The sequence below is a fragment of the Liolophura sinensis genome, chromosome 8, assembly GCF_032854445.1.
Source record: "Liolophura sinensis isolate JHLJ2023 chromosome 8, CUHK_Ljap_v2, whole genome shotgun sequence".
NCBI classification, from domain to species: domain Eukaryota; kingdom Metazoa; phylum Mollusca; class Polyplacophora; order Chitonida; family Chitonidae; genus Liolophura; species Liolophura sinensis.
The window spans coordinates 620,526-852,146 of NC_088302.1; the positions used below are offsets into that span (position 1 = coordinate 620,526).

At 41.7% G+C, this 231,621-nt stretch overlaps 6 protein-coding genes and 2 non-coding genes across 11 annotated transcripts; 3 read left to right on the forward strand and 5 right to left on the reverse strand.

The window, feature by feature from the left end:
* Positions 1-13,589: 13,589 nt before the first annotated feature.
* Positions 13,590-65,175, forward strand: LOC135472342 (myosin-10-like). The gene is made up of 34 exons (XM_064751806.1): positions 13,590-14,715; positions 15,227-15,336; positions 16,098-16,377; positions 23,007-23,069; positions 23,410-23,466; positions 24,779-24,978; positions 26,647-26,778; positions 27,096-27,188; positions 28,252-28,312; positions 28,742-28,836; positions 30,316-30,660; positions 32,377-32,541; positions 32,945-33,075; positions 33,864-34,038; positions 35,018-35,218; positions 35,367-35,591; positions 36,777-36,881; positions 39,019-39,156; positions 40,885-41,007; positions 42,619-42,654; positions 43,441-43,458; positions 45,179-45,337; positions 45,605-45,736; positions 47,088-47,261; positions 47,599-47,697; positions 48,429-48,563; positions 53,969-54,132; positions 54,364-54,448; positions 59,231-59,366; positions 60,248-60,339; positions 60,733-60,801; positions 61,652-61,854; positions 62,463-62,541; positions 63,381-65,175. The coding sequence occupies exons 1-34, from the start codon at positions 14,592-14,594 to the stop codon at positions 63,426-63,428; spliced, it is 4,452 nt and encodes a 1,483-aa protein (XP_064607876.1). The 5' UTR covers positions 13,590-14,591; the 3' UTR covers positions 63,429-65,175.
* A 3,103-nt stretch (positions 65,176-68,278) lies between these two features.
* LOC135472347 (sodium-dependent proline transporter-like) lies at positions 68,279-77,448 on the forward strand. The gene is made up of 16 exons (XM_064751816.1): positions 68,279-68,423; positions 69,057-69,296; positions 69,913-70,044; positions 70,436-70,576; positions 70,992-71,163; positions 72,141-72,279; positions 72,699-72,833; positions 73,123-73,226; positions 73,446-73,570; positions 73,904-74,016; positions 74,348-74,476; positions 74,700-74,799; positions 75,282-75,409; positions 75,611-75,778; positions 76,098-76,235; positions 76,698-77,448. Exons 1-16 carry the CDS (start codon positions 68,279-68,281, stop codon positions 76,884-76,886), a joined length of 2,298 nt encoding a protein of 765 aa, XP_064607886.1. The 3' UTR covers positions 76,887-77,448.
* Positions 77,449-79,284: 1,836 nt separating this feature from the next.
* Positions 79,285-84,581, reverse strand: LOC135472684 (large ribosomal subunit protein mL65-like). Its single transcript, XM_064752310.1, has 4 exons — positions 83,791-84,581; positions 82,441-82,552; positions 81,589-81,756; positions 79,285-79,829 (listed from the first exon to the last, which is right to left on the reverse strand). Exons 1-4 carry the CDS (start codon positions 84,550-84,552, stop codon positions 79,444-79,446), a joined length of 1,428 nt encoding a protein of 475 aa, XP_064608380.1. The 5' UTR covers positions 84,553-84,581; the 3' UTR covers positions 79,285-79,443.
* A 55-nt stretch (positions 84,582-84,636) lies between these two features.
* On the forward strand, positions 84,637-100,458 carry LOC135472685 (N-acetylgalactosamine kinase-like). The gene is made up of 9 exons (XM_064752311.1): positions 84,637-84,771; positions 85,616-85,704; positions 87,173-87,296; positions 89,718-89,955; positions 90,673-90,771; positions 91,038-91,190; positions 91,481-91,691; positions 91,930-92,131; positions 100,254-100,458. The coding sequence occupies exons 1-9, from the start codon at positions 84,716-84,718 to the stop codon at positions 100,456-100,458; spliced, it is 1,377 nt and encodes a 458-aa protein (XP_064608381.1). The 5' UTR covers positions 84,637-84,715.
* Positions 100,459-110,227: 9,769 nt separating this feature from the next.
* LOC135473081 (protein FAM227B-like) lies at positions 110,228-136,182 on the reverse strand. 4 transcript variants are annotated; one of them, XM_064752888.1, is made up of 15 exons: positions 136,127-136,182; positions 134,332-134,501; positions 133,885-133,990; positions 133,514-133,633; positions 133,268-133,347; positions 131,449-131,598; positions 130,172-130,270; positions 129,275-129,379; positions 128,315-128,444; positions 122,169-122,309; positions 119,500-119,666; positions 115,596-115,750; positions 115,150-115,227; positions 111,278-111,428; positions 110,228-110,962 (listed from the first exon to the last, which is right to left on the reverse strand). In XM_064752888.1, exons 2-15 carry the CDS (start codon positions 134,464-134,466, stop codon positions 110,888-110,890), a joined length of 1,692 nt encoding a protein of 563 aa, XP_064608958.1. In that variant the 5' UTR covers positions 134,467-134,501; positions 136,127-136,182; the 3' UTR covers positions 110,228-110,887. The 4 variants fall into 4 exon arrangements, with proteins under 4 accessions (XP_064608958.1, XP_064608960.1, XP_064608961.1 ...); XM_064752890.1 differs by having other exon boundaries at positions 136,107-136,173; XM_064752891.1 differs by lacking the exon at positions 136,127-136,182 and adding an exon at positions 135,123-135,157.
* Positions 136,183-149,868: 13,686 nt separating this feature from the next.
* LOC135472831 (chondroitin sulfate proteoglycan 4-like) lies at positions 149,869-204,624 on the reverse strand. Its single transcript, XM_064752525.1, has 3 exons — positions 204,466-204,624; positions 155,205-159,827; positions 149,869-152,411 (listed from the first exon to the last, which is right to left on the reverse strand). Exons 1-3 carry the CDS (start codon positions 204,530-204,532, stop codon positions 149,869-149,871), a joined length of 7,233 nt encoding a protein of 2,410 aa, XP_064608595.1. The 5' UTR covers positions 204,533-204,624.
* A 14,241-nt stretch (positions 204,625-218,865) lies between these two features.
* On the reverse strand, positions 218,866-219,089 carry LOC135474346 (small nucleolar RNA U3). Its single transcript, XR_010444832.1, has one exon. It is a non-coding gene; the product is annotated as a small nucleolar RNA U3 (small nucleolar RNA).
* A 1,359-nt stretch (positions 219,090-220,448) lies between these two features.
* Positions 220,449-220,672, reverse strand: LOC135474349 (small nucleolar RNA U3). Its single transcript, XR_010444834.1, has one exon. It is a non-coding gene; the product is annotated as a small nucleolar RNA U3 (small nucleolar RNA).
* Between the last annotated feature and the right edge of the window lie 10,949 nt (positions 220,673-231,621).

The following is a 231,621-nucleotide window of genomic DNA, read 5'->3' on the forward strand; positions in this document are numbered from 1 at the left end:
GCATTAGGCCACCTACTGCGACGACTAGAGCCCAGACATTATCGGCCAGCCACCCAGCTGCTTTCCCGAGAAGGTTCAGTAGCCAGGACACGATACTGCCAATAATACCCGGAATCGCAGCGGCAGCCATCCCAGCCAGCTTGCCAAGGGCGCGCGCCAAGGACGAGATTCTTTTTCACCCATTCTTTAAGACCATGACCGTCGGGTGGAGGTGGCGTTGGCTGGATGCCCCCGCCGGACCCGCCAGCCAGCGACAACTTTATCGCTAGCCCCAGTGTCGAGATCGCCATCCCAATTGCCGTGAGAATGGAGACCACGGTTATTCCCTGCTCCCGGAAGAGGGTGCGGACGCGCTCGGCCAGAGTGGTATCCTTGTGTAGGATCCGATCGATCGTCTGCTTGATGCGGTGTATTTGCGTGCGCAGGGCTTCGCCGTTAAAGAGTCTGCTTCGAGCCGGGCCACCCTCTCGTCTCGAGATTCCTTATCCGGTCTTTGATCTCGCTCCGCAAGGCTTTATTATTATCATTATTATCATCAGGGACCTCCCCCAACTTCCGTTTTTCTTTTGCGATGTACTTATCGAGACTTGACAGCTTGGCGAGGTTATTCGCGTGTTTGCCTTCCGAGGTCTGCAGTGCCTTGTCAAGCCCCAGAAGTTCTCGCATGGGAAGAGGAGGGTCGTTCATCGTCTGAAGAGCCCGCCCGACCTCACTATCCGTCAAGCTTGTTTCCATTATGTGGACAGCATCAGCGGCCTTTTTTCGCTGGTTGGCTTAAATCCTTCAGCTCCATGGTATCTGCCTCGGCGGCCGCGGCACCAACTTCTGAACTCGCTGTCTCCAGGCCTGCGACTTCTGCCGGAGGCTATGATTGCTGTTTTCTGTTTATCATTCTGCTTTCTTCTTTCCAGTCTACAAAGCCCAACTCCTTCACAACATCCCTCCCTCCCTTATTATTATTAGCGATTGTTGAGAGGGGTAGCGGTTCACCTGTTTGTTTGTTGATGATGTCCAGAAGGGGGTGGGCCACGAGTCGCAGACGCCCTTCTGTGTCAACCTTAAACTTCGTGTAATCGCGCATGACTGGTTTAAGGTCGGGATAGAAATCATCCGACTTCATGATGTTGTAATAAGATTTCACGGTGGCCACCGTCATCTCTAGTTGAAGGTTTAAGGCGGTCGCACCCCCGCTTTGTTGCTCAGGGACCTCAACACCTGCAGGGAGAGGGGTCTGTTCGTCGTCGTTGTTGACCTCTAGGGCGGCGTCGAAAGCCTGGTTATCAAAGTCAAAGTCTGCCATAATCCTCGTATTGAACATTGAAAGGTATGCCTTCAATACACAATGGATGCATACGGACGCAGGCTAAACCCCTTCAGAACACTCCCTAAGCCTCTCGGGGTACAAGGTGAACGGCAATCCGTGGTTGTCACCAATAACACGAGTACGATCGTCCAGAATCAACAACTCTTGGTCCGCTTCCCCAACCTCGGCACAAATGACGTCGTTGTGCCCGGTACCGTGCGCTTGGCCTTCTCGATCACGATCAATTCATCCGACCCGAACGCCACAGTGGTCGGGAATCTCGGACGCGCAGTAGTCAAGAAAACCACGATCAGAATCAGCGGGAATGAGGTAATGTCCATCGACGACTCTGATGTGTTTCATTGCTACGGCAACTTATGGCTGAACAAAAACGAACGGCAGAATGACGCCTATCAAGGCATCGGCAGCGAAAACATGCTTAAACTTCGAGTCGGAGCGGAGGACGCAAGTGACGACGATGCTGGAGAAAATGCCATCGCTCACGCCTTTGGCAACCTGTTAGATATTCCGCTAGGTCGGAATCCTTCTACAACCCGAAGATCACCAAAGTAGAAGTCACAACAGAAGGAGTCCCTAATCAGCTGTACAGCCAGGGCATGCGGGTGTACCAGCAATGGGGCGAGGTCAACAAGTTCTTCGCCAGCTCACCCCTTGAGAAGCGGGACCCTGAGGTGGCCAGGGTCGTAAAAGACTTAAGCCTGGCAAACGTGTCCCTGGAAGAGTTCTTGACGTCCAAGCACGCCTTCTGGCTTGACCTGAGGACAAGCGACGATGACGAGCTGCATGGCAGTGGGAGGCGCGTTCTGAACGCCAGCGAGGGGATTACGATACAGGTGACAAAAGAGAGAGCCCAGCGTGTTGAACGTATATCTGTATGTGATCATGGACGCAAAGCTGTACATCCAGAATGGTAGATTCGTTAGCACGCTTTATTGATGACGCCCACTGCGCGATTATCTGTGGGCAGACGAAATGCGGCAAAACAGTCTTTGTGCTGGACCTGCTTGAGGGCCCTTTCCGTGGTTTCTTGCATCACATTGTGATCCTGTGCCCCACTCTTATATATATCGAGGTGTACCGGCGGCGATGAATACTGTCTGACCCAGAGGTGTATTGTTTTGACCTGGGGGGGGGGGGGGGGGAACCCACCCTATACATCATCGATGATTGTAGCGCGTTGGAGGCGATGAAGAAGAGAAGAAGAAACAAAAAATGCTGTCATTCATGGCTTTCTCGGGCCGTCATGCAAAGCAAAGTGTTTGGGTCCTCACTCAGAAATTCAACGCCATCGTCACAGACTTTCGCGAGCAGACAAGGTGGGTGGCTTTATTCCACTGCAAAGATCGGCACACGTTCAACGAATGCCTGGATGAGAACCACGTCATCGAGCCGAGAGCAAAAAGGCAGAGGTTCTACAGAAGCTCAAGAACAATCCGCATTCTAAGCTCCTGCTAATGACTGATACGCCCGGCACATCTAAGATTATATTATATTATTATTAGACGTAGGCGACATTTTTCCAATGAAGCATGGATACCGACGAGCTTATAGACGAGGTTCTGGGTGCAGAGGAGGAGCCCAGCCGGAGCCAACAGCCCGGCCGAAGCCAACAGCCCGACCTCAGCCAACAAGATGATGCACGGCAGCTCAGGGATTATTGGCTTTAGCGTGTCGCTTATTTACCATGGAGATTCTTCCTCGCAGCCCCTTCTCAATGAAGAGATGTTGGTCGTAGTCGGTCAACAGCTCCAGCTCTACCCCGATCGCATCCCACGAGAGACCTGGGCTCGTATAGTAGTGAGCTGGGTCCAATCCATACTGCTGTAAGTCTTCCGGAAGGCCTCAAACACATCAGCCAACAGGAGCAGTGAGGCAGTAAAGATCTGTGTAGTCTCCCAGATTGGCGCAGTCAAATACCTTCCATATCTGTTGAGCGTTGATGTAGTCCTCATCGTTAATGCCTGAAACTTTGAGCTTACTGTAGAAAGCATCTTTGGGTGGGAGGCTGGACTCGTCGAAGCGCTCCCAGGAGTCCATATACTCATAGGGGTAGACACCCTTGCGCATGAGTAACTTCCGTTTTTCTTCGGCAGGCTCATACCGGGCTGTGATGTGGAAAGCCTCAGGTTTGTTGGCCTCTACCAGATTGTCAAGGGAAGTCAGTAAGAATTGTACGCTGTCGATGAAGCAGAGCTGCCCCAGCGAGAAGGAGATGTATTTTTCCGTGTTGTTGGGGATGCAGGAGATGCGGCACTCCACCTTACTTATTGCCTGCATCAGGAGTTGTCCGTCGTAGCCCCGTAGGTTGTGGATGACCACTGGTATGGCTGTCTTGGGGCCCAGCCGCAACTTTAGGTTGCATACGGTATGGGCCGCGCCTCTGTACTTGGCGGTGATATGGCAGTGATCGCGCACAGAATCGGCGCCTAGAGGCTTCTCTCACACGTGACAGGTTGTGGCGTTGTTGTGGGCTTTCCAGTCCTGGGGAGTCATCCTCATGGCTAGAGGGTTGGCTAGAACATTTTGGATTTCCCGCTCCTCCTGCTGGAGAGCTCTGAGGAAGTGTTCCGTCGCGTTATCGCCTCTGTATACCACGGGGGGTTTTGTGCGGCCGTCGCAACGCACCACAAGATAGCAGTAACTGCAGGGCTCGTGGTGCTGAATCTTTTGAGTGCTGCTCTCTGTAGGGCTTCGCGGCGGGCCTGGAATCTTTTTGGTCAGAGCCTCGAAGTCGGCATATATGATGAACGGAGCCGGTAGCTGATTGTGGTGGTTCTGGAAGGAGAACTTGTTTTCCCCCTCCTGGGGCATTTCCACCCTCACCGCCATCTGGCCAATCCCTCGGCATTCCGGCTTATGCGCCTCGAGCAGGTCCTCCCTTGTGTAGCCGTGTAGGCAACGCTCGCAAAAGTGTTTGCGATGTTGTGTCTTACTTTCTTGGGACAGGAATCGATCGAGGTCTTTTATGCAAGTATAATGGAATTTGCCTGCCTTCCCAATCAGCAGCAGATTGATTCGGGGCGTGCCGCCGGGCTGCTTGCTGAGGCGATGCACGATCACGCCCTTGTCCCACCCGAACACGTTGATGGCGAGGTCGTTCTTTCCCTGCACTTTAGGGATCTGAGAGATGGGCGTGGGGGCGTCGATCCCACCAAAGTCAAGACCATCATTGGTGGGATACTTTGTTGGTCTCTGGGGGTTTCTGGCAGCTGGAAATAAGGCAGATCGGAGTGCCCATCGGAGGCAGTCGTTGTCTTTGTTCACGGGTACGTTCATCTGCCAGATCCGGAGGAAATTCCTTATGGCCCTGCCGGTGTCAATAAATTCTAGCTTTTCACCCTGTATTCCGCCTAGCAATTCATCCAACTCCTCGTTATTGAGGGAGTTCTTGATGTCTTGCTTCAACTCGTTACTGAGGGAGTTCTTGATGTCTTGCAGCCGCTTCCACTCAGCCACAGCCGTTTTATGCCTGTCGAGGATCCCTTGCAATTCTTCCAAGGCAATGCGGGACCGTGGGTACTTGGGCCGCACACCTAGGATCGTCTCAAACTCCTCCCGAAGTGCTCTGGCTTTTTGATGGTGCTTCATGGTACGGCCGATATCATCATCATACACTAATAACACCGACTCTTTAATAGGGTATTTCGATAGCCGCCAGCCGTTTGAACTCGTCCAAGAAAGCCTTGAGCCTCCACTTCCTTTCACGCGTCTGGACCCTATTATATCTGCAGGCCATGCAAAGCCGAAATGGGTTTTTAACGCCCCGACCACAGCTATTACATGGCTGGGAGCCAAGACCCTTCTGCAGACGGGCTAAATGAATCCCACAGTACTCCTCCCAGACAGCTCTTACCACAGAGCTCCGTGCAGCCGATGGGTAGCCACCGGCACTTATTGTAACCCTTTGGCATGTTGTATACACAGTTAGTGTAGAAGCATACCTGGTGCAATTTGTATGTCTAATAAGACCCCCAGAAGCAGGGAATGGGCTGGGGGCCTCTATTTGTTCTGGGGAGGGTGCACCAGGGGAGGGCTAATATGCTTATATCTTTTCGCGAAATGAGGCTGGAAGCCTCTATTTATTCTGGGGAGGTTCCCAGGAGAGGGTGTGCCAGAACCGGAACTCTGTATACTACTCATCCGATATTCAAGGGAGTTCAATAAAAACTAACTGCAAATGTGAAGTAAAACGTGTAACTTGAGTTACAGTGTATTTACAATCACGTAAGAAAAAGAATTACACATACTTATTCACCAAGCAAAGTTTCTTATCTGTTTTTCTCCCATACACTGCCCTGAAACAAAACATTATGAGTTTTACTGAAGAATTTGGTACAATGCAAAAACAGTTTAAACCATGTAGTTGCTTAGTTAAAACATCATGGCAAATTGCTATCACCATGTGATGTCAACAATTTACTAAATTGCATATGTCACATATCACCGTACATGTACATATATATATTAGCTGGCAACATGCTTATCCACAAATGATAATACTAACTTTCTGAATTCTTTACTAGAATGGATTCCAGTAAGGTGTGAAATGCAAATATACAGAAATTCCGCAAGAGTTTCTCCTACATTGGTAAATATAGTTCTGTTGATGGAAAATCAGGTATAGCTGTATCTAGACGTTATCATGGGGACACGACCTGCTGTTTTACACTTCATAACTCAATAAAAAACAAACCACCCACAGTTTTCTACATGTAGTGCCAAATAATCAGCCTATCAAATATCAAGTTATTCCTATTTGGTAAGCTGAATGGATTACGTTTTTTCCTGTTTGCAGATTTGGCTATTACAGTATTACACATGTTGTACATGTACTTTATGTGTACAGGTCATTATCACTGTATAGCTGTAAACTTTCAATTACATGTAGGCCTATATGTTACAGTACATTCACGCTGGATTTCTGATGTACACGTAGGCCTATATGTTACAGACATTTACACTGGATTTCTGATGTACACGTAAGCCTATATGTTACAGTAGATTCATACTGGATTTCTGATGTTCCTGTAGGCCTTTATGTTACACAACATTCACACTGGATTTCTGATGTACCTGTAGGCCTATATGTTACAGTATGTTCACACTGAATTTCTGATGTACTTGTAGGCCTATATGTTACAGACATTCACACTGGATTTCTGATATACATTTAGGCCTATATGGTACAGACATTCACAGCTGGATTTCTGATGTGCACGTAGGCCTATATGTTACAGTACATTCACACTGGATTTTTAATGTACCTGTAAGCCTATATGTTACAGGACATTCACACTTAATTTCTGATGTACACGTTGGCCTATATGTTACAGTACATTCACACTTTCACACTGGATTTCTGATGTACACGTAGACTTATATGTTACAGGACATTCACACTGGATTTCTGATGTGCACGTAGGCCTTTATGTTACAGACATTCACACTGGATTTCTGATGTACCTGTACACCTACATGTTACAGTACATTCACACTGGATTTCTGTTATGCCTGTAGGCCTATATGTTACAATACATTCACACTGGATTTCTGATGTACACATAGGCCTATATGTTACATTCACATTGGATTTCTGATGTACACGTAGGCCTATATGTTACAGTACATTCACACTGGATTTCTGATGTACCTGTAAGCCTATATGTTACAGGACATTCACACTTAATTTGTGATGTACACGTAGGCCTTTATGTTACAGTACATTCACACTTTCACACTGGATTTCTGATGTACACGTAGACTTATATGTTACAGGACATTCACACTGGATTTCTGATGTACACGTTGGCCTTTATGTTACAGACATTCACATTGGATTTATGATGTACCTGTACACCTACATGTTACAGTACATTCACACTGGATTTCTGTCATACCTGTAGGCCTATATGTTACAGTACATTCACACTGGATTTTTGATGTACACGTAGGCCTATATGTTACAGGACATTCACACTGGATTTCGGATGTACATGTAAGCCTATATGTTACAGTACATTCACACTTTCACACTGGATTTCTGATGTACAGGTAGACTTATATGTTACAGGACATTCACACTGGATTTCTGATGTACCTGTACGCCTATATGTTACAGCACATTCACACTGGATTTTTAATGTACCTGTAGGCCTATATTTTACAGTACATTCACAGCTGGATTTTTGATGTACATGTAGGCCTATATGTCACAGTAAATTTACACTAGATTTCTGATGTGCATGTAGGCCTATATGTTACAGTACATTCACACTTTCACTCTGGATTTCTGATGTACACGTAGGCCTATATACTACAGTATGTTCACACTGGATTTCTGATGTACACGTAGGCCTATATGTTACAGGACATTCACACTGGATTTCTGATGTACAGGTAGACTTATATGTTGCAGTACATTCACACTGGATTTCTGATGTACCTGTACGCCTATATGTTACAGCACATTCACACTGGATTTTTAATGTACCTGTAGGCCTATATTTTACAGTACATTCACACTGGATTTTTGATGTACATGTAGGCCTATATGTTACAGTAAATTTACACTAGATTTCTGATGTGCATGTAGGCCTATATGTTACAGTACATTCACACTTTCACTCTGGATTTCTGATGTACACGTAGGCCTATATACTACAGTATGTTCACACTGGATTTCTGATGTACACGTAGGCCTATATGTTACATGACATTCACACTGGATTTCTGATGTACACGTAGGCCTTTATGTTATATTCACACTGGATTTCTGATGTACACGTAGGCCTATATGTTACAGTACATTCACACTGGATTTCTGATGTACTTGTAGGCCTATATGTTACAGACATTCACACTGGATTCTGATATAGCTTTAGGCCCATATGTTACAGTACATTTACACTGGATTTTTAATGTGCCTGTAGGGCTATATGTTACAGTACATTCACACTGGATTTCTGATGTACTTGTAGGTCTATATGGTACAGACATTCACACTGGATTTCTGATATACCTTTAGGCCCGTATGTTACAGTACATTCACACTGGATTTCTGATGTACACGTAGGCCTATATGTTACAGTACATTCACACTTTCACACTGGATTTTTGATGTACACGTAGACTTATATGTACAGGGCATTCACACTGGATTTCTGATGTTCATATACACCTATATGTTACAGTACATTCACACTGGATTTCTGATGTACACGTAGGCCTTTATGTTATATTCACACTGGATCTCTGATGTACACGTAGGCCTATATGTTACAGTACATTCACACTGGATTTCTGATGTACTTGTAGGCCTATATGTTACAGACATTCACACTGGATTTCTGATATAGCTTTAGGCCCATATGTTACAGTACATTTACACTGGATTTTTAATGTGCCTGTAGGGCTATATGTTACAGTACATTCACACTGGATTTCTGATGTACTTGTAGGTCTATATGGTACAGACATTCACACTGGATTTCTGATATACCTTTAGGCCCGTATGTTACAGTACATTCACACTGGATTTCTGATGTACACGTAGGCCTATATGTTACAGTACATTCACACTTTCACACTGGATTTTTGATGTACACGTAGACTTATATGTTACAGGGCATTCACACTGGATTTCTGATGTTCATGTACACCTATATGTTACAGTACATTCACACTGGATTTCTGATGTACCTGTAGGCCTATATGTTACAGTACATTCACACCGGATTTCTGATGTACACTTAGGCCAATATGTTACAGTACATTCACACTGGATTTCTGATGTACCTGTAGGCTATTATGTTACAGTACATTCACACTGGATTTCTGATGTACATGTAGGCCTATATGTTACAGTACATTCACACTGGATTTCTGATATACCTTTAGGCCCGTATGTTACAGTACATTCACACTGGATTTCTGATGTACACGTAGGCCTATATGTTACAGTACATTCACACTTTCACACTGGATTTTTGATGTACACGTAGACTTATATGTTACAGTACATTCACACTGGATTTCTGATGTTCATATACACCTATATGTTACAGTACATTCACACTGGATTTCTGATGTACACGTAGGCCTTTATGTTATATTCACACTGGATCTCTGATGTACACGTAGGCCTATATGTTACAGTACATTCACACTGGATTTCTGATGTACTTGTAGGCCTATATGTTACAGACATTCACACTGGATTTCTGATATAGCTTTAGGCCCATATGTTACAGTACATTTACTCTGGATTTTTAATGTGCCTGTAGGGCTATATGTTACAGTACATTCACACTGGATTTCTGATGTACTTGTAGGTCTATATGGTACAGACATTCACACTGGATTTCTGATGTACCTGTAGGCCTATATGTTACAGTACATTCACACCGGATTTCTGATGTACACTTAGGCCAATATGTTACAGTACATTCACACTGGATTTCTGATGTACCTGTAGGCTATTATGTTACAGTACATTCACACTGGATTTCTGATGTACATGTAGGCCTATATGTTACAGTACATTCACACTGGATTTCTGATGTTCCTGTAGGCCTATATGTTACAGTACATTTACACTGGATTTTTTATGTACATGTAGGCCTATATGTTACAGTACATTCACACCGGATTTCTGATGTACACGTAGGCCTATATGTTACAGTACATTCACACTTTCAAACTGGATTTCTGATGTACCTGTAGGCCTATATGTTACAGTACATTCACACTGGATTTTTGATGTACATTTAGACTTATATGTTACAGGACATTCACACTGGATTTCTGATGTACTTGTAGACCTGTATGTTACAGTACATTCACACTGGATTTCTGATGTACTTGTAGACCTGTATGTTACAGTACATTCACACTGGATTTCTGATATACCTGTAGACCTGTGTTACAGTAGGCCTACTTTCACACTGGATTTCTGATGCACACATAGGCCTATATGTTACAGTATTTTCACACTGGATTTCTGATGTAGGCCTACCTGTAGGAATATATGTACTCATCAATTACTGCGTACACTTCTAATAGCTATGGTTTAAATATTCAATGTCAAACATATTATGTTAATATACCTCATTAATCTAACTGCTACTGAATGTTGTTGCACTGAAATCACATGTAAACTGTAATCCCCAAATTAGACACGTTTGAGAAAGCTACATATGGACTGGTAGTAATATATCTGAAATATTAGTCCTAGATATCGATCAGTTTCCCGTTTGACAGTTAACTTCCTTCACTGTTAGCAGGGGCTGTTAAAGTCTGATTTACTACCCTGCCTAGAGCTACCATACTAAGGTACGCCTATCAGGTAAACTCTCGGTAACAGGCGATAAGTGTTATGGGGAGTCAGATTTCACAATGACACCTGTTTGACAGAAATTAAGGCTGACTCTAAACCAGGCGAAGGCAAGATCGACAATAAGCTGAGAAAAAAATTATGAATTGTGCATTATAATCAGGCCTAGCACATTTTATCACAGTTCGCCGTACCGTTAACGATTGCTAATTTGCATGAACATTACAATTAGAATGTAAAACTGAACGACGTTTCGCTCAAAACTTGTCGTCTGCTTCCGAGAAAATACCACGCAGAAAATGATGACATCACACGCGAATAGAGTTTGCCGTCTCCATAGTGTTGAGAAAGCGAAATGGCGGCTGCTCGGTGAAATTTTCTTGTAAACAACATCAAAGAACACAAACATTTCACCTGGGTAAGCTAATAATAATACCCTTTCGTAGAGTGTAAATCTCACTTAGTTGACGGTCTGCATTGTTCATGTTGTTAACGTTCGGTATTATATGTATAGTATATTCCTCTTAACGGACAACTATCATTTTAAGCATTTCGACGGTGCAACTGTGGCCCGTATTATAGAACGCTCAAACTCCGTTACACTGACAGTGCGGGAACGACACAAGCATTGGCAGTTGCAGTCTAAGCGCGGCCCAAAGCTGACGAACGAAAGATATTTTACCAGTTGAAATACAATTTTGAAGACACCTTTCAGCTGAGCTAGTTTTTTTTTCTTAGATTCCAAGTTATAGTTTGTCTTTTCAATTTTTTAATGAGATCCAGAAATATCTCATTCAGGCTGATAGTTATTTGCGACGAAAAGCTAATTGTCAGTAAACATTGCATTGCAAAGACAATCACACCCTCAGCCCAAAATTTGGTTATAATTTCATGTCATTATTATGTATTCAGTTATATTCTTATTAAGAATTATTATATTAGGGTTTTCTTATTATGGGTATTATAGAGAACAGATTTCGTAAACTACATGTAGTCACACATTCAACTGTCTCGACAGATCTTGCTGGAGATCTTTATATAAGTGCAGAAAATTGTGTGATTCATAAAAAGTCAACCAGCCTGTAGTCACACTAGATACAAGTTATCCTGAAAAAGACATTTTGTTCTCAGTGAAACTAGATGTTGAAGCCATGGGACCAATTGACTCAAAACTGTTGGACTAGTTGTCTTGTATCAGAAGGCGTTGGGTCAGTTAACTGAATACATGTACCTGTATGAACCCTCTGTGGTCCCAAAGAGAATCTTGATCCTTAATCCTGAGACTCAATGCAGTGAAATTAAATTCAGAGTAGATTGTGGCAATGTTTGACAATTTGATAGTTGGTGGCCACATATCAACATTAAACATAGTCCAAAATTGCTGAGTTAGGTTTGGGAAAATTTGGTTCGGACGATGATGGCTTTAAACCAACATCAGAGCCCGCTCCATTTAAAACCCTGGTGCTGTTGCTGTGGTAGTTTGAGACAAAAATTAGCAGTCAAATTTGTGTCCATGGCCCAGAATTTGTAGACACTTATTTTCCTTATCTTTTTGTGTGTTGATTTATCTCAAGCATCATGTTAATTCCGTATTTCCAAGGCCACATGGTCCAGAGATTTCTTGGTAAGCCTCGTTCCGGTCTACTGACAGCCTCCACATATTTCACAAAGGCAGGTAAGTTTAATAGGTGTATAAGTGGAGATCATCCTGACCTTGGCCGGGGCCATCTTGGCCAAACAAAATTTTTTCTAAACATAGCATCGTAGCAGTCTTGGATTACATTAAATGAAGCTTAGAAACTGACTGGTTTTGGGTGGAAAAGAGAATAAGGGACTTCTAAATTAGTCATTGGGGTACTGGTGTGATCATAATCCAGATAGGCTCCTAGGGTCGCCATCATCGCTAGATGTATGCAAGTGTTGTCTGTATGTGCAGTTGTTAACATCCTGTATGTAAGCCATGCATGTAGATGAAACTTTAAGAGAGTATGAAAGTTATTTGGACAGTTGGACAAGAGAAATATGTTAATTTAAATTGACTGGATAGCATGATAATGTGCACACTTATTATCGTATATTACTGCTTGCTATCTTTTGATCTACTGGTTATCATTAGTGATTTTAAGTCTGAATTTTAGCCAAAGCAGTTTTTCAGTTCTAAATCACATGTATGTTCTGATTCCTTGTCATTTGGGCATACCAAATCAAAGTAAACTAAAGCGCTCCACAAATGGTCATATGTAAGCCCTATTGATAACTTTTGCTTTTGTGTGGTGACAACAGGGTTTACATGCAAACGTATTTATACTAATAAGTCAAACTAATTTTTGCAAAATAAAAACTCTAGGTATTAAAATGTGACAGCTCTGTGTACATGTGTAGCTGTCCAATATTAGCAGATGTCATTCAACAGCCTGATGATGCAGTAATGTCTAGTTTTTCAGCTGATACTTTAATCTTTGCTTCTGGTCAAACTGATTTCTTTTTCCCTGAGCATTTAACATAGATTGTGTTCATCTGCAAAAACTTGCTTCTACAGAAAGGTCCGTTTACAGGGCTTGACATTGGCAATAAATTATCTTGCTAATGACAAATATACTAAATGATGTAAAATTTCATGTATGGCCAAGTTGCTCGGTTAGGCTGATTCAGAATGTTCTATTGATCTTTTAAGGGAGCTGTGTGGTTTGTTTAAAAGGTAGGATATACTAAGGAAAAAGGTTTAGCGCAAGAATAATATGTTATGACATTTATTTGCCTCTGAAAATGTATTTTGTGGGCTGAATTTTAAAGGAGGAGAAAACTTAAAAAACATGACACTATAGGCTGAAAAGAGCACATTTTTTTCCTATCTGGTGGTGCCTGCTGCATAATTTTGCGATTTTTCCTCGCCATATATGCAAAGCTTGAAAATGGCCAAACTGGTATAAATTGCGAAGTCCATCGCGTCCTCCATCTTTAACACCCTGTAATTTCTGCTGGGGGTGTGTTGCCTCTCAGCCAATGAGAGGCATTAAAACTGCCAGCTTGTTTGTGTAAAATCGGAACCTACGTCCAACATTCTGGTTTCCCGATCGTCAAATGGAAAAAGAACTGTACTGTTTGCTACCTTATGGGAAGAAAAGTTCTACTGGAAATTACGAACTGCACTTCGGCAGTTTCCGACGGCAGTTCTCCTCCTAACACAGAAGACTTCAGGACTAGTTCTTAGGCAAAATGGACTCGCCCACAGCAGATTTTGGCGCTGACTTTATTTATAATTTATGAGCTTGAGGTACATATTAGAATTTTTTTTATGGAATGCACCTCCAAAGAAATGCATACTCTTTTCAGTGGTATTTGACTGATATTTAAATTTTCTTCTCCTTTAAAGGATACAAGAAAAGGAACTATGAAACAAAGATTAGACTTTTAAAGAGACACATTGCCAACGATGAAAAAAAAATGTGATGTTTTAAAAGACTTCCAGATGTCTACTGACATGTATCTGACTTAGTGTGGACAGTCAAATGTTGAGTTATATTCTGGGTTTTCCTTTGATCATGGATTAACTCAAGTTGCTATATTTGGAAACATGACTTTTTGGACTGGGCTGCCTCTCATTATTGTGTAGAGGGGGGGAGATTTTCAGTGAACTGCGAATGTCAGACACGGATGTATGGTCACTGATTTCAGTTCTAAGGAGTATCAACGGATGGAAAATGGGACTGTTAAAAATAATCTATGAAGTGTTTTGAATGGTGAAACCTTCATTGCTATCGGTCTTGGACAGTGAACCAATTGTTTAATTTACAAATATTTAGTTGTGTACATGTTCTATACAGGAAAGGTTTAAACACAAGTACATCTGCACTTAGTCTATTCCTTTTAATTGGATATGCACAAGATACAGATAGACATACTGATATGTGTTAAATAGCGTACATAATTGTGCAGATGTCAGAATTAATTGTTCTAATTGGCATCTATGATTTGTTTTCTAGGAAGTCCTTTCATGCAAAGATGGCTTCACTTCTGGGCACTAAGAAAAAAGGAAAGAAAAGCAAGGTTATTGAACCAGGTAAGGAGATAAACTCATTGAATTCAAAGAGGATTTAACTTATTGATATACATGTACATGTATCAGTCAGTAATAAGAATGTTGTATATGAATGCTATGCCAGTTGTATAAGTTAGTGTGTGACATGTTTGTCAAATTTTCAAGCTACTTACATCTTTATAAAAGTTACAGTGTTATTTACATGTCGGTTTTGTCCAGAACGGTTGGCCCTAGTTCATGACCTACATGTACTGGGTTCAGGACACTGTCCTTGCCTTTCAGCTTATTCCAGACTTGCATGCCAGTGTTAATAAAGTGTCAGAGCTTCAGCTGCCCACTCTTTAGCTATAGGGTTAGCTGTTTGGTCTTAGGACGTTCCAGTCCTAGCCTACAGGTAATACCCTGAACTGACTTCTAGCTTTGGATTATTGCAACATACTCTTTTTACCCAATAGACCACATTGTGTTTGTTATATTATAAAAGTTGCCTGGTACATGTACCCGATCTTGTGTCATGCAAATTGATTTTCAGTATCTAAAGATGTAAAATTAATAAAGAGAGGGTTCAGCGATGATGAACACTCAGGCAGCCAGGTGTCTGTGAGGGAAGCTCTGCAGGAGAACACTGCTGACAACATCAAGGTTAGTGCTGTTTTAAAGAGGTTTGTAGCTAAGCAAACTGTGGTACATGTACTTGTATATATCTGAACCAGAACTGTGGTACATGTGCTTGTATATAACTGAACCAGAACTACGGTACATGTACTTGTATATAACTGAACCAGAACTACAGTACACGTACTTGTACATAACTGAACCAGAACTACGGTACACATACTTGTATATAACTGAACCAGAACTATTGTACACGTACTCGTATATAACTGAACTAGGACTATGATACGTGTACTTGTATATAACTGAACCAGAACTACGGCACACGTACTTGTATATAACTGAACCAGAACTATTGTACACGCACTTGTATATAACTGAACCAGGACTGTGGTACATGTACTTGTATATAACTGAACCAGGACTATGGTACATGTACTTATATATAACTGAACCAGAACTACGGTACACGTGCTTGTATATAACTGAACCAGAACTAATGTGCACGTACTTGTATATAACTGAACCAGGACTGCGGTACATGTACTTGTATATAACTGAACCAGGACTATGGTACATGTTCTTGTATATAACTGAACCAGGACTGTGGTACATTTTCTTGTATATGACTGAACCAGGACTGTGGTACATGTCCTGGTATATAACTGAACCGGGACTGAGGTACATGTCCTGGTATATAACTGAACCAGAACTATGGTACATGTACTTGTATGTGTTATTGGTAGATAACATTTCTATCAACTGATGGTTTTATCAATTATCAACAGAATGAAGCACAGCCTGTAGTGAATGATGAACCAAAGTTAAAACCTGCACCTCAGAAAGGGCAAAACAAGTCTAAAGGTGCCTCTCAAACTCAGCAGAAGGGCGACAATCCAGGGCTAGCCAAGCCCGCGTGGAGGGGACAATCTGTTGAAAGTGTTGCTAAGTCCCCTGGCACTGCGTCCACACCAGCTAGAAGCAGGAATGCTGTGAAGCCTCTAGAGAGTGAAAGCAACTCTTTCATTGCCAGTTCAGCTTCTCTGCCATCAGCGGCTTCTCTCAAAGGTAAAGATTACAATTACTGTTCATTTATGTGCATTATGTGTGTGACAGCTAGAGGATGTGGTATTGTATACATAAAGTTTATAGGTTGTACATGTATGTAAAATTATTGTGTTGTATTTAAGTTTTATGTGGTGTACATGTACACAAGGCTATTGTGGTGTGTGTAAGGTTGTTGTGTTGTATGTAAGGCTGTTGTGTTGTGTGTAAGGTTGTTGTGTTGTATGTAAGGCTATTGTGTTGTGTGTAAGGTTATTGTGTTGTATGTAAGGTTGTTGTGTTGTGTTGTAAGGCTGTTGTGTTGTGTGTAAGGTTATTGTGTTGTGTTGTAAGGCTATTGTGTTGTGTGTAAGGTTATTGTGTTGTGTGTTAGGCTATTGTGTTGTATGTAAGGCTATTGTGTTGCATGTAAGGTTATTGTGTTGTGTGTAAGGTTATTGTGCTGTGTTTAAGGTTATTGTGTTGTGTATAAGGCTGTTGTTTTGTGAGTAAGGCTATTGTGTTGTATGTAAGGCTGTTGTGTTGTGTGTAAGAGTATTGCATTGTGTGTAAGTCTATTGTGTTGTGTGTAAGGCTGTTGTGTTGTAAGGCTGTTGTGCTGTGTGTAAGGTTATTGTGTTGTGTGCAAGGCTATTGTGATGTGTTTAGGGTTATTATGTTGTGTGTAAGCCCATTGTGTTGTGTGTAAGGCCATTGTGTTGTATGTAAGGTTATTGTGTTGTGTGCAAGGTTATTGTGTTGTGTGTAGGGGTATTGTTTTGTGTATAAGGCTATTGTGTTGTAAGGCTATTGTGCTGTGTGTAAGGTTATTGTGTTGTGTGCAAGGTTATTGTGCTGTGTGTAGGGTTATTGTGTTATGTGTAAGGCTATTATGTTATGTGTAAGGCCATTGTGTTGTATGTAAGGTTATTGTGTTGTGTGTAAGGCTATTGTGTTATGTGTAAGGCCATTGTGTTGTATGTAAGGTTATTGTGTTGTGTGTAAGGCTATTGTGTTATGTGTAAGGCCATTGTGTTGTATGTAAGGTTATTGTGTTGTGTGTAAGGTTATTGTGTTGTGTGTAAGGCTATTGTGTTATGTGTAAGGCTATTGTGTTGTAAGGCTATTGTGCTGTGTGTAAGGTTATTGTGTTGTGTGCAAGGTTATTGTGCTGTGTGTAGGGTTATTGTGTTGTGTGTAAGGCTATTGTGTTATGTGTAAGGCTATTGTGTTGTAAGGCTATTGTGCTGTGTGTAAGGTTATTGTGTTGTGTGTAAGGCTATTGTGTTATGTGTAAGGCTATTGTGTTGTAAGGTTATTGTGCTGTGTGTAGGGTTATTGTGTTGTGTGTAAGGCTATTGTGTTATGTGTAAGGCTATTGTGTTGTAAGGCTATTGTGCTGTGTGTAAGGTTATTGTGCTGTGTGTAGGGTTATTGTGTTGTGTGTAAGGCTATTGTGTTATGTGTAAGGCTATTGTGTTGTAAGGTTATTGTGCTGTGTGTAGGGTTATTGTGTTGTGTGTAAGGCTATTGTGTTATGTGTAAGGCTATTGTGTTGTAAGGCTGTTGTGTTGGAATAAGGTCAGTGAGGATGTTGGCAGACAGATGCCTGACTTGTTCTGTCACCATTTGGAATAAGGTCAGTGGGGATGTTGGCAGACAGATGCCTGACTTGTTCCTGTCACCATTTGGAATAACATCAATGGGATGTTGGCAGATGTAAGAGAAAATACTATAACTGTTACATGTACCTGCTGCTAGCTTCCCATTTTGCCTAGCCTTAAGAACACAAGTGATCCCAAATTTGAACAGCCTACCAGACTGTCCAGGGTAAAATATCAACTGCTGGCAATTAAGTTACTGACAAACTTTTCCATTTGTGCCATACATATATATACATGTACACACCATCTTTATAGTGAAAGGAACCTGTGGATGGTCATGAGTTTCCCCCGGGCTCTGGCCTGTTTCCTCCCACCATAATGCGGGCCACCGTCATATAAGCGAAATATTCTTGAGTATGGGGTAAAACACCAATCAAATAAATAATAAATATAGTGAAAGAGAAGTGCATGATATTCAACAGCTGTTAGACAGATGCCCTTTTATTCTCACCAAGGCCACACAAAGCCAGGGTGAGAACTGTGGAATCGAAAAAATTCCCTGGCCAAGACCAAAGTATTGTGTGTCCTAGCAATTGAAAAGAAAACATGTGAAATAGGACAAAGAAATTACAGTGTCTGTTATACTTTGTGAACCATTCAGTATTTCTGTAGGGGGAAAGGAGCTGTGAGCACAGAATTATGTGCTTTGTTCTCCTGGCGAATGCATGAGGATAACCTTTAAGGAAACGTAATTGGGATATTGGCAATTGTACAACCTGGTGTTGATGTGACCATATAAAGGGACGGGCTCAGAAATCATTCTGACCATGAGCGTCTTACAGAGACAGAAACTGAGTGCATCTATGGCAGGTACATGTAACTAGACCGTGTACAACCCACATGTGTTAATTCTGTTTTGAATAATGGCAGGACTATGTAGTGAAACTAGGATGTGCACTCAGATGTAGACACACACACAGAAATAGGTAAATTAGGTAAACATGAAATGCGTCAGCAATGATGGTTACTTTGTGCATGTCATTTTAAATATGGCCCTGGTTTAACTTTGGTTCCTTAGTTTTATTTTGTTCCTATTCACCCCTTTATGTAATCTTTTATTTCTCATTTTGTGAAATAATGAGTAATTCTAGACCAGTGACGTTTAAGAAATTGCAATTAACATCACTGCATTTGGCCTTTTTTTACGTCTTCAGTTATATATTACTTTTGAATGTGTTGATTTGTAAGCTGAAGACTGTGTGATCAAATGGTCCTATCCTTGTAAGCTGAAGGCTGTGTGATCTAATGTTCCTGTCTTTGTAAGCTGAAGGCTGTGTGATCTAATGTTCCTGTCTTTGTAAGCTAAAAGCTGTGTGATCTCATGTTCCTGTCTTTGTAAGCTGAAGGCTGTGTGATCTAATGTTCCTGTCTTTGTAAGCTAAAAGCTGTGTGATCTCATGTTCCTGTCTTTGTAAGTTGAAGTCTGTATGAGCTAATGTGCCTGTCTTTGTAAGCTGAAAGCTGTGTGATCTAATGTACCTGTCTTTGTAAGCTGAAGTCTGTATGAACTAATGGTCCTGTCTTTGTAAGCTAAAGGCTGTGTGATCTAATGTTCCTGTCTCTGTAAACTGAAGGCTATGATCTAATGTTCCTGTCTCTGTAAACTGAAGGCTTTATGATCTAACATACCTGTCTTTGTAAGCTAAAGGCTGTGTGATCTAATGTTCCTGTCTCTGTAAGCTGAAGGCTGTGTGATCTAATGTTCCTGTCTCTGTAAGCTGAAGGCTGTATGATCTAACGTACCTGTCTTTGTAAGCTAAAGGCTTTATAATCTAATGTTCTTGTCTCTGTAAGCTAAAGGCTGTGTGATCCAATGTACCTGTCTTTGTAAGCTAAAGGCTGTGTGATCTAATGTTCCTGTCTCTGTAAGCTGAAGGCTGTGTGATCTAATGTTCCTGTCTTTGTAAGCTGAAGGCTGTGTGATCTAATGTTCCTGTCTCTGTAAGCTGAAGGCTGTGTGATCTAATGTTCCTGTCTCTGTAAGCTGAAGGCTGTATGATCTAATGTACCTGTCTTTGTAAGCTGAAGGCTGTGTGATCTAATGTTCCTGACTTTGTAAGCTAAAGGCTGTGTGATCTAATGTTCCTGTCTCTGTAAGCTGAAGGCTGTGTGATCTAATGTTCCTGTCTCTGTAAGCTGAAGGCTGTGTGATCTAATGTTCCTGTCTTTGTAAGCTGAAGGCTGTGTGATCTAATGTTCCTGTCTCTGTAAGCTGAAGGCTGTGTGATCTAATGTTCCTGTCTTTGTAAGCTGAAGGCTGTGTGATCTAATGTTCCTGACTTTGTAAGCTAAAGGCTGTGTGATCTAATGTACCTGTCTCTGTAAGCTGAAGGCTGTGTGATCTAATGTTCCTGTCTCTGTAAGCTGAAGGCTGTGTGATCTAATGTTCGTGTCTCTGTAAGCTGAAGGCTGTGTGATCTAATGTTCCTGTCTCTGTAAGCTAAAGGCTGTGTGATCTAATGTTCCTGTCTCTGTAAGCTGAAGGCTGTGTGATCTAATGTTCCTGTCTCTGTAAGCTGAAGGCTGTGTGATCTAATGTTCCTGTCTCTGTAAGCTGAAGGCTGTGTGATCTAATGTTCCTGTCTCTGTAAGCTGAAGGCTGTGTGATCTAATGTTCCTGTCTTTGTAAGCTGAAGGCTGTGTGATCTAATGTTCCTGTCTCTGTAAGCTAAAGGCTGTGTGATCTAATGTTCCTGTCTCTGTAAGCTGAAGGCTGTGTGATCTAATGTTCCTGTCTCTGTAAGCTGAAGGCTGTGTGATCTAATGTTCCTGTCTCTGTAAGCTGAAGGCTGTGTGATCTAATGTTCCTGTCTCTGTAAGCTGAAGGCTGTGTGATCTAATGTTCCTGTCTTTGTAAGCTAAAGGCTGTGTGATCTAATGTTCCTGTCTCTGTAAGCTGAAGGCTGTGTGATCTAATGTACCTGTCTTTGTAAGCTGAAGGCTGTGTGATCTAATGTTCCTGCCTTTGTAAGCTAAAGGCTGTGTGATCTAATGTTCCTGTCTCTGTAAGCTGAAGGCTGTGTGATCTAATGTTCCTGTCTCTGTAAGCTGAAGGCTGTGTGATCTAATGTTCCTGTCTCTGTAAGCTGAAGGCTGTATGATCTAATGTTCCTGTCTCTGTAAGCTGAAGGCTGTGTGATCTAATGTACCTGTCTTTGTAAGCTAAAGGCTGTGTGATCTAATGTTCCTGTCTCTGTAAGCTGAAGGCTGTGTGATCTAATGTTCCTGTCTCTGTCTCTGTCTCTGTCTCTGTAAGGAACATCTCCTGTCTTTTTATGGTAAAGGCTTTATAATCTAATGTTCTTGTCTCTGTAAGCTGAAGGCTGTATGATCCAATGTACCTGTCTTTGTAAGCTAAAGGCTGTGTGATCTAATGTTCCTGTCTCTGTAAGCTGAAGGCTGTATGATCTAATGTTCCTGTCTCTGTAAGCTGAAGGCTGTGTGATCTAATGTTCCTGTCTTTGTATGGTAAAGGCTTTATAATCTAATGTTCTTGTCTCTGTAAGCTGAAGGCTGTATGATCCAATGTACCTGTCTTTGTAAGCTAAAGGCTGTGTGATCTAATGTACCTGTCTTTGTAAGCTGAAGGCTGTGTGATCTAATGTTCCTGTCTCTGTAAGCTGAAGGCTGTGTGATCTAATGTTCCTGTCTCTGTAAGCTGAAGGCTGTGTGATCTAATGTTCCTGTCTCTGTAAGCTGAAGTCTGTGTGATCTAATGTACCTGTCTTTGTAAGCTAAAGGCTGTGTGATCTAATGTTTCTGTCTCTGTAAGCTGAAGGCTGTGTGATCTAATGTTCCTGTCTCTGTAAGCTGAAGGCTGTGTGATCTAATGTACCTGTCTTTGTAAGCTAAAGGCTGTGTGATCTAATGTTCCTGTCTCTGTAAGCTGAAGGCTGTGTGATCTAATGTTCCTGTCTCTGTAAGCTGAAGGCTGTGTGATCTAATGTACCTGTCTTTGTAAGCTAAAGGCTGTGTGATCTAATGTTCCTGTCTCTGTAAGCTGAAGGCTGTGTGATCTAATGTTCCTGTCTCTGTAAGCTGAAGACTGTGTGATCTAATGTACCTGTCTTTGTAAGCTAAAGGCTGTGTGATCTAATGTTCCTGTCTCTGTAAGCTGAAGGCTGTATGATCTAATGTTCCTGTCTTTTTATGGTAAAGGCTTTATAATCTAATGTTCTTGTCTCTGTAAGCTGAAGGCTGTATGATCTAATGTACCTGTCTTTGTAAGCTAAAGGCTGTGTGATCTAATGTACCTGTCTTTGTAAGCTGAAGGCTGTGTGATCTAATGTTCCTGTCTCTGTAAGCTGAAGGCTGTGTGATCTAATGTTCCTGTCTTTGTATGGTAAAGGCTTTATAATCTAATGTTCTTGTCTCTGTAAGCTGAAGGCTGTATGATCTAATGTACCTGTCTTTGTAAGCTAAAGGCTGTGTGATCTAATGTACCTGTCTTTGTAAGCTGAAGGCTGTGTGATCTAATGTTCCTGTCTCTGTAAGCTGAAGGCTGTGTGATCTAATGTTCGTGTCTCTGTAAGCTGAAGGCTGTGTGATCTAATGTTCCTGTCTCTGTAAGCTGAAGGCTGTGTGATCTAATGTACCTGTCTTTGTAAGCTAAAGGCTGTGTGATCTAATGTTTCTGTCTCTGTAAGCTGAAGGCTGTGTGATCTAATGTTCCTGTCTCTGTAAGCTGAAGGCTGTGTGATCTAATGTACCTGTCTTTGTAAGCTAAAGGCTGTGTGATCTAATGTACCTGTCTTTGTAAGCTAAAGGCTGTGTGATCTAATGTTCCTGTCTCTGTAAGCTGAAGGCTGTGTGATCTAATGTACCTGTCTTTGTAAGCTAAAGGCTGTGTGATCTAATGTTCCTGTCTCTGTAAGCTGAAGGCTGTATAATATAATGTACTTGTGTTTGTAAGTTTAAGTCTGTGTGATCTAATGTTCCTGTCTTTGTAAGCTAAAGGCTGTGTGATCTAATGTTCCTGTCTTCTCACAGAGGCCTGGTCTGATGATAGTGGTTCACTGACAAGCAAAAGTTCCAAGAAAGGGAAGAAAGATGGTAAATATCTCAGTTCTTATACTCTCACTATGATACTTAAACTTTAAACGTGATTCTGTATGCCTGTGTCCTGATATCATATCAGTGCTAACGCAAGTTGTTAAGTGATAGTAAGGTGATAGCATGAACAATATTTAGTCTTTAACATCGTATGAATTATGTTTTCAGATTACATTTAAAGTTCAAATTTGTTGAGGATTAAAGGTAACAAATTTTTATTTAGTTTATATCCAAGGGTAACTGATTTTATCTTTAATGCTCAGTCTACTTTAATGAATTCATGCATGTTTAGTGATTCTGTTCACTTCTTTATCAGTTCAGTGAAACATTCTGTTTACAGGAAGTGTAATAAGTTTGAGCAAAGCTGATAAAAATGAAAGGAACTGTCAGGATGGAGGTAGGTGTATTGTGAAATACTCTGTCCTATCCTGCTGGATACAGAACAGTGTGTCTATGTGTATATTAAGATGTTAGTGCCATGATAACAGTAACTGCAGTGATAGCGGAATAATCAGCCTGTGTTGACAGTCCTGTGTGCAAGGCATGCCTGTAAGCATTAAGGAGCTCTAACAAAACTTACTGTACCCTCTCAATAATTACAGACACCCGCTAATTGTGGCAAACTGAAAGTAAGTGGGAAAATCACAGAAGTCTCCTGCAAAAGGTTGACAGCAAATGATATCGGCATGCCAACTGTCCCAGTTGGATCATGTCTGTGAAACCAGTCTTTCCAGACAGCTTATACATAGCAACACACGATGTCATTTTTAAGTTAACATGCTTGTTTGAGAAGTATAAAAACAAAAGCAATGACACAGGAACATTAACCTGGTGAAAATATCCCTTTGCCATTTCCCTACCCAAAACATGCTGACCATGCCGCTTTCCAGATTGGGTATTTAATAGTTGTATGGCATTATTTAACACCCCACCGCATCAGGCATTATGTCTGCAGGATTGTCCTGAATCTAGCGATGGCTTGTCTTTCCTCCCACTCATGTATGGTGCCCATATAAGATAGAAACATGGATGATTGTTGTTTGATCATTGACGTAATAATGCTGTATTAGTTGGCTTGGGAATATCGTAGTATAGGTGAGTAGCTATGTATACATATCATATGTACATCTCGCGCGTTTAATTGAGAGTTTAGATGAAAGTTTCTCCAGATTAGTTTCTAGTGTGCGCTTGTAGTCTTTTACTGTCCCCTTATTTACACAACGATGTTTACAATAAACTTAAATTCTTTGTAAATTGTAGGTGCTACTAATTAGTTAATATGAATGACTAATAGGTAACCTTCAAATTTCGAGGATCGCATGTTTTTACAACAGGTCCCATATATCCAACATAGGATTCTATTGGCCTTCGCTCAGTTAAACACAGCTATTCAATGCATACATGTGTTGCAAAATCAAAAAATTTCAGAAATGCCCATCTCTCTGCAATTTTGCAGTATGCATTGCAGTTTACATACGTCTAACAGTGTGTGCAGAGTCTAAATGGCATTGGAAAACAGATGTTCAGTGGTACAAAGAGTTAATCTTGTCCAAACCGAGCAGAGTGTCTATCCTCGTCTTGCCAAACTGCTGAGGCTCGCTGACGTATGATAAGGTGTGAACTACTTTTGCTGATTGACCAACAGTAATCCCCTACCACGCTTAGATAAAGTAGCAGTGTTGCTGATTTGCTACAATTTTGTTTTGCAGACACCATAAGTACATTATCTGACCAGTCTGTGGTGAAGAGATCATCTGGAGAAGCGGAGCAGCATGCCTATGTCCCCTATGTTTATGCTCGGAACTGTGTAGCACGCATCACCAATGATATGACAAATATGAAGGCTAACCATGTGAAGATAGTGCGGGAAATAGAGACAAACTATCACCTGATAGAGGACGAAACTCAGGTAAATATGTGAGGATTGTACTGGAAATAGACACTAACAGTCACCTGATAGGGGAAGAAACTCAGGTAAACATGTGACGATAGTGATTAAGGGAAGCAGAGACAAACTATCACCTGATAGAGGATGAAACTCAGGTAAATATGTGACGATAGTGATTAAGGGAAGCAGAGACAAACTGTCACCTGGTAGAGGAGGAAACTCAGGTAAACATGTGACGATAGTGATTAAGGGAAGCAGAGACAAACTGTCACCTGGTAGAGGAGGAAACTCAGGTAAACATGTGACGATAGTGATTAAGGGAAGCAGAGACATATTGTCACCTGACAGAGGAGGAAACTCATGTAAACATGTGACGATAGTGATTAAGGGAAGCAGAGACATATTGTCACCTGACAGAGGAGGAAACTCATGTAAACATGTGAGGATTGTACAGGAAATAGACACTAACAGCCACCTGATAGGGGAAGGAACTCAGGTAAACATGTGAGGATTGTACAGGAAATAGACACTAATAATCACCTGATAGAGGATGAAACTCAGGTAAACATGTGACGATAGTGATTAAGAAAAAAAAATACTAAACAGATTTTTTAATGAATGGACATGAAAAGCTTACAAGATTTTTTGTCATACATCTGCATTTATGCTGCCTAGGATGTAGTTGTAAATGTTGAAATAAAACCTTCATACTGAATGTGGTGTGAGAAGGGAGGTAATCAAGTGGATGCCTGTTCATATGGTCATAGTTTGCAGTGAAAGCACACATGAACAGTACCCATTGTTTATGTGATGTCATCATTATTCATTGTTGTTTTTATTGGTTGATTTTCATTTATACTGAACATCTGCGTGTAGTATGTCATCAAAGCTTCCTCTTATACATGTAACAGTTTGTACTTTAGTGTTAAAATGATCAAGAATGAAATGTATGTTTGAATTCTCAAATATACATAAAAAACTAAGATATACATACATTGTATTTTATTTCTGTAGACCTATTTAAATTTGCATAATATTATCTCTTATATAGAATTAATTGGCTTTGCCTTTGATAAACCATCTCAAAAGGTATGGTTTGTGCATAATACATGCTTATTTCTATGATATCTGTTACCCTATAATCCCAGTGCTGAAGTGATCTGTCAGATGTCTGTCTGTTACCCTATAGTCCCAGTGCTGGAGTGGTCTGTCAGATGTCCCTCTGTTACCCTATAATCCCAGTGCTGGAATGGTCTGTCAGATGTCCATCTGTTAACCTATAGTCCCAGTGTTGGAGTGTTCTGTCAGATGTCCGTCTGTTAACCTATAATCCCAGTGTTGGAGTGGTCTGTCAGATGTCCATCTGTTAACCTATAATCCCAGTGCTGAAGTGTTCTGTCAGATGTCCATCTGTTAACCTATAGTCCCAGTGTTGGAGTGTTCTGTCAGATGTCCGTCTGTTAACCTATAATCCCAGTGTTGGAGTGGTCTGTCAGATGTCCGTCTGTTAACCTATTATCCCAGTGTTGGAGTGGTCTGTCAGATGTCCCTCTGTTACCCTATAGTCCCAGTGCTGGAATGGTCTGTCAGATGTCCATCTGTTAACCTATAATCCCAGTGTTGGAGTGGTCTGTCAGATGTTCACCGGTTAACCTATAATTCAAGTGCTGGGATGTTCTCTGTTGACAGAGTCAGTTCAACACCTTCATCCTTCTGCTGAGAACAGAGTACACAGGTAAAGTGAACACCTTTAGACAGGTGATAGAGGCGCACAGACTGGAGCTCCAGCAGAAGGAGGACTACTGGAATCAGACTCTCAAAGTAAGCTCAAAGTATTTATGTATTTGCCCTGAATTTTCACCTGAAGAGAGCATGGTTAACTGGAAGTGAAGATCTGAGAATGTTAATTTTGGTGGTGAAACATTTTTCCAGTATTGTCATCCTGCCTACCAAAATCTTACCTTAAAAACAGATAGTAATGTGAATATAAATCTCAAAATGAGCAGCGGAGTCCTGAATCCTTTGAGGTATTTACAATATGGTGACAGTAGTTCATATATAACCATGTTCGATTTAAGTAAGTTGTAGTAGCTGTTTTGTGAAGTGTTCAGTTTTATTATGTGTCATTTTTTCCACAGAGCTTGTCAGACAGGAACAGAGAACTGCTGAGTGACAAAAAAGCCCTCCTCATCAAAAACAAGTTGGAGGTTGAGAAATTGGAGAAGGAAAAGGTAAACAAAAGTCTGTCTCCCTGGTGTCACCAAATTTTCCATGCCTCACATGCCACAAATGCTTGTAATTCAGCTACTGTACAATCAGTTGTAAACCCTACAACTGGCATTACAATTAACTGCAACAAAAAAAGATACCCAACTTGCACAGAGGAATTACAACATGGTTGGAACATTCAGTCATGATCAGAGGGCGGGCCAAGCTTGAATCTGGGTGTCAGAATATACATTTGTATACCAGCTGTTGGGGGGCCTCCGTGACTCAGTTGGTTAGTGCTATAAGGCAGCGTAATGTCCCAGGAGCCTCTCAACAATGCAGTGGCTGTGAGTTCTAGTCCAGGCCGTGCCAGCTTCCTCTACAGCCATTCGTGGGAAGGTCTGCAAGCAACCTGCGGATGATTGTGTGTCTCTCCCTGGCTCTGCTCGGTTTCATTCCACCATAATGCTGGCCACAATGGTATAAGTGGAATATTCTTGAGTATGACGTAAATCACAAATCAATAAATAAATAAATATCCCAGCTGTTAACCAAAATGGACGTTACAGGTCCAATTGCAAGGTGAATTTCCGAAGCAACATTCGGCACTCATAAACCTTCTCTACATCAGTTTCAGCTGTTAACAACAACAACAACATTATTTGTAGAAAATTACTTTGCGCAGGGAATTCATTGGAAATCTGATTTGAAAATTACTCACCAGCAGTCATTGGAAGGCAAATATTTGAACCTAAAATTGTGAATAATTACAGCTGATTGTCATGATTCAAAATTCACCTCTTACAGGAGAGTGTTGATGGCTGCGTAAGAGCTATGATAACAATCTAAGTGATTGATACCATGATCTAGGCCTGCACACATGACACACCAGAATGTTATTTTCAGGCATCTAGCTCAGAATTTTGTTTGTTTGTTTTGTAAATTAGTAAGATCATATTAAAAACTGTTTTTCTATATCTACAATTATTTTGACACTCGATTTGTATAATTACGCCGCATTTCATCTTGATTTCTTAACAGCGGAATTTATGCAATGTGTACTTATATAGTGTATTTTCCTTACAGGAAAGTACCATTCAGGCATTATCTCTGAAACTGGAACAAGCTCAGAATGCAACAACAACGTGTAAGTGTTTTGTTATACATGTGCTCTGATATTACATTTGACCGCTTGCATGTATTACCTTCAGTGGTTTTAGAACAGGTGCTGGTCAATACTCAGTATGTATTGGACATCTACCTAGTATATATGATAAAATGTGTACTGGAATACAGATACAAATAGGTGAGGCTTTGTCAGACTGTTTTATATGATGTAAAATCCACGACAACATAAGAGTGTCATATACGGCTAATGGCAGGCGCATTAAGGCATTCTGAGATGATGTAACATCACAAGTACTAGACTCGAGCAACACTTTTTTGTCCTATTTTCCTCCAGATTTATGTACATCAACATCAAGCTATCTAGATTGTCTCAGTATTTGCCATGAACAAGTTCTGTGATAATTGTCTGTGTAAGTGTGAGCTTGAAAGGTTTCTCTTTGTGCTAAAGTGGAGAAAGAAAAAAGTGAGCAGCTGGAGAAGTCGCGCCTGGAGCAGGATAATGAACACCTGGCAGTGATCAAGAGGCTGGAGGAAGAGAAACTGGTGAGTAGGATTTCATACAACTGTTGTGAACTGTGTACAAGAGAGAACTGTTCAGACTGGAGGAGGAGAAACTGGTGAGTAGGATTTCATACAACTATTTTTGAACTGTGTACAAGAGAAAAACTGTTCAGACTGGAGGAAGAGAAACTGGTGAGTAGGATTTCATACAACTATTGTGAACTGTGTACAAGAGAGAACTGTTCAGACTGGAGGAAGAGAAACTGGTGAGTAGGATTTCATACAACTATTGTGAACTGTGTACAAGAGAGAACTGTTCAGACTGGAGAAAGAGAAACTAGTGAGTAGGATTTCATACAACTATTGTGAACTGTGTACAAGAGAGAACTGTTCAGACTGGAGGAAGAGAAACTGGTAAGCAGGATTTCATACAACTGTTGTGGACTGTGTACAAGAGAGAACTGTTCAGACTGGAGGAAGAGAAACTGGTGAGTAGGATTCCATACAACTATTGCGAACTGTGTACATGAGAGAACTGTTCAGACTGGAGGAAGAGAAACTGGTGAGTAGGATTTCATACAACTATTGTTAACTCTGTACAAGAGAGAACTGTTCAGACTGGAGGAAGAGAAACTGGTGAGTAGGATTTCATACAACTATTGTTAACTCTGTACAAGAGAGAACTGTTCAGACTGGAGAAAGAGAAACTGGTGAGTAGGATTTCATACAACTATTGTGAACTGTGTACAAGAGAAAAACTGTTCAGACTGGAGGAAGAGAAACTGGTGAGTAGGATTTCATACAACTATTGTGAACTGTGTACAAGAGAAAAACTGTTCAGACTGGAGGAAGAGAAACTGGTGAGTAGGATTTCATACAACTATTGTGAACTGTGTACAAGAGAAAAACTGTTCAGACTGGAGGAAAAGAAGCTGGTGAGTAGGATTCCATACAACTATTGTGAACTGTGTACACGAGAGAACTGTTCAGACTGGAGGAAGAGAAACTGGTGAGTAGGATTTCATACAACTATTGTGAACTGTGTACAAGAGAAAAACTGTTCAGACTGGAGGAAGAGAAGCTGCTGAGTTAAAATTCCATACAACTATTGTGAACTGTGTACAAGAGAAAAACTGTTCAGACTGGAGGAAGAGAAACTGGTAAGCAGGATTTCATACAACTATTGTGAACTGTGTACAAGAGAAAAACTGTTCAGACTGGAGGAAGAGAAACTGGTAAGCGGGATTTCATACAACTATTGTGAACTTTGTACAGGAGAAAAACTGTTCAGACTGGAGGAAGAGAAACTGGTAAGCGGGATTTCAAACAACTATTGTGAACTGTGTACAAGAGAGAACTGTTCAGTGTTGACGTATTATTATTGACATATTATAAGTAAATGTTGATGAAGATTGCAACATGCAAGTTTCGTCATAAGGAGGATAAAAATCGGGATATTCAACTGTTCTAAAACCAGATTTTCACATCTTCCTCATGTACAGTATAACTTGTGTGTTTTAGATTCTGACCGAGCAGCTGGAATCAGAAAAGTCAGAGATTAAAGCTCTGCAGCAGCAACTGAGCGAGAGAGGTACTGAAGCCAAGACAGATGGGTATACAACAGGGACCCATGTCATTCCCACTCACACCTCAACCACAAGGGAGGGAACTCTGGCAGTTGTCCCAGTGTCCGATGCTGAGAAAGGCCAGGTTTCGGAGGAAAGACAAAAGATGGCTCACGAAAGGAAGAAAATGGAAGAGGAAAGAGCAAAGATGGCTGCAGAGAGAGATTCCTTCCTCAGTAAACAGGAACAGTTTGGTGGTGACCTTGAGGCGATGCAGGCAGAGTTGACAGATACCAAAAAGGTGGGTGTTTTTGAAGAGACAGCTTCAGGCTTATACCTTGATCCACCTTTAAAAGAAGTCTCCATTCACCATAAATTTGATCTCAAGAATGAACCTGACCTCAGACATGAAATTGACCTAACCTCATATATGAACCTGCTAGCAAGTGTGAATCTGACCTCAAAGATGAACCTGGTGTCAAACATGAACCTGACCCCAAGGATGAACCTGATGTCAAAGACGAACCTGACCTCAAGTGTTAACGTGGTAGGAAACTTGCCTCAAACATGAACCTCACCTCAAACATGATCGTCACCTCAAACATAAACCTGACTTCAAATTTGAACCTGACATCAAGTATGAATCTGGCCTCAAAAATGAGCCTGACCTCAAGCATGAAACTGACATAAACCTAACCTCAAACATAAACCTGACTTCAGATATGAAATTGACATTAAGTGTGAATCTGACTTCAAGCATGAACCTCACATCAGTCATGAACCTCACCTCAGTCATGAACTTCACCTTAATCATGAACCTTACTGCAAACATGAACCTTACCTGAAGCATGAACCTGACCTCAATCCTGAACCTTACCTCAAATTTGAACCTGACCTCAATCATGAAACATGAACCTGACCTCGATCATGAACCTTACCTCAAACATGAACCTGACCTCAAACATGAACTTGACATGAACTTTCCTTAAACATAAACCTGAACTCAGACATGAACTTGACCTCAAACAGGAATTTATCATGAACCTAACCTCAGGCGTGAGTCTGACCTCATCCATCAGAAACCCAAAAATGACCTAAAATATCATCCGCAATAGTGTGGTTTTGTCACAAAATATCATTTTTGGTGCTGAAACTTACAATTTTCTAGTAGAATATCTTTTCATGTTCCAAGCATACCTCCAAACACCATTCTAAAATCAACTCTCAGAACTCTGAGAATCAGGAAAAATGGGCAAGTTAGTCATGGACGAAATTCGTGGTCATTTAGGGTATTGCTTTAATATTGACTTTGATGTTTGATCAGATCAGCATACATATTTTTCATGCAGATTATATTATGATATCTTTATTTATCAAAGTTAGACCGGACAATTTACAATGATACTGTTCTTCCCCAAGGCCTTCACTGAGAAAACAATATATATTAAAAAAATTCCAATCAGTCCTATCGAAAAATCCATCAGTATATGTAAAACAAGATTAAGTACCATGTACAATGCAATTTGAAAAGTGAGACCACATACATACAAATGCAACAACACAACCATTAGTGCTCTCCCCGCAACTGTCCCCGCAACTATCCTAACCAGAAGGAGAAGTAGGGTAGTGGGATATGGCCCCTTACCGACCCCTTCCTGCCCTTTTGCTGACTGGTTTCCTACACACAGGTAAAGGGAACAGACCAAGTGAGTGGGAGATGGCCTCTTTCCCATCCCCTGCTTGGTTTGAACGATGCACATGTGCGCAAGATTGTTACAGGGACCTAGCTGTATGAAAAGATTTTCAGTCATAACAATAATAATACATCTACAGTGTAAATATTTAAAAACAATTTTTTTTTTAAATCTACAATTTGGTTAATTTCCTCAGTGGGGAATTGTTTGTCTTGACTTTGACATTGTAAAATGTTACATTTTAAACAATTTAATAATAGTCTCCTTTGTTCATATTTAGAATGAAAGGATTGACTTCTTTTGTTTTTGTTGTCACTAACCAGGAATGTGCAGAATTACGAGCAAAGTACAATATTGTATCTGGACAAGCCAAAGATGTTGACCGTCTGACCGCTGCCTACAAGTTGTTAGAGGAACAGTACAGTGTTCTGGCCAGTGTGACCACTGCGGCCGCCCTCAGTAGTGGTGACGCACAGAAACAAACAAAGGTAACAACACACCCACACTCACACTCAGTTACATGTGTGGACCTGATGCTGGCTGCTGGCAATAAGTCCACCTTCATTTATTAAGCTTGGTTATCACTTTCAAACCATTTGGTTAATCACAGCTGGTGCAATATTGGTCAAATATTGTACAGAGTACAAAGTTAAATATACAATGGCAAACAAATGCAAAATTTGGTGCAAAAAATATGAAACTATGCTTTTTGTAATATAACCATTAAATCAATATCAATCATGACTTCTGTTTTGTAAGGTGACTTAATTTTATAATTGAATGAAAACTCACTTGCTCAGTGAGCTGATAGTACATTAGATTATCTCTTCAAACAGCTATATGTAAGGCATTTGATTGCTAGCATGTCCTAAATTGTGAATGGCTGTTTAGGAGAATATAAAGAAAACTGAGTCTGAAGTTGCCATGATGAAAGAGGCGAGGAGCAGTACAGATAAAGACATAGAGAAGTGGGAGAAGGAATTTGAAAAAGCAAACGGCAGATCCCCAACAGTAGCAGACAGGTTTGTTACTTACAGTTGTACATGCTAAGACAGGCTGTAAGTTTTAATACTAGACCATGTATAAAGACATAGAGAAGTGCGAGAAGGAATTTGAAAAAGCAGACAGCAGATCCCCCACACTAGCAGACAGATTTGTTATGTACATGCTAAGACAGGCTGTAAGTTTTAATACTAAATCATGTATAAAGACATAGAGAAGTGGGAGAAGGAATTTAAAAAAGCAGACAGCAGATCCCCCACACTAGCAGACAGGTTTGTGACTTACAGTTGTACATGCTAATACGATATGTTAGGTTTAGATCTTATGATCATGAATGGTGCAGCTTTCTTTTTTCAGTGGAATATTCAATAAATGTTTATAAATACATGGTGGGAGGTAAATCCCAGTACCATTTATAGCTGCATAGGCTTTTTGATGACAAGGTTATAATGCATGCATGTTGAAGAGAACTTGATTTGTTAACGTTTACCCTGTATTAATATGATTTCAGCTAAACTATTTAATACTGACCCTCACCGGGTTGCAGCCAGAATAACGTGCCAAATTTCTCACCTCTGAAACTTGGAAAAGAACATTTTTGATTCAGTTCCATGCTTTGTAAGGTGCCTGATATGGTATGAGGGATTCCTTGCAGCATTGCTCAGTTTTCTTAGTGGACAGAATATGAGGGACATTGTTTTTGTCAAATTCTATTCATCAAATTCAAATTCATCAAAAGTTTTGACAAATTCCTATTTGATGGAATGAATTAATGAAATTATTAATACGTTTTTACGACTGTAATTAGGAATGACTCAGTCAAGGAGATGTACACGTCCCGTGAAGAGGTGAACACCATGTTGGACTCCCTGGAGAGGAAAAAGGAAACCCTGCAGTCATTGCAGAGTGGTGAAGTGCCTACAGTGAAGCCAGTGCCTCAGGCAAGTTTGGCCACAGCAGAACCTGTCATCACGACTGTGGAGGTAAGAAATAGATGGAAATGTAACCTGAGTGTGGCACATTCTGGTTAAGGACTCTTGAAGTGCCCACGGTGAATGTCTGCACCACTGTGAGGATAGTTTGACTGGAAAGGATGTTTTTGTGTCATGTCTGCATCATTGTTAGTCAGGGTAGTTTGACTGGGAAGGAAATTTTTGTGTTCTGTCTGCACCATTTTGATGATAGTTTGACTGGAGAGGATATTTTGTGTCATGTCTGCACCATTGTTAGTAGGGTAGGGGAGGATATTTTTGTGTCCTGTCTGCACCATTACTTCATGCGTTGTTGTGTACACGTGGCAATAAAAAAATAGTAAAAAGATGTCACACACACATTACCATCGCCTAAGACAACAAGAACTCATAAATAGTTTGTGGTTGGTTTTCCATACTTTCTTGTCTTTCTCCCGTCAGGGTGTGTACAGGGCCTTTACATTCTGGAAATGCCAGAAAATTGATTTTTTCTTTTATTTATTTATTTGATTGGTGTTTTATGCCGTACTCAAGAATATTTCACTTATACAACGGCGACCAGCATTATGGTGGGATGAAACCGGGCACAGCCCGGGGGAAACCCATGACCATCCACAGGTTGCTGACAGACCTTCCCACGTACAGCCGGAGAGGAAGTCAGTATGCGCTGGGCATGAATTCACAGCGACCACATTGATGAGAGACTTCTGGGTCATTATGCTGCGCTAGTGCGCTAACCGGCTGAGCCACGGAGGCCCCTCCAGAAAATTGAATGTAACTTTTCCTGGCCTTAATAGGTCTGGAAATTTTTTTTGTACAAATCTATAGTGAGTGCAGAACTAAATTGAATCACTGGACTGAAATTCTGAGTATATGTGAAAGTTTACCTGATAAGGTCATTTTACTTGCAAACCCTGTCTTGTGATTTGTATCATTGTTTATGTAAGTAAAGACATATGATTATAACAATATTTTTGTTGGTGATTCACAGGTGATGGTCCCTGACCCCAAAACTGTGCAAGTCTTAGAGGAGTGTCGGGCCTTGGTGGCTGAGCTTAGGGCCGAAATCGCTGAATTGAACTCAGAAAACACAGCTCTTCAAGGGGAGACAACTGATCTGCGGGATGAACTTGACGAGGCGCGACAAGAGATGGATTCATTGAGAGATTCAGGTGTTTCTGGAGACACTGAGGTAGTAGTCCAAGAATTGGTGATAGCAATCTAGGCGCTTACGAAAAACAATGAAATCTGTAAACAACAGCTAGTAAAACTCACAGCTTACAAAAGCAATACCTAGATTAATAAATAAATAAATAATGTGTAAATTGTGTTTTGTTCAGGCCTTAGATGAAGAGATTTTGAGGCTGAAGCTTGAGATGTCGTCTCTGGAGAACAAGCTGGTTCAGGAGACGTCTGGTCATGATCAGACGCGAGAAGAGCTGGACTCCCTGACAGCGCAGCTGAGTGCCATGAGACAGGAGGAGGCCGCCAGACATCTGAACCTGACTGCAGCACTGGAAACGGCCAAATCTACTGCACAAGCAGAGCTGAAAGCCAAAGATGAGGTTGGTGAATTGGAAAATTGAGGAAAGGCTGAAGTACATGTATTAATCCGAAAGGAGCCTATCCACTCTTAGCTGTGTACATTGTCTGTTATGCTGTTAGAGCTATTTATTTCTTTCATTTGTGTTTTACTCGATACTCAAGAATATTTCACTTGTAAGATGATGGCCAGCATTATGGTGGAAGGAAACCGGAAAGAGCCTGACAGAAACCCATGACCATCCACAGGCTGCTGGCTCCACATGAACTCAGAACGACTGTATTAGAGAGAGACTCCTGAGGCTCTTGCACAAGTAACTACTACAGTCGCACCTGTCAGTGGGTCTGATACCAGTGGCTTGGTGAAAAATTCGTTTAAAATTTTATGGCAGACAATTTTTTTTCTGGTTTTAAGGGGATGTTAAATGCAGACTGACCGACAAAATAGTAGAATTATGTCATAAGATGTGTGAATCAATGGAATTCTACTCTTAGTTTGTCACTCCATTCAAATAAAATTCTAAATTTTGCTTTGAATGGAATTTCTTATGATTTTGCTGACCCTTTTACAATATTAAGCCAACGTGACACAGCTAGATCTTACCACTGACTGACTGACCAGGCATACATAATGAGGGGACAACTACAAACAGCGCCGTCTATAATGTCACCTCCACATACTTTGATTAACTGTGTTTTGACCCTGTTCTGTTTTATCTGCATTAAACATGCACATGCTACTAGTATAAAGAATGGAAGCCAAGACACCATCTCCCTTTGATATGTAATGGCACAGTTTATTGGTCAAAGCTCAACAAACATGTGTAAATGTGCTCTTGCTAGGTAATGAAAATTGCGTTACTCAGAAACGTCCAAAAAACACTAGTGCTGATAGTTGAATGTTGTTGTATTGTACAAGTTCACACACATCTTTATATGGACCTGAGAATTCCTACCGAACAAAATGACCAGCGTTAACAAACTTGAACTGGACATCAGCCGTTTTTGTACTGGAGAATGTCCGTGTCTGGCCGCTTATTTGCAGGTTTGTTGTGCTGCACTGATGCTTTTTAGGGCTGTGTAGTTCAAAATGTTTTGTTGAGCACATACACCTGTTTCTACTGGAGAAAAGGATAAGCAGTGCTACAGCTGAGTTTATCTAAGCTGATTTATTCATAATCTTACCGTTTTGCATATTCTGCTTTTAGGTTTTACAATCTCAAAGAGAAAGGCTTGATCATCTGGAAAAAGAGAGACTGTCAAAACTTCCGCCTGACACAGCTAAGGAAATCAAAAATCTCCAGGCCAAAGTTGTAAGTGATTTCTTGATCATTCACATCATATTCCAGCTAAACATAGATTTCTGCTCATGTTCCAGATATATATATAGATTTCTCCACATGCTTCAGCTGTACATAGATTTCTGCACATGTTCCAGCTGTACATAGATTTCTGCACATGTTCCAGATATATATAGATTTCTGCAGATGCTTCAGCTGTACATAGATTTCTGCACCCGTTCCAGCTGTACATAGATTTCTGCACATGCTCCAGCTGTATCTAGATTTTTGCATATGTTCCAGCTGTACATATATTTCTGCACATGTTCCAGCTGTACATAGATTTCTCCACATGCTCCAGCTGTATCTAGATTTTTGCATATGTTCCAGCTGTACATAGATTTCTGCACATGTTCCAACTGTACATAGATTTCTGAACATGCTCCAGCTGTACATAGATTTCTGCACATGTTCCAGCTTAACATAGATTTCTGCACATGCTCCAGCTGTATCTAGATTTTTGCATATGTCCCAACTGTACATAGATTTCTGAACATGCTCCAGCTGTACATGGATTTCTGCACATGTTCCAGCTTAACATAGATTTCTGCACATGCTCCAGCTGTATCTAGATTTTTGCACATGTTCCAGCTGTACATAGATTTGTGCACACATTTCAGGTGTATCTAGATTTTTGCACATGTTCCAGCTGTACATAGATTTCTGCATACATTTCAGCTGTATCTAGATTCTTGCACAGGTTCCAGCTATAGATTTCTGCACATATTTCAGCTACATCTAGATTTCTGCACACATATCAGCTGTATCTAGATTTCTGTACACCTTTCAGCTGTATCTGTGATTTTTGCACATGTTCCAGCTGTGCACAGATTTCTGCACATATTTCAGCTTCATCTAGATTTTTGCACATGTTCCAGCTGTACATAGATTTCTGCACACCTTTCAGCTGTATCTAGATTTCTGCACGTCTCAGCTACACATAGATTTATGCATACATTTCAGCTGTATCTAGATTCTTACACAGGTTCCACCTATAGATTTCTGCACATATTTCACCTACATCTAGATTTCTGTACATGTTCCAGTTGTACATAGTTTGCTGCACACATTTCAGCTATACCTAGATTTGTGCATGAGTTCTAGCTATACATAGTTTGCTGTACACATTTCAGCTGTACCTAGATTTGTGCATGTGTTCCAGCTATACATAGTTTGCGGCACACATTTCAGCTATACCTAGATTTATGCATGTGTTCCAGCTGTACATAGTTTGCTGCACACATTTCAGCTATACTTAGATTTGCGCACATGTTCCAGCTGTACATAGTTTGCTACACACATTTCAGCTATACCTAGATTTGAACACGTTCCAGCTATACATTGTTTGCTGCACACACTTCAGGTATACCTAGATTTGTGCATGTGTTCCAGCTGTACATAGTTTGCTGCACACATTTCAGCTATACCTGGATTTGTGCATGTGTTCCAGCTGTACATAGTTTGCTGCACACATTTCAGCTATACCTGGATTTGTGCATGTGTTCCAGCTGTACATAGTTTGCTGCACACATTTCAGCTATACCTAGATTTGTGCATGTGTTCCAGCTGTACATAGTTCCTGCACACATTTCAGCTATACCTAGATTTGTGCATGTGTTCCAGCTGTACATAGTTCCTGCACACATTTCAGCTATACCTAGATTTGTGCGTGTGTTCCAGCTGTACATACGTCTAGATATCTGCACATGTTTATGTTTTGTACCCACACAAACCCAAACCCCCGCACCCCCACCACCAGCACCCCATCCCCCTCCCCTCTGATTTATATGATGAAGAAAAGTGTGTGATTTGTGACGAGATGTTAATGTGGAACTCCAAACTCAAATTCTGCTCTAAATTACTGAAAACTACCACAAAAATGATTCTTTTCAGACAGAATGTTAGAAATAAGAATATTAAAGCTTGTAGACAGCCATTGTAGCCAAAGTGATAGCATCATGACATCACTATTATGAATCTTATGACACATCAGTGAATGTAGCCACTGACAGTCTTTTTCTCGAGGCCAGCTAGAATACTAAAACCGCATGCATATACGAAAGCAAAGTCAGTATGTGTGTAAAATAACCTTACTTGTTGTCATTTTCAGGCTATTCTGGAGAAGGAGAAGCTGGACTCTGGCTCCACTGCAGCCTCTGTGTCAGCTAAACTGAAGGAGGCTAAGACACAGCTAGAGGCAGCCACATCTTCACTGGAGAGCTCACGGGCAGCCAGCAGAGATCTAGAGGTATGTGCAGTGGTCATAGATTAAGTCAGCTCAGTCATGTCATTACCATAGTCATGAAATAACTCTGGTTGGTAAAGCTGGGTTGAGATAACACCAATGTAGTTGGAGGGCTTTGAACCTGCACTGCGTGTGACTGAGCAACTGAAACACCAGAATGTTTAATCACAAAACAACCGTGCACTCCTCGGTCATCAGTGGGATTAGAAGGTTATTATGACAAATGTTACAACCTGTGGATACAAGCATCACTGAGTCTGCTGTAAAAGTGCATGGTGAGGTGAAAACAAGCATCACTGAATCTGGTGTAAAAGTGTATGGGGAGGTGAGTACAAGCATCACTGAGTCTGGTGTAAAAATGTATAGTGAGGTGAGTACAAACATCACTGAGTCTGGTGTAAAAGTGTATGTTGAGGTCAGCACAAGCATCACTGAGACTGGTGTAAAAGTGAATGGTGAGGTGAGTACAAGTATCACTGAGTCTGGTGTAAAAGTGTATAGTGAGGTCAGCACAAGCATCACTGAGTCTGGTATAAAAGTGTATGGGGAGGTGAGTACAAGCATCACTGATTCTGGTGTAAAAGTGTATGGTGAGGTGAGTATAAGCATCACTGAGTCTGGTGTAAAGGTGAATGGTGAGGTAAGTACAAGCATCATTGAGTCTGGTGTAAAAGTGTATGGTGAGGTCAGCACAAACATCACTGAGTCTGGTGTAAAAGTGTATGGTGAGGTGAGTGTAAGCATCACTCACTCTGGTGTAAAAGTGTATGGTGAGGTCAAAACAAGCATCACTGAGTCTGGTATAAAAGTGTATGGTGAGGTGAGAACAAGCATCACTGAGTCTGGTGTAAAAGTGTATGTTGAGGTCAGCGCAAGCATCACTGAGTCTGGTGTAAAAGTGTATGGAGAGGTCAGCACAAACATCACTGAGTCTGGTGTAAAAGTGTATGGTGAGGTCAGCACAAACATCACTGAGTCTGGTGTAAAAGTGTATGGTGAGGTCAGCACAAACATCACTGAGTCTGGTGTAAAAGTGTATGGTGAGGTGAGTACAAACATCACTGAGTCTGGTGTAAAAGTGTATGGTGAGGTCAGCGCAAGCATCACTGAGTCTGGTGTAAAAATGTATGGTGAGGTGAGTACAAACATCACTGAGTCTGGTGTAAAAGTGTATGGTGAGGTCAGCACAAACATCACTGAGTCTGGTGTAAAAATGTATGGTGAGGTCAGCGCAAGCATCACTGAGTCTGGTGTAAAAATGTATGGTGAGGTGAGTACAAACATCACTGAGTCTGGTGTAAAAGTGTATGGAGAGGTCAGCACAAACATCACTGAGTCTGGTGTAAAAGTGTATGGTGAGGTCAGCACAAACATCACTGAGTCTGGTGTAAAAGTGTATGGTGAGGTCAGCACAAACATCACTGAGTCTGGTGTAAAAGTGTATGGTGAGGTCAGCACAAACATCACTTAGTCTGGTGTAAAAGTGTATGGTGAGGTCAGCACAAACATCACTTAGTCTGGTGTAAAAGTGTATGGTGAGGTCAGTGTGGTGATTATGCCCAGGATACATCACATGTATATCCTAGTTTTCCTGTGACATTTATTTGCTGGATTTCACTACCATATATAAACCTTATAATTTAGCACATTTATATCATAGTAATTCCAACATCAATATTTTATTAATTATTTTATTATGTATTAAAATACTATTCTGCATACATTTTACAGGGCAAACTGAAGAAATTGAATGCAGAGAAAGATAAGTCTGTGAGGGAGTTGACAAACCAGCTTGAGAAGAAAGACCAGCAGAGAATTATTGCTGAAAAGAATTTAGCAGCTTTACAGACAAAGGTACACATGTACTTAAAGAACGTGATTGGTTTAAAATTCTTCCAGTAATGTGCACTATTCTTCCAGTAATATGCACTGTGTTTCTGTCAACAGGATCTAGTAATAAACAGCGAGTCTGTAGCACGGTACCATTCAGATAATCTTTTGTACAATTTTTTCTTGCTCTTCAGAATGATATGAGTAAAATTTACAGATTTTTAATAATATATATTTACAGGTGCATGTAACTGATACTTGACATTGACAATAGCTTATGAAGTTTGTACATGTCACAACGGTCACATGTAGGCCTACGTGTAGGTCCTGTCTTACCTTTGATACACATACACAAGTTTCCCTCCCTGTATTACCTGTGACACACACACACACACACACAAGTTTCCTCCCTGAATTACCTGTGATACACAGACACAAGTTTTCCACCCTATATTACCTGTGACACACATACAAGTTTTCCTCGCTGAATTACCTGTGATACACAGACACAAGTTTTCCACCCTATATTACCTGTGACACACACACAAGTTTCCTCCCTGAATTACCTGTGATACACAGACACAAGTTTTCCACCCTATATTACCTGTGACACACATACAAGTTTTCCTCGCTGTCTTACCTTTGATACACATACACAAGTTTCCCTCCCTGTATTACCTGTGACACACACACACACACACACAAGTTTCCTCCCTGAATTACCTGTGATACACAGACACAAGTTTTCCACCCTATATTACCTGTGACACACATACAAGTTTTCCTCGCTGAATTACCTGTGATACACAGACACAAGTTTTCCACCCTATATTACCTGTGACACACACACAAGTTTCCTCCCTGAATTACCTGTGATACACAGACACAAGTTTTCCACCCTATATTACCTGTGACACACATACAAGTTTTCCTCGCTGTATTGCCTGTGATACACAGACACAAGTTTTCCACCTTATATTACTTGTGATACACACACACAAATTTTTTCCCCTGTGTTACCTGTGACACACACACAAGTTTTCTTCTCATTTGAACACATACCAGGAATACACACACAGAATTTCCGTGACTGTTTTTGTGTTTTTCCTGCATCATGTATATGTGGCTGGTTTGTGTTTTTCTTTTGTCATGTATATGTTTCTGATTCGTATTTTTCCTTTGTCGTGTTTGTGTCTGGTTTGTGTTTTTCCTGTGTGATTTTTATGTGGCTGGTTTGTGTTTTTCCTATGTGATTTTTATGTGGTTGGTTTATGTTTTTCCTTTGTCATGTTTATGTGTCTGGTTTGTGTTTTTCCTTTGTGATGTATATGTGGCTGGTTTGTGTTTTTCCTTTGTCACGTTTATGTGTCTGGTTTGTGTTTTTCCTTTGTTATGTTTATGTGCCTGGTTTGTGTTTTTCCTTTGTGATGTGTATGTGGCTGGTTTGTGTTTTTCCTTTGTGATGTTTATGTGGCTGGTTTGTGTTTTTCCTTTGTGATTTTTATGTGGTTGGTTTATGTTTTTCCTTTGTCACGTTTATGTGTCTGGTTTGTGTTTTTCCTTTGTGATGTGTATGTGGCTGGTTTGTGTTTTCATTGTGCCTTGATCATTCATAACGGTGTATTCTTGTTGCAGATGAAGTCCATGGACTCCAGAGAAAACAAAGAGAAAGTGAGTGGTTTTATTTCAAATGTGAACTAATTAAACTGTTCATGTTTGCCTTACATGCAATATTGAATATGGAAATGTTAGCTAGATAGATTGATTTTGACAGGAAAAAACATTATATGGTATTGAAAAAGCTAGAGTACATGTAATTAAATGCTGTGTGATTGTGTGATTAAATGCTTAAGTTATGTATGATTGTGACTGTGCGTATTGTCCAAGTGTTTGTCTCCATTCTTATGTGTGATGATCAGGTTTACTCTAAGCCTGGAATGGTTTAACTGTAGACTGTCCATCTTTGCCTCAAGGTTGTACATTGTTTTCTGTAGACTGTACATTGTTTCTGCTAAACTGTACATTGTTTCTGCTAGACTGTATGTTGTTTCCTGTAGAGTGTACATTGTTTCTGCTAGACTCTATATTGTTTCCTGTAGACTGTACATTGTTTCTGCTAGGCTGTATATTGTTTCCTGTAGACTGTACATTGTTTCTGCTCGACTGTATATTGTTTCCTGCAGACTGTACATTGTTTCTGTTAGGCTGTATATTGTTTCCTGTAGACTGTACATTGTTTCTGCTAGGCTGTGCATTGTGTCCTGTAGACTGTACATTGTTTTTGCCATGCATGACTATGCTTTCCTCAGTGTCTTACATGACATATCAATCAGAAATGAAGATGATTGATATAAATAGAACAAACAGCATGTACATTGTCAGTGATAGTTTTGAGTGTTATGTGATTGTTATCTTTTTATTTTAATATTATATATGTATTTTGTTTTTACCTTACAGACTAGTGTCAACACTAAGGTAGGTTTGTAAGCAGATCTACATGCAAAATGTAGAACACTTAATTATAATAAAATCCTCTATTTATGTACGTGTGTATTTCCAAATCAAAAATAATTAACTTTAGGGGGAAGTTTATCAACTCTCATGTCAACCGATTAGATGAGACAGTATATCTTAATGACCTACTCAGCTGATGTTTCAAAGTCTAAACAATGTGTGTTGATTGTGAGTTGTTTCCATGGAACAAGATGTTGTGTAAATATGAGATACCTGCAGAGATGGCTACATCATTGTGATGTGACAGGACTTATTATCTTATTATAAGGTGCAGATAAGCTTAGGAAGGCAGTGGTGACTACTCCAGGTATGTTCCGCGGCATGTGTATAAGGTTGCATAGCTTGATTGATGGATTGACTTATTACCTTCTTTGAATACTTGAGCACACCACCCTTACAGACATGAGATGTACACCTCAGTGTGAGGTATAGATGATGTGTATGTGGGATGTATGCATCATGTACACCTTAAAGTGAGGTATAAATGAGGTGTACTCCCCATTTCTGTTATCTAAAGTGTGCCATACCTCAAATACACCTCAGCTATATGCCTATACCTCAGATGTACCTCAGGAACGTAGAAAAAAATCAACACGTAGAAGATGTACTTCAGATACATGTACACCTTTGAAACTTTGAAAGTTCAAAAAAAAAATGAATGATGTACCCCAGGTACATCTTAGAAACATTGAAACATCTTAGAAAACTTCTAAAGTTAAAAAAGTAAGTGATTTACCTCAGGTACACCTGAAAGACTTTGAGAGTTATTGATTGTAATTTAGTGGTTATGTACCTCTGGTACATCTCAACCAATTTATAAAGTTTTAAAACAAATTAAAGAGATCAGATATAGACATTTTCCTTAGACAAAATGGTGAGTACAAAATCACAAATATTTGCTAAATGAATACATGTCTAAGCCTTTGCATCACCCTATACTGATTTGTTATTCAGTGTGCAAATATTGATCAGTCACAGAGCACAGATATATTTGGCCCTGATTATTCAGACATTTAGATTCAGACACCCAGACTCTGGGTACTGTGAACAAAGAACAGCATGCACTGAGAACTTCTGTATCTGTAATGTAGGCAGTCAATTTTGAGCTTGTTTTGGATCAAAATGAAAGTGAAAACTGTGTACATCCACCTTGCCTATTCTGTAAGACCACCAGATCTCCTTAGTAACAAACGGCACGGTTGAAGAAGTCCTCCCAACGATATTGCATAGGAAAATGCCTATTTTTGAATCACTGCCAGTGATCCACTGGATTAGCATAATTTGCATCTTACGGGATAGTCTGAGTATTTCTGCAGAGCTTTCATGACATTTTTTTTGTACGAGTAGGTCTTACAGGTCACTGGTTAAGTGACCAAAAGTGACCTTTTCCCTAAAGCTTCAGCATTGAGTGGCCATTTTGTTTTTGACAGAAAAGGGTGTTCACATAACCTCCATCTTCCGACCCGTCTTACAGAAGACGTACCTCAGTTATACCTCAGATACACCTCAGGCATCATATTTTTTACCTCATATTTACTATAGGTGTACTTGAGGTACTAATTTGCATAATTGGCAGTACCTCAGATACACCTTCAGTACACCTCACATACACCTTAAGACTGATAAGTTGAAACAGCTCCAAATGATCTGCTCAGAATGGTGCTTTATGTGCGTGTTTAAGGTGGGTGGTGGAGCAGCAGCCGGAGCAGCTGACTCAAACACAAAACGTGAGAACGTGGAACTGAAGAGACGTATCAAGGAGCTAGAGGCGGAGCTGAAGAGAGCTGGGAAGGCAGTTGCTGGTGGGGGTGGGGCTGGTGGGGACACAGCCGCTGTTGATGTAAGGGCTGAAATATGTACCTAACGTACAATCTGAGCTAAAACAAAGGCTCTCTCTTTTTTTGAGTAGTGTAACAGCTTTGCGAGCATAAACTTAACAGTTTGGCCTTTGCTTATGGTTGAAGAAGGAAAATTCGTGATATGGCAAATAAATAAATAAATACCTTTTACTGCATGCACACTGTAATAACCACTGTATGGAAGTGTCTGTAGACTACAGTGGGATGATGCTGTTGCTGTCCAAAAACAATAATTCTTCTGTTTTCAGAGGCAAACTTTGAAGAAGCAGGAGAAAATCCTAAAAGAGCTGGAGAAGAAGTTGGATATGGAGATGCGAAAGAGGGAGAAGCATGAGCAGAATGTGAAGATAAAGGAAGAGGAGCTCGCCACACTGCAGAAGGTGAACTGAAGACTGTCTGTAACCTGGAGTCTTGTTACACAGTCAGTATGCACCTGTACCTGGTTGTGTTTGCCAGGTGTGACATATGACTGACTGTGACAGGATTAGGCTTGTGTCAGAGCAAGGTCACAAACACTAGGGAGTGCATAAATGTATATTGGTTCCTGTCAAACACTAGGGAGTGCATAAATGTATATTGGTTCCTGTCAAACACTAGGGAGTGCATAAATGTATATTGGTTCCTGTCAAACACTAGGGAGTGCATAAATGTACATTGTTTCCTGTCAAACACTAGGGAGTGCATAAATGCATATTGGTTCCTGTCAAACACTAGGGAGCATAAATGTATATTGGTTCCTGTCAAACACTAGGGAGTGCATAAATGTATATTGGTTCCTGTCAAACACTAGGGAGTGCATAAATGTATATTGGTTCCTGTCAAACACTATGGAGTGCATAAATGTATATTGTTTCCTGTCAAACACTAGGGAGTGCATAAATGTATATTGGTTCCTGTCAAACACTAGGGAGTGCATAAATGCATATTGGTTCCTGTCAAACACTGGGAGTGCATAACTGGGTATTGGTTCCTGTCAAACACTATGGAGTGCATAAATGTATATTGGTTCCTGTCAAACACTATGGAGTGCATAAATGTATATTGGTTCCTGTCAAATACTGGGGGTACATAAGTGTATATTGGTTCCTGTCAAACACTGGGGGGTGCATAACTGTATGTTGGTTCCTGTCAAATACTAAGGAGTGCATAAATGTATATTGGTTCCTGTCCAACTCTAGGAAGTGCATAAATGTATACTCGTTCCTGTCCAACACTAGGGAGTGCATAAGTGTATATTGGTTCCTGTCAAACACTAGGGAGTGCATAAATGCATATTGTTTCCTGTCAAACACTAGGGAGTGCATAAGTGTATATTGGTTCCTGTCAAACACTAGGGAGTGCATAAATGTACATTGGTTCCTGTCAAACACTAGGGAGTGCATAAGTGTATATTGGTTCCTGTCAAACACAAGGGAGTGAATAACTGGGTATTGGTTCCTGTCAAACACTGGAGAGTGCATAAATGTATATTGGTTCCGGTCATTCATAAATAAGACTGCCATCATGTATTTGTGGCATTAAAACAACAAGCAAATAAAGGAATAATTGTAATAATGTTTGACTTGCTGCACACCAGCTTGTCGTTGATAGACTTGTTATTGCATATTGCAAATACAGCATTTTTTGAAGACCAGTGTTTGGGCTGTGATCACTTTCTGACAATGGCCAGTCTTTGACATGGCATCATGCACTCCTGTCTCCATGCCTCTTCATGCAGTGGTGTTATTTCAGGAATGTGACACAAACAAAAGAGAGCTGACATCTGCCAGGGCAGAGTTATCTGCCCTGGGAGTGTCTGCCCAGCAAGGCATGGAAGCAGCAGCAAAAGTGAAAACACTAGAGACAGAGGTGAAGAGGTTGACAGAGGAGAACAAAACACTGACGGAGAACTTCAACAGTGAGAGGGTACAGTACTAGATCTTTAGTGCAAGTCTTCCTAGAGTTTCCTGCATCCCTGAATTCTTTAAGAATACACTTCTGTTTAAAGTTTTTAAATGAATAGTAGTTCCTGGAAAGTGCTTGATGGTTTTCAGATGTCTTGTGAGTAAATATAGGTAAGATTGTTGTATCTTAAGCCTTCTAACTTTAAACTAGTCAAAATATGAAAAGTATGAACAAACATCTATCATATCATTGTAGAAAAGCAAAGATTTTCAATTCAATAAATTTGTAATGAGGCATCTGTGAACCTACCAGGAATTAGTGAGGGTGGATTCATTGGATTGAGTCTCCTTTGCTTTAGGTGTTGAGGAAGAAGTATTACAACATGGTTGAGGATATGAAGGGGAAGATCCGCGTGTACTGTAGGTCACGACCCCTGAGTAAGACTGAGCGTGACAGTGTAAGTTTCAGTTTGATACAATAGGTATACATGTAATTGCTTCCTTTTACTACACACCCATACCCTCGTTAGTGACTGTCTAATTTTCTCTTTAAGTATTGGTCCAGTTCACTTAATGCAGAAAAGTGATTTTCTAGCATGTGAAATTACCCTAGCTGTCAATCCTAAGTGTTACAAAGCCTTGGTACAAAACGTGTGTGTTACAAAGTCCCAAGATATTGTTATTCTTGTACCATGAGAAAAACTTTATTAGCCCATTTTGGGTTCAGCTTTGTTGGCTGTTACTTTGCCATTTCGGTTAAACAAGGAACTTTTTGGTTTATGTTTGAATTGAACTTTTTGCACACATTATTAGCTAGATTATTTTAGATGACTGCCATATGGTAGGGCATCAGCCATTGACTAATGAGGTTGCAAGCTTAGATCCAGCTCTTCATGGTGCAGCAGCAGCTGCTAGTTGAGGTTCTTGTCTCTTTTACCAGGGAAACAATATTGATTTTCTGCCAAACTGCCCCAGTTGAATAAATCAGTGGATTCCATCACCATATGCCACATTATGAACATGTAATTTTGTCAATTTGTGGATCTGAGGGTGGCAGGGTAAATACAAAGTAGTTATGTCGCCTGATGATTTATGTTGTAGTGTAACTTTGAGGTGGTTAAGTCTCCTGATCATTTGTGTTGTAGTGTAACTATGAGGTGGTTAAGTCTCCTGATGATTTGTGTTGCAGGGTAACTATGAGGTGGTTAAGTCTCCGGATGAGTACAGCATCCATGTGGAGTCAAGCAGAGGGCTGAAGGAGTTCCAGTTTGACCAAATCTTCATGCCAGATTCCTCACAGGAGAAAGTGTTTGAAGACACAAATGTAAGCAGATATGTCAAGTACATGTACATGTATGACAGCTGTAGTGACATGTGACCGCAAGTGTTGTCTACTAGCTGAATTGTGTGACAGCTGTAGTGACATGTGACCGCAAGTGTTGTCTACTAGCTGAATTGTGTGACAGCTGTAGTGACATGTGACCACAAGTGTTGTCTACTAGCTGAATTGTGTGACAGCCGTAGTGACATGTGACCACAAGTGTTGTCTACTAGCTGAATTGTGTGACAGCTGTAGTGACATGTGACCACAAGTGTTGTCTACTAGCTGAATTGTGTGACATCTGTAGCGACATGTGGCCACAAGTGTTGTCTACTAGCTGAATTGTGTGACAGCTGTAGTGACATATGACCACACATGTTGTCTACTAGCTGAATTGTGTGACAGCTGTAGTGACATGTGACCACAAGTGTTGTCTACTAGCTGAACTGTGTGACTGCTGCAGTGACGCGTGACCACAAGTGTTGTCTACTAGCTGAACTGTGTGACTGCTGTAGTGACATATGACCCCACCTGTTGCCCACCTGCTGAATTGTGTGACTGCTGTAGTGGCATGTGACCCTGTCTGTTGTATACTAGCTGTAGTGTGTGACTGCTGTAGTGATGTGACCCTTTTTGTTCTCTAACAGCTGAATGGTGTGACTGTTGTAGTGGCATGTGACCCTGTTTGTTCTCTACCAGCTGAATGGTGTGACTGCTGTAGTGACATGTGATCCTGTTTGTTGTCTACCAGCTGAACTGTGTGACTGCTGTAGTGACATGTGATCCTGTTTGTTCTCTACCAGCTGAACTGTGTGACTGCTGTAGTGGCATGTGATCCTGTTTGTTGTCTACCAGCTGAACTGTGTGACTGTTTTAGTGACATGTGACCCTGTTTGTTGTCTACCAGCTGAATGGTGTGACTGCTGTAGTGACATGTGATCCTGTTTGTTCTCTACCAGCTGAACTGTGTGACTGCTGTAGTGACATGTGATCCTGTTTGTTCTCTACCAGCTGAATGGTGTGACTGCTGTAGTGACATGTGATCCTGTTTGTTCTCTACCAGCTGAACTGTGTGACTGCTGTAGTGACATGTGATCCTGTTTGTTGTCTACCAGCTGAATGGTGTGATTGCTGTAGTGACATGTGATCCTGTTTGTTCTCTACCAGCTGAACTGTGTGACTGCTGTAGTGACATGTGATCCTGTTTGTTGTCTACCAGCTGAATGGTGTGATTGCTGTAGTGACATGTGATCCTGTTTGTTCTCTACCAGCTGAATTGTGTGACTGCTGTAGTGGCATGTGACCCTGTTTGTTGTCTACCAGCTGAATGGTGTGACTGCTGTAGTGACATGTGATCCTGTTTGTTCTCTACCAGCTGAATGGTGTGACTGCTGTAGTGACATGTGATCCTGTTTGTTGTCTACCAGCTGAATGGTGTGACTGCTGTAGTGGCATGTGACCCTGTTTGTTGTCTACCAGCTGAATGGTGTGACTGCTGTAGTGACATGTGACCCTGTTTGTTGTCTACCAGCTGAATGGTGTGACTGCTGTAGTGACATGTGATCCTGTTTGTTGTCTACCAGCTGAATGGTGTGACTGCTGTAGTGACATGTGATCCTGTTTGTTGTCGTCCAGCTGAATGGTGTGACTGTTGTGGTGGCATGTGATCCTGTTTGTTGTCTACCAGCTGAATGGTGTGACTGCTGTAGTGACATGTGATCCTGTTTGTTGTCTACCAGCTGAATGTTGTGACTGTTGTAGTGGCATGTGATCCTGTTTGTTGTCTACCAGCGGAACTGTGTGACTGCTGTAGTGACATGTGACCCTGTTTGTTGTCTACCAGCTGAATGGTGTGACTGCTGTAGTGACATGTGACCCTGTTTGTTGTCTACCAGCTGAATGGTGTGACTGCTGTAGTGATATGTGATCCTGTTTGTTGTCTACCAGCTGAATGGTGTGACTGCTGTAATGACATGTGACCCTGTTTGTTGTCTACCAGCTGAATGGTGTGACTGCTGTAGTGACATGTGATCCTGTTTGTTGTCTACCAGCTGAATGGTGTGACTGCTGTAGTGACATGTGATCCTGTTTGTTGTCTACCAGCTGAATGGTGTGACTGCTGTAATGACATGTGATCCTGTTTGTTGTCTACCAGCTGAATGGTGTGACTGCTGTAGTGACATGTGACCCTGTTTGTTGTCTACCAGCTGAATGGTGTGACTGCTGTAGTGACATGTGACCCTGTTTGTTCTCTACCAGCTGAATGGTGTGACTGCTGTAGTGACATGTGATCCTGTTTGTTGTCTACCTGCTGAATGGTGTGACTGCTGTAGTGACATGTGACCCTGTTTGTTGTCTACCAGCTGAATGGTGTGACTGCTGTAGGGACATGTGATCCTGTTTGTTGTCTACCAGCTGAATGGTGTGACTGCTGTAGTGACATGTGATCCTGTTTGTTGTCTACCAGCTGAATGGTGTGACTGCTGTAGTGACATGTGACCCTGTTTGTTGTCTACCAGCTGAATGGTGTGATTGCTGTAGTGACATGTGATCCTGTTTGTTGTCTACCAGCTGAATGGTGTGAATGCTGTAGTGACATGTGACCCTGTTTGTTGTCTACCAGCTGAATGGTGTGACTGCTGTAGTGACATGTGACCCTGTTTGTTGTCTACCAGCTGAATGGTGTGACTGCTGTAGTGACATGTGATCCTGTTTGTTGTCTACCAGCTGAACTGTGTGACTGCTGTAGTGACATGTGACCCTGTTTGTTCTCTACCAGCTGAATGGTGTGACTGCTGTAGTTACATGTGACCCTGTTTGTTCTCTACCAGCTGAATGGTGTGACTGCTGTAGTGACATGTGATCCTGTTTGTTCTCTACCAGCTGAATGGTGTGACTGCTGTAGTGACATGTGATCCTGTTTGTTGTCTACCAGCTGAATGGTGTGACTGCTGTAGTGACATGTGACCCTGTTTGTTCTCTACCAGCTGAATGGTGTGACTGCTGTAGTGACATGTGATCCTGTTTGTTCTCTACCAGCTGAATGGTGTGACTGCTGTAGTGACATGTGATCCTGTTTGTTGTCTACCAGCTGAATGGTGTGACTGCTGTAGTGACATGTGACCTTGTTTGTTCTCTACCAGCTGAATGGTGTGACTGCTGTAGTGACATGTGATCCTGTTTGTTCTCTACCAGCTGAATGGTGTGACTGCTGTAGTGACATGTGATCCTGTTCGTTGTCTACCAGCTGAATGGTGTGACTGCTGTAGTGACATGTGATCCTGTTTGTTCTCTACCAGCTGAATGGTGTGACTGCTGTAGTGACATGTGACCCTGTTTGTTCTCTACCAGCTGAATGGTGTGACTGCTGTAGTGACATGTGATCCTGTTTGTTGTCTACCAGCTGAATGGTGTGACTGCTGTAGTGACATGTGACCCTGTTTGTTCTCTACCAGCTGAATGGTGTGACTGCTGTAGTGACATGTGACCCTGTTTGTTGTCTACCAGCTGAATGGTGTGACTGCTGTAGTGACATGTGATCCTGTTTGTTCTCTACCAGCTGAATGGTGTGACTGCTGTAGTGACATGTGATCCTGTTTGTTGTCTACCAGCTGAATGGTGTGACTGCTGTAGTGACATGTGACCTTGTTTGTTGTCCACCAGCTGAATGGTGTGACTGCTGTAGTGACATGTGATCCTGTTTGTTGTCTACCAGCTGAATGGTGTGACTACTGTAGTGACATGTGACCCTGTTTGTTGTCTACCAGCTGAATGGTGTGACTGCTGTAGTGGCATGTGATCCTGTTTGTTGTCTACCAGCGGAACTGTGTGGCTGCTGTAGTGACATGTGACCCTGTTTGTTGTCTACCAGCTGAATGGTGTGACTGCTGTAGTGACATGTGATCCTGTTTGTTGTCTTCCAGCTGAATGGTGTGACTGCTGTAGTGACATGTGACCCTGTTTGTTCTCTACCAGCTGAATGGTGTGACTGCTGTAGTGACATGTGATCCTGTTTGTTGTCTACCAGCTGAATGGTGTGACTGCTGTAGTGACATGTGATCCTGTTTGTTCTCTACCAGCTGAATGGTGTGACTGCTGTAGTGACATGTGATCCTGTTTGTTGTCTACCAGCTGAATGGTGTGACTGCTGTAGTGACATGTGACCCTGTTTGTTCTCTACCAGCTGAATGGTATGACTGCTGTAGTGACATGTGATCCTGTTTGTTCTCTACCAGCTGAATGGTGTGACTGCTGTAGTGACATGTGATCCTGTTTGTTGTCTACCAGCTGAATGGTGTGACTGCTGTAGTGACATGTGATCCTGTTTGTTGTCTACCAGCTGAATGGTGTGACTGTTGTAGTGACATGTGATCCTGTTTGTTGTCTACCAGCTGAACTGTGTGACTGCTGCAGTGGCATGTGACCCTGTTTGTTGTCTACCAGCTGAATGGTGTGACTGCTGCAGTGACATGTGATCCTGTTTGTTGTCTACCAGCTGAACTGTGTGACTGCTGTAGTGACATGTGATCCTGTTTGTTGTCTACCAGCTGAATGGTGTGACTGCTGTAGTGACATGTGACCCTGTTTGTTGTCTACCAGCTGAATGGTATGACTGCTGTAGTGGCATGTGACCCTGTTTGTTGTCTACCAGCTGAATGGTGTGACTGCTGTAGTGACATGTGACCCTTTTTGTTGTCTACCAGCTGAATGGTGTGACTGCTGTAGTGACATGTGACCCTTTTTGTTGTCTACCAGCTGAATGATGTGACTGCTGTAGTGACGTGTGACCATACAAAGCTGATGTGATTTGCTGAGTATAGCTTGTACGCAAACTGGTTATGTGCGATACCATTGGTGAAACAGAAAAGCTAGATTTGTATAATCGGTACCGTAAATCATCGATAATTTCATAGTTCATCTGGAATAAGTTGGTGAAGATCAGGTGAAATGGTGATTATTAAATATCCCATGTAGCTTTACATGATTTCTCACCGAGGAATTACTCGTCAGGACATAGAGAGAAGGGTAATTAGTTGGTGCACGGACAGTGTAGGTGATTTACTGCCTGCTGAGTATGTGATACAAATGATCCTCCGGTTCTCATCATGTCAGGACCTGAAAATAACAATTCTATTGGCCTGCCGGGTCCAGGTACGTGTACTTTTAAACCTTAAAAAGTTTTGATAGACCATTGCATTTAGGAAGACATTATGAAGTGATTGGCACTAGTGAACATATGTTTCTACAATAATTTCATCAATGTTTGCTGAAAAGTAAAGGCTGGTGTTTTCCAGGTTTATGCTATTTTCATTTTGATGCAGAATATACCTGCTGAAATGGTCGCACGCTACTAGTGACTTTGCATAATAATATTTACATGACTGATTTTGTCTGTACTTTCGTTGCAGAACTTGATTCAGTCGGCAGTGGATGGCTACAATGTGTGTATATTTGCGTATGGACAGACGGGCTCTGGTAAAACATTCACCATGATCGGAGACCGGGAGCAGAGCTTCCCAGGAATTGCTCCCAGGGCTTTCAGCAGAATCTTCGACATTGTGGAGGAAAACAAGTGAGCTATTAGCATTTTCTTTCTTGATTTACATGAACTGTATTTTTTAAACATCATACATGTACACATACAAGTATCAATTACCTTCTTTGTCCATTGACAGCCAAAACTTGGGTCTAAAATACAGTTCAACAAAAGTAATTTAATTTAAAGTTCATGAGAAAATTTATTAGTTGGAGTAAACTATCATATCTGAGTGGTCAGCTGTCATGTTTGTCATTCTTGTTTTAGGAGCAAGTACGATTTCACTGTGACAACGTACATGTTGGAGTTGTATAATGATCACCTGATTGATTTATATGGTAAAACAGATGAGGTAAGTCGAAACTGTAGTCACGAACATGATCATCATTTCCACAGTGGCTCTGTGATCACTTGAAAATAGCCTATATGGAGTATACAAGTGAAATAACTCTGCTCTCTTGTTAGGTGATAAGCTTAATTTGTGTGCATCATCATTTGACCATTCCACCAAAACCAGTGCCATTATGAGCAATGGTTTTAAATTTATCAAATATACTCGTCTGGCGAGATGTATAATGATCCTTATTTTTTTTATTATAATTTATCATTCATTCTAACTAATCGGTACGATGTTAATCTCCAAGCATTCATTCATTCTATTTGATGAAATGTTTCATTAATTCCTTCAGTTTTGGCATCAGGGGGTGTGGTAGTGGTAAATGGCTATATTGTACTGTTATGATGCTGGGGAACAGTGTAGGCTACACAAACAGCTCACACATCTATATTGTACTGTTATAATGCTGGTTAACAGTGTAGGCTACACAAATAGCTCACACATCTATATTGTACTGTTATGATGCTGGGGAACAGTGTAGGCTACACAAACAGATCACACTCTATATTGTAGTGTTGTGATGCTGGGGAACAGTGTAGGCTACACAAACAGCTCACACATCTATATTGTACTGTTGCGATGCTGGGGAACAGTGTAGGCTACACAAACAGATCACACTCTATATTGTAGTGTTGTGATGCTGGGGAACAGTGTAGGCTGCACAAACAGATCACACTCTATATTGTAGTGTTGTGATGCTGGGGAACAGTGTAGGCTACACAAACAGCTCACACATCTATATTGTACTGTTACGATGCTGGGGAACTGTGTAGGCTACACAAACAGCTCACACATCTATATTGTACTGTTATAATGCTGGGGAACAGTGTAGGCTACACAAACAGATCACACTCTATATTGTAGTGTTGTGATGCTGGGGAACAGTGTAGGCTACACAAACAACTCACACATCTATATTGTACTGTTACGATGCGGGGGAACAGTGTAGGCTACACAAACAGCTCACACATCTATATTGTACTGTTACGATGCTGGGGAACAGTGTAGGCTACACAAACAACTCACACATCTATATTGTACTGTTACGATGCGGCGGAACAGTGTAGGCTACACAAACAGCTCACACATCTATATTGTACTGTTACGATGCTGGGGAACAGTGTAGGCTACACAAACAGCTCACACATCTATATTGTACTGTTACGATGCGGGGGAACTGTGTAGGCTACACAAACAGATCACACTCTATATTGTACTGTTATGATGGTGGGGAACAGTGTAGGCTACACAAACAGATCACACATCTATATTGTACTGTTACGATGCTGGGGAACAGTGTAGGCTACACAAACAGCTCAAACATCTATATTGTACTGGTACGATGCTGGGGAACAGTGTAGGCTACACAAACAGCTCACACATCTATATTGTACTGTTATGATGCTGGGGAACAGTGTAGGCTACACAAACAACTCACACATCTATATTGTACTGTTACGATGCTGGGGAACAGTGTAGGCTACACAAACAGCTCACACATCTATATTGTACTGTTACGATGCTGGGGAACAGTGTAGGCTACACAAACAGCTCACACATCTATATTGTACTGTTATGATGCTGGGGAACAGTGTAGGCTACACAAATAGCTCACACATCTATATTGTACTGTTACGATGCTGGGGAACTGTGTAGGCTACACAAGCAGCTCACACATCTATATTGTACTGTTACGATGCTGGGGAACAGTGTAGGCTACACAAACAGCTCACACATCTATATTGTACTGTTACGATGCTGGGGAACAGTGTAGGCTACACAAACAGCTCACACATCTATATTGTACTGTTATGATGCTGGGGAACAGTGTAGGCTACACAAACAGCTCACACATCTATATTGTACTGTTATAATGCTGGGGAACAGTGTAGGCTACACAAATAGCTCACACATCTATATTGTACTGTTACGATGCTGGGGAACAGTGTAGGCTACACAAATAGCTCACACATCTATATTGTACTGTTACGATGCTGGGGAACAGTGTAGGCTACACAAGCAGCTCACACATCTATATTGTACTGTTACGATGCTGGGGAACTGTGTAGGCTACACAAGCAGCTCACACATCTATATTGTACTGTTACGATGCTGGGGAACAGTGTAGGCTACACAAACAGCTCACACATCTATATTGTACTGTTATGATGCGGGGTAACAGTGTAGGCTACACAAACAGATCACACTCTATATTGTAGTGTTGTGATGCTGGGGAACAGTGTCGGCTACACAAACAGCTCACACATCTATATTGTACTGTTATGATGTGTGGGAACAGTGTAGGCTACACAAACAGGTCACACTCTATATTGTAGTGTTGTGATGCTGGGGAACAGTGTAGGCTACACAAACAGATCACACTCTATATTGTAGTGTTGTGATGCTGGGGAACAGTGTAGGCTACACAAACAGCTCACACATCTATATTGTACTGTTATGATGCTGGGGAACAGTGTAGACTACACAAACAGCTCACACATCTATATTGTACTGTTACGATGCTGGGGAACTGTGTAGGCTACACAAACAGCTCACACATCTATATTGTACTGTTATGATGCTGGGGAACAGTGTAGGCTACACAAACAGCTCACACATCTATATTGTACTGTTATGATGCTGGGGAACTGTGTAGGCTACACAAACAGATCACACTCTATATTGTAGTGTTGTGATGCTGGGGAACAGTGTAGGCTACACAAACAGCTCACACATCTATATTGTACTGTTACAATACTGGGGAACTGTGTAGGCTACACAAACAGATCACACTCTATATTGTAGTGTTGTGATGCTGGGGAACAGTGTAGGCTACACAAACAGCTCACACATCTATATTGTACTGTTATGGTGCGGGGGAACAGTGTAGGCTACACAAACAGATCACACTCTATATTGTAGTGTTGTGATGCTGGGGAACAGTGTAGGCTACACAAAAAGCTCACACATCCATATTGTACTGTTACGATACTGGGGAACAGTGTAGGCTACACAAACAGATTACACTCTATATTTTAGTGTTGTGATGCTGGGGAACAGTGTAGGCTACACAAACAGCTCACACATCTATATTGTAGTGTTGTGATGCTGGGGAACAGTGTAGGCTACACAAACAACTCACACATCTATATTGTACTGTTATGATGCTGGGGAACAGTGTAGGCTACACAAACAGATCACACTCTATATTGTAGTGTTGTGATGCTGGGGAACAGTGTAGGCTACACAAACAGCTCACACATCTATATTGTACTGTTACGATGCTAGGGAACAGTGTAGGCTACACAAACAGATCACACTCTATATTGTAGTGTTGTGATGCTGGGGAACAGTGTAGGCTACACAAACAGCTCACACATCTATATTGTACTGTTATGATGCGGGGTAACAGTGTAGGCTACACAAACAGATCACACTCTATATTGTAGTGTTGTGATGCTGGGGAACAGTGTAGGCTACACAAACAGCTCACACATCTATATTGTACTGTTACGATGCTGGGGAACAGTGTAGGCTACACAAACAGATCACACTCTATATTGTAGTGTTGTGATGCTGGGGAACAGTGTAGGCTACACAAACAGCTCACACATCTATATTGTACTGTTGTGATGCTGGGGAACAGTGTAGGCTACACAAACAGATCACACTCTATATTGTAGTGTTGTGATGCTGGGGAACTGTGTAGGCTACACAAACAGCTCACACATCTATATTGTACTGTTACGATGCTGGGGAACAGTGTAGGCTACACAAACAGATCACACTCTATATTGTAGTGTTGTGATGCTGGGGAACAGTGTAGGCTACACAAACAGCTCACACATCTATATTGTACTGTTATGATGCGGGGTAACAGTGTAGGCTACACAAACAGATCACACTCTATATTGTAGTGTTGTGATGCTGGGGAACAGTGTAGGCTACACAAACAGCTCACACATCTATATTGTACTGTTATGATGCTGGGGAACAGTGTAGGCTACACAAACAGATCACACTCTATATTGTAGTGTTGTGATGCTGGGGAACTGTGTAGGCTACACAAACAGCTCACACATCTATATTGTACTGTTACGATGCTGGGGAACAGTGTAGGCTACACAAACAGATCACACTCTATATTGTAGTGTTGTGATGCTGGGGAACAGTGTAGGCTACACAAACAGCTCACACATCTATATTGTACTGTTGTGATGCTGGGGAACAGTGTAGGCTACACAAACAGATCACACTCTATATTGTAGTGTTGTGATGCTGGGGAACAGTGTAGGCTACACAAACAGCTCACACATCTATATTGTACTGTTGTGATGCTGGGGAACAGTGTAGGCTACACAAACAGATCACACTCTATATTGTAGTGTTGTGATGCTGGGGAACTGTGTAGGCTACACAAACAGATCACACTCTATATTGTACTGTTATGATGCTGGGGAACAGTGTAGGCTACACAAACAGATCACACTCTATATTGTAGTGTTGTGATGCTGGGGAACTGTGTAGGCTACACAAACAGCTCACACATCTATATTGTACTGTTACGATGCTGGGGAACAGTGTAGGCTACACAAACAGCTCACACATCTATATTGTACTGTTATGATGCGGGGGAACAGTGTAGGCTACACAAACAGCTCACACATTTTTGTACTACACTTGATTGTCTCCTCTACCTGCCTATGTAATTATTGGGTGGTTCCCACATGTTGACAGGACAAACTGGACATCAAGAAGGACAAGCAGGGTATGGTGTTTGTACAGGGTGCTGCTGTGAAGCGGGCCTCCAACTCCAAGGAGCTCTACGCTTTGTTTGAGGAAGGCTCCAAAAACAGACATGTGGCGTCCACCAGTAAGTCAAGAGACAAGGCTAAAGATGTACAGCTTAAACTTGTTGCCTGATATGTTATTCGCTTGATACTTTGAATAGGCATTGGGGTAAAGATGTATGACTGTCTGTAACTGTTAGCTCTAAAATAAACCCAAATTATCTGTTCTCACAAGCGGCTGTAACTTGATCAGATATGACCTTTGGTACCTCCAATTTTAAAAAAATGCACAAAAAATGGTGATACCTCAATACGTATTGTCAGACTCTAGCGCTGTAACAGGTGAATTCTTTTTTATACAGTTTTATACATTGTCGGTGTTCTTTCTCCTAGCATCAGGAACTATAGAATTATCTGTAAAATCAGATAAATGAGTCAGCTTAATCATGTTAATGGGGCCATTTAAAGGGTGCGTTTTTAGGAGCAAGCTGTGGTTAGATGGGACCTGAGAAAATGACTGATGGCAAGTTTCACAGTTACAGTGGCATGTAAAGCTACATGTAGCTGATGTGCTAGCTTTAAGACAGATTTTAATTTTGTAAGCTGATTTGGAAAGCTCAGGCTAAACAGTATGTGTATGTTTTTATTATTATTTTGTTGTGTGTGTGTCCATTTGAAAGTAGTTTAAAACAAATTGGATATCATAATCAGCATCAGCAAACTCCTGTCAAAAACATCCTTGCTGATATCATTTTCTTTTTTGAGGGGGTATTCTGTACCCTAGAAAGTAGTTGTTGCTGTGGTGACCCAACCTACAAACTATATGTTTTTAAGGTGAGAAAATGAGCGACTACAGAGCAGCTTAATGACAGCTCAAAACACTGTCACAAAGCTGCTTTAAAAGGGATAGAGCAATTATTTGTGTGGGGTCAATGTTTCTCACTCGTGTGCTTGTACTTGCCAGAGATGAATGCTGAGAGTTCACGGTCCCATCTGATCCTGGCCATTGTGATAGAGAGCACGAATAAGGTGACTGGCCAAGTCACCAAGGGCAAGGTAAGGGGAGATAACTGACTAACTGTATCATAAACTTAACCTTTTTACCCCTTGGCCAGAAGCTTTTTTTTTTCAACATTGGAAGACAGTAATGCTGTAATCATAATTTGCCGCAAGCGTGACAAGTAGCAAATGATTCAGACATCAATATATTCTAGGAATTCGCCTATGGCCGCTACTCATTGTGGTTTTAAGTGAGGACATGTGTCAGATAGCTGGTGTAGGCTGGTGGATTCCTCTAGTAATTCAGGTTTCCCTCTGGTCAGTCTGTTTTCCTCTGGACACTCTGGTTTCTGATGGTCACCCTCGTTTTCCCCCTATCACTCAGACTCTTGTGTATTGTGCTATTCTGTGTTTTCAGCTCATGTATATTGTGCTGTTCTGTGGTTTCAGCTCAGCCTGGTGGACTTGGCTGGCAGTGAGCGTGTAGGGAAGACAGGGGCTTCAGCAGAACAGCTCAAGGTCAGTTTACACCACAGTCACTGACACTGTGCATTAATGTAATATTTTGATAACGAAACAAGTGATGTATGTATTTATATACGGTCAGCATTGATCTAGCCTAAAAACGGTGCCTGGTTAATGGTGCTAATGTCAAGTTGTGCATGAAACCATGTCTATCAACAAGTCACTGTCTGCATGGTTAATAGTGCTAATGGTGGTTGTACAGGAAGCCATGTCCATCAACAAGTCACTGTCTTCATAGTTAATAGTGCTAATGTTTGGTTGTACAGGAAGCCATGTCCATCAACATGTCACTGTCTCCATAGTTAATAGTGCTAATGTTTGGTTGTACAGGAAGCCATGTCCATCAACATGTCACTGTCTCCATAGTTAATAGTGCTAATGTTTGGTTGTACAGGAAGCCATGTTCACCAACAAGTCACTATCTCCATAGTTAATAGTGCTAATGTTTGGTTGTACAGGAAGCCATGTCCATCTACATGTCACTGTCTCCATAGTTAATAGTGCTAATGTCAAGTTGTGCATGAAACCATGTCCATCAACATGTCACTATCTCCATAGTTAATAGTGCTAATGTTTGGTTGTACAGGAAGCCATGTCCATCTACATGTCACTGTCTCCATAGTTAATAGTGCTAATGTCAAGTTGTGCATGAAACCATGTCCATCAACATGTCACTGTCTCCATAGTTAATAGTGTTACCCTGTTTGGTTGTACAGGAAGCCATGTTTACCAACAAGTCAATATCTCCATAGTTAATAGTGCTAATGTTTGGTTGTACAGGAAGCCATGTTTACCAACAAGTCACTGTCTTCATAGTTAATAGTGCTAATGTTGGGTTGTACAGGAAGCCATGTCCATCAACAAGTCCCTCTCAGCCCTAGGAGATGTGATCTCTGCACTCTCCAGTGAGCAGGCCTTCATCCCATACCGTAACAACAAGCTCACCATGCTCATGCAGGATTCACTGGGAGGCAATGCCAAAACACTCATGTTTGTCAACATTTCCCCTGCAAACTACAACTGTGACGAATCCATCATTTCTCTTACGTAAGTCTCCAATCTCCTTGATCCTATCAACCTTTGTAGAATAAACTGAGTTTCTCCCTCAGAATGAATGACAAATCTAATTCTGGTGGTACAACCAGTCTTACCACAAAACGAAGGATTGTGTTTAACTCCATGAGGAAGTGTTCTGCTTCACAGCCTAAGTCATATAAGGTAGTGCCTTTAATTTATATATTTGATTGGTGTTTTACGCCAGTCTCAAGAATATTTCACTTATATGGGGGCTAGTATTGTGTTGGAAAACCAGACCGAGGTAGGGAGAAACCCACGGCCATCCACAGGTTACTGACAGACATCCCCACGTCCGGCCAGAGGAAGCCAGGATGAGCTGGTCTTGAACTCACAGCGACTGCATGGGTGAGAGGCTTCTGGGTCATTGCACCGTGCTGATACACCAACCCTCTCTGCCAGAGAGGCCCCCTGCAGTGCCTTGAAATTTCCTGCTGTGTTTAATGGTGTAGTAACTGGTCTCTGTCGACTGTTTTCTGGCAACACCTACAGAAGTATAGATGTTCATAGTTATGGAGTGTTAACATAGACATTGGTGACCGACACGAGAAGCGGCTACAACCCATGCATTGATTTGATAGGTATGCATCCCGAGTCAAGCTGATTACCAACTCTGCGCAAAAGAATGCTGATAACAAGGAAATTGCTCGCCTCAAAGATGTAAGTCTCCTCCCTATCATTATAGATGTTACAGTATTCTATGTGTTGTCTGGGATTTCACATCCTTGGCATAACACCAATTCCAGCGATGTAAACTGGCCTGATAACGAAAATACCAGCACTTTGGATGTCCTGTTACATTTGGGTCCTTTGTGGGGAAAAACATATCTTCAATCATGCAGTCAGCCATTACTATCCATAATGCAAGAGGCTAAAATTGACAACTTCTAAACTAACATGCTACACAATTTGAATACTGATTTCACTCACTCACCCAGAACATTTCTTGCATCTTTCCAGCATCATTAATAACTGTTGAGTACTTTTTTTTGCATGATTCTGTTTAATTTTCGTACTTTATATACGTTCTTATTTCTTCGGTGGTTTGTGTTAAATGTCATTTTGGGAATAGGCTTTGAGATTTATTGACCTAGGATTTCAATTTGGGTTGACGGCTGGTATGCAAACGTCTGTTCGACGGCTGGTATGCAAACGTCTGTTTGACGGCTGGTATGCAAACGTCTGTTTGATGGCTGGTATGCAAACGTTTGCTTGATGGCTGGTATGCAAACGTCTGTTTGATGGCTGGTATGCGAATGTCTGTTGGATGGCTGGTACTTGAATGTTTTTCTTGACACATACATCTACAAGTCATTATTATTAACCTTTGATATTTGACATGAAATGTGTTATACCGGTATTCAATATATACATTTATGCTCACTAAAATTACCTGAAACACACAACAGTGAATACATTTTGATAAAAGAGATATTCATTTATTTTAGTATTTCCATAAATTTGTGGAATTGTGTGATTGCCTTTTTCCCCTTTTGTAGATCATCAATAAGTTAAAACAAGGAGAGAACGTGGATGAGGACATATAGCACCTGAGAACAGGTGCACAAGGACATATAGTACCTGAGAACAGGTGCACAAGGACATATAGTACCTGAGAACAGGTGCACGAGGACATATAATAACTGGGAACAGGTGTAAAAGGATATATAGCAACTGACAACAGTTGCACGAGGATATGTGGTAATGCTGGTCGTCGGTGTTGAAGTGAAATATTCTTGAGCATGGCATAAAACAGCAATGAAATAAATGGATGATGAGCGACCTGACAGTTCAATGACAGTTGTCCACACTCCTCTCTAACAAGAGAGACGAGGTGAGACAAGAGAGAAACTTCTCTATCAGACTACAATGTTTGCCAACTGCAACTACTGCAAATCTTCCACCTCTTCAACCTCTAAAGCACTTTTTTCATTGGAATTTATTCATACAGTATTATGAAAATAATGCCACAAATGAGTTTTTTCCCTAAGTAGTGGTTGCAGTGGTGGGATGCTTAGGTCACCCACAGTGAGGGATTTCCAGAAAACTTCTGTGATCTTCCTGCGTACCTCACATTGCCCTAATTAGTGATTTTCTGGAATTGTCAACAGTGTATGGATAGTTTACCGAGTACCCGAACAGTATGTACATCTCATTTGTTTATTTATTTGATTGGTATTTTACGCCCTAAAAAGTGCTCAAGAATATTTCACTTATACAGTGGCGGCCAGCATTACATCTCATTTGTGACAGGCAATATAAATGTTTTTTCCTCTTGCTGTGATATTTCAGTATGGTATGCGGAGGATGTGATGAAAATATGTTATATGACTGAACATTCCATTTATATGCAATAAGCGCAGTATTGTTAGAATGAATTCATTGTGATAAAAGAGCATGGCCCCAGCTGTTCAAGAGTTAGTAAATGTACGTACATGTAACTTGTGTAATGCAATGAGCTGAATGAAACGGGTGTGTTGTCTTCATTCCGCTGACCAATTGTCTGGATGTTGTATACCAGACTATGAATTTCAAGATGAATAGTGTCTTTCCATGCATAGTAGTTACAAATGAACATTTATGTGAGACAGAAGATTCATTTTGTCAAAATTCTGACTCAAATATGACCTTTTATGTCTACTGACTTGCCATTCTCTGTCAGCTGAACTTTAATAGTGCTGATGCAGATGGGTCCAGAGTACAGTAGTACATGTACCTATGTAATGGACTGTAAGACTGGAAATCTTCCCTGCACGCCGTAGCGCATAATGTACGGAGGTGACTCCTGTTTGCTGGGTTTGCTTTGGCGTTTCATTTACATCTGGCCCACTCCATAACTCAGTTTTCCATAACTCTTCTCATAAATTAATGTTCTTGTATTATTAAGAAGTTTTGTGAAAGTGGCCTTAGCACTGTAACTATGTTGTCCTGGGAGAAGCGTACTAGAAGAAGACACTGTCCTGATATGACAAAAGCGAATTTAAACCAAAGCACAGTTATTAGTTTGGCCAAAAAAGTTCATCGTACTTTTTAGGCAGTTTACATGTCAGATTTATACTTTTAACTCCTTTTCACGGATATTTATGTTTGACTTTTTTGTGATATTTTTTCGTTTATTTTTATATATTTTGTTTTATTTTTAAATGACACCTTTTCTCTCTTTTTATCATAGAAGCAGCTCTGTGATAAGTCATTGAGTTTTTGTTAGAATCCTGTGACTAACATACACTGTATACTGAAAAGATGAATATATTTACATACACGTGAATATGTTTAGAAGTTTTGTAGGTTTATATACACAGATTTATATCTTTTACATTTTTTTTGGCATATTTTGTATTAAATCTTTGCCAAAGCAGACAAAGCTTTTGAGATGTTGATTGTCTCATTTCTCCTTTTTGTATGATAGTTGTGTGATGTTTTGATATAATAAGTTACCTGTGTTTATTTGAGTTTTATACGCCTCCGCCATTAGGCGGATCACACACCGCACGTAACCGGTGAGATACACCACGGGCAACTTACAAGCACAGCGACCCCATTGAAGAAATTCTTGTGACTGGAATTAATGTCACCACCATTGACCTCACCAGCTTTAGCCCTCCTTTGGTATCTCTCCATAACCTATATGCAGTGCATACGCAGGTCTAAGTATTCCTTTTGTTGCCATTGGCAAAAACGATATGTTTTGTGTCAGTGATGCAGTGACTTATTTCAGACTGAATATAAGCACACTTAAGCTTAAACAACGCAGTGATGTTAATCGCAATTAAGGTTTATAGCGGAATCTCTGGGGAAACCACGACTCGCTATAAAGTGGCAGAAAAGCTCCTAGTGAGAGCCAATCCCACTGACAAGACGTCAGACAAGCTCCTAGTGAGAACCAAGCCCTCGGACAAGACGTCAGACAAGCTCCTAGTGAGAGCCAATCCCACTGACAAGACGTCAGACAAGCTCCTAGTGAGAACCAAGCCCTCGGAGAAGACGTCAGACAAGCTCCTAGTGAGAACCAAGCCCTCGGACAAGACGTCAGACAAGCTCCTAGTGAGAACCAAGCCCTCGGACAAGACGACAGACAAGGTCACTTACTGTTCTGATCCTTGTTAACCTTCATTATAAGCCGAAATTCACCCAGTATTATCTTGTATTGCGTTCGCTTATATGACAACCGTTATAGGTTTTCAGTTGTACTAAGATCTATGCTACCTATATAAGGGCTAGTATAAAATAAGACATTCCTACCAAAATGCTGTTTAAGTCTTTAAAATAATCTTGTAGTATTTCGTGAAATCATTGTGTGTTTTTGCGAGTTCTGTCTCCTCCCATGCACTCACAATTCCGCTTTATCGTGATGAAATCATGCAATACGTTTAATTTGCAACTGAAAAATTCTCACTGATATAAAACGGCTGGTGAAATATTCTTGAGTACGGCATAAAACACCAATCAGATAAATAAATAAATGATGACTGGTGCGAATAAAAATCAAACAAGCACAGGACTCACTGATACAAATCATATCGTTTTTGCCAATGGCAACAAAAGGAATACTTGGAACTGCGTATAGGTTATGGAGAGATACCAAAGGAGGGCTAAAGCTGGTGGCGTCAGTGGTGGTGACATAAATTCTAGTCACAAGAATTTCTTCAATGGGGTCGCTGTGACTTCAAGCCCAGTTCATGCTGGCCTTCTCACAGGTTGTACGTGGGATGTCTGCCAGCAACTTGGATGGCCGTGGGCTTCCTCCGGACTCTGTCCGGATTTTTGCCACCATGATGCTGACTGCCGTCGTGTAAGTGAAATGTTTTTGAGTACACCTCAAAACACCAATCAAAGAAATAATTAAATTAATTTTTCTGTTTGAGTGTCTCACTACTCCGGGGCCCAGGACGGGCACCTGACCCGATTATAGCATCCCTACCCCTGTTATTCTTCACTAGCCCTCACAAGGTGGGCCTGCTGTGTCTTCATGCATATGTCATTTCACGGACCAAAAAATGACTCCACAGGTCAGGCTGTTTCGGAGAAGAGGGTTCATGCAGGGACAGCATTCTTGTCAAACGTTTGGCTGGGGAAGAGGGGGGATCTTAGATTCAGATACTGTTACTTCATTTGGCTAAGATACAGATTAAACTCTGCAGGTGACAAAGTACATCATTAACCGGTGTGCTTGTTAGGCTTCCTGTTTGAATCCATCTGTGGTATAATCTGGGATGCATAAACAAACAAATAGACACGTATTCATTAGAATGGAAACGCCATTAAACAAACTTACCACCACCGCCACGTAAACGCTGTGAAATCACAGCGGCCAAGTACTCGCATGAGCTCCGAGCGGAAGTAGGGTGGGGTTAATTGTTCATGGGTGAGTCCAGGACGATAGCTGTTGTGTCTTGTCATAGATGGTGGAAAAGCGAAAAAGCACGTAAAAACGAAAAAGTCAATCACATTATTCTCTGTGTATTAAATTATTGGGACGTATATGCAGTCAGTGTCTTCTCATATTCTGGAAAGTCTTTGTTGAATGAATTTCTGTGAACTGGATCCTAATTTTCCAATGTCTACTTATCAGCTAATGAAAATAACTGGCTACATATCTGTCATAACAGTTGTAATGATCGTGTGTAATTTCTGGTTACGGTTGCTGTAGGCTGTAGTGTGAAATCCCCATGGTTATTCGGTGCTTACTTCATGCTGGCTTTCCCGCTTTGGGTTTGGGTTTATCCAGACCTCTCCGATACCTGTGATATAATTGCTGAGGACAATGTAGAATCTGGGCTCAGACTTGTCCAACAGGTTGTTTTCCTGGGGAAAAGCCAAGTCAGTGTGAAATCCGGCTTCTGTTGGCGATAGACGCTGTGTGCATAAACTGGAAACAAAAGGTGCTTCTGGTGGATTACTCTGCCCCCTGGGGGTGGGGTTTGAAGGTGTAGAGGGAGGGGCATGTCAGTGTGAGAATGTAAAACTTTCATCTTGCTATTACAGCTCAGGCTATTGTTACCGGTAAATCCTCCAGCCGGGCGTTTCCCGCAGTGTGACTGTCAGATCTGTATAAATGACTACTTCAAGGACGCCTCTGAATAATTTACAGACGGAGTTGTCTCGGGGTGTAATTAACACGTTACTGCAGCACCGGTGAGGTAAGAGCAGGGCACGTCCACGCCCTTGTCCCAGATGAAGGCATAAATTGTGCACGAACCTCAGCTTTACGATCAGAACGGTATACCCGATTGACCGTAGGACGTGTGTATTCTTGGATATTTTGATTGAAGCCATAGATTGATTGCATACTCCTGCACGTTAGATTGATAAAAGCAACTTGTGTTACCTGGACTGAAGTGACCGTACATTCCATTATACCTGAGATAGGTAATTAGGAACAGGTAACTCTTGTACAATGTCCACGGAAAATCCACCCGGCGACACCGGGATCATCATCGAGAAATTGTCTCGCATTGAGGCATCGGTGGAGGATTTACAGAATAAGGTGGAGCAGGTCACAGGGGACGTGCGAGCTCTTAGGGGCAATAAGGTCAGTAAATGTAACAATCTAACAATCACAATCTATGATCATGTGTGAATAAATGTTTCTCAACTCTATTCGCAATGCGCCGTAAAGCCAGAAAAAAATCATTCAGTTATTTTCTGAATAATTAAGATAGTTATGAAAAACGAATTCAATCTGGGTTAGTATTACTGGATTTCGTTACCACAACAAACCGGCAAAAGTTTCGGAATGCAATTTTCAGCAATGCTGACAGGACTTTTGGAACTGCGATATTGTCTCCGTTTCTCCCACCTCTGTATGCATGGTCAGCACGATCACGATTGTTCAAATATCTAAGGTACGCACCGGATCATAGTGAGGGCTGTTCATAGAAAGCCAGATGGTATCCGGTTATTTCAAACCCAAACCAGATCCAAGCGATTTACAAGTATAACATGCGACACTAAGAAACTTAAACTATTAATTTTAGCAGAACTGATGCTAGAATGTATTCTGTTGCAGCACAGTTTAGTATTAAATATAACACACATTAGACAACATTTTCTGTTAAAATGAACAGATTGATCTACAGAGTGTAGATCAGAAATCATAAGTCCGTCCAAGATTTACGCGTGCAGAATAAACATGTGTACGAAATCACTTGGTACTAAACTCTTCTGATTTAAAGCCCTCCCAGATCTAGCCTACCAATACGTAACGCATCTCTCTGACCACATGACACGATCGAACGGTGCTGAGATAATCCTTCTGCTTACCTCTACACAGGACGATGAGGTGGACAGTGACACGAGCCCCAACCGCGGCAATTGGGGCAGCAAACTGGAGTTCCTGCTGTCGTGCCTGGGGTACGCGGTAGGCTTGGGCAACGTCTGGAGGTTTCCATATCTTTGTTACAAAAATGGCGGTGGTAAGTGGAGTTTATCTCTTTGTTACAGTTTCATATGAAATGGTTGCATTAAATGATTAAATCAGTACATGTTCAAATATCTATATAAACAACAGCGTATAAACAAAGTTTGGGAGCTAGTAATCCTCGGTAAACCACGCCTTCTGTTTACACAGAAGGATATTGTTAACGTTAAGGTACTGGGCTTGTATATTTTTCTGACACAGGTATAGTCTACCTCTGTATGGTTACAACAGTTAATGTGCTGGAGGTATTAAATATTTACATTAGAATGCTTGAGATGAACTCGAGTTGTTCTCTCACTGTATCTCAAATCGTCGTTAGTTATTTATTATAGTGTTGGTATCGCGCGATTACGATTTCATGAACCCACCACTCACTTGATCATTTAATGAGTTAGCTTTATAGCTTACTGAGGGTCGGTGAAACAAACCTAATAGTTTGTAAGTTACCAATGTCGTGTGTGTTACTTTCACAGGTGCATTCTTCACCCTGTAGTGTATATAGTGTTTGTCAGATTAATGATGTCGTGTGTGTCACTTTCACAGGTGCATTCTTCACCCTGTAGTGTATATAGTGTTTGTCAGATTAATGACAAAGTGTGTCACTTTCACAGGTGCATTCTTCATCCCGTACTGTATCATGCTGTTCTTCGTCGGTATCCCGATCTTCCTACTGGAGCTAGCCTTGGGACAGTTTTCCAGCCAGGGACCGCTCACCTGCTGGAAATTTGCGCCGGCCTTCAAAGGTAGTGACAACCGTGGAAATGTAACCTAAATATATCTCAATATGCTACAACATGGAACCACAATAATATACCATGTTACATACAATGTATCATTCGTAACCATCAGACTTCTCAACGATGGAGTATTCATAACCCCCCTGGAGCCGGCCCAGCTTAAATGCAACATTATAGCAATGCCGTTATTCTGTCATGAATGAGACGTGTTTGACACTTTGCTTTGTTTATGTGTGGGCCTTACCGTCTTATAGGCATATCACATGTTTCACGTTATTTTTGTCGTCTCATTCATTCACTTTCGTTTTGCAAGGTATGGGTGTTGCCATGTTGGCGGTGTCGAGTCTGTAGTAGTACCTTATGCTTCACACTTTCACTTTCACTTTCATTTTGCCAGGTGTGGGTGTTGCCATGATGGTGGTCTCGTGTCTGGTGGCCATCTACTACAACATGATCCTGGCATGGTCCATCTATTACCTATTCGCCTCGTGCACCACGGAGTTACCCTGGACCTCGTGTGGAGACTGGAGCTCGCCATGTAAGACAACACACATACTCTATATAATTAAGACATACGGCACGGAGAGAATTACCGACAGTGTACCGACGACAGTTGTGCTAGCTGACAAATGGTCAAACAGCCCGAAATACGGCCTGTTGTCAGTTTACCTCATTTAGGATTTATTCTAACTGTTCATGTAAATGTATATAGATAGTAGCAAATTGCACACCCGTAGCAGCACGGCTTAAGCAGAATTAGGTTAAAAAATAGTGATGTCAACTGCACTTTATTCTTATACAAACATCAGACACTAGTCTAGAATGATTAAAACATACTGGAATGGGATAATAATGTCGAGTTGATATTCTTGCAACTCATATCTTAGACCGTCGGGATGGCATTGGAATATAGGACAGGCTTATGTACATGTACAATTGTGTTATGTTTCCAGATTGCAGTGACAAATTGACGGACGTGACGTTTGATAACTGTACTCAGCTCTTCTACAACGCCTCAGACAACGGTGTGTGTTACCAGAATGGCACCGTTTACGGTATCTGGAACCAAACCGTGGCCAAGTCTTACGGTATCAGCAAATCTACACCTGCAGGCGATTATCTCAAGTACGTAAAAACATGGAGCTTATCAGATTAGTGTCGTAATTAAACACTTATAGAGAGGTAGGCCTGTAGGTATAGGTAGATTTATACATCAGCGCATCAGCTATGTGAGACATTATCCTTATCATATTTATGGCCGTCATCCCTATTCAGTAGTCGTATGGCTGATTACATATGACTTAAGCTTTTAGAAAAAGTCTTCTCTAAAGTGACCAAATGAATTGATGTATTGGTAATCCAAAGTATAACCACATACCATCTTTATGCATCAATACGTGTTTCTAATTTCATGTTAAATATCATACTAAATGCAACATAAAATTTGTATATACATTGGGTATATTTAATATTTGGTCTAGGTGATTTTCGCTTCATTGTCAATAAATTCCGTATCAAAACTAAATGGACGCGGTCGTATTCGGGACCAACTATAGTTTAAAAATCACCACTCGCTGGATCATTATGCAAATCACCACTCGCTGGATCATTATACAAAGTGTGCGCTTCATACTTTGATAGAACTACCATTTAGCTAAATTCTTCACACCTATTACAATACCACACTCCTTGTCTTAGATGTCTAATGCTTTGACCGACCCCAACAGCACAGTTGGTAAAGCGCCCGCTTCAGGGGCGTTAGAGTCAGGGTCAATCCTGGGTGGGGACACACCTAAGCCCTTAACAGAGGAAGTTGTGACTTCCTCGCTTGGCGTTCAGCACTAAGGGGATAGTGCAATGACTGGTTGATCCGTATCAGTATAATGGCTCGGGCGGGCGGCTTACATGCTGCTTAAGTGGTCTCAAGTGAAGCAGTAAAGCAGCACTAGATAAAAGAGCGATGGGAGTCCGTCCTGCAACAAGAAGGCACATTGCATACACTACAAGGATTCCTTCATCCCCTGATATGACTGAAAAATTGCTAAGTACGACGTTAAACCATAAGCAATCATTCACTGTAATGTTTTATCTGTTTCTTACAGTGCTGTAGTGCTGGGGATCACCGATAGTTCGGGGATTGGAGATGTGGGGATGTTACGCTGGGAACTCGTGTTGTGTTACCTGGCCGCTTGGGTTGTTGTGTACCTGGCACTCATTAATGGCGTCAAGTCATCAGGGAAGGTAGGCCATTCACTGTATACGTGTACATCCTTCACTCTTATCTCCAGCATGACTACACATACAAACTCTGGCAATACGACCTTCATACTGTCCCTTCAGTTCGCTATGAATAAATGGGCTAACACTGGATTCGAACTTATGGGCCACAATTACGTCTTGAGCATTCCTCTGCTATATCTTATACGTTGTGGCCTTTTGCCAGAAGTGGTCGTATACCTCAGCTGACAGTAAGGTGCTTGAAGCACCATGAACCACACGTAGGGTAAACATTTTACAGTTATTATAGTCCTACATAATATTATTATTATTCTCACTACTGACGACATACCTTCACTCCCCCCGCCTTCACTCCACGCCTTCACTCCTGTCACAGCAAACTTCAGCACATCCAATTAATGGAATACTTAATGCGTTTGCAGGTTGTGTATTTTACGGCGACCTTCCCATACATCGTCCTGGTAATCTTACTCGTCCGCGGGGTCACATTGCCAGGGTATATGGACGGAATCAATTTCTACATCACCCCCAATCTGGAGAGACTCAGGGACGCCAGGGTAAGCACCAGCCGTAACCATTCGACAACCTCTTACTGCATGTGCTCGTAAAGAAGCCTCTGACTGGTATCACTAGTATTCTCCTAATATCACGTGATAATTACGTTTTCCCTGAACATGTGTTATTTTAATATGGTCATGGACATCATTATCTGACGTCACCTGCGTCAGGTAATGACAGATACGGCCATACCGTTCTTAAACTCATTCAGTTTACATTTGATCAGAACTATCGGCGGTCTGTTTTCATTACTCTCTGAGGAATCTGTTTCTGTCCTCAATCCCGCAGGTATGGAAAGACGCCGCTGTACAAATTTTCTTCTCTCTCTCCGCCTCATGGGGAGGTCTCATCGCTCTGTCCAGCTACAACAAGTTCCGCAATGATATCGTCAGGTAAGATGCCGCACCAACAAATTTCCAACTCGGCAAATAACTGTTTTTCTTGCCTGATGTAAAATTATTCGCCACGTTTAGTGATACACTCCACAAATCTAGTTTAATATTCGCAAACTCACAATCAGTACCTAAGAACAATAGGATTCATAAGTCAATTAAAAATTTATAATTAACAGTTTCTAATATATTAATTAACCGGTCATTCTTTCCTACCAGAGATACATTCATCGTGACGATTGGCAACTGTGCCACGAGCGTGTTCGCCGGCTTTGTGGTCTTCTCCTTCCTGGGCTATATGTCCAATGAACTTGGTATCCCCGTGTCTGAAGTGGCCAAAAGTGGTACGTTGTGCGATCCCCACCCTCGTTAGTCGTCTTTAGAATTGTCTGCCATTCGCTCTTATTTTCAATAGCGGTAATTTTGGAGGACTGCAAATTGTTTTGGCTTGAAGCACTCCGGGTGACAGCAGATTGTTTCCGCCATGTTGCTTAAACCTGAAACTTTTCTTGTCGGTTTTGAGATTGGAATTGTCTTTAGTCAGATGAACATATTTGGACTGTAGGATTACTCGATCACGACATCCGCTGTGGACAAATATGCCTATGGAAAAGGGATGAGGCCATGAAGAAAGTGAAAGTTATTTGAATAATAAAGATGCGTTTGTATATGTACAGGGGTGACGCTGGCGTTTGAAGTATACCCCACAGCCGTGGCCAGCATGCCGGCCTCCTGGGTCTGGGCCATTCTCTTCTTCCTCATGCTCATCACCCTCGGGCTCGACAGTCAGGTAGGTCATGTCCACGCCCAAATTTACAATACACCTGTGTACATATGTGACCGAGTCTGACGCAATAGACGTGGCAGGTTTGCCTATATACCTGATGTTGGGTGAGTGCATTTGGGTGAAAACAACTCGTCAACAGCATATGAAGAACATCTTACAAAGCAACCAGGTATCTGGCTCCGAATGTTATGTACAGTCTGGTCTACACTACGCGTTCACAATTTACTTGATAACCAATTTGCAGTTGTCGTTTCGCTTTTGCCTACCCTACATAGCTCTATCCAAATCTTGACAACCGGAATCCGTTTAAATCACTCTGTTGTTGTTGTTTCAGTTTGTATTAGTGGAGACCGTGACGACGGCCATCTCGGACCAGTTCCCGTGTGTTCGTCCATATCGTTCCCTGACCAACCTTATGTACTGCGTGACCCTCTTCGTCCTGGGGCTTACTCTGTGTACTAATGTAAGAGAAATCCTGATCATCTCAATTCCTTCTTTTCTCAGCTGAAAACATATCGCTTTTGCAGCATTGTTATTGAAGTTCAAAGTACACACTGGTCTCTCTTAAATTCCTCGTACTACCTTTAAAAAGTTGTTGTGTCAGCTAACTGTAAGCTGTAAGTTTCCTGAGCCAAAGCTTGAAAATATTCCTCGTCAACTTATTTGTAATGCTCGTCTTTGGACAGGCTGGTGCTTACTGGTTACAAATCATGGACCATTATGCTGGAGGCTGGAATGTTCTCATCATCGCTGTTTGTGAATGCTGGGGAGTGTCCTTGGTCTATGGTAAGCCCACTTCTCTATGTACACAACGTGATCGTGTCACAGTCAGACACAGTCAGACATATTCCTGGTCCTTAGTCATCTTCATGCTTTTGATTCTTGTCCACGGGATTGTGGTATTTAACACCTTCCAAATTTTGTAATGTTATGGTATTTTGCCTTAAAGAAATATTTAGGTTTAGCAGTGTCATATACGGTAATTAAAGAGACACGAAGCTGGCCAAGAGACATCCCTCTCAGGTCAAGGGGCATCCCTCCCACGTCAAGAGGCATCCCTCCCAGGTCATTGTGTTACTTGTGCTTCCCTCCCAGGTCATTGTGTCACTTGTGATTCCCTACCAGATCAATGTGTTACTTGCGCTTCTGTTTTGACACCGGTTAATGAACTATCCCGCTCAATGTTTCATGTCAAGCAGTTTCTAACGTAACAAGCCTCTCCTCTTTTCACTACCCCGGATTTCTGACAAACTGTTTACTGTGTGCAGGTATCTGGAGGTTTCTGGGAGATATTGAAGTCATGTTGGGGAACAGAGTCTGTTGTTGTTGTACCTGGACCGTTTGTCGTCTCTGGTGGGGATTTACTTGGCTAATCCTTACCCCTGTGGGGGTCTTGGTAAGTTGATTTATCAGCACTTGGTTACTTAGTCATGTCTGTTAGTGTTGATCAAAACACTGGCCACATCTCTGATTAAAGCGACTCGAGCTTTGTATATAACCACATGATTCTATACCTCTCCAAACATGAAGCGTTATCTCTCCACCACACATATATCCTACCCGTAGTGGTGTATAAAATCTCACCATTTCGCTTCAGTTCATCCTGGGTTTCTCGCTATACGATTATGAAGACGCCACATACGGAGACGAGCAGTTCCCCACGTGGGCGAATGCCCTAGGCTGGCTGATGACACTAGCTGTTGTTGCTGCCATTATCATCACCCCAATCATCATGTTCGTCACTGGCTCGGGTACAGCCAGCGAGGTAAGGTTCTTCCGCTAATCGTCCGAAAACTTCATATGAACTTTCGACCACGTCACCAACGGTTTCCTCTGGCTCAAGAAAGATCTTGAACTACAAAAGAATTGTAACTGTAAAAAGTACGTTGGGATTGTTCAGTCAAGGAAATTATACGAAAGCAATAAATGGGGGATTTGATTGTAGGATTTTAATCTGTATTTTTTAAATACATTATGGCAATGTGTCATTTCTGTCTAACAGGAATTATCGTAATCCCGTCGAGTCTTGGGGTTATTTAGGTACATCGCCGTGTTATGACCATGCCGGATGTTTCGTTTTACAGAGATTTAGGAGCCTCTTCAAACCAACAGTTGACTGGGGGCCCGCTTTGGTCAAACACCGAAAGCTGATCATACATGCAGAAATTGTTGAGGACCCCTGGTCCAGACCGAAAGACGTCCGAACCCCTAACGGAGTCGTGGTGAGTAGCCCTCAGAAACATGAACAAAATGCTGTACCGAATTCTGGGGGTTTAGAACAACCACGTAGAAACTTTCACTACTATAGCATACACGTGGTGGATTTGACGCAGTGGACGTACGTCCTTCCTCCCACATCACTGCCAGCTGTCACGTCCTTGACAGGCGACATCGCGTGCTCAAGCCTACTCCTCTGTGTCGGTTGGGGCTAGAGGGTAGGAGGTTAGGTACCTGGCAGTTGGCGGTGGTTTACCCCAGGCACCTCCCCCACAAAACTAACCACCTACGTGGCTTTTTTCTTGCGGTGGACAATTATATTTGTACTCGTTAAATTGTGCCTCTGACTGTTAATGGTACATAGCCTTGGCAATTTGGCTTCGGACAGTGTAAGTTTCGTCATCGTTGTTCGTCAGTTGATATAAACGTTAGTACTAACAGTCTCAATTTTATTTTCCTCCTGGCAGCTCGTGTCCAAATCCATGCCTTACAGCCAACGTGACGGTATCACAAACCCCATCTATGACAACGGACCCGCCTTTTACCAGTCCGCCGAGGACCCTAGTGTGTTCATTGTCCCTGAACTGGACAGAAAATCCAAGTATGTCCCAGAGGCTGACCAGGCACCCAATGAGACGTCCACCCCGAGATTCTGAATAGTGTAGTGTTGAAGATGTCCAAAAGCCTTTATACCTCAGCTCAGGGTTCTGAGACAAGAGGTTCACAGATACACAATGTCGAGTGAGTAGCCAAGGCTATCTGCTCGTCCACATTTGACAGATTCCATCCTGCACATGGATGCGAAAGCAAAGGTGTGGGAATGACGTACATGAGCTATACACGTTCCTAATAACAAGCGCATTGGCTTTCCAGTATGGGAACTCATATTTGAAAATGCCTGGCTAAAGATTTACGAGTGTGCACGGGATGAAGGTTTTCATACTGGTACGGTAGGAAAGTGTTAATATGCCAAAATGTTACATGGCGAAATTTGCCGACCCCGAGCTAGAATTCAAGGATTTCAGAAGCTCCCAAAACCCCAGAGAAATTTCTGAAGCCACTTCATGCCAAATGGACATATTCCTGACGCAAATTGCTTAGGCGAAACAAAATGAATTGATTATCAATGAATCTGTTGGGGTCTTATTAAATCATTGATAGAGAAAACGTGTTATGTAAGAATGATGTCAGTTGTCTTATCAGATTTTAGCAGATAACAGGTGTTTTATTAGAATTTGTCCTAAAATGTTAATTCTTTTTATTTCATTATATATGTGAAGAATTAAGAATATATTTATATTGAAAATGTCAAATTATTTTTGTATCCTGTTGTGTAAAGATTACATCAATGTCTGGAAAATATTTTATTTGCGGCCAAAGTTTTTAATCGTCAAACTCAAATAAAATTGCATTTATAAAACTTATCAAAATTACCTGATTTCCATTTGTACACATTTAGCATCCAACAGAGCTGCGTTGACAGTTAGCGGTAAACAGGAGACTTGGACAAATTTCTCAGCAGGGTATCTGTGAATAAAACATACTATATAGATGCAGAGGTCCACGTCCTGTACTGTGTGCAGCCACCTTCCTCAACTTTACTGACAGCTTATCATGATTATCAAGAATGGGAGAAAATGAGTTACACACGAGTTTCCCATACATAACCCTCGCAGGAGGTAACAATACGCCAGTACTCAGGTTAATGTGCCGAATCAAACCTTCAACCTATCTGAAACGCTCAAGTTGCACTGAACGGAATCCTATCTACCTCTATTCACACCCTAGATAGGACCTCGTAAACGTCTTCAAAATATGCATATGACACTGCTTATCAGGTGCTTGTTTCCTAGTTGGTAAAGTAACATTTGGACCAATCCAAGGATACCGTTACTTTTTAAGACAGCAAGATCACATTGTCAGCCATGTCAGATACTTATGTCGAGTAAGCAAACCCTTCAAACGTGAAAATGTAAACATTTACTAGAGCGGTGGTTATCGATGTTGACGGAAGCTTTATTGGACGCTAATTTTGGTGCGGAACACGAAACTTCTACCCGTTTACAACCATTTGCCTTGAGTTTCATTGTAACTGGTTCCTCGCGACATTGTTTGAGTGGAGTTTAAGCCATACCCATTCATTAATTGTAACTGAAATGGGTCTATGGTTATTAACACATTCTGTTATCTTTGTGAAATAGCGAGACTCTGGCCTCTTCCAATCTATAAGACAAATTTCATAAACCTAATCTTGAGCGGATTAGTAATGCATGATACTGAACATTTCCACGTGTTACTGGTCCATGATACGGGAAGATCTGACTTGACGGGAGAGTTGTAACGATTGCCTCACTGCTGTTTTCATTAACCACTATGCCGTACTTTCGTGTCCCGTTTCCATTCATTTGGTATATTTCAGAGTGTGGGCTTTGTGCAGGTAAAACTATCAGCCAGCAGAACGTTGACAAGCGTCGTAAGTGGCTTCTGTTCCAGAAGATTGTTGACAAGCGTCGAAAGTGGCTTCTGTTCCCACAGAACGTTGACAAGTGTCGAAAGTGGCTTCTGTTCCCGCAGAAGGTTGACAAACGTCGTAAGTGGCTTCTGTTCCAGCTCTCCCAGCACAACCCTGTCATTATTGGCCAGTGACGGCTTCTCATATAATGGGTCATCGGCTTCCATCCATGCTACATCCACTGACTTGATTAATGGAACTCGCCATCAAACACATCTCCAACGTCTACCTTCCATTGTTTTAAAATAGATATAAACAAGTTTGATCTTAGGTTCGAGACTTTCGATTTCAAAGATATTAGGGCGGTGTCTGTGGCCGAGGGGTTAGCACGCCAGCGCAGCGCAAGGACCCAGGAGCCTGTCGCCAAGCTGGCTTCCTCCACGGCCGTACGTGGGATGGTCTGGCAAAAACCTGCGGATGGTTGTGGGTTTCCCCCTGGCTCTGCCCACTTTTCTGCAACAAATCCTGGAGGGAGCAAAACAAAAGGATTGTGACAAAAGCCTTTTACACATACAAAAACACATAACATCATGAATGTACTTTCAATAACCAAATGAATTCTACTCTAGGGATGTACATGCCAATTTACACCACTTTCATAAACAGTAAACTGAATCAGACAAATTTCCCAAGAATGTCTAAAACTTTGCCAGACAAACGTTATCCGCTTTATCACGATTTTCTCAAGGTTTGTTGTAAAGTCATTCCACATAAAGTGGCAGCTCCTTTACGGGCGCAGGTGGAGGTGGCTTGTCTGCGATGTACGGCCACTGTAGATGCGGGGAGGTAAATCCTTCTGTAAATGCTGGCTTCAAATCAATATCATCACTTCTAGGTGCATTCATGAGAAAACGTAAAATTATCCTTAGCACATCATCATTTAGTCCCTTGACCTCTCCATTCTCTACACGGTCGAACATGTTGATTTCCTCCGTCTGCCAGCAAATGTTTCTGATGGGATTTGATTGGTCGTCCTTCCACAGGTGAAGTGTGTTCAGTTGGTACGCCATGAAGCGAAAACTTTTCCCATTGGTCAGAATGCTCTGACCACAAAACGGGTAGGTTAAATCCAAGTACATGTTAAAACCTGAAACACCAGAACAAGATTTGATACCAACAGTCAAAAGTATCTTACAACCGATAATGGAAAAGCCTTGACCTAGATAAGTTTTAGGATTTTGGAAACAACACAGATTGTTGCCCAGACGACTGCTGGGAGAAAGCTACCAGGATGCTGTGGCCAGTTCTGATATCCCACACTTTACTTGGCTATGAGCCAGAGAAGTCTGCCAGGAGAAGGCTGCCAGGATGCTCTAGCCAGTTCTGATATCCCTCAATTAACTTGGTGATGAGTCACAAAAGGCTGCCAGGATGCTGTAGCCAGTTCTGAGATCCTTTACTTAACTAGGTAATGAGTCACAGAAGTCTGCCAGGATGCTGTAGCCAGTTCTGATATCCCACACTAAACATGGTAATGAGTCACAAAAGGCTGCCAGGATGCTGTAGCCAGTTCTGAGATCCCTCACTTAACTTGGTAATGAACGTGTAGCCAGTTCTCATATCCCTGACTTATGTTGGTAATGAGCCAGAGAAGGCTGCCAGGATCCTGTAGTCAGTTCTGATATCCCTCACATAGTTTGGTAATGAGCCAGAGAAAGCTGCCAGGAGAAGGCTGCCAGGATTCTGTAGTCAGTTCTGATATCCCTCACATATCTTGGCAATGAGCCAGATAAGGCTGTCAGGATGCTGTGACCAGTTCTGATATCCCTCACATACCTTGAGCCAAGGACAGCTGCCAGAAGGCTGCCAGGATTCTGCAGTCACTTCTTATATCCCTCATTTACCTTGGTAATGAGTAAGAGAAGGCTGTCAGGATCCGGTAATCAGTTCTGATATCCCTCACTTACCTTGGTAATGAACGTGTAGTGAGTTCTTATATCCCTGACTTACGTTGGTCATGAGCCAGACAAGGCTGTCAGGATTCTGTATCAGTTCTGATATCCCTCACTTATCTTGGTAATGAATGTGTAGCCAGTTCTGATATCCCTCACTTACCTTGGTAATGAGCCAGAGAAGGCTGTCAGTATTTTGTAGTCAGTTCTTATATCCCTCACATACCTTGGCAATGAGCCAGAGAAGGCTGTCAGGATTCTGTGGTCATTTCTGACATCCCTCACATACCTTGGTAATGAGCCAGAAACAGCTGCCAGGAGAAGGCTGCCAGGATCATGAAGCCAGTTCTGATATCCCTCACTTACCTTGGCAATGAGCCAGAGAAGGCTGTCAAGATTCTTTGGTCAGCTCTGATATCCCTGACATACCTCGGTAATGAGCCAGAAACAGCTGCCAGGAGAAGGCTGCCAGGGTCCTGTAGCCAGTTCTGATATCCCTCACATACCTTGGTAATGAGACAGAAACAGTTGCCAGGAGAAGGCTGCCAGGATCCTGTAGCCAGTCCTGATATCCCTCACTTACCTTGGTAATGAGCCAGAAACAGCTGCCAGGAGAAGGCTGCCAGGATCCTGTAGCCAGTTCTGATATCCCTCACTTACCTTGGTAATGAGCCAGAGGCAGCTGCCAGGGTCCTGTAGCCAGTTCTGATATCCCTCACATACCTTGGTAATGAGACAGAAACAGTTGCCAGGAGAAGGCTGCCAGGATCCTGTAGCCAGTCCTGATATCCCTCACTTACCTTGGTAATGAGCCAGAAACAGCTGCCAGGAGAAGGCTGCCAGGATCCTGTAGCCAGTTCTGACATCCCTCACATACCTTGGTAATGAGCCAGAAACAACTGCCAGGAGAAGGCCGTCAGGATCCTGTAGCCAGTTCTGATATCCCTCACTTACCTTGGTAATGAGCCAGAGATAGCTGCCAAGAGAAGGCTGCCAGGATCCCATAGCCAGTTATGATATCCCTGACAACATCTGTACCAAACTTAGGCTCCAACTGGTGACACATATTGGTGACATGTGCTGAGAGGAGGCCAAATGGACATGGATCTTCTGACCAGTGACCTGCATTAAAGAATATTCGTCAAAGTACTTATCTGAGTAAACATTTAACTTACTTCCCCATCTTTTTTTACCAGAAAAAAAAAGAAGAAAACATAAATAAAAGAGTTGAACAGTTAAATATGTGTAGAATCTTGAAACATTTTTTAGGTATAACTACTGCGACATTCTCGGGCAGGGACTGAGGGTCATCCTTCACTAACACAACTATGTGGCACGTATAAAACCTCATCCGATAGTCAGGTGTGTCAAACCATGTGCTTTCCTTTTTACATAGATAATATCTGTGATCTACATGTGTGCAATGCTAAGCGGCAAAGTTAGTGTTTCCATATGAACAATCACATAAAAAGACAAAAAAAAAAGATTCAACACTTCTAAAAATTCCATATTATGATGCGTTACTCGTTCTTGAGGGTTACAAAGGATGATCCAACATAATAACAAAAAAAGCAAGAAACACAATACAATACCTTGTGTTTCTCCTTTAAGCAGTTGCGATGTGTCTAACATATTGGTTGTTCCTCCAAGAAATTAAACAGATAATTTGTTGACTGAAAATCAATAAACGTACTACTGAATGGATTCTATTTTCAACGGTAATCATGCATCAATATATTAAAATATATCATATGTTTTACAATACCCGTCATTAATGTACTTCCAAACATGCACATTCAAACTTACCCGCAATCAGTGTGGGTTTGGTGAAGTGAGAGTATAGGCCCATGACAACAGGGTCATACTGATAGTCAGGGTAGTGCCCTTCTCTACACACGACGTCTTCTTTAGGAAGGAACTGAAATGGAGTCAGCACCAAATCATCTATAAAACAATTGATGTCTTCAATTTTAATTGATTTATTGATTTAAAAAAAAAATACTTAGTATTTTTACAAGCCTTCACAGCAGTCACCTTTTGGAAATCCTTTCAAACCCTACACATTCAGTACATACATGGAGGAGGTAGTAATCACAATGGGTCCATCAATGGTCAGACATACACTTGTTTGTACAGGTCTATAAACTACACCAGCTTGTGCTGATCGCATCCCCAGCACTTGTAATATCTAGCATTTCCTAATGGGAAGGACAGTGAACTGAAATCTAACACATATCTGGGCACTTCACGCACACAAGGCCCTGGCAAGCAGACAAAGAGGTAAAAGAAAACATGGGAAGATATAGGGGAACAACACTGGATGACATTCTGAGAAGTACAGCTGATAAAATTATTATATGTTAGACAACAGAAAAATCTTCACGACATAATATATAAATTGTGCAAACTTTTGTTTGTGTTATTTCGACAATGTTTTCATCACTGTGTGTGGGCATGAGTAAAACGGCAAATATCCGGATGTCTGCTGACTTGATTAATAGCATCTTTGGAGTGAAAATTCAAGAAAGCTTATTGCATGGTGTATACAAGTGGTATGTCCTGGATATCTAGCTATTGTGCCATACTCACAACTGTCATGACAGTGACAATTTACACCTGAAGCTTTTGTTTTCGAGCGCTACGTCTGCGCCTTTGATTTGACATGTCATGTCACGGCACACAAACTGCTGTCAAAGCATCAATTTCTTCTTATTTAACAGGCATCTGGTTCTTCATACTTATACCTTAATTTTGCTTTACTCAATAACCTTTCAAAACAAAACTGTTAACCACCTTTGTGTGTTGAGCTGTTCTTTAGCTTGGAATACTCAAGTAAGGTTTTTATATGATGTCATTTTCACAGCATGACTGAAGGGCTGTGTTTTTCTCAAGAATTATGAATCAAAGGTCAGTGCTACGACCTGCAAAATGTACACAAATCTGAGTATGTCTCGGCCTATGAACAGACCATACTGTAACAAAATGTGATTTTCAATGCACTGGTTGTGCAGTCTAAGGATGGTAGTGGTCTCAGCAGATCAGTAAATATAAGCCATCCTTGGACTCTACTTTTGGGCTAAGTGGGATCACACTGGGAGCCTATGGTTTGATGCACGAAACTATCACATAAATTGAATTTTAAAATACGCCTATTACCGGAGCTAAGGGTTTCTCCACCCGTATCTGGCAATCCGCCAAATAGTCAATCTGAATGCCAGCGTGCTGAGGCCTGGGGTGAAGTGGGTGCTGTTTTCCTTTCTTGCGTAAACCATGCCGGTGCCAATGACCCGCCACTCTAACACTCTCATCAAACTGTCCCTTCATCAGATAGTCACATTTTCCAGACATAGACAATCCACTCATCAATGTATGAAGAAGCTGTCCCACAAAACACTGTGCTTTGTGGCTACTGTGAAGCCAGGATTGTCCTGTTTTCTTTAACCATTTCTCTCTATCAACGGCACCGTTCTCAAACAAAATTAGATCGATAATGGCTGGTCTTAAATTGTCCAGTTCCTTCTCTACATCCATTGTGTTGTACAGATCCGGCAAACCCTTGATTAGATGTGTTTTTGTTACGTACTGCTGGTAAGGAAGCATATACGGCTCGTTTGTCATCGCTTGTATATTCCAAATGTGCCTTTCAGGAATTTCACACAGTCTTTTCAATCGATCTTTGAGACTCGTTGTCTTTCGGATTTCGTCCATTCCGTCCTGCCATTCCCAGGCGACTGTGGGAGCCATATATCCCCACTCACCGGGCGGATACCGGGGTTTGATCGGTGGATAGTGAACTTCTTTGTCAACCTGTACCACTTGTGTTGAGAAAAAACATGATGTCGAATGCTTTTGAAGCGGCTTGAGGCGCGAAAGTCTCCCATGAACTTTCTGGCACCGGCTCCACATGACCGCCGCCATCTTGTGTGTATTGGGTTGACATGAAATTCTGAACCGAGATCCAGTTTTAGCAGACGCCGTGTCACGTGATAAGAACGTAAGGTCACTGGGTCACCTCAAGCCGCAAAGACGTGTCAGTTCTGTCACCCTGTCTTGAAACGAGTTGCAGGAACTATTCTAAAAGATGTCGTCTGTTGACTGTCCCTCTGTCTTGCCTATACCAGACAGTAAGAAGGAAAGGTACGTATTTAGGACGCCAGAAGATTGGTATTCTCCGGTAGGCTTTACCCAACATTGCTGGCGTGGCTACGGAAACTGGCCCAGTGTTAGTGACGCCTGGCGGCTGGTCCCAGTAGACATGCTGAGATGTCATTTGTGATTCTTCTATTTTGTATACTTTGTAAGAATTGAAATTTTCTGAAAATATCTGCCTATTCGAGGCAAATATTTGTGTCTATTTTGTATTTGCTCTAGTTGTGTTGCAGCAACCTGCGGATGGTCGTGGGTTTCCCCCGGGCTCTGCCCGGTTTTCTCCCACCATAATGCTGCCGCCGTCGTATAAGTGAAATATTCTTGAGTACGACGTAAAACACCAATCAAATGAATAAACAAATATTTGCTCTAGTTCAGTTAAATGAGGAGGCAGCTTATTTTGTGGCATTTGTAAAGACAAAGGTTGTTTCTTAACTAGCTCTTTATTGAACTTTTAAAATTCCTTTTATGATGTGTCAGTGATTCTGTAATGCCGTAATGTCTTTGATGTCACATGTCATTATTATGAGGTGAGAAAGGTTTTGACATCATTAGTATGACTTCATAGTCCTGCTGCCTTGTCCCTCATGTACATGTTTTATGTTTTGCCTCAGTTCAATATTTATTTTACAAAGTGGAAAATCCAATCTGGCCATTTTGCAATGCCCTGAAATAGCAGGACATGCTAATCTTTGGTACTGATACCATGAATAGGATCTCTCTTATCACTGCTGCAAGTTTAAATTCATTCCTGACTTATGTTCAAGAAATGAAGTTGATATACAGTCCTAATATATAGAAATGGGTATATACAATTGGCTTCTGTTATCAGGTGTGAGAAGTTAAAAGCAGCCTTCATTACCAAATATGGTCATCCTCCGACCTTCATTGCACGGGCCAGTGGACGTGTTAACCTCATAGGTATGGCAGCAACAAAAATTAGTAGGAATTTCAAAGGGGACAAGGAAAAGTCATCATTTCAAACCATGCTCGACATTAGAAGCGAGAACAGGAAAGGATTCCTTTAAGTCTGGAAATTAAAGAGAATGAATCATCAGATGTTGCGGGAACCTCCATGTACATGTAGTGAGAGAATGAAACATCTGATGTTGTGGGAACCTCCATGTACATATAGTGAGAGAATGAAACATCTGATGTTGCCAGGACATCCATGTACATGTAGTGAGAGAATGATACATCTGATGTTGCGGGAACCTCCATGTACATGTAGTGAGAGAATGATACATCAGATGTTGCCAGAACCTCCATGTACATGTAGTGAGAGAATGATACATCTGATGTTGCCAGAACCTCCATGTACATGTAGTGAGAGAATGATACATCTGATGTTGCCAGAACCTCCATGTACATGTAGTGAGAGAATGATACATCAGGTGTTGCCAGAACCTCCATGTACATGTAGTGAGAGTATGATACATCAGATGTTGCCAGAACTTCCATGTACATGTAGTGAGAGAATGATATATCTGATGTTGCCAGAACCTCCATGTACATGTAGTGAGAGAATGATACATCTGATGTTGCCAGAACCTCCATGTACATGTAGTGAGAAAATGATACATCAGATGTTGCCAGAACCTCCATTTGCATGTATTGAGAGAATGATACCTCTGATGTTGCCAGAACCTCCATGTACATGTAGTGAGAGAATGATACATCAGGTGTTGCGGGAACCTCCATGTACATGTAGTGAGAGAATGATACATCAGATGTTGCGGGAACCTCCATGTGCATGTAGTGAGAGAGTGAAACATCTGATGTTGCCAGAACCTCCATGTACATGTAGTGAGAGAATGATACATCTGATGTTGCGGGAACCTCCATGTACATGTAGTGTGAGAATGATACATCTAATGTTGTGGGAACCTCCATGTACATGTAGTGAATGATATATCTGATGTTGCCAGAACCTCCATGTACATGTAGTGAGAGAATGATACATCAGATGATGTGGGAACCTCCATGTACATGTAGTGAGAGAATGGTACATCAGATGTTGCCAGAACCTTCATGTATATGTAGTGATTTTTTTCAACAAATTGTTCTATCCATATTGTGGGATCTTAAAGATATGCTTACAAGAACATTTTTTTAATGACCCTCGCAAATTTTAGAAGTCGTCTTTTGATGTAGTGTCTGTGAGGGAAAAATAAAAGAGTGGTCAACTGTGTAATCTCTAAAATTCAAGCCCTCATATTTTGAACATGTACAAGACTATATTAACCCTTTGACTTCTTTCTTTGTGATTGCATCACTGATGTACACAGTGTTATACATGTAAACTAGTATTCAACCCTATGGTTTAATTTGTTTAATTTATTATGCTGTTTATGTCTGTGTAAATATTGTGCATACTTCTGTTTTCTAGGTGAACACATCGACTACCACGGCTATTCAGTGTTACCTATGGCAATAGAACAGGACATCTTGGCAGCTGTCTCTACAAATGATGAAGGCAAACTGAAACTGGCAAACACAAACCCAGGTTACAAGTAAGTTGTAGTACCCAGGGCAAACACAAACCCTGACTACAAGTAAGTTGTAGTACCCAGGGCAAACACAAACCCAGGTTACAAGTAAGTTGTAGTACCCAGGGCAAACACAAACCCAGGTTACAAGTAAGCTGTAGTACCCAGGGCAAACACAAACCCAGACTACAAGTAAGTTGTAGTACCCAGGGCAAACACAAACCCAGACTAAAAGTAGGCTGTAGTACTCAGGGCAAACACAAACCCAGGTTACAAGTAAGTTGTAGTACCCAGAGCAAACACAAACCCAGACTACAAGTAAGCTGTAGTACCCAGGGCAAACACAAACCCAGGTTACAAGTAAGGTGTAGTACCCAGGGCAAACATAAACCCAGACTACAAGTAATTTGTAGTACCCAGGGCAAACACAAACCCAGGTTACAAGTAAGCTGTAGTACCCAGGGCAAACACAAACCCAGACTACAAGTAAGTTGTAATACCCAGGGCAAACACAAACCCAGACTAAAAGTAGGCTGTAGTACTCAGGGCAAACACAAACCCAGGTTACAAGTAAGTTGTAGTACCCAGAGCAAACACAAACCCTGACTACAAGTAAGCTGTAGTACCCAGGGCAAACACAAACCCAGGTTACAAGTAAGGTGTAGTACCCAGGGCAAACACAAACCCAGACTACAAGTAAGTTGTAGTACCCAGGGCAAACACAAACCCAGACTACAAGTAAGCTGTAGTACCCAGGGCAAACACAAACCCTGACTACAAGTAAGCTGTAGTATCCAGGGCAAACACAAACCCAGACTACAAGTAAGTTGTAGTACCCAGGGCAAACACAAACCCTGACTACAAGTAAGTTGTAGTACCCAGGGCAAACACAAACCCAGGTTACAAGTAAGCTGTAGTATCCAGGGCAAACACAAACCCAGACTACAAGTAAGTTGTAGTACCCAGGGCAAACACAAACCCTGACTACAAGTAAGTTGTAGTACCCAGGGCAAACACAGACCCAGGTTACAAGTAAGTTGTAGTACCCAGGGCAAACACAAACCCAGGTTACAAGTAAGTTGTAGTACCCAGGGCAAACACAAACCCTGACTACAAGTAAGTTGTAGTACCCAGGGCAAACACAAACCCAGGTTACAAGTAAGTTGTAGTACCCAGGGCAAACACAAACCCTGACTACAAGTAAGTTGTAGTACCCAGGGCAAACACAAACCCAGGTTACAAGTAAGTTGTAGTACCCAGGGCAAACACAAACCCAGACTACAAGTAAGTTGTAGTACCCAGGGCAAACACAAACCCAGGTTACAAGTAAGTTGTAGTACCCAGGGCAAACACAAACCCTGACTACAAGTAAGTTGTAGTACCCAGGGCAAACACAAACCCCGGTTACAAGTAAGTTGTAGTACCCAGAGCAAACACAAACCCAGACTACAAGTAAGTTGTAATACCCAGGGCAAACACAGACCCAGACTACAAGTAAGTTGTAGTACCCAGGGCAAACACAAACCCTGACTACAAGTAAGCTGTAGTACCCAGGGCAAACACAAACCCAGACTACAAGTAAGTTGTAGTACCCAGGGCAAACACAAACCCAGACTACAAGTAAGTTGTAGTACCCAGGGCAAACACAGACCCAGGTTACAAGTAAGTTGTAGTACCCAAGGCAAACACAAACCCAGGTTACAAGTAAGTTGTAATACCCAAGGCAAACACAAACCCAGACTACAAGTAAGTTGTAGTACCCAGAGCAAACACAAACCCAGGTTACAAGTAAGCTGAAGTACCCAGGGTAAACACAAACCCAGACTACAAGTAAGCTGTAGTACCCAGGGCAAACACAAACCCAGGTTACAAGTAAGCTGAAGTACCCAGGGTAAACACAAACCCAGACTACAAGTAAGCTGTAGTACTTAGGGTTAACACAAATCCAGACTACAAGTAAGCTGTAGTATCGAGGGCAAGCACCAATCCAGACTACAAGTAAGCTGTAGTACCCAGGGTAAGCACAAACCCTCACTACAAGTAAGATGTAGACTACAAGCTATAGACTACAGGTAGGCTGTAGTACTCAGGACAACCACAGACCCAGGTTACAAGTAAGCTGTAGTATTCAGGGTAAACACAAACCCAGACTACAAGTAAGTTGTAGTACCCAGGGTAAGTACAAACCCTCACTACAAGTAAGCTGTAATACCCAGGACAACCACAGACCCAGGTTACAAGTAAGCTGTAGTATTCAGGGTAAACACAAACCCAGGTTACAAGTAAGCTGTAGTATTCAGGGTAAACACAAACCCAGGTTACAAGTAAGCTGTAGTACGTAGGGTAAATTTAAACCTGGACTATTGGCTGTAGCTGTTTAGTTTTACACTTTGTGATGATGATGAAAGCTGTTGTTGATGAATGACCCCTTGTCACTTGTTTCAGGGATTTTGAAAGTAGCTCAAAGGAGAGCCCTATAGACAAGAACAACCCTTCCTGGGAGAAGTACTTCCTATGTGGTATGCGTGGTGTTGTGGAACACCTGGGTTTGGAGGAAGTGAAGGGTATGAGCTGTGTACTGGATGGCCTCATTCCTTCCTGTGCCGGCCTTTCTAGCTCTAGCGCACTTGTCTGCTGCGCTGCGCTCTGCACCATGCATGCCAACGCTCAGAGGCTATCTAAGGTACCCCAACAGCAGGGGAGTTAGATACTTCATCTGGCCTAGTTGTGATTGAGGTGGAGTGGACACTGTTTTATTATTGCGCCACATCCTAATACATTTATATGTACAGTATAGAAAATAATGTGTAGGAAGCTTCAAATGGTAAGTAAAGAAAAGCTGGTAGTCCCAGCCTTGAGCCAGTTTTGTCACAATGTGTCTGTTTGTAGTAGGTCTGGCTTAGGGCAAAAGATAATTCTGGTGCTGTGTCACTAAGCTACAAAACAAGCTGGACACCCTTTCCAGTTAAGGTAGACACAGTGTCCACCACCATTTTTTTATTTAGTAGGCCATGAGAGCAAGTCTAGGTCATGAGTGTAGGTTGGAACCTAAATTTTGAACACATGACCTTTGGCAATGTTAGTAAATTGTAATCAGTAGGATAATCAATTTTTAATCAGTAGGATAATACAAATTTCACAATCTTTTTGTATATGAAAGAGGACAATCAGTGTAATTTATGCATCTGTTTAATTATGTTTTAGAAAAAAGAATTCATTGGTTGGGTTGGCCACTTTCATGACTTCAAAAAAAGTACTGAAAATGGTATCAGTCTAGACAGAATTGATCAAACTGTGCTTCATTAAACACCTTGCAAATTTAAAGAATAGTGAGGTCTGTGGTGCTGTACACTTGTTTATTGTGTGAGTAAAACACTTATTGTCCAATGGCATGTTTCAGACAGAGTTATCTGACCTTTGTGCGAGCTGTGAGCGCTACATTGGCACGGAGGGGGGAGGAATGGATCAAGCCATCTGCTTCTTGGCCAAACCAGGAATTGTAAGTCTAGTGCTGGAACCAGCTCCTTAGCTCTCTGAGAGACTGCTGATAGCTAATATTGCCTTAACTTTGAAGCCATTCTTATCCCATAATATGAACATTGATAATCTTACTTGTACTCAAATAGGTTAGAGGTTGTTACAAACTAAATCTACTGTAAAGAAAACATTATTTTTCATGAATCCTCTAATATACAACTAAGCTTGATATGTAAATGTACAGGCATTGTTATTTCTTTGTTACATGTAATTTTGTCTCTTACACAGGCCAAGTTGATTGACTTCAAGCCTCTCAAGACAACAGACATCAAGTTACCCGAGGGTGCTGTATTTGTGATCAGTAACAGCTGTGTTCAGATGAACAAGGCAGCCACAACTCACTTCAATGCCAGAGTAGTGGAGGGCAGGTTAGCGTGTCAGGTGAGAACTATTGAAACTTTTGACCAAATTTTACACTTTCTTCACAGTTGCTGACAGAAGAATAAATGTAGCGAAAACATAGCCACTAGACTGGACATAGTTTCTCAATTCCACTTATTTTTACCAAGGTGCATTAGTAAAGAAGCCAATTGAAGATGACAAATAGTTCATTGTCTTAGTTGCTAAATCATGCCTTTCATCCATGAGGAGAAAGCTTTATTTGATGTTCAGTGTTTAAAATAAGGAGAAACATATTATGTGGAAGTGCATCTTATAATATTTGTTTTCAGTTAATAGCTAAAGGGAATGGCTTAGCCTGGCGTGATATGAAGCGCCTGAAGGATTTACAAGTCACCCTGGGGGTCAAACTGAGCGACATGCCAGAAGTGGTTAAGGCAGCCATACATCCTGAACCTTACACCAAAGATGAGCTGTGTGGAATTCTGGGAGTTTCAGCAGAAGAACTGGCTCAGACCAGCTTAAGTGCCAACACATCTGAAAGTAAGAGTTGTCATGGTGATTCATATTCCATGGGTTAAAAATGTTAGACCACATTTTAAGATCACTTCAGTGGGTGGAAATATTGCTGTCATATTTTTCTCTCCATGTTGAATGACAGATGACTTCTAATTGTTATTCTTGTGCCTCGAGTTGTGCTAGAAATGGTCCTCCGTGCATGTGATACACACCACAATAGATTGGATAAGGGGAGGTAACTGTTGTTGATGTTTGTTGACAGTGCAGAACTTCAACCTGTATGACAGAGCCATGCATGTGTACCAAGAAGCAGAAAGGGTGTACCAGTTCAAGGAGACATGTGAGAACAGCCCATCCAATGTGATGGAAGGGTTAGGTCAGCTGATGAGCGATAGTCACAGGAGCTGCCGAGACTTGTACCAGTGCAGCTGTCCTGAGCTGGATGATTTGGTGGAGACATGTCTGTAAGTAGACAATGCTAAGGTCAAGGTCATGATGTAGTGTCATATGTACAGAGACTTGTACCAGTGCAGCTGTCCTCAGCTGGATGATTGGGTGGAGACATGTCTGTAAGTAGACAATGCTAAGGTCACGGTCATGATGTAGTGTCATATGTACAGAGACTTGTACTAGTGCAGCTGTCCTGAGCTGGATGATTGGGTGGAGACATGTCTGTAAGTAGACAATGCTAAGGTCACGGTCATGATGTAGTGTCATATGTACAGAGACTTGTACTAGTGCAGCTGTCCTGAGCTGGATGATTGGGTGGAGACATGTCTGTAAGTAGACAATGCTAAGGTCACGGTCATGATGTAGTGTCATATGTACAGAGACTTGTACCAGTGCAGCTGTCCTGAGCTGGATGATTGGGTGGAGACATGTCTGTAAGTAGACAATGCTAAGGTCACGGTCATGATGTAGTGTCATATGTACAGAGACTTGTACCAGTGCAGCTGTCCTCAGCTGGATGATTGGGTGGAGACATGTCTGTAAGTAGACAATGCTAAGGTCATGGTCATGATGTAGTGTCATATGTACAGAGACTTGTACCAGTGCAGCTGTCCTGAGCTGGATAATTGGGTGGAGACATGTCTGTAAGTAGACAATGCTAAGGTCACGGTCATGATGTAGTGTCATATGTACAGAGACTTGTACCAGTGCAGCTGTCCTGAGCTGGATAATTGGGTGGAGACATGTCTGTAAGTAGACAATGCTAAGGTCACGGTCATGATGTAGTGTCATATGTACAGAGACTTGTACCAGTGCAGCTGTCCTCAGCTGGATGATTGGGTGGAGACATGTCTGTAAGTAGACAATGCTAAGGTCACAGCCATGATGTAGTGTCATATGTACAGAGACTTGTACCAGTGCAGCTGTCCTCAGCTGGATGATTGGGTGGAGACATGTCTGTAAGTAGACAATGCTAAGGTCATGGTCATGATGTAGTGTCATATGTACAGAGACTTGTACCAGTGCAGCTGTCCTCAGCTGGATGATTGGGTGGAGACATGTCTGTAAGTAGACAATGCTAAGGTCACGGTCATGATGTAGTGTCATATGTACAGAGACTTGTACCAGTGCAGCTGTCCTGAGCTGGATGATTTGGTGGAGACATGTCTGTAAGTAGACAATGCTAAGGTCACGGTCATGATGTAGTGTCATATGTACAGAGACTTGTACTAGTGCAGCTGTCCTCAGCTGGATGATTGGGTGGAGACATGTCTGTAAGTAGACAATGCTAAGGTCATGGTCATGATGTAGTGTCATATGTACAGAGACTTGTACTAGTGCAGCTGTCCTCAGCTGGATGATTGGGTGGAGACATGTCTGTAAGTAGACAATGCTAAGGTCATGGTCATGATGTAGTGTCATATGTACAGAGACTTGTACCAGTGCAGCTGTCCTGAGCTGGATGATTGGGTGGAGACATGTCTGTAAGTAGACAATGCTAAGGTCACAGCCATGATGTAGTGTCATATGTACAGAGACTTGTACTAGTGCAGCTGTCCTGAGCTGGATGATTGGGTGGAGACATGTCTGTAAGTAGACAATGCTAAGGTCACGGTCATGATGTAGTGTCATATGTACAGAGACTTGTACTAGTGCAGCTGTCCTCAGCTGGATGATTGGGTGGAGACATCTCTGTAAGTAGACAATGCTAAGGTCACGGTCATGATGTAGTGTCATATGTACAGAGACTTGTACCAGTGCAGCTGTCCTGAGCTGGATGATTTGGTGGAGACATGTCTGTAAGTAGACAATGCTAAGGTCACGGTCATGATGTAGTGTCATATGTACAGAGACTTGTACCAGTGCAGCTGTCCTCAGCTGGATGATTTGGTGGAAGCCATGTCTGTAAGTAGACAATGCTAAGGTCACGGTCATGATGTAGTGTCATATGTACAGAGACTTGTACCAGTGCAGCTGTCCTGAGCTGTATGATTGGGTGGAGACATGTCTGTAAGTAGACAATGCTGAGGTCACGGTCATGATGTAGTGTCATATGTACAGAGACTTGTACCAGTGCAGCTGTCCTCAGCTGGATGATTGGGTGGAGACATGTCTGTAAGTAGACAATGCTAAGGTCACAGCCATGATGTAGTGTCATATGTACAGAGACTTGTACCAGTGCAGCTGTCCTCAGCTGGATGATTGGGTGGAGACATGTCTGTAAGTAGACAATGCTAAGGTCATGGTCATGATGTAGTGTCATATGTACAGAGACTTGTACCAGTGCAGCTGTCCTCAGCTGGATGATTGGGTGGAGACATGTCTGTAAGTAGACAATGCTAAGGTCACGGTCATGATGTAGTGTCATATGTACAGAGACTTGTACCAGTGCAGCTGTCCTGAGCTGGATGATTTGGTGGAGACATGTCTGTAAGTAGACAATGCTAAGGTCACGGTCATGATGTAGTGTCATATGTACAGAGACTTGTACTAGTGCAGCTGTCCTGAGCTGGATGATTGGGTGGAGACATGTCTGTAAGTAGACAATGCTAAGGTCATGGTCATGATGTAGTGTCATATGTACAGAGACTTGTACTAGTGCAGCTGTCCTGAGCTGGATGATTGGGTGGAGACATGTCTGTAAGTAGACAATGCTAAGGTCATGGTCATGATGTAGTGTCATATGTACAGAGACTTGTACCAGTGCAGCTGTCCTCAGCTGGATGATTGGGTGGAGACATGTCTGTAAGTAGACAATGCTAAGGTCATGGTCATGATGTAGTGTCATATGTACAGAGACTTGTACCAGTGCAGCTGTCCTCAGCTGGATGATTTGGTGGAGACATGTCTGTAAGTAGACAATGCTAAGGTCACGGTCATGATGTAGTGTCATATGTACAGAGACTTGTACCAGTGCAGCTGTCCTCAGCTGGATGATTGGGTATAGACATGTCTGTAAGTAGACAATGCTAAGGTCACAGCCATGATGTAGTGTCATATGTACAGAGACTTGTACTAGTGCAGCTGTCCTCAGCTGGATGATTGGGTGGAGACATGTCTGTAAGTAGACAATGCTAAGGTCACGGTCATGATGTAGTGTCATGTACAGAGACTTGTACCAGTGCAGCTGTCCTGAGCTGGATGATTGGGTGGAGACATGTCTGTAAGTAGACAATGCTAAGGTCACGGTCATGATGTAGTGTCATATGTACAGAGACTTGTACCAGTGCAGCTGTCCTCAGCTGGATGATTGGGTGGAGACATGTTTGTAAGTAGACAATGCTAAGGTCATGGTCATGATGTAGTGTCATATGTACAGAGACTTGTACCAGTGCAGCTGTCCTCAGCTGGATGATTGGGTGGAGACATGTCTGTAAGTAGACAATGCTAAGGTCACAGCCATGATGTAGTGTCATATGTACAGAGACTTGTACCAGTGCAGCTGTCCTCAGCTGGATGATTGGGTGGAGACATGTCTGTAAGTAGACAATGCTAAGGTCACAGTCATGATGTAGTGTCATATGTACAGAGACTTGTACCAGTGCAGCTGTCCTGAGCTGGATGATTTGGTGGAGACATGTCTGTAAGTAGACAATGCTAAGGTCACAGTCATGATGTAGTGTCATATGTACATAGACTTGTACCAGTGCAGCTGTCCTCAGCTGGATGATTGGGTGGAGACATGTCTGTAAGTAGACAATGCTAAGGTCACAGTCATGATGTAGTGTCATATGTACATAGACTTGTACCAGTGTAGCTGTCCTGAGCTGGATGATTGGGTGGAGACATGTCTGTAAGTAGACAATGCTAAGGTCACAGCCATGATGTAGTGTCATATGTACAGAGACTTGTACTAGTGCAGCTGTCCTCAGCTGGATGATTGGGTGGAGACATGTCTGTAAGTAGACAATGCTAAGGTCACGGTCATGATGTAGTGTCATATGTACAGAGACTTGTACCAGTGCAGCTGTCCTGAGCTGGATGATTGGGTGGAGACATGTCTGTAAGTAGACAATGCTAAGGTCACGGTCATGATGTAGTGTCATATGTACAGAGACTTGTACCAGTGCAGCTGTCCTCAGCTGGATGATTGGGTGGAGACATGTTTGTAAGTAGACAATGCTAAGGTCATGGTCATGATGTAGTGTCATATGTACAGAGACTTGTACCAGTGCAGCTGTCCTGAGCTGGATGATTGGGTGGAGACATGTCTGTAAGTAGACAATGCTAAGGTCACAGCCATGATGTAGTGTCATATGTACAGAGACTTGTACCAGTGCAGCTGTCCTCAGCTGGATGATTGGGTGGAGACATGTCTGTAAGTAGACAATGCTAAGGTCACAGTCATGATGTAGTGTCATATGTACAGAGACTTGTACCAGTGCAGCTGTCCTGAGCTGGATGATTGGGTGGAGACATGTCTGTAAGTAGACAATGCTAAGGTCACAGTCATGATTTAGTGTCATATGTACATAGACTTGTACCAGTGTAGCTGTCCTGAGCTGGATGATTGGGTGGAGACATGTCTGTAAGTAGACAATGCTAAGGTCACAGTCATGATGTAGTGTCATATGTACAGAGACTTGTACCAGTGCAGCTGTCCTGAGCTGGATGATTGGGTGGAGACATGTCTGTAAGTAGACAATGCTAAGGTCACGGTCATGATGTAGTGTCATATGTACAGAGACTTGTACCAGTGCAGCTGTCCTGAGCTGGATGATTGGGTGGAGACATGTCTGTAAGTAGACAATGCTAAGGTCACGGTCATGATGTAGTGTCATATGTACAGAGACTTGTACCAGTGCAGCTGTCCTCAGCTGGATGATTGGGTGGAGACATGTCTGTAAGTAGACAATGCTAAGGTCACGGCCATGATGTAGTGTCATATGTACAGAGACTTGTACCAGTGCAGCTGTCCTCAGCTGGATGATTGGGTGGAGACATGTCTGTAAGTAGACAATGCTAAGGTCACGGTCATGATGTAGTGTCATATGTACAGAGACTTGTACCAGTGCAGCTGTCCTGAGCTGGATGATTGGGTGGAGACATGTCTGTAAGTAGACAATGCTAAGGTCATGGTCATGATGTAGTGTCATATGTACAGAGACTTGTACCAGTGCAGCTGTCCTGAGCTGGATGATTGGGTGGAGACATGTCTGTAAGTAGACAATGCTAAGGTCATGGTCATGATGTAGTGTCATATGTACAGAGACTTGTACTAGTGCAGCTGTCCTGAGCTGGATGATTGGGTGGAGACATGTCTGTAAGTAGACAATGCTAAGGTCATGGTCATGATGTAGTGTCATATGTACAGAGACTTGTACCAGTGCAGCTGTCCTGAGCTGGATGATTGGGTGGAGACATGTCTGTAAGTAGACAATGCTAAGGTCACAGCCATGTATGTAGTGTCATATGTACAGAGACTTGTACCAGTGCAGCTGTCCTCAGCTGGATGATTGGGTGGAGACATTTCTGTAAGTAGACAATGCTAAGGTCACAGCCATGTATGTAGTGTCATATGTACAGAGACTTGTACTAGTGCAGCTGTCCTGAGCTGGATGATTGGATGGAGACATGTCTGTAAGTAGACAATGCTAAGGTCATGGTCATGATCTAGTGTCATATGTACAGAGACTTGTACCAGTGCAGCTGTCCTGAGCTGTATGATTTGGTGGAGACATGTCTGTAAGTAGACAATGCTAAGGTCACAGCCATGTATGTAGTGTCATATTTACAGAGACTTGTACCAGTGCAGCTGTCCTGAGCTGGATGATTGGGTGGAGACATGTCTGTAAGTAGACAATGCTAAGGTCACAGCCATGTATGTAGTGTCATATGTACAGAGACTTGTACTAGTGCAGCTGTCCTCAGCTGGATGATTGGATGGAGACATGTCTGTAAGTAGACAATGCTAAGGTCATGGTCATGATGTAGTGTCATATGTACAGAGACTTGTACTAGTGCAGCTGTCCTGAGCTGGATGATTTGGTGGAGACATGTCTGTAAGTAGACAATGCTAAGGTCATGGTCATGATGTAGTGTCATATGTACAGAGACTTGTACCAGTGCAGCTGTCCTCAGCTGGATGATTGGGTGGAGACATGTCTGTAAGTAGACAATGCTAAGGTCACGGTCATGATGTAGTGTCATATGTACAGAGACTTGTACCAGTGCAGCTGTCCTGAGCTGGATGATTGGGTATAGACATGTCTGTAAGTAGACAATGCTAAGGTCACAGCCATGATGTAGTGTCATATGTACAGAGACTTGTACCAGTGCAGCTGTCCTCAGCTGGATGATTGGGTGGAGACATGTCTGTAAGTAGACAATGCTAAGGTCACGGTCATGATGTAGTGTCATATGTACAGAGACTTGTACCAGTGCAGCTGTCCTGAGCTGGATGATTGGGTGGAGACATGTCTGTAAGTAGACAATGCTAAGGTCACGGTCATGATGTAGTGTCATATGTACAGAGACTTGTACCAGTGCAGCTGTCCTCAGCTGGATGATTGGGTGGAGACATGTCTGTAAGTAGACAATGCTAAGGTCACGGCCATGATGTAGTGTCATATGTACAGAGACTTGTACCAGTGCAGCTGTCCTCAGCTGGATGATTGGGTGGAGACATGTCTGTAAGTAGACAATGCTAAGGTCACGGTCATGATGTAGTGTCATATGTACAGAGACTTGTACCAGTGCAGCTGTCCTGAGCTGGATGATTGGGTGGAGACATGTCTGTAAGTAGACAATGCTAAGGTCATGGTCATGATGTAGTGTCATATGTACAGAGACTTGTACCAGTGCAGCTGTCCTGAGCTGGATGATTGGGTGGAGACATGTCTGTAAGTAGACAATGCTAAGGTCATGGTCATGATGTAGTGTCATATGTACAGAGACTTGTACTAGTGCAGCTGTCCTGAGCTGGATGATTGGGTGGAGACATGTCTGTAAGTAGACAATGCTAAGGTCATGGTCATGATGTAGTGTCATATGTACAGAGACTTGTACCAGTGCAGCTGTCCTGAGCTGGATGATTGGGTGGAGACATGTCTGTAAGTAGACAATGCTAAGGTCACAGCCATGTATGTAGTGTCATATGTACAGAGACTTGTACCAGTGCAGCTGTCCTGAGCTGGATGATTGGGTGGAGACATTTCTGTAAGTAGACAATGCTAAGGGCACAGCCATGTATGTAGTGTCATATGTACAGAGACTTGTACTAGTGCAGCTGTCCTCAGCTGGATGATTGGATGGAGACATGTCTGTAAGTAGACAATGCTAAGGTCATGGTCATGATGTAGTGTCATATGTACAGAGACTTGTACCAGTGCAGCTGTCCTGAGCTGTATGATTTGGTGGAGACATGTCTGTAAGTAGACAATGCTAAGGTCACAGCCATGTATGTAGTGTCATATGTACAGAGACTTGTACCAGTGCAGCTGTCCTCAGCTGGATGATTGGGTGGAGACATGTCTGTAAGTAGACAATGCTAAGGTCACAGCCATGTATGTAGTGTCATATGTACAGAGACTTGTACTAGTGCAGCTGTCCTCAGCTGGATGATTGGATGGAGACATGTCTGTAAGTAGACAATGCTAAGGTCATGGTCATGATGTAGTGTCATATGTACAGAGACTTGTACCAGTGCAGCTGTCCTGAGCTGGATGATTTGGTGGAGACATGTCTGTAAGTAGACAATGCTAAGGTCACAGCCATGTATGTAGTGTCATATGTACAGAGACTTGTACTAGTGCAGCTGTCCTCAGCTGGATGATTGGATGGAGACATGTTTGTAAGTAGACAATGCTAAGGTCATGGTCATGATGTAGTGTCATATGTACAGAGACTTGTACCAGTGCAGCTGTCCTGAGCTGGATGATTTGGTGGAGACATGTCTGTAAGTAGACAATGCTAAGGTCACAGCCATGTATGTACAGATTGATATTACTGTCTGAGTTTTATGTTGAGGGACGATTTCAGGCCTTGTGAACTATAGGTTTTAATGCACATTTAGGCTGGTCTTTACCGTGGATTATGGACTGGAGTGACATGGAGTGGCTGCTCCTGGAGTATTTATAGAAACAAAGAACAACTAGATAAATATTATGTCAAAGTTTTGCTGTTCCTTCTCCACAGGAAGGCTGGCGCATACGGTTCTCGTCTGACAGGGGCAGGATGGGGTGGATGTGCCGTGTCTCTTGTCCCAACCAATCAGGTGCAGGCATTCCTGTCACAAGTCACTGCAGAGTTTTACAACAAGGATGAGAGAAGAGCCAGTCAGATCAAAGAGAGCTTGTTTGCCACTGCCCCTGGTGGAGGTGCTGCCCTCTATTGTCTGTAACATGGGATCGTGGCTAACTGCGGGGATCTTGGCTAACAACTGGGATCTTGGCCAACTACTGGAATCTTGGACAACTACTGGGAACTTGGCTAACTACTGGGATCTTGCCCATCTTCGGGGATCTTGGCTAATTCCTGGGATCTTGGCTACCTGCTGGGATCTTGGCTAACTACTGGGATTTTGGCTGATTGCTGGGATCTTGGTTAACTACTGAGATCTTGGCTCGGTGCTGGGATGTCTCCATGTGATGTGGCTCGTTGTATAATGATCAGCTGATAAATGATTTTGCATGAAACACACTTTTTTGTTGGCTTATCTTTTGGACATTTTTTTTTGGTTTGAAACTTTTGTTATTTGGGCAGATCAGCATGGAAATTTGAATTTATCAGAACGGTTTTTGACATAGTCACCATGTGCTGTGATACCACCACAAACTCCATAGTTCTACAGCTTGCTTTGTAATATACATGTACACATGCTGACGATGATGGTTGTTATTTTACATTGACACTGCATAAAAAGTCAGAGCTTTCTTACCATCAGTAATGAGCTCATTTTATCTGAACATTCTGTGTGTAAACTTCATGTAGCATTCAACATTCCAGATCACTGCTTTCTTACCATCAGTAATAAGCTCATTTTACCTGAACATTCTGTGTGTACACTTCATGTAGCAGTCAACATTCCAGATCATTGCTTTCTTACCATCAGTAATAAGCTCATTTTACCTGAACATTCTGTGTGTAAACTTCATGTAGCAGTCAACATTCCAGATCACTGCTTTCTTACCATCAGTAATAAGCTCATTTTATCTGAACATTCTGTGTGTACACTTCATGTAGCAGTCAACATTCCAGATCACTGCTTTCTTACCATCAGTAATAAGCTCATTTTATCTGAACATTCTGTGTGTAAACTTCATGTAGCAGTCAACATTCCAGATCACTGCTTTCTTACCATCAGTAATAAGCTCATTTTATCTGAACATTCTGTGTGTACACTTCATGTAGCAGTCAACATCCCAGATCACTGCTTTCTTACCATCAGTAATAAGCTCATTTTACCTGAACATTCTGTGTGTACACTTCATGTAGCAGTCAACATCCCAGATCACTGCTTTCTTACCATCAGTAATAAGCTCATTTTACCTGACCATTCTGTGTGTAAACTTCATGTAGCAGTCAACATTCCAGATCACTGCTTTCTTACCATCAGTAATAAGCTCATTTTATCTGATCATTCTGTGTGTACACTTCATGTAGCAGTCAACATTCCAGATCACTGCTTTCTTACCATCAGTAATAAGCTCATTTTATCTGAACATTCTGTGTGTAAACTTCATGTAGCAGTCAACATTCCAGATCACTGCTTTCTTACCATCAGTAATAAGCTCATTTTACCTGACCATTCTGTGTGTACACTTCATGTAGCAGTCAACATCCCAGATCACTGCTTTCTTACCGTCAGTAATAAGCTGATTTTACCTGACCATTCTGTGTGTACACTTCATGTAGCAGTCAACATTCCAGATCACTGCTTTCTTACCGTCAGTAATAAGCTCATTTTACCTGACCATTCTGTGTGTACACTTCATGTAGCAGTCAACATCCCAGATCACTGCTTTCTTACCATCAGTAATAAGCTCATTTTACCTGACCATTCTGTGTGTAAACTTCATGTAGCAGTCAACATTCCAGATCACTGCTTTCTTACCATCAGTAATAAGCTCATTTTATCTGATCATTCTGTGTGTACACTTCATGTAGCAGTCAACATCCCAGATCACTGCTTTCTTACCATCAGTAATGAGCTCATTTTACCTGAACATTCTGTGTGTAAACTTCATGTAGCATTCAACATCCCAGATCACTGCTTTCTTACCATCAGTAATAAGCTCATTTTACCTGAACATTCTGTGTGTACACTTCATGTAGCAGTCAACATTCCAGATCACTGCTTTCTTACCATCAGTAATAAGCTCATTTTATCTGAACATTCTGTGTGTACACTTCATGTAGCAGTCAACATCCCAGATCACTGCTTTCTTACCATCAGTAATAAGCTCATTTTACCTGAACATTCTGTGTGTACACTTCATGTAGCAGTCAACATTCCAGATCACTGCTTTCTTACCATCAGTAATAAGCTCATTTTATCTGAACATTCTGTGTGTACACTTCATGTAGCAGTCAACATTCCAGATCACTGCTTTCTTACCATCAGTAATAAGCTCATTTTATCTGAACATTCTGGGTGTACACTTCATGTAGCAGTCAACATCCCAGATCACTGCTTTCTTACCATCAGTAATAAGCTCATTTTATCTGAACATTCTGTGTGTACACTTCATGTAGCAGTCAACATTCCAGATTACTTCATTATTAATTATTGAGAAAGGAAAAGATAAAAAAGAAGAACATATTGTCTACAGATTGATAGGTTCAGTGCATTAATTTTGATGCTCCTCTGTTAATTTTGTGGTATGAAGGGCGGAATAATAAAAGTAGATTTAAATTATATTAAAAGTAATAATGAGGGCTCAAGTTGTTAGATGTAGATATTGTATGCTGTATTTGTCGTTTGTGTGGGATAAGGCTGCATTAGGGAAATGTGGAAAGTGTTTACTGGTCATTGATTAATGGTCTTTTGTGGATAGGAAGTCGTTGAATTTGGATTTTTGTCTTCATACTGATATTGGAAGCCTTGGATATTTCTGTTTAATGTATACAAGTGTTTATTACATGCATCTGGTATTTATGCATTGTTTTGATATTTGAAGTTATAAGATTCTTATATCTTAATTCTGTTATGCAGCTTTCAAGCAAGTATTGTGAAACAGTTATATATAAATAGTGATTTCCAGCTCAAACAGGGAGCAGGTCTTGATCACATGGTTAAAGGTGCTTGCATTCCAGTTGCTACATGTGCTTCAGTTGCCTTGATGACAAGAGGGGGTCAACAACACGTCTCTGTTGTGGTCACAGTCGCTTGCCAGGTCAGTGTTTTTTTTTTCAGGCATTGAAAAAACATTGTTTGTGACTATAGGGAGTAAACCTCCATGAGCCTTTGTGAACACAACTCAAATCGGCAGTAAACCTCCATGAGCCTTTGTGGACACAACTTGAATCGGGTGTAAACCTCCATGAGCCTTTGTGGACATGACTCGAATTGGGAGTAAACCTTCATGAGCCTTTGTGGAAATGACTCGAATTGGGAGTAAACCTCCATGAGCCTTTGTGGACATTACTAGAACCGGGAGTAAACCTCCATGAGCCTTTGTGGACATTACTAGAACCGGGAGTAAACCTTCATGAGACTTTGTGGACATGACCAGAATTGGGGGTAAACCTCCATGAGCCTTTGTGGAAGACTGGAATCGTGAGTAAACCTCCATGAGCCTTTGTGGACATGACTCGAATTGGGAGTAAACATCCATGAGCCTTTGTGGACATGACTCGAATACAAATGTCTCCTTGTACAGATGATTTATATACATCTATCACTTATTTTGATGTGATCATTACATTTTACAGACTGGTAAATATGTGTTAAATGATTCCAATTAATTGTTATATAAAGCAGTTAACATAGCAATACTGGAAGCTAGTATATTTTTTTGTGTGCGTCAAGGAAAAGACAACTAAATTTTAATTGAGGGAAAATACTTTACCTGTACTTGTTTTTGCATTTAAGTAGAATAATGTTGGTTGCTGAAGGTTTTATTCCCCCCCTATTGAAAGTACTTAGGTCAGAATGATTGTGTGTATGTACTATGAATAGTGTTGTAAAACATTACATTTAAAACAGAAAATGAAAGTAGAATGTGAGTCGTGTTGTCAAATCATTGGCACCCAGTGTTAAAGCTCACTTGAGTTCAAACACCAGACTATCTTCTGTTTAAATAATTGTATTTACAAAGAAAGAAAGGTGATTGTATTGTGATGGAGATTACTCCTGGAGTTCACTTGTACAAATGTAGCTTACTCCTGGAGCTCACTTGTACAGGTGTCGCTTACTCCTGGAGCTCACTTGTACATGTGTAGCTTACTCCTGGAGCTCACTTGTACAGATGAATCTTACTCCTGGAGCTCACTTGTACAAGTGTAGCTTACTCCTGGAGCTCACTTGTACATGTGTAGCTTACTCCTGGAGCTCACTTGTACATGTGGAATTTGAGTTTTCTGTCAGAGTACTTTTTCTAGTATTATGTGCCATAGTACGTGTAAATTTCATTTATAATGGTGTATTTTGATGGTAGTAGGGTGTATTTTGACAGCTGTAGGGTGTATTTTGATAGCGGGACGGTGTACATGTATTTTGATAGCAGTAGATTGCACACAATTTTCCGTCAGAATGATGTATGTCAATGATTCCACTTCATTTCGTTTTGAGGAATTCAGGTGTTGTCCTGAAACTGTGCAAAATCAGATTATGAAAAAAATCATTTCAGTATGATTTTCTGAATTCTGACAAGGGTTTATCCTATATGGCTTACAATACATAGGATCATTAACGACTACATTTTATGTATACAATGTGTGGTCAGAAACAAAATGGCTTGTTTTGTTGATTGTATAAGAAAAATAATATCGCAATGCTCAGCTCTGAACAATGTTTTCTTTGTGGATGCTGTTACAACAATTTAATAAATGTTCTTCTTATACTTTTTTTCCATACTATTTGCTGTTTATTTGTTTGAGAAAGATAGTGTAAAACATGAGCAGAAAGTGTAAAACCTGAAATTTGAGAGTGCATGCCTCAGCTTAGAGCTCCAATGATGATCTTTTAATGTCTAATGTTATCTGGCTTCCAACAAAATTATCAAGAGTTATTCTTGTAGTTAACTAGACAACTACCATGTATTAATGTTTAGATATTAAATCTAAATCCAGATATTAGAAGTGCCTTGGGCTTTGTGAGGAATGATTTTCAGTGGAGAATTAACAAATTTTAACTATACTGAGGTGCCAAAGTACTAGGGTTATTTCATTGGTGTTTTAAGCCATAGTGGAGAATATTTCACGTACATAACAGTCTGGTTTATGTGTTGATGAAACTCATGAGAGTCCTCTGTGGTAAAGTCAACCAGGTAAACAACCATTGTGATGTAACACTGCAAAAATGTGAACAGGCAGGCTTATACCCTGTCAAGATGAAATAGCATTATGATTTAACTCTGCCGGAATGTGAACAGGCCGGCTAACATCCTTTCAAGGAGAGAAGGCATTGTGATGTAACATTGCAGAAATGTGAGCAGGCAGGTTTACATCCTGTCAAGATGAGATAGCATTGTGATGTAACACTGCAGAAATGTGAACAGGCCGACTAACATCCTGTCAAGACGAGACACCATTGTGATGTAACACTGCCGAAATGTGAACAGACAGGCTAACATCCTGTCAAGATAAGATACATGTAGCATTGTGATGTAACACTGTAGTAATGGGAACAGGCAGGCTAACATCCTGTGAAGACGAGATGGCATTGTGATGTAACACTGCAGTAATGGGAACAGGTAGGCTAACATCCTGTCAAGATGAGATAGCATTGCGATGTAACACTGCCATAATGGGAAGAGGCAGGCTAACATCCTGTCAAGAAGAGATACATGTGGCATTGTGATGTAACACTGCAGTAATGGGGACAGGCAGGCTAACATCCTGTCAAGATGAGATAGCACTGTGATATAACACTGCAGTAATGGGAACAGGCAGGCTAACATCCTGTCAAGATGAGATAGCATTGTGATGTAACACTGCCATAATCGGAACAGGCAGGCTAACATCCTGTCAAGATAAGATAGCATTGTGATGTTACACTGCCATAATGGGAACAGGCAGGCTAACATCCTGTCAAGATGAGATAGCATTGTGATGTAACACTGCAGAAATGGGAACAGGCAGGCTAACATCCTGTCAAGATGAGATAGCATTGTGATGTAACACTGCAGTAAAGGGAACAGGCAGGTTAACATCCTGTCAAGATGAGATAGCATTGCGATGTAACACTGCAGTAATGGGAACAGGCAGGCTAACATCCTGTCAAGAAGAGATACATGTGGCATTGTGATGTAACACTGCAGTAATGGGGACAGGCAGGCTAACATCCTGTCAAGATGAGATAGCACTGTGATATAACACTGCAGTAATGGGAACAGGCAGGCTAACATCCTGTCAAGATAAGATAGCATTGTGATGTAACACTGCCATAATGGGAACAGGCAGGCTAACATCCTGTCAAGATGAGATACCATTGTGATGTAACACTGCAGAAATGGGAACAGGCAGGCTAACATCCTGTCAAGATGAGATAGCATTGTGATGTAACACTGCAGTAAAGGGAACAGGCAGGTTAACATCCTGTCATGATGAGATAGCATTGCGATGTAACACTGCAGTAATGGGAACAGGCAGGCTAACATACTGTCAAGAAGAGATACATGTGGCATTGTGATGTAACACTGCAGTAATGAGAACAGGCAGGCTAACATCCTGTCAAGATGACATAGCACTGTGATGTAACACTGCAGAAATGGGAACAGGCAGTCTAACATCCTGTCAAGATGAGATAGCATTGTGATGTAACACTGCAAAAATGTGAACAGGCAGGCTAACATCCTGTCAAGATGAGATAGCATTGTGATGTAACACTGCAAAAATGTGAACAGGCAGGCTTATATCCTGTCAAGATGAGATAGCATTATGATGTAACTCTGCCGAAATGTGAACAGGCCGGCTAACATCCTTTCAAGGCGAGAAGGCATTGTGATGTAACATTGCAGAAATGTGAGCAGGCAGGTTTACATCCTGTCAAGATGAGATAGCATTGTGATGTAACACTGCAGAAATGTGAACAGGCCGACTAACATCCTGTCAAGAAGAGATACATGTGGCATTGTGATGTAACACTGCAGAAATGGGAACAGGCCGACTAACATCCTGTCAAGACGAGACGCCATTGTGATGTAACACTGCCGAAATGTGAACAGACAGGCTAACATCCTGTCAAGATGAGATACATGTAGCATTGTGATGTAACACTGTAGTAATGGGAACAGGCAGGCTAACATCCTGTCAAGAAGAGATGGCATTGTGATGTAACACTGCCATAATGGGAACAGGCAGGTTAACATCCTGTCAAGATGAGATAGCATTGCGATGTAACACTGCCATAATGGGAACAGGCAGGCTAGCATCCTGTCAAGATGAGATAGCATTGTGATGTAACACTGCAGTAATGGGAACAGGCAGGCTAACATACTGTCAAGAAGAGATACATGTGGCATTGTGATGTAACACTGCAGAAATGGGAACAGGCTGGCTAACATCCTGTCAAGATGAGATAGCATTGTGGTATAACACTGCAGTATTGGGAACAGACAGGTTAACATCCTGTCAAGATGAGATAGCATTGCGATGTAACACTGCAGTAATGGGAACAGGCAGGCTAACATCCTGTCAAGATGAGATACATATGGCATTGTGATGTAACACTGCAGTAATGAGAACAGGCAGGCTAACATCCTGTCAAGATGAGATACCATTGTGATGTAACACTGCCATAATCGGAACAGGCAGGCTAACATCCTGTCAAGATAAGATAGCATTGTGATGTAACACTGCCATAATGGGAACAGGCAGGCTAACATCCTGTCAAGATGAGATAGCATTGTGATGTAACACTGCAGTAATGGGAACAGGCAGGCTAACATCCTGTCAAGATGAGATAGCATTGTGATGTAACACTGCAGTAAAGGGAACAGGCAGGTTAACATCCTGTCAAGATGAGATAGCATTGCGATGTAACACTGCCATAATCGGAACAGGCAGGCTAACATCCTGTCAAGATGAGATAGCATTGTGATGTAACACTGCAGAAATGGGAACAGGCAGGCTAACATCCTGTCAAGATGAGATAGCATTGTGATGTAACACTGCAGTAAAGGGAACAGGCAGGTTAACATCCTGTCAAGATGAGATAGCATTGCGATGTAACACTGCAGTAATCGGAACAGGCAGGCTAACATCCTGTCAAGATGAGATAGCATTGTGATGTAACACTGCAGAAATGGGAACAGGCAGGCTAACATCCTGTCAAGATGAGATAGCATTGTGATGTAACACTGCAGTAAAGGGAACAGGCAGGTTAACATCCTGTCAAGATGAGATAGCATTGCGATGTAACACTGCAGTAATCGGAACAGGCAGGCTAACATCCTGTCAAGAAGAGATACATGTGGCATTGTGATGTAACACTGCAGTAATGGGGACAGCCAGGCTAACATCCTGTCAAGATGAGATAGCACTGTGATATAACACTGCAGTAATGGGAACAGGCAGGCTAACATCCTGTCAAGATGAGATAGCATTGTGATGTAACACTGCCATAATCGGAACAGGCAGGCTAACATCCTGTCAAGATGAGATAGCATTGTGATGTAACACTGCAGAAATGGGAACAGGCAGGCTAACATCCTGTCAAGATGAGATAGCACTGTGATGTAACACTGCAGTAATGGGAACAGGCAGGCTAACATCCTGTCAAGATGAGATAGCATTGTGATGTAACACTGCAGTAATGGGAACAGGCAGGTTAACATCCTGTCAAGATGAGATAGCATTGTGATGTAACACTGCAGTAATGGGAACAGGCAGGCTAACATCCTGTCAAGAAGAGATACATGTGGCATTGTGATGTAACACTGCAGAAATGGGAACTGGCAGGCTAACATCCTGTCAAGATGAGATAGCACTGTGATATAACACTGCAGTAATGGGAACAGGCAGGCTAACATCCTGTCAAGAAGAGATACATGTGGCATTGTGATGTAACACTGCAGAAATGGGAACTGGAAGGCTAACATCCTGTCAAGATGAGATAGCACTGTGATATAACACTGCAGTAATGGGAACAGGCAGGTTAACATCCTGTCAAGATGAGATAGCATTGTGATGTAACACTGCCATAATCGGAACAGGCAGGCTAACATCCTGTCAAGATGAGATAGCATTGTGATGTAACACTGCAGAAATGGGAACAGGCAGGCTAACATCCTGTCAAGATGAGATAGCATTGTGATGTAACACTGCAGAAATGGGAACAGGCAGGCTAACATCCTGTCAAGATGAGATAGCATTGTGATGTAACACTGCAGTAATGGGAACAGGCAGGTTAACATCCTGTCAAGATGAGATAGCATTGCGATGTAACACTGCAGTAATGGGAACAGGCAGGCTAACATCCTGTAAAGAAGAGATACGTGTGGCATTGTGATGTAACACTGCAGTAATGAGAACAGGCAGGCTAACATCCTGTCAAGATGACATAGCACTGTGATATAACACTGCAGAAATGGGAACAGGCAGTCTAACATCCTGTCAAGATGAGATAGCATTGTGATGTAACACTGCAGAAATGGGAACAGGCAGGCTAACATCCTGTCAAGATGAGATAGCATTGTGATGTAACACTGAGGGAAATGGGAACTGGCAGGCTAACATCCTGTCAAGATGAGATAGCACTGTGATATAACATTGTGGAAATGGGAACAGGCCAACTAACATCCTGTCAAGATGAGATACCACTGTGATGTAAGAGAAGTATGAACAGGCAACTTTACACCCTGTCAAGATGAGACGGCACTGTGATGTAAGAAAAATATAAACAGGTAACTTTACATTCTGTCAAGATGAGATAGCATTGTGATGTAGGAGAAATATGAACACACAAGTTTACATGTACATCCTACCATGATGAGATAAGATGAGAGCATTGTGATATAAAAGAAATAATATTGATAGCAGAGTAAAACTTGAAGGAAGAAAATCAACAAGTATGACAAGATTCAGTCAATAATCAGGATGTAATTTACATAAAAAAGCCATGCAACAAGGGACCAATGTTTAATAAAATCCATACATATATTTGCCATATGCAACTATTTGAAAGAATCAGAGGTTAGCTCTGACATGCAGCAGAAGACAATCGCACAGGCTGATTGAAGCTGACAAAATATGTCTGTCAGCAGGTCACAGTTCTTCACCTCATCGTGATGCTGGCTCTGACATGCAGCAGAAGATAATCACGCAGGCTGATTGAAGTCGACACAATGCGTCTGTCAGCAGGTCACAGTTCTTCACCTCATCGTGATGTTGGCTCTGACATGCAGCAGAAGATAATCACGCAGGCTGATTGAAGCTGACACAATATGTCTGTCAGCAGGTCACAGTTCTTCACCTCATCATGATGTTGACTCTGACATGCAGCAGAAGATAATCTTGCATGCTGACAATCATGCAGGCTGTTTGTACAAATGTCGCTGGCACCATGCATCTGTCAGAGCGTCACAACACTTCATCTAATGCTGATGTTAGCTCCGACATGTAGCAGTATGCATGCCTCTAGCTGAAACCATGCATGCCTTAACAAATCAAAACTCTTCTTCTGATCCTGATAGATCGTCATTCCCCTCCGTGGAGAAAAAGGACCTGTGCCTGTCTCGATCCTGCAATCAAACATGGTTAGTACTCAGGTTACTCAACTTTAACACATAACTTTAACGCATTCACTCTGCTTTCAGTAAGTATCCCACATCTAAGTACTATACATATCTGTATTCTAACAGAACAGCCCATAATTTCTACAAATTGAATGTAAAGAAGGCCCTCTTTTTTTTTATCCTGTTGTATTTTTTTTTTAAATGTTTACTTGTTGGTCAAAGTCTTTGGAATACAACAAGAAACCCCATGCTGAATTGATGTATCCTTTGATGTATCCAACGACTCTTTACTAAAGATTTATAGCTCAGCACATGTAGTACCTTAATTTCCATGATTTTCTCACTGAGAATTTTCAGTTCCACACTGTTCTTGGTAAACAATAGTTCTCGTTGTAGCTTATCAATCTCCCGATTTGTTTCTCTCTTCTGTTTCTCAAGCTCCATTATCTGACGATCGGTGTGTTCACATATTCTGCAAATAGAGAATGGTCATGAGAAACAAGACAACTCACCATGATCCCACGATAGGGGGAATTACTCACCATGATCCCACGATAGGGGGAATTACTCACCATGATCCCATGATGGGGGAATTACTTACCATGATCCCATGATAGGGGGGACAACTCACCATGATCCAATGATAGGGGGAATTACTCACCATGATCCCATGACAGAGGGAATTACTCACCATGATCCCATGATGGGGGAATTACTAACCATGATCCCATGATAGGGGGACAACTCACCATGATCCCATGATAGGGGGAATTACTCACCATGATCCCATGACAGAAGGAATTACTCACCATAATCCCATGATGGGGGAATTACTAACCATGATCCCATGATAGGGGGACAACTCACCATGATCCCATGATAGGGGGAATTACTCACCATGATCCCATGACAGAAGGAATTACTCACCATGATCCCATGATGGGGGAATTACTAACCATGATCCCATGGTAGGGGGAAGTACTCACCATCATTCCATGATAGGGGGAATTACTCACCATGATACCATGGTAGGGGGAATTACTCACCATGATCCCATGGTAGGGAATTACTCACCATGATCCCATGATAGGAGGAATTACTCACCATGATCCCATGATAGAGAATTATTCACCATGATCCCATGATGGGGGGAAGTAATCACCATGATTCCATGATAGGGGGGAATTACTCACCATGATGCCATGATAGGGAGAATTACTCACCATGATCCCATGACGGGGAATTACTCACCATTATCCGATGAAAGGGGGGATCCACTCCACTACCTAGACCATTGTTAACCCCCCTCTTCTAACAACATAGAGTCTAGTACTGACTACCTCTAATCCTCAACTTGCCTCTGTTTCATTGGCTGAGAAATTCTCAAGACAGTGGCACTACATTTAAAAGTTAAGACTGCCAGGGAGAGCACAGCTGCTCACCAATTCTCCTGTCAGAGACACCAGTGTGCTATAACATTACTTGTGCTAGGAGAGTGTGTCTGGTTTTTGCAGAGAGGAATTCCTTCTATGTTTGACACGTGACGGATTTGTATGCCTAGGTGAACAAGATTGGCAACACAACCATGACAACACGAATGTAAATTGAGGCAATTTTTCCTTCTTCAGGTGGGGAATAATTCCAAAAGTGAGAGAAATTTCGTATTCCTTTGACAAATTAATACAGCAATGTTATACAAACACATCATCAAACAACTGAAGGAAATTAAATTCTACATTTCTTACTTTAAGATTTATTGCAGACTTATTTTACTTTAAAGACAGATGACAGGAGGACGAATCTCTTAACAATGGTTGCATGGCCATATGCCAGTGTATGATTCCGTAAAGTCTTGGTCCATAAATAGCTGACCTGTCAGCAGAAACAAGGCTGTCAAGAGTTTCAGAGAGATTTGCCTACAGCCAATCAGAAGGCTACCTTGGAAACAATGCTGATGGTGTGAACTTGACCCTACATGGCAATCGGGTCAAGTGTCACCCCTATCTCATGGCAGGAGGAACAACTCACCACCATCTCATGGCAGGGGGAACAACTCACCCCTATCTCATGGCAGGAGGAACAACTCACCCCTATCTCATGGCAGGGGGAACAGCTCAACCCTATCTCATGGCAGGAGGAACAACTCACCCCTATCTCGTGGCAGGAGGAACAACTCACCACTATCTCATGGCAGGAGGAACAACTAAACGCTTTCTCATGGCAGGAGGAACAACTCAACCCTATCTCATGGCAGTGGGAACAACTCACCCCTATCTCATGGCAGGGGAACAACTCAATACTATCTCATGGCAGGAGGAACAACTCAACCCTATCTCATGGCAGGAGGAACAACTGAACGCTTTCTCATGGCAGGGGGAACAACTCACCACTATCTCATGGCAGGGGGAACAACTCAACCCTATCTCATGGCAGGAGGAACAACTCAACCCTATCTCATGGCAGGAGGAACAACTAAACGCTTTCTCATGGCAGGGGGAACAACTCATCACTATCTCATGGCAGGAGGAACAACTCACCACTATCTCATGGCAGGGGGAACAACTCAACCCTATCTAATGGCAGTGGGAACAACTCACCACTATCTCATGGCAGGAGGAACAACTCACCACTATCTCATGGCAGGGGGAACAACTCAACCCTATCTCATGGCAGGAGGAACAGCTCACCCCTATCTCATGGCAGGAGGAACAACTCAACCCTATCTCTTGGCAGGAGGAACAACTCACCCCTATCTCAAGGCGGGAGGAACAACTCAACCCTATCTCATGGCAGGAGGAACAACTCAACCCTATCTCATGGCAGGAGGAACAACTCAACCCTATCTCATGGCAGGAGGAACAACTCAACCCTATCTCATGGCAGTGGGAACAACTCACCACTATCTCATGGCACGGGGAACAACTCACCCCTATCTCATGGCAGGAGGAACAGCTCACCCCTATCTCATGGCAGGGGGAACAACTCACCACTATCTCAAGGCAGGAGAAACAACTCACCACTATCTCAAGGCAGGAGAAACAACTCAACCCTATCTCATGGCAGGAGGAACAACTCACCCCTATCTCATGGCAGGAGGAACAACTCACCACTATCTCACAGCAGGAGGAACAACTCACCCCTATCTCACGGCAGGAGGAACAACTCAACCCTATCTCACGGCAGGAGGAACAACTCACCACTATCTCGTGGCAGGGGGAACAGCTCACCCCTATCTCATGACAGGGGGAGCAACTCACCCCAATCATCACAATCAGACTTAACCTTTGCATCTATAGGCTGAACTCAAACAACGTTTAATAGACCTGAATAGAAATGCTGGAGGGAGAAAGTGGGTAAGAATGTGTAGAGTTATTAACAAAGTGAAAAGATTCAACGTGACCTGCCATCATCAGGAGAAAGATAAACTAGATAGTAACAATCTGCATACAATTATACTGGGCTAGGAAAATGATATTCAAGTAAGAGAAAGTGCCAGTTGTAAACAACATTGTAGGATGCAGTGTTAACTATGCTTTGCAGGACAGTGCGCATGAAATGTACAGCAAAGCCTGGAAATCATGGTCTTTTCTGCTGTATTGCAATCCCTCAGGCTGCTACAATGAATGTAGTCTTGTAAAACAAAAATTAAACCTCACAAAATTCCAGTGCTCAGGAGCTTGTGCGCTATCAACACTGTTACAACACGATGAAGACTATCACTCAGCGCTTAATATGGAACTCTTTAACAGGCCAGTTCATATAAGACTACACCCAGATTACATTACCATCAGGGACAAACCACTGGCATCATTCTGACAGACCTGTCACAATGATGGTCGTAATCCAGCAGGCTAGATCCCCACATCACAAGGGTCTAAATTTAAATCTGTGGGTTATTTTGAATTTCAGCCATACCTGGTAATCAGCTTTGTCTGTCCGATCTTGAATCCTCTCCAGTGACTTCAAAAAATCTAACTAGAGTTTAACAGGCTGGGTAAAACACCTACACAGACAACACAGACAAATTTTTCTTTCTCCCTCTCTCACACAATACCTTGCCATAGATTATTTTAATATCACCTTAACTTTTATGATGGTATAAGCTTGTGGCCAGCTAGTTCTGACAAGGCCATAAAGCTACATGTACCTGTACTTGTGAGGTGAGAAATTACATTCAGACCATGGCTACTTACTTTTGGTACTCTCTGTTAAGGTTGTCTGACAGAGACAGTGTATTGGTGATGAGTTCCTTGTACGTGGGTCCTGGCTGAGTGATTCAGTTAAGGAAAGGCTGGACGCAAATCACTGTGTCACCAGAAACTTAACAAGAAAACAGGTGAAGAAAAACTGATAGTTGAAACATGCAATGACATAGTCTATGCACTAACTCACTTACAGTGTATGTTTCGTCTTTGTAAATCATAAAGATGTATGTTATCAGCTCTTAGCGAAGGTCAACTGTCAATATGAGCACCAAGACAAAGACCCACTTGATAACAAAAGACAGATGACTCCTAACATTGATATTACAATCACTTCACAATATCTTCACACACTGAGTTTAGCATACAACTCACATAAAAGCTAAGGAAAAAGAGAGATAATCTGATCTGATATCAAGAGCCAAAAACAAGGATATGGCAAGGCAGTGATCTCTGTCCGCCGCACTTTCTTCCCCGGCTGTTCATAGTTCTGTAGCTTACGTCTGTCCAGGTAGTGAGCAACTAGGGGGCTACGACCATCAAGGTTAAACTTGACCCTCTCAAGGTCAGCGCCTGGTCCAATTGGATGAGACTGAAATATAATACGCACAATCACAGCTGGTGTGTACTCATGGAGGGAGGTGTACATCTATGACATGACAGACACAATCACAGCTGCTGTGCACTCATGGAGGGAGGTGTACATCTATGACATGATAGACACAATCACAGCTGCTGTGTACTCATGGTGGGGAGTGTACATCTATAACATGACACACAATCACAGCTGCTGTGCACTCATGGAGGGAGGTGTACATCTATGACATGATAGACACAATCACAGCTGCTGTGTACTCATGGTGGGGAGTGTACATCTATAACATGACACACAATCACAGCTGCTGTGTATTCATGGAGGGGAGTGTTCATCTATGACATGACACACAATCACAGCTGCTGTGTACTCATGGAGGGGAGTGTACATCTATAACATGACACACAATCACAGCTGCTGTGTATTCATGGAGGGGAGTGTTCGTCTATAACATGACACACACAATCACAGCTGTGGTGTACTCATGGACGGGAGTGTACATCTATAAAATGACACACACAATCACAGCTGCTGTGTACTCATGGAGGGGAGTGTTCGTCTATAACATGACACACTCAATCACAGCTGGTGTGTACTCATGGTGGGGAGTGTACATCTATAACATGACACACACAATCACAGCTGCCGTGTACTCCTGGTGGGGAGTGTACATCTATAACATGACACACACAATCACAGCTGCTGTGTACTCATGGAGGGGAGTGTTCATCTATAACATGACACACACAATCACAGCTGCTGTGTACTCATGGAGGGGAGTGTACATCTATAACATGACACTCAATCACAGCTGTTGTGTACTCATGGTGGGGAGTGTACATCTATAACATGACACACACAATCACAGCTGCTGTGTACTCATGGTGGGGAGTGTACATCTATAACATGCCACACACAATCACAGCTGCTGTGTACTCATGGAGGGGAGTGTTCGTCTATAACATGACACACACAATCACAGCTGCTGTGTACTCATGGTGGGGAGTGTACATCTATAACATGACACACACAATCACAGCTGCTGTATACTCATGGTGGGGAGTGTACATCTATAACATGACACACACAATCACAGCTGCTGTGTACTCATGGAGGGGAGTGTACATCTATAACATGACACACAATCACAGCTGCTGTGTATTCATGGAGGGGAGTGTTCGTCTATAACATGACACACACAATCACAGCTGTTGTGTACTCATGGACAGGAGTGTACATCTATAAAATGACACACACAATCACAGCTGTTGTGTACTCATGGAGGGGAGTGTACATCTATAAAATGACACACACAATCACAGCTGCTGTGTACTCATGGAGGGGAGTGTTCGTCTATAACATGACACACTCAATCACAGCTGGTGTGTACTCATGGTGGGGAGTGTACATCTATAACATGACACACACAATCACAGCTGCCGTGTACTCCTGGTGGGGAGTGTACATCTATAACATGACACACACAATCACAGCTGCTGTGTACTCATGGAGGGGAGTGTTCATCTATAACATGACACACACAATCACAGCTGCTGTGTACTCATGGAGGGGAGTGTACATCTATAACATGACACTCAATCACAGCTGCTGTGTACTCATGGTGGGGAGTGTACATCTATAACATGACACACACAATCACAGCTGCTGTGTATTCATGGTGGGGAGTGTACATCTATAACATGCCACACACAATCACAGCTGCTGTGTACTCATGGAGGGGAGTGTTCGTCTATAACATGACACACACAACCACAGCTGCTGTGTACTCATGGTGGGGAGTGTACATCTATAACATGACACACACAATCACAGCTGCTGTATACTCATGGTGGGGAGTGTACATCTATAACATGACACACATAATCACAGCTGTTGTGTACTCATGGAGGGGAGTGTACATCTATATCATGACACACACAATCACAGCTGCTGTGTACTCATGGAGGGGAGTGTACATCTATAACATGACACACACAATCACAACTGCTGTGTACTCATGGTGGGGAGTGTACATCTATAACATGACACACACAATCACAGCTGCTGTGTACTCATGGAGGGGAGTGTTCATCTATAACATGCCACACACAATCACAGCTGCTGTGTACTCATGGAGGGGAGTGTTCATCTATAACATGACACACACCAATCACAGCTGCTGTGTACTCATGGAGGGGAGTGTTCATCTATAACATGACACACACAATCACAGCTGCTGTGTACTCATGGAGGGGAGTGTTCATCTATAACATGACACACACAATCACAGCTGCTGTGTACTCATGGAGGGGAGTGTACATCTATAACATGACACACACAATCACAGCTGGTTTGCACTAAAGCTGGGGAGTGTATGTCTAGAATATTGAACTGTCCAATTTAATTATGGTATTTCACAATTAGTTTAACGGATTAGTTTAGCAAAGTGTTTCTTTGTTCTTTGTTGGTGACAGTAAGGCGGAGACTAATATCCCATATGCCATGTCACCACCAACTGTGTGGAAGTAACTGATGTGGGAACTTTGCTTACGTGCAGCAAAGAATGTTTTAATGAAGGTCTAGATGGACTAGTGGGTGCATGATCACCCTTCTTGGAGTCCATGCCTGAGGAGTTTACCCCATGTGGCGAGGGCCAGCAGCCAGAGGGTCACTGGGGATCACTGCCCAGCTGGGGGCTGATCACTCTCCTCTGTTATCTCCTTCGCTAAGGATAAACTTAGCCGCCAGAACATTTTGGCTAAACTCTACATGATATACGGTAATGAACTAAAGAATCTAGAATCAATACACTATATTTATCAAATCCAGATTCTCCATGAATCTCAAGACAATGGGGTCAGTCTAATGTAACACTTAATTTAAATATCTTTTGCAGGCATAGTTAAGGACATCTCTCGCTGTGCCATTTGGAGTACCAATTTGTAGAATGCTACTGAGTCAAACCGTCAGAACACCCGAAATGTTTGACATTTGCAACATTTAACTAGTTGCAAGCTAGTCCAAAGAAATAGGGAAAGCTCTATCTTCATGCTACAAATCGCATTTTCTGGCCAATAAAATCTCTTCATTTTTTTCCACAATAAATTACACCCTTTGTGTTACCAGTCAAAGCTTGTCAACAACCATGTGCAAAGAAGCAGACAATGCAAATGCTTGTACCGAGAAAACCAGACTGGTGTACCGCTCACTGAAACTGAGTATGTTATTGATTACTTGTCAAGAGCTGCTATGAAATTATACATGTAAATTACAGTGAACTACTTATCATGACAAAACTGCCAAGAAAAACGCCAGACCTTAGCAACAGAACTGAACAAGAAAAACGCAATATCCAGGACAAGTGACCATGTTATATGTGAATTTTGTCGAACACTACAAGTCAAACACTACAAGTCGAACGCTACAAGTCAAACGCTACAAGTCAAATGCTACAAGTCAAACACTACAAGTCGAACTCTACAAGTCGAACACTACAAGTCAAACGCTACAAGTCAAACGCTACAAGTCAAACGCTACAAGTCAAACGCTACAAGTCAAACACTACAAGTCAAATGCTACAAGTCAAATGCTACAAGTCAAACACTACAAGTCAAATGCTACAAGTCAAACGCTACAAGTCAAACACTACAAGTCAAACACTACAAGTCAAATGCTACAAGTCAAACACTACAAGTCAAACGCTACAAGTTGGTACTATAAATCACATCGTGAAGATGGGCCTTTACCTCTTCGTCCAGTTCTGATAACAGCGAGGTTGCCTCGTGGGAGCGCAGCATCAACCCCCCCATTAGGGCTCTCCCTTCCGATGAGGGTGGGTTCGTCTCACCATGGGAAGGCTCTCCCAGTTTAGAGATGAATTTCTCAAACATGTGAATATCAACACTGCAGTGCGCTGGATAAAAAAAAAAAAAAAACTTGCTTAGTATTTTTTCCATGACAGACATGTTCAGTAATGTACTTTCCTGCACCATACATTTACCTGTAAACAACATAGTTCATCTACATCTGGTTACCAATGACAGACTAATGAAAGTCAACAAACCTGTATGGTATACTCAAGACACAAATAAATTACATCACTATTGCAATAGGCGCTTTTGTAAAGTACCATCACCAAAAAAGCCACTTGTGTGAAGTACCGTTACAAAAAAACCTCTTTATAACCACTTTATAAAAAAACTTAATGTAAGTTGGGTGCTCACAAGAGCTAGCTTCTGCGCAGGACATTATTTGTGGAGAGAGGCTCAGCAGATGTACCCTGTGGGTGTGACATTTTAGGCTCTGCCATCAATACCCAAAATCTCACTGTCTGGGTAGGCACTGTAAAAAGGTGTGCAATTACTCAGCCCATGGAGCTCCCTGTGCTGTAACACACATTATGTATGGGGGAACTTTGTATAACGAATCATGAATAACTGTTTGCCCAGCAGCAACACCATAGCCTTCATGTGTGCTAAATTTTAAGGTAAAACAAACTCACTTTATGTTGTGCAAAACAACCCCACCTAACTATGTGTAAAACAACCCCCCCTTTCCTTTGTGTAGAACAACCCCACTTAACCTTGTGTATAACCTCACTTTACTTTGTGTAGAACAACCCTACTTCACACTGTGTAGAACAGCCTTACTTTACTTTGTGTAGAACAACCTCATTTTACCTAGTCTATAACTTCACTTTACTTTGTGTAGTACCTCACTTCACATTGTGTAGAACAACCTCACTTTACTTTGTGTAGAACAACACGTTATGTTGTACAGAACAACTCTCACTTTACCTTGTGTAGAACAACACCACTTTATCTTGTGTAGAACAACTTTCACTTTACCTTGTGCAGAACAACACCACTTTTCTTTGAGTATATCAACCCCACTTTACCTTGTGTAGAACAACCCCACTTTACCTTGTGTAGGACAACACCACTTTACCTCGTGTAAAACAACACCACTTTATCTTGTGTAGATCAACCCCACTTTTCCTTGAGTAGATCAACCCCACTTTACCTTGTGTAGAACAACACCACTTTCCTTGGGTAGAACAACACCACTTTACCTTGTGTAGAACAACCCTCACTTTACCTTGTGTAGAACAACACCACTTTTCCTTGAGTAGATCAACCCCACTTTATCTTGTGTAGAACAAACACCACTTTATCTTGTGTAGATCAACCCCACTTTACCTTGTGTAGAACAACCCTCACTTTACCTTGTGTAGAACAACCCCACTTTTCCTTGAGTAGATCAACCCCACTTTACCTTGTGTAGAACAACACCACTTTTCCTTGAGTAGATCAACCCCACTTTATCTTGTGTAGAACAAACACCACTTTATCTTGTGTAAATCAACCCCACTTTACCTTCTGTAGAACAACCCCACTTTACCTTGTGTAGGATAACACCACTTTTCCTTGAGTAGATCAACACCACTTTACCTTCTGTAGAACAACACCACTTGTCCTTGAGTAGATCAACCCCACTTTACCTTGTGTAGAACAACCCTCACTTTACCTTGTATAGAACAAACACCACTTTATCTTGTGTAGAACAACCCCACTTTACCTTGCGTAGAACAAACACCACTTTATCTTGTGCAGAACAAACCTCATTTTACCTTGTGTAGAACACCACTTTACCTTGTGTAGAACAAACCTCACTTTACCTTGTGTAGAACAAACCTCACTTCACCTTGTGTAAATCAACCCCACTTTACCTTGTGTAGAACAAACACCACTTTATCTTGTGTAGAACAACCCCACTTTACCTTGTGTAGAACAACACCACTTTACCTTGTGTAGAACAAACCTCACTTTACCTTGTGTAAATCAACCCCACTTTACCTTGTGTAGAACAAACACCACTTTACCTTGTGTAGAACAACCCCACTTTACCTTGTGTAGAACAACACCACTTTACCTTGTGTAGAACAAACCTCACTTTACCTTGTGTAAATCAACCCCACTTTACCTTGTGTAGAACAAACACCACTTTATCTTGTGTAGAACAACCCTACTTTATCTTGTGTAGAACAACACCACTTTACCTTCTGTAGAACAAACCTCATTTTACCTTGTGTAAATCAACCCCACTTTACCTTGTGTAGAACAAACACCACTTTATCTTGTGTAGAACAACCCCACTTTACCTTGTGTTGAACAACACCACTTGTCCTTGAGTAGGAAAACCCTACTTTACTTTGTGTAGAACCTCACTTTGCACATCTTACAAGGTACAAGATGTAAAATACTTTACTTTCTGTAAAATAACACATTTAAGGTTTAAAAAGAGGGTATAAACCCACTGACAACAGACAGCACTTACCAGACTTTCTCCTGTCCATGTTAGGTTTGGGGGTCAATGCCACACAAAGAGTACAATAATCTAAGTGTAAAACACTTACTAGACTTCCTCCTGTTCAGGTTAGGTTGGGGGCCTAGCATCTGCTTGGCTGCGGCTGCAGCTGCCTCCCCTCCCATCATACTGCCCCCCAGTAGGTGTGGCATGTCCCACTGCTTCCACAGGCCCGGTATTACCTTTATACCTGCCAGAAACACCAGTACAATGCTCCATAAGGACACGGTTGACATAACACTCAATTCAGACAAATCCTTTTTACAAAATACTCCTGCCTGATTTTGATGGATAAAATACTTATAACACCAAATTATAAGCTTTAGATGAGAAAACTGCTTAAAATTCTGCACTAAAATTATAAAACTGTATATATACATTGTAATAAATGTGGTCCACTTCTAAATGTATCTGCTTACATGTAAATTGTGAATAGTGAACAGTTAGGGCATATTGTCACATTCAACATCTGGGCTTGTAATAAACAGTTAGGGTTTATTGTCACAATCAACATCTCGGCTTGTAATAAACAATTAGGGCATACTGTCACATTCAAAATCTGGGCTTGTAGTGAACAGTAAGGGCATATTGTCACATTCAACATCTGGGCTTGTAATACACAGTTAGGGCTTATTGTCACATTTAACATCTGGGTTTGTAGTGAAAAGTTAGGGCATATTGTCACATTCAACATCTGGGCTTGTAATAAACAATTAGGGCATACTATCACATTCAACATCTGGGCTTGTAGTGAACAGTTAGGGCATATTGTCACATTCAACATCTGCGCTTGTAGTGAACAGTTAGGGCATATTGTCACATTGATCATCTGAGCTTGTAATAAACAATTAGGGCATACTGTCACATTCAAAATCTGGGCTTGTAGTGAACAGTAAGGGCATATTGTCACATTCAACATCTGGGCTTGTAGTGAAAAGTTAGGGCATATTGTCACATTCAACATCTGGGCTTGTAATAAACAATTAGGGCATACTATCACATTCAACATCTGGGCTTGTAGTGAACAGTTAGGGCATATTGTCACATTCAACATCTGCGCTTGTAGTGAACAGTTAGGGCATATTGTCACATTTAACACCTGGACTTGTAGTGAACAGTTAGGGCATACTGTCACATTCAACACCTGGACTTGTAGTGAACAGTTAGGGCATACTGTCACATTCAACATCTGAGCTTGTAGTGAACAGTAAGGGCATATTGTCACATTCAACATCTGGGCTTGTAATACACAGTTAGGGCTTATTGTCACATTTAACATCTGGACTTGTAGTGAACAGTTAGGGCTTATTGTCACATTCAACATCTGCGCTTGTAGTGAACAGTTAGTGCTTATTGTCACACTCAATATCTGGGCTTGTAGTGAACAGTTAGGATTTATTGTCACATTCAACATCTGGGGTTGTAATAAACAGTTAGGGCTTTCTGTTACACTCAACATCTGGGCTTGTAGTAAACAGTTAGGGCTTACTGTCACACTCAACATCTGGACTTGTAGTGAACAGTTGGGGCTTATTGTCAAACTCAACATCTGGGCTTGTAGTGAACAGTTAGAGCATACTGTCACATTGATCATCTGGGCTTGTAGTGAACAGTTAGGGTTTACTGTCACATTCAACATCTGCGCTTGTAGTGAACAGTTAGGGTTTATTGTCACACTCAACATCTGGACTTTTTGTAAACAGTTAGGGCATATTGCCACATTCAAAATCTGGGCCTGTAGTGAGTAGTCAGGGCATACTGTCACATTCAACATCTGGGTTTACAGTAAACAACAGTGAAGAGCAATGGTCCCCGGGCTTACTTTTAGTTTAGGGGTGTAAGAAAACAGATCCGCGAGAAACTGAGATTATGTAGCGAATGTTCTGGTTACTGTTGACTCAGAGCAATGTATGAACTGCTCAATGCATGGATGTGTATTTTGGTTTAGCCATGGTAACTCACCAGAGTTCTGGTTATTGTTGGCTCAGAGCAATGTATGAACTGCTCAATGCATGGACATGTATTTTGGTTTAACCATGGTAACTTACCAAAGTTCTGGTTATTGTTGGCTCACATGCAATGTATGAACTGCCAAATGCATGGATGTGTATTTTGGTTTAGCCATGGTAACTTACCAGAGTTCTGGTTATTGTTGACTCAGAAGCAATGTGTGAACTGCCCAATGCATGGATGTGTATTTTGGTTTAGCCATGGTAACTTACCACAGTTCTGGTTATTGTTGACTCAGAAGCAATGTGTGAACTGCCCAATGCATGGATGTGTATTTTGGTTTAACCATGGTAACTCACCAGAGGTCTGGTTATTGTTGGCTCAGAAGCAATGTGTGAACTGCTCAATGTATGGATGTGTATTTTGGTTTAGCCATGGTAACTTACCAGAGTTCTGGTTATTGTTGGCTCACATGCAATGTATGAACTGCCCAATGTATGGATGTGTATTTTGGTTTAGCCATGGTAACTTACCAGAGTTCTGGTTATTGTTGACTCAGAAGCAATGTGTGAACTGCCCAATGCATGGATGTGTATTTTGGTTTAACCATGGTAACTCACCAGAGTTCTGGTTATTGTTGGCTCAGAAGCAATGTGTGAACTGCTCAATGCATGGATGTGTATTTTGGTTTAGCCATGGTAACTCACCAGAGTTCTAGTTATTGTTGGCTCAGAAGCAATGTGTGAACTGCTCAATGCATGGATGTGTATTTTTGTTTAACCATGGTAACTCACCAGAGTTCTGGTTATTGTTGGCTCAGAAGCAATGTATGAACTGCCCAATGCATGGATGTGTATTTTGGTTTAGCCATGGAAACTTACCAGAGTTCTGGTTATTGTTGACTCAGAAGCAATGTGTGAACTGCCCAATGCATGGACGTGTATTTTGGTTTAACCATTGTTGGCTCAGAGCAATGTATGAACTGCTCAATGCATGGACATGTATTTTGGTTTAACCATGGTAACTTACCAAAGTTCTGGTTATTGTTGGCTCACATGTAATGTATGAACTGCCCAATGCATGGATGTGTATTTTGGTTTAGCCATGGTAACTTACCAGAGTTCTGGTTATTGTTGACTCAGAAGCAATGTGTGAACTGCCCAATGCATGAACGTGTATTTTGGCTTAACCATGGTAACTCACCAGAGTTCTGGTTATTGTTGGCTCAGAAGCAATGTGTGAACTGCTCAATGCATGGATGTGTATTTTGGTTTAGCCATGGTAACTCACCAGAGTTCTGGTTATTGTTGGCTCAGAAGCAATGTATGAGCTGCTCAATGCATGGATGTGTGTTTTGGTTTAGCCATGGTAACTTACCACAGTTCTGGTTATTGTTGGCTCACATGCAATGTGTGAACTGCCCAATGCATGGATGTGTATTTTGGTTTAGCCATGGTAACTCACCACAGTTCTGGTTATTGTTGGCTTAGAAGGAATGTATAAACTGCTCAATGCATGTATGTGTATTCTGGTTCAGCCATAGTAACTTACCACAGTTCTGGTTATTGTTGGTTCAGAAGCAATGTATGAACTCCTCAATGCATGGATTTGTGTTTTGGTTTAGCCATGGTAACTCACCAGAGTTCTGGTTATTGTTGACCCAGAAGCAATGTATGAACTGCTCAATGCATGGATGTGTGTTTTGGTTTAGCCATGGTAACTTACCAGAGTTCTGGTTATTGTTGGCTCACATGCAATGTATGAACTGCTCAATGCATGGATGTGTATTTTGGTTTAGCCATGGTAACTTACCAGAGTTCTGGTTATTGTTGGCTCACATGCAATGTGTGAACTCCCCAATGCATGGATGTGTATTTTGGTTTAGCCATGGTAACTCACCAGAGTTCTGTTTATTGTTGGCTCAGAAGCAATGTGTGAACTGCTCAATGCATGTATGTGTATTCTGGTTCAGCCATAGTAACTTACCACAGTTCTGGTTATTGTTGGTTCAGAAGCAATGTATGAACTCCTCAATGCATGGATTTGTGTTTTGGTTTAGCCATGGTAACTCACCAGAGTTCTGGTTATTGTTGACTCAGAAGCAATGTATGAACTGCTCAATGCATGGGTGTGTGTTTTGGTTTAGCCATGGTAACTTACCAGAGTTCTGGTTATTGTTGGCTCACATGCAATGTATGAACTGCTCAATGCATGGATGTGTATTTTGGTTTAGCTATGGTAACTCACCACAGTTCTGGTTATTGTTGGCTCACATGCAATGTGTGAACTCCCCAATGCATGGATGTGTATTTTGGTTTAGCCATGGTAACTTACCACAGTTCTGGTTATTGTTGGCTTAGAAGCAATGTATGAACTGCTCAATGCATGTATGTGTATTCTGGTTCAGCCATAGTAACTTACCACAGTTCTGGTTATTGTTGGTTCAGAAGCAATGTATGAACTCCTCAATGCATGGATTTGTGTTTTGGTTTAGCCATGTTAACTTACCAGAATTCTGGTTATTGTTGACTCAGAAGCAATGCGTGAACTCCTCAATGCATGGATTTGTGTTTTGGTTTAGCCATGGTAACTCACCAGAGGTCTGGTTATTGTTGACTCAGAAGCAATGTATGAACTGCTCAATGCATGGGTGTGTGTTTTGGTTTAACCATGGTAACTTACCAGAGTTCTGGTTATTGTTGGCTCAGAAGCAATGTATGAACTGCTCAATGCATGGATGTGTATTTTGGTTTAGCCATGGTAACTCACCACAGTTCTGGTTATTGTTGGCTCACATGCAATGTGTGAACTCCCCAATGCATGGATGTGTATTTTGGTTTAGCCATGGTAACTTACCACAGTTCTGGTTATTGTTGGCTTAGAAGCAATGTATGAACTGCTCAATGCATGTATGTGTATTCTGGTTCAGCCATAGTAACTTACCACAGTTCTGGTTATTGTTGGTTCAGAAGCAATGTATGAACTCCTCAATGCATGGATTTGTGTTTTGGTTTAGCCATGGTAACTTACCAGAATTCTGGTTATTGTTGGCTCAGAAGCAATGCGTGAACTGCTCAATGCATGGACGTGTATTTTGGTTTAGCCATGGTAACTCACCACAGTTCTGGTTATTGTTGGCTTAGAAGCAATGTATGAACTCCTCAATGCATGGGTGTGCGTTTTGGTTTAGCCATGGTAACTTATCACAGTTCTGGTTATTGTTGGCTCAGAGCAATGTATGAACTGCTCAATGCATGGACGTGTATTTTGGTTTAACCATGGTAACTTTCCACAGTTCTGGTTATTGTTGGTTCAGAAGCAATGTATGAACTCCTCAATGCATGGATTTGTGTTTTGGTTTAACCATGGTAACTTACCAGAATTCTGGTTATTGTTGGCTCAGAGGCAATGTATGAACTGCTCAATGCATGGATGTGTGTTTTGGTTTAACCATGGTAACTTTCCACAGTTCTGGTTATTGTTTGCTCAGAGGCAATGTATGAACTGCTCAATGCATGGATGTGTGTTTTGGTTTAGCCATGGTAAATCACCATAGTTCTGGTTATTTTTTACTCAGAAGCAATGTACGAACTGCTCAATGCATGGATGTGTGTTTTGGTTTAGCCATGGTAACTTACCAAAGTTCTGGTTGTTGTTGGCTCACATGCAATGTATGAACTGCTCAATGCATGGATGTGCATTTTGGTTTAGCCATAGTAACTCACCAGAGTTCTGTTTATTGTTGGCTCAGAGGCAATGTGTGAACTGCTCAATGCATGTATGTGTATTCTGGTTCAGCCATAGTAACTTACCACAGTTCTGGTTATTTTTGACTCAGAAGCAATGTATGAACTGCCCAATGCATGGATGTGTGTTTTGGTTTAGCCATGGTAACTTTCCACAGTTCTGGTTATTGTTGGCTCAGAAGCAATGCATGAACTGCCCAATGCATGGACGTGTATTTTGGTTTAGCCATGGTAACTCACCACAGTTCTGGTTATTGTTGGCTCAGAGCAATGTATGAACTGCTCAATGCATGGATGTGTATTTTGGTTTAACCATAGTAACTTACCACAGTTCTGGTTATTGTTGGTTCAGAGGCAATGTATGAACTGCTCAATGCTTGGATGTGCGTTTTGGTTTAGCCATGGTAACTTATCACAGTTCTGGTTATTGTTGGCTCAGAGCAATGTATGAACTGCTCAATGCATGGATGTGTATTTTGGTTTAACCATGGTAACTCACCAGAAGTCCATTCATATACCAAGTCCACCAGGTTTTGTTTGAAGTCATCCGCATCAAAACGCTCCCGTGAATCAGGGAAAGACTTGTAGAATGCCACAAAGAGGCTTTGAGCCAGACAGTTTGGATATGTCTGGAAAGACATGTCAACAACATAGGAATCAATACAATGAACATCATATGATGGTTGCCAAAGCATTACAGGAAAGTGAAAATGATTCAATCATATTTTATTGTGGCTACAGCATAATAAAAAGCGTACAGTACTGCTTTTATTATCTGCACAGTTTCAGTGAATCTCCACAGTTCTCTCCCTTGTCTGACTAGCACTGTAAATACAGATGATTCAGTTTCAGAGAACATCCACAGTTCTCTCCCTTGTCTAACTGGCACGGTAACTACAGATGTGACTCAGTTTCAGTGAATCTCCACAGTTCTCTCTCTTGTCTGACTAGAACTGTAACTACAGATGTGACTCAGTTTCATAGAATCTCCACAGTTCTCTCCCCAGTATTACATACCCGCTTTAGCCGAAGGGGTAGGCACAGTATAAATTCACCCCACCACATCTGGTGACCTCGGGTCATTGTTTCCGATATGTAACAGTTACTATTGATATCTATCTTTGAGACGCCACAGTGGTGTTGTATATTGTATCACATTGTATATTCAAGCATTAACACATCCCAATAACCCTTTCATACACCATACTTTGTGGAACTGCAAATGTCTTACTATATATAAATGACCAATCGCAGGGCAGATAGCTTTATAATGCACCTGACATGACATTCAAGGTACGAAAAATATGTCAGGGAATATGCCAGACTATGTAATTACAGATGTGACTCAGTTTCAGTGAAGCTCCACAGTTCGCTCCCTTGTCTTACGAGTTATGTAACTACAGATAAGACTCAGGGTCAGTGGATTTCCACCTGGAGTTCCCTCCCCAGTATGACATACCATCAAAAACTTGTCCTTGACATCAGCATTGATACTGTGAAAGAGAGCCACAAAACTGTCAGCTATCCGGTCAAACAGCTGGTCCTGTTCCTTGACTTTCTTTTTCTAAAAATAGCAAAAGTACAGAAATCATATCAGTGAACAAATACACTAATTTGTGTCTGGAGAGCTTGTTATTCTAAAGGCATAAGGCTAAAACCAGGATTGAACAAGCCATGTCAAGGGGTTCACATCCCATGCAAAATATGCAAAAACTCATAAATGGAGCAATCTGCTTTTTTAACTTAAAACAAAATGAATTTGCAAACAAAATGTTATAAAAACTGGAAAATGTTTGAAGCAGTTACTGCATGGATACCACTGAGAGACAAGAATCCAGCCAATCACTAAGTATCACAATCTTAAGCACAGATGATCTGTGGGTACACAAAATACACATGCAATCTTACGTTTGGAGGAGTTAGAGAAAGGAAATTAAAATACATCATGTTAAGATATGGACAGGGGAAAAGACAAACATCGCTTTTTGCAAAATAAAAAAGCTTCACTATTACCCAGAGAATGAATGAATAATTATGGCTTAACACTACATCAGCAATATTTCAGGCAGAAACACTAATGCCCAGAGAAACCCCAGAGCAAACTGTTGCTTCCCTCATAAGGCAACAAGAGACAGCAAGCTCTGTTAAATACCAAACGAAACTTTATTAAGGATAATCATATTTCTATAAAAATAATAAACACAATGACAATTCTTTTGTTTATCATGGTTCAATTTCAGTAGTTCTTAATAGCTTGAAAATATATGTTATCAACTGTATGTTAGCAACTGTATGTTTAAAGTCATCACATCAACATAAAATAGTTAGTAAACATGACATGATTCATGTAGGTTACCTGGAAATTCTTTAAGAATATCCACCAAAAGCCATCCTGCATAACAGCCACAGAGGCTTCGGATAAAAAGATTTTCTTCCAAAACTTCTTGAAACCAGACTAAAAACAAAAAATAAAGTCAACAAAGTATCAGACTGATTGATCACATACAGTAGCCACTGTCTCCAAATTAATTGGCTTAGGGCATCTAATTAAATGATTGTTGAGTGTGAGGCCTGACTGACCATCCAAGGAAGGGCCCTTCTTTAAAGTTTTTATTGGGATTTTCAAAAATTTTCCTTCAATGTCCCAGTCATTTAAACTAAACAGAACATAAAAAGAAAGAATTTCCTGCAACCAATCCTCTTTGTTGCACTAAGGTTGGGTTACAGCCAACAAGGAGTCATAGACAATGTAAGTGTGGCCTTGTCAATAAATGTATTAACCATCTTAAAGGGATACAGAATCGATGCCCATTGGCTGACAGTGGAGATAGGGCTTTCTGGGTTAAACCTTGTAGCCTTCATAAGGCTTGAATAAATCTGCCATACCTAAAATTCAGCTTAGGCTGGGCATAGCCTGGACATGCCTATCTCTCACATCAGCCAATCAGAATTCATTCTGTTTCCCTTTAACAACAATATCAATACGTCAATCTATTTAGGCACAAAAGATGCATCAGCTGATATTCAATGAATTTCTTTACTAACATCTCACACAGGCTAACTGATCAAAGCTCATGTCTCCCATGCAACTGCATGTATCGCCCATGTAACTGACCATTATGGGTGTGGCCTAGCTCTGATATAGTTAGGATGTGTTCCCAGCTTAGCTTTCATGTTAACCGCTTCGAAATGCTAAATTCACTAGCCTGGAACTAGGTTCTGTCTTCTGCGCTGTCCTCAAAGCCCCAACGCTGTAGGCCACAAAAGAGTTGTCCAGTCGAAAGTAATACCAAGTTTATATCACATCATTATATGGTAATAATAAAGACCACATCATCACAATTCTTCCCCTTTCTCCCCACCTCGTCTTTTCACAATAGTTGATTACAGTTCTATTGTATTCATTATTAACACACACCAATTAAAGACTCCCAATAATTTGACCTTTTGATCTTTATCATTCATGAAGAGTTAGGTGGTATGATGTCATTATTACTGCAGGGTATGTACATTGAGGACAGCACACTTGAAAAGATCGAGTTCCAGGTTAATGCATAGAAGAGTACAGACGTGTATTTCTGAAAGCCAAGCTGGGAATAATGAAACCGATCTCAGATCTAGGTGTGGCCTTACATTAAAGTCTTGGACTTTGGTGACCCTGTGAAGTATTGGCGGAGCCTCCAACTGGGCGGGCAGTTCCACCAGCTCCCCATGACGGAAGCCTGGAAATACACAGTTCTCTACCGTCTTCTTCTTACTCTGTAGAAAACGCTCTGCATTATCCTGTAATGTGAGGTGGGACAAGAAGTGCAGATCATGAAGGGGATATGTGGTAATGTGAGGTGGGATGAGAACCACAGATCATGAAGGGTTATGTGGTAATGTGAGGTGAAATGAGAACCACACAAAATGAGGGGTTATGTGGCAATGTGAGGTGGGACGAGAACCACAGATCATGAAGAGTTATGTGGTAATGTGAGGTGAAATGAGAACCACACAAAATGAGGGGTTATGTGGCAATGTGAGGTGGAACGATAACCACAGATCATGAAGGGTTATGTGGTAGTGTGAGGTGGAATGAGAACTGCAGATCATGAAAGGTTATGTGGCAATGTGAGGTGGGACGAGAACCACAGATCATGAAGGGTTATATAGTAATGTGAGGTGGGACGAAAACCACAGATCATGAAGGGTTATGTGGTAATGTGAGGTGGAATGAGAACCACAGATCATGAAGGGTTATGTGGTAATGTGAGGTGGGACAAGAACCGCAGATCATGAAGGGTTATGTGGTAATGTAAGGTGGAATGAGAACCGCACATAATGAGGGGTTATGTGGCAATGTGAGGTGGGACGAAAACCGCAGATCATGAAGGGTTATATGGTAATGTGAGGTGGGACGAGAACCGTAGATCATGAAGGGTTATGTGGCAATGTGAGGTGGGATGAGAATGGGAGATCATGAGGGGGTTATATGGCAATGTGAGGCGGGTGAGAATGGGAGATCATGAGGGGGTTATATGGCAATGTGAAGCGGGATGAGAATGGGAGATCATGAGGGGGTTATATGGCAGTGTGAGGCAAGTGAGAATGGGAGATCATGAGGGGGTTATATGGCAATGTGAGGCGGGATGAGAATGGGAGATCATGAGGGGGTTATATGGCAATGTGAGGTGGGATGAGAATGGGAGATCATGAGGGGGTTATATGGCAATGTGAGGTGGATGAGAATGGGAGATCATGAGGGGGTTATATGGCAATGTAAGGCGAGATGAGAATGGGAGATCATGAGGGGGTTATATGGCAATGTGAGGCGGGATGAGAATGGGAGATCATGAGGGGATATGTGGCAATGTGAGGTGGGATGAGAATGGGAGATCATGAGGGGGTTATATGGCAATGTGAGGCGGGATGAGAATGGGAGATCATGAGGGGGTTATATGGTAATGTGAGGCGGGATGAGAATGGGAGATCATGAGGGGATATGTGGCAATGTGAGGTGGGGTGAGAACTGCAGATCATGAGTGGGGATATATGTTAATGTGAGGTATTTTCACAAAAATGCAAGCTCTGTTTGCGTCAATTTGTGTCTGTCAGTAGAGACAGCTCTGAATTTGAACTCTTTTTAAGTGTCGGTACATATTTCTTTATCTTGTGCTTTGTTTAGTTTCCATATTTACGAATCTCCTTGGGATTCTGTAGTATCAAAAATGTTTCCTTTCTTTCATGCCATGGTCTCAGAAAAGATGAATTTTTTTTATCATTGTTTAAAAAATTTAAAAAACACTGTACAGCATGATCTTTTCGAAATTTCTGCAGTGGATGGCGCTTCACTGTCACCACTGTTGTTTTCAGGCATATACTTAATCATCCCACTGATAACATGCACAACTAGTCCCATTTATCACCAAGAACAGCACCTGAACACTTATTTTCTGACTTGATTACATACCTGATTACTACCTATACTTTTCCGTGACATAGCGCTGAGCACAGAGCGTCCCTGACTCTCACCTGTTTCTGTGAGAAAAGCTGAGAACAACAGAGATGTATAGCAATTAGATCACAGCTCACTAAGATGTACCTGATGTCTAATCATCATCAGTTCACTCAACATTTTTACATAGGATATATAATGTAGCATAGGACTCAACAGATGTGAGGAGTTTGTCTGTACATGTACATAAGATTTACTTACCTCTAGTGGGAGACTGATCCCTGTCTTCATCAGTAATTATCATATAAGCATATTTGTTTAACACATCTTCCAGTTCTCTCAGACGTTTTCCCAGTTTGTCTAACATGTCAATCGGAAGAGCTGGCCCATAGTTAAGAAGCACAACGTATCTACATACTCTGATAGCTCACATTAAATTATACTTTCTTGTTGTTGGGTGGTTTTATTGCCCAGACAATTTTATTATCTTAGTTGATTAAAATACTATTACAACTGGTTGTTTCAATTCCACAACCAAGATCCATGACTACAATCAAATGCAAGTGTTAAGAGCATATGGGATCATTCCCACGTTCGATAAGACAGAGAAAGTACACAATGTACAAGGATACGTGCTGCATCTCTGAGTAAAGTCTCTATATCATTTTGATTGCCCAACAACAGTGCACGAGATGCGATCGCATGGGACTCTAGAGGAACAGGTACAGGCCACGTTTTCTGTAAAGAAAACCAGAAACTTTCTCACTGTACAAACAAATGGCTGACCATTTTTCAATTGAACTGCCAGCAACAGTCTTAAATCAAACAAAAAGAACACTAATTATGACGAATCATTATCCTTTCACTTGTAAAGCCTCTATACTATCATACATTTTCATACACCTGAAAATGCTGTTACCGTGATTACTGGACAAAACAGTTCTGCTGTAGCTTTTTATTTCTGACCGTGCAATGTTCAGGAGCAATGGTCGGTGACTAATATGACTGCTCAGTAGCTACTGCAGCTTATGCTATGGCAGACAGCTAAAACATTAAATGTAAAGCATGACATTTGATACCAGGTTTTCATGAAGGAGGAATTCCTCCAGAGTGCCCGGCGAGCCCTTGAGTTCTGTCTCCTTCTTCTCCTCTCTCTTCTCTGAGTCTATTTGAGCAGTCATTGAAACAGTTTTGGGGTTCATATCAGCAGACATTCTGTTTATTTACACTGGAACATCAAACCTACAGACTGAAATGACGAAAATGGAAAATAGGGTCAAATATGTAACTCAATATTGATACAAGCATCTACATCTATAACACCTAGACTCAAGTGCCATTGTTTTAAACACTCACCACTTAAAAAAAGGAGACCATTTTTCTGCATCATCGGGAAGGCCTTTCATGCAGATCCCAAATATGGTTTTCGTGACTTTTTTTACACTGAATAATAAAACGTACTTGTAACAACAGTGAGGTGTTAGGAAAAATTTGGGGCCATTTCTAATCAGCTGAAGCAGTGAAGTAACATATTCCTACACACTGGTACTAACTGTTAATTTCCCCAACAAATACAGATATACGTGTAGAAGTAGTAATACATATACATTCTGCTTTCCACATAGATATAGCAATCACCTGACCACGTAGATATAGGAATCACCTGACCATGTAGATATAGCAATCACCTTACCAGGTATATATAGGCAAACACCTTACCAGGTAGACATAGCAATCACCTGACCACGTAGATATAGCAATCACCCTTCCACTTAGACATAGCAATCACCTTAGCACGTAGATATAGCAATCACCTGACCACGTAGATATAGCAATCACCTTACCATGTAGATATAACAATCAACCTTACCATGTAGGGGTCACCTTGGATATCTGACGGAACTTCCTACAAATTAGATGCAGTACCATAATTCCCTCACTGATAGGCTAATGGACCGAAATTGGACAGGTCAAGTTCAGCAACCAAAATTCAAAATGATTCTGTAGTGTTCAAAGCAATACTGTGGATTTTACTTGAATAATTTAGCTAGGGAAACTCATGTGGGGCAGAAATGTTAGCAGCATATATGTAAACTTTAGTATATAGTACACATTGAAAGGCAATATAAAGACATAGCTTTTTTGAAATCAGCTAATTTTGTTGAACAGTAGGCTTTTTTTCTCTGTAATGTTTGATGTTAAAACACCTAAGTTAATTACCATCCCTTTCCCCATAGGGTTAGCCAGCCACCTGCCATTGGACGGGTGAAATGGAAAACTGGTGTTATTTGGACACCCTGTTTTGAGCATCTTTAACATCGGAGCAACAGAAGAAGAAAAATTTATATAACAAAATGGCTCCAAAAAGGGATGTTTGGGCACCCTCTTTCACATTTAGTGGCTAATCCCTTCCTCCACCTGTAATATGTTGTCACAGTTGACAAATGTAGGATACCTTTCATTCGACTGCATACCAGAACAGAATCTCACCAGCCTATGTTACAGGAAAAGATCAACTGTAAAATCCCGCCGTCTGTTGTATCACAGTTCAGTTGTGAACTTGTGTCAACAGCCAGTGCTTATATGGCCTTTACTTTTTACCAGGTAAAATAACAGAGCTATAAATTACCAGAGAAGAGAGTTTGCTGAATTCTGGTTAATTTAATTATTCTTGCCAGTCGATCCACATATGATGTGAAACGCCCCAGGTTATGATCGTTGATGTTGTCTCGGGGTGGAGCCTGAGGGAGGTTTTCACTGTTTACTTTTAGGAAAGAACAACCAAAGCTCGTAATACATTTTTACTTAAGTTATCGCACGCGATAACACCCATCCGTCCCTAACAGGCACTTACCACTGATGAATTAAACTTACATATGTCCCAAACATTGAAAACAGAGCAAGTGAGCACCGACTCCGTTGCCATGAACGCTTTCAACAGGGTATTACGAAAATGCTGTCCAAATACGGAAACGGACTTTGTGCACTGTGTCATATGTCGGCCTACCTTAAAGGCGTGATACATACATCAGGCTACCATATCATTTTTCTTACACATTTTCGTCTGCACAAGTCATTGTATAATGCCAGCTACTTCCCACTGTGCCATAATACTGCCTGTAAACTTAAAGGAGAAAACAACAACATAAAAATGATACAAATGTATGAAAGAGCGTGTTGTTTTTAATACCGAATTATTTTTTATTTTTACCTTTCAAGATAAAAGGGTGCCGGTAGCTGAACATATTTTTGTTTGGTGCGCATTTGGGGCCACATCTTGGTATTTATCCTCGTTGCGTACTTAGGTTCTAAGAAAGGATGTGCTACATGTGAATGTAAATTAATTGTTTATATCTAAACACAAGCATTTAATCTAAATTAAAGTATGCTAATTAATATTAATGATATTTCATAATATTTATAAAATTTAAATATAGATTAAAACTCAGGCAGAACGCGTCTGTTACCTGAAAAGCCAAAATTCTAGCACAAATATATTCAAAACATGAGTGCGTTGCATCTTCATTTATAACATTGTTATTGAAAGAAATGGTCCCAAATCCTCACCATTGTTTTCAAATGTATTTTTCCCATTAAAGAAAAATTAAAAACAATATTGAAGACCATATTTACAACTAACGTTTCAAACTCTTTCATCTGAACTTTATGTAATTTTTCTGTTTTCGCTACCAGAAGGCCACGCTCATAATACCAGCGGGAATATTTCACCGTGCTTCTGTTCACTACTGTGCTTAAGCATAGTGAGATATTGTTACTGATGTTATGAGTATAGTTTTAAAGATGAACTGCAAAGGTTTTAGATTCACTATTATTTTGTATGACATAAGAATAATTTATAAGTTACGTGTGACAAGAAGAACACTGCAGAAATCAGAATTGTTTCCATTGGATCATGGTTTGGTATATTCATCTGGCAGCACTTGGCATCACAAGAACAGTTGTAACATCTTATGAAAAATGAATGCTTGTCTTCATAAATGTATATGCAGTTGAGAACAGCCCCTATTGGTTTATCTGATGTGACCACTCAGGCAGAGGAACCCAGTCAAGTATACGATCTAGCCTAAAGGGCCTATAATAAGGTGCAGGTGTACTTGCCCAAACTGAGAGGTGAAAAACCATTTAAATTTTCTCTGAAGTTTGCTTTCATCTTTTTGAAATAGAGATTATCTTTTTGATTTGAAGAAAGGATGAAAACCTAAAAATGCACGGCAAAATGCAGTGGCCCATCTTGCTGCCATATCAGGGGTTTGCCATGGCAATGTGAGTGGCCCATCCTGCTGCCATATCAAGGGTTTGCTATGGCAATGTGAGTGGCCCATCCTGCTGCGATATCAGGGGTTTGCTATGGCAATGTGAGTGACCTCATCCTGCTGTGATATCAGGGGTTTGCTGTGGCAATGTGAGTGCTCTCATCCTGCTGTCATATCAGGGGTTTGCTGTGGCAATGTGAGTGGCCTCATCCTGCTGCCATATCATGGGTGTACTATGACAATGTGAGTGACCTCGTCCTGCTGTCATATCAGGAGTTTATGATGACAATGTGAGTGCTCTCATACTGCTGCCATATCAGGGGTTTGCTATGGCAATGTGAATGGCTCATCCTGCTGCCATATCAGGGGTTTGCTATGGCAATGTGAGTGGCCCATCCTGCTGCGATATCAGGGGTTTGCTATGGCAATGTGAATGGCCCATCCTGCTGCGATATTTGGGGTTTGCTATAACAATGTGAGTGATCTCATCCTGCTGTGATATCAGGGGTTTGGTGTGACAATGTGAGTGCTCTCATCCTGCTGCCATATCATGGGTGTACTATGACAGTGTGAGTGCTCTCATCCTGCTGCCATATCATGGGTGTACTATGACAGTGTGAGTGCTCTCATCCTGCTGCCATATCATGGGTGTACTATGACAGTGCGAGTGCTCTCATCCTGCTGCCATATCATGGGTGTACTATGACAGTGTGAGTGCTCTCATCCTGCTGCCATATCATGGGTGTACTATGACACTGTGAGTGCTCTCATCCTGCTACCATATCATGGGTATACTTTGAAAATGTGAGTGCTCTCATCCTGCTGCCAATTCATGGGTGTACTATGACACTGTGAGTGCTCTCATCCTGCTACCATATCATGGGTGTACTATGACAATGTGAGTGCTCTCATCCTGCTGACATTTCATCTGTGTACTATGACCGTGTGAGTGCTCTCATCCTGCTGCCATATCATGGGTGTTCTATGACAATGTGAGTGCTCTCATCCTGCTGCCATATCATGGGTGTACTATGACAATGTGAGTGCTCTCATCCTGCTACCATATCATGGGTGTACTATGACAATGTGAGTGCTCTCATCCTGCTGCCATATCATGGGTGTACTACGACCGTGTGAGTGCTCTCATCCTGCTGCCATATCATGGGTGTACAGTGACAATGTGAGTGCTCTAATCCTGCTGACATTTCATCGGTGTACTATGACAATACCACAGCTTATTTACTTACATATTCAAATGTTCATGTGATGGCTACATGTATAAGTCATGGTATACATAGGTCACTACCAAAACACTACAAAAATACCAATATAAATCTGGTGTCTGGTATAATATCAGTTAGATTTGAACACCCTATGAGCAGAAACTGTGTACCATGGGATTTGAACCAGCAACAACATTTGTTAAAAGTACCTAAAACTACATTTACATTAAAGGAAAAAAGCACAATGAAACAAAATTCAGAGTTTCATTCACTTTATTACAAAAATCTCCTAATAAATACTGGTAACTATATGGTTCAGGAACCCAGCAATTAAATTACAGTGTATGTGCTACAGTCAGTGAGGCAGCTTGTGTCAGCATATAGGATAACCAGTTTACATGTAGCTTATTTCAGCATATAGGATGACCAGGTTAAATGTAGCTTGTGTCAGCATATAGGACGACCAGGTTACATGTAGCTTGTGTCAGCATATAGGATGACCAGGTTACATGTAGCTTGTGTCAGCATATACGATGACCAGGTTAAATGTAGCTTGTGTCAGCATATAGGACAACCAGGTTACATGTAGCTTGTGTCAGCATATAGGATGACCAGTTTACATGTAGCTTGTGTCAGCATATAGGACGACCAGGTTACATGTAGCTTGTGTCAGCATATAGGATGACCATATTACATGTAGCTTGTGTCAGCATATAGGATGACCAGGTTACATGTAGCTTGTGTCAGCATATAGGATGACCATATTACATGTAGCTTGTGTCAGCATATAGGACGACCAGGTTACATGTAGCTTGTGTCAGCATGTAGGATGACCAGATTACATGTAGCTTGTGTCAGCATATAGGACGACCAGGTTACATGTAGCTTGTGTCAGCATGTAGGACAACCAGGTTACATGTAGCTTGTGTCAGCATATAGGACGACCAGGTTACATGTAGCTTATGTCAGCATGTAGGACGACCAGGTTACATGTAGCTTTTGTCAGCATACAGGATGACCATATTACATGTAGCTTGTGTCAGCATATAGGATGACCAGGTTACACAATAAGCTTGTGTCAGCATATAGGATGACCAGGTTACATGTAGCTTGTGTCAGCATATAGGATGACCAGTTTACATGTAGCTTGTGTCAGCAAATAGGATGACCAGGTTACATGTAGCTTGTGTCAGCATATAGGACGACCAGGTTACATGGTGTAGCTTGTGTCAGCATATAGGATGAACAGGTTACATTGTGTAGCTTGTGTCAGCATATAGGATGACCAGGTTACATGTAGCTTGTGTCAGCATACAGGATGACCATATTACATGTAGCTTGTGTCAGCATATAGGATGACCAGGTTACATGTAGCTTGTGTCAGCATATAGGATGACCAGGTTACACAATAAGCTTGTGTCAGCATATAGGATGACCAGGTTACACAATAAGCTTGTGTCAGCATATAGGATGACCAGGTTACACAATAAGCTTGTGTCAGCATATAGGATGACCAGGTTACACAATAAGCTTGTGTCAGCATATAGGATGACCAGGTTACACAATAAGCTTGTGTCAGCATATAGGATGACCAGGTTACATGTAGCTTGTGTCAGCATATAGGATGACCATATTACATGTAGCTTGTGTCAGCATATAGGATGACCAGGTTACATGTAGCTTGTGTCAGCATATAGGACGACCATATTACATGTAGCTTGTGTCAGCATATAGGACGACCAGGTTACATGATGTAGCTTGTGTCAGCATATAGGATGACCAGGTTACATGTAGCTTGTGTCAGCATATAGGACGACCATATTACATGTAGCTTGTGTCAGCATATAGGACGACCAGGTTACATGATGTAGCTTGTGTCAGCATATAGGACGACCAGGTTACATGTAGCTTGTGTCAGCATATAGGATGACCAGGTTACATGTAGCTTGTGTCAGCATATACGATGACCAGGTTAAATGTAGCTTGTGTCAGCATATAGGACAACCAGGTTACATGTAGCTTGTGTCAGCATATAGGATGACCAGTTTACATGTAGCTTGTGTCAGCATATAGGACGACCAGGTTACATGTAGCTTGTGTCAGCATATAGGATGACCATATTACATGTAGCTTGTGTCAGCATATAGGATGACCAGGTTACATGTAGCTTGTGTCAGCATATAGGATGACCATATTACATGTAGCTTGTGTCAGCATATAGGACGACCAGGTTACATGTAGCTTGTGTCAGCATGTAGGATGACCAGATTACATGTAGCTTGTGTCAGCATATAGGACGACCAGGTTACATGTAGCTTGTGTCAGCATGTAGGACAACCAGGTTACATGTAGCTTGTGTCAGTATATAGGACGACCAGGTTACATGTAGCTTATGTCAGCATGTAGGACGACCAGGTTACATGTAGCTTTTGTCAGCATACAGGATGACCATATTACATGTAGCTTGTGTCAGCATATAGGATGACCAGGTTACACAATAAGCTTGTGTCAGCATATAGGATGACCAGGTTACATGTAGCTTGTGTCAGCATATAGGATGACCAGTTTACATGTAGCTTGTGTCAGCAAATAGGATGACCAGGTTACATGTAGCTTGTGTCAGCATATAGGACGACCAGGTTACATGGTGTAGCTTGTGTCAGCATATAGGATGAACAGGTTACATTGTGTAGCTTGTGTCAGCATATAGGATGACCAGGTTACATGTAGCTTGTGTCAGCATACAGGATGACCATATTACATGTAGCTTGTGTCAGCATATAGGATGACCAGGTTACATGTAGCTTGTGTCAGCATATAGGATGACCAGGTTACACAATAAGCTTGTGTCAGCATATAGGATGACCAGGTTACACAATAAGCTTGTGTCAGCATATAGGATGACCAGGTTACACAATAAGCTTGTGTCAGCATATAGGATGACCAGGTTACACAATAAGCTTGTGTCAGCATATAGGATGACCAGGTTACACAATAAGCTTGTGTCAGCATATAGGATGACCAGGTTACATGTAGCTTGTGTCAGCATATAGGATGACCATATTACATGTAGCTTGTGTCAGCATATAGGATGACCAGGTTACATGTAGCTTGTGTCAGCATATAGGACGACCATATTACATGTAGCTTGTGTCAGCATATAGGACGACCAGGTTACATGATGTAGCTTGTGTCAGCATATAGGATGACCAGTTTACATTGTGTAGCTTGTGTCAGCATATAGGATGACCAGGTTACATGTAGCTTGTGTCAGCATATAGGATGACCATATTACATGTAGCTTGTGTCAGCATATAGGACGACCAGGTTACATGATGTAGCTTGTGTCAGCATATAGGATGACCAGTTTACATTGTGTAGCTTGTGTCAGCATATAGGATGACCAGGTTACATGTAGCTTGTGTCAGCATATAGGATGACCAGGTTAAACAATATAGCTTGTGTCAGCATAGAAGATGACAAGGTTGCATGATGTAGCTTGTGTAAGCATAGAAGATGACCAGGTTGCATGAGAGCATGGTGAACATTTGCCCTGATCATCTGTGCATGACAGCATGGTGAACATTTGCCCTGATCATCTGTGCATGACAGCATGATGAACATTTGCCCTGATCATCTGTGCATGACAGCATGATGGACATTTGCCCTGATCATCTGTACATGACAGCATGATGAACATTTGCCCTGATCATCTGTGCATGACAGCATGATGAAGATTTGCCCTGATCATCTGCGCATGACAGCATGATGAACATTTGCCCTGATTTTTTTCAGATTTTTAACATGCCCACTATTATTTAGTGCTCTTGTATTGTAAGACAATTTCAGCCATGATGGTCACAGTGACAAACCCCTGTGGTCTGACCACGGTCAACAAACAAACCTGGACAAAATCTGAATGGTCAGTACAAGTGCCAGTACTTCTGAGTACAACATACAGTATTCAGCTGGGAATATTGGAGGTAATGGCTAACATCTACAGTCAACAAGTTAACATAAAAACACCATTTGGGGGGCAAGACATAAAAACACCATTTTGTGGGCATGACATAAAAGAACACACACAATAAAACATGTAAGTGAGACAATCTGTGACTACTGTTTAATATACAGCATGGCAAGCTTGTTACTGCCTCACATAATACTTAATGATTTTAGCAATTAACATGTACACTGTGTATGTCATTAACAGGTAAATATTGGAGTCCTGTAAATTGACGAGACACCAAATAGTTGGAGTGCTCATTCCCATGCGTCTATTCCTATCAACTGTTTTGTAACTGTGGACGGCTTTGTTAGGATCAGAGTGAAATCTCATTGGGTTACATTATAATGACAGCAGGGCATAAAAAGCAAGATCCTTTTAAATAAAAGGCTAGCATATTTAATACATTTTATCCAAGACATTTAGTCCATACTAGTGACTCTGTCAACTCAACTCTGTCTGAAATAATAAATAAACAGTTTCTTACACTTTTTAAATTTTTATTTGGCGAGGAGGAAAGAGTCTCTTTTACTTTTTAAATTTTTATATATACTGTGTAACTTTATAGCATTTGGAAGAAACAACCCTGGAAAGAATATGAGAGTCAGAAGCTTTCAATCAAAAGCTGAATAAAAGTTTACAAATTAGAAAAGGCTGTCAGGACTGTTAGATTTATTTTACTTTTGGGAGGGGGGGAAGGGGGAGAGGCCTAAGATGAAGTTGATGAAGTAAAATGACTGAATCAACAAACTGTAGAAATAGTTTTAACTGGCAGGTCAGTGCACACCATTCATTACCATATAATTCACACTCATTCAGGCCAATTTACATTTCCTCTGTCAAAATTATATATATTTAGCGCCTACATTTACTTTAATGACTGCTTAAAGTAATAAAAACAAATTAAAAACCAGCAAGCAAATACATGTACACAAAGCCATGTAAACTATAAAAAAACAATGAAGACATGTTAAAACTTTCTATTTTCTAAAGGTCCAGAGAGCATATACCCCAGAAAAATAGAGTATTGTTAACTGTAGCTATCAATGTAAGAGTAAAGGTCCCGAAGGCATACACCACAGACAAATAGGGCAATGCTAAGTGTAGCTATCAATGTGAAGGTAAAGGTCCAGACGGCATGTACCCCAGACAAATAGGGCAATGCTAACTGTAGCTATCAATGTGATGGTAAAGGTTCAGAGTGCATATACCCCAGACAAATAGGGCAATGCTAACTGTAGCTATCAATGTGAGGGTAAAGGTCCAGACGGCATGTACCCCAGACAAATAGGGCAATGTTAACTGTAGCTATCAATGTGAGAGTAAAGGTTCAGAGTGCATATACCCCAGACAAATAGGGCAATGCTAACTGTAGCTATCAATGTGAAGGTAAATGTCCAGACGGCATGTACCCATGACAAAGAGGTCAATGCTAACTGTAGCTATCAATGTGAAGGTAAAGGTCTAGACGGCATGTAACCCAGACAAATAGGACAATGCTAACTGTAGCTATCAATGTGAAGGTAAAGGTCTAGACGGCATGTACCCCAGACAAATAGTGCAATGTTAACTGTAGCTATCAATGTGAGGGTAAAGGTTCAGAGTGCATGTACCCCAGACAAATAGGGCAATGCTAACTGTAGCTATCAATGTGAAGGTAAATGTCCAGACGGCATGTACCCCAGACAAATAGGGCAATGCTAACTGTAGCCATCAATGTGAGAGTAAAGGTTCAGAGTGCATGTACCTCAGACAAATAGGGCAATGCTAACTGTAGCTATCAATGTGATGGTAAAGGTCCAGACGGCATGTACCCCAGACAAAGAGGCCATGCTAACTGTAGCTATCAATGTGAGGGTAAAGGTTCAGAGTGCATGTACCCCAGACAAAGAGGCCAATGCTAACTGTAGCTATCAATGTGAAGGTAAAGGTTCAGAGTGCATGTACCCCAGACAAATAGGGCAATGCTAAGTGTAGCTATCAATGCGAGGGTAAAGGTCCAGACGGCATGTACCCCAGACAAAGAGGCCAATGCTAACTGTAGCTAACAATGTAAGAGTAAAGTTTCAGAGTGCATATACCCCCGACAAATAGGACAATGCTAACTGCAGCTATCAATGTGAAGGTAAAGGTCCAGAGTGCTTGTACCCCAGACAAATGGGGCAATGCTAACTGTAGCTATCAATGTGAAGGTAAAGGTCCAGAGTGCTTGTACCCCAGACAAATGGGGCAATGCTAACTGTAGCTATCAATGTGAGGGTAAAGGTTCAGAGTGCATGTACCCCAGACAAATAGGGCAATGCTAACTGTAGCTATCAATGTGAGGGTAAAGGTTCAGAGTGCATGTACCCCAGACAAATAGGGCAATGCTAACTGTAGCTATCAATGTGAAGGTAAAAGTTCAGAGTGCATATACCTCAGACAAATGGGGCAATGCTAACTGTAGCTATCAATGTGAAGGTAAAGGTTCAGAGTGCATATACCTCAGACAAATGGGGCAATGCTAACTGTAGCTATCAATGTGAAGGTAAAGGTTCAGAGTGCATATACCTCAGACAAATGGGGCAATGCTAACTGTAGCTATCAATGTGAGGGTAAAAGTTCAGAGTGCATATACCTCAGACAAATGGGGCAATGCTAACTGTAGCTATCAATGTGAAGGTAAAGGTTCAGAGTGCATATACCTCAGACAAATGGGGCAATGCTAACTGTAGCTATCAATGTGAAGGTAAAGGTCCAGAGTGCTTGTACCCCAGACAAATGGGGCAATGCTAACTGTAGCTATCAATGTGAAGGTAAAGGTCCAGAGTGCTTGTACCCCAGACAAATGGGGCAATGCTAACTGTAGCTATCAATGTGAGGGTAAAGGTCCAGACGGCATGTACCCCAGACAAATGGGGCAATGCTAAGTGTAGCTATCAATGTGAGGGTAAAGGTCCAGAGTGCATATACCCCAGACAAATGGGGCAATGCTAACTGTAGCTATCAATGTGAGGGTAAAGGTTCAGAGTGCATGTACCCCAGACAAATAGGGCAATGCTAAGTGTAGCTATCAATGTGAGGGTAAAGGTTCAGAGTGCATGTACCCCAGACAAATAGGGCAATGCTAAGTGTAGCTATCAATGTGAGGGTAAAAGTTCAGAGTGCATGTACCCCAGACAAATAGGGCAATGCTAACTGTAGCTATCAATGTGAGGGTAAAGGTTCAGAGTGCATGTACCCCAGACAAATAGGGCAATGCTAACTGTAGCTATCAATGTGAGGGTAAAGGTTCAGAGTGCATGTACCCCAGACAAATAGGGCAATGCTAACTGTAGCTATCAATGTGAGGGTAAAGGTTCAGAGTGCATATACCCCAGACAAATGGGGCAATGCTAACTGTAGCTATCAATGTGAAGGTAAAGGTTCAGAGTGCATATACCTCAGACAAATAGGGCAATGCTAACTGTAGCTATCAATGTGAGGGTAAAAGTTCAGAGTGCATGTACCCCAGACAAATAGGGCAATGCTAACTGCTAATATCAGTGTATTCTGCTTCTTTCTTGAATGTGATATTGGTACTACGTTTTACAATGGTTTCTCATACAAAAAAATAAAGTATTAATCCTTTCAGAAATGGCGAGTTCCACCTACTGTGCATCACTTCTTTTGTACTTGCAAGTGTTTACCTCTGAAGGTAAAATGATGAATGTGGTGTACTTTTTTCCAGTAAAACACCAAAACAGTTAAGAATACACATGTTCTCCATCAGACCAGGCTGAACTTGACTTAGCAAATCAAGGTTTCAAATATTCATGCAAACTACATTGCATATAAATAAAAATGTACAAAACAATAAAAACAAGTCAATAATAATATCTACTGTAGTATTAAAAAAATTAAATAAATAACAGAACAGATCTCATGTCCAAATGAACATGAACGTGTATTAAAGTGAAATTGCTGTGGTAGCTTTTACATACACCTGTAGAATATGTGATATGAAGTGCACATACATGTATATCTGACAGTCAGAGAAAAATAGTCCTACATGAGTTACTTCCCTTGTACACAGGAAACTCCAATTGAACAGCTGCTCAGGAAATGTAAAATGGTGCAGATCCATGTCTGACAGGTCTATGGGTGCTGTACTGTACAGTCAAGTATATCTGCCATCACTGGAGTACTTTGAGGAATTCTTGCTCAAACTCATGAGCATTGTTAAATCTGTGGGTCTGCCACAAATACACTCACAAGCTCGGTGCACATGTACCTAGTCTGTCACAAATACATTCACAAGCTTGGTACACCTGTACCTACTCAATGGGCAACGTTTTCCTGCCTCACTCAGACCAAGGCTCTCCACTCTGTTGGTCATTTCTGCCTTTCTCAAGACTTTCTCTGGACAAACTGGCATAGGGCATTGAACATGGATTGTAGAACAGCAACGCATGGTCCAATTCAGCCTGGAGTCATCATTAGGTGGGGAAAATGATCAAAGTACATCAAATTTTGATGTTGATGATTAACATAAACTGACAAATAAATCTGATGATAAAAAATGCTATTACATCCCATGCAAGACGTCAGGATGCTGACTCCTTCCATCAATATTTTAGAGCTTGTAGCATGTTCACCAACTGATGAATGAATTGGGTCTTGGTAGAAGAGGACATACAAATCTCCAGCTGTCTCAGCTTACAGCATATGCTGGATCGGGTGTAAAATACACCACTAAATAAGCAATTGTCAATTTTATATAAGATTTAATTAAGCTAAAAAGCTGCTGCTAATGATTCTGTCGCTGACTCATACATGTTAAAATATAGGATAATAATTAGACAGTGACCAGACAAAGCGTACACCGCTTGCTACAATTTATGTGTTCTGGTGCCATGTTGTGTGACCAGGAGTGGATTATGTGTCAATCTGGTGCCATGTTGTTTCACCAGGAGCGGATTATGTGTCAATCTGGTGCCATGTTGTTTGACCAGGAGCGGATTATGTGTCCATCTGGTGCCATGTTGTTTTACCAGGAGTGGATTATGTGTCCATCTGGTGCCATGTTGTTTCACCAGGAGCAGATTATGTGTCTATCTGGTGCCATGCTGTGTGACCAGGAGCGGATTATATGTCCATCTGGTGCCATGTTGTTTGACCACGAGTGGATTATGTGTCCATCTGGTGCCATGTTGTTTCACCAGGAGTGGATTATGTGTCCATCTGGTGCCATGTTGTTTCACCAGGAGTGGATTATGTGTCTATCTGGTGCCATGTTGTTTCACCAGGAGCTGATTATGTGTCCATCTGGTGCCATGTTGTTTGACCTGGAGCGGATTATGTGTCTATCTGGTGCCATGTTGTTTCACCAGGAGTGGATTATGTGTCTATCTGGTGCCATGTTGTTTGACCTGGAGCGGATTATGTGTCCATCTGGTGCCATGTTGTTTCACCAGGAGTGGATTATGTGTCCATCTGGTGCCATGTTGTTTGACCAGGAGCGGATTATGTGTCTATCTGGTGCCATGCTGTGTGACCAGGAGCAGATTATGTGTCAATCTGGTGCCATGTTGTTTGACCAGGAGCGGATTATGTGTCAATCTGGTGCCATGTTGTTTCACCAGGAGTGGATTATGTGTCCATCTGGTGCCATGTTGTTTGACCAGGAGCGGATTATGTGTCAATCTGGTGCCATGTTGTTTGACCAGGAGTGGATTATGTGTCCATCTGGTGCCATGTTGTTTCACCAGGAGTGGATTATGTGTCCATCTGGTGCCATGTTGTTTCACCAGGAGTGGATTATGTGTCCATCTGGTGCCATGTTGTTTCACCAGGAGCTGATTATGTGTCCATCTGGTGCCATGTTGTTTGACCTGGAGCAGATTATGTGTCTATCTGGTGCCATGTTGTTTCACCAGGAGTGGATTATGTGTCTATCTGGTGCCATGTTGTTTCACCAGGAGCTGATTATGTGTCCATCTGGTGCCATGTTGTTGACCAGGAGTGGATTATGTCTCTATCTGGTGCCATGTTGTTTCACCAGGAGTGGATTATGTGTCAATCTGGTGCCATGTTGTTTCACCAGGAGTGGATTATGTGTCAATCTGGTGCCATGTTGTTTGACCTGGAGCGGATTATGTGTCCATCTGGTGCCATGTTGTTTCACCAGGAGTGGATTATGTGTCCATCTAGTGCCATGTTGTTTCACCAGGAGCGGATTATGTGTCCATCTGGTGCCATGTTGTTTGACCTGGAGCGGATTATGTGTCCATCTGGTGCCATGTTGTTTCACCAGGAGTGGATTATGTGTCCATCTGGTGCCATATTGTTTGACCAGGAGTGGATTATGTGTCTATCTGGTGCCATGTTGTTTGACCCGGAGCGGATTATGTGTCTATCTGGTGCCATGTTGTTTCACCAGGAGTGGATTACGTGTCTATCTGGTGCCATGTTGTTTGACCAGGAGCGGATTATGCGTCAATCTGGTGCCATGCTGTGTGACCTGGAGCGGATTATGTGTCCATCTGGTGCCATGTTGTTTCACCAGGAGCGGATTATGTGTCTATCTGGTGCCATGTTGTTTCACCAGGAATGGATTATGTGTCCATCTGGTTCCATGTTGTTTGACCTGGAGCGGATTATGTGTCTATCTGGTGCCATGTTGTTTGACCAGGAGCGGATTATGTGTCCATCTGGTGCCATGTTGTTTGACCAGGAGTGGATTATGTGTCTATCTGGTGCCATGTTGTCTGACCAGGAGTGGATTATGTGTCTATTTGGTGCCATGTTGTCTGACCAGGAGTGGATTATGTGTCAATCTGGTGCCATGTTGTTTGACCAGGAGCGGATTACGTGTCCATCTGGTGCCATGTTGTCTGACCAGGAGCGGATTATGTGTCTATCTGGTGCCATGTTGTTTGACCAGGAGTGGATTATGTCAATCTCATCAAACCGACACCAGTGACCAGATTTGTGTCCAGGGTAAAGATTAATTCAAGTACTAGTAAGATAAAGTCAGCAAAGTGACAAAAAAAATGTCTTTCTGATTTCTGCTGACATACACACACATTTGTACACATTCCCTCAGTTCTGGTAGAAACTCCCTTCCCTATCCCTCCCCGTATAAAACTCCTATCACACCCAATATTTGTTCTTCCGTAACACAGGGTTCGTTGTTCGACAATGTTGAAGCAACTCTGGATCCATCAGCGTCCAATCAAAGTTAAACATATCAGCACTGTTATTTGAAATAGCACTACCATCGGGTGTTTTAGGGGCACTAGGTGATTCTTCATTCTCCACCAGGGGTGTGACCTTACACGATGGCACGGCCACACTGACTTCTGTCCTTGAGAGGTCAGGTGAGCGAGGAGGAGAGGCGACTGAGGAGGGGCTGCCAGTGGCGGCCATGTTGTCTGCATCACCGGTGACATTGATGGCTGGTATATTGCTGTAGCCAGAGCCTAACATGAATGTGTGTTCCTCGTCAGAAGCTGGGCTAGACTGCTGCTGACTTGGCTCTATGTGCACATTAGGCTGATTCAGGGGCAATGGCCCGCTGATGAACGGACGAGGTTTGGGACGTTGCTTTTTACGTGTTTCCACTTTCTTTTCTTTGCGTCGCTTCCACAAGAAAAAAACGACCAATCCTGCCACAATGAGGGCGATGATTAAGCAGACAAAGACGATGATGATGATATGGTCTGTGGTAATACTTGGGCTGACAAGCTCTGAGTCAGGGGCCAGCTCAGGCCCTGTGCCATTAGCAGCTCCTTTACCCTCATCAGGGTCTAACGGAATCACCGTGGGGAAGGTTTCAAAACCCCTCACTGGGGGCTTCACAGTCACGGAGAACACGCCCTGGGCAGGCTGGACATGGTGTGCAGAGAGAATGTATGTGAAGCTGTCGTTTACCTCCTCCTTGATGCGTATAGGGTTGGCGACATAGAACACCTTCCCATAAATCACATCCTCGTGTGTGAACGTGTCAACCTCTCTGTATGCCCCGGGGTTCCCATACTCTCGTTTGGCACGAGATTTCAGGGCAATCTTACCAAACCTGGCTTTCTTCAGGATGCTGTATTTTGGATTATCTCCCGAGATGGCAGCCAGGCGACTAGCGTCCAGCGCAAACATCGTTATGGCCACCTCGCTCCCAGCAGGGGCATCAAATGGATTCTGGGTAACCAGGGGCACGACAACGACCTTCATTAGCTGGTTCACCAGAAGGCTGTCACCAAGGGCAACGTTAAAATTGAATCCATCACTGCCAGATGTCATATTGGTTTGTATATAGAGTACGAGTTCATTGTCAAGATCTTTCTGATTAAAGATGGACACTGACTGGTCCCCGAGGTAAAGTTTTCCAAATTGTGGCCGCTTAGTCACAGTGAATGTTACGTCCTCACGATTTCCATTGGTTTCCACATCCAGATTCCGAGAGCTCAGATACACAGAAGATTCCCCCTGGACCAGTTTAACAGCTGAACTGGTGAGGATAGACACTCGCAGCGGGACAACTCTGATGCTGAAGTTTTTTAGATAAGGGCGGAAGGCACCATCAGACACCCTGAAGTAGAAGGCCCCATCGTTGCGGCTGCCGTCACTGATGAACATCACCCTGTTCAGGTTGACATCCTCCTGGGTGAACTCTCGGATCTGCTGTTTGGGGTTGTTGTTAAAGGCGAGTCTGCCATTGTTCGGGAGCCTGGTGACACTGTAGGTGATCTGATCAGCAGGGGTGTCAGGGTCTTCAGTCAGGAGGTCGTCCGCAGTGATGTTCACGCTAGAACCCTGGATCACTTGTACACCTGGATTGTCTGTTACAAGGGTAAAGGGTTGATCATTGACTGGCACAACAGTGATGTTGAAGAAGCTGTCCAGATAAGAGGTTTCTGTGGCATGCCCAGCAGCATTCAAGCTGATTATAGCCAGACTCAGCTCAAAAGCATCATTCTCTGTGTCAGAATCGTCGTGTCTGTAGGTCACTCGACGTCTATCTACGTCGGATTGGACAAACTTGGAGTTCTCCCGAGCTTCAGCTCCTCCAATGGCCAGCACCCCGTGCCTCGGCTGTCCCTTCACAACATACTCTATTCTCACTCGTTTGCCAATGCTCTCCAGCTGCCTCGTGAAGCGGGTCACATCCAGATTGTCTCTGGTGATATGTGCTGCACTGCCTTCTTTGACGGCCAACTGCCGGATGTGAATCAGCTGATCACGGTTGTCAGCATTGAGATTAGAGTAAGAAATGTCAATGTCAAAGCGCTCGCGTGGCACATGTTCAGCATACAACGTTGAAACTTCCAGGATTAAAGAGTCCTTTTGCCCCCAGCCACTCAGATATCCAGTATGCTTGTAATGGATTGCTCCATCATTTATCTCCCTTTGTGAGAAGGATACCACATTCAGGGGGCGGCCACTAGCTGTACTGACGATCCTACCATATCTTGGTTTGGTCTCTATGTTGTACAGAATGGGCTTAGTCTGGTTTGGATCATTGGTTTCTGCAAACAGATTCTCCTCCGTGATTGGCTGTAGAGTGTTTGGGAACACTTCCAGGGGGTTGTTAGTCTTCACGGTCAACAGGAGCGGGACGGCCACCACAGAGAATGTGTGACTCACGTCTCTGTTCGCACCATCTGAAGCTTCCAGAGAGAAGGACCCTGTGTCAGCTCCTGTAAGGAAACAAATCAGACAGGAATACATGTATACAGCTACTACACCCAGGAACTTGTGGATTTATTACTGTGAACATCTCACAGTATTATTAAGTTTGTACGAAATAAGAAAGAACCAGTGAACCTAAGCATGATGTCATCTTTTTTCATCACAAATCCGTGAACCAATACGTGGAATTTCAGTGATAGGTAGTTTTAAAGATATGATCAGTGATGTTCATTCAAAAATACAAGATGATGTACTGGCAAAAGAATCAATGCCAAATCCATTGAAAAACCATACTTGCCAGCGGCAATGTTAAAAAAATCTTGTCTTTCTCATTTTAAGAAAATACATGTAGGGATTGGTTTGTCATTTGGAGACAGCTAGTTGATGACTAAAATCCTTTGGGCTGTTACAAAACAAACAGAACATAGCAATATACTATAGCAAGACTATAGACCTGTTCTTTATAAATCATATAATTAACTGACCATTATGGCTGTCAATGCTCTACTCCAGCAAAATCAATGTTGAATGGACAGTAAAATAAAGCAAAATAACTTTGGAATGAGTTCCACCATATTAAGGGACATTTTGCCTGTCTGCGAGTACTTTTCTTGGCCAGGTAAGCTTTAAGTCCCAGCATGTGAAGGTGTACTTTTAATTCCCTGCCCCTTGAATGTTTATCGGCTTCATCAGCCCCTGTGTTGGACTGGGTCTCTGGCTAACCCACGGCACAGTGACCTAAGACGGCAAACCATTCAGACAACATAAGCTACATGTATCTATTGATTAAAGCTTCAAGTTCAAAGGACAAAGCCATTAAAATGTGACAGTTTCACACAGCCGTCATGGGTTAGGATCCAAAATTCTCATCACCTTTACAAACCAAATATGGTCAAGGCTGAAATGAAAATTTGATCAATTAGATATAAAACATCATCCAGCTACAGCATAAACAGTACAACAGAAAGTCAAGAGTTTGGTAGTTTCATACTATGGTAGTAACACACATTCAGGGCAACTGTGTGTTTAGATTGAATATAAACCTCGTCCTTTTGTGCTTTATATGTACACAAAACCTAAGCTCAATGCATGCAGTACTTTCAGGAGATGCCACCAGCCAACGTCAACCATAATGCTTGGGGTATGATGTTCAACCTATGCCTACATGTATGTTCATCTACGCCAGCTCGTGGTTTTATACAATACAGGTAACCTGTGCCTGTGCTCATGTGGTTTTATACGATACAGGTAACCTGTGCTCATGTGGTTTTATATGATAAAGGTAACCTGTGCTCATTTGGTTTTATATGATAAAGGTAACTTGTGCCTGTGCTCATGTGGTTTTATACGATACAGGTAACCTGTGCTCATTTGGTTTTATATCATACAGGTGAACTGTGCTCATGTGGTTTTATACGCTACAGGTAACTTGTGCCTGTGCTCATGTGGTTTTATATCATACAGGTGACCTGTGCTCATGTGGTTTTATACGATACAGGTAACCTGTGCCTGTGCTCATGTGGTTTTATACGATACAGGTAACCTGTGCTCATGTGGTTTTATACGATAAAGGTAACCTGTGCTCATTTGGTTTTATACGATACAGGTAACCTGTGCCTACGCTCATGTGGTTTTATACAATACAGGTAACCTGTGCTCAGGTGGTTTTATACGATACAGGTAATCAAAACTCATGTGGTTTTATACAATACAGGTAACCTGTGCCTGTGCTCATGTGGTTTTATACAATACAGGTAACCTGTGCTCATTTGGTTTTATACAATACAGGTAACTTGTGCTCATGTGGTTTTATACGATACAGGTAACCTGTGCTCATGTGGTTTTATACGATACAGGTAATCCAAACTCATGTGGTTTTATACAATACAGGTAACCTGTGCTCACGTGGTTTTATATGACACAGGTAACAGGTGGCTATGCTTATGTGGTTTTACATGATACAGGTAACCTATGCCTATGGTCATGTGATTTTATACACAAACAACCTAGATGTATGCCTATACTTATGTGGTTTTATATGATACAGGTAACCTATGGCTATGTTTGTGTGGTTTATATGATACAGGTAACCTATGCTTATGCTCATGTGGTTTTATACACCCCAGTTAACCTAGATGTATGCCTATACTCATGTGGTTTTATACATTGGCGAAAGAGATGTATGCCTATACTCAAGCGGTTTTATACACAGGTAACCTAGATGTATGCCTATACTCATGTGATTTTATAAACAGGTAACCTAGATGTATGCCTACACCCATGTCGTTTTATACACAAGTAACCTAGATGTATGCCTATACTCATGTGATTTTATAAACAGGTAACCTAGATGTTTGCCTATACCCATGTGGTTTTATACACATGTAACCTAGATGTATGCCTATACTTACGTGGTTTTATATGATACAGGTAACCTATTCTCATGGTTTTATATGACGCAGGTAACCTATGCTTAATCTCATGTGGTTTTATACACCCCAGGTAACCTAGATGTATGCCTGTACTCATGTGGTTTTATACATAGGTGACCTAGATGTATGCCTATACTCAAGCAGTTTTATACACAGGTAACCTAGATGTGCGCCTATACTCATGTGATTTTATCCACAGGTAACCTAGATGTACAGTGTATGCCTATACTCAAGTGGTTTTATACACAGGTAACCTAGATGTATGTCTATATTCATGTGGTTTTATACGATACAGGTAACCTATGCAGGCTATGCTCATGTGGTTTTACACATTGACAGACTGAACAGACAGAACTACTCCAGACTCACCCGAATGTACAAAAACTATTTGTTTCTTATTGATGAGATCCTGGGTGAACACAGAGATATTCCTGAAGGTGTTGTTTACATGGGCGATGTGACCATTAGTGGGGTCCGTCACCTGGAACATGATGTCTTGGGGAGGAGAATCAGGATCTATAGCGCTCAAGTCTTCACGGGTGATCAGCTTCATGGACCCCTTCCAGATTTGCAGGCCACGGTTGACCATCACCCTGGGTGGCTGGTCATTGACAGGTTCTATAGACACGTGGATGGTCACAGGCCGACTCCTCTTCTCTCTAGATGACCCAGAGCCTTTACTTACGGCAACAATGGTAAATTCATCATGTGAAGTCTCATTACCATCATGAAGATAAATTATCTCTTCCATCTTCACCTGCTGAGAGCTAAATTCAACCAAAAAAGCACGAGAATCAGAGCGGAGTTGCAGGAATCCGTTTTCAGGATGTTTTCTAACTTGAAAAACTATGGGCAATTTTTTAAAATGTTTCCCCTTGATATACAGAAATTCTGGTGAAATGGTGAAAGTACCACCCTCGGGTAATGTGAAGTTTTTGACTTGCAAAGGCAACTCCTTTGGAATGATGTCTACAAAAAACTCAATCCTTTGCAATGACTGGAAACCATTGGTAACGTCAAAGAGGAATTTATCAGTGGTTTTGCCAGACTCTGTCTGATAATAACGCACTCTCCTTGCTGCGATGTCCTCCTGAGTGAAGGTTAACGGAACGCTGTCTGCCGCTGATGTCCCTATGACCTTGAGTCTGCCGTGACTGGGAGGTGAGACCACAGTGTACTCTATACCTGTAGCTTTTACGTCAGGGTGGGAGATATGTAACATCTGCTGTTCTATGGTCCCTGATGTACCCTCCTCCACCTGCAGCACATTATTGTGCAGGATTTTGGGAGGACGCTGCTGGGAAGCCATCGTAACGCTGACAAAAACAACACCTTGTACTTGTGCTTCTCCCACATCCACAGAGAAGGGGAACTTGTCTTCCAGGTTGCGGCTGCCATCGTGCTTGTAGACAACACTGCCTTCCTTCACATCCTCCCATGAGAATCTGGACACCACCTGCCCTTCAACAAGCATCTGGCCATGCTTTGGTTCTTCATTTAATTCAAAAAATATCTCCTCAGCTGGTATATTCACATTAGTCTCTAAGCTGAGGTTGTACGAGGACACTCGGACCTTTCGATTTTGCTGTACAACAATTCCTGTATTGTTTTCAATGGTCACGAATGGTTCCGACGCCCTAATTTCAAACAAATCAGTCGAGTAATACTGGCCATCTGTCACCCATATCGGAGTGCGGGCGTAAGCTTTTCCTCTGTGCTCAAACAAAATGGCCCCATCCAGGAGATCTTTCTGTGTAAACTGTTGAATAACTGTACCGTTTCTGGCATCCACTATTTCACCATTCGGGATCTTCTGCCGCTTATACACAAGTTTGGACTGATCATACTCAATATCTGGGTCAGTGTAAGCGAGGTCATCGATGGAGATTACTCTTGCCTTGTTGGTAACCACTTGGAAAACCTTGTTGACAGACCTCTGTGGAGGGTTGTCATTCCTCATTGTGATAGTTATGTCAAATAGTCCTGTTAACTCCGTAATTTCTGTTTCTTCTGGAAGCATTGTTGGAGCAGCCTGTATGATCGGGCTTGTAATAAACGTGAAGGAGTCACGATCGTTTTCAGAGTCATCATGTTTGTAGACCAACTCTCCTGTTCGTATGTCCTTGTTTGTAAACTCCGTTACATTGCCCATCCTCACCGTGGCTGATCTCGAATCTATAATCTGCAATACTCCATGTTTTAATGGCTCAATGATCACATACTGGAATTCCTCAAATCCAGATGTTTCAGCATATAGATCATCCTTCCCAATCACTGTCTGACCCCCTTCAGGAACATCTCTTAACCCATTGTTAATGAAGCGGGTGTCCGTTTCTTCGGGAATATATTCCACTTTCAGTCTGAATTTGGCTTCCTGTGCACCTCTGGCAGACACTGTTATGTCAAGATGATCCTCAACTGGATCGTATGTCATTTTCTTAAGCCTGTACATGACCATGCCTGTGAGGATTTCCTTCTGTGTGAAGACATCACCCTGCCTCAACTCTTCCTCAGGAGAACCTGGTGACGGATCCATTTCTCTGAGAATGAGCCCATAAGCTGGCGCTTTGCTGATGGTAATGGAGATATCCTCTGCTTTCAAAGTTGGCGCGTTGGTAATGATTTTAAGATCCTCATGTTCAATGACTTTCTCTGAGACATGTTCCAGGACTAAGTGCGACCCCATGTCAACCTCCACCTGTACTCTGACAAATGTTATTTGGAAGGAGTTTTCACTGGTGATGGCCTGATCTGCAGAGACGATAAAGCTGAAATGATCAGATGGAGGCAGGTCAGCAATGTCTCTGTGGATGTATCGGATGTAAGCTTTGTCTATGTGCTTCTGGGCAAACGTGTTAGTGGTTACCCACTCATTGTCTGGATGTTCCAATCGCTGAACATCGCCATATTCAGGAGCCTTGATTAATGTGTACTTCAGTTCTAAATCCTGCACGAGCACATTTGCAGCAGTTGTTAAGTTATCCTTCAGAACAAGCTGAGAAGTTCCATGAGCCAAAACGATGCCTGTGTTTTTGATTACCTGAAGCTGGAGAATTCTGGCTGATATCTTCAAATCAGAATAATCACTGTCTGTGGTTCCGTCGTTGACCTTGACCCTCAAGTAGGATGTCAGATCACCCTGATGTAGAAACAGAATCTCACCCACATTGATTTCCCTTTGAGTGAACATATTGATACTCTGACCAGGGTTAGATGACCTCTCGAAAAATCCATTGTCTACATCTTGATACATGACAGAATAAACCAAATTTTCTGGACTTGTGTCTGGGTCATCCACATCAAACATTTCCTTAGTGACAATCAGCTTGGAATTCTTGGCAATTTTCAGAGTATCATCTGGAGGAAGTTTGAGCCTAGGCGGATCGTTCCGTGGCTTTACAATAATGGGCAAAACAAAGGAGTATTTTTCCTTCAGCTGAATGGGAATGTTCTCATACTGGCCAAGGATTTCCATCTCAATGGTGGCGTCATCTCCTTCAGTATCTGTCCCATCATGGAGGTACACCACTTTCTGTCCTAACAGGTCCAGAAGTGTAAATGTGGACGAGTCCCTCCTTCTGCCGATGTTGACTTCCAGAGAACCATGCTTGGGAGGTATTAATACATGAAAGACTATTGCCGATTCTCTGACTCTGTGCTCATCATAATCAAATGCGACTTCTATGTTATTTGTGGTGATGACTGTTTCCCCTCCCTCCTCCCCTCTCAAGGGTTGAATAAGCAGGATCTCTTCTGGGGGGATTTCTGACATTCCAGAAGAGGTGATCGAGGGTTTCACGCATTCCTCCAAGTCACAAGTACACCTGAACTCATCCTGGCTAATCTCTGTACACTTGGCGGATTCAATACATGGATGCCTAGAGCAGGGGAATTGCCAGACACACCCTGGGTGGATGGCTCTGCTAATCTGAACCTCCCGGCAGCCATACGACCTGGAGTTAACGACAATGTTCCTCAGGCATCCTTTCATAGAGCCATGCCGTGCTCTGTGGCCTTCCAGGGACACAAGTCCTTGGCGGACTGCAATAGTTCTGGCACTGAAACCAAGACCACCCAGGAACAGATGGCCGCCTAAATTAATGTACTTGTTACCTCCAAGGTTGAAGCGTTGGACTTTCTTGATCCCATCTAGTGAAAGTTCTAACAATGTTGGAGTGATGTATAGGTCAATTTGATGCCATTTGCCATCACTAACATCAGCATCTGAAGTCATTTCTGCTGCACCATTGCCTTTGTCCACAGAAACCTTCAGTTTTCCTCTGATGATTTCCACAGCGATGAAATCCTGACTTGGAGGCACCCCAGCATTGTACAACACGACAGCCGTCTCAGAGCGAGTCCTAAAGTCACATGAAAACGTCCCACTCTGACGAATGTGCATGGCAGGGAAGGCAACGAAGGAAGTGTCCTCCAGAAAGCTTAGAGGTTGATCAGATGTTGCATCAAATATTGAATCACATTCCCAGAACACTTCAAATGTGTGGAGGGGATTCTTCAGCTGTTGAGCTGCATGTAGAATGTCATAGCCATTAAAAAACACCTCCTTAATGCAGCCACGGTAATTACGAATGGTTCCGTAGAATTCCTCCACAAAGTTTCCCGTCCCTCCCAGGAAAAGGCCGTGCTGAATGTTCAGCTCAAAAAACTGTCCTTTAGTCTCAGTTGTCGACTTGGATATGTCATCCACGCTGAGCTCCACTTTGCCGTTGGTGCGTTTCAGTGCGACGGTGTGCCACTGTAAGTCATCCAGACGCACTCCTGGTTGTGAATGAAGCACTGCCTCCCCGGACCCCAAGTCCAATCTGGCCTCTATCAACCCGGACTTGAGTTCCACCACAACGTAGTCTGTGCTGCCTGCAGCCAAGAAAAGCAGGCCGTACGAGAGCTGGGATTTGAACTGCAGCTTGAGGTCAGTGGAGCTGGAGGCATCCTGGAAAGGCACTCTGATGTAGCTTTCTCCATAGAAAGAAGCTGAAAGAGAAAGAAAGATACATATTATAACTGTCAAACATTTACCTACAACACAAGCACTCCAATTTAACTCCTACAAATTTCTTAACATGAAATGCTTATCTAACCTAGCTTTTCAAAAGTTACAGGAAAATGTGAATTGAATTATTTTTAGGAATTAAAATTGCTTTTTCTTGACAGCTCTTGACAAATTATGGAATAATTTCTTAAAATACTCATGTATAATAATATATGTAGATGGATGACAAAGTTTCGGTGTCAACATACATGACCACAAAATGGGAAGAGATTCAGAAATTAGAAGGAATTCTGTTTTGTTTCAACACTGATTTGAAATAAACACTAATTCAATAGTTTGATAGACCTCAGAAGTCACTGCAGTGGGATAAAAATAGCATTAAAAGTCAAAGCATACTTTTGTCTCTGACTACTTCTTGTAATTACATATATGTCAAAGTCAAGTAAACTACAACACTAAGGGCTTATTTAGGGGAGACAAATCTGCATGGCATGTACAGACATCGATGTAGATGTCCTGGCAAACCTCTCAAGTACATACACAGTATGTACAACTCCCCTCAGGGAGATAGTCCAGTACAACCAGGAATCATGAAAACAGTTCATACAACAGAACAGCTGTATTGTGCACACATAAACCATATATATTAATTTTACACACATTCTGAAATAATGCAATAATTTATATGCTGCTTAAGGCACATAGCTGTGCATGGATTCAAATGGAAATAATAATGAAGTCGAGGCATAATAACAATGATCCCCGCATGTGGATCAAAAGCTTGCGAAACCTATCACATTTATGTGGTGATACCTCGACTTCATTATTATTACTATTATAACTATTTTATATATTTACTTGAACGCTACTCGTACATGGATAGCCATGAAATATTCATTACGGCAAATTGTTGATACATGCTGAGAAAACCACACCTCCTGATATAAAGCGCTTAATTTTGGAGAGTTGTCTTCAGCGAAATTAGAACTTGCCAAATAACTCTACCTCTTAGAGCTCACAAAGGACCCTTGAAGAATGAGAGTGCGGGAAATCTACAAATTCCATGTCAAAGATGAGAATTGAACTCGTGTTCAGGGCTACAATATAATAAATATAGGTGCATTCAGCTAACTTACAATGAGGACTGAACTCGTGTTCAGGGCTACAATATAATAAACATAGGTGCATTCAGCTAACTTACAATGAGAATTGAACTCGTGTTCAGGGCTACAATATAATAAATATAGGTGCATTCAGCTAACTTACAATGAGAATTGAACTCGTGTTCAGGGCTACAATATAATAAACATAGGTGCATTCAGCTAACTTACAATGAGAATTGAACTCGTGTTCAGGGCTACAATATCATAAACATAGGTGCATTCAGCTAACTTACAATGAGAACTGAACTCGTGTTCAGGGCTACAATATAATAAATATAGGTGCATTCAGCTAACTTACAATGAGGACTGAACTCGTGTTCAGGGCTACAATATAATAAACATAGGTGCATTCAGCTAACTTACAATGAGAATTGAACTCGTGTTCAGGGCTACAATATAATAAATATAGGTGCATTCAGCTAACTTACAATGAGAATTGAACTCGTGTTCAGGGCTACAATATAATAAACATAGGTGCATTCAGCTAACTTACAATGAGAATTGAACTCGTGTTCAGGGCTACAATATCATAAACATAGGTGCATTCAGCTAACTTACAATGAGAACTGAACTCGTGTTCAGGGCTACAATATAATAAATATAGGTGCATTCAGCTAACTTACAATAAGTGTCATAATTTGGTTTCAAGCATGAGTTTTATAAAAAAAAAGTATCCCTCCATATACATGAAATTTGCTCAGTTGATTAGCACGCTAGCGCAGGCGTAATGACCCACGAGTCTCTTACCAATGCGGTCGCTGTGAGTTCAAGTCCAGCTCATGCTGGCTTCCTCTCTGGCTGTACGTGGGAAGGTCTGTCAGCAACCTGCGGATGATCATGGTTTTCCCCTGGGCTGTGCCCGGTTTCAACCCACCATAATGCTGGCCGCCGGTGTATAAGTGAAATATTGTTGAGTACAGCGTAAAACACCGATCAAATAAATTAATAAATAAATATTACATGAAATTCTCACTGTAACTCACAATATTAGTCACAGGTGAAAACTAACTAGCACACAGCGACACGCTCTATTCTGGCACATGTATTTGTGTCTGGCCTGTCCACAGAGGGTCCAAGCGGTAAAGACAAAGGTGGCTGTCCGACCATGAATCAATTCTTACTGAGCTGTTAGCTGCTTTCACACCACATTATCTGACATCCCAGTGGGTACACAGTGAATTACAGCACAGCATTGTTAATGGACACCATTGTTCCTGTTCTCAACGGCCCTTGGAGTTGTAACAAGGATTCTGGAAGTGCTGAACACACCTTGATGGGACATTATCACAACTCTGCTCTTATCATCTGGCTATCAATACCCATGGGGTGGCCCTGATTGGGGTCACAGAGCTCTCTTAGGCCTCTGGTGAGGAATTATATCCATTCTCCAGATACTGTCATCTAAGGGTCTGTTCTGCACCTGTTGGTAGGTGAGTACATGCTGACAGCTTTCAGCTGGCTTCACTATGATTGTGCAGTTTATAGTCTGACCCTTTTAATACGATGTTTACAAGTTGGTAAAATCAGTGTGTGAATGACATTTAACAACAAGCCTCTGAAACAACTCCCTTCCTGTTAGCTCTGGTCATTTTCAAACATCAAAGCTTAATCCAAGTCAGCTAAATTCATCACTTCATTCATATTTTTCTCCCAAAAGTTTTGTCAGAAAGAGAGGAAGAGAGAAATGCTTTCTAGGAGAAAAGGATTCGCCACATGAATACATGGTGGCTTTTTATCACAAATAACCCTGGTCTCAAATGAGATGGTGTACATGATACAATGATATGCCCCCCCCCCCCCCCCCCTAAACCTGTGTACACTCCCCATACTGATCCTAGCACACTCTACAGCATCCCATGTCATCACAGTAATCCACAGGATATGGACAGATCAATCTCTGTGATCTCCCCAGCTTTTAAAAGCTCACAGCATCCCTCAGCGGATCCCCTGAGACCCACTTTTACCCATGCAGAGTGCTATGTGATACTAATGACCCATCTACCCTTTATGTGAAAATCAATAAGGCTTCAAATAGCCGTTGTCTCGTTGTCGGAGAGCCCACAGGGGAATTGTGGACATTCGTGGTCAGGGATTAAGCTCTCTCTGACATTCAGGTGCTTACAACAGGTAATGTCCTAGTTCTGATACCAGACAGCTCTAACAGCAGTGTCACACACCGACTAGCTGGCGACTGTAGAGGAGCCAACCACATAAGCTTCTCTGATAGACACCTGTAACTGCAGTGTCACACACCGACTAGCTGGCGACTGTAGAGGAGCCAACCACATAGGCAGCTCTGATATTCAGACACCTGTAACAGCAGTGTCACACACCGACTAGCTGGCGACTGTAGAGGAGCCAACCACATAGGCAGCTCTGATATCAGACACCTGTAACTGCAGTGTCCACACACCGACCTAGCTGGCGACTGTAGAGGAGCCAACCACATAGGCAGCTCTGATATCAGACTGTAACAGCAGTGTCACACACCGACTAGCTGGCGACTGTAGAGGAGCCAACCACATAGGCAGCTCTGATATCAGACACCTGTAACTGCAGTGTCACACACCGACTAGCTGGCGACTGTAGAGGAGCCAACCACATAGGCTGCTCTGCTATCAGACACCTGTAACAGCAGTGTCACACACCGACTAGCTGGCGACTATAGAGGAGCCAACCACATAGGCAGCTCTGATATCAGATACCTTTAACAGCAGTGTCACACACCGACTAGCTGGCGACCGTAGAGGAGCCAACCACATAGGCAGCTCCGATAGACACTTGTAGCAGCAGTGTCACACACCGACTAGCTGGCGATCGTAGAGGAGCCAACCACATAGGCAGCTCTGATATCAGACACTTGTAGCAGCAGTGTCACACACCGACTAGCTGGCGATCGTAGAGGAGCCAACCACATAGGCTTCTCTGATAGACACCTGCAACAGCAGTGTCACACACCGACTAGCTGGCGACTGTAGAGGAGCCAACCACATAGGCTGATCAGATATCAGACACCTGTAACAGCAGTGTCACACACCGACTTGCTCGCGACTGTAGAGGAGCCAACCACATAGGCAGCTCTGATATCAGACACCTGTAACAGCAGTGTCACACACCGACTAGCTGGCGACTGTAGAGGAGCCAACCACATAGGCTGCTCTGATATCAGACACCTGTAACTGCAGTGTCACACACCGACTAGCTGGCGACTGTAGAGGAGCCAACCACATAGGCTGCTCTGCTATCAGACACCTGCAACAGCAGTGTCACACACCGACTAGCTGGCGACCGTAGAGGAGCCAACCACATAGGCTGCTCTGATATCAGACATCTGTAACAGCAGTGTCACACACCGACTAGCTGGCAACTGTAGAGAAGCCAACCACATAGGCTGCTCTGATATCGGACACCTTTAACAGCAGTGTCACACACCAACTAGCTGGCTGAACAGCCGATCACAATCGCTCAACCTTGACTAACCAAAATTCCTCAACCTTGGGTAACTTGGCTCTGGGTAACCGAAATCCCTCAGCTCCAGGTAACCAAAACCTCTCAGCTTCAGGTAACCAAAACCTCTCAGCTTCAGGTAACCAAAACCCCTCACCTCTGGGTAACCAAAACTTCAAATCAAAAAACATGCATATATTTAATTATTTGATTCATGTTTCACGCCGTACTCAAGAATATTTCACTTATTCTTATTGTGGGAGGAAACGAGGCAGAAGGGAATCCAACGGCCATCTGCCGGTTGCTGGCAGACCTTCCCACTTATGGCCAGAAGCTTGCATACAGTCTAACAGGATCTACATGTATCAGTCATCCTGACATTATGGCCAAATTGGTGTAAGGGATATTACAGTGTTCACAAGTACTAATGATCTAAATATTAATACTGACACACTGGTATTGGTTGATGGTTGATCAGTCAACTGGTGTAAGAGACTACACCCAACATGTCGCCGTACCCCAACATGCCGCCATACCGATGACTTACTTAATTGACCACAATGACCTTTCAACAGCCTCCACTACAACGCATCCATGAGACTACACAGGGACATTTGTTACCGTTAGCTACAAAGTTACTGCTGATGTACATAAATGTGAAGATTTCAAGGCTGTTCAACATGCCTGTAGCGTCTTCGGATACTTAATCTTCCCTCTGAAAAGTGGACACTGTCAAAATTGACTGGATTAACCCCATCAAATGAGGTGACACCCCCTTGTGTTTGATGATTTGTGAACATTAATGCTGAATGATATGCTACAGATGTAATTTCCTCAGCAAAGGACTGGAGCCAATGACAGGTACTGGTCTTAACTGCATTCAATCTAGTACACAGAACTTCCCGTCTTCCATCATAACTCAGATGTTAGGGTCATCAAATGCTGATCAGCGAGTAACTTCCATAACAAAGAATTCGAAAAGCTGGTTACAAGCTAGTGAAACCTTAAAGCTGTATATCTTTACCGTAAAGCTCGGTGCCTAGAATGACAGTTATCTTGTCTAGACTTGTACATGTAAATTTATAATGTTTGTTGAAAGTCAGGAAAACAAGATGCACTTGTGTATACATAGGTTTGTCATGTTATGTTTGTAGGTACATGTACGTTTGGTGCTTTTATCTGTTTCATTCATCACCTGATCTCTTTGTTTTGTTTTCTGGTTTTGTGTACACGTATTTCCCATATGCATGTACATGCATTTCCCACATCACCATGCGTGTACATGTATTCCCCCATGTACATGTACATATATTCTCCACATACATGTACACATATTCCCCATTTCCCCACATACATGTACACATATTCCCCATATACATGTACCGGATTCCTTGCTTGGCGTTCAGCAGGAAGGAGATAGTGCAACAACTGGTTGACCCGTTTCAGTATAATGATTTGGGCGGGGCGACTTACTTGCCTCCGGTAAGGGGTCTCAGTGAAGCAGCACTAGATAAAAGAGCAGTGGAAACACGTCCTGCAAAAAGGAGGCACATTACATGTACATACACTCTTAGGATTCCTTCGTCGTCATATGACTGAAAAATTGTTAAGCATGATGTTAAACCCCAAGCATTCACTCACTCACTCACCATGTACATGTACTTGTGGATAGGGGTATGAACATTTAAATATGTAAAAAAAAATTGCTTATTTTGACCCCCCCCCCCCCCCCCCTGGGCTATTCAGTACAAGACATCTCACTTAGAAGATCACATTTATATTTCCAACTGATATATATATACATATATACATGTAGATATATAGGGAGGGGAAAATGTCCGGATGTGGAGAATGTCTCAAGGGTAAAATGTCAGGGTGGGGGGGGGGATATGTCCAGGAGGGAAAATGTCCATATCCTGCTTACCAAAGCTCTAATGTTATGGGTGACAGCGATGTTTTTATCTGAGAAGATAATCTATTAATGATGCTGAACAGTCTTTGTGTCATTCCTCCATAAACTTAATGAGTGATTACACAAATCAATGTATAAATTCATTATATGATGATCAATGTATAAATCCAATACGACCAGGAATCTCTCAGATTATGCACTATTTTTTGTCAGCACAGGGCATCCTCTACACTATTCCTAGCGTTTGGATGACAGATATGAAGGGGTGCTCTACTCCCGAATGGCAGCCTGCCAGAAGTAGGCTACAGATGATTTACACTCTTCCCTCCTCTGTCAATGAGTCTGGCAGACCAGATCAGAGCTGGCCGCAAAAAACTGCAGCTACTGCTCCTTCCGGTTCCCTTTTCAGATTCAAGTAATTACAGGGCAAATCTTGTTGTTGACGCCAGGGCCATGCCAAATTGGGGTGTCTCTGGTTGAGCAGACACACAGATATACATATCCCTGCTTCCAATAAACGCTTTGATATCATGCCATGCACGCAAACCAAGGGACATAAGTATAAAAGCTTGATCCCTACCTTTTAAACTTTTCAGCTCAATGTTATTAACACAAATAAATTACACAGTTTGCCCTTCTCAGTCAAAAAAGTCAAAACAAGATTACACAGAAATGCAGCCTTTATAAGAATGACATGTTAAAAGATGGACTGATGAGGTCTAGCATCAGTAATGATAAGGAGTTCAATTCCGAAACGAGGCATACCTAAGACTTTAACATTGGTAATCTTGGCACTATCTCCCTTTGAGCTGTACAATAAAGGAACAGGTCAAGCACTGGTCGATCTGGTGTTGGGATGATATGACTGGGATTGGCACCTTGCCTGGTGTCTTCAGCATGGTGTCCTAGTGAGGTGGCACCATAAAAATTTCGGCACTAGGTCTGTCCTGCCACATGTACTAGGAGACACCATTGTGATATGACAAAAACAATGTTAAACATAAGTGATGTAAGTCTCAATTAAACAAACAAAACCAAAACATACAAAATGAAGATAACATGCACATGTTGAAAGTGTCAATATTGCTCAACGTTGGGGGTGGTGATTTCACAAAATATATGTTCAGTGCAGGACAGATGGATGCCATGTTATTCCCATACTCACCCATCCTTTTGGACAGGTACTTTGTAGGAGGAATGGACGCCATGTCATTCCCATACTCACCCATCCTTTTGGACAGGCACAGTGTAGGACGAATGGACGCCATGTCATTCCCATATTCACCCATCCTTTTGGACAGGTTCAGTTTTGGACAAATGGACGCCATGTCATTCCTTTACTCACCCATCCTTTTGGACAGGTTCAGTGTAGGAGGAATGGACGCCATATCATTCCCATACTGACTCATTCTTCTGGACAGGTTCAGTGTAGGATGAATGGACGCCATGTTATTCCCATACTCACCCATTCTTTTGGACAGGTTCAGTGTAAGATGAATGGACGCCATGTCATTCCCATACTGACTCATTCTTCTGGACAGGTTCAGTGTAGGAGGAATGGACGCCATGTTATTCCCATACTCACCCATCCTTTTGGACAGGCACAGTGTAGGACGAATGGACGCCATGTCATTCCCATATTCACCCATCCTTTTGGACAGGTTCAGTGTAGGAGGAATGGACGCCATGTCATTCCCATACTCACCCATCCTTTTGGACAGGCACAGTGTAGGACGAATGGACGCCATGCCATTCCCATATTCACCCATCCTTTTGGACAGGTTCAGTTTTGGACAAATGGACGCCATGTCATTCCTTTACTCACCCATCCTTTTGGACAGGTTCAGTGTAGGATGAATGGACACCATGTCATTCCCTTACTCACCCATCCTTTTGGACAGGTACAGTGTAGGACTAATGGACACCATGTTATTCCCATACTCACCCATCCTTTTGGACAGGTTCAGTTTAGGACGAATGGACGCCATGTCATTCCCATACTCACCCATCCTTTTGGACAGGTTCAGTGTAGGACGAATGGACGCCATGTCATTCCCATACTGACTCATTCTTCTGGACAGGTTCAGTGTAGGAGGAATGGACGCCATGCTATTCCCATACTCACCCATCCTTTTGGACAGGTTCAGTGTAGGATGAATGGACACCATGTCATTCCCTTACTCACTCATCCTTTTGGACAGGTACAGTGTAGGACTAATGGACACCATGTTATTCCCATACTCACCCATCCTTTTGGACAGGTTCAGTGTAGGAGGAATGGACGCCATATCATTCCCATACTGACTCATTCTTCTGGACAGGTTCAGTGTAAGATGAATGGACGCCATGTCATTCCCATACTGACTCATTCTTCTGGACAGGTTCAGTGTAGGAGGAATGGACGCCATATTATTCCCATACTCACCCATCCTTTTGGACAGGTACAGTGTAGGACGAATGGACGCCATGTCATTCCCATACTCACCCATCCTTTTGGACAGGTTCAGTGTAGGACGAATGGACACCATGTTTTTCCCATATTCACCCATCCTTTTGGACAAGTACAGTGTAGGACGAATGGACACCATGTCATTCCCATACTCACCCATCCTTTTGGACAGGTTCAGTGTAGGACGAATGGACGCCATGTTATTCCCATATTCACCCATCCTTTTGGACAGGTACAGTGCAGGAGGAATGGACGCCATGTCATTCCCATACTCACCCATCCTTTTGGACAGGTTCAGTGTAGGACGAACGGACACCATGTTATTCCCATACTCACCCATCCTTTTGGACAGGGGAAAATAAATAAGTAAATGCACTGGTTCCCAGCAATCTACATGTATATTTATCTTGTGTATGTTGTCATCTTCTGATGGCTAAATCGTGTTACATGTATCTTGTGGTTTAAACATAAGACAATAATAAATAATTGCAACTTGATTATGGCTTTGATAATTTTTATTATGTTTCTGATTTCTAGGGTTGAGGTGGTCTGTGCTCCAGTGTGGCACATTGTCCCAGGAGCCTTTCACCTATGTGGTTACTGTGAGTTCAAGTCCAGCTAATGCGCGGGAAGGTGTGCCAGCAACCTGTGAATGGGTTTCCTCCGGGGTCTGCCCAGTTTCCTCCCACCATAATACCACCATCGTATAAGTGAAATATTTTTTAGAATGGCGTAAAACACCTATCAAATAAATTATTTCTAGGCCACAAATTTGCTGGAATGTCCATGAGCGGCTGAAAATAAATGAAATTCTCAGTCTGCTCTTCAGCCTGCTGAAGGACACAATTACATGTACACAGTTTGGTGTACAGTCTAACCGATCTCAGCCTTCTCTTCAGCCTGCTGAAAGACACAATTACATGTACACAGTTTGGTGTACAGTCTAACCGATCTCAGCCTTCTCTTCAGCCTGCTGAAAGACACAATTACATGTACACAGTTTGGTGTACAGTCTAACCGATCTCAGCCTTCTCTTCAGCCTGCTGAAAGACACAATTACATGTACACAGTTTGGTGTACAGTCTAACCGATCTCAGCCTTCTCTTCAGCCTGCTGAAAGACACAATTACATGTACACAGTTTGGTGTACAGTCTAACCGATCTCAGCCTTCTCTTCAGCCTGCTGAAAGACACAATTACATGTACACAGTTTGGTGTACAGTCTAACCGATCTCAGCCTGCTCTTCAGCCTGCTGAAAGACACAATTAGATGTACACAGTTTGGTATACAGCCTAACTGAACATGTAACACCAAGGTCCAGATGGACAAGCAGCTTTTTCACAGAGCTGGCAATGAGTACAAGTCACTCAAGTTACATTTTCATAAAAACATCTCAAGCAACCCTTCCTTAATCAAAGACAAAAAGTTATCAGGGGTGAGATGTTTATTAGCTGATTAACTGTAAGATGAGCCAAACTCCCCTGTCTAGTCAGTCAATTATTTCCTGAAGCCTTAAAAGATTAACGCCCTTACAAGGTCAGGGTGTGGGTGTTGGAAAGAGTACTTAGCTTAAATGAAACAGAACATCGAAAGGCTGGGGGGGGGGGGGGGGGATAGGGTGAGAGTAACAAACCCAGCCCCTTCCCAGAGCTGCCTAGTCTGAGCAGTCAGGGGAAGGTTCCCTGGTATGCCAGGGATCTGGGTCACACAGATAGCTGGGGCATTCTGGAAAACTGCCCAGCCCACAAAACTCCAGATGGTAAAAGCTACAGGCATTCTGACCTGACAAAGGTTTGCCTTACATAACTGGTAGGGAAACATCCCTATCATGTAGATAAGGACAGGGCAGTTTGAATGAAGCCTAGTCTGGTAACTGCCTGCCTGTGCTTAACTCACTATGAGTTTAGGTCAGCAAACCACAATACACACACTTCAATATCACACAGGACAGGTGTATGCATCTGAAGAGATTTTCTGTCAAAGTTTGGATTAATCTAAATTCTATTAAATAATCTAAGATGATGATGATGATAAGCTTAATTTTTGTGAGGGTATAGAGTTGAGAAGTGTATGTTCTGTCAGGTCTGTCAAACCTGTTCTGGCTCCTTTCAGGCATTCATAAATTAATTCATACAATTAATGATAATTATATAAATCAAACTGTAAAAAGTAATACATCTGAAAACTAACCCTTTTGGCATATGAAAGAGCAACTTGCAATGGAATTTATGCAGCTTTTTAATTTGATTTTGGAAACAAAACTGCAATGGTTGGATTGGCTAATTTCAGGGCTTCACAAAATGTATAATTTTATCAGTCAACACAGAAAAATGCCTTCACAATATACTTGAGGAAACACCTTGGAATCATCTGAAAAGGTTGAAGAATTACAGAACATATACTAATAAATTCACAGTATCAGTATTCTGAATACCAATATATATAACCATGGTAACGCAAACACAGCGCATATAAAGTACACATGATCTGCGCAAAAAGGGGTAAGGTTGAGAATGTCCCCAAAGTCTAATTCACAGGCAGGTCTTGTTCCTGACAACAGAACTGTCACATATACAAATCTACTTCAACATCTCTGACAAGTTATTAACTAATGTGTTCCATTTTGCACTACTTCTAGATCAATAAAATACTGTTACAGCTGGTAGCGAGTCTGCTATCAAAGTTAATCTCTGCCTCAATTCTAGATAAACCAGTCAGGAATGTCCTCCAGGTATGGACAGACAACTGTTCGTTCGGGAAGGGGGAGGGGGGTGCTACTGTAGTTGTGGATGCCAGGAGTACTTGCTCATACTCTGCACATGGACAGCCATCATCAAATTATCAGGCTGATCAGCGGTATTTGCACTTGGTCTTGTGACTGGACGTTAATCCAGATTCGTAACCCAGAGTTTCAGGTTATCAGAGGAAACTGGCAATTAGTGGCACAAGCTTCCAATAAGGAATGGCATGATTAATGGTTAAATTATCAAAGATCATGTATATGGCGGTGAAATCATGAGTTTCGGTTTATTACCAGAATTACCCCCTGTACTTTATGGGTAAGCAGAATGGGGCATAACAAATACATAGCTCAGTCTATCTCCTTATTATTTTGTTCGTAAATGTAGTCACTGTAAATAAGAATTTTTGATTTTTCGAAAAGAAAAGAATGAATTTGTAAGCACACTTGAGAATTCAGACATAAAAGAGAACATAAATCTCTGCCAGCTGATTAGCTGGGGGAGGAACATGGTATATAGGTAAAATGCCATCTCTGCCAAACCCTGGAATTGTTCACAATACATGCAGCATTTAGATACCGAGTGGAATATAAGAAAAATATTTTGATCTTGCAGCCTACATGCTGTTTTTACACAAGGAAATGTTGTGGAAATTTTGATGTGAACAAAGTGATATTATTCTCTTAATTGTGATGTTTCGTTCTAATCTTAACCATACTAATCACTAACCCAGCCAATACATGTCCAAAGCCCCAGCCAATACAACTGCATGTTCACAGCTCAGCCCATACAACTGCATGTCCAAAGCCCCAGCCAATACAACTGCATGTTCACAGCTCAGCCCATACAACTGCATGTCCAAAGCCCCAGCCAATACATGTCCAAAGCCCCAGCCAATACAACTGCATGTTCACAGCTCAGCCCATACAACTGCATGTCCAACACCCAGCTAATATAAAGGCTGCATGTATGTGCCAGTCGAGAAGACTTGTAAACTGAACTAGTCAACCATTTCATTCCTGGCAGGGCTGTATGGCACCTCTGGACTGAGCCAAGGTGATCAACACACACTGTTACAAGCCCTCATAAATCATCCTCAGCCTCCTTGTCTACATAGACTGTATTCCTGAGGGTACATCACATATATGCCTCTTTTGTATGTGTAATTGTATACCCATGTCATTACATAGCCCTGAGAGCTGAGGAGACAGCCAGACACACACAGAGTGTAAAAACTCATATCATTTGTCTAGACGGGTGCACATTAAGTCATCAAAATTAAGCATTAACATGTTTTGCTGTTTTTTTTATTTTATCTATTTCACACATCTTTTGTATACGCTAGATTAACTTGTGCATTATCCGACATTAAGTCGCCCACAATCAAGCCTATGGTTATCAGGAGTCTTATCTTCATGACCAGGGAATTTGATTTATTCATTTTATATGATTGGTGTTTTACACCAGGTCCAAGAATATTTCACTAACATGACAGCCTTATGGTAGGAGGAAACTGGGAAGAGCCCCTGGAGATCCCCTCAAAATTAAAGGCAATACTGTCATAACTGTTGAACAGAATGTCTGCCCATATCATCATTATTGTTAAACACAACGATTTCCCACAGTCATTATTCTTATTCGAGAAAGACCTTCGATACTGTCATTAAACAGAAAGACCTCTGATACTGTCATTAAACAGAAAGACCTCTGATACTGTCATTAAACAGAAAGACCTCTGATATTGTCACTAAACAGAAAGACCTCTGATACTGTCATTAAACAGAAAGACCTCTGATACTGTCATTACACAGAAAGACCTCTGATACTGTCATTACACAGAAAGACCTCTGATACTGTCATTAAACAGAAAGACCTCTGATACTGCCATTAAACAGACAGACCTCTCATTCCATCATTACTGCTACACAGAAAGATTTTCATGTTAATATAACTGTTAAACACAGACTTAATTCCCATGCTATCTTTATCATTTCCCATGTTGTCAATATTGTTAAACAGCAAGACTTGACATATTGTCATTATTGTTACACACAAAGACTTAACATGTTGTCATTATTGTTACACACAAAGACTTGACATGTTGTCATTACTGTTACACACAAAGACTTGCCATGTTGTCATTATTGTTACACACAAAGACTTGACATGTTGTCATTACTGTTACACACAAAGACTTGCCATGTTGTCATTATTGTTACACATAAAGACTTGACATGTTGTCATTACTATTACACACAAAGACTTCCCATGTTGCCATTACTGTTACACACAAAGACTTCCCATGTTGTCATTATTGTTACACATAAAGACTTCCCATGTTGTCATTATTGTTACACACAAAGACTTGCCATGTTGTCATTATTGTTACGCACAAAGACTTGCCATGTTGTCATTATTGTTACACACAAAGACTTAACATGTTGTCATTATTGTTACACACAAAGACTTGACATGTTGTCATTACTGTTACACACAAAGACTTGCCATGTTGTCATTATTGTTACACACAAAGACTTGACATGTTGTCATTATTGTTACACACAAAGACTTGACATGTTGTCATTATTGTTACACACAAAGACTTCCCATGTTGTCATTATTGTTACACACAAAGACTTCCCATGTTGTCATTATTGTTACACACAAAAACTTCCCATGTTGTCATTACTATTACACACAAAGACTTCCCATGCTGTCATTATTGTTACACACAAAGATTTCCCATGTTGTCATTACTATTACACACAAAGACTTCCCATGTTGTCATTATTGTTACACACAAAGACTTCCCATGTTGTCATTATTGTTACACACAAAGACTTCCCATGTGGCTTATGCAAATTGTTTATGCAAATTTCTGCCTTCATTCAACAGTTGATAAAGTAAGCAGGCTCCACAAACGCGCTGAGTTACAGCTGCTGTGCACACTTCATGCGTTCTGACATATCTCACAGTGGAATCTGATTGATTGATTGATTGACAAGAAAATCTATGAGTCTCAGGGTTAGGGTGGTAAATCTGTGCAGTGTTCAGTGACTCTATAGCTCTGTTTTTGTATGACTTGTAAGAGTTACAAGTGCTTCCCTCATGTACTTCTGAGTATATCACTCTTCACACCCCAAGAGACAACATGACCAGCCTGCTCAGGTTTCTCAGCACCTGCATGGAGTATGGCTGTCAGAATCAACTCACAGCCAGGAGTTGCTCTGGCACACTTCACTGTTACATAGAGATTTACCGGAAGGGGGAGGGGGGGGGCAATCACAGTCTACTCATGTAGAATTTACTCCGAATGGTGAGTAACAAGAAAACAAGTAATGTACAAACTGACAGTTGGACTTAGCCCTCATACGTGTACATGTTGTACTGATAATATGTACACATCTAAGATGACTGACAGCTGAAGCTGAAACACTGATCGTCCATCTCATCACATCTAATCTTGTAAACTCCTGACAATTCCCAAGATACATCCCACACTCAAAGTCGATGACTTAATACATTTATACCAAGAATTAGTAACTCAGCAAAATAGAATGCATGGACCCAAAACTTGAAGATGAATTCTAGGATTCCTGAAGAGATTCTAGAATCTGAATGCCTGCTATACTACAGTGATGATAAATGGAAGAACATCTGTACATGTGCATGATCAATACAGCCCTATCCCAGATGACAGTACACCTGAGCAATTAAACTCCTTCCTCCTCCCCATGAAGTGTAATAAATATCATACCCAAATGAAAAAGTCCAAACACTCCTCTGATAGCAGTACTTGGCAGGGAATTCATCAATCCTTCAGACACGCAATCTGACATCATCAAATGACAGACAAGTGCGCCCCACAATTTCATTTCAACCTTGATGTAAAAAGTCTTTAGGTTTTAATAACCAACATTTTGAAGCAGGTGTAAATTGTTATGACACATGTGAACAGGGGTTTTGTCCAGTTCGGAGAATGAGTAATCTGTAGATGTATGACAGTAGTGCTGGGAAGCAGATGGTGATATGTAAAGCTCTATATATTGGCTTTTTTCTTTTCTTAATGCCAGATGTGACCATGACAATGTCAGCAGTTCCTGTCAAGTTGTTTATTACAGAGAATCCTTAGGCTAATGTCAGCAGTTCCTGTCAAGTTGTGTCATACAGAGAATCCTTACGCTCATGTCAGCAGTTCCTGTCAAGTTGTATCATACAGAGAATCCTTAGGCTAATGTCAGCAGTTCCTGTCAAGCTGTGTCATACAGAGAATCCTTACGCTCATGTCAGCAGTTCCCGTCAAGTTGTGTCATACAGAGAATCCTTACGCTAATGTCAGCAGTTCCCGTGAAGTTGTATCATACAGAGAATCCTTAGGCTCATGTCAGCAGTTCCTGTCAAGTTGTATCATACAGAGAATCCTTACGCTCATGTCAGCAGTTCCCGTGAAGTTGTATCATACAGAGAATCCTTAGGCTAACGTCAGCAGTTCCTGTCAAGTTGTATCATACAGAGAATCCTTAGGCTAATGTCAGCAGTTCCTGTCAAGTTGTGTCATACAGAGAATCCTTACGCTCATGTCAGCAGTTCCTGTCAAGTTGTATCATACAGAGAATCCTTAGGCTCATGTCAGCAGTTCCCGTCAAGTTGTGTCATACAGAGAATCCTTAGGCTCATGTCAGCAGTTCCTGTCAAGTTGTATCATACAGAGAATCCTTACGCTCATGTCAGCAGTTCCTGTCAAGTTGTGTCATACAGAGAATCCTTAGGCTAATGTCAGCAGTTCCTGTCAAGTTGTGTCATACAGAGAATCCTTAGGCTCATGTCAGCAGTTCCTGTCAAGTTGTATCATACAGAGAATCCTTAGGCTCATGTCAGCAGTTCTCGTGAAGTTGTGTCATACAGAGAATCCTTAGGCTAATGTCAGCAGTTCCTGTCAAGTTGTATCATACAGAGAATCCTTACGCTCATGTCAGCAGTTCCCGTCAAGTTGTATCATACAGAGAATCCTTACGCTCATGTCAGCAGTTCCTGTCAAGTTGTATCATACAGAGAATCCTTACGCTCATGTCAGCAGTTCCCGTCAAGTTGTGTCATACAGAGAATCCTTAGGCTAATGTCAGCAGTTCCTGTCAAGTTGTATCATACAGAGAATCCTTAGGCTCATGTCAGCAGTTCCTGTCAAGTTGTATCATACAGAGAATCCTTAGGCTCATGTCAGCAGTTCCTGTCAAGTTGTGTCATACAGAGAATCCTTACGCTCATGTCAGCAGTTCCTGTCAAGTTGTATCATACAGAGAATCCTTACGCTCATGTCAGCAGTTCCCGTGAAGTTGTATCATACAGAGAATCCTTAGGCTAACGTCAGCAGTTCCTGTCAAGTTGTGTCATACAGAGAATCCTTACGCTCATGTCAGCAGTTCCTGTCAAGTTGTATCATACAGAGAATCCTTACGCTCATGTCAGCAGTTCCTGTCAAGTTGTATCATACAGAGAATCCTTAGGCTCATATCAGCAGTTCCTGTCAAGTTGTATCATACAGAGAATCCTTACGCTAATGTCAGCAGTTCCTCTCAAGTTGTGTCATACAGAGAATCCTTACGCTAATGTCAGCAGTTCCCGTCAAGTTGTGTCATACAGAGAATCCTTAGGCTAACGTCAGCAGTTCCTGTCAAGTTGTTTATTACAGAGAATCCTTAGGCTAATGTCAGCAGTTCCTCTCAAGTTGTATCATACAGAGAATCCTTAGGCTAATGTCAGCAGTTCCTGTCAAGTTGTATCATACAGAGAATCCTTAGGCTAACGTCAGCAGTTCCTGTCAAGTTGTATCATACAGAGAATCCTTAGGCTCATGTCAGCAGTTCCCGTCAAGTTGTGTCATACAGAGAATCCTTAGGCTAACATCAGCAGTTCCTGTCAAGTTGTGTCATACAGAGAATCCTTAGGCTAACGTCAGCAGTTCCCGTGAAGTTGTATCATACAGAGAATCCTTAGGCTCATGTCAGCAGTTCCTGTCAAGTTGTATCATACAGAGAATCCTTACGCTCATGTCAGCAGTTCCCGTGAAGTTGTATCATACAGAGAATCCTTAGGCTAACGTCAGCAGTTCCTGTCAAGTTGTATCATACAGAGAATCCTTAGGCTCATGTCAGCAGTTCCCGTGAAGTTGTGTCATACAGAGAATCCTTAGGCTAACATCAGCAGTTCCTGTCAAGTTGTGTCATACAGAGAATCCTTAGGCTAACGTCAGCAGTTCCCGTCAAGTTGTATCATACAGAGAATCCTTAGGCTCATGTCAGCAGTTCTCGTGAAGTTGTGTCATACAGAGAATCCTTAGGCTAACGTCAGCAGTTCCCGTCAAGTTGTATCATACAGAGAATCTTTAGGCTAATGTCAGCAGTTCCCGTGAAGTTGTATCATACAGTGAATTCAAAAATCACAGTAGCCACTGTCTATGACTGCAGGTAGTGGTACATGAGCTTTTGCGGTAATCTTCAGTTTTTAAAAACTAACACGTCCTGGAGAGGGTCGCGCACATAAACTACTTTGCAGGTCTGGTTTCGATTTTGACTGGATTGTTTGCTTTAAATCTAGCATGTACGCTGTAGCTTCCGGGAATTTAGGCGTACACACAAAATGGTAAATGTATGTGACATTTACCGTCATAAATGAATAAATAATAAATGAAAGCAAGGTTCCAAACATAATTAAAATTATTCAATGCATAATCATAACATATAAATCCAAACCAAACAATGAAGAAAACATAACGAAAGGAGGCTAATATTTGATCACTGAATACACAGCACAGTGACATGTGGTACCTGGGTGAAATTACTTCCATCAATTTCTTCACAATTTTTCTCTGCCTCTATAATGGGTCTCTGGCCATTCTCACCAATAGACCCATAATGAAAAATAAATAAGACGGTTAGACGTACAAACGTATCTAAGCATTTAAGCCTCCTGTGTAAAAAGTTCAGAGGTATTGTAAATTAATTACGTAGCATCCAAACAATTTTCAGTCTTGCAGCCACGTTTAAATTTCAAACGCACTACAGTGAGCACCAGAATGTAAGCAGACAGGCCAATCTGCCACACTTATCACCTGCACTACAGTGAGCACCAGAATGTAAGCAGACAGGCCAATCTGCCACACTTATCACCTGCACTACAGTGAGCACCAGAATGTAAGCAGACAGGCCAATCTGCCACACTTATCACCTGCACTACAGTGAGCACCAGAATGTAAGCAGACAGGCCAATCTGCCACACTTATCACCTGCACTACAGTGAGCACCAGAATGTAAGCAGACAGGCCAATCTGCCACACTTATCACCTGCACTACAGTGAGCACCAGAATGTAAGCAGACAGGCCAATCTGCCACACTTATCACCTGCACTACAGTGAGCACCAGAATGTAAGCAGACAGGCCAATCTGCCACACTTATCACCTGCACTACAGTGAGCACCAGAATGTAAGCAGACAGGCCAATCTGCCACACTTATCACCTGCTAAGTCGATGCTGATATGGTGTGGATGTGTTCTGAAATGTTTTGATATGTCAAACCAATCCATGGGCATATCGTTCAGTTTCCAATTCTCATGTGTCTAAACCATCTGCCACAGCTCTAGACCAGCGGATATTTGTCATCAGAAACTTTCAGCTGAGCCCTGTATTAACTTATGTCTGCTTTAAACCAAACTGTCATAGGCTTTGTATTAAGATGAGAGCCAAGAATTAAGATGAGAGCTAAGAATTAAGATTTATCCTGACTTAAAGCTTTTTCACAGTTTTGAGTAATTGCCACACAACAAGTACATGGGCCCAGTGCAGACTGCACATTTTAGCTAGATTATGATAAATATTTATAAACTCTAATGGTATAGCATGTTTGGGTTGAAGGACAGTGTGTTTCTGTCTTTCCTCTCTGTCATACTGCCTGTTTTAAAGCAGTTTCAACAAGGAACTTTGGTTTTAAGGTCAGTGCCAGTGCCAGTCAAAGGTCATAGCTACATGGCTCCATTGTCCACAATGTAGAGGACAAACAGGTCAGTTTCCGCCAGCCACCTCCAGATGGTGTGGAATTAAGTGTGGACAAACTGAAAGCTCATTGTTAAGTAGCAGTTGAGCTGTGGCAGATTTTAGGGCCTGTTTACCACCCTGTCTCCAAACAAGCAGACATCTGTATTTGCTACAGTCCCAACAATCATACACAGCCACAAACCAAATGTGAGGGGTTCCCACAATTACTGAGTTCTTCACAGCGCCACAGAAACATCTTCAGTAGTACCACATGTAAATATTTAGTTATCCCCATAATAAATAGAGTCTAATATCAAATGTCATGAAGCCTTAAAAAATCTGCCTTTATGTATTTCTGATGTTGTGAAACTGAACATTATATAAACAAATTCACCTTTCAACAGAAGCCCATGATAATTAAAGGCTGTATGTCTGGGCACATGTAATCCGTATGTGCTGTATAGCTGCCTACACATCCAGGCTGAGAAACACTGACAGGGTAATCAGAGTTACCTATGTGCCTCTAGGACAGAACCAGATAGATTCGTGTCACTGCATCACTACAATGGCATGTAGCAGTGATACCATGGTAAAGATTCCTGTCAGAGCATCAGTACAATGGCATGTACCAGTGATACCATGGTAAAGATTTCTGTCAGAGCATCAGTACACTGGTATGTGCCAGTGATACCATGGTAAAGACTCCTGTCAGAGCATCAGTACAATGGCATGTACCAGTGATACCATGGTAAAGATTCTTGTCAGAGCATCACTACACTGGTATGTGCCTGTGACACCAAGGTAAAGATTCCTGTCAGAGCATCAGTACACTGGTATGTGCCAGTGATACCATGGTAAAGATTCCTGTCTGAGCATCACTACACTGGTATGTACCAGTAATACCATGGTAAAGATTCCTGTCAGAGCATCAGTACAATGGCATGTTCCAGCGTTAACATGGTAAAGACTCCTGTCAGAGCATCAGTATAATGGTAAGTACCAGTGACACCATGGTAAAGACTCCTGTCAGAGCATCACTACATTGGCATGTACCAGTGATACCATGGTAAAGACTCCTGTCAAAGCATTGGTACATTGGCATGTTCCAGGGTTACCATGTCAAAGATTTCTGGCAGAGCATCAGTACACTGGAATGTAAGGGTGATACCATGGTAAAGATTCCTGTCAGAGCATCAGTACACTGGTATGTACCAGTGATACCATGGTAAAGATTCCTGTCACAGCATCGCTACACTGGCATGTTCCAGGGTTACCATGGTAAAGATTATGTCAGAGCATCAGTACAATGGCATGTTCCAGGGTTACCATGGTAAAGATTATGTCAGAGCATCAGTACACTGGAATGTGGCAGTGATACCATGGTAAAGACTCCTGTCAGAGCATCACTACATTGGCATGTACCAGTGATACCATGGTAAAGATTCCTGTCACAGCATCGGTACACTGGCATGTTCCAGAGTTACCATGACAAAGGTTCCTGTCAGAGCATCAGTACACTGGCATGTTCCAGGGTTACCATGACAAAGATTCCTATCAGAGCATCAGTACACTGGTATGTACCTGTGATACCATGGCAAAGATTCCTGTCAGAGCATCACTACATTGGTATGTACCAGTGATACCATGGCAAAGATTCCTGTCACAGCATCAGTACACTGGCATGTTCCAGGATTACCATGGTAAACATTCCTGTCAGAGCATCACTTCACTGGCATGAAGCAGTCTGGTTAAATGGATGATTGTTGAATGGAGTATATAGTATCCCCAGTTATAGGGACATACTGACGATTTAAAAAAAATTGTGGTGTTATTTTAGACATCATCTACATAAACTTCCAGATGTCTACTGACATGCGTATGACACTGTGTGAACAGTCGGATATTCACTGTTAGCCCGAGTTTCCCTTTGACCATCAACTCACTGAAGTCTCTGTATTTAGAACGAATCTTTTTAGGTGATTACCTCCCCTTGTTTCCTAGACAATGGGAGATGATGGAACTTGAAATGTCAGACACGGTATTGTGTTGTAATTATGAGGCCTATCATGTGACTTCAGTTCTGTCATACAGATCTTTGGGAATTACGAATACTTTATTAAACTTCACAGATCGCATTTGGTTTACTGTACATATAATTCTCTTTTAATCTATGGTACTTTAAAAAAACTCATGTGCGATCCACAAGCGTATGTTGCACTGTGGGAATCTTTGTGCTGCCTCATTTGCACGTTACCTCCTAGGGCGAACAATTTGGAACAGTGACAGATTTCCCATTATAATTCTCTTAACTGAAATTTTTCGGAAATATAGGCTCAGAGGGGTTAGTTAGGAGTCAAATGCAAATTATTTCTGTACTGAGATGAGCCAACTCAAAAATTCTGAATTTCTTTCGGTGGTATGTCTGTTTAGTGTCCATCCAATCTACAAGTGAAGACAGAAGTTATCCAGCCAAGTATCTGCGTGTAGGGCACTTCCTCATGTCTGACCATCAACATGACTGCATCATCTCCATTGTCTTACAAGTGAAAATCAAAATCTCTACCAAACAAACTAAACTCAAGTGGATCTATCATATGCTGGTCAAATGTGCTGCAGCATGCCTGTTTATACATGTACAAAAGAGCACACAGAATGTACAGTATTTGCCAAAAATGTTCCATCTGACATGAGCAAAAAGTCTGAAAAGACCTCTTTCAAGAGACGAATTCCATGTTGTAGGATGTCAGACACAGTCTAGCTGATCAAAGTGATCAAAGTGTACTGCACTCAAACACGACAGAGAAAGGCGTCTAATGTCACATTGCTGTTTGGGTCATTTGTTTCTGATGATTCGCTAAAGGCTCAGATAACTGTTCTCTGGACTGAAGAGATCTGGCGATGTCATCAGTGTGGTTAGACGTTTCATCCGCAGTCCAGTCTGGGAGGGTCAAAAGGAGGAGGGAGTGACGTGGACAGAGTCATGAAAATTGGTTGGTAAAATCAATACCAGGAAATTAGAGTTCTTGAACAGAACTGAAGCACCAAAACCATTTCTCCTCGGACATTTACTCCGCTTTTTTCACTATGTACTGTGAAATTGGAGAGCAAGTTTTTCCAGAGCCAATCATCAGGCTGCAATAATGGTTCCTAGACATGGGCATGGAAATTCAGCCTGATGTTTGTCAGACGATACTATCCCCCAGCCTGCCAAGTCCTCAAAAGGCCAACTCGCATTTTCTTAGGTGGAAAAACTAATCTGACCTTACAAAACTTGTCAGACATCTCAAAAACTTTGTCTTAGGAAACAACAGTGAAGTATAGTGTAAGCCATCTCATGTGTCCTGTATGTGAAATAAGCTCTGGTCAGTACTGCTGATAACCTATGGTTTATGTTAGTAAAGATCAGAGGCTGATACAGTTACATGTAATCACAAATATCATCATATGAAACACAAATATCATCATATGAATCACATATATCATCATATGAAACACATATATCAGCATATGAATCACATATATCATTATATGAAACACATATATCAGCATATGAAACACAAATATCAGTGTATGAATCAACATGTTCATATGAATCCCAAATATTATCTTATGGATCAACATCATTGAATGAATAACAAACATCACTGTATGAATCACAAACATCATCCTCCATGTGTAAATCACAAACATCATCATATAAATCACAAACATTATCATATAAATCACAAACATCATCATATAAATCACAAACATTATCGTATAAATCACAAACACCTTTCTATGAACATCATCATCATACATGAACAAGTTGCATCTTCTGGGTATTCATGAGAAATACAGGTTGATGTTCAAATGTACAACTGATCTAAGGAAATTTACTAAATACACGTATACACAAATACGATTACATGTAAATAATACCATACATTTCCCGTGGTTCCCACATGTTAACGTAGTACACTCTATCTTCACCACATTATTTTGTTTTGCTGCATATTTTGTCCCATTCATTCATTTCACTCTAAATATTTTTCATTATCTTGAGAACGGGATGGGGCAAATCTTTTTACTGCCAGGAGGTGGCGCTAGTGTGCAGCAGGACCTTGAGCCCCTGAGAGAAACCCACAACCATCTGCAGGCCTGGGTGAATCCCTGACTGATTCATTCTGACTGATTCATCCACCTTATGGTGACACCTTTTGCTTGACTCTGACTGATTCATCCACCTTATAGTGACATGTTTTGCTTGATTCTGACTGATTCATCCACCTTATAGTGACACCTTTTGCTTGATTCTGACTGATTCATCCACCTTATAGTGACACCTTTTGCTTGATTCTGACTGATTCATCCACCTTATAGTGACACCTTTTGCTTGATTCTGACTGATTCATCCACCTTACAGGGAAACTTAGGATTTTTTTTGCGAAGATGGATCAATTTCTCATCTGAAGTATTATACTGAAGCCTTCAGACACAAGTGAAAGTGAATGTTTTACATACGAAGCTTTATGACAAATACAGAGCATGAATATACATGTAGCGATAATCTGCAATGAACAATAACTAACTAGAACAACAAAAAATGGTTCACGTCATGTAAGGAAGATGCAAAGGAGTAACATGTAAACACACGTGTACATGTTCACGGCATGTAAGGAAGACACAAACATGTGACATGTAAACACACGGGTACATGTTCACGGCATGTAAGGAAGACACAAACGTGTGACATGTAAACACACGGGTACATGTTCACGGCATGTAAGGAAGACACAAACGTGTGACATGTAAACACACGTTTACATGTTCACGGCATGTAAGGAAGACACAAACGTGTGACATGTAAACACACGTGTACATGTTCACGTCATGTAAGGAAGATGCAAAGGAGTAACATGTAAACACACGTGTACATGTTCACGGCATGTAAGGAAGACACAAATGTGTGACATGTAAACACACATTTACATGTTCACGGCATGTAAGGAAGACACAAACATGTGACATGTAAACACACGTGTACATGTTCACGGCATGTAAGGTCTGTTTAATAAAGTTTTATAATCTTTTCATGTTTTAAAAGTCAAAGAAATAAAGACAAAATGTTCAAAGGAAATGATTTGGGGATACAGTCTAAAGATAGGGCTAGCCCAAACAAGCAGACAGCATCAGGTCAAGATTCAGTGATTACATTTGAACACGCCTGATTTAACAAGCTAAGTAGTTCACAGCCAATGATCAGTGATGCGTCCTTAATAGCAGCAGCAGAGACAAAAAAAATCATTTTAATTAGTGAGCTGACTCACTCCAAGGTTGGACACCATTTCCCTTACCCCTGTTTGCCTGTTGTTATAAAAAACAATAAAAATCAAGTCTTAAGAGAAATTATAACCAATGCATACAAAAGGATAGCTCATCGATAGTGGCATTAAATTCTGACACATTACAGTCTGTGTCTAATTTCTAATGACAGGGTATAAAACATCCTTCAACAATGGGATCTCAACTGTTTTTATGATCATACATTCCAGCCTGGCTCTAGCAGCAGAGCTATAGGAGTTATTGTCAAGCTGCATAATCCCTGTTATTGCAGGGGAAAGGTCAGGAGGCCGCTAACCTCAGCCAGTGTCTTCCATCACATGACAGTTGGCATGATGAGATTTGATTGGCCTGTCAGGAGAAATCTACAGCCCCTGGGACACCCAAACTGACAACTAGTTAGAGTAATGGTTTGCCATGAAGATCTCTAATTCCACACACATTGCACATGTATGACTGTACGCCCATGTACATGTTAGCACCGGGTAGACGGGTAGATCTGTAGACAGATTTTCCAAGAGAGGAATATTAAATTCCTAGTACATGTACTATACGCAGATCCAATGTGATAGACAGTTGGTGTGAATGTGCCATTTCATGTAGGTCCAATGACAAATTTGAAATTGAAAGAAATAAGAAAACTAATTAACAATGCTATCTTTCAATGTCTGTTTCTTCTTACACTGTGCCAATTTATCATTTGCTAGGCTGAATGAAGTGTGATTAATATTTATTTGCAACTTTATAGTATTTTAAATGTTCTTGTAATTACACAGCATGGCACTGGAGTAATCTGGTGTCATATTTTTCAAAAATGTAATGAGGAAAGACTGTCCATAAACTTTTATTTCAAAACTTAAAACACCAAACTTTTTCATGACGCAGTGCAATGATTGCCAAAGTCTTGATGCTGCGCTGAAAGTGGCAGAAGGAAAGGACTGTAAAATAAGCGGCCATAAAACTTTCACTGACTGACACAGTACAAAAACAAAACCCACAGGCCGTGACTTGATGATAAAGTCATATCTCGCTGAATCCTTTCAAATCCCCCCCCACCACCATCCTCCAAAACCTTTTGTTACTAGCGAGCAAACAGAAGGCATAAAACCATGATAAACTCGCCATTCTCATGAAACACTTGTCTTCAAAGCCCATAAATCTTACAAAGTATCGATTGAATGCCCAAGGCGAAGATATCGTAAATTACTTTGTTATCGACTAACTCATCCATAACAAAGTGGGACAAATATTAAACACTAAGAACTCTTCAAATCAATACATGTACTTCTGAAAGCAATGATATTAAGAGCACTCTGACATACACTGGTATAGCATGTTGTACTGAAGGTACTGGGCCTATCTACATCATAAGGCCACATCTTCACCAAACGTTTTAATATAAACACTAACATACACACACAGAATCATCAATATTGAGGACATGTTGTATGTTCAAGAAAAGACAAGAAGCAACTACCAGGCAGTTAGAATACAACTCTTGACACAAGCATTTCAGTACTCACAGAGTATCTCTAACTGGATGTCATCTGTCACACCTGGGCTTGGGGTTAAATCTGTCACCACCGTAGATACTACGTTGCACATTCAACTTATCGCATGCCTCTACAAAATCAGACTATGTTTGTACTGCCGTTGATTTATCTGCCTGTTTGTCCATTAGTCTGTCTGTGGAAACATTACAGATGGATTTGGATGGATTCTTCATCAATGCCACATACATGTACCTGCCAAACACCTTTATGGACAAATCTGATGAAGCTTTGATCACTGCTTTCTCACAAGCTCTAATCTCTGTCACTTCGGCGCTGATCAGGACCCAGTGATACTGGTAGATATTATTGACCTGTACCAGAAGTCTGCCTCTGTAAGCAACTTAATGGAAAACAGTATGGGCAAATTTTGATAAACCTTGTGATCTTGGCACAATCACCAATCTGTACATTTTAATGGTGTCCCCTCATGCAACAGTAATTCTGGTTCATCTAAAGTGTAACTGGCATTCTAAACTGAACTGCAAACTGAAACGCCGTTCTCTTCACTGGACCTGTGATGATGTCCAGAAATCAGACTTTACAGGCTGAGAAAATTATGTTTTATGGGCACTTCTGCCAGAGTATGTCTCACGGGTTTGACCACAGACGTGTCTAACATGCAAACCCATAAAACTCCCATCAAATATTAGGCATACCTACCGACAAATGTGTCTAACATGCAAACCCACTGCACTTCCTTCAAACATCACAGACACCTTCACAAAGAGGTGTACCATAAATATAATTACAAAGTGTTAGATGAAATCTAAGGCAATCAACAGTCAGTAACAGCTAAACACCAATAACACTCCTAGGGTACAAAGTGGCGAAGACATTACATACTGGCCGTTAATTTGGTGGGGAGGATGAGGGGAGGACGAGGGGTGGAAGAGAGATGGATGCCCATGGTATGGAATGTGATTCTGAGATCATGAATAGACTAATTATTATACAGAAGCCAGATTTGTAGGCAGAAAACATGAAGTAGAGTCAGGAGAAAAAAACCAGTCTTCCACAATTATATTTTAATATTTACAAATAAATTTATATTTATTTGCCTTTCGGGTATTTAGTTATTTATTTCATTGGTGTTTCACATTTTGCTCAATAATATTTCACGACGGTGGCTAGTATTATGGTGGGAGGAAACCTGACAGAGTCCAGGGGAAACCGCTGACAGACCTTCCCACATAGGGCTGGAGAGGAACCCAGCATGAGCTGGTCTTAAACTCACAGCGACCACTTTGGTGAGAGGCTCCTGGGTCATTGCGCTGTGCTGACGTGCTAACCCCCTCAGCCATGAAATCAAAAGTTTTAATTATTAAAGAATAACAATTGATGTACAAACACAGTATAAATGTATATATCTGCTTTCTGCATGAACACGCAAACTGTAGCTTTTGTTTGTGTTTTATTGCCACCTGGGCTGGTGAGTTTCCATAAGCACCTGGCCACAGAATTTCACACCTGCCAGGTACCTTTGTGTTGGTCCACCCTCTCAGGTCAGCCGGTCCAACCTTAAGTAACCTTCATGCAAACAGACATCAAATGCCTGAGCAAAAATGACAGACAGACATACAATGGCAACAATCAGTTCACCATGCCCGTGCCTCAATTTTCTACTTCTTCGAGGTTGTTTTTCAAACTGTGCAGTTACAAAAAGAATCATGACAATGGCAACGCGCAGGCATTTCCACTACTGACTAGTGTGGAAGGTGCGGACTGCTTTGATAGTTACAACAATGTAATGCTAAGTGCACTTTGCCTAGTTCATTTCATGCGTAGACCCTAATGTACATATGGTTAAACTGTTTAAAATGCACTGGTTCATGAGTGTTCACAATGATAAATCATGTTCATCTGAAATCTGAAAGATAAATTACCAAGTCCTCAAGCATTATCATGCCATCCATGAGACTAATTCATTTAAAAATACACCTCAAATACTTCATAAAAGTTGAGTTTCTTTATACTACTTAACTACCCCATTATTTTTAAAACTGATATCCTATTAACCTAGGTTAATTGAAAGCGACAAGTTAGAACTGTATAGGGTATCTGAGGCTGGGAGGCCTCTCTGGACATTCACACAGATCAATGACAAATGATGGAATGTTTCCATTCATCCCATTAATACCTGCACAATCAGTCCCAATCAATGAGCATACTAGTGATGTCACCATGGAAGAGGGAGCTTGTGGCTACACAAGCGCTTCCTTCAGCCATCTGAGCACTAACCATACAGTACCGGAGTAACAGATCTGTGTTACACTGAGCACTAATAATGCAGTACAGCCGTAACAAACCTGTGTTATACTGAGCACTAATCACACAGTACGACTGTTACAAATCTGGGTTACACTTAGCAATAACCATACAGTAAGACTGTCACAGATTTGTGCTACACTGAGCACAAACCATACAGTACCGGTGTAACAGATCTGTGTTACACTGAGCACTAATAATGCAGTACAGCCGTAACAAACCTGTGTTATACTGAGCACTAATCACACAGTACGACTGTTACAAATCTGGGTTACACTTAGCAATAACCATACAGTAAGACTGTCACAGATTTGTGCTATACTGATCACAAACCAAACAGTATGGCTGTAACAAACCTGTGCTATACTGAGCACTAATCACACAGTACGACTGTAACAAACCTGTGTTACGCTTAGTACTAATCATACAGTATGGCTGGAACAAATCTGTGTTATACTGAGCACTAATCACACAGTACGGCTGTTATAAATCTGTGTTACACTTAGCACTAACTGTACAGTAAGACTGTCACAGATTTGTGCTACACTGAGCACTAATCATACACTATGGCTGTAACAAATCTTTGTTATACTGAGCACTAATCACACAGTACAACTGTTACAAATCTGTGTTACGCTTAGCACTAACCATACAGTATGGCTGTAACAGATCTGTGTTACACCAAGCATTCATCAGACAGCACAGCTCCAAAACAGATCTGTTCTACACTGAGCACTAATCATACAGAACAGCTGTACTCATACAGTATAGCTGTAATAGGTCTGTGTTACACTGAGCACTGATCATAAAGTACTTCTTTAACACATCTGTTTTACACTGAGCACTAAACATACAGTAGGGTTGTAACAGATTTGTGTTACACTGAGTACAAATCATACAGTAGCTCTGTAACAGGTCTGTGTTACACTCAACCTGTGCAGCCCGCTGCTGCAAAGATGAGCAGTCAAAAACTGGCAAATGTTAAAATTAATATTGTATATAATTCTATAACAATTACGAACCTATTTGTACTACAAATATATGTACATATGTTACGTCTCTTCGATGTGTATGAAACGATCCAGACAAAAACCTGATGTTTCCAACGCATAGAAAACACCCAAACTCTTCACACAGAAGTGCTATTAAAATAAATGATATTGCATGTCTTCAAGTCATTTTGGTTTGACATTTAGGAGAAAAGACTGATGCTTTAATAGCGTTAGAAAAAGAGCTCAGGCAAATCAAGCACGGAGGTACAGAAATAAAGTTATAGTGAAATTCACTTAAAGGAAACAGAATTTTCACACAAAAATAATGTTTTCAATATTTGCAATGATCTCTACATCACAGCTAAAAGAGCTTCTGGGAATTCCATGCTTTCAACGATGCAGGATTAAACATTCACCACTTTCCCAGCGTTTTAATAATTTTCAAAACAATTGTGAGACTAGGCATCCATGGATACATCAGAGAATGGCAGAAAGACGAATCAGTCAGTCCAGTGCCAACTTAATTGATATGCGACAGCCTGGGGTCATTTTCCTGAAACTTCATTATGCAATGTTATCTTGAGTTCTGTACCATGAGACAGGAAAGGGGAAAAATATGCAATTAAATTTTGTGAAAGTGGATGTTCTGAGTTGCTGTTCATGATCAAATAACTGCATAATCAAATGGCAAAAATGGTAATACTCATGTAGCTTATTTCATAATGTGGAAGATGTATTTCCCAAAATTGAATAAGAGATCAGATGGCAGTGTAGAAGATTTTACTGAGAAATATAAAAGATTTTACTTGGCAGTGTAAAAGACTTTAATACAGGTTTTGCACAAGATTTGAATCAGCACTGTATAAGATTCTATTTGGCAGTGGCCAAAATTTCCTTTGATAGAGTACAAGATATAACTGCAGACAATAGCCTGGAGGTCCTCACAGGTCCTCTGGTCCCTCAACCTGGTTCCTGTTTAACAGTTCTGCTGTCAGGGTTTACCATGTCATCAACACAATGATCCTGATCAAGATATTCAAGAATGGGGTCACTCAGCCATGGCCGGCCACCACTGGTCAAAACAAGTGATCAACCAGAGGTGGGAAATTAAATCCAATATACAGCGAAGTTTGTGTGTGGTTACAATCAGGCCACTTATCTTTGACAGTGTAGAGATAATGAAAACCTTTCTTGGCTTGTTATCCTTGTTCCGCTTACCTGCACTCTAAGTCTGAGGAACACTGCTTCTCATCAAACCACCCCATGACCAGGCACTAGTGCTGTGAAGGTCACCTAAGGTCAACATGCCTTAACTCCTTACCCTAAAATTTCTTTGTGTCTGAAACTGTTCCCCCATGGGCTTAACTGTGTTTAGGGTCAAATGGTCAAATACAACTTGTATAGATGTGAGGTTGAGCAGCTGATTAAACATAACCCAACCAAAATACACATGTTACTGATGATGTACATAACACAACCAAAATACACACGTTACTGATGATGTACCAAACGTTACTGATGATGTACCAAACATTACTGGTGTACCACACGTTACTGATAATGTACCACATGTTACTGATGATGTAGCACATGTTACTGAGAACGTACGTAACACAACCAAAATACACACGTTACTGATGATGTACCAAACGTTACTGGTGATGTACCACACATTACTGAGGATGTACCACATGTTACTGATGATGTCCCACATGTTACTGATGATGTACCACACATTACTGATGATGTACATAACCCAACCAAAATACACACGTTACTGATGATGTACCAAACATTCCGGATGATATACCACATGTTACTGATGATGTACCACACGTTACTGAGGATGTACCAAATGTTACTGGTGATGTACCACACGTTACTGATAATGTACCACATGTTACTGATGATGTAGCACATGTTATTGAGAACGTACACAACACAACCAAAATACACACGTTACTGATGATGTCCCACATGTTACTGATGATGTACCACACTTTACTGATAATGTACCACATGTTACTGATGATGTCCCACATGTTACTGATGATGTACCACACATTACTGATGATGTACATAACCCAACCAAAATACACACGTTACTGATGATGTACCACATGTTACTGATGATGTACATAACCCAACCAAAATACGCACATTACTGATGATGTACCACATGTTACTGATGATGTACCACACATTATTGATAATGTACCAAACTGTTTCAGCACGTACAGGATTATTAACTGTTATTGTTATCTCAAACTCTTTTTTTATGACCTCCCTATTCTTGTTTCCATGAAGTTTTGTTACCTGAAAGTGTTTACACTTCCAAGTGCATAAATAATAAAAATTGATGAGTTTCAGATGGAAATAGAAAGCTAGTACTTTTATACCACTACACTGTTGATGAAATGCATCCACGTGTGTGGGCGATACATGTACATGTGCACTCAGATGGAAATAGAAAGCTAGTACTTTTATACCACTACACTGTTGATGAAATCCATCCTCGTGTATGGGCGATACATAAACATAGGCACTCAGATGGAAATAGAAAGCTAGTACTTTTATACCACTACACTGTTGATGAAATCCATCCTCGTGTATGGGCGATACATGTACATGTGCACTCAGATGGAAATAGAAAGCTAGTACTTCCATACCACTTCACTGTTGATGAAATCCATGCTCGTGTATGGGCGATACATGTACATGTGCACTCAGATGGAAATAGAAAGCTAGTACTTTTATACCACTACACTGTTGATGAAATCCATGCTCGTGTATGGGCGATACATGAACATGGGCACTCAGATGGAAATAGAAAGCTAGTACTTTTATACCACTACACTGTTGATGAAATCCATCCTCGTGTATGGGCGATACATGTACATGTGCACTCAGATGGAAATAGAAAGCTAGTACTTTTATACCACTACACTGTTGATGAAATCCATCCTCGTGTATGGGCGATACATGTACATGTGCACTCAGATGGAAATAGAAAGCTAGTACTTTTATACCACTACACTGTTGATGAAATCCATCCTCGTGTATGGGCAATACATGTACATGTGCACTCAGATGGAAATAGAAAGCTAGTACTTTTATACCACTACACTGTTGATGAAATCCATCCTCGTGTATGGGCGATACATGTACATGTGCACTCAGATGGAAATAGAAAGCTAGTACTTTTATACCACTACACTGTTGATGAAATCCATCCTCGTGTATGGGCAATACGTACATGTGCACTCGGATGGAAATAGAAAGCTAGTACTTTTATACTACTACACTGTTGATGAAATCCATCCTCGTGTATGGGCGATACATGTACATGTGCACTCAGATGGAAATAGAAAGCTAGTACTTTTATACCACTACACTGTTGATGAAATCCATGCTCGTGTATGGGCGATACATGTACATGGGCACTCAGATGGAAATAGAAAGCTAGTACTTTTATACCACTACACTGTTGATGAAATCCATCCTCGTGTATGGGCGATACATGTACATGTGCACTCAGATGGAAATAGAAAGCTAGTACTTTTATACCACTACACTGTTGATGAAATCCATGCTCGTGTATGGGCGATACATGAACATGGGCACTCAGATGGAAATAGAAAGCTAGTACTTTTATACCACTACACTGTTGATGAAATCCATCCTCGTGTATGGGCGATACATGTACATGTGCACTCAGATGGAAATAGAAAGCTAGTACTTTTATACCACTACACTGTTGATGAAATCCATCCTCGTGTATGGGCGATACATGTACATGTGCACTCAGATGGAAATAGAAAGCTAGTACTTTTATACCACTACACTGTTGATGAAATCCATCCTCATGTACGGGCAATACACACAGAATCTGTAAAGTTTTAACTTGCTCCAGATAAACAAGTCAAAGAAAGACAAAAGCAAAACCACTTGGATTTGAACCTGAGAAATTATGCCCTGATAAAACAGATCAGCTCATATAAATCTATCGGACCTTTTTTAGTGCACCATATGTACAGCCATTAAAGACAATTCTAGGTGGAATAATTCATAATGAATACGATTAATGGCCACCTTCTCCTCCATGGACAGAGTTCCACTGGGGCTGGTTGGGGAATTATAACCAGGTACAGGTATGCCCCGAGAGATTGTGCAGCTCTGTTCTGTGACACGTGTATAGGCAGGGGGAAGCAAAACTAGATTGATTGCTTCGCTCACAGGAGGTATTAAATTCATCAGAGGATAACAAGCATTTACACATAGTAATTGGAAGGGAAAGAACGTCGTTTAACCCTCTGTGATGTCTCACAGCTTTTTACAACATGTCCTAACCGCAAAGCTTTGTCAACACTATTGTAATTTGTATAGTGAATGCAAAAATCATCATAGCAATACTGCCCAGAATCTGCGTGCTCATCTTGTAACCTATTTAAAACAGGCTTTTTGGAATATTAGAGAAAAAACATACAATCTCTTTTGTAAGGAAATCAATTTTAATATTGCCTTGCTTGCGTGAAGTTTTGGCGAGCATCTCTTTACTTTCTCAAAATCTGATCACATTTTTATTGTGTTGGCCATTAAAATGCTTTGTCATATGGAAGCATTCTGACGATCACTTTTTCATAAAACTCCAATACGCACCAAACTCATCTTGAAGATCTGGAATAGTAGTATCAACAGAAGAATAGCAATCATCCTCATTGTCACTTTTTTCAAAAAATCAGCTGCACTGATGAGATTTAATATCAGCAGTGGTTGAGTTATGGATGGTTTCTCTGGAGAATTCAGTACCACTACTTGTCGCTGGTAGGAAACCCCCAACCTGGCAGCATCCTTAACAAAGGATTAACTCAATAGGGTCAGGACAAGGCATCAGGCATAGCTCATAATATAATAAGAAAAGCCTCATAAGAAAATCAGAAAAGAACTCTCCAGTAACAACTATCCTTTGTCATACAGTATACCCAACACAGAGGCTGGGTGGGTATACAGGGCTGGGTGGGTATACAGAGGCTGGGTGGGTATACTGAGGCTGGGTGGGTATACAGAAGCTGGGTGGGTATACAGGGCTGGGTGGGTATACAGAGGCTGGGTGGGTATACAGAGGCTGGGGTGGGGGTATACAGGGCTGGGTGCGTATACAGAAGCTGGGTGGGTATACAGAAACTGGGTGGGTATACAGGGCTGCGTGGGTATGCAGGGCTGGGTTGGGTATGCAGGGTTGGGTGGGTATACAGGGCTGGGTGGGTATAAACAGGAAATTTCAGTGCTATAATTTGTGCCACGTGCTGGAGGTGTGAACATATACAATCATACATTCTTCACAGAGTTCAATATTGTTCACACGATGACTCGGAGGTTATGACTTTTTCTGACTTTTCTGTATTACATGTGTATGTATCATTTCACATGTGACTTAATGTTTTAAGTGCCACTATGGTGAGTAAGTGTGGAAGGGGCCGGGGAGGAATGGTGTTAGAAGGGTGGGATGCTGTCAAAGAGCTGTCATTATGAAACACTCGAAACCATTGCCTCATTATCCATGTTCATATTAGCTGAAACAAATGCAGGTCAGGATGCCAAACTAGATGTACAGTCATCAAACATTCCAAACAATTTAACATACTATGGTCCAGAAGTAAACTGTGTTTAGTCAGCAGATCTGTGGGAGGCTCTATCTGGCTGGCATTTTGAGAGTGATTTATCCCTGAGAAGTGACCTTTCCAGCATCACTGACTTGGCATTTTAAATACTACATGTACTATCACAATGTTTATATCAGCAAGACTCATACCCAATGATCTAGCACGTGCCATTCACTTATTTCCTTCCTAAACTAACTCATAAACTCAGTGATTTCATCACTGACACATATATCAGTCAGTTTGGTTTTTGTGTTTGCTTCTGGACACTGTAACAACCAGATCAATACTGTGTGTGCTTCTGCACACTGTAATAACCAGATCAATACTATGTGTGCTTCTGCACGCTGTAATAACCAGATCAATACTGTGTGCTTCTGCACACTGTAATAACCAGATCAATACCATGTGTGCTTCTGCACGCTGTAATAACCAGATCAATACTGTGTGCTTCAGCACACTGTAATAACCAGATCAATACTATGTGAGCTTCTGCACACTGTAATAACCAGATCAATACTGTGTGCTTCTGCACACTGTAATAACCAGATCAATACTATGTGAGCTTCTGCACACTGTAATAACCAGATCAATACTGTGTGCTTCTGCACACTGTAATAACCAGATCAATACCGCGTGTGCTTCTGCATACTGTAATAACCAGATCAATACTATGTGAGCTTCTGCACGCTGTAATAACCAGATCAATCCTGCGTGTGCTTCAGCACACTGTAATAACAAGATCAATACTGTGTGTGCTTTGGCTCAATGTAATAACCAGATCAATACACTACTGAAGCTTGATGCTTCATAATCAAATGACCAAAGTTCACAAATCTTGTGCAGCTTCATCAGAGAATTGCTCTCTCTCACTGACAATCAATCAATACAACATGATCGTCATCACTACTCCAGCTTCACCAGTACTCCAGCTTCATCACCATCCCAGCTTCACCACTACCCCAGCTTCATCTCTACCCCAGCTTCACCACTACCCCAGCTTCATCACTACCCCAGCTTCACCAGTACTCCAGCTTAATCACTACTCCAGTTTCATCACTACTCCAGCTTCATCACTACTTCAGCTTCACCACTACTCCAGCTTCATCACTTCTCCAGCTTCATCACTACTCCAGCTTCATCACTACTCCAGCTTCATCACTACCCCAGCTTCATCACTACTCCAGCTTCATCACTACTCCAGCTTCATCACTACTCCAGCTTCATCACTACTCCAGCTTCATCACTACCCCAGCTTCACCACTACTCCAGCTTCATCACTACTCCAGTGACATCATTACTCGATCCAGCTTCATAACTACTCCAGCTTCATCATTACTCTATCTAGCCTCATCGTTACTACAGCTTTATCATTAGTCCAGCTTCGTCACTACTCCAGTGTGATCATTATTCTATCCATCTTCATCACTACTCTAGCTTCATCATTAGTCCAGCTTCATCATTCTTCCAGCATCATTTTCAGTTCAGCTTTGTTAATACCTTAGCTTCACCATTACAATGACTCTGCAACTACTCCAGCCTTCTCATTACTCTAGTATCATCACTCCAAACCACCTTTTCAATGTTATTATCAGAGATGAAAGATCATACAAGCTGACTTTGAGCTAGTCAATTGCATGTATAGATGGCCTCGCAGAACATACGAGCTGACTCTGAACTGGTCACATACATGTATACATGGACTCACAAACATACAAGCTGACTCTGAACTGGTCACATACATGTATACATGGACTCACAAACATACAAGCTGACTCTGGGCTAGTCACATGCATGTATATGTGGACTCACAAACATACAAGCTGACTCTGAACTGGTCACATACATGTATACGTGGACTCACAAACATACAAGCTGACTCTGGGCTAGTCACATGCATGTATATGTGGACTCACAAACATACAAGCTGACTCTGAACTGGTCACATACATGTATATGTGGACTCACAAACATACAAGCTGACTCTGAACTGGTCACATACATGTATATGTGGACTCACAAACATACAAGCTGACTCTGGGCTAGTCACATACCTGTATACGTAAACTCACAGAACATATGAGCCGACTCTGAACTGGTCACATACATGTATATGTGGACTCACAAACATACAAGCTGACTCTGGGCTAGTCACATGCATGTATACGTGAACTCACAGAACATATGAGCTAACTCTGAGTTAGTCACATAAATGTATAGATGGACTCACAAAACATACAAGCTGACTCTGAGAGTGTCACATACATGTACAGATGGACTCACAGAACATACAAGCTGACACTGAGCTGGTCACATTTCAACTTTTGAGACAAATCTCAGGTATGCAATGTTTACAACATGGCAGGGTGGACACCAAAACGCAAATGTCATCCTGAGCACAGCTGGACCTTCATGCTGACAGCCTCCTGACATGCTAACTGATACTGTCATTCCAGAAATGTACATCAGTTGTTTTGATAATATCAGAGTGCATTAAGATGACAAGGTTATTTCCAAATTGGAATAATCAATATACAAGATTAATGGTGTCAGCTAGTAGATCATCCACACCAGATAATGTTATGCAAATAGCTATAGATTCTGTTATATAATGCTTTGAGGACATGTCAAATTATTACCCATTTCTGCAGATTCATAGATACAGCAAAACATTGTAATAATGGCTCAAGCTATGTTCTGATTGGCCGTAATAATGGCTCAAACTATGTTCTGATTGGCCATAATAATGGCTCAAAAGCTATGTTCTGATTGACTGTAATAATGGCTCAAGCATGGTTCTGATTGGCTGTAATAATGGCTCAAGCTATGTTCTGATTGGCTGTAATAATGGCTCAAACTATGTTACATTTAGAAAGTGGCTTACGCAACAGTGCTGTCATTATTTTGGTATAGCATATGTTCCAGTTGCTGAAAACTGGGTGTGACATCCCCTGGTTTTGAACCTGCGAACTCACGGCCATGAGGTACCTAATCACCAGCCATCTAGACCAAGTGGGGGGGGGGGGGGGAGGGGGCAGCTAGCAGCTGACTTCTCTCTCTCCTTCAGGATACCAGTACCAAAGATTAATTTGATAACAGACATCAGGACCACAAAGCTAAACATTCCCCACCCTCTCAGCTTCCCCTCAACCCCTGGAGATGGAGGGAGGAGGGTACTGGGTAAAAGGTTCAGTTTCAGCAGTTCTAGGTTTCTTCAGACCTAAAAATAACATAAGTGTCCCCTATGAGTCACTGTGAAGTTTTGAAGAAGGGTGTAACATTGTAGACTGGGATCTGGGTGAGACTGCCATGTGCATGTATATGCAGAAGGGAGCTGCATCAAGCTGGTCCAGCACTGCACTGATGTGGTACATGTGCACAGACTAACTTATGTCACCTGACACATCCACCTTTCCTTCCATCGGAGAATACATGCAACACTTTACATCAAGTATATACCAAATGGTCATGTAAATAATGCTAGCATTTTATGCACCTACAAGTCTATTACAGCACAAGTAAAGCCAGTAAAACATACATGTATATATCACACCACACACAGGTTCATCCTGCTGCTACTGTGATCCTGGACTATACTTGTACAAGTGTATTACAGCACAAGTAAAGCCAGTAAAACATACATGTATATATCACACCACACACAGGTTCATCCTGCTGGTACTGTGGTCCTGGACTATACATGTACAAGTGTATTACAGCACAAGTAAAGCCAGTAAAACATACATGTATATATCACACCACACACAGGTTCATCCTGCTGGTACGGTGGTCCTGGACTATACTTGTACAAGTGTATTACAGCACAAGTAAAGCCAGTAAAACACACGTCTGTATCACACCACACACAGGTTCATCCTGCTGGTACAGTGGTCCTGGACTATACATGTACAAGTGTATTACAGCACAAGTAAAGCCAGTAAAACATACACGTCTGTATCACACCACACACAGGTTCATCCTGCTGGTACAGTGGTCCTGGACTATACATGTACAAGTGTATTACAGCACAAGTAAAGCCAGTAAAAACATACATGTATATATCACACCACACACAGGTTCATCCTGCTGGTACTGTGATCCTGGACTATACATGTACAAGTGTATTACAGCACAAGTAAAGCCAGTAAATCATAAATGTATATATCACACCACACACAGGTTCATCCTGCTGGTATTGTGATCCTGGACTATACATGTACAAGTGTATTACAGCACAAGTAAAGCCAGTAAAACACACGTCTGTATCACACCACACACAGGTTCATCCTGCTGGTACAGTGGTCCTGGACTATACATGCACAAGTGTATTACAGCACAAGTAAAGCCAGTAAATCATACATGTATATATCACACCACACACAGGTTCATCCTGCTGGTACTGTGATCCTGGACTATACATGTACAAGTGTATTACAGCACAAGTAAAGCCAGTAAAACACACGTCTGTATCACACCACACACAGGTTCATCCTGCTGGTACTGTGATCCTGGACTATACATGTACAAGTGTATTACAGCACAAGTAAAGCCAGTAAATCATACATGTATATATCACACCACACACAGGTTCATCCTGCTGGTACAGTGGTCCTGGACTATACATGTACAAGTGTATTACAGCACAAGTAAAGCCAGTAAATCATACATGTATATATCACACCACACACAGGTTCATCCTGCTGGTACTGTGATCCTGGACTATACATGTACAAGTGTATTACAGCACAAGTAAAGCCAGTAAAACACACGTCTGTATCACACCACACACAGGTTCATCCTGCTGGTACAGTGGTTCTGGACTATACATGGAGGTAGTTTAAACTGCTCGCTATCCAACGTGTATCCTACATGATTCCTCCATGTATACAGTGAGGTTGTAATGAAATAATAACTCATAGACTTCCTGCCCAATGTCTCTATCCCTCATGGTCATTAAATCACTGCCTAATACATCACACATACTTGCACTCTGCCTGTTCCAATCATGAGAACTACTTTGAGTTAATGATTTAAATGAGACTTATTTTCAGCATGTACATAAGACTAACATGGAATTACGAAACAATCTTTTCAATAATTTAATGTCCTAAATGTCCTTAATAACATCCTACATGGTGCGGTGTACGTACAGTTACATGTGTAGATTCTCCCATCTTTCTGCCACATCCTACATGGTGCGGTGTATTTACAGTTACATGTGTAGATTCTCCCATCTTTCTGCCACATCCTACATGGTGCGGTGTACGTACAGTTACATGTGTAGATTCTCCCATCTTTCTGCCACATCCTACACGGTGCGGTGTATGTACAGTTACATGTGTAGATTCTCCCATCTTTCTGCCACATCCTACACGGTGCGGTGTATGTACAGTTACATGTGTAGATTCTCCCATCTTTCTGCCACATCCTACATGGTGCGGTGTACGTACAGTTACATGTGTAGATTCTCCCATCTTTCTGCCACATCCTACATGGTGCGGTGTATGTACAGTTGCATGTGTAGATTCTCCCATCTTTCTGCCACATCCTACATGGTGCGGTGTATGTACAGTTGCATGTGTAGATTCTCCCATCTTTCTGCCACATCCTACACGGTCGGTTGTACGTACAGTTACATGTGTAGATTCTCCCATCTTTCTGCCACATCCTACATGGTGCGGTGTACGTACAGTTACATGTGTAGATTCTCCCATCTTTCTGCCACATCCTACATGGTCGGTTGTACGTACAGTTACATGTGTAGATTCTCCCATCTTTCTGCCATATCCTACATGGTGCGGTGTATGTACAGTTACATGTGTAGATTCTCCCATCTTTCTGCCACATCCTACACGGTCAGTTGTACGTACAGTTACATGTGTAGATTCTCCCATCTTTCTGTCACATCCTACATGGTGCGGTGTATGTACAGTTACATGTGTAGATTCTCCCATCTTTCTGCCACATCCTACATGGTGCGGTGTACGTACAGTTACATGTGTAGATTCTCCCATCTTTCAGCCACATCCTACATGGTGCGGTGTATGTACAGTTACATGTGTAGATTCTCCCATCTTTCTGCCACATCCTACATGGTGCGGTGTACGTACAGTTACATGTGTAGATTCTCCCATCTTTCTGCCACATCCTACACGGTCGGTTGTACGTACAGTTACATGTGTAGATTCTCCCATCTTTCTGCCACATCCTACATGGTGCGGTGTATGTACAGTTACATGTGTAGATTCTCCCATCTTTCTGCCACATCCTACACGGTGCGGTGTACGTACAGTTACATGTGTAGATTCTCCCATCTTTCTGTCACATCCTACATGGTGCGGTGTATGTACAGTTACATGTGTAGATTCTCCCATCTTTCTGTCACATCCTACATGGTGCGGTGTACGTACAGTTACATGTGTAGATTCTCCCATCTTTCTGTCACATCCTACATGGTGCGGTGTACGTACAGTTACATGTGTAGATTCTCCCATCTTTCTGCCACATCCTACACGGTGCCGTGTGTGTACAGTTACATGTGTAGATTCTCCCATCTTTCTGCCACATCCTACATGGTGCAGTGTAAGTACAGTTACATGTGTAGATTCTCCCATCTTTCTACCACATCCTACATGGTGCAGTGTAAGTACAATTACATGTGTAGATTCTCCCATCTTTCTGTCACATCCTACACGGTGCGGTGTATGTACAGTTACATGTGTAGATTCTCCCATCTTTCTGCCACATCCTACATGGTGCGGTGTAAGTACAGTTACATGTGTAGATTCTCCCATCTTTCTGCCACATCCTACACGGTGCAGTGTATGTACAGTTGCATGTGCAGATTAAGACAGCTACATGTTTTCAGGTAATGCAAACCACAGAACCTGACAACCAGGGCCCACTTGCTTGAAGCTCTCTTAATGTTCAGAGCACGTTACTACCATGGTGATGTAATGCCTACAGTGCTGGTTGCCTTGGTAGTTACGTGCCCTTAGCGTTAAGAGGGATTTGCGCAAGTGGGCCCAGTACAGGTACATTCATGTATGTACCTATCGTACCTATGCACTGGGTAATTATCAAGCTGGTCAGAGGCAGGGGTAATCACTGAGCTGTACCACTACATCGCAAGTTCAGAGGTTCAAGCAATTACTGAGCTGTAGCGCGAAATCGTAAGTTCAGAGGTACAGGCAATTACTGAGCTGTACCACTATAAGACTACACAGCAAGTTCAGAGGTACAGGTAATTACTGAGCTGTACCACTATAACACAACACCTTAAGTTCAGGGAACATATACATTGTTATTACTGAGCTGTACCAATATAGCAAGACACTGTAAGAAAAATCAGAGGTACATTTTATTACTGAGCTGTACCACTATACCACTACACAGTAAGTTCAGAGGTACATGTAATTATTGAGCTGTACCACTATAACACTGCACAGCAAGTTCAAAGGTACAGGTAATTACTGAGCTGTACCACTATAACACTATATGCCAAATTCTGAGGTACAGGTGATTACTGAGCTGTACCATGACATATCAAGTTTAGAGGTACAGGTATTAAAGTGTGTGGCTGTGATCAGGCCCACAAATAAGCTTGTCAGGCACCACTTAGTTTGGACCGGGCCAAATGGGATTTGATACCTGACATGTCCAACTGTGCCATCAGGGTTGCTAGTTGGAGTGAGTGAGTGAGTGAGTGAGCGCTTGGGGTTTAATGTCGTACTCAGCCATGATGGCATGTAAGCCGCCCTGCCCGAGCCATTATACTGATAGGGGTCAACCAGCCATTGCACTATCCCCTTCATGCTGAACGCCAAGCGAGGAAGTTACACCTTCCTCTTTTAAAGTCTTAGGTGCGACTCGATCCAGGATTGATCCCAGATCTACCGCTCCTGAAGCGGACCTGGTAGATGGACACATGTATATGTTGGTGAAAACAGCCACATGTTTTCAGCCAATAATATAACTCTGGAGTAATCCAGAGTCAGTTTTGAATAATACTACATTATTTATTTATTTATTTATTTGATTGGTGTTTTACGCCGTACTCAAGAATATTTCACTTATACGACGGCGGCCAGCATTATGGTGGGAGGAAACCGGGCAGACCCGGGGGAAACCCACGACCATCCGCAGGTTGCTGGAAGACCTTCTCACTTACGGCCGGAGAGGAAGCCAGCACGAGCTGGACTTGAACTCACAGTGACCGCATTGGTGAGAGACTCCTGGGTCATTACGCTGCGCTAGCGCGCTAACCGACTGAGCCACGGAGGCCCCTTAATACTACATTATGGCACTAGTTTCACATATCATAAGCATACTGAAGTCTGTATTGCGAGAGTACATCCAGGGTACAGTTACTGATCAGCCTGTTGAAAATAGCTCTTTTTTACATCTTTGTATTTCTTTTATTGTTGTTTTACACGGTACTCCAGAACATTTCACATGACAGCCAACATGGTGGGAGGATATATCTGGCTTTAATAAGTGAATGAAATAAACAATGGAAGTCATTCCCTAATTCTTACCTGTACCGCTATCTATAAACAGACATGGGTAGTATATATAAGCATTACAGTTGGGCACACTGTCTAGCCTACAGTATTGTGACTGCTCTTCCTTCAATTGATAAATGACTCCAGTTATTTACACCAGTAATGAAAAAAAAATTGAGAAATATGAAGAATGCACGCATAAATTAATTGAGAAAGTTTGCTTCATCCACTCATCTGTGTATAAAGGGAAAGATTTTCCCCTAGCAAGCAATTTAAACATATCCACCGGTATTACGAGCCACATTTTGGTTTGTCTAAGTGCACTGTAGCTGACATACTAGGCTAACCAAAAATGTCAAATTTGTCCACTAAATGTCACTTCATTCATTCTCTAACTGATGGGAGAAGACAAAGGGGTGTGCTGGTAGAGATAGGGGGGTGCAGCCCCACTGACAGGGACTAGGGATAGTAGGGGGGAGATGGCCGCACAAAACACTCATCAGCAGACGGGCAGCCTGCTGGCCAGTCGTCTTCACTGACGTTTCATTTCACAGATTTACCAAATTCCGCTCTCTATTTACCTGTTTGCGCTCCATCCACCACCCAGATTGTCGCGGCCAACAGAAGAACACCTCTCCCGAACAGCATGGTAGAAAATCACGACATTCCAAGATCTTCTGGAGCTACGGCAGCTGCAAAAATCCAACCCTAGCGAAACTCAACACTACCCTTCCATTCGTTTCTTGCCATTATGTTTAGTTACTCTCCACGACCCCAGCACTCTCCACTTTGCGGTATTTTGCCTCGTATTTTGCGGGATTTCCCACGGTCTAAGGAAGGGACATAACTCTTCCGCTGATAGAGCATTAAACTCTGCGTGGCGAAGTTGTATGATGTGCTCAGTTGGCTTTGTTTGCTCCAAGTACTTGACTTACACAATTTAAAACTATAGATGTTAGGTTATTTCATGAATCCTGACTGTGTTTCCGTATGGTTTTGCACTTATATTGTAGCGGTGAGGTTTGGTAAATGCTGACTTAAATTGGCAGTCAGAAAACAGCGAGAGCTGAATTCAAGCAAGCAAACCCGTGGGGTCCAAAGGTCAAACATGTTGAGCGGTACATGGCAGTGATATGTAGCGACCGCAGAGGACAGCGAATGCTCCACTAAGGGTGAAGGCCTAACAGGACTGTCTAGGCCTATATAGACCGTAACTTCACATGGCCTAGCTGAAGGCCTATGCAATCTATTTACCACCTAGGCCCCCATATCGCGAGCTCATTAGTTGTCCTTCACACTAACTTGTATGATTACATGTGTATAATATAATAATAATAGCCTAATGTATAATATATAATAATTATATATAATTATAATATAAGATTACAGCACACACAGTAAGACCAGAGCAGCGACGACAGTATGATAGCTGGCAAATGGTCATACATAACCGGTGAAATACAACCTCTGTTCAATATTCCTCAGTCTGGGTTTCATTCTAGCTCTTCATGTAAATGCATAAATAGCAGCAAATTACACACCCCCTGGCATCATGGCTTAAGTAGAATTACGTAAAAAAAATGCAGTGATATTAACTGCAATTTATAAAAAGTCACTAGTCTAGAATTAATCAAAACGTAGTGTTGCCATCACCTTTAACATATATTCACATTAAAACAGCCTACCTGCTAGATGTCTGCGAGCTAGTAGCCTACTTGTTGTGTGAGGCTATGTCATATTAGAAGAACAGAGAGAAGGATCGGTGTTGATCAGACAGTAGATTTCAAGTTAAGATCAATATGCTCCCAAGTCACCAAGCGAAGAAATAGTAATTGTCACGAAAATAATCAGTAACATGTCACGCGCTGGTAATCATTCTCTAGACCACGCCCCAACTGATCTAAGCAGTCATCATTTTAAGTGGTATAAGCTCATGTAAAATTATTTTAAAATGTCCTGATAAGGTTTAATTGAGCAAATTTATTTTGATAGAATCTCTGTTCAGGAGGACTCAAGAGGACATTTTTATGTTTCTGGTGAGAACACGAAATAATATTGCCGATAATATGCAGGCCTAATACAGACAAATTTAGACTGACCTGTGGTGTTGAAAGTAATGCTTAATAACACTTTATTAAAATAATTTCCTTTTGTCTGATGTCTGATTACAAAACGGTCCAACTGAACTATATTATCTGTTATATATTGAAAATGGCGTTAAGTAACATTTAATAAAAGACATATACTGTATTTGTTATATGCATTTGGTGCCTATATATAGACCTAAATTGTATACACATCTGTTAACTCAACATTGAATCTGTGTGACAAAAGCAAAGCAGATGGTATACAAAACAATGAAAATCACAAAAAAGAGATTTAAAAAATGCGAATGCACATACAAAAGCAATGTAGACCGGAAACACGGAGAAAAGATAGACTAAGGCGCTATACAGCCGTTGACTCTGACCACCGGCTTGTCTTTGCGCATATTGTAAGCAGACCGGCGTGTAGACATCAAGCTCTATGCTGACCCTTTGGTTTGCACACCGATGTACAGGACAACCAATACTGTGTGACGCAGTCCAAAATGTCCTATAAGTTCGGGAATGTATACACTTGTATGAAATTATCAACCAATCATGGTCACTGTGTATTTGAAGTCTATTGAATTAAATGTTGTATAGAAGAACTTTTGTCGAGACACTCCGGTTTCTTCCACCCAATGACTGACATCGTACAAGTGAAAAAAAAATCTTGAGAATGGCGTTAAAGAACAATGAAATAAATAAATGAATGAATAAATAACTAAACTCCTCATAGATACAAACTTTAACTGATGTTCGTAGATAATACACATGATTGAGGACATATATAGTACATTGTCCCTTATGGTAACCTGGTTAAAGTCTTCTGTGTCAAAACAAAGCCTGAAATAGAGGGAAAAATGAGTACAGCAGTATCAGGTGTCGAAGATAACTGGAACAGACGTAGTATATATGTATCAGGAATCCTCCGGAGTTAACAGAGACAGTACAATTTTGTGGTTCCCGAAATGTTTCCAGAGAATGACATGTATATACGATCCCGACACAATACGCATTGGGAAACGTACCGTAATATCATAAATCATTGTAAATGATTTATTACAAATGCAGATATCAATTTTAGTTGCAAAAATTCAAACCTAACCTACAACACCCATAACTAAGTAACTTATTGCTTAGATGCAAATACAAACATGATCTCTTTTCAGGGGCCGTGTTATTTTTTGGGGAGGGGGGGTATATATTTCTCTAAGAAAAAATTCAAACAACGTGCTGGATACCATACGGTTCCAAGATGTTTATTACCGGTGTCTTATATAGTTCAAAATGGCGGCTTCAAGCGAATGGATGTTAACGTCTGTGGTGGTGATTTTGTTTCTGATGATGATGGTGATAAGAGGAAAACAACTGCCAGAATCAGGTAAGTGGTCGTGTGAAACCATCGAGTAAATTGCATTTGAAGCTATTTAGTTATGACACGGTTTGCCTTGGTATATAATTGTTTAACCGTCACCCTGTCGGTATACACAGGCCGGCAATATTCCTTCCTGGAACCCTTGTGCGCCTACTTGTGTCTGTAATTTATAAGTGTTCTCAGTATGGTTCAAATTAGTATATATGTGTCGTACGTTGGAAGGTCTGACAGCAACCTGCGGGTGGTTGTGGGTTTCCACCTGGCTCTGCCCAGTTTCCTCCCACCATAATGCCGGCCGCCGTCGTATATGTTAAATATTATTGAGTACTGCGTAAAACACTAATCACTAATCACTAATCACTAATAATATAAAAAATAGTATATATGTGGGTATGAGAAGGCTCACGATGATGTATAGAAATAAACATACATCAATTTCAAGATAAACGGTTAGATTTATGTTTGGAACATACATCGTAAACTTCAGGTGATGCCATATTGTCACCCTTGAAAATTACAAAAAAAGGAAATGAAAAACAGGGGTGGGGTGGGGTGGGGGGTGGTCTGCGAAGATGTAGTAAATAATGTTATGATTCTTTTTTAGGAAAACTGGTATATTTATTTGAATGCTGTTTAACACTCTACACAATAATTATTGATGTCATCTTTGTGGGTGGAGGAAACCGTAGAGCCAGGGATAAACCACAAAGTTTTGGCAAGTTAATGGCCAACTGTTTCACGTATTGGAATGTTCTGTGATGTCCTGTGAAACAGCATGCACTTTGTGACAGAACATTCCTACAAATCCCATTACCGTGGGTTGTATATATTGTGGAAAAGATCGACCTTTGAATCCTGAATTAAAAGGCAGCTGAAATAAATATATATGATCTTCATAGCACAAACATATTTCATTTTATTTCAGATGCCAACGATAAAGCCTTCTCGAAGAACAGTCAATCGGTAAATATTCATTCAAGCGTTTGAATCTACCAACAATCTTTACATTATACAAAAGAACGGATTCTCCCAAAAAGTTAAAAATACGTCTCCAAAGAAGAAGACAAACAAAGATTGCATACATATTACCATATATAGCATGCAAGTTAGTGATGACGATAATTGCATTTGCGAATGCTCCGCAGGGGTCACCTTAGAGCAGGGGTGGAATTTATCTCACGTGACCAATTAAAGCCCCTCATTAACTCGGGTTAAGCGGAAGCCGATCAAAGGGTCGCTGGGAAACACTTTCGACATTATTTGTTGTATTCTGCTTTGTATGGCATATGGATGCGGCCATTCGACTTTACGCCGAACCAAAACCCACCAAGACGAGGCGACAACCCGAGGTGTCGAGGTGAAAAGTCGAGTCACCGCAATCGTATTCCATAGCTTTGGTCTCTGTATCTATAAGTGACAGCAGTCCGTGTATATTTTCTGTCGTGTTACAACGGTGTAGGATTCCACAGCACTGAATACTAATTATATTGATAACTACTTCATTCGGATTTTTCTTTTTGATCAAATAAGAAATAATCTCTCTCGTTTGCTTTAAAACTGTATATATTTTACCTTTTTAATTTGCATTAATATATATTGTTTCTGCCAATATCGACATAAACAAAGAACTGACGATTCTTCACACTCTCTACGGATCGATTATGCCTGACGCGATTAAGTTAGTCCAGGGATAAACAGATGGTACAAGATAATTGAGGCTGCTTTAGTTAGTTTAGTGCTAAGCAAATGAAACAATATAACCCCAGGCGCACGGGTTAGTCCAGAGCTAAGCAGATGGTACAAGATAATCTGAGGCTGCTTAAGTTAGTCCAGAGCTGAGCAGATGGTACAAGATAATCTGAGGCTGCTTTAGTTAGTCCAGAGCTGAGCAGATGGTACAAGATAATCTGAGGCTGCTTTAGTTAGTCCAGAGCTAAGCAGATGGTACAAGACAATCTGAGGCTGCTTTAGTTAGTCCAGAGCTAAGCAGATGGTACAAGATAATCTGAGGATGCTTAAGTTAGTCCAGAGCTGAGCAGATGGTACAAGATAACCTGACGCTGCTTAATTTAGTCCAGAGCTGAGCAGATGGTACAAGATAATCTGAGGCTGCTTAAGTTAGTCCAGAGCTAAGCAGATGGTACAAGATAATCTGAGGCTGCTTAAGTTAGTCCAGAGCTAAGCAGATGGTACAAGATAATCTGAGGCTGCTTAAGTTAGTCCAGAGCTGAGCAGATGGTACAAGATAATCTGAGGCTGCTTAAGATGAGGTTGCAAAATGTAGATACTATTACCTCTCCTAAAATTTTTACATCCCAGATTTATTTATTTGTGTATTAATAGTCTTCTTGTTGTTTTGTGCCATACTTCAGTGTTACGACCCTGATTAGATTTCTTGTGGGATGGAAATAAGCAGTCTTGCTGAGACTCGCTGGGGTATTACCCTCTGCTCGGTACCTGACTTCTCTCATGACGTAAATCCACCGATATATACATAAACTCGACCGCACTTTTCTCTACAATTATGTTTTTGTATATCACTGTTATCAATTTATCAGATCAGATTGCCGGAATCCTGCCGACCGGAATTCCGGAGTTTGCCGAACCACACGATGTGCCTGTTTGATAGTCCGGATGTGGTCGATGCCGGCATCTCCATGGTGACACGTAACTACATCATCGGTGAACATAACCGAATTCGAGGAACGGTTATCCCCCCTGCCACGGATCTGACTTATTTGGTAACTACGGAAACACGCCTTCTTTTGTCTTCATCGCACGGCATTATATCACGGAAAAGTTCTCCTTAGGAAATCAGCTTTAGTACAAGAAAGTATTCAGTCCCAGGTTACAAACAGGTCATATAGGTCTATAGACGGTTAGTCTGCAGTAACTGTACGTACGATGCAAAATGATGCACATCGGACAACTTTTAGACATAAAGCTGCCACTCCTAGACTTATGTCAGACTTGTTCTAACTTATCATTCCTGAAATTTAAAATGACATGGAAGAACAGTAGAAAAGAGAGAGAGAGACAGAGAGTTTTAATTTTTTTCAGGCATAGTCAATCATTCAAGCAACCAATTAATAAATCTGCCCGTATCATACTGAAGCTGACTCTCATTCGTTCATTCACGTGTTCAGGTATGGGACGACAGGCTGGCAGCGTTAGCAGAGAAGTGGGCTAAGCAGTGTCAGCAACTGTCTGATGACAGCCGACAACTCCCAAGTGAGTAGCTCATTATAGTTAGCAACTGTCAGACGACATTCGACAACTACAAAGTGGGTAGTCCATGTTAATCAGCAACAGTCAGATGACAGTCGACAACTACTAAGTGGGTAGTTCATGTTAATCAGCAACTGTCAGACGACAACCGACAACCACTAAGTGGGTAGTTCATGTTAATCAGCAACTGTCAGACGACATTCGACAACTACTAAGTGGGTAGTTCATGTTAATCAGCAACTGTCAGGCGACAACCGACAACTACTAAGTGGGTAGTTCATGTTAATCAGCAACTGTCAGGCGACAACCGACAACTACAAAGTGGGTAGTCCATGTTAATCAGCAACAGTCAGATGACAGCCGACAACTACTAAGTGGGTAGTTCATGTTAATCAGCAACTGTCAGGCGACATTCGACAACTACTAAGTGGGTAGTTCATGTTAATCAGCAACTGTCAGACGACAGTCGACAACTACTAAGTGGGTAGTTCATGTTAATCAGCAACTGTCAGACGACAGTCGACAACTACTAAGTGGGTAGTTCATGTTAATCAGCAACTGTCAGACGACAGTCGACAACTACTAAGTGGGTAGTTCATGTTAATCAGCAACTGTCAGATGACAGTCGACAACTACTAAGTGGGTAGTTCATGTTAATCAGCAACTGTCAGATGACATTCGACAACTACTAAGTGGGTAGTTCATGTTAATCAGCAACTGTCAGATGACAGTCGACAACTACTAAGTGGGTAGTTCATGTTAATCAGCAACTGTCAGACGACAGTCGACAACTACTAAGTGGGTAGTTCATGTTAATCAGCAACTGTCAGGCGACAACCGACAACTACGAAGTGAGTATCTCATGTCAGTTGTTCTCATGCGTATTAACATAATCAATAAACTCATTGCCTTTAGAGATAAACAAAAAGATTAAGCAACAGTATTTCACAATGCATGTATAGACACCTGCACGAATCTATTAATTTTGGATAATAGGACAACGAAAGAGCCTTCCTGCATTTTACCTGATGACAGCTTATTGCAAATGAGTGTTTTAATGAGCTTATAATGATAGTCATTCTGGAAATTTGGAACTCTTGTTTTAACCTCAAAGTCAACTTATTCGCTCTATCTGGCTAATTGACCACTGTAAATGCTTCATACAACAGTTGCTATATAAAGCTCAAACTGGGACTTGACCAGCGTATAGTACAATAACTCAGGATAAACTCAAGTAAGGTCATTTTATCAGATAAATATTCTGGCCACCATCTCTGTAATATGAGAGTTATTCTGAGCAGATTACGGGGCGACCATAGGTCAGAATGGCGCTTGGGGCTACCAAGACTGGAAGGGTGCCCTAGGGGCGTGGTCAGGCGAGGCGGAAATATACCGGTTTGGTCGGGATCCCGAGAGCTACCTCCCCGTGGGCCACACCTGGCAAGACATTGGGCATTATACGCAGGTGAGTCTACCATTCACTCTGTGTAACGTGCTGAGGCCAGTTTTACAATTATGTCGTAACACTATGACAAGCGCATTCGCCATATCTTGTCATAAAGGTTACGCCAGGCGCAGTCTTCGAATGGTTCGTAAAGCAGGCCCGAGGGGTGTTGCCGGGCAGAAATCAGAACATAAGTCTGAAGGCAAACAAAATACTCTTTTGATTTCAGACAGTGTCTTTTTTTTTGCCATAGAGATTGCTTTCACGCCTATATAATTAAGTCAAAACAGCTACAAGGTCGGGAAAGTGGGTTAATAATCGGAGATTATGTAGCAATTTAGGGTCACACAGAGAAGGACTTATACACCTGTTACTGTTTACTTATTTGATTGATGTTTTACGCCGTACTCAAGAATTTCACTTACAAGACGGTGTCCAACATTATGGTGGCAGGAAACTGGACACAGACCGGGGGATATCTATGTTTACAAGTCACAGCGCGCGGAGAAGACAGATAAGCAACTCATGAAAAAACAGATAGCTTGAGAATATCTTCCTCATGTTTGTTTTTTAAGGTCAAAAGAAGAAAAGAAAACATGAAAGCCGCTTATAAAGTTTTGTGAGTGTTTTTGCTTGACATTTACAAGCATGCACAAGAAAATTATGATTTTCCATCTTTACACTCCAGGGTTAATAAACGCGTCTATGACGGGATATAACACCCATTCTTTCTACCCCGTCAGTGATCAGTATGCCCTAGGTTGTACTCAGAACAGCATGTGAGTTCTGCAAAAACACCTAGACTATCTGGGAAGCGGAAAATTACATAAATCCAACGAATACACTATCGCCGACATCGATTTAAAAATAGACATTTTCCTGAACAACATTTTGCAGGACGAATTTCTTCACCCACTGTGTTTGAAACCAGGGAAATCTAGCTTCCGGGTTGTCTTATAGAATAGCGTATAATTTCACACAATCATCTGTTGGTGTCGGGAGTCATACTTTTCCATGTATGTGAAGAAACTAATAGCGGCGGGCGATTTGACCATAACCCAGTTACGCAATAGGCCTACTACACATACAGCTGAGTAGATCCACGCTAAGCTGTGGCAGAATTCAGGCTACGGTCGTGATGCTCTGTGAGGAAAATAATCCAGAGAATCAACTCAGATGAATGGTTGCGTGGAAGGGCAGAAAAACAAACATTTGCTGCAACGAATGTAGAGCCTATAATAGTCCCGCAATTGCCAATTAACCCCTATTGTTGTTGTTGTTGCAGATGGTTTACAATACGACTGTAAGAATAGGCTGTGGATTCGCCAAGTGCCGCGAGGTCGAGGCTCAGAAATACATAAGCTTTTATTTCTGTAACTATGCCTCCGGGTGAGATTGTCTAGTATTTGTATGTATAGGTCTATATCAAAAAACGGATTGTTAGGCAACTGAGTGCTATTAAAAAATCCAGTAACTCTTGAAATACCATTTAAACGAAGATATAATATGCTATTGTAAGAAGAGAGAGATAAACATTTCAACCAAATGCCTTTATCATTAACTTAGCTTCGGTCAATGCATAACCTGGTGAAGTCTGATCACGTTCTCTACCTGGAACTTTTTGACTTCTGTACGACAATAATATTTCACCGCTAAAACGTATACGGTAAATCATAATGGAGCATATGGATAGATAGTACAGGATGGAGTGAAGTAACGATAACACTCGTACCGATAAGCCACACCCAAAGTTCACTGGCGTCCCACCATGGATCGAGAAAAAACATACGCAGTGCCAAAACCGAATCTTACTTTTTCGTAAGTTAGAATGAAACATGAGGCACTTTATGACTGAGACATCTATGCAAAACATTTTTAACCTATTTTTTGGAAAGCACCATTGTTTTGTTCACAGTCAGAGTTATCGTCAGGCTTTTCCGTACACGAACGGAAGTCGGTGCAGCGCATGTCCCGGAAGTTGTGTTAAAGGCGTTTGTAGTAAGTAATTTACCTTTGCTCTTAGCTTTGATTTATCACATCTGTGAGAATTTCACAGGATGGTAGACATTTTGGCGCATAAATAAGTGTTTCTCATGTACGGTGTAACGACCTCCGGTATAGTAATGATTTTCAAAAGATCTGACTTGATAAATGTAGCGAAATCACAGTCAAACTCATGACAAACTCTGAATAATTGTAGCGAAATCACAGTCAAAGTCATGGCAAGCCCTGAATAAATGTGGTGAAATCACAGTCAAAGTCATGACAAGCTCTAAATAAATGTAGCGAAATCACAGTCAAACCCACGACAAACTCTGAATAAATGTAGCGAAATCATAGTCAAACTCATGACAAACTCTGAATAAATGTAGCGAAATCATAGTCAAACTCATGACAAACTCGGAAATAGTTCACCAATGGGAACATTCGGCCGACATAAATGTGTAGACAGTGTTACGTAGAGAAGGTTGTGTAGACATAGTGTTACGTAGAGAAGGTTGTGTAGACATAATGTTACGTAGAGAAGGTTGTGTGAACATTCGGCCGACATAAATGTGTAGACATAGTGTTACGTAGAGAAGGTTGTGTAGACATAATGTTACGTAGAGAAGGTTGTGTGAACATTCGGCCGACATAAATGTGTAGACATACTGTAACGTAGAGAAGGTTGTGTGAACATTCGGCCGAAACAAATGTGTAGACATAGTGTTACGTAGAGAAGGTTGTGTAGACATAATGTTACGTAGAGAAGGTTGTGTGAACATTCGGCCGACATAAATGTGTAGACATAGTGTTACGTAGAGAAGGTTGTGTGAACATTCGGCCGACATAAATGTGTAGACATAGTGTTACATTGTGTGAATTTAGAACAGTTCAGGTAATTCATAAATAATGCTTAATCCAATGATTATTATTATAATGCAGTAAGGTGGATATTCAATGTTTCCCATCACTATTACTGGTATCTTTCCATCGCTGTTTTCCTGTATATTTGTCACCAGTGGTATTATTTTCTCTTCACAGTGTGCGGCGGAAGGATTTGCGTCAATGGCGGTCATTTGAACCTGGCCACGTGCACCTGCGAATGTCCCACATTATACAGCGGCATCAACTGTAAGAAGGGTAACTCACTTTTGGCAGTTTATTTCCACGATTATCGGTTATGTAAAGAAGGCTTTCTGCTGTAACATTATTTTCCTGTCACATGCATATATTTTCCCAAAACTGAAGCTTACATACACGTAAATGAATGAATGTCGTTAGGCACCCATGTAGTATATTACACTGAATGAATGTCGTTAGGCACCCATGTAGTATATTACACTGAATGAATGTCGTTAGGCACCCATGTAGTATATTACACTGAATGAATGTCGTTAGGCACCCATGTAGTATATTACACACAAGAAACTAAATTAGTCCCAGTGGATTTTGTGTTTTAGGGAAAGGAAGATTTTATAACGAATAAAGTATATCAGTTCAGTGTGTATCTTAAGAGAAACATGCAAGGTTGCCTTCTCTGAAAACAGACACAATCCAATTGAACTGATTTACTATTTTGCGTGTTTTACAAACGTCTTGATTGATTTGCCCTACAAAGGATGCGGTGTATTGTGTGTTTCATAAACGTCCTCTTGTTCTGTTTGATTTCAGTGGTTTGCCCTCCAAAAGACGAGGTGTTTTGTGGGAGGGAATGGCAGCCAAACATGTGCCAACTGTTCTCCAACGTCCCAGAAAAATGTCCATTCATGTGTGGAATATGCCCTGGTGAGATTAACATCAACTTCAATCTGTATTTTAAAATCTGACTAGATTTTAGTAATGATTCGTTGAGTAATTTAACAGGTCAAAAACACGTCCCATCTTCATTTTGAATGCTAAGTTTAATACAATGAATAATTCTAATATTCTCACTGAATTTTGTTTGCAATAGTATGGATGTCCACCATTTATGTATGTAGAGTTGTGCAGTTACGTTTCACTGACAAAAGGCAAGTTTGCTGATAACTGTGAGCGTTTTTACTGAAATCTGAACACAGGCGACTAACCTCATGACGTGCGCTAATGGAGTATACAAGGTACAGGTGTTGTGCACACGACACCATTAGTATGACCTCGTATCACTGGAGATCTGCATGTCATGGATTTACCCCTGAACATTCCACTCAGATAAGACAAACTGAAAATCCGCTGCTCTCTTAAAACTGAAAAGTTATATGTAAATTTGACAGTGTTAAAGAAAAGATGTTGGCAGTGCTGGAAGCGAGAAAAAATTATTATGTTAAGGTAACACTTTCTAAAGCATAAGAAAATAAACACTTTACAAAGTGTTTAGAAAATGTTGAAGACCTAACCTACCACTATCTTACGTGAAATGTTTAGTTTTAGTCAGATAGTTTTGGGTGCTGTGTTATAAACATTAGAAATATTGTGGTATAACATTATGTTACAACCTACAAACAATTATGACGCGATGTGGCACTCACATGTCACAACCTGTACCCACAAACAATCATGACGCGATGTGACACTCACATTTCACAATTTGTACCTACAAACAATTATGACGCGATGTGGCACTCACATTTCACAATTTGTACCTACAAACAATCATGACGCCATGTGGCACTCACCTGTCACAGCTTGTACCTACAAACAATCATCACGCGATGTGACACTCACATTTCACAATTTGTACCTACAAACAATCATGACGCGATGTGGCACTCACATGTCACAGCCTGTACCCACAAACAATCATGTCACGATGTGACACTCACATGCCACAGCCTTTACCTACAAACAATCATAACGATGTGGCACTCACATGTCATAGGCTGTACCTACAAACAACCATGATGCTCTGTGGCATTCACATTTTACCATTTAACGTGGTATGTTAGTTTAAGACTAACAATAAATGTTGACAAGTCAGTATTTGCGTTTAAAGGGAGTATTTGCTATGACCACTTTCTTTTGTCTCCTGCGCCGCTGTGACCGTGTAGTGCCCGTGGAGGAAGGTCGCCAGAAGCCCCCCAACACCAGCTCCTCCAACACAAGGCCCCCCATTACCAGCTCCCCCGACCCCCAGGAATATGTGTCTGACTTCGGCTGTAAATACACGGGCAAAAGACCAAGTCCAGGTATGTAGCGCGCGACGATTAAACTTCATTAGATATGAATGTAATTCACAAGACTTCTGTAGGGGCCTATAATTTGTGTTGTCTTTTGTGGTAGGATTCAAGTTCAAATAAATTGTTTTTCAAAATCATCTGGGAAACTACTTTTATAACATAATGGTATATAACTTTGAAACAGATGAAAAATATCTGAATAAATTCTTCAAATCAGCCAATGGAACTTACTGTAAAGGAATAAGCAATTAGTTAATAATGTATACGGTTCTTTTGTGTTTGGCTACAACCAATTAGAATATGTCAAACCATGAATCTCTTCTTTCTTTATACCTGGCGTCAGAGGAGTGTTTAAAGCTCGGGGACGGGGGTCGGGACACAGCCGTCTGTGAGAGTCAGGGGGGCACCGAGCGGTGTAAAGACTGTTATAATCTGCCTGAGACCCGCGATGCCTGCCCCGTCATGTGCGCAGTATGTCCGGGTAAGTCGCCTTCACTGTCTGTTTGAGATCACGAACACTGGGTAGTGTTCAGGACGTCGTTTCACTCTTCATACTCTCCAAAATTACGACTTCCCGTCAGGAGTTACTGCTTGTAACGATGTGAAAGGAGAGTCTTCAGGAGAGTCGGAATTGGGAGAGCTAAGCTGGCCCCGTGTTTTAACGTTTATTCCAAATATTCCCGAACACTGAGGGATTATATGCACTAAACAGAGTGGTTATTAAGAATTAGAAAACAGAAAAATTAAATCTTTTATTCTTTTTCTGGCATATCGTTCTTTGTTTTCCTGAAAAACAGATTCTCTTATACTACCTTTTCATGCATCCTTTAAGCGCACTACCCTTTCCCAGGCCTAACCTCAGCAGATATAAGATGATTTTCGTGTTTTAACTGAACACCACTCAGATTTTTTTTTTGAAACAAGATTTAATATTATTGATTACCCAAGATTTGTAAATATTGTGTGGACAACTCATCCAACCCATTCTTTCATATATTAACACTTATATCATTCGTCGGTTTGGCTTACATTTCTAGGTAGGAATGTGATTTGAGCATATTGAGCATGATTAATAAAATTAGTGTCACAAACTCTTACAATTATTCGAATTTATATTGGTATTTGTAACGGAATATAGTTATATAGAAGTGGAAGTGCGCTCATGCAGAAGTCTTCAGTGATGTGGGAAAGACATACGACTGTAATAACCGAGGAGTTATATTTCTGTTATAACATGATATACAAAATATCATGTTATAAATGAAGATAGTAAAAGTATACAGGTATCTCAGTGGCGCTTTTATTTCAGCTTTTATTTAATTCAGTAGTTGCTGAATGGTGTAGCAGTACTTGTAGCTTTTGTCATGTTCTCAAACCGTTATCCCAGACTTGTGTCCCTGTATCCGCTGACTACAGATCCATAGAAACACAACAGCGAGAGCAGGAACAAGTCTGATTTCTGTGCACTGAGTGCTGACTATGGTGGTCAGTATATTCGCTTTGTTAGGAGATAATGTGAATTCATTTGTAAGATGCATATTTGTAACACGACACGTACAGTGTACGTTTTCCGATGGCGGTATATCCATATATAATATCTCCATGGTTTACAACAGTTTGGAGGTCTGTCGTTGTGCGGATTATGACGTGCAGCGTTCCTGTACGTGTGTGAAGCATTTAAGCTGGTATACTATTGTTTGAGTTATGTGAACACCACTCAGATTGCACTCTCTCCCTCCGTCTCTTCCACGTAGGGAGGAGAGGAACGGTCATCAATGGCGTGAAGCTGCCATCTGTGAGGACGGATGGAGTTCGTTGCCCGCTTCGCGCTCAGGAGAGAGTGCTTTAGCTCCTCATCGTGGTGGTGAGGTTTGTCAGTTTTACCTGACGTTCCCTGGATGCATACTATAGAAATGATCCCTAAAAGTATGATCTTACCACAGCAATTGCGAGAAAAATTGACTACCTCATTGATGCCCCTGTTTAGGTAGTGGGCCCTAACAAGTTTCAAGGCCTAAATAAGGTACTTATGTGTAGCTGAATGTAGCTTAAAATAAAAAAAGTTTAATTTCACGTTTAAATTAAGAAATCTAATGGATGGCTTTGTGAGTAGGGGAGAAATTATGCCACACGCGGTGGTGACCTGTTATTCTAGCTGAATGAAAACACAGATGACAGAGGTGGAATGGAGAGCATGGAAAACGAGTTCCGAAAATAAATTGGCAGTGGAAATAAGTGATGAAAGTCATTATGGCGAAAAAACAAAAAACAAAAAAAAAACAGGATTTGGTAAATATTTATCTTTAAACAAGGTGTTTATTTGTAGATTTTTATGTAGGTTGTACATATTTAAGTCGATGTAACGTGGGCAATTCTAACTACTCATTCACAAGGCTCGGGGAGGAAGATGCAAAATAAAAGTCTTTTACGACTGGTATGGGAATATTAGAGAGTAATGGAAAAAATGATTTTTTATTTTTTTTTTATTTTTGTTTGTTTATCTGTTTTGAAACAGGATTTAATATTATTGATTACCCAAGATTTGTAGATATTGTGTGGGCAACTCATCCAACCCATTCTTTCATATATTAACACTTATATCGTTCGTCGGTTTGGCTTACATTTCTAGGTAGGAATGTGATTTGAGCATATTGAGCATGATTAATAAAATTAGTGTCACAAACTCTTACAATTATTTGAATTTATATTGGTATTTGTAACGGAACATGGTTATATAGAAGTGGAAGTACACGCATGCAGAAGTCTTCAGTGATGTGGGAAAGACATACGACTGTAATAACCGAGGAGTTATATTTCTGTTATACAAAATATCATGTTATAAATGAAGATAGTAAAAGTATACAGGTATCTCAGTGGCGCTTTTATTTCAGCTTTTATTTAATTCAGTAGTTGCTGAATGGTGTAGCAGTACTTGTAGCTTTTGTCATGTTCTCAAACCGTTATCCCAGACTTGTGTCCCTGTATCCGCTGACTACAGATCCATAGAAACACAACAGCGAGAGCAGGAACAAGTCTGATTTCTGTGCACTGAGTGCTGACTATGGTGGTCAGTATATTCGCTTTGTTAGGAGATAACGTGAATTCATTTGTAAGATGTATATTTATAACACGACACGTACCAGTGTACGTTTTCCGATGGCGGTATATCCATATAAATTACCTCCATGGTTTACAACAGTTTGGAGATCTGTCGTTGTGCGGATTATGACGTGCAGCGTCCCTGTACGTGTGTGAAGCATTTATGCTGGTATACTATTGTTTGAGTTATGTGAACACCACTCAGATTGCACTCTCTCCCTCCGTCTCTTCCACGTAGGGAGGAGAGGAACGGTCATCAATGGCGTGAAGCTGCCATCTGTGAGGACGGATGGAGTTCGTTGCCCGCTTCGCGCTCAGGAGAGAGTGCTTTAGCTCCTCATCGTGGTGGTGAGGTTTGTCAGTTTTACCTGACGTTCCCTGGATGCATACTATAGAAATGATCCCTAAAAGTATGATCTTAACACAGTCATGGCGGGAAAAATTGACTACCTAATTCATGCCCTTGTTTAGGTAGTGGGGCTTAAGATGTTGTAACGGTAAGCGAAAACACCTGGTTTTAGCTTTTGTCTCGTAATAGTGGGAATATTGTTAATTATTCAGGTGTATAGTAGAATAGTCAAAATTATTACGATAAAATAGGTGATGAAATTTGTTTATATGCTGTGCTTTTGACATATATTGAGTAACTTTAGAACTGCCGGTGCAATATTGACGTTAACATGCTGTTTGCCTGGAGGAGTTATCTGCCCTTCGTGGTGTGCCACGTGGGCGAAGAGGCCTATCCCTTTATCTTACACTTAGTATTGTGTAGACATGTTCGTGATGCAAAATGATCCCGTTTAAATTATATTGCCGACACTAAAACAGGATAATGATATCTCAGATCAAATGAGAAAAAATATTTTTGGACCACACTGAAATTCGAGATGCTGTCAGTTCATGTAGGCCTAGAAAGGTGTATTTATTGTCAGAGACAAAGAGGCTTATCTCACACCTTTGTGTCTGACGTTTTCAGCTAAATAGTAGACTATGGACAGGTTTTGGTGTGTCTCGCTAGCCCCGGCCCTCTGCGCCCTCTGATGACTGGGTTGCTGCGTGCATCTACAAAACTGTACAGAACATTGATATTATATGAAGTGTGAAGCCAGAACATTCTCTTGGATACCGTGTTCACATTGGCCTGCTCAGTCAAGTCAGCATCAGAACATTTTCTTGGATACCGTGTTCACATTGGCCTGCTCAGTCAAGTCAGCACCAGAACATTCTCTTGGATACCGTGTTCACATTGGCCTGCTCAGTCAAGTCAGCACCAGAACATTCTCTTGGATACCGTGTTCACATTGGCCTGCTCAGTCAAGTCAGCACCTTCAGATCTGTTACTGGGTCCATTATGACAATACAACATTACAACTTTACCAGTATTTTATAGTTGTTTTTAGGCCTTAAAAATCATTTAGATCTTCAGAAATCATTTCATCGGTTTATAACGGTATTTATAGTTTTGAAAATTGTGGTGATGTTTTCAAAAAATCATTTTCAAACTAAGCTTTAAAATAAGTTTCATGCCTTTATGATATATTTTTGCAAAGGTATAAAATTGATTTTTGAAGCTTTAAAATGATTTTTATATTTAAAACTTTCGAAAATAGCCTTTGTTTTCAAACTTTAAAAATTATTTTCATGCGAAAGTGTTAAGAATATCTCACAGCTGATGTTAGCATCAGCTCTATAAACATGCTGACAAAGTATCAATAGTGCCCAGGGAGTTCTTACAAAGCCTTTACCGTAATTTTAACTTTATCTTTTCCACTTTGGGTAGGCTTATTCTACAAGAGTCTTCTTTGCGTCACACTTTTAAGGTTTTATAACTGATTTTCAAAGCTTAAAAAAAACGCTATTTTGAATATTTTGAAAATCAGATTTCAAGGAATGAAAATGATTTCTTAAGGTTTAAAAGTACGAAATAAATAGCACAATGGCAACCCCATGAATAAGTTTATTTTTTAAACATTTATTCGTTTATTGTTTATAGAAATGTTATCACATAATGTGAATTTAAACATCATTGTTATAATCCAGGTATAGAGCAAGCCCCTTGCGTGGGGTTTTAATACGTTCAGTCCTCTGTTTTATGGTAAACCGGCAAATAACCACTTTTTTCTTTTTAGCACCGGTAAATATCATTTATTCTTTGTATCTGCAATCTATATGTAAACTGGTAAAACAAAACGAATTTGAAAATGGAGTATGTGTACATAATACGCTGTTGGGGTTGTGTATTTACAGACAGAAAGAAGACTACCAGTTCTGCTCCCACAGAAATGTCACTTGCTGATACAGCACAGGTATGGCAGTCTCTTATCTTACCTGTGTCAATACTGCTGTGTCAAACTTAAGTGAAGTTAAGTTCATCTGTTTTATTGGAGGCCGGAGTCACTCACCCGTGTATTTCACTGAAAATGGACAACAGGGTATTCCCCGTGCAATGTCGACCCGGGTCAAGGCTGTTACTGACCATTGTTCTGTTGTTCTGCATGATTGTAAAACGTCAATAGTTTGTCCAGAAAACGTCATTGCAAAGGCAGTAATAAACAACAGACTTCACAGCTTGCACCCGAATTACTATAGGCGCGAAAGGCCCCTCATTTCACGACGTATATGCCTTGAAGAGAGCAGAAAAAGAAACTAAAATGATCACATTTCATACTTAGCCAGTCTGATCATTTGTCTACCTTTGTCACCGCAATGGCTATTGGGGTTCAAGCTGGGTTAACAATTTTGTTTTTGTAAAACCTGATAGCTTAATATCTTACCAGTTAGTACACAAGATGGCCATGGATATGAACAGACATGAACACCAGACAACGCACCTATGGCCCATATGACTTCATGTTCACAAGGTTGTAATCGCTATGAACAGACATGGACACCAGACTATGCACCTATGGCCCATATGACTTATTGTCCTCAAGATTGCCATGGCTATGAACAGACATGAACACCAGACAACGCACCTATGGCCCACATGACTTTATGTCCACAAGATCGTCATCGCTATGAACAGACATGGATACCAGACTATGCGCCTATGGTCTATATGACTTCATGTCCACAAGGTTGTCACCGATATGAACAGACATTAACGCCAGATCATGCATCTATGGCCCACATGACTTTATGTCCACAAGGTCGTCATCGCTATGAACAGACATGAACACCAGACTACGCGCCTATGGTCCACATGACTTTATGTTCACACGATCGTCATCACTGTGAACAGACATGAACACCAGACAACGCACCTATGGCCCACATGACTTTATGTTCACAAGGTCGTCATCACTATGAACAGACATGAACACCAGGCTATGCACCTATGGTCTATATGACTTTATGTTCACAAGGTTGTAATCGCTATGAACAGACATGAACACCAGGCTATGCACCTATGGCCCACATGACTTATTGTCCTCAAGATTGTCGTAGCTATGAACAGACATGAACGCCGGACAACGCACCTATGGTCTATATGTCTTCATGTTCACAAGGTTATAATCGCTATGAACAGACATGGACACCAGACTATGCACCTATGGCCCATATGACTTATTGTCCTCAAGATTGCCATGGCTATGAACAGACATGAACACCAGACAACGCACCTATGGCCCACATGACTTTATGTCCACAAGATCGTCATCGCTATGAACAGACATGGATACCAGACTATGCGCCTATGGTCTATATGACTTCATGTCCACAAGGTTGTCACCGATATGAACAGACATTAACGCCAGATCATGCATCTATGGCCCACATGGCTTTATGTCCACAAGGTCGTCATCGCTATGAACAGACATGAACACCAGACTACGCGCCTATGGTCCACATGACTTTATGTTCACACGATCGTCATCACTATGAACAGACATGAACACCAAACAACGCACCTATGGCCCACATGACTTTATGTTCACAAGGTCGTCATCACTATGAACAGACATGAACACCAGGCTATGCACCTATGGCCCACATGACTTATTTTCCTCAAGATTGCCGTAGCTATGAACAGACATGAACACCAGACAACGCACCTATGGTCTATATGACTTTATGTTCACAAGGTTGTAATCGCTATGAACAGACATGGACACCAGACTATGCACCTATGGCCCACATGACTTTATGTCCACAAAATCGCCATGGCTATGAACAGACATTAACACCAGACAACACACCTATGGCCCATATGACTTTATGTCCTCGAGATCGTCATCGCCATGAACAGACATGGATACCAGACTATGCGCTTATGGTCTATATGACTTCATGTCCACAAGGTTGTCACCGATATGAACAAACATTAACGCCAGACCATGCATCTATAGCCCACATGGCTTTATGTTCACACGATCGTCATCACTATGAACAAACATGAACACCAGACAACGCACCTATGGCCCACATGACTTTATGTTCACAAGGTCGTCATCACTATGAACAGACATGAACACCAGGCTATGCACCTATGGCCCACATGACTTATTTTCCTCAAGATTGCCGTAGCTATGAACAGACATGAACACCAGACAACGCACCTATGGTCTATATGACTTTATGTCCACAAGGTCGTCATCGCTATGAACAGACATTAACACCAAGCTACGCCCCTATGGTCCACATGATTTATGTTCACACGATCGTCATCACTATGAACAGACATGAACACCAGACAACACACCTATGGCCCACATGACTTTATGTTCACAAGGTCGTCATCGCTATGAACAGATATAAACACCAGACTACCTATGACCCACATGACTACACGGGGACGGTTCTCCATTCTTTGCATTCTGCTTATATGACCAGAGATCACCCCTTCAAGGTTCTGCAGCGACGGTGAAACAACCCTTGACATGCTGAAGGTGTATTTTTCTATTTCAAATAATAATCCAAGACAAACAGGGCATATACGGGTTGTAGTGTTGAATGATCCATGCATTCATTTTGGAAGCAACCATCGGAAACCTGTGCCGAAGAGTTTCGGGATATTCCCGGCCACACCATGTGTCTCCATGACAATCCTGACGTCATAGAATCAGATATGACGGAATCAGACATAGACGTCATCATTCGAGCACACAACAGGATACGTGGTAACGTGGACCCACCAGCCACGGACCTTCCGAATTTGGTTAGTTCAAATTGTTTCCCTTTTGTGAAATTTACTGATGTACACTTAATGCTAATCAATACATTTCTTAATTTAAGTTAATGTCGTGGAGAACATATATTTTCTGATTTAGTTTGATGTTCTTTCAGCCGAGTTTTCAAAACTCAGAGCAAACATTTGTGACTATAAAAAAAGACTTGTAAGATACAATGTGCTAAGAGAGTAGAGATCCGATGTGTTCAGATGAAGTATAAAATGTTAACACTGTGTGGTGTACAAAAGAATCAAATTTGTTTTGAGGATAAATTCTGAGTCTTTATATTTTACCTTGTTAATTTGTCATTAACACGTCAGACCCCTTCGCTGACTAATTAAACCTTCATGAACGACGAATCAAATAAGTTGTCCACATATCATCAGATCTACCCATCATCAATTAAAATGGTCCGGATTCAGTGCAGATTTTAGATCAGCCACTCAATCAGCCAACGTCATTGTTTCCAGGTATGGGACAGTGAGCTGGCCCGGGTAGCCGGGAAGTGGGCCCGCCAGTGTAAGAACTACCATGACAAGGTGAGGAATATACCCAGTAAGTATTCATCGGCTCCTCATCTCCCTGTCAGATAAGTACTTCACATCCGTAACTTTGTTCATGCATGAATGAAATATGTCGTAGCATATATCTTTGTTCGTGTCTGAATGAAATACTGTCATAGAATATAACTTTGTTCGTGTCTGAATGAAATGCGTCATAGCAAATAACTTTATTCCTGTCTGACTGAAATACATCACAGCGTGTAACTTTGTGCGTGGCTGAATGAAATATATCACAGTGTGTAACTTTGTACGTGTCTGAATGAATTACGTCACAGCGTGTAACTTTTTACGTTTCTGATGAATTAGGTCATAGCGTGTAATTTTGTCCGTTTTTAACTCAAATACGTCACAACGTGTAACTCTATACGTGTCTGAATGAAATACGTCACAGCGTGTAACTTTGTTTGTGTCTAACTGAACAACGTCACAGCGTGTAACTTTTTACGTTTCTGATGAAGTACGTCATAGCGTGTAACTTTGTCCGTGTCTAAATGAAATACGTCACAACGTGTAACTTTGTACGTGTCTGAATGAAATACATCACAGCATGTAACTTTGTTCGTATCTGACTGAAATACGTAACGGCGTGTAGCTTTGTTCGTGTCTGACTGAACTACGTCGCGTCGTGTAACTTTGTACGTGTCTGACTGAACTATCTCACAGCGTGTAACTTTGTACGTGTCTGACTGAAATACGTCACAGCGTGTAACTTTGTTCGTGTCTGACTGAACTATGTCACAGTGTGTAGCTTTGTACGTGTCTGACTGAACTACGTCACAGCGTGTAACTGTGTATGTGTCTGAATGAAACACGTCACACCATGTAACTTTGTACGTGTCTGACTGAAACACGTCACACCATGTAACTTTGTACGTGTCTGAATGAAACACGTCACAGCGTGTAACTTTGTGCGTATCTGACTGAAATACATCACAACATATAACTAATCAAGGAATTAATTTTTTAACTTACATGTTTACTTCACTGAACACAGCAATGGTTAGCTCACTTCATTATGAGTCTCCATAAGCCGTACGTCTACATACGCTACAACAGTGGGTAGCTCACATCACTGTGGTTCTCCATAAGGCGTACGTCTACATACGCTACAATAGTGGTTAGCTCACTTCACTGTGAGTCTTCATATGCCGTACGTCCACAGACGCTACAGCAATGGTTAGCTCACTTCATTGTGAGTTTCCATAAGCCGTACGTCTACATACGCTACAGCAGTGGGTAGCTCACATCACTGTGGGTCTCCATAAGGCGTACGTCTACATACGCTACAATAGTGGTTAGCTCGCTTCACTGTGAGTCTTCATATGCCGTACGTCCACAGACGCTACAGCAATGGTTAGCTCACTTCATTGTGAGTTTCCGTAAGCCGTACGTCTACATACGCTACAGCAGTGGGTAGCTCACATCACTGTGGGTCTCCATAAGGCGTACGTCTACATACGCTACAATAGTGGTTAGCTCACTTCACTGTGAGTCTTCATATGCCGTACGTCCACAGACGCTACAGCAATGGTTAGCTCACTTCATTGTGAGTTTCCATAAGCCGTACGTCTACATACGCTACAGCAATGGGAAGGTCACATCACTGTGGGTCTCCATAAGGCGTACGTCTACATACGCTACAATAGTGGTTAGCTCACTTCACTGTGAGTCTTCATATGCCGTACGTCCACAGACGCTACAGCAATGGTTAGCTCACTTCATTGTGAGTTTCCATAAGCCGTACGTCTACATACGCTACAGCAATGGGAAGGTCACATCACTGTGGGTCTCCATAAGGCGTACGTCTACATACGCTACAATAGTGGTTAGCTCACTTCACTGTGAGTCTTCATATGCCGTACGTCCACAGACGCTACAGCAGTGGGTAGCTCACTTCATTGTGAGTCTCCATAAGTCGTGCGTTCACATACGTTACTGCTGTTAACGGAACTACTTTCAAGTTGCCATGCTGCATTCGCATTCGGGTGGATCTGCACTCACTGCATGGCTACGGAAGGACCTACTACATATACAAATATTGTACGAGTAAATCTGGGAATTAGGGACGGGATCTCATGCTTACTTAGATTTTAAGATTATGTACATTTTATGCGTGTTAAATTGCTTTGTCTTCAACCTAAAAACATAATTTACCACCCTTCTGTCCTAGAATTTGATGTTAATTAAAAAAAAAACTCTAACCACAATGTTTCCAAGTCCTATCAATGTTTTCTTCACCCAGATTATGGGTGTAGCGATCAGACAGAACGGTGCCTGAGGTATGTGTTTGTAGTGAGGATATGACCACACTGTTTCCCTTCCCACTGATTCTGCTCTCTCCATCATTTCTTCACCCAGGTTACAAGTTAGCGATTGGACAGAACACTTTCTAGGGTGTGCGTTTGTAGTGAGGATATGACCACACTGTTTCTCTTCTTACTGATTCTGCTCTCTCCATCATTTCTTCACCCAGGTTACAAGTTAGCGATTGGACAGAACACTTTCTAGGGTGTGCGTTTGTAGTGAGGATATGACCACACTGTTTCTATTGCCACTGATTCTGGTCTCTCCATCATTTCTTCACCCAGGTTACAAGTTAGCGATTGGACAGAACACTTTCTAGGGTGTGTGTTTGTAGTGAGGATATGACCACACTGTTTCTCTTCTTACTGATTCTGGTCTCTCCATCTTTTCTTCACCCAGGTTACGGGTTAGCGATTGGACAGAACACTTTCTAGGGTGTGCGTTTGTAGTGAGGATATGACCACACTGTTTCTCTTCTTACTGATTCTGGTCTCTCCATCTTTTCTTCACCCAGGTTACGGGTTAGCGATTGGACAGAACACTTTCTAGGGTGTGCGTTTGTAGTGAGGATATGACCACACTGTTTCTCTTCTTACTGATTCTGCTCTCTCCATCTTTTCTTCACCCAGGTTACGGGTTAGCGATTGGACAGAACACTTTCTAGGGTGTGCGTTTGTAGTGAGGATATGACCACACTGTTTCTCTTCCCACTGATTCTGGTCTCTCCATCTTTTCTTCACCCAGGTTACGGGTTAGCGATTGGACAGAACACTTTCTAGGGTGTGCGTTTGTAGTGAGGATATGACCACACTGTTTCCATTCCCACTGATTCTGGTCTCTCCATCTTTTCTTCACCCAGGTTACGGGTTAGCGATTGGACAGAACACTTTCTAGGGTGTGCGTTTGTAGTGAGGATATGACCACACTGTTTCTCTTCTTACTGATTCTGGTCTCTCCATCTTTTCTTCACGCAGGTTACGGGTTAGCGATTGGACAGAACACTTTCTAGGGTGTGCGTTTGTAGTGAGGATATGACCACACTGTTTCTCTTCTTACTGATTCTCCATCTTTTCTTCACGCAGGTTACGGGTTAGCGATTGGACAGAACACTTTCTAGGGTGTGCGTTTGTAGTGAGGATATGACCACACTGTTTCTCTTCTTACTGATTCTGGTCTCTCCATCTTTTCTTCACCCAGGTTACGGGTTAGCGATTGGACAGAACACTTTCTAGGGTGTGCGTTTGTAGTGAGGATATGACCACACTGTTTCTCTTCTTACTGATTCTGGTCTCTCCATCTTTTCTTCACGCAGGTTACGGGTTAGCGATTGGACAGAACACTTTCTAGGGTGTGCGTTTGTAGTGAGGATATGACCACACTGTTTCCATTCCCACTGATTCTGGTCTCTCCATCATTTCTTCACCCAGGTTACGGGTTAGCGATTGGACAGAACACTTTCTAGGGTGTGCGTTTGTAGTGAGGATATGACCACACTGTTTCTCTTCTTACTGATTCTGGTCTCTCCATCTTTTCTTCACGCAGGTTACGGGTTAGCGATTGGACAGAACACTTTCTAGGGTGTGCGTTTGTAGTGAGGATATCACCACACTGTTTCTCTTCCTACTGATTCTGCTCTCTCCATCATTTCTTCACGCAGGTTACGGGTTAGCGATTGGACAGAACACTTTCTAGGGTGTGCGTTTGTAGTGAGGATATGACCACACTGTTTCTCTTCTTACTGATTCTGGTCTCTCCATCTTTTCTTCACGCAGGTTACGGGTTAGCGATTGGACAGAACACTTTCTAGGGTGTGCGTTTGTAGTGAGGATATCACCACACTGTTTCTCTTCTTACTGATTCTGGTCTCTCCATCTTTTCTTCACGCAGGTTACGGGTTAGCGATTGGACAGAACACTTTCTAGGGTGTGCGTTTGTAGTGAGGATATGACCACACTGTTTCTCTTCTTACTGATTCTGGTCTCTCCATCTTTTCTTCACGCAGGTTACGGGTTAGCGATTGGACAGAACACTTTCTAGGGTGTGCGTTTGTAGTGAGGATATGACCACACTGTTTCTCTTCTTACTGATTCTGGTCTCTCCATCTTTTCTTCACGCAGGTTACGGGTTAGCGATTGGACAGAACACTTTCTAGGGTGTGTGTTTGTAGTGAGGATATGACCACACTGTTTCTCTTCTTACTGATTCTGGTCTCTCCATCTTTTCTTCACCCAGGTTACGGGTTAGCGATTGGACAGAACACTTTCTAGGGTGTGCGTTTGTAGTGAGGATATGACCACACTGTTTCCATTCCCACTGATTCTGGTCTCTCCATCATTTCTTCACCCAGGTTACGGGTTAGCGATTGGACAGAACACTTTCTAGGGTGTGCGTTTGTAGTGAGGATATGACCACACTGTTTCTCTTCCTACTGATTCTGGTCTCTCCATCTTTTCTTCACCCAGGTTACGGGTTAGCGATTGGACAGAACACTTTCTAGGGTGTGCGTTTGTAGTGAGGATATGACCACACTGTTTCTCTTCCTACTGATTCTGGTCTCTCCATCTTTTCTTCACGCAGGTTACGGGTTAGCGATTGGACAGAACGCTGCCTGGGGTGCTGTGAGCTGGAAGGAAGCCATCAATATCTGGTATGAGGAGGTAAAGAAGTACCGATTCGGTGAGAATCCAGACGACTATCTGCCTGAGGGTTACCTGGAGATCGGCCATTACACACAGGTGTGTTCTCTGATAAATCCTACAACCCTAGTTGTTTTTAAGTAGCACTGGTCGTTGTGCACAGGTGGTGTCTCCTTATATACAGTCACACCTGTCGAACTTAGAGCGGTTTATAAATCAGGGGTTATTCCTCATGTACACAGGTAGTGCATTCAAATACACAGTCACACCTGTTGAACTCAGAGTGGTCACAAATCACGGGTAATTCCTCTTTTACGTAGGTAGTGCCCCCTAATACACAGTCAAATCCGTCGATTTTAGAGCGGTCATAAATAACGTATTATTCCTCATGTACGCAGGTAGTGCCTCCCTAACATAACGTCACACCTATCGAACTCGGTCGACCGTTGATGTCAGTTCCAGGCAATGTCCGTATAGACCATGTATATAAGCGTTGTAGATGCCGTATTGTCGGTCCATGGTCCCAGCTGGAATGTCTGTATGGATCATAAAAGTGAGTGTAGAAGTTACATTGTCGGTCTATGGTCCCACCTGCAATGTCCGTATAGATAGTGATGTATGTGAGACAGAGTGTAGAAGTTACATTGTCGGTCTATGGTCCCATCTGCAATGTCCGTATAGATAATGATGATGTG

Coding starts and splice junctions, on each gene's coding strand:
- LOC135472831 (XM_064752525.1), bottom strand. CDS start 204,532: ATGCTGTTCGGGAGAGGTGTTCTTCTGTTGGCCGCGACAATCTGGGTG. Junction 159,828..204,465: donor GGTGGATGGAGCGCAAACAG/GTAAATAGAGAG, acceptor TTTCTCTTTCAG/CTTCTTTCTATGGAGAAAGC. Junction 152,412..155,204: donor AATAGTTTTTGTACATTCGG/GTGAGTCTGGAG, acceptor GTTTCCTTACAG/GAGCTGACACAGGGTCCTTC.
- LOC135472342 (XM_064751806.1), top strand. CDS start 14,592: ATGTCAGAATTAATTGTTCTAATTGGCATCTATGATTTGTTTTCTAGG. Junction 23,070..23,409: donor CAAGAAAGGGAAGAAAGATG/GTAAATATCTCA, acceptor TTCTGTTTACAG/GAAGTGTAATAAGTTTGAGC. Junction 59,367..60,247: donor CAGACATGTGGCGTCCACCA/GTAAGTCAAGAG, acceptor TGTACTTGCCAG/AGATGAATGCTGAGAGTTCA.
- LOC135473081 (XM_064752888.1), bottom strand. CDS start 134,466: ATGTCTGCTGATATGAACCCCAAAACTGTTTCAATGACTGCTCAAATA. Junction 130,271..131,448: donor CCAAAGTCCAAGACTTTAAT/GTAAGGCCACAC, acceptor TTTTGTTTTTAG/TCTGGTTTCAAGAAGTTTTG. Junction 119,667..122,168: donor CCTGAACAGGAGGAAGTCTA/GTAAGTGTTTTA, acceptor TTTTTTATCCAG/CGCACTGCAGTGTTGATATT.
- LOC135472685 (XM_064752311.1), top strand. CDS start 84,716: ATGTCGTCTGTTGACTGTCCCTCTGTCTTGCCTATACCAGACAGTAAG. Junction 91,692..91,929: donor AAGTGCCAACACATCTGAAA/GTAAGAGTTGTC, acceptor GTTTGTTGACAG/TGCAGAACTTCAACCTGTAT. Junction 92,132..100,253: donor GATTTGGTGGAGACATGTCT/GTAAGTAGACAA, acceptor CCTTCTCCACAG/GAAGGCTGGCGCATACGGTT.
- LOC135472684 (XM_064752310.1), bottom strand. CDS start 84,552: ATGGCGGCGGTCATGTGGAGCCGGTGCCAGAAAGTTCATGGGAGACTT. Junction 82,553..83,790: donor TGGAGAAACCCTTAGCTCCG/GTAATAGGCGTA, acceptor ACTCCATTTCAG/TTCCTTCCTAAAGAAGACGT. Junction 79,830..81,588: donor ATCTCTGGCTCATTACCAAG/GTAAGTGAGGGA, acceptor CTGGTGTTTCAG/GTTTTAACATGTACTTGGAT.
- LOC135472347 (XM_064751816.1), top strand. CDS start 68,279: ATGTCCACGGAAAATCCACCCGGCGACACCGGGATCATCATCGAGAAA. Junction 71,164..72,140: donor CCTGCAGGCGATTATCTCAA/GTACGTAAAAAC, acceptor TGTTTCTTACAG/TGCTGTAGTGCTGGGGATCA. Junction 72,280..72,698: donor GCGTCAAGTCATCAGGGAAG/GTAGGCCATTCA, acceptor ATGCGTTTGCAG/GTTGTGTATTTTACGGCGAC.